We start from the raw sequence: 216,752 nt of genomic DNA, 5'->3' as shown, positions 1-216,752 counted from the left end.
TCTATTCTTGTTTTAATGTTTATGTTTTTACAGTTGTTCCCATTTTTTCCCCTTTGTCCGCCTCCACTCAGCCCCTCCCCAACTGCCTCAGGCAATCCCCACACTGTTGTCCATGTCCACGGGTCATGCATATGTATGTTCTTTGGATGCTCTGTTCCCTATGCTGTACTTTACATCCCCATGACTGTTCTGTAACTACCAATTTGTTACTTCTTAATCCTGGCACCTTTTTTGCCCATCCCCCCAACCCCTCTCCCATCTAGGTGCTTGGTTGATACCTCTTTTTTTTAGTTTTTTTAATGTGAATTGGAACACTTTTCCAATTGGATTGTATACACGGTGGGGCAAAAGTAGGTTTATAATTGTGGGTATGCAAAATGCAGAGTTTGTCCTTATATTATTATTTATTTATTATTGCAATATTTTCCATATGAACAACTGTAAACCTACTTTTGCCTCACCCTGTATAAAGCTGGCAATGTTCTTACCACCCCTGGTTTAGGGTTACAAATTACAAATTTTGTAGAATTATAGGTCTTGGAGCTAAAAGGCCAGCACAAATATTCATCTGATACAACCTTGGACTTTAGGAAGCTTTTCTTTTATTCTTTTAAAGATGTTATTTATCTGTTTTTAGAGAGAGGGGCGGGAGGGAGAGAAACATTGATACACAAGGAAAACATGAATTGCCTGCCTCCCACATGCTCCCAACTGGGGACCCAGCCTGAAACCCAGACATGTGACTGAGAATCAAACCTGAGCCCTTTGGGTTTGCAGAATGACACCCAGCCCAGTGGGCCACACCAGTCAGGACTAGGCAGCTTTTATTTTAATCTGTGTTTTCTAAATAAGGAGCCTGAGGTTGGGCAAAGCTAAGGTTCTTGACAAGATCACAAGAGAGTTTATCCCTGAAGCAGAAGATGCATTTTGTTCAAAAGAGGGATGTCATTTGTTTGGACAGGCATCATCCCTTTAATTTTATTCCCCCAAAATAAAATAATTCTGTGCTTTCTTTTCTAAACTGACACAGCATCAGTTTTTTGAAATCCAGTTCCCACACGTTTGAGGAGTCCAGTGGCCTGGTGGCCTAGTTTTGAAAATGTTCATGGAGTTCATTTTTAGCAAATTCTCTGGGGCCAACAATTAGCTTTCACATTTCCTTAGTTTGTAGCATGTTATTTTTAGCTTTTTCTTATAACCATACACATTTTCAAGTTGGTTCGGAGGTTTGAGTGCTTTTAATGTCACCTGGAGTTGTGTTGCTGCTGTTCCCTTCTGCCAGTGAAAACAGATTTGAGGATTATGTATACCAGATATTGATGCTGAGACTTCTTTGGGGGAAGATTTTAAACTACATATTTAACTTCTCTGATAAGGGGGCTCTTCAGGGCTATTTCTTCTTGAATAACCTTAGGTACTTTTTGTCTTTGAAGAAATTATATATTTCATTTAAGTTGTGGGTTTATTGATAATAAACTTGATTCCTGCCCTGGCTGGTGTGGCTCAGGGGATTGAGCACCAGCCTTCTAACAAAAAGGTCGCTGGTTCAATTCCCAGTCAGGGCACATGCCTGGGTTGTAGGCAAGGTCAGTTCCCCAGTGGGGTGTGCATGGGAGGCAACCACACATTGATGTGTTTCTCCCTCCCTTCTCCTGTCTCTAAAAATAAACGAAATCTTTAAAAATAAGAAAAGAAAATTCTAATGAATCTACCAAAATGCTTCTAGAATTAGTTAAGCAAGGTTGTAAGATACATCAATATACCAAAAATCAATTGTAGTTCTGTACACTAGCAACAAACTATTAAAAGTTGAAATAAAAAAACAATATCACTTATTACAAAGACATAAAACATTTAGGGACAACTCTGATGAAGGATGGGCAGATCTTTCACTGAAAACTAAAAACGCTGCTTAGAAAAATTAAATAAGACAGATGGAGAGATACACCATATCTATGGCTTGAAAGATGCAGTATCGCTGAGATGTCAATTCTCACCAAACTGATCTATCAATTCAATGTAATCTCAATCAAAATCCCAGCATGTTTTTTTGTAGAAACTGACAGTTGATTCTGAAATTCATATGGAAATGCAAGTGATCTAGAATAGCTAAACCAACATTTAAAAAGAGAAATGTTGGAAGACTTACACTACCTGACTTTAAGACTTAATATAATCAAGACAGTGTGGTGTTAGCATAATAATGACAAATAAATCAATGAAACAGATGTGCAAATCCAGAAATAGATCCACACATATATGATCGATTGATTTTTAACAAAGATTCAAAGGCAGTTCAGTGAAGACAGGAAAATCTTTTCAACAAAGAATGGTGGGACGACTTGCTGTTTATGTGCAAAGTTGAGTTAGATACCGCAGGTCTGAAACAGAAAACAGGAAACCTCAGGCACTTACGGTGAAAATGTAAATGACTCCAGTTCTGGCCATTCTGGAGAACATCTGCTCCCTCTTAGTGAAATTAAGTGTGTCTTAAAAACTAGTTCATAGGACATCTCACAAAGAACCACTCTCCCCACAGGCCCATTCTAAATGTCCACGACTAGGTTAAGGCAGATATAAAATGCAGAGTGTGCATATGATGGAATACTACACAATTATCAGCAGAAATGAACTAACCTAACTTTACCTGCACCATCACTGACACATCTTCAAAAATAGTGAGAATTATAGCATACATTATATAAATTCACAAGGGACAGGACAACACTGTATTTTTCAAGAATAGATATAAATTTGTCACGTGTTAGAGTGTATCGCTATAATATGAAGGGAATGACAGGAAGGGATGCGACCTTGAGTAAATGGCCTATACGAAAATATGGAACAGCACCTTTGTAGACCTACGATTAACACAAAAGTGAGGGGAGGTGAGAAACCAGCAACAACAGTGAGCACAGACACCTTTTTCCAGAAGCTTGCTTATGACAGGAAGCTGACAGGTGAGACAGCTTGATGAAGATGTGGAGAGAAGAGGGGAAATTAGGGGGGGCACAGTGGAGAAGCATACCAGATGCTGATGGGAGCAATTTGGTAGAGAGGAGATCGGAGGGGGTGGCGCTTGGAACCATCAAAGAGGCTGAGGGTTTAAGATGGTGAGAGAGGGAGCGTGGCCTTTGATGTGAAGAGGGCTGATTCCTCCAGCATCCAGGAGGGAACTGGAGTAGAGGAGAGCGGAGGGACTTGTGTGCTGGGGAAAGATCTGCAGACTTGGAGATGGATGATGGGCGTAGAGAAGAAATGAAATACTTTTGGGGTCAGTGGGATGGGAGTCCTCCAGATAAACAGTAGGATCATTGGACATTGCTGAAGTGCCCATTTGAGGTCTATGTTCTAGAACAGTGGAGTGTGTGATATGGGAGGGGGCCTCCAAAGGGTAGAGCAAGAAAGGAATAATGTGGGAGGGCAGCGCTCTGAATAGTAGAGTAAGAAGTGTTATGAATGTCATAGATTACTGAGCCATGCAGATTACAAAGGGGCCACAGATGAGTGGAGTGAGTGTTATATGGGTGGGGGGTGGGGGGGAGTTCCAGTATCCTGGCAATAGTTTTGGAGAACTGGACAAAAAGATCAAAGGGTTGAAGAGAAGGTATTTGAAGCAGGAGGGTGGGTGCAGAGTTTGGGGGACACAGAAAGGGCAGTGGTGAAGAGACCCAGCAGGAGGATGAGGTAGTTCCTGACCAAGGAGGAGAATCCAGCAGTGCAAAAGGGTAGTTCCAGTGCTGTCCCTGCCTTGCACTCACACCCCAATTCCAGGCACTTTCTACCCCATGTCCCCACTGACCCTGGTGGGTCCTGGAGGGAGGGCTGGGACAGTCCACTGCTGTCCTGTGGATACAAGGGTAAAAAAAGGATACCACAAGGAGAAAGGAGTCTTGAACCTATACATAGGTGGGGTTTTCTAGTCTGGCTCATCTCTACTCTAGCTCTACCTAGGAGCATTCTGCTCTGAATGCCTTTGACCTCTACCAGCCCCCTTCTCAGACCAGGAATCAGGACAGCAAAGTACCCATGAGGGCTCTGGCGGAGGAGGAGCCTGGATGGAGCCCAGTCCTGTTGAAGCCTCAGTACAATGAACAAGTTGAAGGACCCAACATAAAATCAGGAGGCAATACCTTCCTGACATAAGATGCATTACCTTAACTTAAGAAAGTTATAGCTTTGAAGAAGAAGGAGAGGGCTTGGTTTAGTGTATTCTAATGTGTGGTTCCTACATCACAGCATCAGCACCCCTTGGGAACTGTTAGCAATGAAAATTCTCAGGCCCCAGCCTGGGCCTAGTGAATCAGAAACTCCTGGGGTGAGGTTCAGCTGTCTATATTAACATGCCCTTGAGGTGCTTCAAATGAATGCTCAAGTTTGAGAACCAAGTTCTAAGGGAATTTTCACTCCATCTTCAAATATCTGCCTCTCCATAGAGGTACTGCTGCTGGGGTCTGCAGTCATGGGGCACAGGTGAAGGCATGAACTGGAGGTTGGTTAAGGGGAAGGCCTTGTGCGGAGACCTGGTAGGGAGCTTCCTCATTCTCACCACATGGAAGCTTAGAGAACAGCTTTGGAGAGCCCCCAAGCAGAGGTTGGGACCAGGAGGCTACTGGAAGAGTGTGACTCAGAGGGCCTTGGCCTGACAGGAATGAGGTCATTATAGCTTTTCCTGCCTACCAGACAGCGCAGGAATGGAACCACTGAAGAGGTATATGGAAACTTAAGAAAATAATAGGAACATTTAAAGAAATTCAAGTAGTAGACCAGAAAAATATTTTCTGGAACTAAAAACCATTATTTTCAACAACAAAAAAATCCTTATAGGTATTGAAAGAGAGAAGTCTGGTAGCTGCCAGCCAAGACTCAAATTAGTGGCTTGGAACGACACATGGAAAAAATATTTCAAAGCAGAGAGCAAATAATATGAAGAGATGGAAATAATGAGGAAAATATGAGACTTGGAGAATAAATCCAATAGTCCTAACAGTCAAATACATTAGTTCCAAAAGAAAGAAAAGGATAGATGGAGGAAAGGCAGTAATTTAAAAATAGAAGAATATTTTGCCAACCTGAAGAAACTTTTGAGCTTACAGACCAAAAGGGTACCAGAAGATACAAAAAGAAAAAACATACACATAAGCACAAAACTCCAGAATTCCAGATTAAAGAAAAACTATTTTAAGTTTGTAGACAGAAAGAGAAAGTTATCTAAAAGGGAAAAGAATCAGATAAGGGGAAAAGGCTAGTACTTTTCATCTGTAACATCAAAAGCTAAAAGGGGGAACCCTGAGAGAAAAGAATGGCTACCCAGGAATCTCATACCCAGCTGAGAAAGTATTCACCTGTTAGTGAGAAAGAAAGATATTTGAAGATATAAAGAATTCCCATGTCATAGAAGAAGAAAGAAATGAAAAGAGAGGGACTTCCGCCAAGATGGAGGCATAGGTGGATGTGCCGTGCCTTCTCACACAACCAAATTTAGAGACAACTAAATATTAGCAACAGAAAACATAGTCAGAACACAGAAAATTGAACTTTTCAGAAGTCTGTTAACAACAAATTCTTCAACCTCACCGGTAAGGGGTGAAACCAGCGGCTGGTGGAGCGGGGTTGCACAGGAACACTTGGTCAGACGGACTCAGGCGTGCGGAATCCAGGCGCAGGGTTGGACCTAGTGAGCGACCGAGCAAGTAACCTCGGGGGAGACAGCAGGGGAGCAGGGCTGCGTGTTGACTGTGGTCGCGCATTTATGCACAGATAGACAAGCAAGGGAGTGGGCAATTGGACCGGGACTCAGCGGGTCCCCACAGCAAGCGGCAGGGAGGGCGCCGCCATTTCCCTGTTCACCTCCACATACAGCATCATAACCCAGCAACTCTGAGTGGCCCGGCCCAGGTGAACCACCTAAGGCGCTGCTCCTCACCCAGCGGCATGAAACAGCAGAGGGGGCCGCCACTTCCCTGCTCTGACCACGCCCCCACATACAGCGTCACAACCCAGCGACCTGGGAGTCCAAGGCACCGCTTCTCACACTTAAAGGGCCCGAACAGACCAAAAATGGCTCAAGAAGATCTCAAAGCCCCAGAACCTATAAATCTAAGCGATGAAGAAATAGCAAAACTCTCAGACCCACAGTTTAAAACACTGGTGATCAGTATCCTCACAGAACTGGTTGATTATAGCCACAAATTAGACAAATATATGAAGGCGAAACTAATTGAAATGAATGGAAGTGCACAGGACACCAACAGCAATGAAAAGGAAACTGGGACTCAAATCAATGGAGTGGACCAGAAGAAAGCAAATAATGGCCGAACAGAAAAGAGTCAAGAAGCAAGAATTCAAAGAAATGAGGAGAGTCTTAGGAACCTCCAGGACATCTTTAAACGCTCCAACATCTGAATTATAGGGGTACCAGAAGGGGGAAAGGCACAGCCACCAGTGGAAAACTTATTTGAACAAATAATAAAGGAGAATTTCCCCAATCTGGCAAAGGAAATAGACTTCCAGGAAATCCAGGAAACTCAGAGAGTCCCAAAGAAGTTGGACCCAAGAAGGAACACACCAAGGCACATCATAATTACATTAGCCAAAATTAAAATGAAGGAGAGAATCCTAGAAGCAGTAAGAGCTAAGGGGACAGTCACCTACAAAGGAGTTCCCATCAGACTGTCAGCGGATTTCTCAAAAGAGACCTTACAGGCAAGAAGGGGCTGGAAAGAGGTATTCCAAAGACCTTGGATTTCATGTAGGTCATGAAATCCAAAGACCTACAACCAAGATTGCTCTATCCAGCAAAACTTTCATTTAGAATGGAAGGACAGATAAAGTGCTTCTCAGATAAGATCAAATTCAAGAAGTTCATCATCACCAAGCCCTTATTATATGAAATGTTAAAGGGACTTATCTAAGAAAAAGAAGATAAAAAATATGAACAGTGAAAGGACAGCAAACTCACAGTTATTAACAACCACACCTAAAACAAAAGCAAACTAAGAGGACAGCTAGATCAGGAGCAGAACCACAGAAATGAAGATCACATGGAGGGTTAGCAACAGGAGAGTGGGAGGAGGAGAAGGGGGAGAAGGTACAGAGAATAAGTAGCATAGACAGTAGGTAGAAAATAGACAGGGGGAGGACAAGAATAGTATTAAAAATATAGAATCTAAAGAACTTGTGACACATGGACATAAATGAAAGGGGGGATGGTGGGGATGGCGGTGTGCAGGGTGGAGGGGAATGAGGGGGGAATAAAACAACTGTAATGGCATAATCAATAAAATATAATTAAAAAATAAAATTTAAAAAAAGGGTCCACAGGACTTCCGCCAAGATGGAGGTTTAGGTGGATGTGCCGTGCCTCCTCACACAACCAAGTTTAGGGACAACTAAATATTAGCATCAGAAAACACAACCAGAACACGGAAAACTGAACTTTTCGGAAGTCCGTTAACAACAAATTCTTCAGCCCGACCGGTAAGGGGCGAAACCGGCGTCGGGTGAGGAGTTACAAAGGAGGGCTCGGTCGGACCCGGGCGCGGAATCCAGACGCGCGAATCCAGTCACACGGGTTCCAAACCCAGGATTGGACCTAGTGAGCGACCGAGCAACCCACCGGGTGAACGACTGCAGAGGAGACAGTGGGGAGGCGGTGCAGCGTGTTGACTGTGGTTGCCTAATTGCGCGCGAGTGAGGGAGTGAGCGGTTGGACCGGCGGCGGCGGCGATAGACGGCGGCCGTGGTGACGATAGACAGCGGCGCTGCGGCAATAGAGGGCGCCGCCATTTTCCCCGCTCTGACCACGCCCCCACATACAGCGTCACAACCCAGCGACCTGGGACTCCAAGGCGCCGCTTCTCCCACTTAAAGGGCCAGAACAGACCAAAAATGTCGCAGGGAGACCTCAAAGCCCCAGAGATAAATCTAAGTGACGAAGAAATAGCAAAACTCTCAGATGCACAGTTTAAAACACTGGTCATCAGCTTCCTCACAGATCTGGTGGATTATAGCCACAAATTAGAGAAACATATGAAGGCTAAATTAAGGGAAATGAATGGAATTCCACAGGAAACCCATAGAGATGAAAAGGAAACTGGGACTCAAATCAATGGAGTGGACCAGAAGAAACCAAATAATGGCCAAACAGAAAAGAGTCAAGGAGCAAGAATTCAAAGAAATGAGGAGAGTCTTATGAACCTCCAGGACATCTTTAAACGCTCCAATATCCGAATTATAGGGGTACCAGAAGGGGGGAAAGACACAACCACCAGTGGAAAAACTATTTGAACAAATAATAAAAGAAAATTTCCCCAATCTGGCAAAGGAAATAGACTTCCAAGAAATCCAAGAAGCCCAGAGAGTACCAAAAAAGTTGGACTCAAGAAGAAACACACCAAGGCATATCATAATTACATTAGCCAAAATTAAAATGAAGGAGAGAATCCTGGAAGCAGCAAGAGCTAAGGGGACAATCACCTACAAAGGAGTCCCCATCAGGCTGTCAGCAGATTTCTCAAAAGAGACCTTACAGGCAAGAAGGGGCTGGAAAGAAATATTCCAAGTCATGAAATCTAAAGACCTACAACCAAGATTGCTCTACCCAGCAAAACTTTCATTTAGAACGGAAGGACAGATAAGGTGCTTCTCAGATAAGATCAAATTCAAGGAGTTCATCATCACCAAGCCCTTATTATATGAAATGTTAAAGGGACTTATCGAAGAAAAAGAAGTTAAAGAAACATGAACAGTGAAAGGACAACAAACTCACAGTTATTAACAACCACACCTAAAACGAAAGCAAACTAAAAGGACAGCTAGATCAGGAGTGGAAACATAGAAATGAAGATCTCAAGGAGGGTTAGCAACAGGGGAGTGGGAGGAGGAGATGGGGGGAGAAGGTACAGAAAACAAGTAGCATAGACAGTAGATAGAAAATAGATGGGGGGGGCAAGAATAGTATGGGAAATATAGAACCTAAAGGACTTGAGACACATGGACATAAACTAAAGGGGGGTAATGGTGGGGTTGGGGGGGCAGGGTGGAGGGGAATGAAGGGGGGAATAGAACAACTGTAACAGCATAATCAATTTAAAAAAATAAATAAATTTAAAAAAAAACAAAAAAAACAAAAAAAAATAAAAATAAAAACATTTCCTTAAAAAAAAAAAAAGGGTCCACAGAATTTCTCTGCATTATTTCTTACAACTGCACGTGAATTTATTATGTCTCAAAATAAAAAGCTTATTTAAAAGAAAATTTAAAAAATGTTTAAAGTTTGGATAGCCAGCCAATATAAAAATGCAAATAAACAAAATAAAAAAATAAATTATTCAGCAGAGCACAGAGGATTTTTTAGAGCAATGGAACTGCTCTGTATATTATAATGGTGGATACATGCCATAAATTTGTCCAAATTCCCGTGAGGGCACTATGTTAAGTGAAATAAATCAGATACAGAAAGACAAATACTTTATGATCTTGCTCATGCTTGCAATCTAAAAAGGCCAAACTCATAGAAACAAAGAGTGGAACGTGGCTGCCTGGGGCAGAGGGTGGAGGAAACCAGGGGAAGGTCAAAGGGTACAAACTCCCAGTTACAAGATGAAAAAGTTTGGGGGATCTGATGTACAGCACGCTGACTATAATTAACAATACTGTATCACATATCTGAAAGTTGTTAAGACAAAAGATCATAAATGTTATCATTATAAATGCAAAAAAATGGTAGTTATGAGAGGTGATGGAGGTGTGAACTAACCTTATTGTGGTAATCATTTCGCAATATGTGCATATAGCAAATCACCGCATTTTTATACTTTATTTTTTTAAAAGATTTTATTTCTTTATCTTTAGAGGGGAAGGAAAGGAGAGAGGGAGAGAAACATCAATGTATGGTTGCCTTTCATGTGTCCCCTGCTGGGAACTGGCCTGCAGGGAACCAGCCTGCAACCCCAGCATGTGCCCTGACTGAAAATCGAACCGCGATTGTCTGGTTCACAGGCCCACACTCAATCCACTGAGCTACACCAGCCAGGCTCATTTTTATATTTTAAATTTATGTTATACCTCAGTAAAGTCTGAATAAGCCTGGAGAAAATTAAAAATAGAAATAAATTAATGTTTTCAAATCAATTAAGTGTGCAACAAAAAAGAGTGAACCCTCACGTCAGCCATGGACTCCGGCTGATGATGACGTGTCGCAGTGGGCGCATCCCTTGGGAGGGGAGTATGCTCTGGCGGGGGATGGTGAGAACGGGGGAGGCCATGTCTGGCGGGGGCCAGGAAATGTATGGGGAGTCTATCCTTGCTCAATTTTACTATGAACTTAAATTCTGCTCTAAAAAATAAAGTCTATCAAAAATAAATAAAATATTAGCCCAGGCTGGTGTAACTTAATGGATTGAGCAGGGCCCCATGAAGCAAAGAGTTGCTGGTTCGATTTCCAGTCAGGGCACATGCCTGGGTTGCAGGCTAGGTCCCCAGTAAGGGACACATGAGAGGCAACCACACATTGATGTTTCTCTCCCACTCTTTCTCTTTCCCTTCCCCTCTCTCTAAAAAATAAAATAAATAAAATATTTTAAATAAATAAAATATTAAATAAAAATGGTTGGTACACACAGGAAAATATATTCTGTTTTTTCAAATAGTAAGCACAATGCAAAAATAAAAACAACAGACATGATTTTCTCCTTATCTGATTGGTAAAAATAAATAAGCCGACAAAACCCCACACTGGCAAGGGGATGGGAGATGGGCAGCAATATCATGCACTGTAAATTCACGTGAGCTTTCTAGAAGGAAGCTGGGCAATGTGTACAAAATTTGAATAAGCCCACCCAATGTTTCAGTAATTCTGCTTTTAGCCCTTTTCCCTGGGGAAATGCACAAAGATGTATATATACACAAGACAATTCATCACGGAATTGTTTTAAAGAGTGAAACATCAGAAACAATTGAAAGGTATATAATTAGTTAAAGTATAGTATACACATACAATGTAATGTCATGCAGTACTTAAAAATGATAAAATATATCTACAATATTGACATGAAAAAATATTCTGTAGACACTGTGAAAATGTTTTTAAAAGTGCCTCCCCTCGGGAATTTTGGTTGACTTGGTTCTCAGTCCCCCTGGAGCTACTGTTGTTGCCCCTTCCCTAGGGCAGATGCCTCCCAGCCACCAGGTTGGGCAAGAGATCTGTGCAGGGAAGACAGGGATGACCCTCTCCTTAGAACGACCGCACAGTCCGACTTCCAGAAGGACCCTGAGTATGAACATTTTGGCCTGCTGTCCTCGTACAGTTCAGACACGCCTAATGTGAATGTCGATTTTACAGCCATGGAAAACAAGGGTCACCAAGTTGAAAAATTTGCCCAAGGTTTGTACAGGAGGTTCCTCTCCTGGGTCTGCCGAAGGGAAGGAGGCCTGCTGTGTGCCCTCCCCAAATGTGTTGGCAGTTGCCAGTTGTCATGAGCAGAAGGACTAAAGGGGTGTGGAAATGTGAACTGAAGAGGAGTCAGGGTGGAAGAGGGGGCGAGGCCAGGTTTCAGGGAGAGAATGTCATAGAGAAGGTAGGGCAGGATGTCACCCAAGACCCTCAGCTCCTTCTGCCATAAAGTCTTGCCTCCGCAGACACAGCTCTCCAATAATGCCTGTCGAAAGTGGGCCTTTGGCAAATGATGAATGAATGAACAAAGCTATGAATGAATAAAAAGAAACACAGAGTTTATTATTGAATTGGAAATACAAAAAAACACCCCTAAACCCTTCTCAGACCTTTGTGGTCCCAGGTCTCACTAAGCCTCCCCACAGTCACCAAATATGTGAGGTCCTTCGAGTGTCCTCAAGTCTGGACAGACATGGAGTGGGAGGGGGCCCTGTGCCCAGTTTATGGGGGCAGAGGCCCAAGGGCCAGCACCACTCTGAGTCTGCGCTCAGCTTCCTGCAGGCCCACAGATCTCAGTCTCTGGAGTTCTCTGGAGGGGTCATGCATGCTGAGTCCCCTTGCCTCGGAACTAGGTCTTAAAGTGCAGAGAGATGAGTCCTGGTCCCAGGCTTTGCAGGCAGAAAAGAACTTGGTGGTACTATCAGGGCAGTGGGAGTGCACAGACCTCTAAGTGTAGCAGGACCAAGATCGAGGTGTCACCAGCTCCCAGAAGGTTGTCTGTGCAGAGAAAGGTGAGTTATGAATGAGGTCCCTCCCAGTGCCCACTCTGTGCACTCAAGACATGGGAGCCCATCACCCCCAAACTAGGCCCGTCCCCTGATCTTAGCTGTTGAACTGGGCAAAAATAGGGGGCTAGCTGTTGGGAAGGGGAGGCATATACCCCTGAACAAGGAGTTGATGTGGGTGTCATGGTTCCTCACCTGGGACAGGGGGCAGTGCTGCCGTGCATACCACTCCTGGCAGTACAGGCTGACCTGGATGCCCTGGCCCAGAAACAGCATGGTCCACATCAGCACATTCCACGCTGGCCCAGTGTGCTGGTCATGCATCATGAAGTTCATTGGTCCTGAGGCAGGAGAAAAGATGGTCGCCCCAACTCCAGATACCTGTGCCTTGTGTCCCTGGCTGCTCTCCATCCCAGGGCACTGGGAAGAGATGGACCGGGAAGGTCCCATTGGAAAAGATCTGGAACCCAGCTCCAGAAACCCATAGGGGTCTGAAATGACTCCCAGTAAACCAGGATTCCTCAGTTTACCCTTCAATAACCTGGATCTCATACTGAGCCTCCCGACCTCCACCAGTTTTCGCCCCTTTGTCTCCCTCCATGTGCGTCCTGCTCAGATGCTCCTCTGGAGCCAGATATCTTCTCCCACATCCCCCAGGACACCCCCTTGCTGCCATTTGATGCTGCCTCCCTCCTTGCTCCCAAGTCCCTCTGTCTTGGGTGTATGGCTTCCTCCATAGTTTGGATTCTCTAGGAGCAGGAACACAGGCCTCCTCCTCTGGATGACTCCCCCCCCTCTCCAGTGGCACACAGAAGCCAAGCTCACCTCCAAAGGCAAGGAAGAGTATCAGCATGACAGGGTAGAAGAAGCCCAGGACAAAGCAGAAGATGTATTCGTGGACAACTGCAGAGACCACGAACACGCCCAGCATTGCTGCCCCGCGGGCCTGGCCTCCGAGGAGCTGGCAGGGGCAGGGGGAGGAATTGACTCTCCTTAGGTCCCTTCTATGAAAAGCCCCCTCCTTAAGGAAGCCAGGAAGGTATGTGGTGCAATGAAGAGAATATGGGATTTGGGGTCAGAAGGGCTGACATGTCTTACTTAAGAGCATTTCATTAGCCCATTGGGCCTTATATGCAATTTTAAAAAGAGGATATAATAATACTTACTTTACAGAGTTATTGTGCAGATTAAATGTATGTAACAATTCTTGATAACTGAAAATTGATATATGTGTGTCCCTTAGGAGGGCAGAAAGCCCTATGAAGAGGGTGGAGTTAGGGATTAGGAAGTTAGATCATAAGAAGAATTTTCTGCCCATTGGATTGGATACAATGGGGCAGGTGGAAGGTAAGGGGCCCTTAGGTTGAATGCTGCAGAGGGAGGGAAGGAGGGGGTGTCCCAGAGGGGCTCCATTAACTGTGGGAGCTGAGGAAGGTCCACAGAGCCCATACCCACAGCCCATCTTGATATATATAGCTGTACAGCCAGTCATGGACCACCACGTTCCAAGTGCGGTAGTAGTTGGAGAAGGATGTGGAGTTCCACCAGTCCTGGGGAAGGGGAGGGGTCAGAGTGAAGGAAGGAGGTGGGAATCAGGGCCCTGTCTCTTCCCAGGCCCAGCTTCTCAGCTTCCCACCCTTGCTTCCTGCCCTAATCCCAATGTTCTCCCACAAGGGCTGACTCCAGGCAAAGTAGAGGCGGTAAGTACTGTCTCAGCTCTCTCAGTTCCCTCTTCTGGACCTGGGGTCCCTGCCTTTCCTGCTACTTCCCCTCTTTCTGAAACTCCCTCTCCATCTGCACAAAAGCAGTTACCTCTGACTAGTCAGGAGGTGGAGGGATGGCATTCTAACCACACCCAGAAGGGCACATTTCCGTGCACCTGAGGCAACACCCAACATCCTCCCCAGATCCCTGTCTATCCCCCCGACTCGAGCTCCCAACTAGCCCAGGTCCAGGCCTCACCCGGTAGAACATCCTATCTCCAAATCGTAGCATCTCTGCAAAGGCGTTGAGCCAGCAGTGGAGGAAGGCGAAGAAGATGAGCAGCAGCATAAAGATGCCTGGTGAGTGAGGACAAGGGGCTGCAGGTCAGGCTGGCCCACCTGGAACCCACAGGAAGGTCTGAGGAACCCTTGCCCAGCATCTAGGGCCTCAGTCCTACCCATCATTTATCAGCAATTTACTAATTCATGCATTTATCAATTCACCCATTTGCTCATGAACACCATGCCAGATATTGGGGCTACGAGATGATTCTCAAAGCCCTTGGCCATTGAGATTTCACAGAATAGTTGGAGAGAGAGAGAGAGAGAGAGACACGTATAACCATACATCAAGGTTAAATGTGTTGGGAATTAAGCATGGTGGCCAGATGTGCTTGGGAATGCAGAGCACAGGGCAGAGCATGGTAATTGATGCCTAAGACAGGCAAGGCTTCCGAAAGGAGGACCGCTCACGTGGGCCTCCAAGAAAGAACTGGATTTTACAACTAGACAGTAGTGAAAGTACATTCCAAGCTGAGAGACTAGTGTAAGCAAATGCCTGGAGGCGTGGAAGTGCAGGCCACTCAGTGAATGGCTGGACTTATGGTGGGATGTGACGCACTCCAGGAAAGGCCTGGAATGCCAGGCCACCGTCCAATCTTATCTGGAGATCCCAGCAATGTGGAGTCACTGGAGCTTTTGAAACAGGGTCAGGAATGATTAATCTGTAGGAGGGAAGTTCATTTGGACAGCAGTGTTCTCAGAAGCAGATGGGAGAGGAAAGATTCAGGGGGAGGGATGAAGGTTGGGAGGCTAATGTAGAAAGGGGGAGCAGATGGCAAATTGAACTGATACCCTAACAATGAGCAGCGATAGGAAGGGTTGGCAGCGAAGAGAGATTCAGAGGGAGGCGGTGCTGAAACTGACTGAAGGTAAAGAGCAAGGGGAGTGAGAAATTCCCAGCTAACCTTCCCACAGCATAGCCTTCATCAGTCTTGCTTTAGTGGGCATACCTGGCAATGTGGCGTGCATGACGGAGAGCACCAGGGCACGGATGCTGAAGGGCTCCCGGCTCATGTTGGCAAAGACAGGAACACAGAGGCGGCCCAGGATGAAACAGGCATAGAGGATGCAGCCCAGTGCCTGGAGAGGGAGTGGCAGACACCTAACTTTGAGAGGGGTACTGGCAGCTGCCCCCTAACCGTAGAACTGGACTCTGGCCCAGCATCTCCCTCCTCTGCCCTCTGATCTGTCTTCTCCCCAGGCTTCCTCCACCCCCCCCCAGAAATGCCCCCTCAGCCACCATGAGTCACAGGTGGTCCACCCTTCTACCCCATCTTCTGACCTGAGCAAAGTTCTTGGCCACGTAATTCCACCTGATGTTGGGTGTCCTGCAGCAGCAACAAGGATTATATGTTTCTTGTTCCCTTCTCAGGCCAGGACCCAGGTTCTGGAGCCCTCTCTCCACAGCCCCTCAGTTGCTCAGGCCTGGGAGGGTTTTCTGGGGAAATGGGAGTCTAGAACACTTTGCATCTTTCATATTAGAGATAGCAAATGGAATTTTAGCATGGGTGTCAACTAAGGTGACCAACCATCTGGAGTTTGCTCTGGATTGAGGGATTTCCCAAAACCTAGATTTTTTTCTTTCTTTTAAAAAATATTTGATTTATTTATTTTTAGAGAGAGAAGAGAAGGGAGGGAGAAAGAGAGAGAGAGAGAAACATTGACCAGTTGCCTCTCACACACACCCTCACTGGGACTGAACTCACATCTTAGGCCTGTGCCATGACCAGCCAAGAATCGAACCGGTGACCTTTTGTTTTGTGGAACAATGGCCAACTAACTGAGACATGCTGGCCAAGGTAGGACCTAGGATTTTCAGTGCTAAAACAGGGACAATCCTGAGCAAACCAGGACAGTTGATTATTGTTGTGTCACCATGGATGGTGCAAGAAGGTGTAGCCTACTTGCCATTTCTTTCTCATCTCTGTGATGAGATGCTTCCTGAGCAAGTGCCTGGGGTGAGGCTAGGGACCTCAAGGAGAGGAGAGGAAGAGGCCAAGGCCCCTGTTGGGCCTAGGCATCTGGGGAAAGGGTGCAGGGTCTTACCTGGGGTAAGTCTCCCTATAGATGAGTGTGGGGCAGAAGAGGAAATAGAGGTAGCTGGAGAAACTGGGGGCCTGGATCCCCTCACCTGGGGAGAAGTGAGAAGGGTCAGTCAGTGAATGGGGAAGGGAAAGAGGGCAGAGGTGAGGGGGGGCTGGGACCAGGGAGGTGAAGGGATGGGTGAGAGGTTGGATATTGGGTCTGGAGGGGTGGGGGAGGTAAAACTGGGCAGGAGCTGAACCTGCTGTCTAGCACCTCTCTTATTTCCATTCCAGGCACCCCATTTCCTGGTGCAGAATCTGCTATGGCTGAAGCTCTATTTGGCACCCAGAAGTTCCACTACCCATTCTCCCTTTCTCTTCAGGCTAGGCCTGGAAATGCGAAAGCACCGAAAATACTGGGCAACAAAGGTGCCATCTCTCAGAGAGGGACCTGAGGCCTAAAGCCAAGGCCCACAGAGGCCGGATGGGGGCCAGACTTGTGCCCAGTGGGCAGGGTGGGCTTAGGAGGCCAGAGCTTTTATGAAGATCCTGCCACTGCTGGCTTTATGCAACCAGCCAAGAGGCCTGAGTTCACAGCACCCCCGTGGAAGGCCTCACCTCCTCGGGCACAAAGGATACCAGGCACAGTCTCTCTCAGGAAGGAGTAGCTTTTCATCAGGAGTCTGACCTGAGATGGAGTAGAGGGAGGTTAAGTCGCTGTGTGGCTTTAAGCATATTGCAATGCATAATGTCTGGGTCCCCTCTGCTGAGAGTGGGGAGGGGAGAGAAAAGGAAGGGGAGGAGAGAGAGAGAGAATGAGGCAGGCAGTTCATAGAATATGCATGGTTAAAACACATACTTTATCTTTTTGTCAGATTTCCTTACTGCTGGGATGAATCGAGGGTAAGAGGTTACTGAAAAGGCCAGAGCGGAGCCTTCTTCGTTCGTCCAATCCCTTGTGACTCTGCCCAGCCAGGTTGTATTTGCCTAGCCTCATCCATTTGGTTTACATTTCTCTGGAGCCTGCTGGTTGCTCAAATTTCTGGCAATGAACTCCGCCTCTAGTAACTAGTTCCACCCTGCCAATTCTGTACAGGCCTCCACAGCCCTCTGGTGCTGGCCCCACCCATCACCTGCTCAAAGACGAGGATGCAGCTGGAGGCAGGAGGGAGCTGATACTTGGCAGCCACATGGACTGGGAGTATGCCAAGTACTGCAGCGTGAGCGGCCAGCAGCACGCAGCCGAGGCCTGCCCCCAGCGTCCAGGCCCCTGCGGCCTGGGACCTCGCCCACAGACGGAGGGACTGGTAGGGTGCCAGCAGAGTGGACAGGAACATGGGGACCCATGCCATCAGAGCCAAGGGCAGCTGTCCGAAGCTGAAGATCAATAGGTCAAACTCCAACAGCAGCCTGGGAGTGGGAAAGGAGAGACAAAGTAGACAAACGTGTAGCCCAACCTTTTCCCCTTCATCTGCAGCCACAGCTCTTGGAAGATAAACTGAGGTATCCCACGAAGGCTGTAAGCTCCTCATCTCTGAAAGTGTTCAAGAAGACATCTCTGTTGCCTAGACTTCTAGTGCAGGCTGTTGCCTGAAGAGACTCTATTGGGAAATGGGTTTGCTTCCAAACTGCTGTTAGAGCCCTCCGTGAATATTATGGTGTTGCAGAAGGGCTCAGTACTTCACATAACACAGGTATTAGGATAGAAGGTATGTAGTGTTTAACTTGGATTTTTGTTAGTTCTGTCTATGGCCATACAACCCTGAATGTACCCAATCTCGTTTGATCTTTGTTAGTTCTGTTCTTTTCCAGTGCCAGCAGGTTGTTGAGTGTTTTGTTTGCTTACATTAAGAGTACACAGTTTTGCTCCAGCAGGGTGGCTGAATTGGTTGGAGCAAAATCCTGTACACCAAAAAAAAATTTGTGGGTTCAATCCTTAGTCAGGGCACGTACAGGAAGAAATGGATTGAAGTTCCTCCCTCTCTCCCTTCCTCTCTCTCTAAAGTCAATAAATATATCCTCAGGTGAGGATTTTTTAATAAATATTTTTAAAGATTTTACATATTTATTTTTAGAGAGAAGGGAAGGAAGGGAGAAAGAGAAGGAGAGAAACATCAATGTATGAGAGACACATCGATTGGTCACCCCTCACATGCCCCCAACCTGGGACCCAGCCTGTAACCCTGGCATGTGCTCTGATTGGGAATTGAACCAGTGACCTTTTGGTTTGCAGGCCAGCACTCAATCCACTGAGCCACACCAGCTGGGATGGTGAAGGCTTTTTTTAAAAAGGTATACAGTTCTAATGGTGGACAATTGGGAACAACCCACATGTCCATTAGGAAAGGACTAATGAACAAAACCCGGAAACGCCCGATGCCGCGTCATTAAAAACAGTAGACTGACGTGGGAAGATCTCTACACTGGGTCGTTGGGGAGTAAAACCAGAACAATAGGTACAGTACGAGTCTTCTTTATGTAAACACCACAAAATACATGTCTTTGGTTCTTACATAGATATGGGTGGAATGCATGGAGACTGCTTTAGAGAGAAACTCTCAAAATGGCTGAAAATGTCACTTTTGGAGAGGGGTCTGGGATTGAGGGGGTGGTCAAGAAGGACTGTCCCTTGACATGTATTTGGACTTTTTGCTGAGATTTGATCTGTATACTATTCATGTAGTTAGCAACAATTTTACCAAAAGGAAGTGCTATTGCTGAACTTCTGGATCCCTGGTCCTCTTCCTTTAACTGCTTCCTAAGTTCGCTACTTAGCAGGGGTTGTCCTGCAAATACAGACCCCAGTGATGTAAACCCTTCTGAAGCTCCTCCCTCAGAGCGGGTGGTGGTCTCTGGGGGAAACGACCCAGCAAGGCACTTCTGTGTGTGTGTGTCTGTCTTCCTTACCAGACTGGGAGTGCCCCTCACAGATGGGGCCTGCCCCTCATCTCTCTGGTGCCCAGGGCTGGTCCTTGGAAGATGTTCAAAGGAGGTACTCGAATCAAACAGCGCTGACTTGGAAAAGAGCAAGGTGGGAAGTGTGTGTGCACACAGATGTAAATCTGCCTCAAGACATGGTTCCTACTGAGAACTATTTGAGTAGCTGTCCCAGAGGTGCTGGCCCTGGGGGGACAGACTCAGGACCATCCAAGGCTGTGGAAGGAAGAAGCTTATTTTAAGAGTATGTTTTAGGTGGGAATGTTGTTGGAAGCCACACTGATGCTTGTGCCATAATAATCAATGGCAGGTGGAGTCCTGGGGACCCCGGGGGTCTGATCTGATTTGTGTGCCTATCCTGGGCAGAAGAGGGGCCTACCTGCCCTCGTCAATGAAGTCGATGGCCAGGGTGCTGATAATGAAGACAAACAGGCCGGCAATGAACATGTGGTAGATGGTCCGGAAATGCTGCACCTTCATCAGCTCACTGGAGGGAGAGGGGCCTGAATATCAGTGTGGAAGGGTCCTCAAGGTCAAGTGGACTTGTGCTGGCCTGGTACACTTGTGGGGATGGAGCCTAGTGACTGGAACTTTTAAGGGCTGGGATGTGACTGGGACAAACCCTTTCTAGCCCAGACACTGCTTATTCTGGTGACCCTTCTTCTACAGTCACACCCTGAGTAGATGGGGAAACCGAATCTTAAAAACTCTTTCTAAGTCCTCTCCCAAACCACCTAGAGCCTGGGCATGAGCACTGAGGTATCCTGGACCTCCAACTGAAGCCCCTTCTTTCCCTCCCACCCTCTGACTTACTCAAGCAGGGACTCTCGGATGACAAAAACTTTCCGTTTCCTCAAGGGTGGCTCCTGGGTCCTGAATTGAGACAGTTGTTCTGGATCAGGATCCAAAAGGAAGAAGGCAGTGGGCAGAAGACAGAGCCTTTCAGAAGATAAATACTTAGGAGCCAAGGCCAATAGTAGCAGAAGGTCAGGGCCAGGGCAGAGCAAGGCTAGAGGTGGACGTCAGTGCCAGAAAGGCAGAGGCAATAAAAGGCACATGTGATGGCGCTTATGGGTCATAATCTTACGATGGAGGAGTCTGCTCCAGGCATTCCTCAGCCCCTGGCTCCTCAGACTCTTACTTGCTCAAGGAATCTGGGGGAATGGTAGGCAGACGTTTGCCTTGTGGTGTGTAGGATTGTACGGCCTCAGATATGGCCTGATCCAGCAGCTCCAGCAGCTGTCTCTGTGCTTGCTCCAGCAGCTGCATCTTCACAACCTGCAGGACAAGCAGGGCCCACTCTCCCTCCATCCGGTCGGCCATCCTCTCATTCACCCAACATTTACTGAGCTTCTCTCCATGAGCACTAAGTGCTAGAGATAGAAAACATGGTTCCTGCCCACAGGTTCCCCAATCATTTATCTCCCTCTGGCTTCCCAGGGCAGCAGTGATGATCAAGGAGTAACAGCAGGAGCCAAGTTTCCAGTCCCACCCATCTTGTCGTGTCTGACTTGACTGTCTTCTCCTTGACCCCAGCCTTCCCTCTCCTGACCTCTCCTGACCTTCTGTGAGTGGGGTAAGAGCCCCACTCACAGAAGTCTGTTCACTGGCTGCCTTTTGGCCTGTGCCCTCATGATGACCTGTCTTTCAAATCTCTTCATCTTAACCCTTAGCTGTAACCTGAACTGAGGGATTTGAACCCAAGAACAAATTGTCGTTATCACCAAACCTGTCCTTACCCCTCCCTCCCTCCACTCCAGGACCAGTCCATCTTGACCTCTGACACTTGAGGTCCCTCACCTCCATATGTTTGGTCCATTGCACCAAGTCAGGGCCTCCATGCACCTCTGAGTTTCCTAGAAGGAGGGGTCAAAGGACACACCCACAGGGAGGAGTTAGGGTTCTGCTGCCCTGTGCAAGCCCAGAGGCATCCTCTGCCAGGAAATGCTTTCTGTGTGCTCAGCAGACTCCCAGCCCCCCAGTCAGAAGATACCTAGTGTCATGGGTGGGGCAGTCAGAAGGGGAAATTGTTTTATCTGGGGGTGAGGAGGCCATTGCTAAGCAGGGAACCTGATGACATTGCTGGAAGCAGGGTGCTCAGAGAACAGGAAGCCTCTCCATTCGCCCTCCAAGGTTAGAGTCAGAAAGACAAGGCAAGGCCACAGCTTTGAATGCCCCTTTTCTCCTCCGTCTCCCAGCTGGGCAGTTAGGAGCAGAGGCCAGAGTCTGCCTTCTCTAGCCTCCCAGGACAGCAGGAAGGGTTTCAGGTGGACGGCAGGAGACCTCTCTCAACAAGTTATACTCATCTGAGCTTTCTGCACTCCCAGAGGGTGGCTCACCTTCTCCAGAGGGTGGGTGCTCCTGTCTTCTTCGAGACCCGGCTCTCTTCCGCACTTGGGCTGCCCTTGACTCCATGCTGAGTCTTGACTGGGCAGCAGGTGGTCTCTGCGGTGCTCCCACCTTTCCTTCACCACCTGCCAACCCTCTGAGCTCCCATGGCCCAGCTCAACTGACAGCTCCAAAGTCTAAAGTTCTTTCAGGAGGAAGGGGCCTCCAGGAACACAGCAGGTTATCTGGCCTGGAGGCCAGTGCTTCCCAGCTACAGGCTCTGTGGGCTGTTGCAGGGATGGACTGGACACAGACCCCCAAGGGTCCAACTACCACCCAGATGCCCAGCTCTGAGCAAGTGTGCTCTCCCTTTCCTGGGAACAGTGACCATACGTGTGGTTGGAAGGGGGACTTTGCCTCCCTGAGGCTTATCACATTGCCTGGCTCACCTTCCCAGCAGGCCGAGGTCTGGGTGGAGTCAGAAAGCTCTTCACACATCAATACACTTAGCTCCCTTAAGCCATGAGATAATGTGTGTGTCAACCTGAAAGCACTATATGCACGTGATAAATATTCGGATGGGGTTGGCACCTGTGACAATTGTGATGCTGTGGTCCCTCCAGGAAGAGCTGTCGGCCGGGGTCCCTGAACGTCAGCTCTTCCCTGCACCTGCCTGGGTTAGCATGTAGGCAAAACAAACACACTCAGCACCAGAGGAACGCCAGATGTTGTCATATACGGAAGAACTAGATTTAAACCCTCCCTTTATCATTTCCTGGCTGTGTAATTTCAGGCAAGTGACACAAATATTTTAAGCCACAGTTTCCTCCTTTGAAAAACAAAGGCAAAAATCCCTCCCTCACAAGGTTACTATAAGCACAGAATGAGGTAGTCCAGGTAAAAGCATGTGGTCCAGGGCTCACCCATGAGGGGAACTCAATGAATAATACTGCCCTTCCCTTTTTAGTAGTATGGAACTGGTAACAGAAGGGTAAGGACTCTGAGAGTTCCTCTTTGTTAAGTTCCTGCTGGAGATTAACTATTAATTCTTCCTCTTCCCTCCGTCCAAAGTTCAGTGTTAGAAACAAGATCACAACCTCAGACCAAAGTCATGGGCTCAGTTTCTCCCCACCTCTATCTCCATTCCCCACCCCCACCCCCCAACTACCTGGTGGGTAGTTGGGTGAGGGTTCAGGCCTTGAAGCCTCTGCCAATGGCAGTCTCCTTTGTTCCAAGGGCAGAGTGAAGGACCAAAGGTAGCCAATAGGAAAAGGGAACTGCTATGGGGTGGGAGTAGGCTTTAAAGAGGGTAGAGACAAGGGCCAGGGGCCCCAGAAATGGGAGAGGTAGACAGAGAGACAGACACCAGAGACGCCCAACACAGCTTTATTAATACCCCAAGTCAACATAACAATCTTTCCATGTATGAGGTCCCAGGGGTGAAGGGGACAATGAGGCAGAGCCCGAAGGTGGCATGTGTGACTCAGGGCCCCTGAGTAACTCATTACTCAACAAATGACCCAAGATGACAGCCTCGTGCTCCTGCCAGTGGCCCTGCAGGCCCCCACCCAGCCTTAGCCACTGCTCCCAGTGGAGCAAGAGGAGCCTCCATCGTCCGAGGATGCTGGCAGGAGTTGGCCCATCCGATCCACACACCAGCAGGGGCCTCGGCGCTGCCCCTGGGAGGAGCGGCACTGGGGAGAGAGGCATGCAGATTAGAAGTGAGGCCACAGCTCCAACAGGAGAGATGGGAGGGTCTTGTGGGTTAGGGATGGGCTGTGGACTCCTGAATGTGAACATGCAGAAACCTCTAAGGGTTCTCAAGACCATGAGGCCTGCTGGGTTTCCTTCCCTTGCTTCTCCTCTTCTCCGCCCACAAAACTGTGCTGGTTCTTCTAGTCAGAACAGTAATTCTCAAAGAGTGGTTCCCAAACCAACAGCATCAGCATCGCTTGGCATGGCGTTAATTAAGAAATGCAGATTTTTCAGGCTCTGCAGATGGAGCTCAACCACCTGTGTGTTTATAGCCCTCCAGGCGACTCTGACGCACCTCACGTGTACTTCTGAGTTAGGCATTCCCTAGGCAGTCTGACTCCTCTACTACCGTGTGCGGTTGGTTATTCTGTTGGTGTGGGCCTTGAAGTTGGGAGATACTTAAAAGCAGGGGAAGTGTCTTATATATGCAACTGTATAAGTCCTGCCCCATCTCTGGTAGGAGCCTTGTACTGACAGACCAAGGGGAGGAGAGGAGGGGCCTCACCTGCCGCTTCCGGTAGAAGCCCCGATGGTCACAGTTAGGGACGTAGAGGTTGTGAGACCCTCGGAAGACCTCATTCTGGAGTTGCTGCAGCACTGAGTCCAGATGTCTGCGGCAGGGGCCCTGGAGGAAGGGAGAGCAAGCAGCTTGGAGCCACTTCAGCTGAGCTCCACCCAGTCCCCCAGCCCCGCCAGCCGGGCAGGCGCCAGGGCTAATGTGGGAGACTTCTCTGAGCTCAGGACTCCCCACCCCTCCTTCTCCCTGCCAGCCCCAAACGCACCATCTCAGTGTCCTGGACACCCCCAGGACTGGGCCTGGCAGGAGTGGTAGAGGTCCCTGGGTTCCTTTGTTGGTCTCTGCGGTTCACATCCTGTTGTCGAGTGGTTCCCACTTGGAGTTTACTCTCCTTAGGATTCTCCCCTAGGGCCACAAGCAGATGGGGGAAAAAGAGGCCAGAAATCAGACAGATGTCAAAGACTAGAGCCAGGTGAAAAGGAGCTTTGCTCACCTCTACCCACTGAAGTGAGAGAAAGAGGGGCTTTTGGAGCAATAGACGTGAGGGGGTTAGAATCTGGCTCCATCCTTAGCTTCTCCTGGCCTCAGCTTCCTTCTCTGGCAAATGGTATTATTACCTTTCCTGACAATATCCCCAGACTAGTTGTAAGGCATACAAAGAAGAAACACTTTGCAAAGCAAAAATCATGAACAACTGCAAATATAATAACAGCTCTTTATCTGCGTTTTTACTTTCTGCAGGTTCAGTTACCTGCAGTCAACCATAGTCTGAAAATATTAAATAGAAAATTCCAGAAATAAACAATTCATAAGTTTTAAATTGTGAGTAGTGTGATGAAATCTCTTGCCCTCTTGCTCCCTCCTGCCTGAGATGTGAATCACGCCTTTGTCCAGCATCTCCACACTGTATATGCTCCCCGTTTGGCAGTCACTTATTAGCCATCTCTGTTCTCAGATTAACAATCCAGGTATCATAGTGCTTGTGTTCAAGAAATCCTATTTTACTTATTTTTTTTAAAGATTTTTTATTTGTTTCTTTATAGAGAGAGGGGAAGGCAGGGAGAAAGAGAGGGAAAGAAACATCAGTGCATGGTTGTCCCTACCAGGGACCTGGCCCGCAACCCAGGCATGTGCCCTGACTGGGAATTGAACCAGCAACCCTTTGGTTTGCAGGCCAGCACTCAATCCACTGAGCCATACCAGCCACGGCCTATTTTACTTATTAATGGCTCCAAAGTGAAAGAGTAGTGGTGCTGGCAATTCAGAGATGCCAAAGAAGCCAAAAAGTGCTGCCTTTAAGTGAAAAGGTGAAAGTTCTCAACTTAATAAGAGAAGAATAAATATCATATGCTGAGGCCACTAAAATCTTCAGTAAAATGAATCTTCTTTACATGACATTGTGAAGAAGGAAAAAGAAATTCATGCTACTTTTGCTGTCACACCTCAAAGTACAAAATGATGGCCACATTAAGTGCTTAGGTAAGATGGAGAAGACAAGTGCTGGTGGGTATTGTCCTGCAAAGCTGAAGGTCACCTGTTTGATTCCCAGTCAGGACACATAGCTAGGTTTCAAATTTGGTCCCTGATTGGGGCGTGTGGGAGAGGCAACTAACTGATGTTTCTCTCTCACATTGATGTTTCTCTCCCTCTCTTTCTTTCTCCCTCCCTTCTCCTCTCTCTAAAAATAAATAAAGTTCTGACTGATGGTGATGTGTTGCAATAAAAAAAACATTGAGCCTATACAAAAACTTCAGCAAGGGATCCCTGAAATGAGTGACACCAAGACACTTACTGCAAGTAAGGTACAGTTACACAGATTCAGGAAAAGGTTTGGACTGAAAAATATAAAAATTATTGGAGAGGCTGCGTTTGCCGATGTAGAAGCTGTTGCCACATTTCTGGAAGAGTTGAAGTTGATTAGGGTTTGGTACTATCCTCAGTTTCAGTCACCCACTGGGGGGTCTTAGAACATATTCTCAGGGGTTAAGGGGGGGGGCTACTGTACATGGAGAGGCTTTGGGCTTGGAGTGAAAGACCTGAATGTTCCACCAGCAGCCAGGAGGGGGTGCACCAAGCCAGGGAGATGGGGCAGAAGAGCAATGGATGTGGGAGGGTCAGCAGCTGTAAAAGTGGAATGTGTGTCCCTACTGTGACCCTGCTGTGATTCAACCCACCTCTCCCAGGCCTGAGATGTGGTTACTTCTGGGGTAGTAGGGGCCTCTCCCTTCTGGTCACCTCTGGCTCGGCCCAGCTCAACCCCACTGGTCTCAGGAGCATGTGCGATTCTGCCCTTAACCATGATGGGCAGAGGGAAGGTTGCAAAGGTGCAGGAATGTGGGGATTCCGATTGGCATGCCTCTCCTGGCTCTGGGGAAGTTTCCCATATGGGGTCTGGGGAGCCCAGGGTGAGCTCAGGATGGAACAAAATGAGCAAATAAATCAGGGCATCGGGGCAAGGGAAAGGCAGGAAGGGGACCGTGAAAGGCTTGGCATTTACCCAGCTGTAACATTGGGTACTATGACCCCTGAAGGGATTGTCTCTCCTTCTCTGCGCGCAAAGCAAACTCTGCTTAGACGTGCAACCCTCAAACCTAGATAGTGCCCTCATCTGCCTCCTACTCACAACTGGAGCCACTTCGTCTGCAGTCCCTAGGCTGACAATCCTTTCTCCACACTCCTCAGCCCTTGACCCTCCTTTCTTCCATTTATTTTTATTTTAATAAAGATTTTATTTACTTATTTTTAGAGAGAGGAGAAGGGAGAAAGAGTAGGAGAGAAACATCCATATGTGAGAGATACATCAATTAGTTGGCTGCCTCCTGCACGTCCCCAACTGGGCACCTGGCCTGCAACCCAGGCATGTGCCCTGACTGGTGCTCAGTCCACTGAGCCACACCAGCCAGGGCTCAGTTCCTCCATGTAACACCCTCCCTCCTGTGACTGTGCTCCTACTGCCTCCTCTGACCCACTTGGACCACCTCTTTTAGGAAGAACCGTAGCAGACTGGATGTATTGCATGCATTTGAGACTGAAAGGAACTTCAAGTAGATTTCCCACCCCCTTCTCATGGAAGAAACCAGCAGGTCAGGTGCCCTGGGGTGGGGAGTGTTTGCATTCTTGCCCTCCCCATCTCTCTGCTGCCCCCTATCTTTCAGGTTCTGGCTCACTTCTGTTCTGCCCACCCACGACTCAGCCTTTTATTCTCCACTCTGGGGTCAGATGGAGTGGGGGGAGATGGAGGATTCTGAGCAGCTTTAAATCACATCCCTGATTTGGCAGATTCCTTCTTTTCCACTTCTAGTCCCCACCACTGGGACCCGCGGCACTGCCCTCTGACCCTCGCGTAGTCTGAAAGAGCTCTGGATCCGGGCATCTTCTGTTCTAGGCCCCATGTGCAGGTGCTTTGGACACCCCAATATTAAAAAGAGAGAAGGAGGTATTTCTCAATGTGTGTGCAGCATTTGGGAGTCTGGGCTTCCGTTCTCTCTTTCTCCAAGTGGAAGCTGAGACTATCTGGGGCCCTTCTCCAACGTGGGGGAAGCGCGGAAGGAGCTGGGTTGCTGTGACATATGGCATGACCGCAAACCCTTCCATCTCCCCTCTGTTTTCCCCTCCAGTGAAAGTAATAGAGGGGGCAAAAAGGTTGAGAGCTCCGACGCCGCCCAGCTTCAGCTGCACCCCAGCCTCCTAGCTTCCTCCCCGTACTTGTCCCGTTACCCCTCTGACCTGCTCCCCAGGCTTGAGGGAAGAAGCGTCAATGGCAGGCCCCAGAGGCTCATAGAGCTGCCCGCGCCCACCTCTCCACGACCCTGCCTGCAGAGAAGCGGGCCTCACGTGGGCGGGGCGGGGGCGGGGCGCAGACTCACCCGTGGGCGCGCGCGCTGGGCGGCAGCGGCCGCGGCCCAGCAGCAGCGCCCGCAGAGGAGCCTCTTCTTCCTCCGGCGGCTGGCACTGCAGTCCTGGGGCGCAGTTAGGGGTGTAGACCCCGCACTGCTGCCCCTCCCTCCTCAGGCAGCCCCCCGCTTCCGCACAACCCTCTGCCGGCAGCCCCGCATCCTCTTCAGCGCAGCCCCCAGGACAACCCGCCTGCACCCCCTGCCCGCAGCCTGGGCACCGCGCCAAGGCACCTCCTGGGCGGGCAGCAAGCAGAGTTAGTAGCAGTAGTGGCGGCAGCAGCCTGCGAGGGGTCATGGTCAGGATTTTTAGCGGGTCCACTCCTCTCAGAGCAGTCGCGGCACAGCTGCTGCCTGCCGCCGCCCCTCTGCCTTAAATAGCCGCGGGTCAGGGACCCGGCCCTTTAAGAGCCAGGTGAAGGGGGGGTAGGAGGCAGAGGCATTCCCTAAACTGGGTGGGACTGGAGAGGCCCCCCCCACCTGCCCTCCCCACTCTTCTCCCCACCCCCCTTCCCAGTTTCTGTTTCCTTCCCAAATTACTCTGATTTTTCTTGCATTGTTCCCGGGAATCTCGCCCGGAATTTGGGAGAAGGACAGTTGGCTCCAGAGACTGGAGGACGGGGAGGGGTGAAAGGAGGAGAGGAAGGCAGTTTGGGAGGAAGGAAAACCCTGAATCCAGTTAGTGTGCAGGTGTGAAGCATACAGGGGAGGAGGGGACGCCCAGGGGGGTGAGAAGATAGCAGTCTAAAGGTGGGCGGAGAAAAGGTGATGTGTGGGGGTCAGGAGAGGGATGGGGGTGAATGAAGAGAGAAAAGAGCCGAGATGGTGGACAATGGGGTGTTGGGAACATTGGCTGATGGGAGAAAATAGACCGAGGGCAAGGAGAGAAAGAGAAACACTGGAATACGAGTGTGGGAGAAGTGGGCACCAGGGGTCCACAGTGGGCTACAGTGATAGAAGGGCTGTGGGGCAAGGATGAGGTGGGGGCACAGCTTGAATGAACTGTTAGAAACCCCAGGATCGTAGTGGGGCCATGGGAGTCTGGAAGTATGGCAGAGGGGCAAGTGTGCAAAGGTGGGAACTGGCCGGACACCTGGGAGGTGGGTGGAAGGGGACTGGCCATTCGAAATTACGTGGTGGGGGTGGGGAGCAAAAGTTATAGGAACCCACACCGTGGGTGCTCTTGGGAACAGCGGCCAGAGAGCAGGACAGCCTGCCACCACCATCCGCCACCTCATTCAGGCCAGCCTGCCCTCCATTCTTCACCTTTCCCACAGCCTGCCCCTCACTCCATTCCCACCCAGTGCAGTATCAACCAGTGGGTTATTGGGGTTCACCAGGCTGTCCTGTGCCCAGGGGTGTCCGGCTGACCGGTCTGGGTGTTTCTGCCTGCCTGTTCCAGGACCTTCACTACACAGGTCTGTCTGCCCACCCACCATAGCCCTTACCCAGGCCCCGCCCACCCCAGCCCTCCTAGCCCAGCCTTCCTTCCTAGAGGGAGGAAGACGAACTCTTTTCTTCAGCAACCCACACCCTCCTGGCTCTGAGTTTCGCAACAACCATCTCATTCTTTCCTAAAACAAGGGCTCTGGGCAGTGACTAAGTTTAAATTCTGGGCCTCCGAGCAAGAATGTCAGGGCTCCCTGAACTTTTAGGTAAATACAAAATAAAAGAACCTCATTCCCAGCACCACCCTCCACGCCTACCCTGGGACTCCAACACCACATGTGGGGAGTAGGGTCTTCCAGCAGCCCTGAGACGCCAGTGCAGATTGGATGGGTAGGGAGGACAGTGGTTGTGGGGGTAGGAGAGGCAGCTCTCCTCCACTCTGCGGAGGCTCTGTGACCTCCTGCCCCAAACTCTGACCCCAGGGTGCAGAGCTCTGTCTTGTCCCCAAACCCTATCACTTTATTTTGCCCTGCACACCATTCTGGCAAGGGCTTTTCCCTCGGGCTCCAGATCCTTGCTCCTGAATAAGACAGAAAGGCATGTCGGAAGTTGGGATCTGGATGAGATGGCTGTGCTCCCTGCAGGATCCCAGTGCAGCTTTTAAAATATTTTTGTGCTCCTCCTTTATGGGTTATATTGCAGAAAAACTCCTCAATATTCTGCTAGCCTCTCATATCCACCATTCTCTTCTCATTACTCCTTTCTCAACCTCTCCCCTCCCCCTCCCACACTGCTGCCACCATCACCACCCCTACAGATTTCCCGTTTAATGCTCCCTCCTGCCCACATTGGTCTAAACTGGGTTGCACAATCCAGTAGCACCCTGCCCCCCAGCGCTGCACTTCCTCTCTCCCCATCCCTCTAGCAGGGAAGTCCAGAGCTGCATGCTGTCAGTGCTGACGTCTAACCAGGCTCTTTCTTGCAGACTGAGACTCATGAATTTTGTTTCTCTTCCCTTTGAGATGCCCTCCACCTTGGCATCCAGAGCAGGGATCTGGAGCACCTAGTGGGTACTCAAGATGGAGTGTGGGCCAAGGTGCAAATCCCTTGGAATCAGTCTGGCCTCTGTGTGAGAGTTTGATGAAAGCTTCTGCTGGGGCTGTGAAGAGGCTAGGCAGCTTGGGTTGCTGTAACAGTGAAAAATTGTAATGGTGGGAAATTGTAACCCACCCCACCATTCTTTTCACACTGTTTCTGTAAGCGCTGACTCTCACTAATATGTAGCTTATAAACAGCATGTTTGTATAAGAATCCTAGGAAATAACTTCAAAAAATACAGACCCAGACCTTCAGGCATCCCAGCTCTGCGAGATTCGCTGACCTTCAACTATGGATCCAGGATGATGTGAAACCAGGATGACTAAACCAGGATGATGCACACCTGACCATCGCCTGTCTTATTGGAATGGACTGTGCTCGCCTGCATGTAGGGAACTTTTCAACCCCCTTCCTGGTCTCTTTGTTCTGTTTCCCTTTCCCTCCTTAAAAAAAACCTCCGCCTCCACTGAGAGGTGGAGATGGGTTTTGTGACACGAGTCTCCCATCTTCCTAGGAGCTGGGCTTCGAGATGTGAGTCCCCATCTTCCAGGTGGCCGGCACCTGACAACAAACCACTTTCCTTTACATCGGCACCTGCCTCTCAATTATTGGCTTTTGTAGAGGCAGGCGGCCGGACCTGCTTTCAGTTACACTGCTACTCAGGCTTTTCCATAAATAAACTCTGCCTGGACTTCCTCCTCTTCTTGAATGTTATATTCTGTTCTCCTCATTCCTTATGCTCTGCATCTCTCACATCCAGCCCCTCCCTCCAAATCCATAGCAGCGCCAGGTGCTGATTTCCTTTTAAGAACAAGGATGTAAAGAAGGGGGCCTGCCTGCCTGGACCCTTTTGATCTTGAGTTTAAAGAAAGACAAGTGATGGCATGGTCCATAGACAAAAAGAAACAAACAAACAAAACCCCAGAGAGGAACATGGGTGACCACATCATGACATGGACTAAGTTTGGTGTGGGCCTGATGGGAACTGCTGTGATAACCTCAGCCAGTCTCCAGCCTCCATTTCCACCATCTAGCCCATGTATAGCCTCCCAGCTGGTCCTGCTGAGGTGCAGTCCTGCTTGTGTGACTCTTTCTTCCTTAAAGTCCTTCGGTGGTACTGCATGTCCCCCAGCTCCCCACCTGTCCCACAGAGCCCATGCTTCTGTCTGGCACTCATGGCCCTGTGGACGATGACCCTGTAAGCACACCGACTTCAAAGACCTGACTGGATCACCTTCCCCAGAAGCCCTGGCAGTTTCCCATCTCTGGGTCTGAACGGAAAGGGAAGTGAAGGTGGAGCATTATTACTGCTCAGAGGTAATTTCTTCCCTCGACTCCAAGCTTTCAAGCTCACATTAATTAAATCCTTCCAACACTCTGGAATTCTAGTCTCTTCCCCCACCTGCTTGGCCAGCTGTCGGCCTTCCGCTGAATTCATCCACATTATTTTGTTGCTATCGCCATTTTATGTTTTTGTGTGTCTTATTTTTCCGGTTAGAATGTGAGTGCTTTGAGATCAGGAACCCCACACCTTCTTCACGTCTGGGCCCTCAGCTTCCAATCCCCATGCTTGGAATTGATATAAGTAAAGGTTAGTGTTTTGGGTGGGAGCAGAGGCTGTCTTGGGGAAGGGCATAGAGTCGAAGGGAGAGCATTTAAACTCTTCAAGGTTCATCAGTGTTCTGTATTTCGGAGGAGCTCAGACCGCCCTAGGGGGGCTTTTGGCCCTTTCACTCCTTCAGCCTCTCCTACCTTTTGTTTCTTCCTCCTGCTCTCAGAGTCTACAGGCCCATAGTATGTTCAGGGAACCGGGAAACCAGGCCCTAGGATAAGTCAAAGAGGGATTCCTGGAGGACAGGCTTTTACAATAGAATTTGGGAGAAGAGATAAATATGGTTGAAGAGAGGGGAAGGTGGATGGAGTCTCGGTGGGAAAGCACATCTTTGTGTAACATACGAAGGTAAAGGGCCAGGGGAACAAGGTAGTGTGTATGTGTGTGTGTGGGCAGGATGTATATTTTGCCTAAATTCCCAGTGGTTTCCTGGGGATGGGAAGTGTCCTGGGAACAGGAAGGAGGGATTATAGAGGAGCACTAGTACACTTCTGGGAGTAATGGTATCTATCTTGATTGTGGTGACATTTTCATGGATATACACAAAACTTATCAAATTGTATGCTTTAAATATGTATGGCTTATTGTGTGTCAATTATACCTCAATAAAGATGTTTAATCAAATATATTTCCTTATCAAGCACAAATTATCAATAGGTTCTGAGAATGCCAACAGACTATGGATTCACCAAAAAGGCCAGCCCCACACTTGGAACCTGAAGATGAGGAAATCCTGAGTAGAATCGCCGACCGTCAACACTTCAAAAATACCACCTTCTAAAAAAAAAAAAGAAAAAAAATAAATACCACCTTCTGCCATCTCTATATCAGACCTTAGCCAGATGGATAGTTTCTGGAGGAATCCAAAACCCAGTGTGGCACAGACACAACTCTGGGAGCTGCCCTGGCTGGTCACTCTCTAGCTGCCTTTGGGAAGAGCTGAGTTGACACTTGGAGTCTTTTCATGGTTCAGGAAGAGGAGGTAGAAGAGAAGAAATGAAGGAGACAGGAGCTGGAGGTGAGTTGGGGAGAGTAACTCTCCAGAACCATGTAATCGGGCTGGAAGGGAGCTAAGCGAACACATGCTTCAATAATCCTTTTTTGATAAGAACAAGATCTTGAACTTTCAGTCACAGAATTGGGGCTCTAGCCTATGTTTCTCAATTTCCCATTTACACCTATCTCCATCACCTACTTCCAGTATGCCAAGTGGTCACTGTTTATGATATAAGAGATGATGGCTTTCATTTCATTCAACATTTGTGGAGCACCTATTTATGGAAAGAATAAGATAAATCCCAGAGTGTGAAGTAGCTTACAGGTTAGCAAGAGATACATCTACTACAAAGAGGTAATTTTAAAAGTATGATTGTAATAAGTGCTATAAATGAAGTGCAAATAACTTAGTATGAGAATACAGAGGAAGGAGAAAGCCCTTCTAATTGGAAAAGGGGTTCAGTGATGGGAGAAAGTCGCGGAAGTCGCCCCCAGAATGACAATAAACACCCTTCAGTAGGTATTCAACCTAACTTTTGTTTTGTTTTTAATAAGGGAGAGAGAGGAGAGGTGGGAAGGGGAGGGGAGGGGAGAGAGGAGAGGAGAGAGAGGTGAAAGAATAGATCGGTTGCCTCCTGCACGTGCCCCCACCACAGATCGAACGCGCAACCCAGGAACGTGTTTCTGGCAGGAGGGTAACCAGCCACCTTTCAGTGCACAGGAGGACGCTCCAACCAACTGAGCCACTCTGGCCAGGGCTCAACCTAACTTTAAGTTACACCAAACCCCTTTCTTCCTGAACCGTTTCATGCCACTGTGCTTTTTGCTCCTGGAAAGCAATGTCCCAAAGCCAAAGGTTACATGAAATGGAGCTCGGGGGACTATAACGCATTAATAGTGTAGCTCAGGGAAATTTAAAGCACGTGGTTACTTTAAGCCCATGAACTATGGAGGCCAGCCTCAGGCTCTTCATTTGCAAAAAAGTAAGATTTATTTCCTAACGCTGTTGAGCGTATTAAAAAGGACAGCCCCACAAAGCTTTTACCATCACGTCTGCCGCAGACTAGCGTTCAGGAAACACGCAGTCTTTGTTGGGGAGCTACCACCTTCTCCACCTGCCCCTCCCAACGCTGGAGCCACTCCTTTAACGCCCAGTCAGCGCCCAGACCGCCCAGCCGCGTGCACGCTGCCACGTCGCCACCTCCCTACCTCCCACCCCTACTACACTGGGGTTTACCAAACCCGACCGAAAGCTAGGTACCCGTTTCACCGGACCGCGCCCGGTCCAGTCTGCACCCTCTTATTGGCTCTTACAAGTGCCCGTCGTCCTAGACCGTTTCGGATTAGGAGAGGGTGATGATGGAGGCGGGCCTTCGGGAGCGTAGGAAGGGCGGGGACCCGGATGTGTGTGGTGGCGGCGGCCGAAGAGCTAGAGTGCGAGCTGAGAGGCCTATGGATGAGGAGGACGCGGCGGCCCCGGTAGGCGGGGATCAGGGGCGGGGTCCCAGAGATCTCGGGTCTCCCCGGAGCCTGAAGCGCGAGGCCGGGGTCTTGGGCGAAGGCTTCGGGGTTATGGGCGGCGTTTTGCACTCTAGTCTAGAGGCTCACCCCGCTAGGACCCCCGGCCGGGTGCCGGGATTGGGGAGACCGTGCGTTGTTACACTGACAGGCCGGCTGTGTTGCCCCTGCGTCTCTTCTGAGTGACCAGGCCGTGCCCAGAGTGGAGGAGGGGGCTGGTGCGGCCCCCACTTGCCCGATGCCATGGCTGTGGGCTTCTGGGCAAGCAGATACCCCTAGGTCTGGGACACCTGTATCTACCTTGGATCGAGCCCCGGCCACGTGGTGGCCGGTTTGGGATTGAATTCAGCCCCGCTAAGGTTTATTAAAGCACCTACTGTGTGCAAAGTACTGTCAGGCCTTGATGGAACTGCTGTCTCAGGTTTTGGGGGACAGGAAGAGAAAAGTACCTCGCCTTTTTTCTCACTTTCAGCTCCCAGGAAAAATTCATTCATTCATATGTTAGCACCACTGGTGGTTCAAAAACCCAGGTCGTTCTACTCTCCATCTTCACTTCTGCCATCTTAATGGATGGCATTTCTCCTCTCTACTGGTGCGACAACCTTGTAATTGTTCACCACTCTCTCCTCTCTTATGGTCAGTTCTCCAACCAACAGCCTGAATGATCTTCAAGACCTGACAAACCTTAAGTTCATGTCATTTCCTTGCTTAAAACCCTCCACAGGTTTCCCATCACACTTGAAATAAAATACAGACTCCTCACTGTGGTCTATAGGCCTTAATCTGGCCTCTGCCTTCCTCTCATTCTCTTGTGTTATCTCTCACATTCCTGATACACCAGCCACGCTGGCCTTTTCACTTCTCTACCAGGCCAGGTACCTTCTACCCCAGGACCTGTGTCCTGGCTGTCCCCTGTACCTGGAATGCTCTTTTTTTGACTTGTCACATGTTTGGCTCCTCATCTTAACTCAAATGGCACCTTTTCAGAGACGCTTTCTTTACATAGAGTTCACCCCATATTCTTTTTCACCTCACTCTGATTTTTCCCTCAGCTGTCAAACATGATTCTGTTTATTGTCTGTCATGCCTCCTTACACTAGAATGGAAGCCCTATTAGAACAGGCATCCAGTCCATCTTGTTCACGGCATGTCCCTAGCACCTAGAACCATGAATCTTTGTTGAATGAAAGGTTGAGGATGGAGATCAGTCCTCCTGACCTTGTTGAGGTCAATCTGGGCACCTGCTTCAAGTCCAGTGCTCGTACTACATTCCTGGTAAAACAGGTTGAGATGCTTTGCTAAGGGCTGGCCCTGCTTCCTCTTCAGTCCCTTTCTCCCCCCCTGCAGGTTTGTTCTCATGAACAAGATGGATGACCTCAATCTGCACTATCGGTTTCTGAACTGGCGCCGGCGGATCCGAGAGATTCGGGAGGTTCGGGCTTTTCGGTATCAGGAGAGATTCAAGCACATTCTTGTAGATGGAGACACTTTGAGGTGAGTTGAGGAGAGTTTTTCTACATTTTCCTTTTTGGGCCAGAACTTAGAGATGGAAAAGGGCATTTTAATTTTTTTAATCCTTACCCAACATTATTATTGATTATAGGGAGAGAGGAAGGAAAAGAGAGAAACATTGATTTGTTGTCTCTTGTATGTGCTCTGATTGGGGATTGAACTTGCAACCTTTTCGGTGTATGGGGCAATGCTCTAGCCAACTGAGCCACTTGGCCAAGGCAAAAAAGGGCTTTTTTAGAGGCAGAGGACTGTCTGTACTGCACTGGGAGGGAAACGCTGGTGACCATGGAGGCCTTTCTGAGTGGAGCAGTACACTGCTTACCCTCGCCTGCGTCTCTGGGTCACTATCCTGGTCTGCACTGAAAGCAATCATGTGAGAGATGGGAGGCTCCCAGGGGTCTCAGGAGACGCCAGGTGCCATTGAGAGGACTCCAGTGGGCTTGTGGGGTCTCCTTCTGCCTGCGTCTCAGGGGTTGCTTTAGGTGAGGAGTGGCCATTTCAAAGGCAGTGGATTTCCTGTCTGGGGAAGGACAGTTATCTAGTGCATTCCACTCACCACCTTATAACCCTTTGGATTGTGTGTTTGTGTTTATTTTCTCTCTTTTTCCTGGCTTAAACCCCTTCCCTGATTCCTTCTGAGTCTAACTCTCTCACAAAGTCACTGAAGGGGGGGAAGGAAATCATGCTATTTAGCCTGGAAACGAGAAAGCTGAGGAGTGGGGACTGAATAACTGTCTTCCAATCTATGAAGGGCTTTGGTACAGAGGATAGAGACCAGCCGTTCTCCAGCTCCACTGAGGACAGAGCCAGAGGAAAAGGGCCGAAGCAGCAGCATGAGGGATTGAGGTTAGACAGGGTTGTGAGACCCCCTAAGAGGCAACTAAGGGAGGCTCTGCTTTCTTTTCCCCCTGGAAATGAAGAAACCAGGCCTGCATTGGTCTGGTCTGGGTTGGATCCTGATTGGAGGCAGCGGGAGGAATGGGTGACTTCAAGTATCTTATGTTGTCTGTGCAGCTGTCCTGAAGTGTGGCCTAGTGGCTTCTCCTCTGTACTGACCTTCATAGGGTGGGGGTTGGAGATGAGGCCCTTCCCCCAACTTCTGGGCTAGGCTGCTAATGGAATTTCCCACTCATTTCTTCAGTTACCATGGAAACTCCGGAGAAGTTGGCTGCTATGTTGCTTCTCGACCCTTGACCAAGGACAGCAATTATTTTGAGGTGGGCAGAGCAGGGGTGAGGTCATTAAGCTCCAAAGACCTTTTCTTTTTTTTACTACATTCACTATCTGGGCCTTTTATTTTCCATCAGTGTACTGCTGCCCTGTTGGCTGGGGAAGGGCACAGAATAGCACGGTGTCTAATCTGAGCGATAGATGCCCTGGAGTCCTGTCACGCTCTCCCGCCTCTTATCTAAGTAGATCTTGACCCATATCCCAGACTTTGATCCATGTCCTCTCCCACTCCCTAACCCAAGCCCAGCATCTACGGCATCTCCCATCCATTAATTGAAAATTATTTTCTAAGTAATCACAGTAAAGTAGGCCCCACTCTCCCAGTCCTCCCTCCGAGTGCCCTCTCTTTTTCTCTGATGCCCATGTCTGTTGTCTCTTTGAGCCTCAGCCCCCTTCAGTGGGAGGACTAACTCCCCTTCCCTGCACCCCAGCAGTTCCCATTTCCCTTCTATACTAATTGTGCCCTGGTCTCCTCCTTCCAGGTGTCTATTGTGGACAGCGGTGTCCGAGGCACCATTGCCGTGGGGCTGGTCCCTCAGTACTACAGTTTGGATCACCAGCCTGGCTGGCTGCCTGACTCTGTAGCCTACCATGCTGATGATGGCAAGTGAGTGCGCTCTCTGGAACCTGACCCCCTTCCCGTAGATTCAGGGGGCTTAAATATGAAGGGCTACCTTAGAGCGGCTTTTGCCATTCCTTCACCTGTCTTGGGGTATTTTCATAGACTTTTCTGGTCAGACAGGAAGTTAGCTTCTCGGCCGTCCCTGGAGGTTTGCAGACTTAGAGGGAAGGGTGGGACTTAAGTCAGGACATAGGTGGACGCCGTCGCAGAGTGCCTGGGAGCAGTGAGATGAGGCCTCAGCTCCTGGCACTGGGGAGAAGGTGGGAGGCTCAGCTCAGGTCCTGTGTCTGTGCTACTTGGTCTACAGGCTATACAATGGCCGAGCCAAGGGTCGCCAGTTCGGATCGAAGTGCAACTCTGGGGACCGGATTGGCTGTGGCATTGAGCCCGTGTCCTTTGATGTGCAGACGGCTCAGATCTTCTTCACCAAAAATGGAAAGCGGGTGAGTGGGAAATCCCAAGTTGGTGTTAAGCAGTTGGAAGGTGTTTAAGAATTTGTGGGAGTAATTAGAAAGAGTCCGCTGGCTGGGGCTTGCCCAGGGACCCACAGGCTCAGTTCCCGTCTCCTTCAGTCCAGCCTCAGGTTCTCCTACCTGTAGGAGAAGTTTCCTACCTGTAGGAGAAGACACTTCCCCTGCCCAGGGGAAGCTGGGACATTACCCAGACGACAGATGCAGCGGGGCGGTTAGTGCAGTGGAGAATGAGCAGAAATTGGAGGTTCAGAGAGAGACCAGTAGTAGTGAAGAGATGGGATGAGAGCACATAGCAGAGAGAGCCATCCAGCGCCGTCTCCCACCTTTGGAAAATCGCTTCCTCAGGCCTTGGCTGAGAGGTTGGACTCGCTCAGCACCTAGGCCTCAGCACTTGCTGCTTCAGGACACACTCACTCATACCAAAAGTATTTGGCAGCAAGTTGAGAGACTTGTGTTTGCCTTCTAGCTCTGTGGATGCTTTACTCATCCAGGAGTACTTTGCAGGCTTAACATTTTTTCTGTCTGTCAGCATGTGTGATAGCCATTTTTTGCATCATTTCAAGAGTACCCTGTGAGAGTTAGATGAACTAAAAGTGAGCTGATGGCAGCCCCCTACCCCCTCATTGCAGGTGGGCTCCACCATCATGCCCATGTCCCCGGATGGGCTGTTCCCGGCAGTGGGCATGCACTCCCTGGGGGAGGAGGTACGGCTGCACCTCAATGCCGAACTGGGCCGTGAGGACGACAGTGTCATGATGGTGGACAGTTATGAGGATGAATGGGGCCGGCTGCACGATGTCCGAGTCTGTGGAACTGTAAGTAAGGGGCAGTGGTTGGGGGCAGGCAGGGGGGACTGCGTAGGACACCTGTGGGCCACATAAACATGTCTGAATTGCTTAGAATTGGGAGTGAGGACACTGTCTTTTGTAGGGTTTTAGGAAATGGGGATTTTGGCAGGGTAGCCTGAGGTCTCGACAAGATTCCTTCTATCTATCTATCTACGTATCTATTTATTTATTTGTTTGTTTGTTTATAGAGAGAGGGGAAGGAGATAGAGAGGGAGAGAAACATCGGTGTGTGAGATAACAGTAGTTGGTTGACTCTCGCACACACCTAGTTGGGGACCTGGCTGCAACCCTGGTCAGGACCGGCACTCAAACTGGCAGTCTTCGGTTCACAGGCTGGTGCTCAATACACAGAGCAACACCAGCCAGGGCTTGATATGATTCTTTAGTCTATTTTCTCCTTAGCGTTGATTTGCTTTCTTCCCATGCCCTTCATCAGAGACCTTTACTCTTGGAACATGTAGTAGTTCTCCTTTGCCTTCTTTGGTCCCTTCGGCATCGGGTGTCCTCTGCTGCCCTGGGGCTGTTGGGAAGCAGGATGCCCGGATCTCCCTTTGGGTTTGATCTCAGCTTAGCTGGCCCAGACTTTCCACTCACTATGCTGGGGGACAGGTGTGTTCACAAGTCCCACCCGTGTGGGAAGGTTCTCGGAGGGTATTTTTGAGTGAGGGTCAAGGTCAATCTCTTCCGTCTCCCCCTACATTATAGAGGATGAGAATAGAGGTGCAGGGAGATCAGTGAGAACCCTTAACCCTCCAAAGCTTGTTTTTTATACATCTTCTTGTTATACCTTCTTTATTAGTCTTTCCTTGGATTTTAAAGATGTTATTTATTTATTTTCAGAGAGAGGGGAAGGGGGGGAGAAAGAGAGGGAGAGAAACATCAATGTGTGGTTGCCTCTCGTGCAACCCCTCCTGGGGACCTGGCCCGGAACCCAGGCCTGTGCCCAGACTGGGAACTGAACTGAGACCCTTTGGTTTGCAAGGCGGCACGTGATCCGCTGAGCCACCCCAGCCAGGGCTCTTTCCCTGGATTTTAAACTTTCTCAGGTAGTGTATGGACCTTGAGAGAAGGAAATTCTTCATATCCATCCTCTGGACCTCATGCTGGGTTTGGAGTGAGTGGAGGCTGAGTCAGGGGTCTGGGTCTGACCTCTAGTGAACTGCTCGGGCCTCCCACCTCGAATTGTCCTTCTGTTGCCCTCTTGTACCCGACTCAACCTTTTCTCCACCCCCTGGCCTTCTTGCCCCAAACTAAGCTGTTTTCAACTCAGGCTTTGATAGCAAAACAGAAGCAGTGGGGGGTGGGAGTGGATTATGAGCGAGGCCCCCACCCTGTCCCTACTTCTGGAGTTTAAGGTGAGTCAGACTCAAGGAAACTGGCAGAAGTGTGCTGTCCCACTGCTCCTGACACTCTGCACCCCTCCTGACACTAGGGTCCGAGGGCCGCAGCGGCTATGCGTCAGGAGGCCTCTGATGCCCACTCTTTGACTCTTAACTCTTCCTTTCCTTTTTCCCTCCTATGATCATTTTGGCACTATTATTTTGACAACAGAGTTGAACTTGGGGCTGAGCCAGGGCGATGTTCCAGCTCTCGTCCCTGACCTCTCCTCAGGAGTGTTTTCTTGGCACCCTTTCCCTGCCTGGACCTGTCCCCACTTTGCTCCCCGCTCCTCCCAGGCAGTCTTTTCTAACTGATGCAGAGTCCTGCAGACATTCATAAATAGCCTTCGTTCCTCTCTGCCCTCCTCACGATTCCCTCAGGCCACGTATTGAAGGTTTTTTTTTCTTTCTTAGACATAAGCTGTCGAGTTTGGTTTTTCTCTCAGACCCTCACTCCAGCCTGTGACAGCCTGTGACGCTGCTCCCTGAGCACTGGCTCCTCTGAGGCAGACTCGGGCATGCGCCGCCTGGGGGACATGTGCCTCTCTCTGTCCTAGGCCTGCCAGCTGTCCCATCTTTCAGATGAGAGTGACTGACCCACTTTCTTCCATCCCTTTGGCCCCCTTCCCCCCTTGCCTCTTGCTCTCCTCCCTTCTGCGGTCACGCCCGGAGTTCCGATCCGGCCATCGGCACCGTGCCCGCGCCTCCAGTTTCTGTGTCCGGCACAGTGTTTCTCCTCTTTGCCCCTCCTGTGGTTTTTCTTCCCTTCCTCTGTGGGGAGCCTCACCTGGGACCTCAGACCTTCGCTGTGTTCAGGCCTCTTTCTCCTGCCTTGGGTGACATTCCCAGGAGAGCACCCTAAATGTTTGGGAGATGCCTTTGGTGCCATGCAGTCCAGGGCTTCCCAGTGCAAAGGCTGTGGGCATTTTAGGTGAGAAAGTCCCTTGATGGGCAGGATGCTTAGCATCCAGCTTCTAGACATAGGGTGCTGGTACCCCTCCCCTGTCACTGTGGCAGCCACACATTCCCGAATATCATAGTGGGCCGTTGATAAGAAAAACAGTCCCAGAGAAGTTAAGAGACTCGTTCAAATGTCAAAAGGTGATTTAGTGGCAAAACTAAGCCCAGATATTTTTTGACTCCCCACCCCCTGCTTCCCACTGTCTAATATGTGCTGTTGTCTTCTCCCCAAGCCTGCTGTCCTCTAGCCAGCCTCTCCCCTCCTCCTGCCTCTTCTTCTCAGATGAATCTGTAATTTCTGGGCTTCAATTCCCACTTCCTTAGGATTCTCCTGTCTACTTTCTACAGCCGAGGCCCTCCCTAGCTCGTTTTATTTGGCTGCCTTGGAATTCTTTTACTCCTAGCCCGTTTTCTCAGTTTGAATTCTCAGTCACCTTTTCTTCTCCCTTCTCACCAGTTCGTCCCATAAAGAAGAGCACAAACTCAATTCCTGACCCTTTTTTCTCTCCAACATTCATTTAAAAATATTTCAAACATCTTGCACTGGGTGTGTAGCTCAGTGGGTTGGGCATTGTCCTGCAAACTGAAGGGTCACTGGTTCGAAGGGTCGCTGGTTCGATTCCCAGTCAGGGCATGTGCCTGGTTTGCAGGCTCAGTCCCTAGCTGCGGGTGTGCAAGAAGCAACCAGTCGATGTTTCTCTCCCTCTTTCCCTGCCACCCTTCTCTTCTCTCTAAAAATAAATAAATAAAATATTTTAGAAAATTCAAACGTAACAGAAAAGTTGAAAAGATAATAGAGCGAACACTCGTATACTCTCTACTTAGATTCAACAGTTGTTAATTGGTAGTCATGTTTGCTTAATCTGGGTATCTCTATGTCGTCAGACCTGGCTCTTTCTTGAGTGGAATTCTTCCCCTGCTTCCTGGGGCCTGGGTTTCTCCCCCGAAAGAGTTCCCCTCCCCGGAGCTCTGAGGGTGTCCAAGTATTGCTGCTGTGTTGCTCAGAGATGGGAGTGTTGCCCCCCACCTCATCCCTGCCCTCAGGCTTTGTGCAGTGAGGTAATGGGTGGAGGGTGGGGGACATCAGTAAAGCTGGGGGATTAGGCTCATTCTGCCTTTGTTTCCTGTTCATAGCTCCTCTGACAGCTCCTTAGAGACGGGGCAACAGCCTCGGTACACAAAGCGGGGTGAATGAGGCCTCGCCCTCCCAGGGGTCCTTCACAGACCCCACCCAGGAGGAGACCTGTGTTGGGGCCTGAGCGGCTCTCGGTGGGGAGCACGTTCTGGGTTCCTGTCTCTGTCGCTCCGAGGCCCTCGGGGCACTGAGCCTCCCCAGCTCCTGTCAAGAGGGATTAGAGTCTGTGCTGATGAGAGGAGGAGCAGGGACGCCCGCAGGGACGCAGGAGCTGAGAAGGTGGCACCGGTACAGCGCGAGGGGGCGTGCACTCCGCAGCCTCCTCTCTGTGGCGCTGAGTCCACCTGTTTGGCCTCTCAAGGCTCTGGTTGTGTTCGGAGGGACACAGGAGAGGCAGGGGGGCTTGAGAGTCCCGAGGAAGAGGTTCCCCACGCCGCCACCAGCGATGTGGAGGAATGTTCCTGCGGGTCGGGCATGATTCGAAGAGACACACTAGTTGGTCGGTTGGGGTGGAGTCAGCTGGGGAGTGGCCATCTGTCCCAAGGAAACAGTACTTAGTTCTGGGACCCTAAAGGTCCATTCCAGTGGGACGTAAAGGCCCAAATGAAAGATCATTTCCTGATTTGGGATCAGTGTTTCCAGTCTGTTGTAGCTTTGGGGGGACTTAAAATTTAGGAGGCACTAATATGTTGGCCCTGGTCCATTATAACCCCCATTTCTGATTTAGGGAAAGGCAGAAACGTGTATTGATCATGTAGTGGGTGGGTGTCAGGCTACGCACTTGACACTTTGTTTAGTCTTCTCCCCTGTTTTTGGAGATGCAGGTGGTAGTATCTTGATTTTACTGATGAAAAAACTGAGACTTAAAGAAATAAAAGTCACTTGCTCAAGGCTAGTGGCTAGTAAGTAAGGAGCCCAGTCTGTTTGACTTCTCTTTCAAACTAAGAGGCATCTGAGGCACAGATGCTGAGGACCAGCATCAGGCTCCTAGCAACGGAGACTCTAGGGAGTTAACCCACCATCTCCTCTAGGTCCCTACTAGCCTTTGTCTGAGGAGGGGAGGAGTGGAGTCAAGCAAGGATCTGTCAGGGAGGCCAGACTTCCCCCCCTCTGCGCCTCTAAGTGCTCTGAGAAGGCTCTGGAAGGCTTGGGGGAACTTTGCCCAGGAGCAGGACAGTGGACCCAAGAGGAACAGATGAATCAAGGTGGCTTCTGTCCTGAGGGGCCGGTGGTTTCTCCCTTGGAAAGGGCACATTGTGCAGGGATCTAGGCTTGCGGGCCACCAGCAGTCTGTTTGAACCGCTCCAAGGAGTGGGGAGTGGGTTTTGAAGTCCCAAGTTGGTGTGCTTAATTTCCTTGGCCTTTAACTTGAAGAAGCACCCCACCCGGTCCACAGACGCCACCGCAGTGCTCCCGTTCTTAGGGCTGCGGCAGAGGGAATGGTTGGGCGGGTTTTTCCCAGGGATCAGGGTCTGGATCCGCTCTCTTGGCTCTGAAGGTAGAGAACACTATGTTTCCTATGCTGAGGCCAATTGGATGGAGCGGTCGAGAGCAGCTGTGGGGCCCCCCACCCAGTGGGGAGGAGGGGCTGGGGGCTGCTTGGACTGGGTGGGGTAGCAGCTCATTAGTGTGCATTGAGCCGCATCCCTTCCAGCCTGTGGGGAGAGATTCAGAGGAGGAACCCAGGCCAGGCAGAGAACACTCAGAGGACCATAAACAGAATTCAAACAGTGTGGGCCTTAATTAGTATCCAGAAATTCAGAAGGTGATGCAGGGGACCTCTCTCTGATGAGTCAAAGCAGTGTGATATATGGAGAAGATGGGGCTAGGAGTGTAAATAGAAAAGCTGGTGTTAACCAAGATGTGTAAGACTCTGGCTGTAGGAATGAGTCAGCCTGGCTGTGAGTTTAGGTGGTCTCCTGTACATCTCTGGCTTTTACCCTGACCAGCCCCCACCCTGCCACGCTCTGCCTCCATTTCTCTTTGGAGAGGAAAGGAAGGTGGACTTGAGATGGCAGGGCTTTGGGAATCCAGAGCTGAGATGGGGACTGAGTCCCTTTATTTACTGTCTGAAGGGGGTGGTAAGGATGCAGGACATGCTTCTGCTGAAGACAGAGGTTTCCACACTGGTGTCGGTGAACAGAAGTCCTCGCCTGTTCTGGCAGGAGCTCTGTGGGGGGTGAGAGGCCAGCATCTCAAGGCTTGCCAGGGAGAAGTGAAGGAGGTCCTAGGGAGTGTATATTCTTCAGGGCTGGAAGGGTGGGAAGGTAGAAGAGAGTCTTAAGGGGTAATTGGGCTAATTAAAAGGGGATTAAGGAATCCCAGGTGATGCTGAAAGGTGGGGTGAAGAGGGGATAGAGTTGAGTCACGGGCTCATTATTACCATGACAACTGATAAATAAACCCTCCCAGACTGGGGGGTTCTGCCCCATCATGCCCAGGTAGGAGCATTGTGGGACTGAAGAGCCTTAAGAGCCCGTCAGTCATCTCCCCTCGCTTCCCCTCTTTCTACTTTAACTTGAAAGAGCCGCAGGGGCTGGCAGTGGCAAAACCTGCCTTCCTAGCTTGGTCCTGCGTGCTCCCCTCCCCCACATTGTATGAAGGAGTAGAGCTGGTCCTTCTGGGTTCCTTGGCTCCTCTCAGCAGCCCCCTGACCCCAGCTATGAACAGCTCTGTCCAAAGCCAAGTACAACAAAGACCTTGAGAAATTGTTTCAGGTCCATCCCAGGCTGAATTGGCTTCTGAGCTTGTCTCCCCTCCCCCAAACATCTGGAGTTGGCACCTAACCTGCCCCCATTAGGCCCCCTCTGGAAGCTGTCAAGTTCCCTTTAGCCTAGTCTTCACTCCCCTTTTTCTCTTGCTCAGGCTCCCTGGGTGTACCTTTCCCAGCAGCGTTCCTCAGGGAAGTGCCGGTGTAGCCTGGGGACCCTTAGTGTGGTTCCCAGCACTCAGCCCTTTGGATTGCTATGCTGCTCTCTGTCTCCCCTGAAACTGGGTTTGCCTACTGGCTATGCCTCAGTAGGCAGGTGGGTGCCGTATTCAGCAAGGGGTCCAGCCCTCTTGTTCGTGCTGCCCCCTTTGCTCCTGACTCACTCCCCATTCTCCCAGGTCTGTCCGAAACGTGGAGGCCCACATTGTACCTCAGCCAGGGTTTTTTTGTCAGGAACAGGAAATTGGTCCCCAGACTGCACTGGGACCAGGTTTCCAGGGTGGGTTTCAGCCTGCCTCTTTCTCCCTCTTCCTCTCCCCTCTTCCTCTTCCCCCACAGCTGCTGGAATACTTGGGCAAAGGAAAGAGCATTGTTGATGTAGGGCTGGCCCAGGCCCGGCACCCCCTGAGCACTCGTAGCCACTACTTCGAGGTGGAGATTGTAGACCCTGGAGAGAAATGCTACATCGCCTTGGGGCTGGCCCGGAAGGTGGGCACAACTGTTTTTGCCTGTGGAGCTGCTCACTTGGGGGCTATTGGGTGGGTCAGGGGGGCCAGGCTACAAAGGGAGGGCCTTGGCCTGAGACAGGACATGGTCGTGTGGGTCTGCTGTGTGAGGGTGCCAACCCAACTGACCTGAGACAGTGTCCTGACTGCACCACATGTACTGTGCCCAAGATATGGGGCACGTGCAGCCTGCTGCCCTGGCCAGGAAAGCCAGGAACCCCTTCACTTCCCCTGCAACCTCAAGTGCCTGAAGCGGGTGAGGCTGCAGGGGAAGTGCCAGAAGTGGTGAGCAGAGGTGGTGAGCAGCTGTCTGGGTTGTAGTCTATTTCAGAAGGCTGAAGGTTCAATGCCACTGTCTCCTCTTCTCTTTTGTGCGTTGTACCATAGATCTCCGTTTTTCTCCCTTGTGCAGGATTACCCCAAGAACAGGCACCCTGGCTGGAGCAGAGGGTCTGTGGCTTATCATGCAGGTGAGCAGAGGCTGTCCTGGTGAAGCTACGGTTGTGGGGATGTAGAAACGTGGACATCAAGCTTCCTGACCCTCTCAAGTGGCATGTCCTCCAGCATTTTGGCTGGACAGACTTTCCCCTGCTGATACCTCCTTTCCTTCCAAAGCTGCTTTCTCCTCATCTGTGTTTTTCTTCCAAGCCCAAAAGCCAGGGGAGGGTGGGGGATCTGGGCCCAAACTGGACATTCCAGGCCTCTGAGTTGGCTCCCTTTGCACCCTTCCTGCAGATTCTGCATTTTCTTTTTTTTTTGGTCAGCTTGATTTCTTTTGGTGCTTTCTTTAGAAAGAACAAACCCTGAGTTCCTGATCCCACCTCTTCCCTCCAATCCCTGTCCCCTCTCCCTTCTGTGACCAGCTTCCTGAGAAGTCTCCCCTTTAGCCCCTGGAATGCCCACATTGTCTCTGTCATTTTTTGTTTTTACAGATTTTATTTATTTACTTTTAGAGAGAGAGGAAGGCAAGGAGAAACAGAGGGAAAGAAACATCAGTGTGTGGTTGCCTCTCAAGCGCCCCCTACTGGGGACCTGGCCCACAACCCAGGCATGTGCCCTGACTGGGGATCGAACTGGAGACCCCTTGGTTCATAGGCTGGTGCTCAATCCACTGAGCTACACCAGCCAGGGTGCTCTCTCTCTCTCTTTCTCTTTTTTAATCTAGTGCCCTCTTTCCACTTCTGTCTCTACCTCTATCTTTTGCCTACCTCCTCCCTTCCTCTGGGCCAGAGAGGGAGGCAGAGAAATGTCACCTTCAAGCCGGGGCTGCTCTCGGGGGTGCGGTGTCAGCCCCTCCTTTACTGGTGTTCTCCCCCCCTCCCCCAACAGATGATGGGAAGATCTTCCATGGCAGTGGTGTGGGAGACCCCTTTGGGCCACGCTGTTACAAAGGCGACATTATGGGCTGTGGAATCATGTTTCCCCGGGACTACATTCTGGACAGTGAGGGTGAGTGGGATGGGGTGGCCGACCAGGCTGGCCGGACAGAGGGCGGGGGCAGTACCACAGGAGCTCAGGTGTCCTGGCTTCCTAGGTGACAGTGATGACAGTTGTGACACAGTGATCCTGTCCCCGACTGCCCGAGCTGTCCGGAACGTCCGGAATGTTATGTACCTGCACCAGGAAGGGGAAGAAGAAGAGGAGGAAGAGGAAGAGGAAGACGATGGAGAAGAGATAGAGCAGGAGCACGAGGGCAAGAAGGTGGTGGTGAGTGCGGAAGGTTTGGGGTTGGACTGGGCCTCTTGGGTCTGGGCAGGGCTGGTATTAGTGGGAACAGAAAGTAGAACCAGGGTAGGGAAGCCAGGAAGGCCTGGTGCTGATATGGGTGTGTTCTGTGCTGAGGTATTGGGAGGGCTGAGTTGGAGACTGAGGGGGCGGGGCGGGAGACTGGTTTCCAGCCTTAGGATGCCCTCTTGTGGTCACTTCTTGCATCACCCCAAGTCTCTGCAAGAGTTGCTGAGAGTAGAGTGGACAGGGTTCAGGCCTGTGTGGCTCCAGCATCCTCGAATGGGCCAAACTGCCTGCTCCACTTTTCTTTCCACCTCCACCCCAGGTTTTCTTTACTCGGAATGGCAAGATCATCGGGAAGAAGGATGCTGTTGTACCCTCCGGGGGCTTCTTTCCCACCATTGGAATGCTGAGCTGTGGGGAGAAAGTCAAAGTGGACCTGCACCCCTTGAGTGGCTAGGGACTTCTGTACACTGGCTTCCTCTCCCTCTTTACAGGACCAGGTACCCAGTTCCTGACTCCCCCTGAGGATTTGTTTGCCTGGCAGGTCCCAAGGGTACACAGTCACTGTGCCCCTACCAGGTCAGGCCCCCGCCCAGCCTTTCTCTACCCATGTTTCTGACCTGGCGCCGCTCTTACCATCAGTCCCTGGGTCTTAGTTCCTTCTTGGACAGGAGCAGACCCAAAGAACAGTGTTGTTGCATCAGTGGATCCCGCTTGCTTTGGCCAGTGGGCTCCACATCCCCCTTTCCCCACTGGCCCATGTGAGCGGAGGGAAATGAGCGCCCTGTCTAGGCTGCTGTTTGGGCCTGAGGCTTCTCAGAGGGTAGAGACGAGACAGCTCCCTGCCTCCCCAATTTACTGCAGTCTTTCTCCTTGCATCTTCTCTTTTTTTGTTTCTGGTCCTCATGTGAACCAGTTGCTGCTGTCATCCCCCCCAGCTGGGCTAGGGGGGCTCTCGGGCCCTCTCTCTTCCCACTGACTGCATCCCAAGAAGACTGCTCTAGGGCTTCTGTTCTGTCTCCTGAGTGCAGGCTTGCTCCCTCACCACCTGGTCAGGCACCAGAGTTCCAGAGACAGAGTCTTCAGCTCCCCCAGCTGGACACACATAAATGGGTGCCCACTACTTGTTTAACGGCATAGAGAGGGGCTGTCACGGGGGGCCAGAGACTGAGGCCTTTGTTCCTATGTCCTCCTTGCCGTCCTTGGTCTACCAGTGGCGCCCTTGTGTCTAGGTCCCTGGGATGTAGGCTGAGACTCCAGAGCATGTGTCTGCTGTAGAAGGGAGGGCAGGACCCCTGAGCCCTCACTGAGTACCCAGAAGGCAGCTGGGCCCCTCACTCCCCTTTCCGACCCTGCTTGCTGCCCATGCCAGTCGTCCGCTTTGCTTCAGTGTTTGATTCTAGCACTTACATGTGTCTTCCCCCTGCAAGCCCTTTTGTTGCCTACCCCGTTGACCTCTGACCCCCACCCCCCACCCCTCGTACAGTGACTTCTCCTGGGAGAAAGTGGGGACAGGAGCGGTTGGCCTCAGTTTGCACAGAGTGGGCAGGGCTTTGGGGGAAGGAGGGGCAGCTGCTGTGCTGCTGGGGCCTCCCCATGGGCCACCCCCCCCAGGCCCTGCACTATGATGTATGAATTGTATGTACAGACAGAGATGTTTATACAGCCAATAAAGACGGAGTTTCCATATTTATCAGCATGGCCAGGACACGGGAGTTCTTTCCAGTACATGGGGCTGGGGACAGGGCTGGAGCTGAGGGTGGCCGAGGGCAGCTTGCTCACCGGGACATGTGGACCACTGTGAGGCCAAGGATGGGGACCACGCATGTTCCATGGACCTGGCCTGCACAGGTGCGCCCCAGGAAGCACGAGGCTCGGCCCTTCCTGTAAACAGGCACGACTCCAACTAAATGTTATAGAAATTCTTTATTATTAGACAAAAATAGACTCTTTTCCCCCCTTTTCATGTGTTCCCACTCTGATCTCTCTGCTTAGGGGGGAAGGCAGAGGAGGGAGCACACGGCTCCCTACCCCTCTCCCGTCCCCCTGCCAGGCTGGGACCTGCCGCTGGGTGGAGCTGGCTCCTCTCCAGGGCTGATGTTGTGTAGGTGGGGCTGCCCTGGTCCCCTCCAGGGCACAACTGCTGGTGCCTCCTCACCCTTCACGTGCCCATCTCTGCTGTCTGCTCACGTGCAAGGTCATCTCATGGGCCATCCACTTGGCTTAGCAGGCTGGGGGCGGGGAAGGAGAGCAGTGTCCCAGGCCAGGGGCGGTGAGGGCTGTGGGGTGCTGGGAGGGCGCAGTGTTGCCGTGGGCTCTGAGCTGTGGCCTTCCTTCATTTTCTCTGGCCCAGTAGAACTTTGGTGATGAAAGTGACAATGGCGCCTGCAGGCTGATCAGGGTCCAGCTCTGCGAAGAGGTGACACACATTCTCCCAGGGGCTTCCTGGCTTCTTGGCCACGAAACCAAAGATCCTATAGGGGTACACAGGCAGGGTTGGGAGAGGGCTCTGCACCCCTCCACAAGGGACTGCAGAGCTGGGGTTGGGGAGGAAGGAGGCGCCTTGGTCGGTCCCATGTGGGGAAGAGGCTGCAGTAACGGGGAAGCTTACTTGGAGGTGGTCCCGTCGGGGTTGGCCCATCTGCAGAGGGAAGAGAGCTGTGAAGGCACATACCCCAGGGAATGGCTACCAAAGGAGCAGCTGGGGCAGGGACTGGTCTGTGGGGCTGTGGGAAGACAGGGTTGGGAGGGTCACCTCCGGTCCTGAGGGTCAGTGCTGGAGAAGGTGATGCTGTTCACCGGGTAATGGCGGCGAAAGAAGAGCCTGTGAAGAGGAGGGAGGGGGGAATCACCCAGAAATTGGGGTCCCAAGGATCTAAGCTTGGGGGGGTTCCCAGGGGCTCTGCACACATACTTCCTTTGGTTGTCTGTTAGCGTAATGCCCTGGGCTGAGACCTTGAAGTGGACAATGGCTGGCGTTGGGCGGGGGCTGCAGCTCAGGGCTGCAGAGCTGGCGCGGGCCACTGCCTGGGGGCCCGTCAGTGACTCGGTCTCCACAGAGGTCAGGTAGAGCACGCTGCAGGCTGTGTGGGCAAGAAGTGGGTTGGGAGGCACGGTCTGCCAGCCCCCAGATCTCTCTTCCCCTAGTCCCCCCACCCCACCAGCTTTGCACTTTCCCTGGCTAGCACTGCTCAAAACACATTAGCATCACATAAATAACCTGTTAAAAAAGCAGATTCTATGATTCCCTGAGATCTACAGTCAGAAACGCTAGACAGAGGCCTGAGAATCTGCATTCTAGTAAGCCCTCCTCCCCAGTCATCTCGTGTTCACAGAAGTTAGAGAACCTAGCCTGAGGGCCCCCTTACCCATCCTGCCTTTTGGGGTTTAAAGCACCTGCAGGGCCCACCTATCTCAAGGCCTGTCAGTGTCCTATGCCTCTTATCTGCAGTGCCCCCTCGGTGCCTAGGGAGAGGGACGGGCGGAGGCGGAGAACCCTACCGGCACCCTGACGCAGGAGATCTGCCGCCGTGCTCATGTTGGCGGGCACTGGGGCCTCAGGGGTCTCCTCCAGAGGATCTGAGGGGAGCAGCCAACAGGGCAGGTCAGCGGGGAGGGGGTGGCATTCCCTGGGAGCTGCAGGACTCCCTTTGCCGCCCCCAGGGAAGGCAAGCTGGGAGCCAGGCCCCCCCGGATTCTGCCTTTGGCGGCCATGGGTGGGGAGAGGTGAGAGAGCAGACAGCAGAGCACCCACCTTTGCTGGGGATGCGCAGGCAGCAGGGCAGGGACAGCGGGGAGATGGAGTGTTGGGAGACCAGGGCGGACAGGCTGCCTGCAGTGACAGGTGAGGAAACTCCTGGGTGCCCACGGAGAGCCCCAGCTTCCCCTCCACCCTCCTCTGGTCCCTTGGCCTCCCTAAACCAACCTGGTGTAGCCTCCCAGCCCCTGCTTCTCACCAAAGTAGGGCTCACTGGGACAGCCCTTGATCTTCACCCCCTTGGGCCCGGTCTCGATGAGAAAATGGCGGACCAGCTGTTCCAACGGGTCCCCTGAGAGGCCGGGAGAGGAGAGGAGAGGAAGCCTTTATCAGATTCCAGGTTCCTGCCTTCTATGTTGTTGGGATTCTTTCCAGAGCGTGAGAGTCACTTCCTGTCCCTCCCCGTCAGGAAGCGCTGTGGCCCACCATTCCTTGTCTTGCCTCTGTACCGGCCCCACTCCATTCCCCTTCTGGCTTGGGTTTGGGCACTGTGTACCTTTCCAGGGCTGTGCACTGGGTGGGGGTGTAGCCACCTTGAGGGCCAGCCCATAGGCTCCTTGGAATGAATGACTGTCCCTGATGAGGAAGGCTCCAGGGTCCTTGTCCTTCAGCAGGGCAATGGCTGGGGGAGCAGGAGGGGAGAGGTTCGCCCAGGGCTGACTGAGCCCCAGACAGCCACCCCTCTGCTCTGCCAGCCAGCTGGTTCCCCAGGCCCTCGCCCCGGCAATGTGGCAGTGCTGGGCACCCGGGTGCAGAAATGTAGCATTCACAGGGCAGTGGCCACGTTAATTCCAGCCCTCCTTGGGCAGAATCACCTGCTAACACGAAGCTCAGCTCAGAGTAAACACTGAGATGGGAGGAGGCAATAGGGTGACAACTGGAAGGCCGGGCTGGGTCTGAAGCCCAGAGAGAGCCCTGGAAGGCAGGAGTGGTGGGCAGGCTGGCTCCTCACCTTGGTCACGGGACAGGTGTGGCTTGTACCAGAACTTGGATGTATCCTGGACAAACTTGACGTTGCTCTGGCTCTCTTGCATGGGGGGCTCTAGGACAGGGAGGCACTGAGCTGCTTGGCCCCAGGGCTCCCAAGGCCCCGCACTGTGCCCCTCCCTGGAGAAGGGTCTTCCCGAGGTGGTTCCCCGCACCCTCTCCCTCAAGGCCTTCGTACCTGGAAGTTGAGGGGTGTTATCTGGGAGCTGGGGTGCAAAGGTGACATGGTGACTGGTGCCTCTGGCTGGTGGTGACGCCTGCTCTGGGCCCCAGGGGCCCGACTGCTGCCCAGGCCCCGGCAGGTGGCGTTTCTCGGGAAGGGGGGGCTGGGCGGGGCCACCGATGTCATAGGATGCCGCCAGGGGGAAGGCAGGCGTGGGTGAACTCTGAGGAGGCTCCGGGCTGGCCACAAGCCAGGGCATCTGGGTGGGTACCGGGGTGAGGGGGGACCCATCGGGGCTGTCTGGGGGCTCTCGAAGGCCCTGCCAGGGGGCGTGACGGAGGCCAGGCAGCGTAGTGGGTACGGGGGCCCTTGGACTGCTACCGCCTGAGCGGCCCCCTGGACTCCTCTCCTGAGGCCAGTCATTGGGCGAGCTAGGTGGGGAGGTTGGGGAGAAGGGGCTAGGGGCTGGAAGCTCAAGCCCACTTCTTGCTGGCAGCTCAGGAGGCTTCTCAGCATCTCCCTGGGATACAGGCAACAAGGCCTCGCCAGGACTCGGTCGCTGAGTGGGTGCCAGGGTGGGGGACCTGGCGTCTTGCCGTCGGGTGCTGCAGGGAGGGAGGGCAGGTGGTCAGCAGGGCCTCTGAGCCCCTGTTGTGAACTACCTCCATCCCACTCCAGCCTTCAGGGTCTACTTGGAAAAGGAGGAGCTTGCCTACCTTTCCTTGCCCTGGACCGGGCTGCTGGTGTGCAAGGGTGTAGAGGGACCAGACATCTCAGAAGAGGCACCGCACTGGGCATCTTGGGAGGACCGAGGCAGGGTGCCGTGCCTGCTGGGGCCCTCCCCCCAGGACGCTGGCTCAGGCGACTCTGCAGGGAAGGGGAGAGCAGAGGCCGTGAGCCAGGAACAGGCCTTCCATCTGGCTTAGCTCTTTCTTATTCTGTGCCTTCCCAACCATAGTCCAGAATCCTCCTCTGCCCCAGGCACTCCTCGCCCCAGTGCCCCTCACCTGCAGATGTCAGGGGTCCTGCTGGGGCCAGGTGCCCAGGCAGTGGATACCTGTCCCCTCCCTCTTCCGCAGGGATCTCGTAGCTCAGCTTCCTGGATGGTGGGTAGGGCGGGCTGCTCGGGGAAATGGAGCCAGCCCGTGGGGAGTGGGCACCAGGGCTGGGATACCTTCTGCCCTCGCCTGCAGAGCCACAGCTGTGAGGCACCCGGCCATACGCTGGGCAGTAACTGGGAACTGCTCCTCCGTAGCCATATGTCACCAGGGCAGGGTAGCCCGGATGCCCATACCTGCCTTCAGGGCACATGGTGTAGGAACAGCCCTCGTGCCCTTCCTCTCCTGCCTTGGGAGGCTTCAGGCAGCTATAGTCAGGTACTGGGGCATGGTGATGCCCGCAAGCTGGCACCAGCAGGGGCAGTGGGTGCCCAGACCGCACCGGGTGCAGAAGAGGTTTTCCAGCCTTGCTGGCCCACCGCTCTCCAGCCTCCCTCTCAAGCCGCAGCCCATACAGAGCTGTTGTGGGCAGTGCCAGCTTCTCTTCACAAGCAGGGCAGGAGCACAGGGAAGGCAGACCAGGGTCCTCCAGGATCACCACTTCCCGGTAGCCTGGGGGGCGGTAGCTGAAGTCCCCACTGGTTGGCTTCCCCAGCTCAGGAGGGTAGGGGTATGGCCCCTCAGACAGCGATCTGCAGAGGCGCCTCTTCTCTACGGAGGCATCGGCATAGCTCTGGGCGGGTCCCTCGTACCCCCTATAGGGCAGCCGCCGCCTCTCCAGGGTTCCCTCTGGCTGGTAGTATCCTCCATTGGGGACCCCGCAAGGTTCCCGGTAGCCCTGGCGGCAGGAGCAATGGCGGCTGAGGGCAGGTCTGTGACCTGAATATGTTCCGAGGTGGGCACCTCCACCTGCAGGCGACTGTTCTTCATCATCCAGGATAGCTGTCTCACGCCCAGCCCCCCGTCCCCCACTGGCCACGCCGCAGCCTCCCAGGAGGCGCTCTAGCTCCTGGCGCTCAGCAGCTGTTGGGGGTGGCCGGCCAGGGGACTCTGTGGCTGGCTCCGCGGTGAGTGTGGATGAATGGCCGGAGTCGCTGCTGACGGACAGCAGCGGGGGTGCGGGCGGCTCTGGAGAGGGTGCCGGCGGGGTCTGGCGGGGGGTCCGCTGCACCTGGGCATAAGGACTGCCATCTAGAGGGCCACGGGTGTGGGTCAGGGAGCCTAGGTGGGGAGAGGAGCAGGAAGGGTGCACAGGCAGCAGAGAGGGTGGGAGAGAGAGAGAGGAAGAGAGAGACTTAATAAGAGGTGACAGCCCTGGAGACTCCAGCTCAAGAGGTGTCCCTTGGGAGGCGGGTTGTCTGGGGAAGACGGTGTGCACCCCCAAACCTCCATTTCCCACCTCCCCTGCGCCACCACACGCACCATCCACACTGTCCTCGTGGTGCTGGTTGAAGTTCTCGTAGGAGTCCCAGCGCACAGCGGGCTCTGCTGTGTTGTAGTCAACAGTGACTGAGGGGTCGTTCCGGGGGGTGCTGCCTGTGGAAGACCGCAGTGGTGAGGAGCAGGGGGACAGCCTTCAGCCTTGACCCCAGGATCTGCTCTTACCTTTGATTTTCTCAGGGCTGGAGGAGAAGATGAATTCCACCGAGGCTTGGAAGGGGAACCTCTCGTCTGTGAACAGTGGACAGTGAGAAGCCAGGTCCCTGCCTGCCCGTGTGCCCGCCCTCCCCCAGGCTCTAGCCCTCAGACCACCTGTCCCCCACTCACCAGTCCAGGCCTCATCCAGCTGGTCCTTGGGAAAGGTGAGACGTGGGCCATGGATGGTGCATGTGTGGAACTGGACTCGGAACACAAGAGTCCGGTCTGTCCCCCGGCCACCCTTGTGATAGCATGTCACCTGGGTGAGGGATGCTGGGATCAGGCACTCATGTCCACTTACACTTCCTCTCTGCTTCCACCCTGGAGACTGCCTGGCCACAGCTCTGCTCTGCCTCAGCCTCAAGGTGACTCATCTAGGGGACTCCTTTTTCACTGTCCAATCTGGATTGAATTCACAATTCGCCAGAGACTGTGCTGCTGGCAGGAGACGACCACCCCTCACCCCATCTCCAGAACTCCTTGTGGCCAAGGCCCCCTCACCATGACATCGCCTTTGAGAAGGAGGGCTGGTTCCAGGCTGATGCAAAGCTGCTGGGGACCAGGGCCTGCAATGTGACTGTGGAAGAGAGGAGAAGGCACAGCTGAAGGTCCTTGGGCTCAGGGCCGCTTGTGAAGGGTCAGGAGGGAGCTGGGAGCTGGGTGTCTGAGCCCTGAGTGAGAGACCTTTAGCTGAGCCTCAGCTTCCCCATCTGTAAAGTAGATTCCATGGTGATATTGGTTTTCAGGTACAATGGCTAGAGCTGGAGGCCCCAGTGTCTGGAGAGGCTGGAGAAACGGGGTCTGAGGTCCAGGGGAGCAGGGGCCTGGGAACACAGCACTCACTAGATTCCAGATGTGTAGACAAGCTGCATGGACTGGTAGATCTTGAGGAAGGGCTGAAAGCCTGGGGGGCAAGAGGGCACATGAGAGGTGCTTAGTTGGAGGGGTGAGGGAATGGCCCCCCCATGGAGTACATCCCAGGCAGATTCACCTGTGCCAGGTTCAAAGGCTGGCAGCACGGGCACCAGCACATGGTGTAGGAAGAGAGGGCTGCTGTTCATTCTGATGGAGCCAGAGAGCAGGCCGCTGAAGTAGTTGATATATCTGGTGCGGGGTGGGGGTGGGGGTTAGGTCAAGAACATAAGCCCCTTCCTCTGGTGGTCCCGTTGTAGCATTTCACCCCCACCCACCCTTGGAAGTCCCGCCCTTTTCCGCAGTACTTCCCTTCCATTCCAGCCACCAAAAAGCTCTTCCCTGCATCTCACCTGAATCCTTCTCGCTGCCTCAAAGGTTTTATACTTGCTGTCCCCTTTGCCTAGAATGCTCTTCCCTCAGACCTTATAGAGGCAGGCCCTGCAAGTCTCTCTTTATCATAAGACTCCACTTTATTTTCTTCATAGCACTTGTCATCACCAAAAATGATCTTTCCTATTTATCACAGGTTTACTGACTTCTACTCTACTCTGTAAGAGCAAGGACCTTGTCCATTCTGCATTCTCAGCACTTGGCACAGTGCCTGGCACATCACAGGTATAGCATTAAAGTGTGTGATGTGCATGACAAGAACTTGGGCTTGGTGGCTATGGATCCTCCGGCCCATCCGCACCCGGGCTGCTCACCGGCGCTGGGAGGGCTGCAGCTCTGCGGCCACTTTGTCCTCGCAGAACTTCCGCATGGTGAGAGTAGCCAGTGCCTGGTCTGCCCTGGGGAGGGCAAACAAGTACAGGGGGATGAGGGGCTTGTCTCCATCCTGGTCTCCTATCCCTAAGCCCAGGGGAGGGTGAGGGGGATGACCCCCAAGTCTAGAGGAAGCCTAGAGTGCTGGTAAAGAGAACCAGAAACCCCACATACAGTCACTTTACTAGTTGTTGGACCTCAAATAATTGTTCCCTGAGCTTTAGTTTCCTCATCTGTAAAACGGTACAATAAGACCATGTTATGGGTCGAATCGTGTCCCCAGGCAAAAGATATGTACCTCAGAATGTGACCTCATTTGGAAATAGGGTCGTTGCAGATGTAATTAGTTAAGATGTCATACTGGAGTAGGGTGAGCCCTTAATCCAATATGATTGGTGTCCTCAGAAGAAGAGAAGAGAGAGACAGGAAGAAAGTCAAGTGGTGACGGAGGCAGAGTGGAGCGATGCGGCTGCAAGCCAAGGACCGCCGGGGACTGCTGGCCGCCACCAGCAGCTGGAAGGAGGCAAGGACGGGCTCTACCCAGAGTCTCAGAGGAGTGAGGCCTGCTGACACCTCGATTTTAGACTGCCAACCTCCAGAACCAAGACAGTACATTTCTGTTGTCTTAAACCACTTAGTTTGTGGCACTTTGTTACTGCAGCCCCAGAGAGCTGTGGTGAAGTACAAGTGAGAAGAAGGAGGTGGCGATGGTAAATTTATTGTAAACGGCTCTCTGAACACAGAGGTAGGGCTTAAGAGGGCATGCGCCGTTCGAGGGCCAACTGGAGGAAGGGCCACTGGGGAAGGGGCCACTCAAGGGCGGGGAGCCTCACCCTGCAGAGATCTTGCTGTAGTGCATGTAGGCAGAGACGATGACCCCGAGCTTGCTCTTGCTCCCCTGAGGACAGACACAGGGATGGAGAGCCTGCTGGAGCTCCAGGCTGGGGGCCCCTCAGCCCTGCAGACCCGAAGTCACAGCCCACCTTGCAGTACAGTACGACCACGTGCTGTGGGTCAGCACTGAGCCAGGTCTCCATGGCTTTGCAAATGGAGCAGAGCTTGTCCAGGGGGGGTGCGTGCATCTCAGGCCAGCCAAAGTCCTGTACCTGGGTGGGGGGCAGAGGGGTGAAACTGGGAGTGGGGGCCACGAGTGAAGATAGGTGGAAAAGGGACAGGGTGTACGGGTCTGGGGCAAGGTGAGACCCTTGGCTGTCCAGGACAGCCTCAATACTCTCTGCACCAGCATAGTGGGTTGATACCCACTGCACCGCGCTTCGTGGTGTCTCAAGCATATGTCATATGGGAAAGTGCTTAAGGGGAAAATAGATGCCAGTTGCTTCTGTTAATGACCAGGAGGTTGGGGGCTTCTGGGGTGGGGATGATTCGGTTTAATGGCTTTAATCCCCTCCTACCTTGGGGTTTAGGCGGGTCAGGTCATGTCTTTTTTCTGAAAGGTTGAAGAGCTGTAAGAAAGGTGGGGAGGCTTTAGACCTGATGCAGTGAGGCGCAGTGATGCTTGGAGGTGGTATCACCCGCTGTGACCCTAAGAGTCTCTCCAAAATGAGGAGGTTGCAAAGGTCCTGCCCCGCTGTGATAGACAGGCCAGGTGCAGGTTCCAACTGCGGGTCCCTACCCACTAGACCCCATCTGGCCCCTCCTCCGAGGGCCTGACGTCATGGTTCAGCCCGGCCCATCTGGACCTCCCAGACCTCTCATTGGCTGACTGCGGTAGGCCCCGCCCCTCACCAGGTACTTGTCTCGGTGCTTGGATTGCAGCACGTGAGCCAGCTCTCGCAGGTGGCTCTGGTGTCTCTCCTCGTCGGGGCGCGCAGGGAAGGCGGCGGCCAGGATCCGCTCAGTCACGTAGGTGAGGTCCAGGTCCCAACGGCGCTCCATGAGCGGGTCCAGGCTGAAGCTCCTAGAATGAGTGAACCTGCGTGAGGAACAGAAGGGCGGGCTTCCGGAGGGGGCTGGTGTGATGGAAGGGTGTCTGGCCGGCTGCAGGTGAGGTTTCCAGGGTCCTGAGGGTGGGTAACCGCTTGGGGGCATGAGACTGTCCCGAAGAACTTTGCTGGGGGCCACTGCCTTGGGCTGAGTGAGGAGTGGAGTCTGCGGAATGGGCTCAAGTGGGACCACCTCCGGCGCCCTCACCTACCGGGGCAGAGTGCTGCGCTGCTTTGAGTGATTCAGAGACTTGGTGGATCCCTGGTGGACGAGATGAGATGATGAGCAAGCATCTCTTCGGGTGTCCCCCCGAATCTAGGATCCCCACTCCAGAGCTTCAATTACTTTTGTCCTCGGAAGAAACCTTACTCGAAGAGCCTCCTGCTTCCGCCCCCACCCCGCCCTGTCCAGCATCACCTTACCAGGTGCTCTACGCGCCTCACCGGGGCCGTGTTTCTCCGCTGGAGGGAAATGGGGTGAGAGGGAAGTGGTTAGGGCAGGAGCAAAGACCAGTGGAGGCCTGGGGAAGGTGGAGGCGGCCTGCCAGCGTCCCTGTGAGGGCTGTATTGAACAAGGGGAGAGGAGTCCTAGCCCCCAGCAGGCTCAGAGGACAAAAGCAGAGGGCTCAGACATTTTTTCCCTCTCGGGATGACCAATATCCACAGCAGTTCATTCAAGGTAACCCTCTAGGGGGTGGCCCTCTGTGGCCACCAGCCCTTTGGACTCTACAGCCAGGTTCCTTGCCTCCCACACCCCATCCCAGAGCACACTCACCAGCTCTGCAGGAGGCAAGGCTTGACAGGATGAAGTCACCTGGAAGGAGACCCGAGTTGGGGGCTAAGCTCCTGGTGAAATGGGCTCTCCTGGCCTTAAGGATGGGGCCACCCCTGAGCTTCGGTATGGTGGAGGGGCTGTCAGGAGATGGGTGCAGGCTCCAGCTGAAGTTCTTCTGTTTAAGGGAGCCTCCCCTCCGGCCTCTAGGTCCCTCAGCCTGGGCCCCCCACTTGTTGCTCTTGGCTCCCAGCCCTGTGCCCACACAGACCCCCATTCATCCAGCTGCAGGGCAGAAGTTATATATAGAGCCATGCAGGCAGGCCATGGCCAGGGACGGACACTGGCCTCTTTCACCGGGAGACCCCGCCCCTGGGCATGTAGCTTCCCCAAAGCTGGCTCTGTGGGCCTGGGAACCCCTGCATTGCAGGAGGGGGACCAGGGAATCTCCTTGGAGATGGGGCTATCTCAGGTCCCCAGTGGACAGTGGTGCTATCAACAGTTTGCACCTTCTACCTAGCTTCTCCAGGGCCCAGGATGAGACCCACCCAGGCATCCTGAGGTCCCTTCTCCAGAGGGAAGGCACAGCCCATCCGGCTGCCCAGTCTCTGAAATCCTGCTCTCACCCACCAACCCCACCCTTCCTCCTCCTCATTCATTCCCCACCCCCCACCCTCTTGCCAGCTGCAGCCCGGGCATAGCACCAAGACAAATGCTGTCTAGCTGTCCACTTGCCTGGGCCAGCCCTTCAGGGGGTGGAGTAGGGTGGTTCTTAAAGGGCCCAGTACAGCACCCTCTCCCATCTCAGCAGGGGTTCCCCAGTGATGGAGGAGTGGAGGGTTTATGCTGGTGTGGCTGCATAAGCCTGTTTCAGAGGAGGAGGGAACCCCAGTCCCTTCTCCCCCTCCAGGTACCCACCTTGGCTTCACATTTTCTGTGCGTGGCCACCCTGCAGACTAGGGAGGGATAGGGAGAGTAGGGGTTAGCAGAGGTCTTCTGGGGCAGTGGAAGGAGTGACCCTCTTCCATCTCCCCAGGCCCTGGAACCAGACCCTGGGACTTCCAGAACTCCACTGCATTATGGTGGAGTTGGGGAGCAGGGGTAGAGAATGGCGGTGAGGTACTACTGCCCAGGTTGGGATGGGAGGGAGCCAGGGTAATGTTCTAGAGTGGGTGGGGGCGAGGAGGAAGGGAGAAAAGGAAGCCCCCAGTCACAGGTCAGGGTGGGAAGTCCTTGTACTGGCGTCTCCTGCGTTTCTGGGGGTGTTTGTCATGGGGAACAAGGGCTGTTTGGAGGGGAAGCAGCTGCCCCTCGGCTCCTGTGTTGCCCAGAGGAGGGCAGCATGCGTACTGTTTATGTTCTGTGCGTCTGCTGGCTGGAGCTGCGTGACACAGTGGTGGTGGGTGGAGGCTCTCAGAGACACAGAGCGGGGTGCCTCACCTCTGCATGACACTCCTGTCCCATCGATGGTCACCTTACACACTGCACAGACCGGTGGTTTCTTCCGAAAAACCTTCTCCCGGAAGCTGTGTGGCTCAGCTTTTCTAGGCTAGGGGTGGAGGGACAGGCAGACGGAGGTGTCCGTTCCCAGTGGGCCCAACTCCTGGGCCGGGCCTGGGCCTTAGCACTACTGGTTCCTTTCTTTCTCCAGCCCAACTGAAGTCCCTAAACTCATAGGACACACTTGGCCACAGCTGTTTCCGGCCAGTTGTGGGGCCTGTCCTTGACAGTGCATGGAATCTGGCCCCTTGCGTCACCCTTGCTGGGTCAGCTCCTCCCCAGGGGATCACTTAGGTCCCTCACGTGGCCCTGGTGTGTGATATCCTTGTGGTCACTGCCCCTCCCCCGCAAACCTGAGGGCTCTCTTCCTGGGGGGGGTGCTGTCCTCTCTGAGGCCCCCTGTTTCTCCTCCCATCTTGCCCTCCCCAGATGAAGGCCCAAGTGCAGAGTGAGCAGCAGGGGGGCCAGGAATGAATGTAGGAGGATGGTCACACAGCAGCACCCAGACTGACCTGGCAGGAGTGGCCTCAGCCAGTCCTGCTTCCCTGGCTCCTGTCCCCAGGCTCTAGGCAGCTGACATGCTCTCCCCCGCCCCCGCCCCCCCTCCCAAGAACAACATGTTTACTCATTGTGCACTGAAGCTGCAGGCAGCAGTTGTGTAAGAAGGGGGGGGGGGAATGCTGGAGAGGCAGACAGAAGCATGACACTGGGGAAAATATGTAGCTGTCTCCTCGCTGCTTCTGGATATAGTGAGCACCCCATCATGTCATTTGAGAAAGCTCAAGTGGGATTCCAGCACTGAAGCGGGGAGGGGTGGGCCAGATGTTGTGTGGATGTGGGCCCCTCCCCACCCAGAGGTGCAGTGGGGCAGGAGGCTGGGATGCTCCCTCATGGCCCACGCCTACCTCAGTCCCATCCGTCCCACTGTGATTCATTCCTCCCATCCTCTGTCTGGGGACCATTTGCCTCCTTGCCTCTACTCTCCTACCCATTTTTCTCCTCTGGAGTTCAAGTTCCTGTTCCCTTCCCTTATATAGTATTATCTCATGCTGCTTTTGCGGTAAGGCTGAACAAATGTGGGGAAAGAGAGTGATGGGGTCTCCAGGCCCTCCAGCTGCTTGGGGACCCAGGCAGCACTTCTGGTCTCTTGACTGTCTGTCCCTGAAGGAGCTGGATTAAAGCAGCAGCTGAACTCTCCTAAATGGGACTGAACTTGCTGGACCCGCTAGGAAACCTGGGTGCATTTGGCACGAGCGTGCACACGGACAGCGTCAGCAGAAAGCAAACCCCCTGTGTCTCAGGCACCCCTGAGACTGAGGCCTGGCTGCCTCCCTCCCTTCCTTGCCACTGCCCACCCCATTTCCCTCAAACTTCTCAGCTTGGGTTTGGCCTTATTCTGGAGCTCCAGGGTGGTACTGGAACAGTCCTACAATGAAGTATCCCTAGCAGGTGTAGAGGGCCAGGATCCCCCAGGGTTGGTCTGGGCTGGGGTAGGGAGGTGATAGACGAGCCAAAGCTGATACCGGTTCTGCTCTAACCCAGACTTCTGCTGCTCGTGCCACAGCCCTGGCCACAACCAAAGGGGCAGAGAAAAGCGGAGATGCAGGGCAGGGGAAGAAGGCTGAGGAAGAGGGTCTGGCCTGGGAATCTGATCTCCCGGCCCCTTCCCCCACTGCCCACACCTCCACCCTTGCCCCTCCTTTGCCCAGCTGGTGGGCACTCCTACCCTGCTGGTGGCCCGGCTGCTGTCCCTCCTCCCTAGGGCTCTGAGCAGCCTCTCCACGGGGCCGCTGGACTTCATGGTGTCTCTCTGGCTGGGGTGCCGGCCACAGGCCCCAAACAATGCTGGGGCCTGGCCCGGGGCTTCCTGGAAGCGGCCTGGCTGAGGCAGCCGCTTCCCCTGGGTGGAGGGTAGGCTGTCTGGCTGGTGTGAGGAGAAGCCCAGCCCTGGAAGCGGAGGGGAGTACAGGCGGGAAGGGGGCAGGTCGCTACTCCAGGAAGTGGGGTGGGGGGGAGGATGTGGGGGAGGCCAGGAGATCAGATTCCCAGGATCTACCCTGCTGGGAGTGTCAGCCCAAGATCTTTTGCTCCCTCCCCACAATCCCCTTGCTCTGCAGCTTCCCCAGGCCCAGGGATCTACCCTATCAAGGGATCTGCAAGAAACCTGAGATCCAGTCTCCTCCCCCCACCCCGCCCCACCCTGTGTGGTGGGGCAGGGTGGGAATTTAGGTCTCATGGTACGGCTTAAGGGCGGGCGGTGGCAGGGAACACCAAGTCCTGTCCAGGCCAGCCTCCCGGCCTGAACTCTCAGGCTCTCTGGGGACTTCCTGTGGGAGGTGGGGGGAAGGGATCTAGGAATCACGATCCTGGCTAGCCCAGGATCTGAGGATCAGGAGTGCATCCTGAGGGTCAGAAAAAATGGGACCAAAGTCCAGCTTCCTGCCTCAGTTTTACTGGTTGTGAAAAGGGAAACACGCATGCTCCCTCCTTCCCCCGTTCACACTGGAAGGAAAATTCCAGGCAGAAGGCTGTTTTGCCCACAGGAGTGATCCATTCTCCTACTCCAGCCCAAGGCATTTGAGGTCCTTCTCCTGACAGCCCCCAGCAGCTCTGCTTCTGACACAGTCTTCCACTCACTCATTTTCTGGGCTGGTTTCCACCCAGCTTCTCAGACCCCTGGTCCCTCTTTGGAGTCCTGCCACTTAGGTCCTCCAGCCTAGGCCCTAGGGCTGCCCCTTCCCCAGAGCCTGGGTACTACCTTCATGGCTCTCCTTGCTCTGCTGTCCTTCCTGAGCAGCTATCCTGGGACCTGAGGACTTGACAGGAGGCCCCCCTCCCAGCACAGACTACACACCCCTCCATGGGCCTCCTGCCTCCCTCCTGGGAACATGGCCAACTTCCTGTCCCAGGAGTCTAGGGAAGGAGCTGGATTTCGGCCTTGGAAATGGGGAAAGAAATCTTCCCAAAATATAAGGGGTTCATGGCCTGAGGGGTCCTCAGCCCTAAGCCTTGGAGAGTAGCCCCTTGAACATGCAAGAGCTGTCACTTGAAAGAATGTGCAAATATCGCCAACCTCCCACTGCCCCTCATTTGCATGCTATTTACTGAATGTGCCAGAGCTCAGGCAACTCCCCCAGCTCTGGCATCTCCCACCAGGTCCTTCGACTTCCCTCTGCCTCCCTCTTGCTCCTGGGGCTGGTCTCATGCTGACTTCTCTGGATGAGTGTGTCCTTATGGGAGCCCACTTAGGACACTTCCGTGGACCTGCCTGGTCTGGGCCCAGCCTGAGGCTTCTCTCAGAAGCTCTAATTCTTCCAGGTCAGGAAGTCTGTCCCCAGGGTACCTTGCCCAGAGGGATGCATCTGAGTGGCAAAGTTTGGGCCCCCAGCTTGTAACTGGAGAGGGGCACTGGCTGTACAACCCACTCCCACCCCACCAGCTCTGGCCGGGTCCCAGGACATTCCAGGCCCCTGGCCAGTGTGGGCAACTGGGCCTGGCCTCATCTAGTCCCCAGCCCTGCTGGGGGGAGGAGGGACACGGTGGTAGGGTAGGTAGGTGGCCTTTCTCTGCCCCTATTGTCCAGGACCCCTCCAGCATGCTGCTTTCTACTGCTCCCTCCAGAGGGGCTGAAAGTTCCCTCACCTAGCAGTTGCCCTCATCTGCAGCAGGTCTGCAAACATCTTCTGACCCTCACTCTTTTCTCCTGGGGGGTCGTCACTAACATCTGTTACTGGGTGGCAAGAGAAGCATGGGTTTGTGTCCTTCCCCACCTTGTGGGGCACCTTTGAGGGAAGATGGAGACAGCACTGCTTCCTCAGCCTGTGCTGAGAGGAAAAGTAGCTCATTGGGACAGGGCTGGGAAGGCATTGCCAGACCCTGGAGGACCCTGGCCCTTCTCCTGCCTGAAACATTCCAGTCTGTCAGCCTCTCCCCCAGCCTGGTCCCCATCTCACACTGAAGCCTTGGGTTTGTTTGGAGAACCCCCTCCACCCGCACTCCCCCTTCCTGGAAATAGCTGTGGTTGGATGAGAGGCTAGGAGCCTGGCTGCCACAGAGAAGGGGTGAGGCCCAGGGAAGGAGAGAGGGGCGGAAGGCGGGGTCTATGGTTGTGCCCAGGGGGATCTGGAGAAGAGAGGAGCAGCACAAGGGGGCCCGAGGAGTGAGGCTGGAAAGTGGAAATAAGCCTCTTCTGTGTCTGCTTTCTGCCTCAGTTTCCCAGGTGTGAAGTCATAAAGAAAACCCTCGCAAACATTCCCAGGCCAAGGCCTCAACTCAACCCCCAGTTCCCGCCAAGTCCCGGGCCTCCCTGCTGGGTAACGTGTCCCACGGCGCTAGAGGAGCGGTGCCTGGTGCGGGCGGGAAGTGCGTGGCCTGACTGAGCAATGCCGTGCCTGGGGGGCGTGTGCGTACAAGTACGAGTGAAGGCATGACAGCCCCTACTGGAGTGTGACTGCGGCCCGCACTCCGCCTCCTGGTCACCTTCCAGGCTGCCAGCTGTTTCGGCTCGCAGCGACCCACCGATCTCCAACTCCGAATCCAGGGGCGCCAGCCGCGCTCCCCACCTCCCGCCCCCCCTCGAGCCCCAGCAGTGGGCGCCCCGCGCCCCCTGGCGACCGCCCCCGGCACTGTCCCTAAGCAGTGACGCACAGGCCACCGCCCTCCCGCCCAGCACCGCGCGGCCACTCACCTGTGGGGGGCGCCCAGCAGGGCGGGGGCGCGGTGGGGCGGGGCAGCAGCAGCAAGGGGAGCCCCCGGGCCAGCCCATCTCGGCCCGGCCCGCGCAAAGCGGCCGCGCGGGAGGCGCCGGAGGCGGGAGCGGGTGCCGCGCTCCAGGGCTCCCTCCCGCCCCGCCGCCCGCACCGCCCTCTCCTCCCTCCCGCGCTGTTCTCCTCCCTCCTGCCCCGCTCCAATCCCCACCTTCCGCCGGCTCCCGCCCCTTGTCCTCCTCCTCTTTCCCTACTTTCCCCACCTTCTGCGAACCCGGCTCACAAAAGAGCTGAGGGGAAAGAGCGCAGAGATTCCTAGAGACTCGGAGACAGAAAGACTGAGAGATGGGGAGAGATTTTGAGGAAGGTGGACACAGAGGACAGAGGCCCAAAACACACACGAACCAGACAGATGCAGAAGAAAAGCTGGACACAGGTCCAGAAGCTCTACAAACAACATAGAGAACTACCTCGCCCTTTCTCAGACTGGCCTCTCCATAGGAGTGTATTTGGGTTTGGGCCTGACCCCAAAATGTGGACCCATCCGCGGCCTGCCCTGGTGGAGCTTGCACCACCTAACCACGGCAGCACTGGATTCAGATGAAGATACCTAGTGTCACCTATGTCCCAAGTCTCTGGACACCCTTCTCTGGTCCTCTGCCTCATGGGAGACTTCTCAGGGGTCACCTGTTCTCCCCTGTCAAAGGACTTAGCTGAGGAGGGCCTACACATCCACATCCTCCGTCCCCCGCCTCCAACACTCACTAAGCAGCTCCAGTCAGCCCATCTAATGCCCTGCTTTGGAGCTGGACATCCACTCCCACTCTGCAAATGACTTCTACTAAATAGTTCCTCACATTTAACTCAAGTCCCAGGCTTCCAGTGGATGTGGAAGTTCATTCTGTGGTTTAACATCATTAACATCATTCCCCACCCCCTGTCCGCTCACCTCCCCGCCCCCCACAGTGTCTGGATCTGGTACTGGATAGAAACTTCCTGGAATTGACTAAGGGGCCATCAAGTTGGTTTGAGTTGTGCCACCCTGGAGGGTAAGGTAAAGGGAAGGGACGTCTTTCTAGAAGCTCTGAATCCATTTCCATTATCAGATTCCCCAATGTTCTTCAGCAATGAGCACGTCCTGAAACTTTCTCCCCTCCTCCTCCCTACTGGATTTTCCATGATGAAACAGGGCGGGGGTGGGGGTGGGGGAGGCAGACTCTGAAGAGTCCGTGCCCAGGGCTCAATGCCAGTGTCTCCTCAAAGCAGCCAGTACCACCAGCTCTAAGGCCCTCCATCCCTGCGACCTTTCTGTGCTCATCTTGCTTTTGTTAAAGGCTGGGAAGTTTGGTTTTGATTAAGGGGAGTGGAGTACCTGATTCCAATCTGGTGGCAAGGAAGAGGCTGTGAACCAGCACATGGTGACAGTGTGGGTCCCCCAGAGACTGGCATTTGGGAGGGGTGGATGTTGCTGGGACTAGGGAGCCTTAATCTTAGTGCTCTTGGCTGAGTTGGTGTCCAACAGGCAGTCACAGAGGTTAGAGCAGTCACGGGGTCTGGGGAAGGGCTTGGGGATCTGAATAGAGCTGGGGAGGGAGGAGGCTGGGAGGAGAGGTAGGAGTTAGGAGAGCAACGGGGACCAGAGGCTACTGGGGTGGGGGTGGGGTTGAAGATCATTCTATGTATTTTGGCAAGATTTAATTATGTAATCAAGATATATGTACTGTGAAAATTTGTTGCTTTTTTGGGAGGGGGGAGCATGCACTAGTTCTTTTAACATCTTGTCTTCCCAGGGTTCATTAGAGTCTTTGGTTGCTACTGGGGTGGGTTCTTCTCTCCAAAGGACAGACTGGGACTGAACAGAGAGGCACTTGACTGAATCTCAGGGCTACCGCCTCACACTCACACTGGTGTTGCTGCCCCTGAAGAGGAACCCCTCCTGAGGTTGTCGGGAATTAGGAGAGGGTGATATAAGATGGGAAGCTGAACTCTAGCTCAGACTTGATGGCTGCTATCAATGTAGGGGGAAGCCTCCAGGGGGGAAGGAGGCTGCAGAAAGAAAGCTGATGAGAGGTTGAGAAAGAAAACTTCAGACAGGAGGTAGCTTGGTGGGAGTGAAATAAAAATGGGTGGCACCTGGGGTTAGCCACATGGACCAAGAACTGCAGAAAAGGAGGAGAAAGTCAAGATGATGCTAGCAAAGGTGAAACAATTTCAGGAACACCTCACCTCCCTCCACGCAGGTTTTCTTCTTACCTTGACTATGCAGAGGGCAGCCCACCTTGGCACTGATGGCTGAACTCCCTCCTCCATGGTCTGTGGTGATCCCATGCCTGAGACCCAGTGTGCTGAGATCCCTGGGGTGGGGGATGATGGGAGGAGGGCATTGAGGGTTGGAAGAACACTGGGTCAGGGAAACTTCACTGGAGGGCAGGGCGCTGGAAACCAGGAAGAGTGGGGGGAAGAGCAGAACTGACTTGAGGCAGCTATCTGGCTGAGGACAGAGCTTGTATTGTCCAAGCGGGAGGTTGCTGAAGCTGGGCGGGGAGCAGCACAGCTTGCCTTTTCCAAAACCCTTCTTTTTGGTGAGGTGGGAGGGTGAGGGAAGGCGAGTCCCCCCTACACTTGTGGCCCTAGGGGCTAGGATGGTTGCTGAGCAACAAGTTTTGAGAAATAATGCTTCCCAGCTTCCCAGGAACAGATGTGTAGCTTTCCTACTTCCTGAGAAGCCAGATGCTGTGAGCTCACTTAGCAGTTGAGGTGAGGCCCTCTGCACTAACTGGGATCCTCCCTGCCTTGGGACCCAGAGGCTTGTTTAGGAGAAACCAAGCTTCGTGGCCTGCTACACACATGGGACCCAGCCCACCTGGAAACAGATCCTTGTAAAATAGGGTGCCATACCTGCATCCTTCTGGTGGCCCGAGGTTTGCAGTAGGTTGTCTGTCAGTCAAGGCTGACCAGTTCTGGGATCCCTTTCTGCCACAGGGCTTCTGGGTGGCATACTGGTGCCTAGCTTTCTCTTGGGACACAGCAGAAGGAGTTCCTTCCTCTACCTTTTCTGTGCTCAGCCAACATGAACCATCTCCGTTAGCCTTTCCCACTTTCTGTCATTCACCCAGACCTCAGCATTGCACAGCGAGGGGACTGGCTAGAAATAGGCTTGGACAGTGTGAGACTGATTCCTGCCGTGGAGCCGTCAGTAGCGAGTTCTGCCTTTTGTAAGGGCGGGGCCTTTCCCCTTCACCTAAACCCACACGGACAGCTGCACGGTGAGCCTTCTCCCTCAGCTTTGAAAAGATCAATGCACTGGTGAGAAACAGTGAGAACAGCTGCTGCAGTTGGGCCAGGGGAGAGCCATTTGCATAACTACGATTCCAACTCCCTTCACTTCCCCATACCCGCCTTTCCCCTTGGCTCTGAGTCCCCAAAATTGTTGTCTGAAGTTTCTTGGGCTTTCTGTGCTCCACCCCCTTGTGACCTTAAGGATTCTCTGCCACTGTCCTAACCTCTTTCCTGCCTTGCAACAATGAACAGTCTGTCCTTACCGCTTGGAAAATTCCCACTAAGCCTGAGCGATGATGGAAAGTAGTAACTCAGACTCCACTCTACCTGCGCAGTGTAACCCAGGAAAGCTGAGGCAGCACCTGACTGATGAAGGGTGGAGGTTTATGGAGGCACTGCCTCAAGGACATGAGGATTTTATCCCTGGAGCTTCCACTTGTCTCAGTAAATGGACTGCAGATGGATTGAAGTGGTATTGAAAGTTAGTACCCAGCAAAAATGCTGGAGGGGGAGTTGATGTGAATTCCCAGTTCTTGGGCCTCAATGAACCCATTCCCCTGGTAACCCCACCCTCTGTACTTGCACAAAATGGTACCCCCCTCAGAAGTCAGAAGGCAGGGTAGCAGACTCAGTTGTGACTCAAAAAAACGGGGGGTGGGGCTGGGAGCGTGGAGTATATTGTTAAAGAATTTCAGCATGAAAATGAACTTTAAAGATTAGATTTATTTGGAGAAAACAAAACAAAAAAACAAACAAACCCCACAACCCAAAGGATGGGATTCACATCTCAAGACATCTCCCAGGTAGTAAGTCTACAGATTACAAATCATTTTCATAGAAGATATTTTTGTACAAATTTTACATGTATCGAGGAGTGGGAAATAAATCCCTGTTTCTGTTTTAACAGGGGACAAGGTAGGGGAGTGGGGGGGAAAAAAAAGCCTTTTTTGATACAACTATTTGGAAAGAGACTTGAAGGCAAACCCTATCTTTTCATCTACAGCAAGTGGTTTCTAAAGAAAAACCCCTTCCGACCGTGGGTATCTCCCTAAAAGCCACTTCCTAGCAACTAGCCGTCCATGCCAATTTTAAAGGTGTTTCACTTGGTATGTCTTCTGTACCCACTGGGTAAATGATGCTATGCCCACTGCTGCAGCACTCATAAACCAACGCCCCTGTGTGGCTGGACAGGGCCTAACCTAGGACTGGTGGGAGAAGGGCTTGCAAACAAGAGACCAAGGTGTGATTTCTCTGTAGGTACCCATCCTGCCCGTAAGGATACCACCTACTGCACGGACAGTACAAGGTGCACATAAAAGCAGGCAAGTCAAGCTACTACTGTGTTGCAAGAGAAACCAGGACCTTGTTAAGTAGTTCTCTCCATTATCATTTATTCTCAAGGGAAGCTAAAAAACCAAACCAAACCACACATTGGTCTAGGCCACATTATAAATCTGAACATTGGTGTGGGATTTCAGTGGAGAAAACATGTTAAAAAAAAACAACAAAACAAAAACCCCAAGAACCCACAAAATAAAAAGCCCCAAACAAAAACCCCAAACAAGGTCACAAGAAAGGCTCCCAGTTCTAACTGTCCCTGTTTATCCGCCTTCACTCACCATGTAAGACCATCGATTCCAGAGTGTTCTGAGGTGTAAAACGGGTCAAAGAAGCAGGAGCAGGAATGGATAGGAAAGTCAAAAGACAAAGAAGCCAAGATTTACTTGAGAAAAGCAGTGATTCCTCATTTGACAGCTCCCAAGGGCTGATACAGAATGCCTAGGAGACTGGGTATGTGGCTTAAATAGAAGCTGTTTTTGGGGAGGTAAGAGGAAAAAGGGGATGAGGAACTTAAGAATCTAAATTTGTAAAGCTTCAAGATTTCAGCAGAATGTGGACTGAGCTAAAGTTTCAGAAAGGACAGATAATGTTTAAGAAAGGGCAAAACCAGGACACATAAGAGACTTGGGAATTCCCACACCCCCTAAGTGCTTCCTGCTGCAGGAAGTAACCGTTCATGTGTTTATTGGAGGTCATACCATTTTTCCCTATTACTGGTGCAAAATAATTCATCACCCCCCCAAAGCCTCTTTTCAAACCACGATTCCCCCCACTTATTTTGGTCACCAAGCAGTCCTATTCTTTAGTGGCCTGTAGACTCACTCCCAGCTACCCCCCTGGGGGGTAAAAACCAAGGAATTCCCCCTGGGCTGGCCCAACTAACTCGGAATTAAATAGGAGGAGGGGCTGGCAGCTTCCTGGAGACTAAAATTTCAGAGACTAAACCTACCTTTCCAAGAATGGAGAATTTATTTAGATGTTTGAGAATTAATATATGCCACATTAGGATAAGAATTAAAGAATCTCACACTCTTCTTCATACCTGCCCTACTGCCCAACCAGATTCCAGACACTGTGTCACTGTCATTGCCATTTTCCTACACGGAGTCCTCTAGGCACTAACCACACAGGCAACTGCATGTGTATAAAACCGCACAACTTTTCTGTTAAAATATGTCTTTCTCTCTGGTTATATTGGCGATTCTCCAGTTAGTTCAATACTTTAAAGGCTGCAGCAGCATGCAAAAGAATTTCATTTCATTTCATTGTTTAAAAAAAAAAAAAGTTAAGAAAGGTCTCCAGGAGATGGTGAGTTTTATTTTATCTTGTCTGGATAGAGGTTTGATTTGCTCTCGGTGTTCCAGGGTAGAGAGAGACTCGGAGAAAGCACAGGATGTAGAGGTCTATTCGGTGTAATCTTCTTCCTCGTTTTCATCTTCACCATCAACTGAGAGAGCAGCATACTTGCTTGCAGAACTGAACTTCTGTAACAGACAAGAGTGATACAATGACCAAGAACTCGAATTCTCACATCAAAACCCAGCAAACAGGATACTGATACTTCAGTCCAGACCACAACCACCTGCTTGCTCGTTAGCATTTTCCACAGCTAGGGAGAGCTGTCGGAAGTGTATGTGTTCTTTTCCAAGTCATAGAAATATGCTTTACCTTGACAAGGGGATGAGAGCAGTAAAAGGTATAAATAGAGAAAAACGCTCATCTAAATGTTCACTATTTTGAACGAGCAGCAGTACCTTATTCCCAATCACTCTGCAGCCCTAAATGTAAGGGGTTTTCAAAAGGGAACGCTAAGGGAAGTTGAAGGCAAGCCTTTGACACTTACAGAGGCTGGATTTTCTTCAGGTTTCTTTGGCTCAGGTGCAGATCGGGAGTCTTGATCCTTTTTGCCATCTTTCCTGCAGAGATGTGAGTATAAGACCACATCTTTATGGGAGACCACTCTCCCATCACCCATAAGCAATTCTGAGGCATTCAACAGGCACCTCCAAGCCCTGGCTGGTGTGGCTCAGTGGATTGAGCGCTGGCCTGCGAACCAAAAGGTTGCAGGTTGGATTCCCAGTCAGGACATATGCCTGGGTTGTGGGTCGCGTCCCCAGTGCAGGGTGCATGAGGGGCAGCCACACACTGGTGTTTCTCTCCCTCTCTTCCTCCTTCCCTTCCCCTCTCTAAAAATAAATCAATAAAATCTTAAAACAGGTACCTCCAGTTAACAGTCCTTGCTATCTGGACATTTTGTTTATCTAGATTCTCAGAATTTAACTGTCTGTATCGGTTGACTTTGGTTTGTTCACAGGAGGAGAACTGGCATTGCTTGGAGAACCGAGAACTTAATTACAAAGACACATGTGTTTGGCACCAGATGAAAGTTGCGAACGACAAGAGAGAACGTGCGAACCTGTCTGGCTCCTTCCAGCGGTCTTTGTTTCCTCCATCTCCTGGAGCCCGGCTGGAGTTCCCACTTTGGCCTTTTGGGACACTCACCCCATCCACTTTATTTTCATCTGCTTGAGTAGAGATACAAAAATAAATTGAAGGCAAGTAAAATAATTACTCTCCCTTTCCCAGGTTTCCTAAGGGCTGGAAAAAACTGTGCTCATATGTACTGAGGGAAATTAAACCCCACCCCAAACCAGACTTCCTTCCTAAGCCCTTCTTCCCACGTACTCTCTCTCTCTATATATATCACACCCACCCACCCAACAAGATCCACTAAAAAGTTCCACTGTAGGGTTATGCCATCATGAAAAGCAAACTGGCAATAAAAGCTATGATGCTGTGTAGTGGCCCTGGCCTCGCAGATGGTGACATTTCTAATCTGTACTGAGCATGTTAATTTCCTTCCGAGTCTCTCCCCCACCTTCAGAGAAATGTTTTACCAGGAAAGGGCAGGGCTCCATGCTTTCTCCAAAGAGACCACTCCTGCCCTCTACTGGCAAGAAAAGGCAGATAATCTATGAACTTTTACTACAAAACTGGGTGAAAAATATACTGAAGTTCAGTGTTTCATGGCTCCTTTATAGGCCTTTTAATTTAGGCCTCTAGGTGGAAAAACCCATTCCCTTTTGGTCTTACCTTTCCTTGCTGGTCCTTCCTCAGATGGCTGAGCTGGAACGACTTTGCCCCCACCACTAGAAGGAAAAACATGTAATCACATCATCAGCTGTCGTAAGGATGGAAGAGATAAGAAACTATAATCATTCTCCTAAGTGCAGTAAGCTTTACAGAGAGCCAAAAATATATACTTAACGTTGTGGAACTTTAGACTATGGGAAAGACAACAACAAAGGCAATTACTTAAACACTAACTGCCACATCCTTTAGAATCATCACAATCACACGAGGTTGGTGTTATTTTCTATTTTACAAATGAGGACCCTAAGACTAGGGAAGTAAAATCACCACCAAGGATATACTGCCAACCTGTGACTGCTGTGTGTTCTAATTTACAGTATTTGCAGATTGAGTAACCAAAGTGATGTCAAACAGCTATCAAAACTCTAGAAAATGGAAGAATTGGTGCCTATGAGCCAGCTCCAGTGTATCACTGAATTGGAACCACAAGAGCAAAGACAATGTAAGATGCTGTCTCAGGCCACCTCCCTACAGGACACTTCCCACCATGACATCACAGTATTTTTTTTTTTAAAAGATTTTATTTATTTATCTTTAGTGAGGAAGAGAAGGAGAGAAATATCAATGTATGGTTGCTTCTCTTGTGTCCCCTGTTGGGAACTGGCCTGCAACCCAAGCACGTGCCCTGACTGGGAATCAAACCGCGATCGTGTGGTTCACAGGCCTGACATCACAGTATTTTTTAAAAATTTATTTATTTTTAAGATTTTATTTTTAGAGAGACAGGGAGAGAGGAAAAGAAAGAAAGAAACACCAGTGTATGGTTGCCTCTCATGTGCCCCCCACTGGGGACCTGATCTGGCCCACCCAGGCATGTGCCCCGACTGGGAGGGAACCAAACCAGTGACCCTTTGGTTTGTAGACTGGTGCTCAATCCACTTAATTAATCAATCAATCAATCAATGAGAGAAAGAGAGAGAGAGAGAAGGAGAGGGGGAGAAAAACAAACATTAGTTTGTTGTTCCACTTGATTATGCATTCATTGGCACAAGCACATTTAGTGTTTTGGAAACTAAACGGTGCAGTTGTAACACCTCCCTCCCCGTATGGTGAGCCTGTTTTTAAGGCTTTTGCTCCCACCTCCAGATTGATTTGTACTTGAGCTTTTCAGTCCTGGCTCAAGGCTCAGGTGGTTTGGAACTAGTCATCCACGTGGTGTAGAAGTTAATGTGTGCTGACTAGTAACTGAACTCTCAACCCTGATGTATATCAATCAGGACAAAATTCTAACCAGATGAGCTACCTGGCCATACTGTGACATCACAATATTTAAGATTCTAGAACTAACCAACTGCTATGTTTCCAAGCTGACTCACCTTGTAGGGGATTGCTGCTCTGTGTCTGAGCTCTGAGATCGAGCAGGAGGGTTAGAACTTCGCTTCACCCAAGCATTCTCCTTTGGTGGAGGGGCTGGCATTACCTTTAGAGGCTGTTCGGGTTTGGAAGGCTTGGAAGTTGGAGAGTGACAGTCTTCCTCCTTATTGAGTGTTTCATTTTCTAGAGACTTCTCACTCTCTCTTCTTCGCACATCTGTGAAATCAGAGTTGGAAGGTCAAATTACCAGAAACCACCCCCTGGCTTATCGTGTAACCATCTATTTATTAGGATTTCAACACAGTGGGAAATGATCCACATCCACATCCACTATCATTTTTCTTAAATACAGACTCCTATTTGGCTCCCAAAATTATGAAATTATCCCTAAGCCAGTGGTTTCTAAATGTCATTTTGGGAAAAAATGTTTTAATGATGCAAGAGAAATAGGGGAAAAAAATAAATTAAAAAAGACCCTTTAAGGGTAGCCACCTGACCTTTCCTAGGAATAAGTGAGTATTCTCTATTTTAGGATTAAAATGGTCATACTTGGAGGATCTCTCTCTCTCTCTCTCTCACTCACACACACACACACACACAATCTTGAACTCCAGGAACCAACGACCAACTTAAAGCCTCAACACACAAACTATGTAACAAAACATGATACAGATTTTTACATTTATGAAAACCAGAATATATTCATGTTTTTTTAAAGCACCAAATGTATTCTTAAAACCAGGACCTTATTCTGTCAGATTCTTTTTACATTTTAAGTGCAAGCTCTTCAGAGAGGTACAGATACAAATCAACCCAACCAACATACTACCACCAGGGCACAAAGAGCCACCACATTCAGTGTGAACAATTTCCAGAGAACTTCTACACCACGTGGATGACTAGTTCCAAACCACCTGAACCTTGAGCCAGGACTGAAAAGTACAAATCAATCCGGAGGTGGGAGCAGAAGCCTTAAAAACAGGCTCACGACATGGGGAGGGAGGTGTTACAACTGCACCATTCAGTTTCCAAAACACTAAATGTGCTTGTGCCAATCAAATTCAGTAAGGAAGAGTGAAGAGCAGAACATCATCACTTGACACACCACTCTGGTCATGTATGACGTAACGAAAGGCTGGCCCTGGGAGCAGCTCAGAGAATGACAGGACCATGACTGCTCCGAATAAACACAACTCTTGAGATGTCAACACATAAAATGAAGGGACAAATGTAACAGTCAAGTATACTCTTTAGTGGAAAATCATCAAACAGATCATCCAAGTCTCCCTCTGGTGCCCATTTCTCAGATTTTTCAGAGCAGGAGATATAAAGCTCAGATCAACCCAGGAAAACCTAGAGGCCACGACTGAATTTAACACCCCAAAATCTCTGCATGATTTGGTCATGGATAGGATACAGAAGAGGGCAATAATATGATACCCACCCTGGTCTGACTTACTTCTGCCAGAAGTGGCTGAGGTCCCAGTCTGTGATGACTCACTGCCTGTCCTTGACCGTTCCCGTTCCTGAGTTTCTTCGCTTCGCCAGCTTGGGTGTCTATGTAAGGGATACATAAAATGCTTAAGTCCAGCTCAGGTGAAGGCCACCTTGGACCCATGCTGACCCTTAAGAGCCATCACTTATTAATATTTTATCACACTTGCTCTGTATGTAGGCAGGAGTGTCCATCTCTCTCTCCCTTGAACCAGCTGAAAGCTGCGCACATTAAGACACTCTAGCTCCAATTACTTTAGCAAGCATCAGCTAGAGTTAAGAACATTCTCCTAGTAATATACAACCTTACTGGTAGCACAATTCTGCAAGCCATTCAAAGCTAGGCCTTGTTTTCTAGAACGTTGTTATAGCAGGTTTCTACCTATTAGAGCAAATGTCACCTTTCAATAATAAGTATTTTGTGACGACTTAGTATCCTGAAGAAACACTTGACAGTATAACCAATATACACAAAAGTAAAAATAAATAAAAATCGCCCTGGCTGGTGTAGCTCAGTGGATTGAGTGTGGGCCTGCTAACAAGAGTATCGCGGTTCGATTCCCAGTCAGGGCACATGCCTGGGTTGCAGGCCAGTTCCCAGCAGGGGACGCACAAGAGGTAACCATACACTGACATTTCTCTCCCACTCTTTCTCCTTCCCTTCCCCTCTCTTGAAAAATAAATAAATAAAACATAAAATAAATAAGTAAATAAACAGTTCACAATCCACACTTACATTAATTGAAAACATTTTCTACTTTACCCCTTGAGTAAATTGAAAAGAGCTAAATCCACTTACCTCACATTGGTGGGGTTTTATTTTATATATTAAAGCAGGGCTTGCAAACTATTCTTAAAGGCCGTGATAAAACTGTACTTATAAAAACAGGCCCAGGCTACAATTTGCTGACCCCTGTATTAAAGTACCACCGATTTATATTAGTTGCAGGTCAAACCAAGTAGGCTTTTTGAAAATTGTGTGATAGGCAACGACTCTCACTGGGTTAAGCTGTCCACGTGCTACAGACCACCAGGTGACCAGAGCCTATGTGCACCAAATGCTGATAAAAGACAACCAGTATCATTCACACAAATTCCCCAAGTGTCCCTGGGAATGTAATGCCCCAATTAAGAACCGATGGATTCAAAGATGGGAAATTCATTGATGATAACCTCACCTCTCCCGAGGTCGCCGTTCTAATTTTGGCTCATCCAGCTGCCGCTGCAATTTCTCTTGTTCCTTCTGTAGCCGCTCCTCTACTTCTCGTTCTCTAGCAGCTGTGTCAACAGGCTTTGCCCCTCCAAAGATAGAGGCCGCTCGACTCGACTGGGAGGTGCTAGCAGAGGAATCATCTTCCTTAGGAGTGCTCCGAGGCTTTAGATTCAGTTTGGGTCTTTGGGGGGGACCTAAGTTAAATAAAACTCTAAGTAATAGGTTTTTCAAAATTAGAAGCTGATGGCCGAAAGCCAGATTCCCAGACAGATCTTAGATGGGATTCAGATTAGTAGCCTAACCAATACAGCAGAGAAGGGAAGGGAGATTAGAAAATGGTGGTTAAAATAACCGAGTCTAATCAGTCTTTCCACTACCACATCTATGATGCAGTCCCAGACTATGAGAAAGACTAAAAACAGTAATCTATATGGCAAACCAATTATTTTTCATGATCATTATTATCAGGGGGAAATTTTCAACTACGATAAATTATTAGATGAAAGTAATCTAGTTTGAAAATGTCATCTGGAAGATGAATGACTTCAGTATGTTAAGAGCTTGTAACACTATAATAGGGAAGACTCTAGTCTTATATTCTTTGTCTCTGTATAATGCAAATTTGACAGTGCCTCATAGGACAAAGCATGCAACACCGAACATCTGAATATAAACTTTAGGGGGGTTTGATTTCTTCCTGGATTCAAGTTGTCAGCACATTTCAAGATAAACTTGAGTGTTTCAAGGAAATGGTGTTTCTCAAATTCAGTGTCTGATGTTTCAGACATACAAAAGATATAGAAAGTAAATAAAGAAAGCGGATGTGTACCAACCACCTGGCTGAAGTAATAAAACACCATGAAAACCACGGAAGCCTGAGTATCCTTCCTCTGGGGACACGCCTAGCTGTGTTGTCTTCTCACAATCACCATGTTGAACTTGGTATTTATCATTGCCATTCTTGTCTTTATCCTTACCAATGGTTAAAATCTGTATTAATGAACTCTTACTGCTCTTTTCCCTTTCTTCTTCCTTTGATAACTTCCATTTATTTGCCTACTCAACAAATAGCTTGTGCACCTGTATTTCAGAAATCATGCTAGGGCCAAGAATTCAACGGTTGGTAAGTTTTTAGTTTCTCTCTGCAAGAAACCCAATTTATTGGGAGGATCAAAGTTAAAAAGAATACAGTATGCTGCCCTGGCTGGTGTGGCTCAGTGGATGGAGTGCGGAGTGTGAACCAAAGGATCGCAGCAGTTCAATTCCCAGTCAGGGCACATGCCTGGGTTGCAGGCCAGTTCCCAGTGGGGGACACATGAGAGGCAACCATATATTGATATTTCTCCCCCTCTCTCCTTCCCCTCTAAAGATAAATAAATAAAAAAATCTTAAAAAGAATATGGTATGCTAAGTTCTACAAAACAGACTTATTCATATGAAAATCACAGACTGGGCCCTGGCTGGTGCAACTCAGTGGATTGAGTGCTGGCCTGTGAACCAAAGGGTCGCCCGTTTGTTTCCCAGTCAGGGCACGTGCCCGGGTTTCGGGCCAGGTTCCCAGTGTGGAGTGTGTGAGAGGCAACCACACACTGACGTTTCTCTCCCTTTCTCCCTCCCTTCCCCTTTCTCTAAAAACCATAAAACTGGGACAGGGTTTGGGGAAGCCATCAAGTTTTCAATGTGCTAACATCTGAGAATCTTCAAAGTGTAGCACGTGCCCAACAGGCTAGCTGTGGAAAAGACGAAGACGACACTGAAGAGGTAAACTGCAGGCAGAACAGTGAAAGTCCTTGTATGTCAGAGGTACAGACAAAAAGATATCTTTCAGACCACAGAGAGACTAAGGTTTTATTTTAAAAATTTATCCTTACTCAAAGACATTTTTTTTCATTGCTTTTAGAAAGAGGGGCAGGGAGAGAGAAAAACATTGGTGTGAAAGAGAAACATCAATCAGTTGCTTCCCCTGTGTACCCAGACCAGGGATCTTACATGCCTGAAATGGGAATAGAACTCACGACCTAGGTATGTGCCCTGATGGGGAATGGAACCTGCAACCTTCTGGTTACGGGATGATGCTCCAACCAACTGAGCAACAATGGCCAGGGCTGGGGCCAGGAAAGTTTTTAAAAAAGGGAGAATCACAATTAGATCTTGTTCCATAAACACAATTTGGGACACTGTGAAGAATAAAGGAAGGCAGGAAAATTTATTAGTAATGTGGGTATAGCAATGAAACCTGAACAAAGGCAGTGGCAATGACTTGGGAGACAAGGAGGAAGGTGAGAGAGGAATTAGGGGTAAGATCAGCAGAGGAGGAAACAGGCAACAGCAATTGGAGGAGGGAACAAATAGCATGAGGAGAATAGGTCAGGAGTCAAAGACAACCAGAGGCCCACATCTGAACCTTCAGTCTTCTCACTAGTAATGTAGAAACGGTAATTTTACCTACCTATACCAGACAGAATTCTTAAAATTGTGTAATACTTAACGCTTTTAAGAATCAATTAAAAGTTTTGCAGACTTCCGCCAAGATGGAGGCATAGGTGGAAGCACTGCACTTTCTTGCACAACCAAGTTTAAAAACAACAAAGTTTTAGCAACAAAAACGCAGCCAAACCACAGAAAATTGAACTACACAAAAGTCTGACAACAACAAACCCTTCAGCCAAACTGGTAAGAGGGGCAGAGCCAGCAGCAGAGTGGGGTTGGGCAGGAAAGATCTACTGGACCGACCAGAGTGGGCGACCCAGGTACACCGACAGGCGTGGGCTGATCCCAGGTGTGGAGAATTGGGCAGACCCACTGAGGGCTGACCATGGCCACACATTCGTGCACAGATAAATGGGTGAAGAAGTGATCAGTGACACAAACCGCACAGGCCCCTGTGGCAGAAAGCAGCAGAGGAAACCACCATTATCCCTCTCTGACCCCACCCCCACATATAGTGTCACAAACCAGCCACCTGGGTGGCCCCTCTCTGACCTGCCCCCACATACAGTACCACAAACCAGCCACCTCGGTGGTCCCGCCCTGGTGAACACCTAAGGCTCCTCTCCTCATACGTAACAGGCACGAACAGATCAAAGCATGGCTCAAGAACAACTCAGAGCCCCAGACCCAATAAATCTAAGCAATTAAGAAATAGCCAAACTTTCAGATGCACAGTTCAAAACACTGGTGATCAGGATGCTCACAGAACTGGTTGATTTTAGCCACAAATTAGAGGAACATATGAAGGCTAAACTAATGGAAATGAAGGGAAATGCTCAGGAAACTAATAGTGATGGGAAGGAAACTGGGACTCAAATCAAAGGAGTGGACCAGAAAGAGGAAACAAATGACCAAACAGAAAAGGATGAAGAAACAAGAATTCAAAAAAATGAGGAGAGGCTTAGGAACCTTCAGGACATCTTTAAATGCTCCAACATCCGAATTATAGGGGTACCAGAAGGGGAAGGGGAAGAGCAAGTGGAAAACTTATTTGAACAAATAATAAAACAGAATTTTCCCGATCTGGCAAAGGAAATAGACTTTCAGGAAATCCAGGAAGCTCAGAGAATCCCCAAGAAGGAACACACCAAGGCACATCATAATTACATTAGCCAAGACGAAAATGAAGGAGAGAATCCTAGAAGCAGCAAGAGATAAGGGCACAGTCACCTATAAAGGAGTTCCCATCAGACTGTCAGTGGATTTCTCAAAAGAGACCTTACATGCAAGAAGGGGCTGGAAAGAGGTATTCCAAGTCATGAAATCCAAAGACCTACAACCAACATTGATCTATCCAACAAAGCTTTCATTTAGAATGGAAGGGCAGATAAAGTGCTCCTCAGATAAGATCAAATTCAAGGAGTTCATCATCACCAAGCCCTTATTATATGATGTTAAAGGGACTTACCTAAGAAAAAGAAGATAAAAAAGATGAACAGTGAAAGGACAGCAAACTCACAGTTAGTAACAACCACACCTAAAACAAAAGCAAACTAAGAGGACAGCTAGATCAGGAGCAGAACCACAGAAATGAAGATCACATGGAGGGTTAGCAACAGGGGAGTGGGAGAAGGGGGGGGAGAAGGTACAGAAAATAAGTAGCATAGATGGTAGGTAGAAAATAGATAGGGGGGAGGGCAAGAATAGTATGGGAAATATAGAATCTAAAGAACTTGAGACACGTGGTCATAAACTAAAGGGGGAGAATGGTGGGGGAGGAGGTGTGCAGGGTGGAGGGGAATGAAGGGGGGAAATAGAACAACTGTAATGGCATAATTAATAAAATATATTTTTATATTTTTATTTTTTTAAAGGCAGATCCATTTTTTGTTTATTTTTTTAAAAGATTTTATTTCTTTATCTTTAGAGGGGAAGGGAAGGAGAGAGGGAGAGAAACATCAATGTATGGTTGCCTTTCATGCATCCCCTGCTGGGAACTGGCCTGCAGGGAACCGGCCTGCAACCCAGATATGTGCCCTGACTGGGAATCGAACCGCGATTGTCTGGTTCGCAGGCCCGCGCTCAATCCACTGAGCTACACCAGCCAGAATAAAATATATTTTTAAAAAGTTTTGCAGAAAAGACTGAAAATGTTATTTTCATTTTGTGTTTTTGTTTGAGGGAGGAGGAAAAACTTCACTCAAGTGGAATTTCAATATGGCTCTGATGACTTTTGTCACCCCGTCATGTTTTATTAATTGTCTATGCATGCCTTCTTTACTTGAGGGGTTGCAGGCAATGAGTATATGGCACTTGGCACCAAGTCAGGGCTGACAAAGGGGTGTTAAAAGGCTAGGACTGCTTCTAAAATAAAGAGAAAAATTCTTGGCCAGATACCTTACTTTTCTGATTATATCAGTAAAGACAGAATACAAATAGTGGCCACTTAGTAATACTTTTTGAGAGGTCAGATTTATAAAACAAAGTTTTATATATATGTTGTAACATTACTGCTTCTTGGCCTTTTGCCTAAGATCAAGTGTAGTATGTGTTCTTATCAGTTTAATAAATGTAACATTAGAAACATAATTTTAGAATAGGTACATTAACTCCTCAGCATTAATAAATAAATGTCAATTACTATAATAATTAATAATGGCTTTAAATTAGCAACACTTGGATTTTAACCCCATACTGCCAATTTCTGGCTACGAGACTGCATTACTGCCTTCATTAGAAAGATTGGGCCCTGGCTGGTGTGGTTCAGTGGACTGAAGTCTGCACTGTGGGCAAAGGGTTGCAGGTTTGATTCCCAGTCAGGGCACATTCCTGGGTTGAGGGCCAGGTCCCCAGCAGGGGGCATGTGAGAGGCAACCACACACTGATGTTTTCTCTCCCTCTCTTTCTCCCTCCCTTCCCCTCTCTCTAAAAATGAAAAAACAAATAGTATCAGTAAAAATATCCTTGGGGGAGGATTAAAAAAAAAAAAAAAAAGACTGGACCACCACCACCACCACCTAATTTAAGTGTAGCTTATTAAATGAGATCACACCATAAAATGTTTGACAATGTTTTTCATCCTTTACTACTTTGTTTCCTCAATAAATTTTAACTGAAAAGTGTATATGCTATGGGAAGTTACAACCAGACTTTGCTTTATTTCCATTACATCATCTGTACCCAGTGCTCTTTCCATTATGCTCTGCTACATCCTGTACAATGTGTTCATTCTGTCTGTGCCCACTTAAGGGGTTTGAACATAACTGAAAAATTTCAGTCAGTTTCTTCAGTGGTCTGCCCCATCAAGCAAACAAAAGAAAAAGTTACCTCTATCATCACGCCTATAGTCATCCCGAGAGTAGTCATCTCTGGAACTCCAGGACCGATCATCCCGCCTGTCGTATCTGTCCTCATAGCGGTCCCCGCCTCCTCTGTAGTCATCGTCCCTACGGTACCCACTACCAAATGCTCTTCTGCCACTGCCTACCCTGGAATCATAGCCTGTAAATAAACACACCCCAAACTGTGATCATCACACTGGAGGGAAGAAAAGGCAAGAAAGAAATTCTTAAAAGAAAGCAATTGAACTTAATGGTATTTCAGAATGACCTCTATCATAGTCTCTGCTGCCTCTGTCATCGTAACGGTCCCGGCCACTGTACCGATCCATATCCCGGCGTGGGCCATCCCGGTAACTGTCCCGATAACCATCACGGTACCGGTCTGAATCGTAACGATCTCGATACTCTAGAGGGAAGAGAGACAGGTAACATCATTTCTTTTTCCCTTTTGACAGTAAAGAAACATGACAGCCCATTAGACCAATTTGACTTCATGAATTCATATTCACTGCTGTGTCCATTTTTGTAAAAATAAGCCACATTTTATCCAAAGTGGAATAATTTCTACTGAATTAAAGTATTCTTGGTGTTTATTTGATTAAAAAAATTTTATCTAGTAATTCAATATACTAAAAGTTTAGAAGGAAATTAGGAGAAATAAAAAATATATCCCATAATAAATTCCCAGGAGTAAAGACTGAGATATTACAACGTGTAAGTACAAAACATCAGAAAAAAAAATAGTTGGAATCTTCTAGCCTTGATGCCAAAGAACCAGAGACCACTTAAAATGTTTAGCATGGAAAAACAATACAATACACATATGACAAATCTGAGAGGCAAAGAAAATTAAGAAAAATATATGTGACATATGACAAGGGGTCATCTATTACTTAAGTAACAGAAACTAAAATTAATAGGACATCATATTCCACTACCACAAGGGCAAAGATTAAAATAAATGACTCATCCCATATTGGCAAGGCTTAGAGGAGAAAGTAAGTCCCTACACTGTTGATGAGTTTCAAATAGTATAACCACTCTGAAAGTTGCTTCAGAACTATGTATTAAATTATGTATACCCTCTGGGCCAACAATTTCTAAATTTTTTTCTGAGCAAGTAACTGGACACATGTACTAGAAGGTTCACTGCAATGTTTTCTTTTAGATTAAATCAGGGGGAACCCAATACAAAGTAACTATTCAAAACAACGAGAAATGTAATTACTGAATGTGTTCACTACATACTATTACACACCTACATGAATATCAATGACAGAAGCATCTTAATGCCAGAAATTTGTATAAAGTAGTAGCTCCAGTGACAACTAGAGAGTGTAAGTCATTTTTAAAAGGGGTTTATGGCTCATTGGCTTCAGCTGACCTGCTAGATCTTACAATTTCCTGAGAGAAGCTGGGAACCCAGATGCGTGTACCCTGACCAGTAATTGAGCCCATGATCTTCTGGTTTATGGGACGATGCTCCAACCGAGCCACACTGGCCAAGGTGAAACTTAAAACATTTTGAGTTTAATAACTGATGCATTCAGGCCAAAGAGAGACCTAATGTTATGGCTGCTTCCTTTTAAACAATGATTTCATTTTGTGAAGAACATCATTTTGTCTATGTAAACAGACATTTCATGGTAGTTTAAAATTTATAAATTAAAGGATACACTAATGTTAGTGAAAAAATTACAAACAGAAGAAAATCAGAAATGGAATTGAAAAAACAAACATACAAAAAAATATGCCATGTGTTTATTTTGAAATGTTTGTAATTTCTGGAGAGAGAACTGTATGATTTTTTGCTGAGATTTTACAGTATTATTATTATAATACCCCCCTACCCCACCCCTTAAAGTATCTTATGGGCCAAACACTTGGGACAGGAGTCTGTAACCTGTCAGTATACTCTGGGGCCTCTAACATACTGACAGAGCTGACTCTGGGGCCATAACCTAGTTTTACAAACATGGCAGGTCTGGATAACAGCACACTCAATTTTCTTGGTATCCATCCTGCTTGCTCTAAATTCAAGTTTGAGGTGAGATAACAGCCATGGCTCTTGATTCAAAACAGGACCCCTGTCTTGCACGTCTGCCTTTTCTTTCAAGAGCCATTTCTTCCTGTTAACAATAGAACGTTATGCATAAATGCTAAATAAAATACCTGAGGTAGTGCTCCACGGCTTTGTTGGGTCAAAAAGACTTGATGGTAAAGTCAGATAAAAAATTAACTTCAGACTTCCGGCCAAGATGGAGGCGCAGGTGGAAACACTGTGCCTCCTTGCACAACCAAGTTTAAAGACAACAAAGTTTTAGTAACAAAAACCCAACCAAAACAGAAAACTGAACTGTACCGAAGTCCGACAACAACTAACCATTCAGCCAGATTGGTAAGAGGGGCAGAGCCAGCGGCTGCGCAGAGCAGGGTTGCGCAGGAAAAATCGGCCAGACCAACCCAGGCGCGCAGGTGGCGTTTGGCAGATCCCAGGCATGAGGTAGCAATGGGCAGACCCAGTGAGGGTGCAAGGCAGCAGTCTGACATGGTCATATATTTGTGCGCACACAGATAAACCAGGCGAAGAAGCAAGGAATGAGACAGCACTGGCCCCAGCGGCTTGTGGGAAGCAGCAGAGGGAACCGCCATTGCCCCTCTCTGACCCTGCCTCCACATACAGCATCACAACCCAGTGACTGGGTCGCCCCACCCTGGTGAACACCTAAGGCTCCACCATTCATATGTAAAGGCGGGACCAGACCAAAACATTATGGCTCAAGAACAACTCAAAGCCCCAGAGCCAATAATTCTAAGCGATCAAGAGATAGCCAACTTATCAGATGCACTGGTGATCAGGATGCTTACAGAACTGGTTGATTTTAGTCAAAAATTAGAGGAACAAATGAAGGCTAAACTAATTGAAATGAAAGGAAATGCACAGGAAACCAATAGTGATGAAAAGAAAAGTGGGACTCAAATCAATGGAGTGAACTAGAAGGAAGAAAGAAACATTCAACCAGAACAGAATGAAGAAACAAGAATTCAAAAAAAAAAAAAAAAGAGGAGAGGCTAAGGAACCTCCAGGACATCTTTAAACGCTTCAACATCCGAATTATAGGGGTACTAGAGGGGAAGAGGAAGAGCAACAAGTGGAAAACTTATTTGAACAAATAAAAGAGAAATTCCCCAATCTGGCAAAGGAAATAGACTTCCAGGAAGCTCAGAGAGTCCCAAAGAAGTTGGACCCAAGGAGGAACACACCAAGGCACATCATAATTATATTAGCCAAGATGAAAATGAAGAAGAGAATCCTAGAAGCAGCAAGAGCTAAGGGGACAGTCACCTACAAAGGAGTTCCCATCTGATTGTCAGTGGATTTCTCAAAAGAGACCTTACAGGCAAGAAGGGGATGGAAAGAAGTATTCCAAGTAACAAAAGGCAAGGACCTACATCCAAGATTGCTCTGTTCAGCAAAGCTTTTATTTAGAATGGAAGGGCAGATAAAGTGCTTCTCAGATAAGCTCAAATTCAAGGAGTTCATCATCACCAAGCCCTTATTATATGAAATGTTAGAGGGACTTATCTAAGAAAAAGAAGATAAAAAATATGAACAGTGAAAGGACAGCAAACTCAGTTATTAACAACCACACCTAAAACAAAAGCAAACTAAGGACAGCTAGATCAGGAGCAGAACCACAGAAATGAAGATCACATGGAGGGTTAGCAACAGGGGAGTGGGAGGAGAAGAGGTGAGAAGGTACAGAAAATAAGTAGCATAGATGGTAGGTAGAAAATAGACAGCGGGGAGGGTAACAGTAGTATGGGAAATATAGAATCTAAAGAACTTGTAACACATGGACATAAACTAAAGGGGGGGAATGGTGGAAAAGTGGGGTGTGCAGGGTGGAGGGGAATGGGGGGAAATTGGATAACTGTAAGGGCATAATTAATATATTTAAAAATAAATAAAAATAAAAAAATTAAAAGCAGAGTACTATAGATGTAGGTAAAGGAGTCCATTCACCCTCTATCCATAATCATAAGGGTGCTTACATTACCATGTATACAATTTTCCAACTTATGTATTGATACTATATGATATTTTAAAAAATGTATTTTTTGCTCCCGCAACAGGTTTTGAATTTTATCCCCATTGTAAAATGTATGTCATTCTATAAAGTAGTCCATTATATAAACAAACCACTTAGTCATTTCTTCACTAAACAGGTTGTTTACATTTTGAAAATACAAAGTGTTACCCTAGCTGGTGTAGCTCAGTCGATTGAGCACCGGTCTGCGAACCAAAGGGTCACTGGTTCGATTCCCAGTCAGGGCAAATGCTTGAGTTATGGGCCAAGTCCCTGGTAGGGGGATGTACGAGAAGCAACCACACCTTGATGTTTCCCTGTCTTTCTCCCTCCCTTCCCCTCTCTAAAAATAAACAAATAAAATCCTAAAAAAACCCCACAAACAACAAAAAACAAAACAAAGTGTTGAGTATTTTTTCATGTTTTTTAATAAAGTTGCATACATTTCTGCACTGTTTTACAAAGCTTTTGTTGAATTTAGGTGGTATATGTAGAAGCTGCAATTTACCCCAGCTCCCATCCCAAGACATTCTTTATTCCCCTTCTCTACATTAAATTTTTATTTGCAGACTGTTTATCTTCTTCATTATAAACAACATCTAGTGAGGACAGGATTTTTGTCTGTTTTGTTCAGTGGTGTATCCTGAACTTAGAACAGTATCAGGTACATAGCAGACATTTAGTATTTTTGAAGTAAATTAATTTTGTTATATTAAAAGGTATCATTAAAATTACATTTTGACTGTTTGCTGCGAGTAATGCAACCAATTTTTGTACAGCAGGTTCTCCATCAACATAGGAACTTAACTCTTGTTTCTATCAATTAGCCTATGGTAAAACTGGTTTAATTAAAGTTGCAGAACCTATCGACAATATTAATTGAAGACTGACTATATCCACTCTTAACCCATCAATCTTGCCGAACTCTTGTGAATGCAAGTACTTTACTTTGTAGAATCTGTTGGGTTTCTTTCTAAATAACTGTGTCCAAAATGAGAGGAAAAAACAAAACACAAAAATGAACTTACTGTCTCCAAAGCTGTCATCACCTCTTCTAGGTGGGTAGTCATCAAAGCTGTCTGTGGCAGGACGGGCCCTCCAGTCTGTGTCTGTTTTGTCAGAATCCCGATTTCTGTCTCGGCCAAATGAACGATCATCCCTGTCTACAGACATACAAAACAAAACACCCACAAGTGAGCTCATAAAACCATTCGTTCAATATTTTTTATGTGCATAGAAAACTCCCCTCAATTCACCGTATTTGTTCATACCACAGTCATGAAGTTACCCCAGATTCTCCAACTCAGCTGAGTGATGCATTTCCTCAAATTTACTCCTATTGGCTTAATGCTTATCTGCTTCAACTTCTGTACAGGAGGCCTGATATATACATAAAGCAGGCCCCATTTGGGTCTAATGTGCTGTTGAGTATCTAATCTATTTATTATACACTTAACACTCACCTACGTCAATCAGGATTTTTTAATCTCAACACTAGTAACATTCTGACTAGGTAACTCTTGGATGTAGGGGGCTGTCCTATGCATTATAGGACCAGTCCCTGGATTCTACTATATGTTAGTAGCACTCCCCACAGTTGCGACAACCCAAAATGCCTCCAAACATTAACAGATGTTCCCTAGGAGCAAAGTCATCCTTAGTTAAGAAAAACAACTCTAGATTAAGGTAGAGCTAGCACTATCTACCTCTGTTAACATTTGCTGGGAAAGGGTACCTCTGGCTTTGTCATCCTAGGACAGTAACAAAACAGGAGAACCATCAGCTTTCTCACCTTTATCCTGGGCTTGATCAGCAACGTCTACTCGAATTCTCCTGTTACCTAGAGACTGAGAGCATAGAACCATATTAACCAACCTTTTGCCCCATTATGCACAAATCTCGTGAGTGACCTTGAACGTATGGGCATAGCAGAAGCACTGGGGGAAGGAAGGTAAGGGAAAAACACTGTAATCTAGCCAACACTCCAATTTGTTGGCTAAAGAATCCTTTATAAAGACTTGAAAATGGAAATAATCCCTTAGAATTACCAAAGTTAAATTGGGCTTAAATGATGTCAGGTCAATTAACTTACTATTTTTAGGAAGCTGAATTTCATAGGATAATTAACTTTTTAACTATCAAAAGCAATTTAATAATATCAAGTGTGATAAATTAAAAACAATTCCCAGACAACTAGCTAAATAAAAGACACATCTGGGTCTAGAGTAACTATTCATTCAAGCATTTATAAAGCCCTTACTATGTACCACAAAGATGCTTAAAGCATGGTCTCTGTATAATTTCAAGTTCTTTCATTCAATATTACCTTTGGGTAAACCAGTTCCTGCAGGATACCCTCTGATTTCCCTTTCTCCCATAATTATGTATATATATTTTGAACCCAATTAATTCTACTGCTGATTTTTCCTCATTTCATAGTAGAATCTATAGCTGAAGAAGGATAACAGTGAATTTAGTTAAAAACACCCAGAATTATATTAAATACCATTATAATAAAATCTTTAAATACATAGCAATTCCTAAATCTGGACCATAACATTTTAATAGTCACTTCAGCAAACTTCAGATAATAACTGTATGCTATTCTTTAAAATAATAATAATAACAATAATAATATTTATTTATTGATTTTAGAAAGAGAGGATAGGAGAGGGAATGAGAAACACCGATTTGCTCTTCTACTGGTTCATGCATTCATTGGTTGACTTTTGCACGTTTCCCGACCTGGTATTAAACCTGCAACCTTGGCATATCAGGACAACTTTCTGACCAACCGAATTACCCGATCAGGGCTATATGCTATTTTTTCCTTAAATCTAGCCTGAGAATTAAAAAATTAGTAATGTTAATAAAATCTAAACACTATCCAAGAAGAAACACTTTGGAACAACTTCAGCTTTTCACAGATTTAGCTAAATATGTGAATTTTTATTTCGAACTAATATTTATTTCAGATTATCAACTGGTACTCAATTATAAGATAGAAAAAATATTTCAAAAGGTATTGAATTTCATCAGTTCAAGTGGCAGATCTGGACTATAGAAATTATGGCAGAAATGGCACTGGAAATCGCCACCTCAACAAATAGTGAAGGGTTTCTGGAATTAAAAGGGAAAAAATGCCCCCCTTTTCCTTTCCAGATATAATTAGTTTGATTTCTAAAGTTACTAGAGGTAAAAAAGCAGTTCCTAGATTAGAAACTTGTACCACTCAAAGGTAAATAAATGCTTTACCTTTGGGCCAGCCTGAGCATCATTACACAGCACCAATCATATAATAACTATATTACTATTAGATTTAATCTCTACTTTTCCTCACGTATTAACAGCTGAATCTCTTCTTCCTATGGGACCTCTAAATCTGTCTGGACAGAAAAACATGTACAGGCAATGTTAAAAAGCAGAAGGACTGAACGTTTACTGTCATTCTTCTGTAAGATTTCTAGGAGGATGTATTTATTACAACCAACATCTGAGTGAGAAATGTTTCCAAACCCTCTTAAAGCCAAATATACCATTACTTCACTGAAATGAGAAAATGCCTCTTAATACTAACCTGATTAACACAATCTTTCTATTTGGCTTGATCTGGTCAGATCATTTTGAAAAAGCAAACCCACGAGAGCTGAGGCAAAGCTGTGAGTGAACAAATGTGAGATTCTATGAAAAGACTTAGTGTGGGTGGATTTCTTCCACAATTTTCCTTCTAAGTACCTCCCTAAATTATTGTGGCCTGTTGAGCTTGCTGAAGTGAGGTGTGATTTTTAAATCTTATACTGTTAAATAACCCAGGCTTTTCTTTGTAGATATTCTGGTAACCTTTGAAACAGCTACTGACCCAACTTAAAACACATCAGTTTGGTAAACACCAGATTTGTTAGCTCCCACCCCTCAAACTCCCCACCTTATTTTCTTTACCTCTTCATTGAGGCTCAGGGCATTGAACAAGGAATCCAGGTCCTCAAACTCAGCATACCCAAAACCTTTCAACCTTTCTGGATTGCTGGGTTCACGTGGTAAACGCACTGCACTGATCTGAAGGAGTAAAGAAACAAAAAAATATTTCTCAAATCGATGGTCCTTCTTCTCCCTTTTTTGATCATTGCATACACAATAAATTTCTCTGAATACACAAGAACCTGGCTGTGTCCAGCCAGAAACTTGGTGCAAAGAAACAGAGGACAGACTTCACGGAATGCTCTATCAAACCCTTTTAATTTGAATATGAATTTACCCCTTAAAAAAAGTTTGGTCGAATCAAACACTGGACTGTAAACCCTCGCACCCCTACACCCCCTCTGCTGAATTCTGAGATGACAAACCACTGAATTTTTACTTTTTGAAGCACAGGAAAAAAATTCATACTAATCTGCTTTTAATTTGAGACTAATTTGTGTTTTCTAATTGTAAATGCAGGATTCTTCTCTGTAAAGTTTCATGAAACATTCCCTGGCACTAATTTTTATTAACTAATTATTTACAACAGCTCTATGTACAATTATAAGATCATTTTCAAACACTTTTGACTATTATCCTGCCATCTTTCTCATCATCCACATCTGTTTTCCTTACCCTTTTGACTTATTATATTCAAGTTTACCTTCTGAACCACTGATCTGACACTTTATTTTGGCTCCTTAGATAAGAGATAATCTCTTTTAAATTCTAGTTTAATTCAATTCATGAGACAGTAGAATAAGAAACAAAATACAAAAGGGGGAAGTAGCTGAAGACCGCTGTGTTCTAGAACATAAAGGTGAAAAGCCTGAACAGACCAGACTTTTATAACATTCTATAAAAGAGGCCACAAGAGGGAAATAAAAAACAGGCCAACCTTCTAGTTGATCTACATAATTAAACAGGGAGGAAAATTTGTAGGTGGCAGTAAAAAACAATCTCGTCAGAATAACCAACTACAGAAGTTAATGGCAGCTCACTGCAGAGAACAGCACCTACGAGGGGAATCAAAAAACAGTGGAGGGGGCAGATTCTTAGAAGAAACACACTTTTAATGTCTTCTCATTGGCAAACACTGGAGAGAAACCTAACAGAAAACTGTTACTCAAGCTTTTATTTTTTAAAGTGCTAAATATTTTTCCAAGTATTTATTAGAGAGGGGAATGGAGGGAGAAAGAGGAAGAGAAACATCAATGTGTGGGTGCCTCTCAACCGCCCCCTACTGGGGACTGGGCCCACAACCCAGGCACGTGTCCTGACTGTGGAACTGACCTCACAACCCTGTGGTTCCTAGGGAAGCACTCAATATACTGAGGCACACTAGGCAGGGTTATGTGCTAAGTATTTTTTTAAAAGATTTTATTTATTTATTTGAGAGATATGGGGAAGGGAGGGAGAAAGAGAAGAAGAGAAACATCAATGTGTGGTTGCCTCTTGCACACCCCATACTAGGGACTGGCCCGCAACCCAGGCATGTGCCCTGACTGGGAATTGAACCATCCTTCCTTTGGTTTGCAGGCCGGTGCTCAAACCACTGAGCCACACCAGCCACAGCAGTAATTTTGACAAATTAACCTCAATGTCATTAACAGAATGGCTAAGTTCAGAGAAGTTTTTCTTTCTAGCTTTTAACATTCAACTGGGTAAATAACTTTTAAGTTTCTTTACGAGAAGGGGTACAGGTTTGAGAGACCCTGTATCAATAAGATACTGTTAATTTTGCTAAGATTGTCCAATTGGTATTGGATGATAACTTTCTCAGCCAAAGAGCCTAAAACACCATGTAACTATGTATCTGTTTCTTCCAAGCCTAGACACAAACTTAGAATCTTTCTCAGCATAGAAAATCAGAGACAGTCACTACCAATCACTATCTTCCATATCTAGTTAATTGCTTAAAAACCTTTAGACTTACATTTAATCCTCTAAAGAATTCCTTAATGGAGTCTTCTGTCACATCATAGGGCAGGTTCCCTAGAAAAGCTGTGTAGGGTGGCGATTTGGGAAGACGGCTCCTGTCAATATTGGGTTCCCGAGCAGCCCGTGGAGCAGTGGGTAGGATGGAACGGTCAATTGGAGGTGCCCTATACATATCATCATCATTACTGTGCCAAGTGGTTGAAACTAGGATAGAAAAGTGGACATAAATTAGAGGAAACTTCCCCCAATGCTGTTGTAGAATATGAGTACCCATGCTAGGTGCCAAGTATTAAATATCCCATGCCAGGAAGGAAACAGGTGATGTTAGAACAGCATGCAAAAAGTCTTAGTCTCTTTGTCTCTCGGTATTTGAGAATCTTTCAGGGCCCAGGCTTTTCTTAACAAAATCATGGCAACTTATTCTTTATAAAGAAAAAAAGAAAAGAAAAAAAGAAGGGGGGAGAGGGAGGAGGGAGGGGGAGAGGGGGGGGAGAGGAGAGGGGAGGAGAGGAGAGAGAATATACCCCACCCTATCTTTTTAACGATCCTGTGAGGCTGTTCCCTACTCTACAGAGGATACTCAGATTTCAGGAAGGTCAGTAACTTGCCCAAGGTTACAGATAGTAGAGCAGTACACAGTAATCCTGGTATAGCTAGGATTCCAACTTGGGTCCCCCTCACTCCAAATGTATTTAATCACTATGAATAGCTCTCATTCTTACCTTTCAGCTGTAGAAAGTGTTTTCTTCAGTTTATCCCTTTATTTAAAAAAAAGATAAATTCCATCCCTATTGTTCTGCTCATGAATTTGCACATCAGGTATCAACACTTATGGAAAGTACAATCTGTGTGAACTTCATTATGAAAATAGGTTATGGAAGAAAAAGCATTCTTCAGTCCACAATGAAAGCTTTCAGAGAAAAATGATGGGCAATCTCATTTATGTCATATCCAATGATTATATACAGTTCTTGCCTACTCCTTGAAAGTATAGAACTTGTCCAAATGATAACCCGGATGACTCTTCTGTATTTTTCAACTGTAATCACTTGTCCTATTCCCTTTCCTCAAATTGCTTTTATTTACTCAGGGACACCATGACTTCACAGTAACAGCTCTTGGAATGAATTATTCCTCGACTCTGAGTATAAACATAGATTACATCGTGACATCACTTTGTGAGGACATAATAAACTTTAGACGCAAAAAGAAATAATCCTGTCCTTACTTTTCAAATGAAGAATGAGACTTTAAAAAGGACAGTACCTTCAGAGAAATCTATTAAGAGTCAAACTAGCTCTCTTAAATCTCCACTTTAGTCTCTATCACAAACTCTTAAAGCCTAAACCTAAAATTCCTTAAAATACATAAACATAAGATTTCAGCTTCAACAAAATGAGTGAGCCACTATTATGGAGTCGATTTTTGTCTAAAAGATAATGAAAATTCCCAGCATGATGTAAAAGAAAAATTACCATCTCCTTCCAAGTCATCTGTTTCATCAGCCCAGCTGACTGGTTTGGGGACATAGGTGCTTCCTCCGCCAGTCCCTCCATCCTCAGCCAGAAAGTCTGTTAGGGAGATAGTCTTCCCCTTCTTATTCTTCTTTTTTGCTGTTTAAAAAGGCAAGAAAGATTATACATCAATACTAGAGTATTTACAGGGTTGTATATTATACTATTGCTAAATATATTTATAAAGAAAGCAACATAAAGGTTCATCAAAGGCTTGGACTATGGCACATTTATGAAGGAATACTATGCACATAAAATAAGGAGAAAGTAAAATATACTGGCACAGGAAGTCCATCGAGAAGTAAAAAAAATTAAGTTTCAGAATACATATTACGGAAATCCCTTTTGTTTAAACGCACATTTATCCTTATTTATGAAAAATGTCTAGAAGACTTTTTCAAGTGTGCTTTTTGTGGCGAAAAGCAGGGGTGGGGTGACCTTTTATTTCCTACAATATTCACTCATACTTCATTTGAGATTTTTAATTTAGCAACTAACTGCATTTAAGACAGGTTACATTAGTTGCTCCTGGTATTCAAAGAAATGAAACAAAATCCCTACTCCTAAGAACGTATTCTGTATGACACTTCTGAAGATCGACACTTGTATAATAACCATGTGAGACAGGAATCGTTGCTATCAAAACTTACAGAAAAGAAAACTAAGACTCAGAGAAATTAAATGACTATTCTAAAGTTACAGAACTATTAGATGGCAGAGGTAGAATTAAACCCAGGGTTTTGGATGCCAAGTCTAGGGCTCTTGGCCTAGACTCCCAGCTTTTAAGAAGCTTGTTATTAGTTTTATGACAGGTTATAACAATCGTGGTAAAATGTACTGTCATTTGAAAGTGCTCAAATGATAAGATTCATATACATAGCTGGAGCTCTCTGCCCTGTAGAAAAATTATCTCCTTCCCCACCTTAACATCATATATGAAGATGAAATACAGTGCTAAAGGGATTGAATGAGAAATCCCTAAAAACCAACACATTTAAATGTTTTCCAAGGTTATGAAATCTTCAAAATCTCCAACTGACTCCATTTTGTGGACTGACCTTGGCTCTTTATCTAGTCCTCAGAACTTCTGAGATGGCACCAATCAACAGCTAATGCAGAAGAGCTGAAAGGACTAACTGAAGTTTTAGAACTGGCCCCTGAGAGCAGCCACTACATGGTAAAAAAAAAAAAAAGTAAAAAGCTTTGTTGTAATAAAAATCAGTTTCATGGCTTTGAGTCATGAGTTCCTCTCCTGGTTCCAATTCTCATCTAATTTGCAATCTAAGAAAACCAAGAATCTGTAACTTGACACACCATTTGTTTAACTAAAAAGGGCGCTCTCTCACTTGGTACCTGCCTTTCTTTTAAAGCACAATTTACAGGAAATAAAGACCTCTTTAATCCTGGCTGGTGTAGCTCAACAAATCGAATGCCTGCATGCAAAACCAAAGGGTCACCAGTTGGATTTCTAGTCCGGGAGCATGCCTGGTTGCAGACCAGGTCCCCAGTGGGGAGCGCACGAGGTAACCACATGTTGATGTTTCTTTCCCTCCCTTCCCCGCTCTCTAGAAATAAAATAAATAAAATCATAAAAAAAGACTTCTTTACTATGAATGTTATAAATGATCTTCTGGACACAGTAATAACTTGAGGCAACCCATCAATGTTTCTCTACCTCTTTCTCCCTTCTACTGTCCCTAAAAATAAAGAAATAAAATCTTTAGAAGAAAACAAAACAAAAAAACCTGAGGAAAAATGCTTATAGTATATACGTTTATTTTAGTCTTCTTCATATCATGTAAATCATAAATAGTGTCTTGGACTAGTAAAAGGCTAGCTAGAGAGCCTTACTGTCACAAGACTTAACCTAATATCAGCTATACCTAATTATTAACCTGTCTGGTCACTGGGGCAATCAAAATAGAACTAGTGGCTAATCCGTACAATGAGGTCAACTTCAACATAAGATTAATAAGAATTTGATTAAGGTATCCCTTTCCCCTGTTATATATATATCTCCAAAACAACGGAATATAAAATTAACTTGCCCTTAAGTCTGATACTGGCTTAAACCAATGTTCTCAATCAGGGTGTCTCAACTTTTACCTGTTTACTCTTGATGAACAAGTCTCATGCTCTCCTTTAATGTTATTTGAAATTTCAAAAATAATAAACTAAATACCGCGACTAAAAATCCATGTCAGATGACAACAGATTTCATTTAAAGACAGGCTAAAACTCTTCCACAAGATCTCTAACTTAGGTTTCTTTAAATCTAGCGGCACTGACTTAGTCACAATACACTGTATAAATAGCAGGTTTAAAGGATCTAGCCTTTAAAAAGTATAATCAATAAATTGAAAATGGGTACCAATGTTTGCTTCACTATTTTATTCCCAAAACTGAAAAATGTTATCTAAATTCTCTATGCCCTTTGTTCCTCCAATATGTAGGCCCACAATATGTTTAGGATTTCAACAGTGTTCTGTCCTCTGTAAGTAAAACACTGTTTAATACTCCAGGTTTACCAATCCCTTGCCATAATTACTGAACTGGTCCAACTCTTAGTTTTCTTTCTTTCCTTTTTTAATTTTTAAAAGATTTAAAATTCATTTTTAGAGAGAGGGGAAGGGAAAGAGAGAGGGAACATCAATGTGTGGCTGCTACTCACATGCCCCCTACTGGGGACCTGGCTTGCAAACCGGGCATGTGCTCTGACTGGTAATCCAACTGGCAACCCTTTGGTTCACATGCCAGCACTCAATCCAGCGAGCCACACCAGCCAGAGCAACTCAGTTTTCTTTAGTTTAACTAGTTAAAAAGTTAAACCAAACACCTCACAAGGCAAACAAAACATGCCCCAATTTACCCACATGGACTAGAGGGAAAACACAGGTCTCAGAAATTTTATTAAATCCTCTAACTACCTGCTGCCTCATTACAATTGTAATTTACTGAACAAGCACTGGGTACAGTGCTTGTTCTCTCCATATCCACGGGTGACTGGTTCTAGCCCCACCCTTGACGAATACCAAAATCCTCAGGTGCTCAAGTCCCACAGGTTAAATGTCATAGTATTTTAAATCACCCTCCTATATACTTTAAATCATCTTTAAGTTACTTATAATACCTCAAACAATGTAAGTAGTTTAACTGTATTAGGGAATAATGACAAGGAAAAAAGTCTGTATAGCCCTACTAGTGTGGCTCAGTGGGCTGGGCTTTGCCACTGGTTCAATTCCCAATCAGGGCATATGCCTGGGTTGTGTCCCTGGTCCCAGTTGGGGGCATGAGGCAGGCAACTGATCTACAGGGTCTGGCAGAAGTAACACCTACTTGAGTGTGGTTGGTAGGGTAATAATGTGGGTATGGTCATTTATAGTTTTGATTTGAACATTTCACTTAAAATGTCATATGGTGTGCTTGAGTGTTATATTGTTATGTTACAGAATTACATACTTATGATTCTGTAATAAAAAAATGGTGTTATTTGTGCTGGACCCTGTATGTTTCTTTCTTACACTGATATCTCTCTCCCTCTTTCTAAAAAAAAGTCTGTACACTGTCAGTACAGATGCAACCATTGCACACATAACTACATAGTACACACCAGCAAACGCGACCTTTTCCCCCTAATATTTTTTCGGTCAGCGACTGGTAACATTTGCCAACGTGAAACCCATGGATATACAGGACCAAAACTCTACTTGTGAAGTTCTTCATAAACTCATATAGGTTAATTAAAATATCTTAAAAAGACAGCATTTTCCAAAACTAAGTCTGCAAGTCCTTAAACAAGAGACAATACATTTGTAGCTAACCCTTCTTAATAAACAGGGGTTATAACGATATAAAAATAATCAGTCAACCTAACTCTGTCAGTTTCTCAATGTCTACACCACTGACATTGTAAGCTGGGTAATTCTGTTGAGGGGGCTGTCCTGTGCATTTTAGGATGGTTACCAGCATCTCTAGCCTCTTACTCATTAAAGGCCAGTAGGAAAGTCCCTACCCCACTGTGACAACCAAAAACGCCTCCAGACATTGGATTATCAGGTTGCAATATGAAAAAAAAAATGTTTTACTTTTCTCAGAATGTTTTCCTGTTATTACTTCATTAGACTGGTAATAAAAGCACAAATTGGTAGATATTGAAGTGAAAAAAATCTTTAGATTGACTGCTAGTTCTATATATCAAAAGAGGACATCTTAAAGTACTATAAGCAGTAAAGCTTACTGATGTACAATGCTGCCCTACTCCTGCCACTTTCTTAAAACTACTGTCTCTTATTTAGGAAAGGGAATTCATGTAGCTCTTAACATTCAGATGAGGCTTTGTCAAAAATTAAATTTCTTAATTTTAGATCTTGACAGACCAAGTCCCACTTATTTGACAGGGTTATCAACTCTTCTGTTTTAGTAACTACAGGTTAAGAAAGTCAGAAAGTGTCAAAAAAATTGGTATAATATCATAGCAGCAATATTCATAATAGGCAAAAACATGGAAACAACCCAAATGTCTGTCAAATGTCCTGATGAATAGATAAATTTGGCAATTAAAGATTGAGTTCCCATACCTCCTACAATACAGATGAACCCTGAAAACATGCCAAGTGAAAGAAACTAACAATTAAAGTCCACATATTATATGATTTCATTCATATAAAATGTTCAGATCAGGTAAAAGCAAAGAAATTGTAGCCTTGGCTGGTATGGCTCAGTGGATCCAGCATCAGCCTGCTGCCTGGGAACCAAAAGGTTGCCAGTTCAATTCCTAGTCAGGGCACTTCCCTAGGTTGCTGGCTTCGTCCTCCATTGAGGGCATGTGAGAAGCAACCAATTGATGAATATCTCTCACATTGAGGTTTCTCTCCTCTCTCTAAAAATAACTAAATAAGATCTTTAAAGAAACACAAATTGCAGATTAATGTTGAGGACAGGAGTGAGAATAAACGACTGCTAATGGATAAGGTGTTTCTTTTAGGAAGTAAATCCTGCCAAATCCTCCAAAATTAGAACTACGACAATTATACTGCTGCCTAGAGTCCTGACATGAAAAGAGGTTTCATACAATGCAATATTGTCATGTTGAGAGGCTTCACCTTTACTGCACTGTAGTTTAACATAGTAGAGCATAAAGATTAAGACGAATAAGCTCTACCACCTCAACCTATGTTCACTTATATACGAACCCCTCTTCTCTGCCCAATTTCTTCATCTTGACACAATCTGAGGAAAATGCCTATTGCCCTTTCTTCACGTCTTCAAACACTCAATTTGATAATTTACATTAAATATATATTAAAAAGCACGAAATACACACCATGCTAGCCATTACACAAAGTTTTTTGGAGCTTCTCTGTAAGAGAGGAGCTATAAAAATTCAAGAATAATGTCTTGCTGTGGGCATTTCCCTACCATTAGGACCACCCAAGAAACTGACTTTAGTGTGTGTACTTATAAATGTATACACATGTAGTTAATTACAAATAAGCACTCGGTAAAACACCCCCCCACCCACCAAACCCTAAAGTTCCTTCTTTCCCTCACCATCATGACGAGAATTCTAGGATGTTTTGAGCTAATGCCAAGTAGTAGGGTATTCTATCTCAAGCAATACACATATGGTATGTGAATTATACCTTAATACTGTTTATATAGCCCGGGCTGGTGTGGCTCAGTGGACTGAGTGCCGTCCTGTGAACCAGAGGGTTGCTGGTTCGATCCCAGTAAGGGCACATGCCTGGGTTGTGGGCCAGGACCCCAGTGGGGGTGTGTGTGGGAGGCACACATTGATGTTTCTCTCACTCCCTTCCCCTCTCTCTAAAAATAAATAAAAAAAACCTTGAAAAAAACAACTGTTTAAATATATATATTTAAATGACATTACTTAGAAATACTGTTTTACTTTGGTATCACTCTGTGTTTGTATTTTGTAAGTTTTAGTCTTGGTCTTCTGACTCTGGGTATATTACTTACAGAGTAACACATGGTCGAGGATGGGATTTGAAAATAGGTAATATGTAAACAGCATAAATGGTAAGCAATGAAACTATTTTTAACTGCTAAGGTTTAGCACTGTACAAAAACTACCAGTGGACATCATCATCTTTCTAATAAAAATGAACAAGATCCTTCATATAATTTTGAAAAGTGTCATGCAAATGAAAGGCTTTCATGGGCATACATATACCATACCCAATTTTAAAGCATTTTAGTCTCAAAGATTAACCTGGATCAAAAACATTTAATATCAAGAAGTATAATGAAAATACACCTTGGGAATTTTATAACCTTATTTATACAGTCATGTTGACTGAGTGACCAATATGTGGGAATACTGATCACTCAATGAAGTCAATGCAATTGATCTGAGAAGATTCAACGTGTGACAAAAAAAGATGACAAATCCCAAATTCAAGAGCAGACTGTCACATGTAACCTGTGCTCATACACTACCACAGTGTCCTTTACACATACATACTACACAATCTAAAAAGATTTATGAGGCCTGGCTGGTGTAGCTCAGTGGAATCAGTGGGAACTGCAAACCCAAGGGTCGCTGGTGCAATCCCCAGTCAGGGCACATGCCTCGGTCACAGGCCAGGTCCCCAGTGGGGGCCATGTGAGATGCAACCACACATTGATATTTCTCTCTCCCTCCCTAAAAATAAATAAAATCTCAAAAAAAAAAAAAGAATTTATGAGATTAAAGGAGATGAAGGTTTCCAAGGAGGCAACTATGGAACATCACTAAGCAAATGCCATTAACCAATCTGGATACCACTCAACTCTGTAAAATGAATAAGAAAATTGCTAACGTGGCTTCCACTTCCAAAAAATTCCACAAAAGTTACAGAGAAAGGGAGTGTAGTTCTTCACTAATCATGACCCTAAGCTGTCAAGATGGCAAATCCAGGCTGAATAAGCACTTTGCTTCAGATGAAGCTTTTGTACAACACCCCAAACTTATGACACGAAGTCAACCTTGTTATTTCCAAGCTGACAATGGAGAAGAGCCAGGAGTCTTGAAGATTTCGACCTTGCTCTGCCACCTGCATACAGTGTGACCTTGAACAGCAAATAACTTCATCTACTTCAGCTAGGAGATACCACCATCTGCCTACATTTATCTCAGAGCATCAAACGAGACAAGAAACATAGCAGTGCTTCGTCAACTGTCTAGTGCTATACCAATGAAAAGGTTCAAGTGCACTTCAATTCCCTTAACATTTCCCAAGGACAGACACAACCCTTAGTCTCCTATGTAATAATAGACATGTACATTCTTGGGGACAAATGAGTGTCCAGAGATAGAAGCTGTTCAGTAAATGTTTTGTAGAATGCAAGGTCGTGCCAGGGAAAAGGAACTACAGTTGATCCTTGGTATTGTAGGGGGTTGGTTCCAGGACCTCCCTGGATACCAAACTCCTCATGCTCAAGTCCTCTATGCAGAATGGCACAGTATTTACATATAATCCACACCCTCCCATATACTTTATATCATTTCTAGATCACTCATGTGAATGCTATGCAAATAGTTGTTACATTGTATTGTTTGGGAATAGGGACCTCTTAGTAATTGTGCAATTATTTAAAAAAAAATAAAAAAAGAAGCTAAACCCCGCCGCTTAAGTTATAAACATTTAACCAAAATGAGAGTTGTCAAAGAGATCTGATCTTGTTCACCATTGCATCTTAAACACCACGAACCATGCCTAGTTTATAGTTTGCATTCAAGTGTTGACTCAATTAAGAAAAAAAAGTTCAGAAGTAATCTCAGTCTTCACCCTTGCTTCCTCTCTTCCAGCACGTGGGCACATCATACTGGGTTTCCCACTCACACCTAACTCCAGTACTTCATCCTCCAAACCTAACACATACCCTTGGAACACATGGGCCAGGCCACACTCCTAAAAACGTGAAGAGCAGATGTGGGAGGACAGAAAAGAAAGCAACACAGGCGCGTAAAATCTTGCTATCTGCGCTCGCGCGTGCTTCTAAGGCGCGCCCGTCTCCACTACCCTCGGTTCTTGTACCGCGCACGCGCACCGCTGCCCTCTCCCCCCCCCCCCGCCCCTTCACCGACTCGCGCTCGCGTTCTAACTGCCCCCCCTTCATTCCCCTGCCCCCACTCCCGTCAGCAACGGCCTCGCGCCTAAGAGACCTAGTGTAGTGTGCACCCGTCCGCGCGGCAACCGTCTCCCTTCCTCCACGCTTTCACGGCGGCACAGTACTTCAAGTCTCTGAGAAGGCCTCACGTCTCTCGCAGATCTTTGTGCGCCTCCTCTTCATTCCAACTCCAGAAAGAGTCCATCATTATTCCCCGCTTTAACCTCGCGCAGATGGGGTGAAAAGGGTGTGAGGGGGAGGGTGTCCTTCCCCTTCCCCCAAACATCCCGAAGCGATAACCTAACATGGCCAAGTCGCCAGCCTGCCGCAGCCCTCAAATCCGAAGGAAAGCAGTGCCGCCCATTCCCTGACTCCAAGGAATCAGTGGATCAGGCTCGGAGAGTGGCTTGGGAGCCCGCTCCTTGGACGCATTCGGCCGCTCACTCACCTGAGGCCGCCATGTTGGGAGAGGGAGAGAGAACGCAAAGGACCCGGATGAAGCAATCACGTGATTATAGCGGGAGCGCCAGCACTGAGAAGCGAAACTGGGAGGGGGTAGGGAGGTGAGAAGTGAGACAGGAGGCGGGGCGTCGCTGATCTAGGTTCGTGTAACAGCGTGAGGAGGTGGCGCAACGTCCGATGGGAAGACCTGCGCGACATGTGGCCGAAGGGGTGGAGCCTGGGCCGTAGCGAAACGCCTAACGCTTTACGTAGACCTACGCGCGGACGAGGGGCACGGCCAGAGTCCCAGACGGGGTCCACGGACTCGCGACTTCCTGTCCTTGGGGTAAGCGGAAGGGGCGGGTCTGCACTGGCAAGGGTCCTGTATCTGGGACGTAAAGGTAGGAGGTGCAGGTCAGAATGGGTGTACCACAATTGGTTTTCTGAAAGCGAGTATTTTGAGTTTCTTTTTAAGTCCCTTTTTGTTGAGGCAAAACAAGCCTACAATCCTGCGTAATGATGGTTTTAATTTTGCTTATTTAGTCGGAATAAAGTAAAAAATATAGAACACTTAATTGCCAAAGGTTTTAACGTCATTTAATCCTTTATTTTACTGGATAGTTAAGTCAGACTCAGGCCCGTGATTTCAGAGACGAGTGCTATCTGTCCTTCTCCGGCTAATGCTACATTTTATCATACATTGTTTATCACATTAGCACTTTACTCAATGAAAAGTTTCATTGGTTGACTACCATGAATCAGGAACTGTTAATGGCTTTTTTGAGTACAAGAGATAACAAAACCTCCCAAAAGGAGGTTATAGTCCAGTGAGGGAAAGATAAGCATTCTAGGTAATTAAGGTGATTTTAATAAAAGGTGACTGGCTGCAACTTTATTTTTATTTATTTATTTATTTATGCCTCACCCAAGGATTTGTTTCAGAAAGAGGAATAGAGAAACATGTGAGGGAGAATCATTAATCAGCTGCCTCCTGTATGGGAACCCTAACAGGGAATCAAACCCACAACCTTTTGGTGTACCAGTGGAGGCTCAACCAACTGGGCCACCGGGTTAGGCCCGACAGGGTGCAGTTTTAGATTGCCTGCTCAGGGAAAGCCTCTGAGGAAGTGACGTTGGAACTGAGATCTGTATTACAACAACCAGCTCTGAGAACATCTTTAGGAGGAGCTTTAGGAGAAGGCAGAGTGTGCAGAGTTAGATCAAAAGTTCCAAGGCAGGAACAACTTGGCAAGCTGATAGCTGGGGTATGGTAAGGGAGGAGTGTAAGATGAAGTTTGAAAAGTAAGTAGGGGTTGGATCAAATGTGACTTGTAAACCAGGTTTAGGAGTTTGGATTTTATTACAAGTGAGTTGAGAAAGCATGGGAGGATTTTATATGAGGGAATGCCATGACTTGAAATAAAATTTTAAGAAAGATTAGTATCAATGTGGGTGGTGGTTACAAGAGTGTATATTTAGGTAAAAAGTTCATTACACAGTGCACTTAAGATTTGTGCAGTTTACTTATAAAAGTTATACTTTAATGTGAAAAAAATGCCACAATAAGAATACTCAGGCTATTGAATAGAGAATGGATTATACAGATGAGATAATGGAAGAGAAAAACCATGTAAAAGGTTGTCGCTGCTGCCAGGGCCCCACTGTGACTTTTCATGGACTCCAGGCATTTCTGTATTTGTAGGTCCCTTTCTCCATAAAAACAATATTAAAAATGATATTTTATGATTATTTTAAAGACAAATATGTTGATAATATACATTAAGACATTTTCTTTAGCCCTGGCTGGTGTAGCTCAGTGGATTGAGTGTGGGCCCGCAAACTGAGGGATTGCGGTTCCATTCCCAGTCAGGGCACATGCCTGGGTTGCAGGCCAGTTGCCAGCAGGGGACACATGAGAGGCAACCACACATTGATATTTCTCTCCCTCTCTCCTTCCCTTCCCCTCTAAAGATAAATGAATAAAATCTTAAGAAAAAAGAAAAAAAAGACATTTTCTTTAACCTGAATGGTTTTTTTCTTTGTAATTTAAAAAATAAACTAAAATGTTTTTGAGGTCTCCTAAAAGTGTGGCGGGGCCTGGGTGCTGTGCCTGCTGTGTCTACTGGATTAAGCCCGCCCTAGTTGCTGTCACCCTGATGAGCGAAGGTGGTGGTCTAGACATGAGTGTAGGATGGAAAGGGATATATGCAGAAATATTTTGGAAGTAGACTTGGTGCTTGTTTAGACATAGGACACAGAAGGAGCTATCAGAGATGACTCCTGAATTTTTGGCATGAACATGTGGCTGATACAATTTACTTAGATGGCACGGCCTGGAGTGGAGCAGGTTTGGAGAGGGTGGGTGGGCTCTGTTTTGGCCCTATTAAGTTTGAGCCCCTTAATAGCCCTATTAAGCTACCGGTTCAGCGCTGCTCATATTTTAATGTGCTTACAAATCTTTTGGGGAATTTGTTAAAAGCCGTGTTCCAAATCAGTAGGACTGGGGTGAGCCTGAGATTTTGTATTTCTCCTGGTTTGGATCATTAAAATGGAATGATACCTGAGAATTAAGAAAAAACAGGATTGTCCCAGTTACCATTGGAGACAGTAGATTTCAGAAAGTTCTGAGGAAAGCCAAATAAGATAGGGATATACAATGTAGGGAGAAACTTTCAATTACTAAGCACCTGTGTATTTTAGGGTGATACAGGCACTTAAAAAACTAGTTTGTGTAGTCCTCACAATGGCCCTCTAAGGCAGTGGTTCCCAACCTTTTTGGCACCAGGGACTGGTTTTGTGGAAGACAGTTTTTCCACAGACTGGGGTGGGGAGGGATGGTTTCCGGATGATTCAAGCATATTACATTCAAGCTCACCTCCTGCTGTGAGCAGCCCCCCCCCCCCCGCCCGCCCTGTGCCTAACGGGACTGGTACCAGTCTGTGGCCGGGAGGTTGGGGACTCCTACTCTAAGATTAATGTTATTAGTAGTGTTTTAAAATAATGACTCAGGCTCAGAAGCAGTAAGTATGTTATGTGAGAACACACAGCCAGCAAATGGTAGAGTGGCAGACCCAGAACTGTCTTTCTCAGGTTTATGTCCTTTCCAGTTTTTTTTTTTTTAAGACGTCTTAAAAAATTAAAGAAAACTATCCTGCCTGCTGTGGCTCAGTGGATTAAGCGCTGGCCTGCAAATCAAAGGTCACCAGTTTGATTCCCAGTTAGAGCACATACCTGGGTTGCAAGCCAGGTCCCCAGGTTTGTCTCACACGTCGATGTTTCTCTCCTAGTCTTTCTCCCTTCCTTCCACTCTTGGAAAGTAAATAAAATCTTTAAAAAAATAAAGAAAACTGCCCTGCCTGATGTAGCTCAGTGGATTGATCACAGGCCTGCAAACCAAAGGGTCACTGGTTCAATTCCCAGTCTGGGCACGTGCCTGGGTTGCAGACCAGGTCCCCAGCAGGGGACGCAGAAGAGGCAACCACACACTGATGTTTCTCTCTCATTTTTTCTCCTTCCCTTCCCCTCTCTCTAAAAAAAAATAAATAAAATATATTTTTTAAATAAAGAAAACTGTTAAAATCTCATGAGAAGTCTGTAACAACCACTTTGTAGCATTTGTTCTGAAGGAACCCAGAAGAAATAAACTGTGGTAGTTATCAGTGGCTGTATAACAAATTATCTTAAAACAATAAATATTTATTCTCTCAGTTTCTGTGGGTCAGAAATTGGTTATTGAAAATCACTTTCCAAGCCCTGACATTTGCAGTGTTTCTTACATTCATATCCTATTTCCCTTGTCATTTTTCTCCCTGACCACTGCATTAGTCTCCTAATGAGTCTTCTTCCTGCCTACAGTCTTTCCTTGCTTCATTCCATGTAATGTGTAGCTACCAGATTTATTTCCCAAAGTATAGGTCTGGACACATTCCCCTGCTAATAAACTTCCCATGATTCTACATGGCTTAGGCAGACATTCAAGGCTGGTATAGTCCAAATCCCAAATCACTTCTTTCCCACTATCCTCCTTGTCTGCTGTTACGTCCTAGCCAGCTACACCTGTGCTTTCCTGGCCTAGTCTTTTTTTTTCCCCTTTGCTCTTCCTTCTCCTTGGAATATGCTTTCACTACCAAACGTGTCAACAATATAAGCACTTTTCAAATGTCACCTTTTCTAGGAGGAAGCTTTTCCTGAGCTTCTTTCTCTGAAACCCGCCCCAGGACTGTGCCAGTATCTTCTTTTGGCATTTGTCACCTTTCTCCTTGAATTGCCTTCACTTGTCCATCAACTCCTCAAGGGCAGCATCCATGCGATTATCTCTGTTTTCCTTGCATTAGCACCTAGAACATTGCTGGTACTCAGTATGTATTTGTTGGTGCTAAAGTCAGACTTCCAAGGAATTGTATACATTCATCAAGGAGGTTTTCAAGAAGTTATTGTAACACATGTTGATTTATATGCTTGGATTTATTTCATTGAACTGGAAAATGTAGCCCTTAAAAACAATGGTTTCTTTCACAGGAAGAAAGCAAAAATTTCCTCTTTTAGGATTTTTCAAACTGAAAAATGTTTGGAAACTAAGTTAAAGTAAAGGAAACAAAGAAATGCGCATAAGTTTATATTTGTTTTCTAGAGTCTGAATTTACCAAGCTAATTAGCTTAACAATATTTAAGGTTTTTACATAATTTGGTTGAAATTGTCCAAATTTTCTTTTGAAGACCACCCTGAGTGTGCATGTGTGTATATATAAAATTATATGTTTATATAATTATACCTGGCAGTTTAAAAATTTTCAACAATAATAATAAATTTTTGTTAAATCATTCCCTTGTTTTTCTCTGAGCCTTAGAATTCTGACCTGTAAAAGGAGGACATTTAACTAGATGATTTCAAAGATCTTTTTTGTCATTTTATGAATCTGTGGTACTAATTGTGGACATTATGATCTTCCTTCTGGTAAAGCTAGCAAAGACATTCTTCAGATAACCAGAACTAAGCTAAACCGTTAATCAGACAATATGGTTCATATGCCAGTTACTTCTATTTGTTCAGCTTGTGTAGCTGAAATAATAGATTACCATTGTTTTCTGCTTTATGTTCACACCATCCAAGCAAAGTATATCAATACCTTAACACAGTATATTTCTGTAAAATAAAAATTTTTTTAATCACTGAGTTTTGAATGTGTAAGGTTAATTTTAAATATATATCATTATTAATAGGGGTTCTGTTTTTGTTATGCTGAGTAAGTTTTCAGTAGATCTACCCTATCATATATAACAGTAAACTGGACCCCCAAAACACCCCCCAAACAAAAAAGACCCCAAACCTACAACTATGCAAAAGCTGTGGAGAAAGGCGAGCAGATTTTGGAGGAGAGATGAAACTTGGAAGAAGGTGGTGATGTGGCACAGTCCAGTATGGCCGACGCTTCCCTGGAAAAGCTGCCATATTTCTGCCTTTAGGAAGGCATTGCCCGGGCCAGTCTATGCTCTCAGAAAGTGTGTGTCTGTGTGTGTGTAAGGGAGGGAGGTTTTGGGAGGGCAGGGAAGGGAACCAGAGTTCTGCTGCTAACAGTTCAGTTGAGGAAAGAAAGGAAATCAAACAGATATCTGCTGTCTACCTCAAATGAGAGTTTGCAGTTTGGGTCTAATTTAATTGCTTGCTAAAATAAAAATGGGAACATCTTTGGAGGATATGTTAGTTTCCTCTTCTGCTATAAGAAATTACTACAAACTTAGTTTTATTCTCTTTATAGGTCTGGAGGTCAGAAGTCGGAAATGGGTTTCACTGAACTAAGGATGGGACTGGAAGCCCTGGGGGTGAATCTGTTTTGTAGTCATTTCCAGCTTCTATATACTGCTCACATTCCTTGGCTCATGGTGCTCTTCCTCCATTAACAAAGCCAGAGAGTTCAGGTTGGATCCTTCTTACATTCATTGCTCTGACTCTTGTTCACTTTTCTTCTGACTTCCTCTTTCATTCTATTTTTTTGGGGGGGCATTTTTTATTGTATTTTTTTCATTTGCATTTAGCCCCTTATACTCCTCTCCCCCCACTTTCTTTCACTCTTAAGGACCCCTGTAATACATTGGGTCCACCTGATAATCCAGTATAGTCATCCAACTTTAAGGTCATCTAGTTAGCAACCTGAATTCCTTCTGTAGCTTTAATTCCCCTTTGCCATGTAACATAACATACAGATTCCAGGGATTCAGATGTGGACATCTTTGAGCAGGCTGTTATTCTGCCTACCACAGAAAGTATATCTTGAGTCTCCACGATATAACATTCACAATGTATAGGATACTCTAAGAAATATTCAACATATGAAGAACATGGAAAATGTGACCCTTTTCCCAGGAACACGAAAATCAACAGAGGCCAACCCTGAGATGACCCAGATGTTGAAACAATCAGACAAGGACTTGAATGCAGCTCTTGTGACCATGCTCATTGAGATAAAGCAACATGGTGTTGTAATGAATGAAAAGGTAGAAAATCTCAGCAAAGATATAGACAATATAAGAAGAGCCAAATGGAAATTTTAGAATTAAAATATCTGAAATAAATCTCATGAGATAGGATTAAGAGCAGAATTAAGAAAGAGTCAATACTGGAAGGTCAATCAATAGAAATAATCAGCCCTGGCTGGTGTAGCTCAGTGGATTGAGTGTGGGCCCGTGAACCACACAATCCTGGTTCGATTCCCTGTCAGGGCACATGCCTGGGTTGCAGGCCAGTTCCCAGCAGGGGACTCACGAGAGGCAACCATACATTGATATTTCTTTCCTTCCCTTCCCCTCTAAAGAGAAATAAATAAAATCTTTAAAAATATGTTCAAAACAGTATTCTAAAAGACAGTAACTGCTACTAATACAAGATATAAAAATTTGAACAACAACAACAAAAATAATCAAAACTGAAGGGGGGGAAGTGAACAGAGCCTTAGGCACCTGTGGACAATATGAAAAGATACATCTTATTGAAGTCTCAGAAGGAGAGGAAAAAGGGGGAGATAGGGTAGAATAATATTTGAAGAAAAACCTCTGTGCTGCCCACATTTGGTTAAAACTCAAGAAGCTCAGCAAACCCTTAAAAGCATAAATGTGAAGAAAATACTAAAAACCAATGACAACAGGGAGGTCTCGGAAGCATTCAGAAAAAAGTGATGTCACGTACACGAGACCAATAATTTGAATGGCCATGGGCTTACTATAAACTATGGAACCTGGAAGACAGAGGAACAAGATTTTTAAGTGCCAGAAGAAAAAAAGGTGTAAACACCCTGGAATTTTGTATCCAGAGAAAATATCATTTGGCAATAAAAAAGAATGAAGTATTTATACATGCTGTGACGTGGATGAAACTTGAACACATTTTGCTAAGTGAGAGAAACCAGTCACGAAAGACCACATATTTCATAATTCCATTTATATGAAATTGGAATAGCCAAATCTATAAAGTCAGTGTATCAGTGGCTGCTTAAGGCTGGGGGATGGAGGGAATGAGGGATGACCGTTAATTGGTATGGGGTTTCTTTTGGGGGTGATGAAAACACTTTAAAATTGATTGTGATGGTTGCACAACACCATGAACTTAACTAAAACCCCCTCCAGACTGCTGCAGGAATTGTTCCACTTCACTCGTTTTCCACCAGATCTACTCAGCACACAGCAAGCACTTGGATCAAATTTCCTAAAACAGGGCTCTGTGATGAGTACCTTTATGCATCAACTCGATTGTGAAGGGATGCCCAGACAGCTGGTAAAACATGGTTCCTGGGTGTTTCTGTGAGGGCGCCTGTGGGAGAGATCAGCATTTGAATTGGCAGGCTAAGTTTTGCCTTTACCAGTGTTGATGGGCATGGTTCAGTTTGCTGAGGGCTTGAATGGAACAAGGCAGAGGACAGGTGAACTTACTCTCTGCTTGTGCTGAGACGTCCATCTTCTCCTGACTTTGGGCAATGGCACTTCTGGTTCTTGGGCCTTTGACTTGGACTGAATTCAATTCTATTAGTGGCTTTCCTGGTTCTCCAGCTTGCAGACAGCAGATCATGGGACTTATCAGTCTCCATAATTGCATGAGCCAATTCCTATAATAAATCTTGTCTTATATATCTCTATATGTCTTACTGGTTTTCTTTTTTGGAGAACCCTGACTGATATACATTCCATCTCTTTCCAAGGCCCTACTCCCTAGCATCGAAAGCACTTCATAATCTGCCTTCACCTTGCTTCTCCGACCTTATCTGTTGCCCTAACTTCTGCCTTGCCCAGAGCAGATGCTGGGCTTTCTCACTGTTACTACTCTTTTCATGAGGTACATGAGGTAACTCTTTTGTTGCTTTGTGTGATTTCCCAAGTAAATTCTAAGTCCTTTGGATAATATTAGTAACAATAAAGCAGATAATATTTATTAAGGATTGTTGTGAGCTTGGTACTATGATAACATATCTATATATTTCATCTCATTTCATCCACCCAACAACCCCATGGGGAGATACTGTCATTATTACCATTTACACCTGAGGCTTCTGTGTTATAAGGATAATTTTCTAAAAGGTAAAATAATGACTCATATAAATGTGTAGCGAACACACATCAAAGATTTTATTTAGCTCACTGATTAAGGAGGAAACCTGTAATTTGTTAAAAACCAATTGAAAGAAGAATCTGAAGAGTGACATTTATAGGCTATCGGGAATGCTGAAATGAATTTGCTAATAGGTACAAAACTGGTTAATAGCCTATAGGTACGAAAATGTAATATTTGGAATTACCTTTTCTACTGGGCACAAACCAATTTTATCTCACTGGACAAAGTTCATTTGCCTTCCTATGGACAAAAGTAATTTGCATTAATGTCAGTTTTTCCAACTTAGAAAACTGTGAGTCTAGTCAAATACAATCAGAGCTTATCCTGAACACACTGCTTATCTTCTTGGTGTGTCTGAAAATAGGATGTTGAAGTCCTAGTGAGATTCTTTAAAATAAATTATTATTATTTTTTAAAATTTTATTTATTTATCTTGAGAAGGGAAGGGAAGGAGAGAGAGAGAAATATCAATGTACGATTACTTCTTGTGCATCCTCTGCTGGGAACTGGCCTGCAATCTAGGCATGTGCCCTGACTGGGAATCGAACCGCGATCTTTTGGTTCACAGGCCCATGCTCAATCCACTGAGCTACACCAGCCAGGCTAAAATAAATTATTTATAAACTTAAAAAATTTCCGGGAGGGAATTTCAGGGGAAAAGGGGAAGGGTTTACAGGAACAAGTATAAAAGACACATGGACAAAAACTAGGGGGGGGGGAATGGGAGGGAGGGGGGAGGGCTGGGTGGGTGGGCTGGGATGGGAGTAAAAGACAGAAAACTGTACTTGAACCATAATTTTTAAAAATACTTAAAAAAATGTAAAGGCACAGACCCTTACAGATTCAAATGACATCGAAGAGTCCCTGGACAAAACCCAGAATTCAATTCCATTGAAAAAGCACTCAGGAAACTTTTGCTCATTTCAAAGTCTTTCACCAATTTTCCTGCACAGACTGGGTCCTAGAGTTTTTATACTTCAGCATCTAGCACAATACCTAGTGCATGTTGGGTGTTTAATCATTGTGGGCTGGTTGGTTGATGAGAATTATCGAATGGTGGATTATAAAGTGTGTGGTATATTGAAAGCCATGACCAATGTATTTTGCATCTTTTCCATCAAGAAGTAGAGTCTAAGCCCTGGCTGGTGTAGCTCAGTGGATTGAGTGCGGGCCTGCGAACCAGAGTATCGAGGTTCGATTCCCAGTCAGGGCACATGCCTGGGTTGCAGGCCAGTTCCCAGCAGGGGACACATGAGAGGCAACCACACATTGATGTTTCTCTTTCTCCTTCCCTTCCCCTCTAAAAATAAAATCTTAAAAAAAAAAAAAAAAAGAAGTAGAGTCTATTTTCTTACTCCTTGAATCTGGAAATGCCTTGTAACTTGCTTTGGCCAATACATATGTCAAAAGTGACAATGTGTGACTTCTGCAACCTAGACTTCTAGAGGCTCTCCTGCTTCCACTTTCACTCTCTTGGGACCTGCCATTACCAAGCACGAAACTTAGGCTCTTCTGCTGGAGAGCCACATGGAAGAGAACCGAAGCATCCCGGCTGACAGCCCCAGCCCACCACCCTGGCTATGAATGGGACCATCCTGGACCAGGATGGTCCAGGTGACTGCAGCCACACAAACAACTTCCAATGAGACCAGCAGAAGCACTGCCTGGCCGGAAACTGCAGATTGATGAGTAAATGGTTGTTTTAAGCCTCTAAGTCTTGGGGTGTTCTGTTACATGGTGAGGGCTAAAGTGGTAACAGTACTGTCTGTGCAGTGAGACTTCCATGCAGGGGAAGGGGACAAGTGTTTCTTTGGGGTTATAGGCTGCTCCTCATGATTGAATTTCCTGGCCCAGCTGTCCTGTACCCTAGCTGGTTGGGATGCCTGTGGTGCTCCTTGAAGGAAGTGTCACTACCTGGGTATGTGGTTAGGCCTCATACCTTTAGGTGCCCACGCAGCCCCTTTGACAGGCTCAGTACTTGCACTGATCTGGGCACTCGAAGAGAAGTAGAAGCCAACCCTCTTTAAAAGAAGGGAGGCAGTGAGCAAGTAACACAGGAAGTTTACATCTGAATAAAGTACGAAGTTAACCCTCTCATAATGTTTTCCCCTTCCTTCCTTGAATCTGTACGCCACTTTTACTTTTTGGATATCTTTCTACTCAGCTTGTCTGAGTCCCATCCTAGCCCAGTGAGTAAGAAGGACAGGTGGGGAAACCACGAGATTTGCCCAGCACCACGCAGAGGCTTAATCATGGGGCAGGTCTCAGGCCTCCTGCTATAGTGTCCAGTGGCCCAGTGCTGGGTACTGCCCCAGTCAGGTGCCATGTGCATCCCTTCTCTCCCCAAGAATCCTCAGTCTGGGATGTAAACCCAAGGCGTGCATGTGAACTCAGAATGATGCCAGGGTGGCAGTGTGGTGTCAAGGAAAAGATCTAGTTCCGTCTGTTAGCTCCAGTAGTCACTCAACCTCTGTAAACCTCAGTGTCCTCAGAGATTAAAATTACATCTACCTATAAATTAAAAAACGTGTACTTCCTGGCTGATGTGGCCCAGTGGATTGAGCGCTGGCCTGTGAACTAAAAGGTCGCTGGTTCGATTCCAGTCTGGGCACATACCTGGGTTGCGGGCCAGTTCCCAGTTGGGGGCATGCAAGAGGCAATTGATGTTTCTCTCACATCAATGTTTCTGTCCCTCTTTTTCTCTCTCCCTCCCCTCTCTGTGAAAATAAATAAAATCTTTTAAAAAATGTAAACAATGATTGCGTCTGGAGTGAGGTATGGGGCCTGGGCATCTGGGCTAGGGGGAAGACTTATTTTTCATTGAGTGTCTTTTGTACTATTCAATTTTATAATTGTGATGATTAATTTTGCATGTAAACTGGGTTAAGAGGTGCTCAAGCAGCTGGTGAAACATCATCTCTTGGTGTGTCTGTGAGGGTGTTGATAGAAGAGAGGAGCATTCGAATCAGCAGACTGAGTGACAACCATCCTCACCGCTGCAGGCGGGCATCGTCCATTCTGTTGAAGACCTGCATGTAACAAGAGGCGGAAGAAGGGCAAATTCACTCTCTGCTCGAGCTGAGACCCCATGTACTCCTGCCTCCAGACACTGGTGCTCCTGATTCTTGGGCCTTTGGATTCAGACCAGGACGTGTAGCATTAGGTCCTGATTTTCAGGCCTTGGACTTGGAATGAATTACACACATGGCTTTCCTGGTTGGCCAGCTTGCAGACAGCAGAGCATGGGCCGTTTCGGACTCCGTAATCATGTGAGCCCACTCCCATAATGAATCTCATATATATTTCTATAAATCCGTAGGTTCTGTTTCTCTGGAAAACCCTGACACAGTAATCATAGGGCAAACATTATCCATTCAATAACAATACTAATTAACCAAGAAATCATTGATCTGTAATAATTCTAACAAATATCTAAAACAATAAAATTTTGTCTTTCCCCAGTGGTATACGTAGAGTATTTGACACTTTTACTGCTAAAGGACAAAATCATTTTTAGAAAGAAGAATTATTTTCTTGATTCACTTTACAGCTGTAGAACAATTAAGAATTAAAGATACTAATTAAGTTAAAATATATTCAAATCCTGTAAAACATTTCATGTATGAACTAAAGTTTGCATTGCCAAGCAAAAATATTATACCTTGCAGTTTTCACTGTCATTATTTTATATTTCAAACACAAATGAAAATTCTAACTATCCACATAGAATGGCTGAATTGAAGTAACAACTTCTTGTTTTTGTTTTTTTTTTACAATCACTGTGTGTAGTTGTATATTTCTCATCTAGTGTTTAGAATTTTTAAAAAGATTTTATTTTATTTTTTTATTTTTAGAGAGAGGAGAAAGGAGGTAGAAAGAGAGGGAGGCAACCACATCATTGTGCACGCCCCTCTCAACTGGGGACCTGGCCTGCATCCCAGGCATGTGCCCTGACTGCTGCCCTTTGGTTCGCAGGCTGGTACTCAGGCCACTGAGCCTCACCAGCCAGGGCTCACCTAGTGTTTGAAGCCAGGAATATGTACTATCTATAAGAGCTGGCTGGGCGAGTGCTTGGACAATTCTGAACTGTAACAAACTTTTCTCAAAATGAGTGGGGATAGTAGAAAACACTGGGTATTCACTTCATATAGAATGTTATTTTTATTAAAAGATAAATAATGAAAGTATGTTAATTTGAAACTTACCCTTTTATTGTTAAAACTCAACAGTAATTACAGCAATTATTTATAACTTATACCAACAGAAGATGCTCTCATGAAATATTTTTTATTTTATTTTAATTGTTCAAGTACAGTTTTCTGTCTTTTACTCCCATCCCAGCCCTCCCCACCTCCCTCCCATTTTCATGGAGTGTTTTATCACTGACCTTGTTTAGAATTGCCCACACATGAAGATAATAACAACAGACTTTTAATCAGTTTTATTGTTAGTTTAAAAGTTTTCTACAGACAATGCACTGGCTTGTTGCCAATCCAGGTTGTACTACTCCCACAGTCCTGCCTTCCTTCCAAGGTCCTTGTTAAAGATCAAATGGGACAATGTTTTCAGGGACCTCAAATTCAGTGTTGTCAGGCTTCAGAGAGGCAAGCATGTGAAGTGGTAGAAGTCACAGTCACAGAGAGCTGTGCAGACTGTGTAGACCCAGGAGCCCGTGCCCTGCTTAAGGGCATTCACATTCAGTGTTCCGGTCTGAGACACATCCATGCTGTGGGCTGAAGCTTGTGCAACTTGACCAATAAACAGTTCAAAATTAGGTCTGGGCTGAGTTCAACGCTCTTTCCACCATGCCGTTGGCCTTGATGTAAACCCCAGTTTCCTCTTCCATAACATGGGGCCACTGATACCTACTTCTCTTGGGAAGCTTAGGAACAATTTAGTTCAAATTCTAAGCACAGTACCTGGCACACAGTAAGCACTCGAAGAGTGACTGGTAGCTCCATATAAAACACCTGTTAACTGCAAAACATCATATAAGTATTAGGTATTATTATAAAGGACTTAACCACCAGGGTAAAAATATCACCTTACTTTGAAACTAATTCATAGATGGTTACTGCTTTATGTCCAAGGTGAGAACAGAGTGAGAAAGGTGGGAGCCCTGGAGAAGCTGAGTGCTGAGGTGGGCGGGGTTAGATGAGGAGTCCACTTGTCCCAGTGCTCACAGAGGGCAGAGGCGAGGGTAGACGAGGACTATCTTGGCTGGAGGTGTGTCTCTGCCTCAGGGGAAGAAGGGTGTGTGGGTCTATCCTGGGGGTCCTCACAGTTTAACAAGGTAACATGCCATCCACAGGAACATTTATAGTTCAAATTACTTTAAAAAATGGCCACAGGGGAGTTTGTTGCAGTTCACTTTCTGATGGCAGAAAAATAAAAGCCATGTAAGTGTCCAAAACAAGTACAAATAAATTATGTCCCCATTTGGTTATGGTTAAATAAGTTATGCTATATCCACGCAGTAAAGGAACACTCTTGAATTCTTTTTAAAAATATATTTTACTGATTATGCTATTAGAGTTGTCTCATTTCCGCCCTTCATTCCCCTCCACCCTGCACACCCCTCCCACCCACAATTCCCCCTTTTAGTTCATGTCCATGGGTCATAAGTTCTTTAGCTTCTACATTTCCCATACTATTCCTGCCCTACCCCTTTCTATTTTCTATCTACCATCTTTGCTACTTATTCTCCGCACCTTTTCTCCCTCTCTGTTCTTCCCACTCCCCTGTTGCTAACCCTCCATGTGATCTCCATTTCTATGGTTCTGCTCCTGATCTCGCTGTCCTCTTAGTTTCCTTTTGTTTTAGGTGTGGTTGTTAATAACTGTGAGTTTGCTGTCTTTTTATTGTTCATATTTTTATCTTCTTTTTCTTAGATAAGTCCTTTTAACATTTCATATAATAAGAGCTTGGTGATGATGAACTCCTTAACTTGATCTTATCTGAGAAGTTCTTTATCTGCCCTTCCATTCTAAATAAAAGCTTTACTGGATAGAGCAATCTTGGATGTAGGTCCTTGCCTTTCATGACCTGGAATATTTCTTTCCAGCCCCTTCTTGCCTGTAAGGTCTCTTTTGAGAAATCAGCTGATAGTCAGATGGTAACTCCTTTGTAGGTGAGTGTCCCCTAATCTCTTGCTGCTTCTAGGATTCTCTCCTTCATTTTCATCTTGGGTGATATAATTATGATGTGCCTTGGTGTGTTACTCTTTGGGTCCACCTTCTTTGGGACTCTCCGAGCTTCTTGGACTTCCTGGAAGTCTATTTCCTTTGCCAAATTGGGGAAGTTCTCCTTTATTATTTGTTCAAATAAATTTTCCACTTGTTGCTGTTCTTCTTCCCCTTCTGGTACCCCTATAATTCGGATGTTGGAATGTTTAAAGATGTCCTGGAGTTTCCTAAGCCTCTCCTCATTTTTTTGAATTCTTGCTTCTTCATTCTTTTCTGTTTGGTTGTTTCCTTCTTTCTTCTGGTCCACTCCCTTGATTTTATTCCCAGTTTTCCAGTCTTCTCATCGCTATTGGTTCCCTGTGCATTTTCCTTCATTTCCCTTAGTGTAGCTTTCATTTTTTCATCTAATTTGCTACCAAATCCAACCAATTCTGTGAGCATCCTGATCACCAGTGCTTTGAACTGTGCATCTGATAGGTTGGCTGTCTCTTGGTTGCTTAGATGTGTTGGCTCTGGGGCTTTGACCTGTTCTTTTGTTTGGGCCATTTTTTTTGGTCTGGTCATGCCTGTTACATATGAAGGACAGAGCCTTAGATGTTCACCAGGGCAGGGCAACCCCCTCGCTGGGTTGTGACGCTGTATGTGGGGGCGGGGTCCAAGAGGAAACAATGGTGCTGGCTCGCTCTCTCTTGGATTTCATTCTCTTCTGCCACTTCGCACAAGCAAATCGGGCCCATCTGGTGCTGGTTTCCTGGGTGGATGGGCTTGTGTATTTTCTAGAACCCTGGGGGTCTCTCCAAAGAACTCTCCTGTAAGGCTGGGAGTCTCTCCTGGCACCTCAACCCCCACAAGTATTTTCCATTGGTGCTTTTAGGCTTTATTTCCTGGCATTGGGGCCCTGGGTTTTGAGGTCTGTCTCGCTGCCCATTTTAAGCCTGGTTTATCTGCATATGAAGGTGGGACCCCGGTCAGCCAGCTGTCTTGTGCATCTCACTGGGTCTGCTCTTGTCACCCTGAGCCCAGGGTCTGCAGGCCGCCGCCTGTGTGCCTGGGTTGCCGGCCACTGCTTTTTTTTTTTTCTGCTGCTACCCATCTTTGCCAGCTGCGGATCCCGCCCCTCTTACCAGTCTGGATGAATGGTTGTCGGACTTCCGTACAGTTCAACTTTCTGTCAGTTCTGGTTGTTTTTTTTGTTTCTAAATTTTAGTTGTCCTTAATTTTGGTTGTGCGAGGAGGCACAGTGTGTCTACTTACACCTCTATCTTGGCTGCCTATTGAATTCTTAAAAATAATAGTATTAGGCCTGGCTGGTGTGGCTCAGTGGATTGAGTGCCTGCCTAGGAACCAAAGGGTCTCGAGGTCAATTCCCAGTGAGGGCACATGCCTGGGTTGTGGACCAGGTCTCCAGTAGAGAGCGTACAACAGGCAAACACATTGATATTTCTCTTTTTCTCCCTCCCTTCCTTTTTCTAAAAGTAAAATTTAAAAATATTTTAAAAGATTATTAGAATCTAAGTAGACAAGAAGAGAAATCCCCATTATATGTGTTATGTGTAAAGAGGAGATTCCAAAACGATGGATACAATTCAGTCTCACTTTGGTGAAACAGGAACAGGTGTGTGTTAAACGATCTCACAGGGTGTCGAGGTGTGAACAATGGTTGTCTCTGTGGGGTGATATTCTGCAGGTTTTAAACATTTTATTATTTCTGCTCAGCTGTGTTATCTACTATCCACAATTAACATGTCCTGCTGTTGTAGTAAGGAAAACAATAACATTTATATTTAAAAGGGTGGTGAGAGTCAGGTGGGGCAAAGATCAATGATTGTGTTAATTGGACCGAACTAATCTGGAAAAGCACCCAGCTGGAGACTCCTGACTTCCCATGCAGGGCGAGGGATCCTGAGAGTTGTGGTGTGTATGGGGAGGACCAAAAGGGGAAGAACCAGGAAAGGTGGGATAGTTTGGGTGCAAGGGAGATGTCGCAGGTTGGGGGTCCCACTCCTGGCATTCATATTGCCAGCTCCTTGACTGCTGGACCATGGTCATTTGCCTCTGTCCACACCTCCAGCATGGCTCTCCAAAATGAACTTCAAATATGGGATAAAGCTCTGGGTGGGTCTTTCGTCCACTGATCTGGCATGCACTCCAAGAGATCATAAGTCTATGAACTCTGTCCACTGGGAACGTTGGAAGGAAATTGGAGGTGAATACAGGTGGAGAAGCCAACTATTAGCAGCTTTGGACAGATGGTAGGTAGTGTTTATAAGGCAGAAAATAAAGCACCGCATAGTAGTGCTGCCTAGCAGGAACAGCCGTCAGCACCCGCAAGGCCACCAGGGGGCAGCAGAAGATCAAGAGTTGTGCTGCTTCTCCAGGGCCAGCTGTTGATAGTTGCCACCAGGGGGCAGAGGAAGATCAAGAGTCGTGCTGCTTCCCTAGGGACAGCTGTTAACAGTCAACAACAGCCATCAGCTGCCTTCAGCAAACGGAGTGTTATAACAATGAAGTGTCAGAAACAAAACAATAACTCAAACAGGTGCAGATCTTGGAACAAAATGCTTAAAGGGCCAGCTCAAAATACCGCTCCAGGCTCATCCCTCAGCCCTTTCTTGCTTACCAGCCCTCTTACCAGGGTCTTTTCCTTCCCTCCCTCTATCCTCCCTTCCTTCTCCCATATTCACTGAACATCTTTTCCGTATCAAGGCATTTAGCTAGAGCCTGGGAAGGTAAGGGAAGGATCCCTGTGGATGAGAGGGGAGGGAGCAAAGTGAGGGGCAATGTGTGTGTGTGGAGTGGAAGTATCATGTCTGATCGACAAAGAGGACCACACTCCCAAGTCCTGGGGATGGAAAAATGTGGCTGGTTAGAAGGACCAGGTGAAGTCCAGCGAGGCTGCAGACTGGTCACCAAGAAGGAGACTGGAAAAGCTGGGAATGGAGAGAGTCAGGAACCTGACCATGAAGCTTAGGCATTTCTGAAACCATGGAAGGCTTCTAAATAGGTGAGGGACATGATGAGGTTATTTATTTTTTTAGAAATATATAGGTTGCAGGGGTACAGTTCGTTGTGTTTTTTTTTTTTTTTTAAGATTTTATTTATTTATTTTTAGAGAGAGGAGAAAGGAGGGAGAAAGAGAGGGAGAGAAACATCAATGTGTGGTTGCCTCTCACATGCTCCCAATTGGGAACCTGGCCCACAACCCAGGCATGAGCCCTGACTGGGAATCAAACCTGCAACCTCCTGGTTCATAGGCCAGCACTCAGTTCACTGAGTCACACCAGCTAGGGCATGATGAGGTTAATTTTTAAAGAAGGCCACTTGGGTGGTATGTGGAACTCTGTTAAGGGGTTGCTGGTGACCAGAAAATCTTCTGTTGGGAAGGTGTTGGAATACACAGGACAGATGGCTGCAACCTGAACAAGGTGTGTAGATGAGGAGAAGGGAACAGGTTTGGATATGTTTTGGAGGTAGACTTCTGCTGCATAATTCATTAGATGTAGGGGGGTTGGGCAAGAGAGGCAGGGGTCAAATATGTTTCTCAGATTTGGGGCCTGAGCAATTGGGTGGATGGTACAATTACTAAAATGAGCAATAATTAAGAAGGAGCTGGTGGCGAGACTAATGTTGATAATTCAATTTTGAACAAATTAAATTTGAGATGCCTAAGAGACATTTGAAAAGAAACATCGAATAGAAAGCTCCATGGACTGCCCAGGAGCTCAGAAGAAAGGGCTGAGTGGGACACCTAAGTCTGGAAGCCTTTGGTGTATAGAAGATGCAATTAAAGCCATGGCAATGGATGGTGGAACTACTTGAGGAAATATTACACAGTAATAAGAGGGTCTAGGACCCAGCCCAAGGAGCATCCATGTTTATAGACCATATAGGAACCTCTAGATCAGATAGGAACATTGATGTTTATAGAGTAGATAAAAGAAGTGAACTGGGGAAGAGATGGAGAAGGTATGCTTTGAGGAAAACCTAAAGTGAGGTGTCAGGGAGAGAGTGTTTGTTTCAAGGAGGGAGCATTCAGCTGCTGAAAGCTAAGGGGTGTAGGAGTCTCTGGCATTTACTAGTGCTGTAAATCCTGGGGGCCAGCCTGGAGGGGGCTGAGGGGTACAGAAAGGGAGAGACTGTGAAAAGGAACAGATTGCTAGGAAATTTGCTGCTGGGGAAGGTGGTCAAGAGAGTTTGTTTGAAGGTGGGCAATATGGGTTTGAATGCTGACAGGAAGGATCTAGCAGAGTGAGAGAGAAATCTGATGTAGGGGAAAGAGGAAGGTAAATGGGTAGTGTCCAGTTCTTCTCTCCTGCTTTTCCCTCTGCCTGAGATGCTCGCCTTGTACGAATCCTTTAAAGACTAGCTCAGATGTTATTGCCTGTGGGACGTCTACAAGACAAAACTTTGTCTCCACCCTCTCAAAGCACGTTTGTGACTGTATTCTAGCTCCTTTTGTATATTACTGGGAACAAAGACTCCCACAGGAGGGTCTGTACTCCATATTGTGTCTGACAGGTATATTGGGTTGGCCAAAAAGTCCATATATTTTTTTTCCTGTAAACTAAAAGACACATTTTTTCATTTTCACCTATAACTTTATTGACTTGGATATTTTGAATATGTTGAGTATCTCCCGTATGGTGGTATTTTGATTGTTCTCAATTAATGCCTCAATTTGATCACTATTGGTTTCAACTGCTCTACCTGACCACAAAGCATCATCCAGCAAGAAATCTACAGCATAAAACTTTGCAAACCACTTTAGACTCATTCAATCAGTCACAGCACCTTTTCCACACACTGCACAAATCTTTTTTTGTGTTTTGGTTGCATGTTTACTTTTCTTGAAATAATAAAGCACCCTGGCTTGTGTAGATCAGTGGATTGAGCTTGGGCTGCGAACCAAAGGATCACCGGTTTGATTCCCAGTCAGGGCACATGCCTGGGTTGTGGGCCAGGTCCCCAGTAGGGGTGTGTGAGAGGTAATGACACATTAATGTTTCTCTCCATCCCTTTCTCCCTCCCTTCCCCTCTCTCTAAAAATTAATTAATAAATTTAAAAAAGAAATAATAAAGCATAATATGCTAAAAAGGGGTTATTTTCTTACATCTTCAGTATTAAAATTGCTACACAAATATTCACCCATTTTGCTAAAAATTTTTTTGTAAATGGACGCCGATAAAAAGCTGTCACAATATATTCTAACACAATTGTTTCTAATGATGTTAAAGACAACTAAGCACTACTAGAGCCATCTTATGGGGAAAAAAAACCTTTTTGGTCAACCCAATAGTGATAAGGGACTCAAAGAGTTGGAAAATTTTAGTTTAAGGTAAATGGTTAACAAGCTTAGTAGGTAATGGTATGTTAAAACTATTGTTTCAGGAACTTCAGGTGCCACCCACCCTGACCCCCGACAACCGCCTGGGGCACTGCCCGAGCTGTCAGAGACAGTGCGTTCCTGGGAGAGGCAGACTCCGCCTGCCCAGGGGGACAGGTAGCTGCCCGGGGCGAGCATACTTAGCTTTTTATTTTATTTTTTATTTTTTATTTTTTTTCATACTTAGCTTTTTAATCTAATTTTCCCAGAATTTCAAACCCCCTCACCGCACTTTGTTCTCTGTTATGAAAAAGGCTGGCTCCAAAGGAAATGCGAGATGGTCTGTTCAGTGCAAACCCACTGACTTCTCAGATCACTGCCATCTGAGTAAAGCACCCATCAAAGATTCAGTCCTTGTTTCTGCTTATTGGGTCTGGTAGGTGACAGGCGGTATGAACACTGGCTTTTCTGGTTTCAGTAGTGGACCCTAATAAGTGGTTTTGAATGGATGGCCAGATGGGTGAGTGGATGAAGTGGATACGAAATGTCAGCACAGTCGGTATCATGGTGGTAGAGTAACAGGCCGATTGGGTGGGGGCTGGCAGACTGAAGGGGCTGTTTCTGTTTTTTTCCCCTGCAGGAGTGGAGTCCTGACAGTTCCCAGACCCTCTTACATTATCTGCCAAGTAAACAAAAAGGATCGACCCACTGTAGACAAAGGAACAAAAATGTAGACAGAGCCCCTGCTCCCATCAGCCCGTCCACGTGGTGGGCCCAGAGGTCAGCGGTGAGGGAGCAGGACTGGGTGGAGGTCAGGAGAGGCATTTGGAGTCCTCCCTCCCAGCACGTAGCAGGGATCCTCAGGCATTTTCTGATTCTGATGGAAGGCACCTGGAGCCCTCTGGAATGTGCGCCTCAGATAAGATCAGGACCCCTCCTTTCCAGAGCTTCCATTTTCTTTCTTGTAGGATGACTATCACATTCTTTCCCAGGAACTAGTTTCTGTCCTCTGCAGTCCCTGCAGTTTATCCTCCTTTCAGAGGGATATTCTTTCTCTGTCCCCTACCTCAGCCCTCTTCTTCAGCTATGGGTCTCTGCATTCCTTATGGCTCCTTCATCTTGTACAGGGCCTGGGCTTTCGAACACGGAGGGAGGCCTTTCATTTTAACCATTACATGGACATCTTGGGTTCTGGCTGGGGGTTACTGACTCCTGCTATGTTCTTCTCTATTCTGTCCCTTCTAGGACGGTAGGTGCCATGATTGGACCAATACAATGTCCATTAAGTAATCAGGGCCCCCCACATAGGGGCCAGGCACTCCACGTACTAAAGGAACAACTCCAATGTGTGTGCTAATTCTAGGTGTCCAGAGAAGGGGAGGGCATCAGCAGTGGGTGCTAGCTAGAGTTACGGGGAGGGCTTCAGGAAGGAGGTGTCACTGTGCCAAGTCTGGAGGAAAGTATGGGATGGCGGAGACAGAGGAGCAGGGCCAAATAGAGGAATGGACAGGAGGCAGTTTGGGAAACATTGTTAGAGATCAGTTCAGGGGGAGCAGAGAGGCTTATAGAAGGAGGAGGCTGGAGTGTTAAGTAGGGAGACAGATATGGGGGTGGCAGGGGAGATGGAGTCCGGAGATGAGGAAAGCAGATTTTATACTTGCCACAATGGGAAGCCATCAGAGGTGTTCACAGTGAAGGCAGGGGAGTGGTGATAAGGGGACAGATGTGGATTTAAAGGTAATTCTGAAAGCAAAGTGTGCACTGGTGTTCATGGTAGAGAAGTGAGGGTCCCACACTCCCTTGTTGCCCCCACTCTCTGCCCTCAGCTGAGGACGCTCTCCCAGCAGGCCCAGAAGTACCTCGAGTGCAGGGCCAGGGGGGTGGGACTGAGGGAGCAGGAGACACACTGTCCCTTGTCTCCCAGTCTGGGATACTTGGGCCTTGTGTCTACATCTGGCCAGAGGTTTTGTCCACAGTGGGACTTCGACCTCAGAGCCTTCCCTACCTCCCAGATAGCAGAGGGCAGGATGAACTGTTCTGCGTGGGGGGAAGAGTTCTGTGAGTTTGCGAGTGCTACCTGCCTTCTTCACGCTCTCGCCTCAGCCCAGCCAAGGGAGGTGGGAGTGGGGAATGGAGGGGCAGAAGGCAGAACTTCAAAAGCAAAGGGGATGGTTTGGAATGAACTCATTAGATCTATGGGGACATCCAAGAGGCTTGGCTCACTCACAGAGGCTCCCCAGAGTATCTCTGTTCTCTCTTTGTGACGCCCACACCCAGGCCTCAATGACCTCTATTCCTCCCTTTCTTCTTCTCCTGCCCCAGAGGGTTGGGGTGGGGAAGAGTTCACTGGACTGCAGACCCACAGTGATTCCTGGGGTCTGAGAGAATGTCTCAGGGGGAGGGGGATGGAGGCAATGACCTTTCTAGGACTGTTCTCATGGGTGTAGGCTGGGCTTTTTGAATTCTTTCCAGTAATATCTCTCTAGGAATCTGAGACTGGGCCATTTGTTGCTGCTATTACAGAAAGGGAAAAAGCATTTAACAGGAGTTCTAGGAATCCAGACCTTTGAGTCTTGATTCATCCCCAGCACCCTGTGTCTAAGGGCAGGCCATTGGCCTTTGATGTCCTGCTCCCCACACTCGTCCCACTTCTCCCTCGGACATGGCGAGAAATGTGGCAGACACCAGCCTTACCTCTGAGCGTGGTGCAGGGGCGCTGTCTGCAGGCCCTTCATGCAGTCTTGCTGCGGAGGTGTCCCCTGGCACCTACCAGAGGCTCAGGAACCAGAGATGCTATGTATACAGGTGATACCCGGCACAAATAACGCCCCCTGTTTTTATTACAAAATCATAAGCATGTAATTCTGTAATATATTGCTCAGACACACCCATGACTGTGGGGGCAACTTTTCCCACAAGTCCCCCCGTCCACCGTAGATGAAAGTAATCTACCAAGACATGATCTGCTTGGGGAGGAGAGGTGGCCAATCTCTCAGAGGAGAAAGACCAAGAACCTTTTCTTCAATGGGCTTTTATTGGGTTCTTTTGTACAAGAACACAGGTAAGGATCAAACAATAGATAGTATTCAAAGAACTATGAGGGCTTATTCTCAGTCAGGGAAGGAGGAGGTATTGTCATGATTAAATCAGTGATCATTGCCCCCACTTCCGTGCTCCCTAGGTCCCCTCCAAAAATGGCCCCTGCTCTACTTCTGGAAAGGGAAGTAGACTTTCCATTCAGGGACTAAGTCAGGTGACTCTTCAAGCCCTGACTCAGTGGTTCCCACGACTGCTCCCCACCCCCATCCTCTGTCCATTTACTTTTCACTCATCCTTGCTTATCAGCGTGGTGCCCACCACCTCCAGGAAGCCCCTTCCCCTGCCCATCCTCTTTCTCTGCAACCCTCAGTGTACTTCTCCTCTCCGGTGACGAAGCGGAGCAGGCTGGACCCTGGTCCCTTGTGGTTTCTTGTGGATGGGCCAGCCTAGTGTTTGCCCAGCTACACTTCACACTCCACGCATCCTCAAGGGCAGCAGCTGACTCTCCCTCTGGAGAGGGGAGTGGGGACACGAACTGCTTCGTTAACCTCTGCTAGCCCTTGTCACCACCAACCTTCCCCCACACTGATTATATCCTGTTCTTTGGTGTATACTTTGCATTTCATGGTTTAAAAAAAAAAGTTTTTATTCATTTTTAGAGAGAGAGAAAGAGAGGGAGAGAAACATCAATGTGTGGCTACCTCTCTCACATATCCCCCACTGGGGACCAGGCCTGCAACCCTGGAATCAAACTGGCGACCCCCTGGTTTGCAGCCTGTGCCCAATTCACTGAGCTACACCAGCCAGGGCTGCATTCCGTGTTTTATGTGCACAGGTGACTATACGTTTCCTTCCCTTACCATCCAGGCACCCAGGAGGATATTTCTGTTCTCTACCAGTGTCTTAGGCCCCAGCACCTCTTTGAAGAATGGGAGTTCCTGCCTTGCTGTCTTCTAGACCCATGCCAAGGATGGAATTGCCACTTGGTAAGCTGCCAAACACTCTGCGAACACCAGGCCTCTCTTGAGATTCAGCTTATGGAATCCTGACCCTCTGGATGGGCCAGGACTACGTGGCTGTCTGCTCAGACTCCCTGCCGTGCCCAAACCTCAGACTGCCTCTCTGGGATGAGGATGAGGCAGGCAGCCTTCCTGACTGTAGGACAACATTGTAGAAAGTCCTTCATCTGAGTAGAAATATGCTTCTTGAGGCTTCCACATTTTGGTCTGGCTGCACCCCTGGGAATCACAAAGACTAGGTCTAATTTCTCTTCTCCTCAATGATAGTCCTTCCGATATTTGGCCTCACAGAGAGTGGAAGGGAATTGAGAGGAGATTGGAGGCTAAATCTATGTTTTGTTGATGAAGAAAAATGGGGCCCTGACTGGAAGCGTGTTGTGGTTGCACAGTGTGCATCAGCCTGGCCTGGGCCTCCGGGTGAAGCCCAGTGCTTCTGTTCTCCAGGACAAACTCTCCCCTCCTCTGAAATCTTACGGTAACCCACTCAGTCCAGTTCGCTTCTGCTTGTCTGTGTGCATTCCGTCTTTCTCCTTGGGCTCACCCTGCCATTTAAGCATTGTCTTGCCCCCAGGGGCTTAGCTTGCTAAGGAGTGTTCAAGAAACATTTACTGGATGAAAGAACAATCAAAGTGGCCGACACCCGCTGAGTTCCTTAGGTGTACTACACGCTTCCTTTCCTTTCATCCTCACCCAGAGCTTCATTTTAATGTTGAAGGAAAACAGCTGACGAGATGAGGGTATAGTCTGGCCCCAGAAGAGCTGAAGCCATGGCTCCTGGGCGGCGAGCACACCCCTGCACTGCTCTTGTGGAAGCATTGAAACCTGCTCTCGTGTCCCGGCTGGTAGAGAATCACTGCCTGAGCTGTGCCAGTCCCCTCACTCCCTCCTCTCCCCCTGGAAGCCCTTTCTGCCTTCAGCCCTAAGGAGCAGGCATTCAAGCTTGAAACCCTTTTGCTGTAAACTTAAGCCTGGGCTTATACTCTAAGACCTCAATCCCTTCACCTAACCCTTGGGTCCAGATGACTTGGGATTCAGAATCTTTTAGATTTCAGAAAGCACACGTAGTACATATAACATATAAGGAAAAGCACAGTGGGATTTGAGGTGGCACCTGGAATCATGGAATCAGACGTTCATATTTCTGCAATGAAATGTACCAACAGTCACACTAAGTGGGAAATGTGAAAACTATAAAGTCTCATGTATGTGAATTACAAAGAACTTTTGGTCTTTAGAATTTTCTGGAGTTTGGAATTGTTGGATAAAAGACTGAAAAATATGATACTGCCTTTTAAGGATGGGAGGTTGAACAAGCCAGAAAACTTGCTGGGAAGGGCTGGGGTGGGGTGACTGAGGCCCGAAAGTAGATGGCACATTGAGAGACAGCTCCAGGGGACCCCAGGAAGCCTTTGATTTGAGCAGGACCATGACTGTCCAGCCATCCTCAGTGCTGCCAGCCTGGGGCCCTGATGGCTCTGAGGAAGGGGGTATGGCTGGGCCTGGTGCCAGACGGGGCTCAAGGCAGCGCCAAGGCAGGCAGCCAGCAGCAGGTCTTGGAGATCCTGGCTGGGCAGAGCCATGTTCTGCAGGCAGAATGTCAGTTCCTTTTGAGGCCTGGGCCTCGGAGCAGCTGGAAGGTTGGCATCCCAGATAGCAGCATCAGGGGCAGGCTTTCAGCTGGTGCTTTTGGCCCAGCTCAGCCCCACCTATGCCCCTGGTGTTCTGGCCAGCTCAAGGTTATCTCCCTGGTAATGTACTACCTGAGGCTTGGCATTTGCCCACCCATGCTCTCCTGTCACTGTTACAGCCAAGAGCAGGCTCAGATTCTCTGGGGCCCTCTTCACTCCATGAACACGTGTTTATTGAGTACCTGCTATGTGCTAGGCCTGCTGTTGAGCCTTGGGGACTTGGTTGTCATTATTCCCTCGTGTGGAATGCACACCTCTCCCACTTCGCAAGCCCTGGCACCCCCCAGGTGCCACTTCTGCTATGACTCACGATCACCATCCTTCCTCCAAATGCTGGTGGCATTTACTGCCCTGACATTCTTTGGCTCTAAACTTGCTTCGTGACCTTTCCTGTATCCTCGTTGTATGTTTTGTTGCTGGAATTTTTATTCAACCCCTCCGTTCTGTGTTTGGAATTGAGAGGGGACTTAAGAGTTAGAAAATTTTACTTTAAGTACTAGCTAATAAGCTTAGTAATCAATGCATGTAAAAGCTTTTGTTTCAGGAACTGAAGGTATGACCCACCCTGACTCCAGGAGACCATAAGCAGTTCCACCTTTCTTCCTCAGGGGGACTGAAAGCAATTCAAGATGATATCTGAGCCATTGTACTCCAGGTGAGATGACCACTGCCCAAGACAAGAACGCTGAAGTCTTTTTTTGAATCCAATTAACATTTCTGTGAATTTCAAAACCCCTCACCATACCTTGTTTATTCCCTGCTATAAAAGCTTTGGCCTGGGAAGAAAAGACAGGATGACCTATTAGGGTATGAACCCACCATCTCCTCAGATCACCGGCCGTCGGAATAAAGTGCCCATAAAGATTCAATCCCTCTCTCTGCTTATTGGGTTTGGTAGTGACAGGCAGCCTGAAACCCGGTGTCTTTTCCGGTTACAGAATCAGTTAGTGCCCCTCCTCCCCTGAACACGTGTGGAATGCAGGGGTGATCCCTTAAAGGTGCCCTTCAAAGGTGATGTGGAAATGGTGCCTGGGGCCTTTAAATATTTACACTGGTCATTCCTAAATGACAGCAAGATTTACAGTTTAACATGTTCCCATTACAAAGGCTGTTTCAGTGACTGAGGGAGGCTGCAGTGATTTCTGTACCTAGAACATTAAACAAAATAGTAGTGACTGCTTACATGAGCTCAGTATTCATTCTGCATACTTTAATGTTCATTCAATAGCTTTTGTAACATGTAGGTCTTTCTTCTTGCTAGAATGACTGAGGGGCCTGCTGGAAGTCTCCTGGGATTTCTTAAAGTTCTGAGCATTGTGAAGTGGGGTCACAGACTGAGGAAGTTCAGCGATTCTCCCTCTAGGTTTTATTTCTCGGTACAAAAAGGAGCTACAAAGGAAGAAAGATGCCTGCTCACAGCTTAAAAGATCCCTGCGCTCTCCTTCCTCCTTCCCTTCTGGATACAGAGCCCCATCCTGGTAGGTTATTTGCTTGTATATTTTTATTTTATTCTATTTATTTATTTTTAGAGAGAGGGGAAGAGAGGGAAGGAAACATCAATCAATGTGTGGTTGCTTCTCACGTGGCCCCCACTGGGGGACCTGGCCCAAAACCCAGGCATGTGCCCTGACAGGGAATCGAACTGGTGACCCTTTGATTCGCAGCTTGCACTCAATCCACTAAGCTACACTGGCCAGGGCTCACATATTTGTTTATTCATTCATTCATTCGTTCCACAGATTGTGAGAGCTGTTAAATTCAGCAATTTTTCTTGCCAGAACTAATCCACAAGTAGCTTGAAATTGACCACTGTGGAAATATTTACACCATGGAAATTGGCAAATGCTACAGGCCAGGGGACTTGATTTCATCTCAAAAATACTTCCCTCCCCACACTGTTTAGTAATGATTTAACATGTGCTGGAACCAGAGGTGCAACAGTGAACAGGACAACCTGGTCTCTGCCCACCAGGAGCTTATAGCCTAGCACAGCACTGTCCAACATGGGAGCCATTAGGCCCTTGCTACTACTGTAGCTATTTAAATTTAAAATTAATTAAAATTAAATATAGTCAAAAATTCATTTCCTCAGTCATGCTAGCCACATTTTAAGTGTTCAACAGCTACTTGTGGTTAGTGGCTACCACATTGGACAGCACAGACGTAGTATATATTCTATTACTACAGAAAGTCCCATTGTTCCATTGGATACTCCGTCAAGGCAGGAGGAGAAAGAAGAATGGAGAAGGCAAACGGGCCATGTATGCAGACTCAGACTAGACCTTCAAAATGATAGAACCAAGTGCTCCAGACTGTAGCTTTTGCTTTTGAAGTTTTTTGATTAAAACCCTGTGTTATATATATGAGATTTTATTTATTTTTAGAGAGAGGAGAAGGGAAGGAGAAAGAGAGGGAGAGAAACATCAATGTGTGGTTGCCCCTCACACCCTCTCCTGGGACCTGGCCTGCAACCCAGGCATGTGCCCTGACTGGGAATCAAACTGGCGACTCTTTGGTTTGCAGCCAGCACTCAATCCACTGAGCCACACCAGCCAGGGCTATATATATATATAAATATATTGATTACAATCCAGTTTTATATACATACACACACAGATCTATCTCTTTCTATCAAGAGTCTAATGAAAAGGTGTAACAGGAATATTTACCCTTGCTATATGGGAGGCTATCTGGTCTAGTTTATTTTACCATATTCTACTTATTTTATTAACAATATATTTATGTTGGTTAGTCAACTCTTTCTGCTGAAAAATCCTGCTGTAGACATTAGTGGGGTGGGGCAGGCTGATGAGGGTGGAGAACAGAGGAGTGATGTGGTAAGGAAGGCTTCCTGGAAGAGATTGCAGTGGCTTTTGGAACGAAAAGGGGGGGAAGGAACAGTGTAAGTCTGGTAGAGGGAACTAACTGGGGGGAGCTCATGAACCACAGGGGCTGAAATTCACGCCCCAACCCTTGGTGGCTCCCAAGCCTCTGCCTCCCCCATCCTTCCTCCCTTTGGCTTCCCAGCCCTTTTATTTGGCCTTGAGAGTAAATCATTAGCTCCAGCAGTAGACTCGAAGAACTCAATTATAGGCAAGTATGGGGAGGGCCTTGAGGAAGCTCAACCTGGTAAATGAATGTCTTCAGATTACTGAGCAGGTGGGTGATGAAGAAAGGAAGGTCAGCCAACTAGGCCCTGCTGCCTGGGGCGAGGTCTGGGAAGAACTCCGTGTGCTTTAGGCCCAGGGCACTGGAATGCCTGAGAATCCCCAGAATTTTACCTTAAATTCCTCCTGCTACAGAACCAGTTATTTCACCATTAATTTTTTTTTTTTTTTTTTAGTTTTTAAAGTATTTTATTTATTTTTACCATGCTTTTTCTTAAAAGAATTTATGTATTTATCTTTAGAGGGGAAGGGAAGGAGAGAGAGAGAGAAATATCAATGTATGGTTGTTTCTTGTGCTTCCCCTGCTGGGAACTGGCTTGCAACCCAGGCATGTGCCCTGACTGGGAATCAAACCGTGATTGTTTGGTTTGCAGGCCTGCACTAAACCCACTGAGCTACACCAGCCAGGGCTATTTATTTATTTTAGAGACAGGGGAAGGAAGGAAGAAAGAGAGGGAGAGAAACATCAATGTGTGGTTGATTCTCACACACTCCCAACCGGGGACCTGGCCGGCAACCCAGGCATGTGACCCTCTGGTTCACAGGCTGGCACTCAATCCACTGAGCCACACCAGCCAGGGCAAAACATTATTTTTAACAGGAGAAAAAAATTACTGTATATCTACACATGCATGTTCTGGATTTATTTTTAATTATTTGTATCAGAAACTGAATGAATGCAAAACAGTAATTATACTACGTGCGTAAGGTGTGATGAATTACAGTAAAACTGACAACTGGGCAGCCAACACCCAGGATAAGAAATACTGTTTTTTGTCACTTTTGAGGTTATCATTCCCTTGCTTTTCTTTGTAGTTTGTTACATAAGTTGATATTTTCAATCTATAATTTAATTTTGAATGTTTTGGTTTGATATAAATGGACTCACTGAATTCAGCAATTTTATTTTTTTCACTCAATATTATTTCTGAGATGTATCCAATTTGATGTGTGTAGAAATATTTTATTCTTTTCCACTGATGTATAATATTATTACATTATTATTTTTTAAAAAAACCATAAGAAGCCCTGGCTGTTGTAGCTCAATGGATTGAACACTGGACTCTGAACCAAAGGGTCGTCAGTTTGGTTTGCAGTCAGGGCACATGCCTGGGTCCCCAGTAGGGGGCATGCTAGGGGCAGCCATACACTAATGTTTCTCTCCCTCTCTTTCTTCCTCCCTTCTCCCTCCCTAAAAATAAATAAATAGAATATTTTAAAAAGTAAAATAAAAAATTGTAAGAAGAAAACTTGACCATAAAATGGCATACGTTTTTGCCACATCCTCTTCCAACCATGCCATCTGACAAAGTCCGGGCATGGAGGATTCGAGTTCCAAGAATTCGTCTCCCCGGAAGAGAGCGTGGCATCCAAAATGGGTTAACAATTGGCTGTTTTATTTTAATTATTTTACTCTTGCTACTGAGTATGGACATTGTACTGTACTTACTTATTCCTGTGAAAATCACCAAAGAGGAGGGAACAGTTCAGGGGAAAACATTAGTATTCCCCACGAAACTGCCTGAAAGGATGGAAAAATCTCCACGAATTCCCCTCTCCCTTATACAGGGGGGTACAACAGCCAGGGCGATATAATTATTAACCATAAGGGAAAACATGTCAAGTTGTATAAATTACCCTGGTTTGAGCAACTTAAAGCGATCAGGACCGCTATAGTGTACCAGAAATAAGTAAAACAAGTTACATGTTTGTTTGGGTAATCAAAAAGTAGTGGAATTGTTAGACATTTATATTTCAGGTTCATTGATTTGCATAATTCCAGTGAAGTTGTACAAAGTAATTTCTTGGTCAGAGAACAAAGTTCCCTCTAATGAAATAGTCCCTGAATGTTTATAAGTTGTTGAAGTAACAGCCCCTCCTTTCCCTTGAATAAGAATATATATCAATTGGATAGGCAAAGAAATTAAAAAAGGGCTGGTTAACTATTACAAACTAACCACATAGAAATAGTTATTAGAGAGTCAGTTTATAGTACCCAGAGAAACATTTTAGACAGAAAAGAATAGATAGCTAAGTTAGACATCACAAAGGCCTTATAATAAATTTCCTATTACCTCTACTCAATCTAGTGTATCCTTTTGCCCCATGATAAATTCTGAGAAACTTTAATATACAATTAAGAAATTCAAATTCTGTATATACAGCGACTTCTAATTGCCTGACTAATGGCTCTCCTGGTCAAAATAATCTTTATTATAACTGACTCTATGAGAACTTTCATACTTTTTCTGGTTACCCTTGTATTGATTTTTTCTGCTTAATTGATCATGCTATACACCTGGAAATGTTATCACTACCTAAAATGAAAATATAAAATCCTGCTTGTACTTGCAATAAACAGAACAGAGCTTCACTGTCCTTTGAGGCGTGTTGTCGTCTGTTACCCAGTGCTGACGCCTACCCTCACCTGCGGGACCCCTTGACCTGCTGCGGCCAGACCGCGGCACATTTTCAGTATTTGTTGTTTAAGAGAGCATCTGTCTTTGTTTCCACTTTAAGCCTAATCTCTCAGAGTCAGGGTGATTAGGAAGGCTGTGCTCTATATGGTCATTCAGATGTACCCTTGTCTCCTGTGGCTCCATTGTCCAGGTGCTAGAAATTCTCCCCATCTTGCCTGTGAATGGAGAAAGAATGGAGGACCCACTTCATCATGTTCTGACCAGGACCTTTGGGAGACACAGACTACAGACCACAGAGTCACTATAATTCTAATTCCTTGAAATGTTCCTGTGTAGAAAACTCTTCCCCAGCTGATTCCCTGGTGGACAGGGCCAAGGCCAGCAGAGGAGCAAAATCCTACACTGCGCTTGGGGCTCTCTCTATACAGATTAGGGGGATAATTACCATTCACATGTGAAACCCTATGAGGAGGGAGTTCTGTGTGACTCTAGGGGGGCAGAGCTGGGTCTAGAAGGTTAGAAGGAGGCAGATTTGAGCTCGGAGAAATAATATTCTAATAACTACAGTGTCTAACTGGCAATAGCTTAAAGCCTTCACACAGAGGCCAAATGTCAGGAAAGCTAAAAAGTTTCCTATCCTGAGTGGCCAAATTTGAACCATTCATTCATTCCACACATATACATTGACCGCCTATTATATATACTGTGCTAGGTGCTAGGGTGACACCTGAGTACAGAACACGGAAGTCCCTGGTCTGCTGGAGCTGACACGGGTGGTGGGCGGGAGGAAGACAGGCGCCGAGTGAGTCGGAAGGCCTCCTATGATTCCGGGACTATAGAATGCCTGGGGCTGCGTGGAACTTCAGGACTCACTTCCACCTGCATTTTTTCAGGGTCAGGCGAGCACCGTGACCCTTAAAATAGTTAGAGAATGCCAGGCCATTGTCTCCCATCTGTAAATGTGTGCTCAAGAAAGGAATACCTTTATTTTACTCATGGCAAAAACGAGGCCCCAAGGGTGGCTGACTCAGGGTCACAGAGGTGGTGATGGGCCTGGGACAAAGATTCAGATTTTAGAGCTTCCCAGCTTTTCTCACCCTGGTGTGTGACTTAGACCAGGAGAGGCTAAATATCTCTTTCCTTACCTCCCTCTGCCCAGGGGAGAGGCACCTGGGCCAGGCTGAGGCAACTGGCTTCTCATTGCTGTGGACCAGTGACTGTAACCAGCTTGTGGCAGGACTCCTGGAGAGGGAGGGAGAAAGGGGCAGTTAGGGAACCAGGGAAGAGGCCACTTGAATTCTAGTGCTTATGTACTTATACTAATATTGAAACCAGAAAAGACCAGCATTTGTGCTGCCTGTCACCTACCAAACCCAATAAGCAGAGAGACAGGGATTCAATCTTTATAGGTGCTTTATTCAGATATTCAGATGGCCAGCAAACTTAAGAAGATGGTGGGTTCATACCCCAATAAGCATTTTACATTTCTTTACAAGCTAGCCTTTTTAAAAAAAAAAAAAATTTATTTATTTTTAAAGAGAGGGCAAGAGAAGGAGAGAGGGAGAGAAATATCAGTGTTTGGTTGCCTCTCTCTCAACCTGTACTGGGGACCTGGCCTGCAACCCAGGCATGTGCCCTGACTGGGAATTGAACAAGTGACTCCTTGGCTTTGGTTCACAGGCCTATGCTCAATCCACTGAGCCACACCAGCCAGGGACCAAGCCAGTCTTTTTATAACAGAGAACAAAGTGTGCTGAGGGGGGTTGAAATTCTGGGGAAATTAGATGAAAAAAACTGCAGTATTCTCGCCCTGGGCAGTTAGTTAGCTGTCCCCTGGACGCACAGGTGCTGTCTGCCTTTCCCTGGAACACAATGGACCGATGTCTCCAGCTGTGCCCCAGGTGGCGGTCTTTAGCGGTGCCCCAGGAGGTTGGCTGTCTCTCCCAGGAGTGGTGGGCCATACCTACAGTTCCTGAAACAATAGCTTTAACATATGCATTACCAACTAGGCTTATTAACCATTTACCTTAAACTAAAATTTTCCAACTCTCAAGTCCCTTATCAATATTAACCCTTATATATCACTTAGTGTTGACTAGAAAGCATCCTAAAAGCTTTGCATGTGTTAATTAGTTTAATCCTTCCAACAACCCAAAGAAGTGTGCATTATTTTCAGCTCTACTTTAGGAACAAGGAAACTAAGGCACTGATAAAGAACCTGCCCACAGTCACTGATCTAGTGAGTGGCTCGCCTGGGATTTGAGCAGGGGCAGTCCAGCCCCATCTCTGCCTCTCAGAGGCAGTGGCCTTGGCCACTTCTGGGTCTAGCGCCTATCGACGACACTCCCCATCTCCTGCAGCAGGCACCTGGCCAACCTGCTGCCCTGGCACCTGCTGTGCCCTCCTTCAACGTGATCATGTCGTTGGAGGCCTCCAAGGTCGCATTTTTCCTAGAGGGGCTAAGGGGAGAAAAGGAACTGCAAGAACATAAAGAAGCTTTGTGTTGGGGCGGGACTCCCCAGAAAACCACAGCCAAAGTGGGCACCGGAAGGGTGGAGGAGGAACCAAGAGAAAGTGCGAAGGTGCTGGAGCTCCGGGTGCAGCGCTCTGTTGGCTCAGCCGGAGCCGGGCAGACAGGAAGCAAAACCCTGGATCCCCAAAATTCTCCTTACAGATCGCTCTGGAGCTGAGGAAGCTGCACCTGGCTCTACACTGTCCGCCGTCTCGGCTCATTTCTCGAGCCAAACGCTTGGGGAAGCCTACGGTAGTTCCTGCCTGCTCTCCACTTTCTCTCCGTGGCGTCTTCACATCCTTGGCTCTGACAATGCACCAAAAGGTGCGGCAGCCATCCAACCTCGTGCAGACCCCCGCACCCCGTGGAGTCAGTCACGAGTGGAGCTTGGGTGTCTCCAGCCTTGAGGGCTCAGGACTTACACTCATCCAGTGGCCCCCAGGAGGCTGGGGCCAGCGCTCAGGGCAGGGCCAGCGCCCCCCCTACACTGGCACCCCACTAGCTGCAAGAGTCTCCTGGGAGAATTGGGCGGTTCCCTGGGCGCCTGCAACATCCTTTCATTCTCCTAAAATAAGAAGGGGAACCTGGCTGGTGTAGCTCAGTGGATTGAGTACAGGCTGCAAACCAAAGGATTGCTGGTTCATTCCCAGTCAGGGCACATGCCTGCCTTGTAGGCCAAGGCCAGGTCTCCAATGGGGGACCCATGAGAGGCAACCAGACATTGATGTTTCTCTCCCTCTCGTTCTCCTTCCCTTCTCTCTCTAAAAAAATAAATAAAATCTTAAAAAAAAGAAGGGGGGCTCTTTTCTATCATAGCGCCCAAGAGGAAAAAATTTGTGTGTGTTTATATGTTTAGGGTAAGAGTTGAATATTAAAAAAAACTTGAATTTTTTTGGAGGGAATAAATGCAAAACATTTTACATACCAACTTTTTTTTAAAGGAAACTTTTTAAGAGATCATTGTAGACTTTCTTTTTTAAAGTACATTTTATTGGCTATGCTATCACAGTTGTCCCATTTTTTCCCTCCCTTTTATTCCCCTCTGCTCTGTACCTTCCTCCCACCAGCATCCCCCAATCCCCTGCCCTTAGTTCATGTCCATGGGTCATACATATAAGTTCTTTGGCTTCTCCATTTCCTATACTATTCTTAACCTCCCCCTGTCTATTTTGCACCTACCATTTATGCTTCTTACTCCTTGTACCTTTCCCCCATTCTCCCTGCTTTTCCTCCCCACTGATAATATTCCATATGATCTCCATTTCTGTGCTTCTATTCCTGTTCTAGCTGTTTGCTTAGTTTTTGTTTTTTAGGTTCAGTTGTTGAAAGTTGTGAGTTTGTTGTCATTTTACTGTTCATATTTTTGATCTTCTTATTTTTCTTAGATAAGTCCCTTTAACATTTCCTATAATAAGGGCTTGGTGATGATGAACTCCTCTAGCTTTACCCTACCTGAGAATCACTTTATTTGCCCTTCCATTCCAAATGATAGCTTTGCTGGTTAGAGCAATCTTGGATGTAGGTCCTTGCCTTTCATACTTCGAATACTTTTTTCCAGCCCCTTCTTGCCTGTAAGGTTTCTTTTGAGAAATCAGCTGATACACCCATAAGGTATGGGAACTCCTTTGTAGGTAACTGTCTCCTTTTCTCTTGCTGCTTTTAAGAGTCTCTCCATATCTTTAATCTTGGCTAATGTAATTATGATGTGCCTTGGTGTGTGTTTCCTTGGTTGCAAATTTTTTTTTGGATTCTCTGAGCTTCCTGGACTTTCTGATAGTCTATTTCCTTTGCCAGATTGGGGAAGTTCTCCTTCATTATTTTTTCAAGTGAGTTTTCAATTTCTTGCTCTTCCTCTTCTCCTCTGGCACCCCTATGATTCAGGAACATTTAAAGTTCTCCCAGTGGTTCCTAAGCCTCTCTTTCTTTTTTTTTTTTTTTTTTAATTCTTGTTTCTTTATTCTGTTCTGGTTAAACATTTATTTCTTTCTTCTGCTCCAAATTGTTGATTTGGGTCCCAGTTTACTTCCCTTCACTGTTGGTTTCCTGTATATTTTTCTTTATTTCATTTTGCATAGCTTTCACTTTTTCTTCTATATTGCAACCATACTCAACCATTTCTGTGAGCATCCTGATTACCAGTGTTTTGAACTGTGCATCTGATAGGTTGGCTATCTCTTCATCACTTAGTTGTTTTTGGAGTTTTGATCTGTTCTTTTATTTGGGCCATATTTGTCTTGGCGTTCCTATTACATTGTAAGGGGCAGAGCCTTGAGTGTTCACCAGGGCAGGGCAACCCATGTTGCTGAGCTGTGGTGCTATATGTGGGAGAGGAGTCAGAGAGGGAACAATGCCTCTTGCTCAGCTCTTGGCAAGCTTTAGTCACTTTCCCCACTACTCACAAGCAAATTGGGCCCTTCTGGTGCTGATTCCTGGGTGAGTGGGTTTGTGTACATTCTAGGACACTGTGGGTCTCTCCAACTCACTGTCCTATGAAGCTAGGAGTATCTCCTGTTGCTGCAACCCCCACATATTTTTATAGCCGGAGGTTCTGAGGCTTTCTTTTCTGGTGCTGGGATCATGGGTTGTGGTGTCTGTCTTGCTCCCCAGGTGTTCCTCCTGGTTTATCCACACACAAATGTGGGACTGCCTGGTCCACCAGCCGCCACCTTGCTGTGTGTTCTCTCCACTCCAGCTACCCGTCTCCACCCCTCCTACCAGTCTGAATGCATATTTCTTCTTTAACTCCTTGGTTGTCAGACTTCCATACAGTTTGATTTTCTGGCAGTTCTGGTTATTTTTTGTTTTTAAATTTGTTGTCCTTCTTTTGGTTTTGCAGGAGGCAAAGTATATTTACTTATACCTCCATCTTGGCCAGAGGTCAATGTACCTCATTGTAGACTTTCATTTGTAAAAAATAACACAGAGACCTGGATGGTGTAGCTCAGTGGATTGAGCGTGGGCCTGTGAACCAAAGGGTCGCTGGTTTGATTTCCAGTCTAGGGCATGTGCCTGGGTTGTGGGCCAGGTCTGCAGTAAAGGGTGTGCAAGAGGCAACTACACATTAGTGTTTCCCTCCCCCACCCTCCCTTACCCTTTTAAAAAATAAATAAATAAAATATTAAAAAAGAAAAGAGATAACACAGAGACTTTCATATACCCTTTACTTAGTTTTCCCCAATGGCAACATCTTACAAAATTATAGCACTATATCACAGACAAGGTATCAATAGTATAAAAATAGAAAATCTTTCCATCACCACAAGGATTCCTGTTGTTGTCCTTGTATGGCCACATCTACTTCCCTCTGGGTTTATCTCCCCTTTAACTCCTGGGCAATCACTAAACTGTTCTTCATTTCAATAACTTTATTTCAAGAATGTTACATAAGGCTCCCAGTCAAGATGGCAATGTAGGTAGACACAGCTCACCTCTTCACACAGCATCAAAATTACAACTAAAATATAGGACAATCCAGTCAAGGGCACATGCCTGGGTTGCAGTCCAGGTCCCTAACAAGTGGCACATGAGAGGCAACTGCACACTGATGTTTCTCTCCCTCTCTTTCTCCCTCCCTCTCTCTAAAATAAATAAATAAAACAAACAAACAAAAATAAATAGAACAATCATCACTCAGGAACATCAGAAATTGAGTTGAATGGAAGTCTGGCAACTGTAAAATTGAAGAAACGCATCCATCCAGACTGGTAAGAGGGATATGGATGTAGAATGGGCTGACCCCACACCCACCTGGATAACCTGTATAAAAGTTCAGGATGGATATATAGGGAGCGAGGAGTCTCAGACCCACACCAGGCCCCCCAGCCCAGGATTTCAATGCCAGGAAGATAAGTTCCCATAACTTCTGGCTGCAAAATCTAGCAGAGATTGAGTCGGTGGAGGAGGCTGCTGGAGCCCTAAGCAGGACCTCTTGGGGAATCCACACATGGACTCACCTACTCATCCTCCCTCCCTCTGACCTCCAGCACTGGGGTAGTTGCTTGAAGGGCACCAGTGGTATCCAGGGAGAGACTGAAGTGGCTGGCACTGGGGTAAGCAGAGGCCATTATCCCTTTGCTGAGCTCTCCCTCCATAGGGCTGATAGCCTGGTGCCATGTCTAAGGCTATATCAACCTAATACTGTGTGACCCACCTGGGATACCCGCAGAGGCTCTACCCCACCCAATTTATGGGCCCACCCAAGCTGCTTTTACTTAACAGTGGCTGGTCTTGGCTCCTAAATTCTGTCAAACAAGCAACAGCTGGCTTCAGTGAGCCTAGCAGCAGCCAAATTACAGTCCCAGCTTGGCTTCACCTGGCCACTTCCAAGCCCTGAACAAGAAGCAGCCATCTCAGATTGCTTAACAGCTAAGGCAGGGTGCCCCAGGAAAAACACAGGTCGGGGCTGACCTTGGCCTGTACCACTCAGGGAACCTCATGGCCAGTGCACCCAGTGGACAGCTACAGACCACCCTGCCCCTGCCCAGCTGATCCTCCATGGAGGGAAGAGGTTGATGGTCAGTGATCACAGTCAGTCCTTGTAGCTGACTGGCTCTCATAAATCCCTACCATTGATCTGCCAATAGCAACCAAGGCTCAAGTGCAAGAGGAGGGTGTACTCAGCCCACAAAAAGGGGGCACCTGAAGAACCTGGCTTGGGTGATAGGGGAGGCTGTCCCACTGGACCCCACAAGACACCTACTACATTGGGCCATACTATGAAGACATGGAGTCAAAGCAGCTCCACCTCATACACAGAAACAAACACAGGAAGGCTGCCAAAATGAGGAGACAAAGAAACATGGCTCACATGAAAGAACAGATCAAAACTCCAGAAAAAGAGCTAAGTGAAATGGAGGATAGAAAAAGCAATCTATCAGCTGCAGAGTTCAAAATACTGTTTATAAGGATACTCAAGGCATATAAGTGCTGGACTAAGATCCTTAGTGAGGACCTCAGCAGCCTAAAAAAGACCCAGTCAGAAATGAAGGATACACTACTTGGAATAAAGAACAAATTACAGAGAAACAACAGTGGAATGGATGAAGCCGAGAATGAAATCAATGATTTAGAACATAAGGAAGCAAAAAACAACTACTCAGATGAACTGTTATTTATTTTACTTTATTTTATGTTTTTTTTAAGATCAGAACCATTTATATTTCTAGTTTTAAGTAAGCCATATTCATAATTAACACTTTTTATTGAATTCAGAAGAAGTTATAATTTCTGAAAAACTATAACCGATGGAAAATAAGATTAATGTTTCATTGGTTTTTTAGTCAGTAAAGAAGAAAAAAGAATTTTAAAAATTAGGATAATATAAACACTCTCTGGGACTACTTTAAGAGGCCCAACATTTGCTTCACAGGGTTGCCAGGAGGAGAGGAGAAAGAGCAAGAAATTGGAAATCTATTTGAAAAAAGAATGAAATAAAACTTACCTAATTTGGTGAAGGAAATAGACATGCAAGTCCAGGAAGTGCAGAGAATCCCAATTATGATGGATGCAAAGAGGTCCGCTTCAAGACACATTAATATTTAAAAAAATGTGAAAGATAAAGAGAGACTCTTAGAAGCAAGAGAAAAGAAATTAGTTACCAGAAGTTTTCCAGATGGGAGGAAGAAGGAGAGAATGTGTGAAGAGGGAAGGGAATTAAGAAGTATAAATAGGTAGTTGCAGAATAGCCATGGGTATGTAAAGACAGTATAGGAAATGGAATAGCCAAAGAACTGACACACATGACCCATGGACATGAACAATGGTGGGGGAATGAGAGGTGCTGGTGGAGGGGGGTAAAGTGGGAAAATTGGGACAACGGTAATAGCATAATCAATAAAATATAATTAAAAAAATAAAAAAGAATGTTATATAAATAAATGAAATCATACAGTATGTAATCTTTTGGGATTGTCTTTTCTCACTTAGCATAATCTGCAGATTCATGCAGGTTGTTACATGTATCAATAATTCATTCCTTTTTATTGCTCAGTAATATTCTACTGCATGGGTGTACCCCAACTTAAGTGTTAACCTGTTGAAGGACACCTGGATTGTTTCTAGTTTTTAGCTATTAAGAATAAAGTTGTTGCCCTGGCTGGTGTGGCTCAGTGGATTGAGTGCTGGCCTGTGAACCAATAGGTTGCTTGTTCAATTCCTGGTCAGGGCACATGCTTGAATTGTGGACCAGGTCCCCAGTTGGGAGCGAGTCGATCAATGTATATTTCACACATTCTCATACATCGGTGTTTCCCTCCCTGTCTTTCTCCCTCCCTTCCCCTCTCTCTAAAAGTGAATAAATAAAATCTTTAAAAAAAGTTTTATAAACTTGATGACCCAAGCTGCCCTCAGTCAGAATGATCCTGTGGAAGTCACACTCCTGATGAATTTCCTATGGACGTTCCAGGGACCAAAGGAAACTTCAAATTGTTTAGACATGTTTCCTTTGTTGATTGTCCTGGCCATGGTATTTTGATGGCTACTGAGCTGAATGGTGCAGCACTGAGGGATGCAACTCTTCCGACAGCTGACAATGAGTCCCATCCTCAGCCTCAGACTTCTGAACACCCAGCTGCTATAGAGATCGTGAGACTGAAGCATATTTTGATTCTACAAAATAAAATGGGTTTAGTATAAGAAAGCCAAGCAGGCCCTGACTGGTGTGGCTCAGTTGGTTGGGCATTGTTGGCAAACTGAAAGATTGTTGGTTTGATTCCTGGTTGCAGACCAGGTGTCTGGTTGGGGGCTTGAGGTCCTTCAAAAGGCAACTGATCAATGTTTTTCTCACACATCAATGTTTCTTTTCCTCTCTTTTCCCCTCCCTTCCCCTCTTTCTAAAATACATAAATAAAATTTCAAAGAAAGAAAAGGAAAAAGAAAGCTCAAATAAAGGACAGTATGAACAAGTTCTTGCATTCATACAGTAGCAGAAGAAACTCCTTTTGTTCCAATTTCTGCTCAGCTAAAATACAATATTGCAGTTGTCTGTGAGTACACAGTAAAGAAAAGCCTAGTACCCACAAGAGACTTTACTTCAGAACCCTGACTGACTGTTATTAAATCCTTTGGAGTCAGCAAACCTGGCTGTGAAGTTGCTGATCCTAAGGGGAGTGTGGCTGGTGGTAGTATTCTAAAAGGTGTGTTAAAGGTAGGCCAGGAGATAGCAGTTAGACCTGGTATTGTTTCCAAAGACAGTGAAGGAAAACGCATATGTAAACTGATCTTTTCTAAAATGGTATCACTCTTTGTGGAACATGATGATCTTTGGTATGCAGCTCCAGGAGGCCGTATTGAAGTAGGAACATAAACTGACCCCACTTCGTGCTGGGCTGACAGAATGGAGGGGCAGGTTCTTGGTGCAGCTGGAGCTTTACCTGAAATCTTCACAGAACTGGAAAGCTCCTGCTTCCTACTTACATGGCTTCTAGGTGTACACACTGAAGAAGACAAGAAAGCAGAAAGGGTACAAAACTTATCTGAGAATAAAGTGCTCACAGTGGACGTAGGATCCCCGCTGACTGGAGGAAGAGTTTAACTAATTGGCTGCAGTCAAAGCCAATTTGGGCAAAATTGTTTTGGTTAATCACATGTGCACAGAACTGGGGGGTGGGGGGGGCGGCGGGAAGTGCCCTTAGTCGAAGAGTTGAGCAGCACTGGTGTTAAACTGGTTGAGGTAAAAGATGGGAAAAGAAGTGACGAGTCAACAGTAGATAATGAGTGAAGAATTTCAGTTAAATAATACATTTATATAAAGTCAGATTTTCTTTTAATAGCCTAGAGGAATATTTTCAAAGCAATACTGGGGAGTGGATTTCACATCTCATTATTTTAGTAGTAGCTGTTATTCTCATTTTCTGGTGATGAACATTTAACCTCTAGTACTAAAACAGGATCTATAACCTCTAGTACTAAATGCAGAAATTAGTGTAATGTTGGATTGAATTTACCAGAAATTAATCATTCACAAATAATGTCTAATTTATATGTCAATGCAGGTTTGAAATGAAACTTTTTGCTACAACCAGCTTTTGCTGTGGCACGCATACCACCTAACCTGTTTGAAATAAAACTGTCTCTTTTTTTAAAGATTTATTTATTTGTTTATTTATTTTTAGGCAGAGGGGAAGGGAGGGAGAAAGAGAGAAAGAAACATCAATGTGTGGTTGCCTCTCACATGGCCCCCACTGGGGACCTGGCCTGCAACCCAGGCATGTGCCCTGACTGGAAATCGAACTGGTGACCCTTTGGTTCACAACCTGCACTCAATTCACTGAGCTACACCAGCCAGGGCTAAAATAGTTTCTTATTTGCCTGATTCATCTTTGAGTAGCTCTAGGCTTGGAAGTGTTGTTATACCAGAAAAAATTTGTGTGAAGACAATTCTTGAAGACCAGCTTCCTTAGCCTCATATTTTATGTTGCTTTCTCTTCACAATTTTGAGTGAAGAGAAATAAATAGGATCTACTAAAATGATCTTTTACAGCACGCAAACAAAACCAAAACCAAAAATACCTCTCTTACAAGTGTATTTATCAATGTCACAGTGAAGGGACTATCCCCTAGGGCCTCTTGGACAAGTTATTTAGGGACAGGTGAGTAGACTGTACGTGCTAAATCAGCTCCAACATTTTCCTCTCCCTAATTCTTTGGATTCCTTCCTCTGAATCATGCAGTCAGATTTCTGGTAACTCAGCTTCATTTGTTGTCTACTGCTATGGAGTCCAGGTTTTAGCCAGTTGATGGAAGAAAGAGATAAAGTTAGTCCAAGTTGCTGGAGTCAGCACACTGAGTTTGGCATCTCTGAACCCATGTAAATAAACCCAAATCAATAAATTCAGCCCAATCTAAAACTGCTTCTTCCTCTCTGGTTTAGCACCCTTAGGATCCAACCCCAGACACATTCCTCAAGTTTGTGTCTATATCAACTAGCAAAATCTTTTGGTTTGTGTGTCTTCTCCTCTAGAGCCAGATTTTGTATTTTTGTCCCCTACTTAATACACCTGAGACATCCACTGCACGTTAACTACCGTAAATGAGGCCTTTACAGTCCTCACTTGAGACAGGACCAGCCTTGTTAGACAGAGAAGCAGAGGGTACCTTTGCCAGCCAGTGAGATTTAGTGACGTCTGTGTAGTTAGCATCCTGAAATACACGTATCCCAAAGCCCCTTTGTCCATTCTTAGGATCCTCCTCAGTGTCTTGGCTTTCATGTAAGACCTGCTTGTGATTACAACTTGTGATGTAGTTAACAACTTGCAGCTTCAGGTCTCCACAACACCAGTCAGATGACTGCAGAGAGAGAGAGATTCATTTGAGAGATTCATTTAGGACATCTTAGAAGCAGTCTGGTCCTCTTGAGCCAGGAATTTAAAACTCTGAGCTTTCCATTTCCTTTCTCTGAGCTAACCAGTGCAGCCAAGGCAGCCCGACCACATCGGAGCCTTTGATTTCCTGTTCCTCACCATTGTGGTCTGTTGCAACAACTATGTAGTCTGCCAAAGCCTTACCTTTCAGGTAGCCCCAGGTAGTAAATGAAGTTACCAGTTTTGCCATTACACGTGGAAACTGGAATTCCACTGCCTTCACACCCAGTCAAGTGACATAACTGCTCCCAGATCTCCTCCTTGAAGGTCTCATACTTGACTCTATTTGCAGGAAACGCAACCTCCTGTAGCATGAGGCAGTTACAGACCCTATGGACATACTCAGGCAGCTGCGGCCTATAGATCAGGAAGCCACTACTTCTCCTGGTGTGGCTGCCTCTCAGTATTCACAAAACCAATGACGGGACACTGGACATTGCTCCAGAAAAACCCGACAGCCTCATGACCATGCTTGCCAGCAGGAGCAACCACAGCAGCAGGAGAGGGTCTTTGTCTTACTTCCACCTACCAAATATGATTGAATTGCATCTAATTAGTGGAACATAATTCACATCCTAGCTGCAATGGTGTCTGAGAAGAGTGCCCTTTAGCTTTACTGCCCCCGAAGCAAAAAGGCACGAATTTGGAATGGAACTGAGTTACAATTCATCCCATCTCCTATGTTTGGACTTTGCAGCCAGACTGCGTGGGTTTGAATTCTTGCTTTGCCATTTATTTACTGTATTTTTTTGTGTATGATGCGCACCCACATTTTTGGCCCAAACTATCAAGAAAAAAGTCATTTTTTAAAAATTTTTGTTTGTTTGTTTGTTTTAGACAGAGGGGAAGGGAGACAGAAAGAGAGGGAGAGAAACATCAATGTGTGGTTGCCTCTTGTGTGTCCCCCACTGGAGACTGGTCATCAACCCAGGCATGTACCCTGACTGGGAATCAAACCAGCGACCCCTTGGTTTGCAGGCTGGTGCTCAATCCACTGAGCCACACCAGCCAGGGCTATTTTAATTCAATTTTTAATTTATGTATAAAACCTATTATCATATTCTACAGTATTATTTTGCATACAGATATTGTTATTGCTTTCTAGACTTACACTTTTAATGCATAATCATAAGTAAAAGAATTTAAAACATTTGTATAGATATGGCATTAGTACTACCCATGTATAATGTGCATCCTTATTTTCCCTTAAAAATTTAGGCAAAAAAAGTGTGCATCATACATGGCAAAATACAGTAATTTCATTATCTCCTATCTCCTTCAGTTTTGACTAAAGTGCCACCCTCTCTCCAGACTTCCCAACTTAAAATTGTAACCTGCCTGTCCCCTCCTATGGTACGCAAAATAATTACTCTTCTCTTGAAAATGTCCATACCCTAATCCCCAGAATGTTGAATGCTACCTTATATGGCAAAGGGGTCTTGCAGTCATGATTAAGGTAAGAGGGTCTTGAGATGGGGAGGTCATAATGAGTCATCTGGGTGGAACTGATGTCACCCAAGGACCTTCCTGTGAGGGGACAATGGGGGTCTGAGTCAGAGAAGGAGACGTGATAGACTGCAAGCAGAAGTCAGAGAGAGAGATTCAGAAAGATTATGCAGTTGACTTTGAAGATAACAGGTCTGGCAGGAGTCAGGGAACGCAGAGGGCCCCTTGAAACTGGAAAAGGCAAGGGAAATTGATTCTCCCCTAGAGCTTTTGGAAGGCACACAGCCCTTCCTGCTTGTGTACTGATTTTAGGACTTCTGACCTCCTGAACCGTAAGATAGCAAATGGGTGTTGTAAGCCACTGAGCTAATAGTTGTTTGTCACAGTGATAACAGGAAACTAGAACATCCCCCAACTCCTGATTTTTCACATCTTGCTCTACTTTTCCCATCATACCTCTTCTGACAGGTTATATAATTTACTCATTACATTGATCATTTACTGTCTCTCCCTCTACTAGAATGTAAGCTCCACAGGAGCAAGGATTATCTGTCTTGTTTACCCTGTATTCCCAGTTGCTGGAACAGTTCTTGGCACATAGTAGGTGCTCAACCAATATTTGTTGAATGACTTATTGAATGAACGGGGTGGGACAGAAACAAAGAAGGGTGCAACATTTCCTTCCCTGGGGCTGCAGGTTCCTGTACTATTATAGTACAGGAACTATACTATACATAGTTAACAACTATGTTAACAACATAGTTAACAACAAAAACAACAACAAGGGGGTGATAAATGGTAATGGAAAAAATACAATAAGAATATTTTGAATTTGGATTAGTAGTGTAGGACTCAAAAGGTACGAAGGATGTGCAAGGGAAAGCCCGTCTCCCTCCCACCTTGGTCTCCCAGTTTCCCTCCTCAGAGGCAGTCATTGTTTCCAATTTCTTGTGTATCTCTCCAGAGATCTTTGTACATGTATAAGGACATATATGTATAGATACACACCTGGATATATATGTGTGTATGTATGTATATAATACATATATGTTGTTGTTTGTGTCTTCTTTTAAAAAATGACAGTATAGGATACCTGCCATTCTGCCCCTTCCTGTACCATTTATTAATTTAATATCTGCTCTGGATTGCACCTAGACAGGGGATGGGTGAGATGGGACACATAATTCCATAGCACAACCTTGGAATCACTAATTTTTCCCTTTGGCCTTTGGAAAATTGAATGGGCCCCTGCTCGCGCCATCATCTTCTTGCAGGCGGAGGAGGACTGCCCCAAAGGCATCAGGCTTTTCCAGCAGTGCGTTGTGTCGAACAGGCATGACCAAGGCCAGCCACATCAGGAGGTACAGGTTGGGTCCAACTCTCAACCTTGCCTGCCTATTGATACCACGTAGCAGCCCTTTTAAGATTCCCTGGGCGCCTGGGCTCCCTGCCCAAAACAATTGAACCAGAATCTTTGGAGATGGGACATGGGCCTTGGTGTTGTTTGTAAAACTCCTCTGCTGACTTGAATTGCAGCCAGGGCTGAGAACCTTAGTTAAGTTATAATACATGGGGGACAGAGCTTCGGACTGGGAGTGTGGGGATGTGGTTTCCTGCTTTAAGCTTCTAGCTCAGTGGCTTCAGACAAGTCACAAGATTTCTTTGAATCTCAGTGCCTACCTCTGAGCCAGAACCAATAGCAGCACCCACCGCCCCGCATACCTCACAGGATTGTAATGAGGATCAAATACATAAGCGCCCTGGGAACTGTGGGACATTGTCTGATGGAGGGATAGTTATGTCAGGTGTTTGCAGGCCGTCTCAGGTTACTCCAATTAGCCTGACTCAGCTGCAAGCCCCGCTCAGACTCTGCCAGGGACTTTCTGCTTTAACCTTAGGCAGGTCCCCATGCCGTCACCTTTGCTGAGGTCTGTTCACCGGCCTGTCTGCTCCCTGTCCCACGTCTGGCGGCTGAGCCATCATCAGTTTCTCCTTTTTAGGGCCCCAGGGAAGGCTGGATTCCTCTTGACTAAATTACAGTGACAGCTTGCCACACCGGTGCAACCCTTTGGGGGTGCTCGCCAGACCTCTGGGGCACCTGTGCGTCGAAGCCAACACATTCCACATTATACTTACACATTTGGAAAACAGAGGGGCGGACAAGTCAGGAAAACTACTCTGAATGCGTTCCTAAAACAAATCTCAGAAAGTAAAGCTCAATCATCCTTCCAAAGACTCATCTCCTGTAGATTCTTATAAAGATTGGGGGTCGGGGTGGAGAAAGAACAGAAGCAAGTGAGGCAGATGAATGTTATGTTTTCAGAAAAAGGAGAGACATTTCACCAGGGCACCTTGCTTTCAGGTAGAATGTTTTCCCCCAGGTAGTACAATCCAGGTACCCGGAGGCCACAGGGGTGCCTGCCCACAGCAGCTCCCAGATAACCTCTCATGTAACTCCTGCTCAGACCTCACTCAGGAAGGGCAGCTCTTGCTCTGTTCGCTTTGCAGGCCCTCCTGGCCCTTCTCCTCTCAGGGCCCTACAGTGATAAAGATTCCCACCCAGTTCCTCCGGGAGCTGCTCCACCACCCACAGGTTCTGCCGGTCCCGGTGTTGTTCTCGGGGCCTCAGTCTTTAGATTTTCTCCACCAAGGATCCTCATATTGTTCAAGATTGTAAAGTAAACACATTGTATTTTTTTTAACATATACATATACATTTTTTAATCCTCACCCAAGGACATGCCCATTGATTATAAAGAGAAGGGAAGGGAAAGAGAAAGAAGGAGACAAACATCAGTGTGAGAGAGAAACACTGTTCGGTTGCCTCTTGTATGCGCCCGGACCAGGAACCGAACCCATAGCCCAGGCATGTGCCCTGCTGGGAATCGAACCCTCCAGCCACCTCTTGGCCTACAGGTCAGTGTCCAACCAACTGAGCCACACTGGCCAGCGCCACACTGCATTTCATAGTAAAAACTGAGTTTTCCATTTCAGTCAAAGATTCATTACCCTGGATCATCCTGCACCCACTTTTCCTTTCCTGCCTCCCCTACTACAACCCTCTTTGCCTGCTCTGTCCGGGGCTATAACGCTCATCACCTGCCAGCAGGCTACATTAGTCTTATTATTGATTTTTGTCTCTTACCACCAGAATATAGGCTTCATGCGGAGAGAGATTCTGTCTGCTCTGTTCACTGGTGTATCCCTAGTGCCTATAAGAGTGGTTGGTACATACTAGGTCCTCAGTAAGTATGTGTTGAAAGACAAAATGCACATACTTTTGCATTAGACTCTGAGCTCCATGAGGTAGGGGCAATACCCACTTTGGTTACCACATGCACACTTGACTAGCACAGGGCCTGGCACAAAATAGGTACTTCATAAATATTTGTTCATATGGCCCTGGCTGGTGTGGCTCAGTGGATTGAATGCGGGCCTGCAAACCGAAGGGTCGCTGGTTCAATTCCCAGTCAGGGTGCATGCCTGGATGGCAGACCAGGTCCCTAGTAGGGGACACATGAGAGTCAACTGCACATTGATACTTCTCTCCCTTTCTTTCTCCTTCCCTTCCCCTCTAAAAATAAATTTAAAAAAATCTTTTAAAAAAGTTTCAATTAAACAAAACAAAACAAAACAAAAAAAATGGTTAATACGGAGGCCAGCATACCATTTCTAGGAACTTATCTTGTAGGCGTGCTGACACAGCATAATTATTAATCACAAGTATTAATTGCATATTAATTAACCTTAATTGTAGCATTTTTACACAAACTAAAACTACCGAAGACCAAGGCATCCATCACTAGAAGCCCTGAGTTGGGGACATTTGCACTCCACACACTGGTGCAAGGCAGCAATTGAAGAGGAAAATGAGGTGGACAAGGTACCGGGATTAAGTATAATAACACTTCCTCACCGAATTTCGGTTGCTGAGACCTGAGAGAAAATTATTAAGGTCCTTCTAAAATAATGACCCCAACATTATTCCTATACAGATGCAATAAGAAGTTTTATATAGCTCTGGCTCAGTGCATTGAGTGCTAGCCTGTGAACCAAAGGGTTGCCGGTTCGATTCCCAGTCAAGGGGAATTGGCCCGGGTTGTGGGCCAGGTCCCTAGTTGGGGACATGTGAGAGAGAGCCACACGTTGATGTTTCTCTCCCTCTCTTTCTCCCTCCCTTTCTCCAAAATAAAAATAAACAAAATCTTTTTTTAAAAATTATTTTAAAAGTTTTATGTAAAATGATGTCACATTTTGTATGCTGTCTCTCAGACTAGATGGATGACAAATTGCTAAGGCAAGGGTCAAAAAAGACCTAGACATCACTTGTCAGATTGGTCTGGTGACCATAATTGGACATTAATAGATCAAGGATTTGATTTTTGGAAAGAATTTGGAACATAGTAATTATTCTTTATTACAGATTGAGAGTAGATTTGTGTGACAGAAACATTCAACTGGACAATGGGTAGGGAAAAAGTCATAAAAAATGTCACCAAAACAGGAGAGGGGACAGAATGCATAATCACAATTCTGTGCTTTCCCCCCAGTGTGGAACTAATAATTTCCTTTCGGCCCCGGCTAGTGTAGCTCAGTGGACTGAGTGCCAGCCTGTGAATCAAAGGGTCACTGGTTCGATTCCCAGTCAGGCCAGGCCCCCGTACAGGGAGCTCAAGAGGCAACCACACAGTGATGCTATTTTCCCTTTCTCTTTCTCTGTCCCTCTGTCTAAAAATAAATAAATAAAACCTTTAATTTTTTTCTTTTTGGTAAATGGAATAGATGTATATAGATTCCAAAAGAAGGTAGAAGAGACTCCAAATTTATTCATTTGGGTTTGAAAAAAAAGGTAGGTCTACATGTACTGTCTTGGAAAGGTGTCCAAGATGTATTGTGAAATGAAGAAAGCAGAGTTTGAGAAATCAAGATGCAGAATAGTATGATCCTACAAACATAAAGGAAAATGTGTACATGTCTGGTTTAAGAAACTATTTTACAATGTTACCTCTGGGGAGTGGGAAGTATTTAATCTTGTTTCCTTCTCTCCTTTTGGATTTTGTACATTAATTATATATATTTTTATATATATATATACACACACATATATACACATACATATATATATATATATATATATATATATATATATATAAATGTTTTATTTATTTTTAGAGAGAGGGGAAGGGAGGGAGAAAGAGAGGGAGAGATACATCAATAAATATGCCCCCAACTGGGGCCCTGCCCTACAAACCAGGCATGTGCCCTGACTGGGAATCAAACCCGTGATATTTTGGTTCACAGGCCAGCACTCAATCCACGGAGCCATGCCAGCCAGGTCACTTTGATATAGTTTAATTTTAAAAGATGAATTATCATCCCAATCAAAGCACATGATTAGGCTTAGGCGTCCATTTGTCGCTACTAGATGACCCTTCCGATGGAATGCAGTTGTGATATTTCGGTTAGCTTTAAGGTGCTTTTTGTTACCTAAGTGGGCACTGACTTAGGGGAACCACCTGCCTAGAAGGGAACCACTGGAATATTCTTTCACCTGCAATGATCTCATTTACTCCAGTCCCAGCCAGACCTCTAGTGCGCTAAAAGTCTTACCCCAACTGAGTGAAGCAGAGCATACAGGACCATAGGTTTGGGGGCGGAATGTAAGAGGGCCAGGGGTAGCCCTGGTCAGTGTGGCTCAGTTGGTTGGATCACATCCTGCACCATAAACCGAAAAGTCTCAGGCTTGATCCCTGGTCAGGGCCAATGCCTCAGCTGCAAATCTTGCCCTCAGTTGGGGCACACATGGAATTGATGTTTCCCTCTCCCATCTTTCTCTCTCCTTTCCTTCTTTTCTCTTTAAAATTAATAAGTGTTTCCCTGGTGGGGATTAAAAAAGAAAAAGGGGGGCAGGGGAAGAAGCTGTGGGTAGGAAGCACTGGGCAGGGGGTCAAGAATGTAGAGCAGCAAGGCCGGGGAGAGCCAGTTGTATACTCTGGCCGGGCTTTTCTCTTCCCTTTGCTTTGTCCTTGGCTCTACTTCCTCCTCAGGCTGGTTCCTGCTAAAGAGCACCTGACAGGCAGAGGACTTGTGATTACCGAGTCTCTTCAAAGCTAAGATTATACAATTCTATTGTAGTTCCCCCTGCTACCCTCGACCCATTCCCCCCTCTTTCTCTGAGAAGGTGTTTCCAAGAACCCAGACCCTTCCTTTGCCCACTCCCCTACCTATATAAAACCCCTGGGGTCAGAGGTGGTTCTGCCGCATCAGAGAGAAGACTATTGAAAAAGGGGATTTGCACAGTATGAAAATAGCCAAGGAAGACACAAAGTGATCTTTCAATGAACTTTTTATTGGCCTCCTGCCCTGCCATGAGATGCCCCACTTCTGCTGCCTTTAATGCCTCAGAACTTTGGTGTCGTTGACCTCAGACACCACTCTGCCATCCACAATCCTGCGGGTCGTGGTCTTTTGGATGGTTTGTAAGGAGGGGCTCCGGTCCAGGGCATCGACGAGACTGTAACAGGAGACCAAACCTCAGTTATAAACAGTCCCACAGAGAAGGGAGATGAGGAAAGTGGAGGAAAAAAACCTCTTATCCCTGAGCCCTTTTATCTCCAAGTTCCCCTAGGCCACTCCCTCCATAAAAGGGAAACCCAAGGCCAAATTCTAGGTGTACACTAAATACAGCTGGGAGCAATAATACTTAGTCCATCCTCTTCACCAGGAGGGAAACTCTGTAATGGCTACTTGCTTGGAGACAAAGGGGCACTCAGGAGCACGGTGCTCAGCGTGGCTTTCAAAAGCTCAGGATTTGGGGAGAAGTGATATCTTGACCCTAGCTTGTGTGGATGGAAGGACAGCCCCACTTACTTGAAGTCTTCCCCTTCTTCCAGTAGGCTGCGGTAGGTGGCAATCTCGGTCTCCAGCTTGACCTTGATGTTCAGCAGGGCCTCATACTCCTGGGCCTGGCGCTGCCCCTCTGCCAGGGTCTGGGCCAGCTCTGACTCCAGGTGCAGCAGGATCCCATTGAGCTGTTCCATCTGCATGGCATAGTGCGTCTCCACCTCCCTCAGGCTGTTCTCCAAACTGACCTTCTGCAGGGGGCACAGGGAAAAGGGTAGGGTGAACCTTGAGGTGCAGTGGAGAGAGAGTCAACAACTTTCTGCAGAGTGGTTCAGAACTCAGGACATCACTCTTTGAACGACTACTCTGTGCCAGCTTCTAGGGTAGGGAGGTAGGAGCAGCAGGAAATGCAGAGTAACAACTCTATCTGCACAAAAGGAATTCATGAAGGAAGAGGTAGGATTTGGGCTAAGACAGGATGGGTCTGAGGCAGACAGAGGTCAAGGGGCTGGGAGGAGTTGGGGCAGCTGAAGTGAGGGCCCTTACCAGATTCCTCATGGAGTCCAGGTCGATCTCCAACGACTGGACCGTACGTCTCAGCTCTGTGAGTGTGGCCTCAGCAGCGCCTATCTCAGCGGTCTGCGAGGTGACCACTGTGGTGCTCTCTTCAATCTGCAGGAGATATGATGCTCAGGTCCCTCCTTCTCTGTCTCCCTCCCTCCCCCTTGTGCCTCTGTGCCCAGCAAGTATCCATCTCTTTCCCTCTTGTACCTGATGGGACCAGTACTTGTCCAGCTCCTCTCGGTTCTTCCGAGCCAGCTCGTCATACTGGGCCCGGATGTCTGCCATGATTTTGCTGAGGTCTTGAGATTTGGGGGCATCCACCTCCACGGTCAACCCAGAATTGGCAATCTGGTTTTGTAGACCAATTACTTCCTAAAGGAGAGAAGGGTGGGGAGAGTAAGGAGGGGCTCAAGGCTGAGTTCTAGTAAGGTTCTTCATCTGTGACTGGCTCTTCCAGACCTACAGGATTAGTTGGAGAAGAGAACACAAAGCTCTTAGCTTCGCACTTTGGCTTTCTTCTCTGTATGGGTAGAATGCAACCCACTTACTGCCTGTGCCTGTCACTCACATGTGATTTTTCTCTCCTCACTTCACCCTGTCTCTCCACCTACCCTCCTTCCACAAACCTGCTCTTTCCACCTTCTTCCAAGAAGCCCTGCCAGCTCCACCTGCGCTCACTCCTCCATCACCCCTCACTCCTGTTGCTGGCTGCTTCTACCTCCTTCCTCATCTATTCTCTCACCCATGGCCTCTTGACTTCATCACGTTGTAAATTAGGTTACCTAATGAGGATGGCAACAGTCTGATTAAGAGCCCAGGCTGGGAGTTTAAACTTTCCTGCAAGACTACTTGCAGGTAGCCTGCTCTGTTATTCCCCCAGACTTGTCTTGGCCCCTGGTTCCTGGCCTGGCCGGTGGCCCCCGCTTGCCTCCTCGTGGTTCTTCTTCATGAAGAGCAGCTCCTCCTTGAGAGCCTCGATCTCTGTCTCCAGCTGCAGCCGAGTGATATTGGTGTCATCAATGACCTTTCGGAGCCCGTTGATGTCATTCTCCACAGACTGGCGCATGGCCAGCTCCGTCTCATACCTGTGGAAGTGGAGGTGATTGGATCTAGAACCTTCTTCAACTCATGGCACCTAAGAGCAGCACTGTGCCCACTGCCAACAGAAACTGAGTCAGGAATCAGATGGTACTCCTCTGAGGGCCGTACTTGGCTCTAAGTATTCTTAAACTGGGTTATGTGAATGAATGAATTGATGGAGCGTCTCATCCACCTAGCTCCACCCACAGATGAACAAGATCCCACTCTGAGGCCCTAGCTGACCTAGCTCAGGAAGCAGACCTTCTTAACTCCACCCCTAGTTCCCTAGTCCCCCCACCTTACTTGACTCTGAAGTCCTCAGCAGCAAGACGGGCATTGTCAATCTGCAGAACGATGCGGGCATTGTCCACAGAATTTGTAAAGATCTGAGGATTGGTGAGAAAGATTGCTCCATGAATAAGAAGTCAATGATGGGTTGCGCTCAGTGTGTGAAAGGCATGTCTCAGCGAAAACATCCCTGTCCCAGGAATAGCCAGAGGCTATCAGCTTCCACCTGTGCCCCTCACACTGTTCCCTCCTTTCCTGAAGTCTCAAATACCTGGGCTCCCACCAGTCTCCCACTGGGTCTCCTTTGGGGCCTCCAAAGGCTGGCCTACTGGAAGTGAGCAACTACTACTATACAAGTCCTCTCCCTGGCCTTCTGGCATTTTTTTCCCCAGGGCACCTGCTCACCTCCACACCCTCCACCCCCCAGGTAGGCTTCCAGTGTACTCTTAGTATGACTCAGCCTTAACCACATCCGCTTAACCCTCTACCTGTCCCCGCTTCGCCAGAAACCTGTGTCTGGGTCCTCTTTTTGGGCCTTGTCTCACCTCCCTTGATGCTGTTCATTTCCCAAGCACTGGCCTTCCCTTCCCCTCCAGGGAAAGGACCAGCTCATACTGTCACCACCCTTGGGGGTCCCATTGGCTAGGGGTAAATGTGGAAACCCAGGGCACTCCTAACGCCCTCCCTGAACAATAGATAGATTGTGCGGTGGAGTCAGACTGTTGGGAAGGGAGTCTCTGTGCCCCACCCTATTAAAATTCTTATCCTTGGGAGACAGGGAGGAAGAGGTACTGCGTGGAGGGCAAACGGGGCTGAGAGTTGGGCTGTTCCCTCCACGGCCCCTTACCTGAGCCCTCAGGTCCTCGATGGTCTTGAAATAATGCCCCCAGTCTCTGATCTGGGGTCCCTTCTTCTCTAAGTGTTCCCGGATTTTGATCTCCAGTCTCCGATTATCAGCCTCCAGGCTTCTCACCCTCTCCAGGTAGGAGGCCAGACGGTCATTCAGGCATTGCATAGTCTCCTTCTCGCTCTGGATACCCCCTATGCCCACCAGACCCCCGGCCATCCCTGCAGCCAGGCCCCCGGATCCCCAGCTGCTCCGCAAGCTGGTGGAGCGGGACACGGAGATCCGGGAGCCCGAGCCCCCGGCACCTGCATAGACGCTGGCCGCGCTGCTGGTCGGCCGGACCCGGTAGCTGGGCGACTGCACGGAGCCCAGGGTCCGGTAGCTTGTGGAGAAGCTGGAGCGTGTGCTGAAGCTCATGTTGTTCAGGGAGGAAGGTGAGCAGCCGAGACTCAGGTTGAAGCTGCAGTGAGCGCTAGGTCCGCGACTTAAGTTTTTAGGGCGGAGGGAGGAGCTGGGGACCCGTCGGGCAGGCCCCGCCCCTTCCCCCGGTGTCGCAGCGCTCAGGCCACAGGTGGACTGCCGCGGGCGGCACAGCGGCCTGGGTTTCAGACCCTGCCCCCTCCCTCTCAGCACAGCCCTGCCAAGGCCACCCTCGACCCCCTAGAAAGGGGGTGACTAACCTAGAAGGACAAGGGCAGAAAGTGCTGTTAGAGTGGTGTGGCCCTGGCTGCTGTGATTTCGAGGCCAGGAAATGACGTTATTATACCCCTCCCCAGGTAGAGGAGGTGCTGGCCAGTTGAGGATTTGGGAGTTTTGGGGAATGGGAGAGTGGAGTGGGGTGTGAGCCTCTATAGCTTGTTCTCAGTCTGCAGCCCAAGTTTTGACATTGAGGGGATCTTGGGGGGGGGGGGAATCCAGAAGCACCAGGGTTCTTGAGGAAGAAAAGGTGGGGGCTGGAGAAGAGGAGGAGAGACTCAGTCTTGAGCCTAAAATCTGCCGGTTTACACATCTGACTCCCACACACTTGGGTCCCAAACATGCACACGTTCCTAGCACACACTCCCGCCTGTATCACACATGTGCGTGTCACTCACCAAATATATGCAGACTCCTGAAGACACGTTCACTCCCTAACCCACTCTGTACTCTGCCTCCCACCCCCACACACCCCCAAGGGAGGCCTGACTTCCTCGGAAGGCCTGACTTCCTCGGAATGCTTCGTGATTGGAACAGGAGATAGGGCAGGCCCGCACTTTGGTCCACCTGTGAATCAGCCTTGACTACATCTCTGGGTAAACAAATAGTGTCTGAGCACTGACAGTTCCACAAACAGGTTTTGAGCACCTACTGTGCGTCAGGCCCTGTTCTAGTTGCCGAGAGAAGAGCAGTGGTAATAGAGAACAAAACCCCTCATGGAGATTGTAATGTGCCTCGCAAGGAATGGGGCCCGAGGACAAACATGCACACCTGGCTGAAACAGTCTAGCCGAGTCTCAGGCCCGGGGGCCAGGCCCCCTTACTAGGACTCTTCTGCAGGGCCCCTCTTTCCTTTGCCTCTCCTCAAAAGGCTCTCTGGATCCCAAGCCCATCCCCAGGGGCCTGACTCCTTAGAAAGCTTAGGTGGGGATATGGGTGAAAAGGATGGAGGTTGGGAAATTCTCACTGCTCCCTGTACCCCTGAAGCTGGATGGTCATCTCCCCCTGAATGAACTGGGGGAGTCCCCAGGGACTAGGTCTTCAAGTCTGTTACCACCGGCAGCTGGTGTTTGCCTGGCAGGGCCTGGCATTACATACTTGTCTGAGCTTTTTGCTCTGGAGGACACACATTGATTTTCAGTGAGCTGCAGCTGAACCAAAGAGGTGGCAACAGGCAGGACAGTGGGCCTGGGAAGGGAAACGGGCCCGGGAGTAGCCAGGCCAGTGGGCCAGCTGGTCAGCGGACTGGCCAGGAAGGAAGGCCATCTCAGATGTGGGAGTTTGGCCCTGGATTGTCCCAGGACTGCCACCTCGGAGTGGGGAAAGCACCATAGTACTCAATAGCAGGTGGCCAGGGACAGGAGAGGGTGCGGGCTGGCCAGGGGAGGGTCAGGGCCTGCGGAAAGCCAAAAGGCAAATGGGATGCAAAATAGCATACAAATGAATGCTCAGTCGTTTTACATGGAAGTTTTCTGGGAGATTAGAGGTGCTAGACAGTCAGGGGGGTTCCTCCTGCTGTCACCTTCACAGTCCCCCTGGGCTTCAGCACTGCCATGCTATGCAGACGTGCACCATAAAGTGTGGAGACTAAACTTGCGATGGATTTTTTCGCTTCCCTGTTTTTGCTAAGTTTGAAGTCAATTCTGGTACTTTGCCATCTGTGTGACCTTGGGGGAAATCACTTAACTCTGAACTCAGTTTCTTCGCTTGTAAAGGGGGAAATAATAAAGCCTGTTCAGTCTACCTCCTTGGGTAGCAGTGGATGTAAATGTTATCACTCACCCATTTATTAAACAAATACTAATCAGTCATTGTAGAGTAAGTTTCCAACACATCCAGGAGGGCAGATCAATTTAGTTGTAAAGATGGCTCACTGATGTAAGCAAGGGCTCTCTCTACCTCACTTAAGACCCCAAAGGACTTGGAATTCCACTGGGGATCAGGCCCAAATTCCAGGATTCTTACCCAAGGTCTTTTCCAGATCCTCCTCTGACCCCTCACCCACCCCAACTGCTCAGCACCTCTGGGGGTCTGTGGAGGCTCAGTCCAGGGGCAGGGGGAGGAATGCTGCCAAGCGGGTCTTATCTCCGGCAGCTGATGTCAGGGGCCACATTCCTGACCTCTTGCAGCATAGGGCAAATACCAACCTCAGGTTCCAGCACCAGCCTGCCCTTTTCTATCATTTCCAGACTCCTCTGTAGCTCAGGGCCTTTTTACTCAGCGCCTCTGGGAGAGCTGGGGATGGGGGCATTAGGGAGGAGTTTCCGTCCCGGGATCCCCAACACTGGGGCTCTCTGAGTGAGGGATGTGAGGCAAGCTGAAAGAGGGAAGGGTGGCTGGGAGGCTGGTCCTGGGAGAAGGTGGAGGAGGAGGGGCTTGGCCAGAGGTTTCCCGGAACAAAGTCAAAAGGCACTTGGAGTAAAGAGACCCAGCAAAGGAGAGACCTGGAGGCGGGAAGTGGTTCACCCCCCTCCCATCCAGCCCCGCATTCCAGTGTCTTATGGAGGGACAGTGGGGAACCTGAGAAGCAGGTTTAACTACTGAGTAAACTCAGAGATGATCCTGATAAGGGTGGGTCAACTCATTCCCCCCACCCCATATTCTCCCCTAGAGGGAGGGAGCCAGCATTCCCCCAGAAACCGGGTGGTGGGAGATTAGGGAGCTAGGTAGGGTCCTGAGGCCTGGAGTTCTTCAGGCTTTGCTTTATCATTTAGACTGGATATTTCTTGCTCAACCCTGAGGAGAATAGTTTAGAACAGCGATTGAGATAAGGGGTAAAAAGGGGTTTAGAGCCCAAACAGGTAGGGGCTGATTCCCACCCCCTTCTCCAAAGGTGTGTGTGAGAGAGTGAGAGGTCCCTATACTGGGCAGGGCTAGAAGCAAGATGACAAGATGGCCAGAGGCTTCCCCCGAGCCGCCCGGCAGTGGAGGGCCCAGCTCAGGCCAGTGGGCCTCCCAGGAGGACCCCAAGGGCTACTGGGAATGATTTTGATTCAAACAAGTACTGAAAAGAGGGTACAGGGTGAGGCTGGGGGACCCGCCGCAGGGTTAGCTGAGCTGTGGAGGCAGGTGGGATGATGTGGGTTGGGGGCAGGACCTGGGCTGAACCTGTCAGGACTTTTTTGATGAGAATTTCTCTGGAGGTGCTCCTACCCCATTTGGTGGCCCTGGGGAGGCCTGTTCAGTGTTGAGTGGGGGTGGGGTCCTGAGGGCTCAGGCCTGGCTGGGAGTGTCAAAAAGGCTTTGGCACGTTTATATATTGGGCTGGCCAAAAAGTTTGTTTGTTTCTTCCATAAGATGGCTCTAGTAGCACTGAATCGTCTTTAACTTCATTCAGAACAGTGTGAATTAAAAGAGAACAACTTATCAAAATTGGTGAATTTTTTTGTGTAGCCATTTTAATATTGAAGATGGAAGAAAATATGCAATATTTTGGCATATTATTTCAAGAAAGGTAAAAATGCAACTGAAACACAAAAAAAGATTTGTGCAGTGTATGGAGAAGGTGCTGTGGCTGATTGAACAGGTCAAAAGTGGTTTGCAAGCCCTGGCTGGTGTAGCTCAGTGGATTGAGCGCGGGCCTGTGAACCAGACTATCGTGGTTCAATTCCCAGTCAGGGCACATGCCTGGGTTGCAGGCCGGTTCCCTGCAGGCCAGTTCCCAGCAGGGGATGCACAAAAGGCAACCCTACATTGATGTTTCTCTCCCTCTCTCCTTCCCTTCCCCTCTAAAGATAAATAAATAAAATTTTTTTAAAAATTAAAAAAAAAAAGTGGTTTGCAAAGATTCGTGCTGGAGATTTCTCCCTGGACAATGCTCCAGTGCTCCACGGTTGGGTAGACCAGTTGAAGTTGACAGTGATTCAATTGAGACATATAATTGAGAACAACCAACGTTATACCACGTGGGAGAGAGCTGACATACTCAAAATATCCAAATCAATAAAGTTATTGGTAAAGATGAAAAATGTGTCTTTTAGTTATAGAAAAAACTAAATGTATTTTTTGGTCAACCCAGTACTTGCTTTATTTGGGTTTGCACCCAAGGGGATATTCCCCAGGGACAAAGGAAGAAAAGATGATTGACTACTGAGGAGCACATGGCTGCCCAGGATTTTCAGCGCTAAAGCCTGGAGCGGACTCCTGGGGATCTGGCTCTCCTGGGAGTCCCCTCTTCTCCCTGGGCCCCCTTGCAGCCTACTCCGGCAAAGCCACCTCTAGCCCAGCAGGGGCAGCCTCTCCTAATCTTATGACCTCTTCCCCTTCTGACCCTTGTCCTTGTGGTCTTTCCTCAGGTACAGCCCTCTCTACCAATGGCAAGAGTTTGGAAAAGAGGCAGGAGAAGACTGCAGCATACGTGCTGAGATACATGGTCTCCGGTGCACGAAACAAGAAAGGAGACATGAATGAGTTTGAGGTCTCAGGGGAGGTTACCCAGCATAGCTCTGTGATGAGACCAACCCCATGAGAAACAGTCTATATCCTGGGGCATTTCTCACTGAAAGGTAAGACGGTGGGAGTGGTAGAAACTCAGGAGCAAAAGAATCTAGGCTCAAGGCATGATTGAAATGACAGACTCTTGGGGTGGGTTGGGTAGGGAAGCAAAAGAAACCAGAAGACATCAGTGGAAAAGGAAGAGCCCAGGGACTGAGAGCTGACGTGTGGGATGACAGCAGCTGTACAGGGCACAAGGGATGTGGCTCGTCAGAGAGAGGACTATCAGAGTTTGGGATCAGAGCAGATGATGTCATCTGAGGGTGGCTGAAGGTGCTGAAAATCATGGAGTTAAAGATTCAAGGAAGAGAGGAGGGGAAAAGAGAATCAATTTTTTTTTTGAGTTTGTATCCTAGCTCTATTGTTTGCCTGCTGAGTGACTGTGGTCAGGTCGGGAGCCCAAGTTAGTGAGCTTCAGTTTCCTTATCTGTTGTTGCAGGAACTCAATGTGCATGGTAGGGCCTGGAGCAGAGCAGGCGCTGTTCAAGGGCATTCACGCACCTCCTTCTGGAAGAATCATCAGCATGGAGGTTTGAGTCTCTCAGTTTGGTTCAGTGCCACAGTGAGCTGGGAAATACAAAGATATGCTTAAAAATAATAATTAAATAGTCAATTATTAGAAGAGACAGATAATTAGGCAAACAAAACACAGTGTACAGATGTTATGAAAAGTTCTAACGTACTATTGATGGAATAGTTCATCCATTCACTCACTATTTGTAAGGCACCCCCCCTATGCCAGACATGTTCTAGGCTCTGGGGATACAGCAAACAAAAACCAGATAAGGTAGCTTGCTCTTAGGGAGCTCATATTTTGGGTGTTGAAAGATTGGGGTGATGGAGAACCTCAGGGAGGAGGGAGTGCTTGGGCAGAGCTTCAAAAAATGAATTAAGACCTCGCTAGGGAGACAAGGGGGTAAAGGAGAGGGCTTTCCAGACCAAAGGACCAGCATCGGCCCTGCTGCAGCATCCAACAGAGTCCCCTCCTCTGACTTTCAGACCCAGATCTCCTGCTGATCACTGGGTTTTATCCCCGTTTGGAGGACGCACAGGAATCATGAAGTTTTCAGATGTAAAGTTGAACATACGATCTTCCTGTATTTATTTTTCTCCTGCTTTTAAAAAAAGATTTTATTTACTTATTTTTAGAGAGAGGGGAAGGGAGAAAGAGGGAGAGAAACATCAATGTGTGGTGGCCCTTTGCATGCCCCCCACTGGCGGGACCCAGCCCAAAACACAGAAATGTGCCCTGACTGGGAATCGAACCAGTGGCCCCTTGGTTCAGAGGCTGGCACTCAATCCACTGAGCCACACCAGCCAGGGCTGCTTTTGAAAAATTCAGATTTTTGGTATAATTTGCATACAGTCACATTTACCTTTTTTAGGTATACAGTTTGATAGGCTTTGACAAATGAATACAGTGGGAGAATTGCTATCATAAATCAAGATATTAAACATTTTAATCACCTGCAAAGTCTCACTGTGTTCCTTTATAGTCTGTCTTCCTCTCCCACCCCCAGCTCTGGCAACCCCTGATCTATCCCTACATTTTTTCTTTTTCAGAATGTCATATAAATAATCACACAGTGTGTAGCCTTTTGTCTTTGGCTTCTTTCACTTAACATGATGCTTTTGTGATGCTTCCATGTTACCGTATGTATAAGTAGCATGTATACATGCTACTTATTGCAGTATTATTAGTAGCATGTATACATGCTACTTATTGCAGTGTCTCTTTATTGCAGTATTTCATTGTATGGAAGGGAGGTACCACAATTTGTTCATCCATTCACTAGCACGTGGATATTTGAGTTGTTCTCACTTTTTAGTAATTATAAATAAAGCTGTTATAAACAAGCCTGGCTGGTGTGGCTCCTTGGGTTGAGTGCCGGCCTGTGAACTGAAAGGTCGTGGGTTCAGTTCCTAGTCAGGGCACATGCCTGAGTGTCAGGCCAGGTTCCCAGTTGGCATGTGAAAGGCAAATGATAGATGTATCTCTTGTACACTGATGTTTCTCTCCTTCTCTTTCCCTCTTTCTAAAAATACATATAAATAGCCCTGGCTAGTGTAGCTCAGTGGATTGAGCACAGGATTGCAAACCAAAGGGTTGCTGGTTAGATTCCCAGTCAGGGCACATGCCTGGAATTTTGGGCCAGGTTAGGGTCCCAGTAGGGGGTGAGTGAGAAGCAACCACACATTGATGTTTCTCTCTCTCTCTTTCTCCTTTCATTCCTCTCTCTCTAAAAATAAATAAAGTCTTTTTTAAAAATTAAAAATAAAAATACATAGAAATAAAAATCCTTTAAAAGAAAGGCTGTTATAAGCTTTTGTGTACAAGCCTTTGTACAAATAAATGTTTTTATTTCTCTTGGATAAAAAAACCAGAAATGTGATTCTGGGTTATATAAGTGTATATTTAACTTTATAAGAAGCCTAGAATAACAATAATTAAAAAAAAACTTTAAAAGAAACTGCCCAAGTGTTTTCTTAAGTAGCCGTATCATTTTGCATGCCCACCAGCAATACATGAGGGCGTTCCAGCTGCTCTGTAACCTCATGAGCACTTCGAATTTTTTTTTTTTAATTACAGCTCTTCTGTAGGGTGTGTAGTAGTACTTCATTGCGGTTTTGATTTGTATTTTTCTAATGGCTAATGATATTAAGCATCTTTTCATGGGCTTTTTGTTATCATCTATACATCTTCTATGATGATGTCTGTTCAAATCTTTTACCCAATTAAAAACATTTAAAAAATTATTATTAAATATTGAGAGTTTTTATGCATCTTGCTTTAAGTTCTTCATCACATATGTGATTTATAACTATTTTCTCCCGGTCTGTGGTTGTCTTTCCATTCTCTTAACAGTGTCTTTTGAAAAGAGGTTATTAATTCTGAAGAAGTCTAGTTTATCAAGTTTTTATTTTATAGATTATGCTTTGGTGCTGTATAAGAAATCTTTGCTTCTATAAAAGTCGCAAAGATTTTTTTTTTGTGTGTGTTTTCTTCTAGCAGTCGTATGGTTTTAGGCTTTATATTTTGGCTTATGATTCACTTGAGTTAATGTGTTTGGCGAACATTTTCTACCTAGCTGTGGCTTATCTTTGTATTTTCTTAAAAATGTTATAAGGAGAGATGAACTTTTAAATTTTTCCATATCAATTATTTGTTTTGTTTTGTGTTTGTGTGTGTGTGTATGTGTTCAATTTAAGGAATCTTTACCTAACCCAAGATCACAAAGGTTTTTTTCTTTGTATTCTTCTAGAAGTTGTATAGCTTTAGGTTTTATATTTTGTCTTGATTCTTATCTATGATATGAAGTATGGATTGAGGTTATTTCTTTTTTCTTGAGGATTCCAAATGTTGCAGCATTATTCGTTGAAAAGTCTGTTCTTTGTGCAATGATTAAGTTGGTACCATTGTGTGAGTCTATTTCTGGATTCTATTATGTTCCATTAATATATGCATATATTTCTCCTTATGCTAATACCTCACTGTCTTGGTTACTGTAGCTTTATGAAACCAGGTAGCATGAGTCCAAATTTTCTATTTTTCAAAATTGTTTTGGCTATTGTAGGCACTTTTTGTTATAAATATTTATATCAGTTTCTCAATTTTGAAGTAAAAGCTCACTGGGATTTTTGACAGCAACTACATTAAGCTTATAGATTAATTCAGAGAGAGAATTATCATCTTAACAATATTGAGTTTTTAGTCCATGAACTTGATATGTCTTTATATTTATATAGATCTCTTTTAATTTCTCTCATTAATGTTTTATGGTATCCAGCACAAAATCTTGCACATATTTTGTTTGATTGGAAGGTTTATTACATTTTAAATATGATTGTATTTGATTCCCTGTCAGGGCACATGCCTGGGTTGCAGGCCAGTTCCTGGCAGGGGACACACAAGAGGCAACCATACATTGATATTTCTCTCTCTCTCTTCTTCTCTTCCCCTCTGAAGGTAAATAAATAAAATCTAAAATAAAACGGTCTTTCACCTCTTGTTTGAAAAAAATATATGATTATAAATAATATCATGTATTCAATTTCAATTTCTGATTTTTCACTGCTAGTATAGAAATATAGTTGATTTTTGTACCTTGATCATTATATCCTGCTACCATGCTAAATTTTCTTACTAGTTATATTAGCTTTATTGTAGATTCTTTGGGATTTGCTGCAGAGAATATCATTTCATTTGTAAATAAAGAGAGCTTTATTTCTTCTTTTCCAATCTGTATGCCTATATCTTTTTCTTGACTTATTGCACTGGTTAACACCACCAGTATAATGTTGAATAGAAGTGGTAAGACCAAATATGTTTGTTATGTTCTTAATCTTGAGGGGAGAATATTCAATCTTTCACTATTAAGAATTAAATTAGTGGGTCCCTGTACAACTGATCCTCCATGGAGGGCAGAGGTTGGAGGTCAGTGGTCACAGCTATATGTTTCACCTGACTGGCCTGTGTAAATCCTTCCCATTGATCTGCCAACAGCAACCAAAGCTCAAATGCAAGAGGAGGGTGTACTCAGCCTACCCAAATGGCACATATTAAATACCAAGTTTGCGTGATGGGGAGGCTGTGTCACTGAACCTCACAGGATATCTATTAAATTACGCCACACTACCAAGAAAGTCACAGAAGCTCTGCCTAGTACATAGAAACAAACCCAGAGAGGCCACCAAAATGAGGAGACAAAGAAGCATGGAACAAAATGAAAGAACAGAACAAAATGAAAGAACAGAACAAAACAAGAATGAAAGAAAAAAAAACAGAACAAAACTCCAGAAAAAGAACCAAACAAAAAGAAGATAAACAATTTATCAGATTCAGAGTTCAAAACACTGGTCCTAAGGATGCTCAAAAAACTCAGCGAGTACTTCAATAGCATTAAAAAGGTCCAGTCAGAAGTGAAGGATACCCTAATTGACATAAAGAACAAGGTACAGGGAATCAACAGTAGAATGGATGAAGCCAAGAAGCAAATCCATGATTTGGAACATAAGGAAGCAAAAAAACCTGAAAAACAAATGAACACACAACAGAGACGCACACGCACAAACCACCAGAATGACAAGAGGAAAAAAAACTTCAAAAAAAAAAAGAAGAAGCCTCTGGCACAACCTCCTGAGTACCAACATTTGCATCATAGGGGTGCCAGAAGGAGAAGAGAAAGAGCTAGAAATTGGAAATCTACTTGAAAAAAATAATGAAATAAAACTTCCTTAATTTGGTGAAGGAAACAGACATATAAGTCCAAGAAGCACCGAGAATCCCAAACAAGATTATACAAAGAGGCCCACACCAAGACACATCATAATTAAAATGCCAAAGGTTAAAGATTAAGAGAGAATATTAAAAGCAGCAAGAGGAAGGCAGGTAGTTACCTCAGAGGGAATCCCCATAAGACTGTCAGCTGATTTCTCCAAAGAAACTTTGCAGGCTAGAAATGATTGGCAAGGAGTATTCAAAGTGATGGAAAACAAGGACCTACAACCAAGATTACTCTACCCAGAAAAGCTATCATTTAGAATCAATCAAAGGGCAGATAAAGATCTCCCCAGAAAAGAAAAAACTAGAGGAGTTCATAATCACCAAACCATTATTATATGAAATGTTAAAGGGACTTATTTAAGAAAAAACAGATCAAAACTATGAATGATAAAATGTCAATAAATACATATCTACCAAAAATTGAAGCTAAGAAATAGACTAAGCAAACAAGCAAAACAGAAACAGAATCATATATATGGAGAATGGTTTGATGGCAGCCAGATGAGAGAGGGGTTTGGGGGAGTAGGTGAAAAGGTGAAGGGATTAAGAAGAACAAATTGGTAGTTACAGAATAGCCATGGGGATGTACAGTACAGTATAGGAAATGGAGTAGCCAAAGAAGTTATACGCATATTCTATGGACATGAACAAAGGTGTGGGGATTGCCTGAGGGAGTGGGGGTTGCTGGTTGGAGGGCGACAAAGGGGGAAACTGGGACAACTGTGATAGCATAATCAATAAAATCTAATTAAAAATGAAATTAGCTATAGGCTTTTTTGTAGCTCCTCTTCATTAAGTCAAGGAAATTCCCTTCTATTTAGAGCTTGCTGAGAGTTCTTAGTCATGAATGGATGTTGAATTTGTCAAATGGTTTTTCTGCATTGATTGAGATGATCATGATTTTTTTGTTTATTAATAAAATGAATTACATTAATTGAACTGACCTTGTATTCTTGGGAGAACTCCATTTAATTATGATGTGTTTTCTTTTTTATTGCTAGATTTAATTTGTTGATTTTTAAAAAATATTTTATTTACTTATTTATTTTTAGAGAAAGGAGAAGGGAGGAAGAAAGACAGGGAGAGAAACATTGATGTGTGAGGGATACATTGGTCGGTTGCCTCTCACATGCCCCCAACTTGGGACCTAACTTGCAACCTAGGGATGTCTGCTGACTGGGAATTGAACCAGCAACCTTTTGGTTTTCAGGCCAGCACTCAATCCACTGAGCCACACCAGCCAGGGCCGAATTTTGTAATGTTTTGATAAGTATTTTTGCATTGATATTCATGGAAGCTCCTGGTCTATAGTTTTTTTCTTTTATTGTTTTTGTCTCCCACTTGTATCAGGGTAATGCCAACCTTACAAAATGAGTTAGGAACTGTTTCCTTCCCTTCTAGTTTCTGGAAGAATGTGTGTATAATTGATATTATTCCTTAAGTGTATTTGGTAGAATTCACCAATGAAGCAATCAGAGTCTAGAATTTTCTTTATTGAAAGTTTCTAAACTAAGAATTTAATTTCTTTAATAGATATAGAATGATTTAGGTTATTAATTTTGCATGAGTTCTGATAGTTTGTGTTTTTTGAAAGAATTTGTCCATTTCATGTAAGTTGTCTAACTTTAAAATTAAAAAAAAATTTAATCTCACTCAAGAATGTGTTTATTGATTCGAGAGAGAGAGAGAGAGAAAGAGAGAGGGAGAGAAACATCAATGTGAGAGAGAAACATCAGTTGGTTGCCTCCCATTTGCACCTGAGGATTGAACCTGAAATCTAGGTATGTGCCCTGACCAGGGATCAAACCCACTACCTTTGTGTGCACAGGACTACACTCAGCCAACTGGGCCATCTGGCCAGGGCTAAGTTGTTTAATTTATGGGCAGCAAGTTGTTTACAATATTCCCTTATCCTTTTAGTGTTTATAGAAATCTGTAATAATATCTCATCTTACATCAATGATATTGGTGGTTTGTGTCTTCTCTTGTCTTTTTTTCCCCTGGATTGAGGTTATTCAATATTTTAAATCTTTTCAGCCCCGCCTGATGTGGCTCAGTGGATTGAGCGCTGGCCTGTGAGCAGAGGGGTCATTCGTTCGATTCCCAGTCAGGGCACATGCCTGGGTTGTGGGACAGGCCTCCAGTTAGGGGCGTGCAAGAGGCAACCACATATTGATGTCTCTTTCCCTTCCCCATTCTCTAAAAATAAATAAATAAAACATTTTTTAAAAACCTTAAAAAATATTTTGAATTTTTTCAAAGAATCAGCTTTTGGTTTCATTAGTTTTCTCTACTATTTTTCTGTTTTTAAGGTTATCGATTCCTGTTTTTATGGGTTTTTAAAAAAGATTTTATTTATTTATCTTAGAGAGATGGGAAAGAAAGGAGAGAAACACAGATCATTTCCTTCTTGCAAGCTTCCAGCTGGGGACCTGGTCCACAACCCAGGCATATGTCCTGACTGGGAATCGAACCAGTGACCTTTCAGTCCACAGAATGGTGCTCAACACACTGAGCCACACTAGCCAGGGCTGTTCTTACGTTTATTATTTCCTGACTTCTGCTTGCTTCTTGCTTTGGTTTTAATTTGCTTTTCTCTTTCCAGTTTCTTAACTTGAGAGGTTAGTTTTTTATTTCAAAGCTATCTCGTTTTTTTTTAACTAACTAACTAACTAACCAACTAATTTTAGAAAGAGAGGAAGAGAAGGAGAGAAACATCAGTTGGCTGCCTCTTGCAGCACACCCCCACCTGACCTGGCCTGCAACCCAGGCCTGTGCCCTGACAGAGAATCAAACTGGTGCCCTTTCAGTGTGCAGGCTGGCACTCAGTCCACTGAGCCACACCAGCCAGGGCTTTTCTTATTTTTTTTAAATATAAATATTTGATGCTGTAAATTTCCCTCTATGCACTGCTTTATCTGTTTTTCAAAATGTTTAACTACTTAAAAATATTTTACGCATTCACTTGTGATTTCTTCTTTTATCTATGGGTCATTTAGAAGAATGTGGTTTAATCTATACATATTTTAAGATTTTTCCAGATATCATTCCATTATTGATTTTTAGTTTAAGCCCCTCATGGTCAGAGAACATAGGTGATATGATTTCATTTCTTTAAATTTGTTGAGAATTGTTTTTTCTTATTTGGCCCAGAATATGATCTATCTTAATGAATGTTCCATGCACAGCTGAAAAGAATGTGTATTGTGCAGTTCTTGGGTAAAACTTTGTACACACATTCCTTATATCACATTGGGTGATGGTGTTGGGCAGATCTTATACATCTTTATTACTGACTTTCTGTCTGTCTGTCTACTAGTTACTGAGAGAGGAGTATTGAAGTCTCCAAAAATAAATTTGAATTTGTCTATTTTTTCTTTTAGTTCTATTAATTTATCTTTTTAAAAAGTCTGTTGTTGGAGCATGCACATTTAGGATTGTATATCTTCCTGATGCACCAGCTCCTTTTGTATAATGTCATGTCCCTCCTTATCCTAGACATATTCCTTGTTTTGCAGTCTATTTGTCTGCTATTAATATGACTTTCTTTTGATATTCCCTTCTCAGGGTGTGACATCACCATCCAGAGAGGTATCAAGGGCAGAAACTGAGTTGTCAGTCTTGACACATCCCACCCTTCATGACCGTATCAACCCAGAGTCAAAACCTGTTCATTTTACTTCCTAAATGACTCTGGAAACTTTCTCCTTTCCGCTCACAGTCGTCACCCCAGTCTAAGTGCCACTGCTTTATCTTTCCGTTGGCCTACTCTATTAAGTTTACTAACTGATCTCTTTGAACCTGCTCTGGCCTAATCTATTTTCCACCCTACAAGCAGGCAGGATTTGTTAAAAAACAAACAAACAACAAACAAACAAACAGAAATGAAATCACCCCTCTAAATCTAATTAGATCTAATTAGGTCCTATTGTTCTTAGGGTAAAGGCCCTAAACCTAAGGCAGCTGACAGGGAAGGCCCTGTGTGGTCCGGCCCTCCCTCCCTCCTCCTCCAGTTTTCTCCTGTACTTCGTCTCCCTTTTAGTATGGCTCCACTGCCCTTCTTTCTGTTTCTGGAACATGTTGTGTTCCTGCTTACCCAGGGCCTTTGCACATGCAATTCCCTGTATCTAGATCATTCTCTTCCCCTTACTGCAGCTTCTTCTATTAACTTACCTTTCAAATCTCAGTTCAAATAGGTATTGCTTCCTCAGGGAAGTTCCCCTATCTCCTTCAAATTTAGGCCAGCTTCCTCTGTAATATACTCTAATAGGATTATGTCAGCCTCATTAAAATAAATTATAGTGACTTATATTTATATCTTTATTAACATAATTATTAGGTTACTATTTTTTTTCCTCCAACTAGACTGTAAGTTCCGGGGGCCATTTCTACTTCACTCATCATTGTGTTCTTAGTGCTTGAACTTACTCTATGCTTAATAAATATTTGTTGAATATGTGGGGAGCCAATGGGTGGCAGAGAAAAGGAAGAGGCAGAAGATGAAGTGGGAAAGATTGAGTGAGGATCGGGTCAAGGAGGCCTAGTGGGAGAGTTTGCACTTTCCTGGTTCTCAACTTTATTTTGCCCCAGGTGCACTGGGGAACATGTCATGAATGCAGGTGCCCAGGTACCACCTCCACCTGCAGAATAATAGTCTTTGGGGTTAGGGTCTAGGCCTCTATTTATAACAAGTTTCCTAGAGATACAGATTGAGGGCTAGTGTTCCAGGATGTGGGGAGGCATTGAAACGTGAAGCAGGGAAGTGTCTTGATCAGAATTGTGTTTTGGCAAGACCATTCTAGCTGCATGTCCTGGAAATGTACGAAAGAACAAGACTGAAGATTACTTCAGTCACTGAGGCAAGTGATCGTGAATGCCTGAACTAAGGGAGAATCAGTGGAAATATAGGGAAGCGAAGAGGTTCAGTGGAAATTTAGAAGTTAGGTTTGGCAAGTCCTGGTGTCTAATTGGATGCACAGGGAAAGAAGAATAGCAACAATAATAACGACTGATTCTACAAGCTTTACACACATTCTATTTTTTATTTTATTATATTTTATTTATTTATTTATTTTAAAGATTTTATTTATTTCTCTTTAGAGGGGAAGGGAAGGAGAGAGGGAGAGAAATATCAATGTATGGTTGCCTTTTGTGCGTCCCTGCTGGGAACTGGCCTGCAGGGAACCAGCCTGCAACCCAGGCATGTGCCCTGACTGGGAATCAAACCGCAATTGTGTGGTTCGCAGGCCCGCGCTCAATCCACTGAGCTACACCAGCCAGGGCACACATTCCATTTTTTTTTAAAATATTTTATTTATTCCTGGAAAGAGGGGAAGGGAGGGAGAAAGAGGGAGAGAAATATCAATGTGTGAGAGAGACCTCAATCTGTTGCCTCTGGAATGGCCCCCAACTGGGGACCTGGCCCTCAACCCAGGCATGTGCCCTGACTGGAAATCGAACCAGCGATCTTTTGGTTCGCAAGCCGGGACTCAATCCACTGAGCCACACCAGCCAGGGCACATGCACACCCACTTTATTTAGCTCCGTAACAACCATCTGAGGCAGGTTATAATACATCCCTGGGACTTCAGGTAACTCTACATTTCTTGCTGTGGAGGGAGTAATATTGTTCACTGGACAAGGACCATGAGAGGAAGTGAGGCCAAGCGGGTGGCTTTAGATAATGACTTCTGTTTGGAACCTACTGACTTTGAGACATTAGTGAGACATCCAAGTGGTGATTAGAAATACGTGTCTGCAGCTCTCTTCAGAGTGTGGAGCTGGCACTCCCGGAGCCATTATCTTGAGAGTGAAAGGGATTGGCCAGAAGAAAAGAAATTGAGCCCTGGCTGGTGCAACTCAGTGGACTGAGTGCGGGCTGCAAACCAAAGGGTCGCTGGTTCGATTCCCAGTCAGGGCACAGGCCTGGGTTGCAGGCCAGGTCCCCAGTGGGGGCCACATGAGAGGCAACCACACATTGATGTTTCTCTAACTCTCTTTCTCCTTCCCTTCCCCTCTTTCTAAAAATAAATAAATAAAGTCTTTAAAATATTAAAAAAAAAGAAGTTGAAAAGAGGCTCTTAATCTGGCCTCTGCAGATGTATTTCCTAAACACATGAGTCCCTTGAGTTATATGGGAGATGCTGGCAATCTGTGATTGTGCCTTAGAGTCTCAAAGGGATGCATGGCCCACCACAAAATAAAGGACTGCAGATACAAGTGGTGGATAGATAAGAGGATTCAGGAATGAAGGTTGGAAAGGAGTGGCCAGAGAGATAGCAAGAAATTCAGAAGCTGTAAGGCCAAGATGTCTTGTCTTGTCTTGTATTCATACATATATTTTTAGTCTTTTCTAGAAAGAGGGAATGGTCAGCGGTGTGCATTGCAATATACCAGGGAGGTCAGATAAGAGATAACTTGAAAAGAGCCCACCAAATGTGGCTGTTACTTGATTACTGAAGAATTTGACAATTTCTGTGGATGATCGCTGGGATAGTAGCAGGTACGATGAGGTGAGAAATGACAATAAATATGGCCTCTCCTTTTGGGAAGCCTGGTTGCAGAGGCAAGGAGAAGGAGGAGTCAGGGGTCAGGGCTGGTTTTCCTCCCTCCTCCCCTCCTTTCTTAGTTTTTTAAGGGTAAAGGGACTTGCTCATGGATGCAGGTAGAGGGGTGAAATCCATCCTGCGATAAGAGTGGGAGTACCAGGTCCAGAGAGAGAAGCTACCTGATGGAGCAAGGTCCTGAGGGGATGGAGTTCACAATACATGTGGAAGGCCTGTCCCAGTGCACAGGGCATGCCACCTCCACCTTCTGGAAGGTAAGGGTGGGAGTGGAGATAGATAACAGGTGAGGGAAGCATTGTTAAAGATGGTAGTGGAAACCTTGGGCCTGTTTAGGCACCAAGAATTTGTGGTTCTGGTGACTAGCAGAGGGAAGGAGCAATGGTGCATCTCTGGTCTCTCATATCAGCTGAGGAGATGCCCTCTTCTGCTCTGAAGATTTCACTGTCTTTTTGTTAGCCTGGGACACCTCCCTCCTACGTTCTTCTTATCTTCCTCCAGGAAGGCTTCCCTGACTGACCCCTCTGTACTGGCCCTTTCCAGCTGCCGGCTCAGTTCCCCATTTCTTTTTTTGCTCCAGCATAGAGACCGAGAGCTCCCCCTGATTCAGGGTCTGTTTGTCTTTCTCTGGTCTCTAAAGAGAAAGTCCACAGATAGGAATGGGGAAGGAATGGAAACCATGTGTATTTATAAAATGGGTAGCTTCTCCCTCAGGATCGCCCCAATGCAGCTCTCAGGATGGGCTCTGCCCGCAAGGTGGTGCTCGGCCAGAGACTGTCTGGCTGGCACGGTCTGGGCAACAGGCCCAGTCGGCAGGCTGACAGCAGGGCCTCGCTCTGGCCCAGGACCTTTGCTCCCTGCCCTGATGGCTCTGGCCTCTGTTGCCATGGCTGCCTCTTAGTTTGGTATAAACAGAACTTTTTCTCCTCTTCCTCATTTCCAGCTTTACTGACACACAAGTGTCTCCCCAGGTATGGGCCGGAGGCATGAGGATGGTGAATCACCGAATTTAGTTCCTTTCCACCCCCTCACTGTGCTCTGGCTGGCTTTGCTGCAACCTCCTGCCCCGCCTCTGTCCTGCTGGAATTGGGGAGGGGTGACAAAAGAGTTAGGATTCACATGGTCTAGCAGATCCGGTGGTGGGTGCAGGGAGGAGCCCTTCTGTCCTGGATTACCTCCTTCGGGCTGTTTCTAAATCAGTGGAAGCCTTTCTGAGGCCTGTTCAGCCCTGGGTATCAGTGAGATCAATCACAGCTTTTTTCCTCCCTTGTCTTCTGGATCCTTGGGGCCCAAGGTGAAGGAGAAGAGAAGATAGGAAAAGAGAAATGTGAGGGAGAGAAAAGAGATCAAAGGGGAGAAGAGGACTCATCTAGATAATGTAGAATCATAAAATCCTTCCTTCCTTCCTTCCTTCCTTCCTTCCTTCCTTCCTTCCTTCCTTCCTTCCTTCCTTCCTTCCTTCCTTCCTTCCTTCCTTCCTTCCTTCCTTCCTTCCTTTCGTCCATGGATCAGGCAAGTTCATGTGCCAGGTGCTGAGGGAAACGGAAACATGTGTAAGACATGACTCTGCTTTTGAGGAAAGTGACTTGGTGCTGGTGTAAGGGCCCTGGGAATCTGGGGACTCTGGTTTGAGTCTGACTACCACTTGCTGGAAAAGTTACTTCTCTGAGACTTGGGTTCTTCCTCTGTAAGTAAAAATAATGATACTGAACTCTCAAAGTCATTGTGAGGATCAAATAGGCAACTTTGAAAGACTGACCCATTAGCTGATGATCAGTGCATGTTATTTGCCTGAGAGTCAGGTTTACAATCAGGGAGGGGCACGCAGGCAGGTGGAACCCAGCCCAGGGGTGTGACAAAGGCCCATTTTTGGGGGGGGTCTCTGTGGGTGTGGCCACTTCTGGCAATGGTGACTGGGGCAGCCTGCTGGGGAGGTGCCTGGTGTGTGATTTTCATTCAGTAAATGTTTGCAGAATGAATAGGGTGTGCCGGAGCCAGGGCCTGCTGGAAGGGTAAGATTTCAGCAGGTGCAGGTGACAGGGGGGTACTGTGGGAGGGAGGGAGCAGCCCTGGGGCTGGGGCAGGGAAGCAGCTAGTGCCAGATGGGGAGGGCTCAGCTCAGCCTCCAGATGAGTTTGACCTTTATTCTGAAGGCAGCAGGAAGATTGGAGCCGGGGAGTTACAGGATCAAATAGGTGTTTATAGAAGGTCAGTTTGGCTGGGCACCGGGAGAAGACATCTTGGAGCAAAGCGAGCTGGGGACATGGAGGGGGCCAGGGACAGAGGGGCAGAGGGACAGTGTGTATGTGTCCAGGAGTCTCACACCAGGTGATGACGTCATCTCCCCCCTCCACTCTGCAGAGGTTGCTCTTCCCAGCAAGTCTTCAGGGCCCCTGTCTCACCTCCACACAAAAAACAGGAGGGAACATTATGAGAGGGCGGAGAATCTCTCAGGGACCCAGAGGGCAAGGGTACAGCACTACTTCCTTTCTTGTCCTCCCTCCTGGGGACCCAGGGCCCAGCTTAGAGTAACCAAGTGGGAGGGGAAGAGGAGGACAGCGCTGGAGCTAGAACCTGAGTCCCTTGGTCTTCTGGGTCCAGCTCCTGTCCTCTAAGAGACAGTGTGAGTCGACTGTGGTTTTCAAAGCTGGAGAGGTAGGTAATAGTGACAGAGAGAGTGAGAATCCATTCGGTCTCAGGAAGGGCTGTGCATGAACCCTGGAGCTCAGTAACAGAAGACTAATTAAGATTGACAGTATTGTCCATCCCCAGGATCTAACCTTCCTGGGAGGGAAGTTTCCGGTCTGGGACTGGCTGGTAGGAATCTGAGACTTTAACTTGGTTGGCCCCAGATCCATCTCTTCTGCCCCTTTACTCCTTCTCATTTCCTGATGGACCACACACCCCGGAGTGAGTCAGATGTGCTGCCCAGGCCCACAACCCCCCACCCTCAGCCCTGAATCAGCCTGAGCTCTGGAGATAGCTATTCTAGCTCAAGGTGGGGAGATAAGGTTTATGGTCCTGGATAGCCTCATTGGCTGTGAGGTGTCTGTTTTGCAAACATACCTTTCAACTGCATTCCTCCCCGGCCAGACCCAACCTTACTCAGTCTCTTCCAGGAATTGCAGACCGTCTGAGAGCACCATTTTAAGAAACCTGCTGAGCACCTCCTTTCCCCAAGGCTATCTCCTCACCATGCGGCCTTGCTCCGCCTCCACACCTGCACCCCTGAGTCCTGCTGCTCCCACTGGCTTCTGGGCCGGCCCCGCCGAGGCCAGGTCTGAGTGAGAAGAGAGCCAGCGCAGCTCCCTTTTCCAAGGAGCACCCCCCTTCCCTAGTCATTCATTTCTATACCTACTGCTCCTCGGACCAGTCAGTCCTTCCTTCTGTCTATCCTTTTGCTCCCTTTCAATGTGTAGTGTATTATGCTGTGTTCAGGGGCTGTCACTGCAGTGGGAGAGACTGAGGCAGCCCCCGGAGCAGCGCCGCTGAAGGTGCGCTTCTTTGCTGAGGTGGGGGGAGGGAAACAGCAGGAAGGGAGAGTCCTTGGAGAAAAGCACGCAGTCTTCTCCCATCACGGTAGGAATGCTGAACTCGCACTTCACAGGAGCAGTGAAGACCTCACAAATGTGAGCTAACGGTTTGTTTTACATACGATATAGAACAAAAGCCGAGAGCCAAGTCTAGCCTGGTTTCAGGTTCAGTGCATTTCCCACCACAGTGTTATCGCTTTGGAAAATTCCAAGGTCTAAAAACCAAGTTAATTTAAATGTAAATAATAATCAAACATAATTGCAAGGACTTTTAGAAGTAAATGGTACTGCTCCTTTGTGACACAGATGAGACTACTGTAGCTCAGAGAGGGAAGTGACTTGTTGCGTGTTGCACAGCAAGTTAGAGACTGAGTTAAAACTAGAGCACGAGCTATTCTGTTCTCAAATTTATGTTTTCCTGCTCTGTCACATTGTTCCAAAAATTCTGTGAAAGAATTCTCAAACTGAAAATCAATTTTAATTTTATTTTGTTTTCATCACAAATTCTAGAGTACTTTGGAGGGGATAGCAGGGCTTTGCCCCACAGACCAGCGGGACAACGTCTGCAGGCCTCCTGAAAGGCATCTGCTTTATCAGAGGTGCTGGCTGATCAGGCTCAGAGCTTCCATGCCGGTCTGGGAAGGCTGCATTCCTGCCTCTCAGCCTGTCTCTAAGTGACCTCAGGACATGTATGAAATGTTTCTGAGCTTCTGTGTCCCAATTTGTAAATGAGGCTATTTGTACTTTCCTCACAGGCTTAGTTGTAAGGATTAAATGGGGTCATACAAGGTCTATTGTGTAGGATGTGTTCGGCATATGGTTCTATGTTGAAGGAATGGGGGGGGTGTGGGGCAGGGAGGCAAGACTGGGTTTGAAGGCAGGCAGTGTCCATTTTCACCCCTCCCATTTGCTAACTGCCAGAGCACAAGCTATTCTTTTTTGTTAACCTTATTTATTTATTTTTAGAGAGAGGGGAAAGATGGGAGAAAATGAAGGAGAGAAACATTGATGTGTGAGAGAAATATCGATTGGTTGCTGCTCGCATGCCCCCAACTGGGGACCAGGCTTGCAAACCAGGCAAGTGTCCTGACCTGGAATTGAACCAGGGAATTTTTAATTTGCGAGATGATGCTCAGCCCATTGAGCCACACCAGTCAGGGTAAGCACAAGCTATTCTTAACCTTGAAGCTGTTTCCTCAGCTCTAAAATCCGATAATGCTTATTTCATAGTTTCTGAACAGATTAAAAGTTGTCATTACCATCTCATGGGAACTCCTGCACCATTGGGGTGCCAGCTCTGGGAGATCAGGTCAGAGCTGGGGATGCCCAATCAGAATCCAGGTTGGAGGGGAAAGCCTGCAGTTTTGGAGGGTTTCCTGAAGGAGGTGGGTAGAGCCAGGTTGGAAAAACAGAGAGAGAGAAGAGGAGAGTCCCTGGTCTGGTAAATTGCATAGCTGGGCAGAGAGTTTGTGTACAACCTGGCTGCCAAGTGGAACAGGGGCAGGCCATGGGTAGGGAGGGGTGGTTGGAGGTGGAGGGTTGGTGCGGCTGGACCTGGGAGCTATGGGAGCCATGAGCTCATGGGTCTGGGGGGTGGACACTTCTGAGCCAGAAGTTCTGGTCTGGGAGGGAGACGGTCTTCTCTCTGGTGGAGCTTTCTCTTCTCTGGCTTCCATGTTCTGGAGGTTTCTTCTGCTGCTCAATCTTCTCTTAACTCCCTGAGATGATCACCTGGGAAACCTGGGGAGGCAAGGAAGAAGAAAGAGTTGCTCAACCTTGGGGAATAGATGGTCCCAGCCGGGCTCCAGCCTGGAATTCTGCTGGGAACAAACAAACACGCACTGAGTTGTGTTGCTATGGGAGCTTACTTGACATTTCCCCAAGGCTAAACTGGCCGGGGCTGGCCCAGGCCCAGTCATTTTCACCCTGCAGGTAAGCAGACCCGACCTAAGAATGATCTATGAGTCACTGTGTCCCACTTTGGGATTATCTGCCCTCAGAGACCAGGGAATCCTAGAGGAAGGTTGGCAAATGGGTAGTAGGTTTTAGGGCTTTCCTTGACCTGAGTTACTGTCTCCCTTCCCCTCTTATTTTATCTGTTATAGACACCTGCCCCCCACCTGCACACACACAATGGTGTGGGCTGAGTCAATAGTCTGTGCATTTGTTTCTCATACATCGGTGGGGTGCAGTGCCTGCTAGGCACTTTCTGTGGATGCCATCATACCAAGACCGTCACATTCCTGCCTTCATGGAGATTTCCTCTTGGTGGGGAGAGGCCCCCTAAGTCTGTCTGAATTCCAGTGGTTGAAGAGGTAATTAGATGTTTGACAAATACTAATTGAATGTAATGTGTGTGTGATTGTAAAACAAAATAAGAAAAATGTTTTGGATCCTTTCTTCTGGGTTATCCATCCACTTGCCACTTCCCTTGACAGAGATGAATGGACACCAGCAGTGAGAGAACATCATGGGGAAGAGCAGCTCGAGCTCTGGACTTACCTCAGACTTGAGGTCAAGTGTTGAAGGACTTTTAGTGTTTTTGTCTGTGAAATGGAGGGTAATGTTGATTTCCTCATGGATCATTTTAGGGTTCCACAAGTAATCATTTAGGGTTACAAGTGTAAGAGTTCTGACATTTTTCAACACAGTGGGCATCTAATAAATAAGAGCTACCATTATGATCACCATCGTTATTACCACCACCACCATGGTCAGCAGGGGGGAAAGCCCTGGGCTGAGCATGGGGGGAGGGAGTTGTCAATAGGCAGGGCTAAGTTTGCATGGCTAGCTCCCTAGAACTTCAATTTGCAAGTTCTGTTTTGCATGGTGGCAGATTTTTGCATGTTATCCTTCATTGCTGTCCTACAGACTCTTTCTTATAGCCCCAACTGCCACCGCCCTCTAGTTATCCTCGTCACACTGGGCAGACAATGCAGAGGACACGAAAATGCACGAGACACTGTCCCATCTTGTGAGGGGAACAGGCCTTACATTCCCATAGGCAGCTGTAGTAAAGCCTGTGCAAGCACAGGTTGTGTGGGGGGTGGTCCTGAAGACGGTGAAGGGCTGGGGGCGCTGCACTGGGGCAGTCTTTAGGAAAGGCAGAGGGGCGGCAAGAGTCAAGCTAACACTGACTGAAAACCTGCAAGTCAGGTACTTTTCTCTTATCTAACGTTCACATCAGTCCCCTTAGATGGTTATTATCTGCGTTTCCAGTTGAGGAGAAGGAACCTCAGAGAGATTAAGCAATTTGCCTAACTTCACAGAGTTGGGAGTCAAATACCTATGAGTGTATTCACTCTCCCTTGGCTATTAGGCACACTTGGTAGGGGTGGGGAGCAGTAGAACATTTCTAAATAGACTTCAGTCCACCAGTGAAGAGCCCATGAGTTACAATTCCTGGTCTTCCCTTCACAGCTCTGTGACCTTGGGCACTTTCCCAGGCCTGGCAGTGTCCTTATGAGTCTAAATGAGGTGAACTGTGCAGTGTATGTAGGCCCTCAGAACATGTTTCTGAGGCTCCAACAACCCCTCAGATGCTCAAATCCCCTTGAACTTCTTCCTCATGCAGGGAAAGCCACAACTTCCCAGATGATGAAGCAGATCCCACCCATACAAAGCTTGATGTTTTGGGAAGTCTTTGCTTGCAGTGAGCAGAGGTGTTAGTAGGGGCTTCTTCCCTCTGCTAATAGTTGTAGCCCTTTGTGCCACACAGATGAATGTCCCACCTTTCTCCTGCAGTCTATGCCTCTTTTTCTCTGGGGCTCACACTTCTGCAGCTATATGTTTCTCCACAGGATATGGTTCCCATTTTCCTCCCTATCCCAGACATCTTGCATCAGCTCCCATTTGTCCAAGTGTCTCCTAAGAGCCAGATAGGAGCCAAACACTGTGTTTCAGGCATGGCATAATCAGAGGGGACAAAAATGTGCTTGCTCATACTTGGTTCTCTTGCTAAGGATCATGGAGGGTTTTGGCGGCCTCATCATGCTGTTGGCGATTGAAGGCACGTGTGTGTGTGTGTACACTTGTGAGATAAACTGAAGTACGGATGCATGTGTAAGTTGTATGTTCAGGGGAAGATCTATCCACTCAGTCTGTGGCATCTACTCTGGGCTGGAGCCCTTGCCATGCAGAGGCTGGCACAGAATTAGGAATCAGACAGAAACTGGTCTGTCTGCTGGGGACTGTGGTGTGACACTGATGGGATAAGGTGATGGCAGGGGTAGGTCTAGTGGCTCGTGGCAAGTGCATGCACTAGTCTGGTTGGAGTAGAAGGTGCTAGGGTTGAGCAGGGAGTGATCAGAAGTGTATATGAGTCACCTCCTCAATTCCTTTCGCCTTGGACTTAGCCATGCAATCAGCTACCACAGCTGTTGGTTCTTCTTGCTTACCATGGCCTGGTTCCGTCCCTGTGTTCTCATCCCACTGACCCACTACACCACATCTCTCCTCGATTTCCTTCTGTAATAGCCCCCTTTCTAGTCTCTTGCCTTCAGTGTTTGCTCTTAGCATCTAACCTACATATCTCAGTGCTTACTCTTCCTAAAGCACGGCCTTCACCACGTCACTCTCCTCCCCACACTTTCATTGGACCCTGTGACCTATAAGATAAACTCTGTGTGGCCTTCGAAATCCTGTTCCTCTTCAGTGACTCCATTGCATTTCCAGAGAATTTCATGCATATCTTATTTTTTAAAACTCAACTTAATCAAGCCAAAACCCATTTTAAACAGCTCTTCCTGTCCCTTAGAAGTCATTTAACGTATGTCTGAATCATTCATTTATCTGATATCCATATTTTGTTGATAAGATGCAGGAGGTAGACTTTGGCCAGGCAGTATTTTTATTATTACAAGGTCTCAGTGTGTACACTGATATCTTTATACCCCTGCAGACCTGGAGACTTCCACATCTCCCTCTGCATACATTTGGGTCAGCATGGGTATTGAACATCTGTTGTTTTTACCTGTCCAATATCTCCTCCTCTTCTTATGGTAAATCAACTGTTTTGGTCTCCTTCTCTATAGTTTGAGTGGGGCTGACCACTTCTCTCCAGTAGCTGTGCACATGATCCAGTATAGTCAAAATTACAGTATTCTAGGCCCCTGGCCAGAGTGATTGGCTCTGGGATGAGTATGTGACTTAAGTCAGCTCAGTGAGAGTCAGCCTTGGAACTTCAGTGGGAAGGGTTGGGAAAAGGAGGGGCACTGGCTGCAAGCAGCATGGAGATGGTCTGCTGGGGAAGGCAGCTAGCACAGGGAAAGAGTCAAGAGAAGTAGAGAAAGATGGTCCTGATGCCATCATCAAGCCCCTTACCCAGCTATGCCAAAAGCCAAGTGCACCCCTGAACTTTCTAATTGTGTGAGCTAATAAATGATCTTTTATGTTAAGTCCATTTGAAATGAGTCTCAGTCCCTTGCAATCAAGAGTTGGAGCAATGATGTGGATGTGTGTTGGGTGTGGATGTTATAGCTGGGTGCACACAGTGCGTGGCGATGTGCATTGATGAGCGGTGTATATGTGGCTGTGATGAGTGGGTGGGCGAGGTGAGGGCTAACACATATTCCTGTGAGGGTGTCGTGTGTGCATGTGTGTGTGTGTGTGGGGGGGCGGACTGAGAGAGAGAGAGAGGAAGTAACTGACTAGAGAAGATGTGTGGCTGAGGCTGAGGTTGCTGCTGGGGCAGAGCCCTTGGCACCTGTTTGCCTGAGGGCAGAGGCTGAGCTTTACTTTGTATTTATTTGATCACAGAACATGTGCTTGTCATTGTTAACTTCTACCCTTTAGATAAAATCCTCATTCCACTGTATTCCTCATTACACTGAAGTCAAATTCCTTAGATTCTTGAATGATAGAATCATTAAACATTTTTATATTTGATGGGGACATCAGAAATATCAGAGGCTATTTACAGCAAACACTGATATATGATCAGACAGGTGTGACTAGTAAGGGTACAGCCAAATTTCAGCCAGATTAGGTCATTACTTCCTTCTACTCCAGCAGGTAGAGACAGGGGTGGTCAGGGCTGGCCTTGGGGCAGCTCACTTTTAAGGTGAACCTCCCTCTTCTCAGTCCTGCCTCTCCCTGGGCTGTGGTTCCTTTTATGGTGAGTGACTGACGTCAGGCTGCATATTTAGGTCTGGGTATAAAACCTGGGGGTTTATGGCTTTCAGCTCTGATGGGTGCCTTTGATCCCTGAGCCTTCTCTCCAAAGCAGGCTGGGCTTTATCTGTTTTCATCCCATTCCTTCACATCCTTCCCTTAGCTCTTCGCTTCAGCAAAATAGCTTGGTCTCCCAAAGCCTGAGCACCCCAGCCAGGGTACCTAGTCATGCTGGCTGTGCCAAATGTGGACTATAACTATGTAATGTACAGGGCCCACCAGCCCTCGGAGCATCGGAGTGAGGCCTGGGGCATCCAGAGCCTCTGGCCTGACCACGTTGGGTCCTAAGCAGACTCTTTCATTGACCCTGGACTGACACACACAAATGATCCTTTCGTGCAGACTGTGACTCATGCCGTGGAGAAGGTGGAGAATGCCCTAAGCGGTGGGAGGAGGAGGGATGAGATATGGAGGCCAGGAGCGCGCATCTCAGAGGGCTGTGACTTTTCACAACACCTCTTCCAGTGGGGTGTGGCTTTCTCTTCTGTACCAGGCATGGAAGGGCCACCTCTCCATGTATCAAGAACACAAGGAAGAGGCCCTCCTCCTCAGCCAGAGGCTAGGGTGGGCATCTGGACCAGTGTGTGAGAGTGGCCCTAACCTGGGGCTCCTGGGCAAGTGCAGGACACCAGGGCATTCAAAGGTTCTTGTCCAACCCCAAGTTGAGGGTTTTCTAAGGGGGTGCCTGAGGAATGTTTTTCAGAGCACAAAGAGCTCCACTGTATAAACAGAATCCTAGATTTCTCTGAGAAACTGTGGCTGGGGGTAGGGACTTGCAAAATAGAGACTCAGAAGTTTTCACCTCCGACAAGACGGACTTCAGGCGATGCAGAGTGAGGGTGCTCATCTCAGCGTCCTCCCCCATTCCGCCCGATTTCCCGCCTCCTCCGGGGACCCTGGGCCCAGTGCTGACACTTCTGCTCCTCCGCCCGTCAGAGCGTGCTGTCCTCACAGACTCTGGCCCTGCTGATGCCCGTTTGCTGGTCTGAGGACAGCCTCTGAGCTGGGACACCACCATACCCCTTTCCTTGTCCCCCATCATTATTCTGGAAGTGTGAGATAGAGGTTGGAACCCGGAGAAGGAGCCAACCACTATGACCTTGGGCATGTACTTAACCTCGAGTGGCAAAGACAGTGATTATGGCGCCTACTTGATAAGATTAATATTTGTAAGGCATTCTTGCATGTAAGTATAATTATTATAATATTAGAATAAGTCGCATTATGTGTCTGTCTGTCTCCCCCAACATACAGTGCAGGCCATTAAGGACCCCCATTAAGGCTCCCTAGGGACCTTTGCAGTATGTGCCTAGTATATAGTCAGGCACCAATATGCTTAATTAATGACTAAGGACTCCTAACGGTCACTTTTCAACATGGTCCTTCAAGATACACATTGCCGTGACCCAAGGGGGCTCCCGCCTATACATACCTCACTGGTGGAAAAGGAACCAAAAATTGTCTCCTCAAACTTTTTAAGCTAGTACCTGATAAGCAAACGTGTGGATGAATAAATGAATGGGTGAATTAAGGCAGGAAGGAATAAAGGCCTTGGGTCCTGCCCCCACTCCCACCTGGGTCCTCAGGTTGCCTGGAGGGAAAATCAGCACAAAAAGCCCTCTGGACAATAGCTCCATTGCCAAGCAGCCCCGGCTTGGAGCTGGAGGGTGGGGGTGAGGGGGCCAGCGGCCATACCTGACCCCCAAGTCCTTCCTGTTCCTTCCTTCTGCACTCCTGTCTGGTTACCTGAACACATCTTTAGGAAAGTGTTTTTCCTTCAGTGAAGCTGGGGTTTAGGGGAGCTGCGGGATTCCTTCCTGAGGGCTCCTCCAGGGACCCAGCCCCTGGGACGCCTCTCTGGTGACGTCCTGCCTTCCACTTCCCATCGTTCAGGTCGTCCACACTGCGTTCCCATCAGTGGGACTTGGGTGGGTCCATTCACTCTCTGTGTACCTGGCCAGTGTGGTGGGGGGTCAGGCTCTGGGGACTGGCCACTGTCTGCTCTCCTCCCTGAGGGGCAGCATGTGGCCCTTTCCAGGCAGGGACAGTGCACTGCTCTGGGCTTGGGGAGAGGAAGCGAGTGTTGCTGGAGGTCTTGGTGGCCGGCCCAGAGCCAAAGCCTGGTGCTCAACCCTGGCTGCGCGCAGAAAGCTTGCTTTCTTTCTTAAAAGATTTTAGTTTTTAGAGAGAGGGGAAGGGTGAGAGAAAGATAAAGAGAGGGGGAGAAACATTGACTGGTTGCCTCTCACATGCCCCGTCTGGGAACCTGGCCTGCAACCCAGGCATGTGCCCAGATTGGGAATCAAACCGGTGACTTTTTAGTTCACAGGCTGGCCCTCAATCCACCGAGTCACAATGGTCAGGGCAGCACAGAGGAAACTTAAAAAAAATGCAGGTGGAGCCTGACCGGGAAGGTTCCGACGTGATTGCTCCAGACAGAGAACAGGAGTTAAGGGGAGGAGGGTTCCAAGGGCTGAGCCACAGCGGGGTCCTCCTGATACAGGGTGCAGCCAAGGGGTGGGCCCCCCCCAAAAAGATTTGGAATGGTGTCCAGAATTCAAAGTGTATAGGAATATTGGAGAGACATATAAGATGTCCTCACCGCCCCCCCCAGGTGTCAGTTGGGGGAAGGAACAAATAGAGCCAGGGCCATTGAGAGCTGTTTTGCATAGCAACAGTTTTGCAGCTAACCTCTGGAATGATTATTTAACATATGTATAACCTTTAACTGGTTTCATAGATGCGTTAAATAGCTGTGGCCAAGTTTTGAGCCAGGGAGAAGGGAGTGGCTTCTACCCAGGATGTAACTAGGGGCTGCGCCCCTGAGTGACAGCGCCGGTGTGAGAGCTTGGAAAAGACTGGCTCCAGGACATGAGGTGATAACTGCCCAGGTGAGGAGGGAGCCACGTGGTCTCAGCAAAGTAAGGATCCCCTCTTGGCCAGGTGAGGAGAGAGCCACGCGGTTTTGAGGGAAGTGAAAGAGTACTACTCGGCTTTGCCAGAATGGGGACCCCTGCAGCCAGATGAAAGGGAGAGCCACTCGGTTTTTGGAAGAATGTAGACCCCTGCAGCCAGGTGAGGAAGAAAGCCACATGCTTTTGGTCAGAGTGCTGACCCCTGCAGCTTTGGTAGAAGAGGCCCACACGACTTTGGGGTGCCCCCTTTGGTCGCGTGGCCTGGAAAGCAGGAGAGACTTTGACTGGAACTGGGTACAAAGAACTCTTGCCAGTGGACTGTGAGAGGGTACCACAGTATTTTGGATTAACTCGAGATCCTGCACAGTGACACAGCTGATGGTACCAGCGGCCTGCAACACAGACGTGTGCTCTTTTCCTGATTTACGGTACCCGGAGTTGGGACAGTGGGAGAAGGGAGCGCTGTGTGGGTGTAGGTGTATACCCTAAAGGACTTTGATATTTTAGTGGAGGCGTTAGGCCTGAATAGCATTAAATAAATATTTCGTTTCCTTTTCACAAATCTCTGGCATTGAGAGATGTCTTTCCAATTGGCGGCGGACAGAAGAGCCCAGTAGATATTAGTATTCTGTCCTTACGAGGGGCCCCTGTTGTTCTGTAGCAGTTTTTTGGCATCCCTCGGTGGGCCAAATATTGTCCCCCCCACCCCTTGTTCGGTAACACTCCCACCTGGCTGGCCTGGCGTCAAGGACGGCCCTTTCAGGTTTGGTGTCAGTGGAGGTGAGGCTGTGAGGCTGTGAAGGAGGGAGGGGGACCTCATCCTCCTTGGGCTGCTGGGCTTGCAGGGGTTCCGACGTGCCACGCTGCCATCCCCGAATGTTGGTTACTTCAAGCAGACTACAACAAAAGCCCAACAAACTCAAGAAGAGATTTTTACCTCCCCCAAAGGAATTCAGACCAAAAAAACCTGTTCCAGGAAGGGAGCTCTCACCTTAGCCTAACACGAACTAGACGTGGTAGACGGGCAGGAATCCAGCAGAGTCCGTTCGTCGCACTCTTACCTCTGCTGCCCTGTTTCTGGGTTGCTGCCGCCCTGTTGCCGAGCGAGCCTTTGCTTTTTCTCGCCTCCCCGTGACAATTGTCCGTTTTCCCTTTGAAGTCCCAGACCCCTACCTCCCTCTCCTTAGTCCAGAATGACAAATACACCTCAGTTTTGCCTTACCATTTTTGGAATTTTTGTGCTTATGTGAGTTTTCTGGGTGTATGTATTAAAAGTTATTTTTTTCCTGTTAACCTGCCTTATGTTATTTTAATTATTCCACAAGTCAGAAGAACCGAGAGGGAAAGGGGTGGATGTCCCTTCCCCCACAGGCTTGCGTCTTCTTTTCTCTGCAGAAAGGCTTACCTGGTCACCTCCTTCCACACTTGTTCTAATAACTTCTAAGCACATCTATCAAAGTCCAAATTTCTGTTCTGAGTACATTCATGAGTGTCTAATCCATGTGTAAATCCCTGTGGTGTAGGATATGGATCAAAGGCTGCCTGACCTAGGAGTATTGCTGCAGTGACCCAGAGGACAGATGGCGAGGCACCCGACTCTGCTGGTGTGGGCGGTCCCTTTCCGTTCTGCAGCCTTTAATCACCAGAGCCAGCGTGAATCATGAAGAAAAGTCGCTGTTTATGGAGCATCGACTATGAACAATTTTGGCCTTGAGGCACACACAGCACAAAAGTCAACAATCAAATCAACTTTATTATTCATGATGTGGCCACAGGTAGGCATTGCTGTCATCTGTGGCTACTTAAACTAATTGTTCTTGCTGTCTGCTCAGTGCTACACACAGCTATTACTATGCTAACAATAAGATTTTCTTGTATTTTTTCTCACCTGAGGACAGTTTTTTCAATGGGAGTGGGAAGGGAGGGAGGGAGGAGGAAGAGGAAAGAGAGAGAGAAACATCGACAAGAAAGAGAAACATTGACTCGGGTGCCTTCAAGTACGTGCCCCAACCAGGGATATGCCAACCAACTGAGCCACACCAAGCAGGGCAACAGTAAGATTTTAAATGGTCTGTCTTTCAAAGTGATTTCAGTGCTTTTTGGGGGCACCACTCTGATTCTTAACCTAAAGAGGGGGCATTGCTTTTACCTTCAGCATCTAAACAAAATCTTCCTTCTGTGCCCTGATGCCTGTGCTGGTCCACAAAGTCCCTGCTTTATATGCGTGGCTCGTTCATACTTTTGTGACATCTCTCCTTTTCCCCTTTGGTGAAAGCTTTATTGAGCTGGGGTGGTAATTCACATGCTAGACAATCTGACCATTTAAAGTGCACAACACAACTATGTTCATTGTTTCCACAGACGTGTGCGATCGTCACTACAATTGAATTTAGAACATTGTTATTACCCTAGAAAAAAACATTTTTATTCTTTTTTTTAAAGTCTTTCATTTTTTTAAAGATTTTATTTATTTATCTTTAGAGGGGAAGGGAAGGAGAGAGGGAGAGAAACATCAATGTATGGTTGCCTCTCGTGTGTCCCCTGCTGGGAACTGGCCTGCAACCCAGGCATGTGCCCTGACTGGGAATTGAACCACGATACTCTGGTTTGCAGGCCCGCGCTCAATCCACTGAGCTACACCAGCCAGGCATTTTTATTCTTTAGCACTGTATACATTCTTTAGCAGTCACCTCCATTCCTTCCAGCCTGGGTGACATAAAAAATCTGTTCTCTTTCTCTATGGATTTGCTTTTGGATTCTGGACATTTCATATAAATGGATTTGTGCAATCTGTCACCTTTTGTGACTAACTTGATTCATTTTGCTTAATGTTTTCAAGGTTCATCCACGCTGTAGCAAGTATCGGTACCTCAACCCTTTTCATCGCCAACAATACCCCATTGTATGGACATGCCACATTTTGTTTATCCTTTCATCATCTGGTGGACACGTGGGTTTCTGTGTTGGTTGTTAGGGCTTGTGCTGCTGTGGATGTGGTGTCTGTTCGTCGGATCCCCCAGCACTGAGAAGAACTGGTTTAGACCATCTTTTCCAATGATTGCCAGCGACGTAATGATACATCACCCATCCACCCACCCCGATCCCGGCCTTGACACAGCTGCCCAGGGCTCAAGGCCTCCTGAGGGGGTGGCAGACAGTTAAGTGTCTTTCTGTTCTCCAGGAAAGGCGGTTTGGGACAGTCGCAGGTACAGTCATCGCAAACACTTTCTCTTTTGTTGGGCAGACAAGAGCGATCGGAGCCAGCCTCACCAGGAGTTGTGCCTGCAGGCTGCCCCAGTCTGGTTTTTTCTTCCCTCACCACTTGGCTCCGGTCCGGGGCCTTCCTCTTCTGCCTTCACTCTGAAACCTCAAGCAGGGCCATTGGGGAGGGCAGCGCTGGCCTCCTGCCCCAGCACTGCGGCTGAGCTTGGGTTTGTGGGGCGGGTTGGCTGGGGTCTCTAGGCAATAGGGATCGGATAACTGAGATGCAGACACTTCCGGTCCTGGATTGTTCTGGGCTGTCTTAGCATTTGGGCTCCCCTGGGTGAGGTGTGGGCCAGCGCTATGACACGACAACCACGGTGTCCCCTTTTAACTTCCTCTGTCCTCACCTGAAACAAAGCACTCCGGGAACCAGGGAACCAGGGAACCAGGTGGGTGGTGGCAGAGGGGCTGAGATTTCAGGGGGCTCTGGCTCGCTGTTCTGTCCTCAGGACTTCAGGAAAGGTCCCTGTGGTCTCTCACCTCAGAGCCGGCCCAGGTCCACCCAACAGCAGTGTGGGGGAGGGGGAGAAGTGGGAAGCGGCTTGTCCTCTCCCCACAGCTGCTATACCAGTCTGACCGGCCCCTCCCTCTCTCCTTCCGCTTTCTCTGTCCTGGGTTTGGCACCTGGCCCGTACCTCTCCCTTTGGTCTCTGGAAGGAGAAGTCTCTTTGCCCTGCTAGGTGTGGGTGTTCGTTGGGGAGGGGGTGGCATGCATTCAAATCATTCTTTGGAAAATTAAGCATTGTTTAAAGGGGCTGGGAGACGGCCTGGTGCAAACAGGTACTAACTTGTCTGAGCTAGCACATCGAAAGACCAGGGGCTGGGGAAGAGGAGGAGAAAGAGGGAAGGGAGAGAGGGATGTGGTCATTGTATTCCCCCTGGGAGTCTCTGAATTTGTCTTTTTGGAAGGGACTTCAAAATGTGTTGTTGTCTTGGGTGTACATGTGTGTGTGAGTAGTCTGAGGGGACCTTGTCTGTGTGTCTGCCTTTTTGGACGTATATCTGTCCCCCAAGTAGGGGGCTTCTGGGTCTCTCTGCCCCTCTGTACGGGCCTATGTACTTTTCCTCCTGGGAACCCAGTTGTGTCTGCCGGAAAAGAATGAGGAGGACCTGCGTGGTACGTGGGTGGTCGTAGTCACCCCCCTTCCTAGGCTTTGGGGCTGTGGGCCCGCTCCCTGCTCCTCCAGGGCATCTGGGTGAGTGGCTCTGTTGGCCTCTCCAGTTAGGGCCATCTAGTCCCCACTTCATGCCCTGCAGGATCTTTCAGAGAATTGGCCCCATTGTCGGGTGATTACAGCTAGAATCTCTGCCTTCGGGACCCAAACAAACCTCCTGCTTTCCACCCACGGCCTGCCCCACCCACCCCGCCCAGGCCTGGGGTGTCTTGTTCAGCTCCTCTCTCCAACCTGCAGGTGCATGCTGTGCCCCAACCTGCCCTCCTGACTCATTTTGATAATGGGTTCAGGGAGACAGGTGCAGGAACTCCACCTTCATTTCCTTGGGCCAGTTGGGCACCTGGGAAGAGGAGGGCCAAGGTGGCTGCAGACTGACTCACTCTCAGTCTCTTGTCCCCCCCCTCCCTTCCTGCCTCCCTTCCTCATTCACCCACTGGGAGCTATGGGAACTATGGGAATGGCTCCCCAAGGAACAGGGAGAACAATGAAGACCCTAACACAGCTTCCTCTCTTCTAAGCTCCCCTCATCTACCTCTTTAGCTCTTGTTCTTCATCCTCTGCCCTTCAGCAAGGCCTACAGTGTTCAGCCTGACTCTGGGAATCCTGAGATCTTGGGAAAACAAGAGAGTACCTGATTGTGTCCAGGAAAAGTGTTGTGGTGGATTTTGTACCTACAGACCCAGAGGGAAGACGACAGCCAGCCAGTGTGTGTGTATGTGTTTTCATTCATTCGTTCAGTCTATAAACCTTTACCCAGCCCCTTGGCACTGCACAAGGTGCTGAGGGTACAGCAGTAGCTGAGGGGAGATGAGGCAAATGGTTGACCTCAGGTTCAAGGATTCAGAACCCAGGTTTCCTGTCCTCCAGCTTTGGGCAGACTTTCACCATCACTCAAAGTGGAGAGAACATGGGTGTCAGCTGCTCATAGGAGACCCGAATGGCAGGGATCCCTGTCCCACTGTCTTCTCAGTCTTTGCTTTGATTTCCCACAGGAGGGAAGGAGACAAGGCCGAGGAGCAGGGTTGCAGTGGCTGGGTGATCCCTGGCCAGTCTCTTCGTTACAGGGAACTCGTGCAAGGCCACCGGATTCCCGGCAGTTTCACATTCATCGAATTGCTTTCCTGGGCCTCTGGAGTGGTGCTGGAATGGGCTCCAGGGTGGGAGCAGCTCTCTGCTGCCCTCAGCCTGTAGGTGGCAGGTATCAGGTTAGGCCCAGCCTCCTCTGGGCCTGGCCACTCAGGTACGAGGCCCATCCCCCTCCCTTCGGGCTGGGCTCTCTTTTATAAAGGGCCGTGCTGTCCCTCACTTAGAAGCAGCTTTTTAGCACCTTCTTGAATCTCTGTCCAGTTTGGCCTTCTCGCCTCCACCCCATCCTCCACCATGTCCGTAAGGATGACCCAGAGGTCCTTCAAGGTGTCCACCTCTGGCCCAGGGGCCTTCAGCAGCCGCTCGTTTTCCAGCGGGCCCAGCATCAGCTCCTCGGCCTTTTCCCGGGTGAGCAGCAGCTCCCGGCTTGGGCTGGGCACCAGCATGAATCTGGCCGGAGGTTTTGGTGGACCTGGAAGCATGGGGACCATCAAAGCCGTCCAAGTGAACCAGAGCCTGCTGAGCCCTGTGAAGCGAGAGGTGGACCCCAACATCCAGGCTGTGCGCAGCCAGGAAAAGGAGCAGATCAAGAGCCTCAACAACAAGTTTGCTTCCTTCATCGATAAGGTGAGGGTTCTCCCTGCTTGGCTAGCTGTGCCTGGGGCCCGATGAGGGTCCATGCCCTTTCTCTTGGTCACCCTACGGGTGGGCACATCTCCAGGCCCCACTGGCATCCTGTGGGGCCCTACCCACCCTGGCAATCCTTTCTTCCAACCTGTGACTCACTCCTCCCATGTACTTTGGTGAGGGTAGTGCAGGGATGGGGTGGGCGTCTGGGCTTTTGATTCTGAATCTTGGAGGCTTCCTCCCTCCCTCCCTCCCTCCCTCATCTCACCCCAACCCAAGTCCCGTGGAGGACAAACGTGCAGCCTGGAAGAGTCGCAGCTGTTTACCTGCGGGGTGGGAGCGGAGCCTCTCCCCGAGCACCGCCGCAGAAACTTTTCATAGGTGCCCAGGGCTTTATTATTATTTTTTAAATGGGAGTTTGATAGGATTCAAGGAAAAGGAACTGGTGTCTTGATCTAAACGGGCAAATATTGACCGAAGCCTCTGGCGTCCCTAGGCTGAGTGTGGGGGTCACCAAGATGAGTCATACTTGGCCCCTGCCCTGCAGCCTGCAGTGGGCGGGGCCCGGCGGGGGAGGACCCACCCCCAACCGTGGGGTGGAGGGCTGAGGCGGCCGTCGGGGTAGTGCACTCCTCCGGGGAACTCTTTGAAGCTGGGGTTTGGGAGCGCTCTGTGTCCGGGTGGATGGGGTGGGCGTGGGGGCCACGCCCGAGGTTGGCTAGAATGAATCCCTTCGACGATTCAAAGTCTCCGGGCGTTGGACGCCCCGCCCAGGTTTCAGGTCCTTTTTAAACCCCAGAGTTTATGGCTTCAGATAACGCTTCCCAGCTCAGCCCTTGTCCCTACTCTCCAGGCTCCGCCCCAACAGCCTGGCTCCACTTTGCCACAGTGGAGGCCCGGCCGAGTTTTGCAGCCTTGGGGGTTTGCTCCCCGAGGGAGCCCCGGGGACCTCCTGGCTGACTGGCTCCTGGGAGGCATTCTGGGAATGGAAGGCGGGAAATCCTGGGGCAGATTCACACGTTTAGGGATTGGAATCCCCCAGGAAACCCGAACTCACTCCCCAGGCCTTGGGCAGGGCTTCCTGGTTCCCTGCCCCTGAGCGCCTTTGACGTTGCATCTTGACTGTGTGCTCCTAGCCCTGGAGTCCTCCCTGCTGAGTACTCAAGCACAGGCGCGGAGTCCGAATTCCGGGTTTGCAGTGCTCCGCCTTTTTCTTTGAGCGCCCCTCCCCCCAGCTGAATCTGATCGTCTCGTCTATGAAATGGGCACAATAATCCCTAAATCAGAGGTTTTGCCCCAGCAAGCACATAATGTAGGTAAAGAGCTTTGCAGTCCTTGGCCAAAAATAATCACTTATTTTCCAGAATTTTGGGGCAGAATGATCTGGGGAAGAGGGGGATTTCCGGAGGCCTTTGTTGGATTTAGGCCAGACCCTCAATCAACCTTCTTTTCTAAGACCCTCCCCCCCCAATTAAAAAAAGAAGTTACAACTTTGGGTTGACTAGGGAAAATAAATTTCTTGGATACAGTGTATTATTAGTTTTTAAATATTATCCTTCTAACATGCCTTAATTTCATCCTAAAATCTGGGTTTCCTTGAGCCTAAGGAACACTGGACCTTCGTGTTTGGAGCAGAGGTGAGGGTGGAGGTTTCCGGGGGTGTGGTAGGGTGGCAGGGTAGCAGGGAGCCGGACATTTGCAGATAGACCTGCCTAGTCCCTTGTCTTTTCCCTGGCCGAGAGTGAGTTCTGCATGGGCGGGGCTCCTGAAGGGACCTGCCTGTGTTCCTGCAGGCAGTTGCAGGGTTGAGGAGCCCCGACTCTGAGAGGGGAAGCAGCCCAAGGTTGTGCAGCTCAGGTTAGTAGCAGTGTTTGGCTAAAACCTGGGTCTTCTGGCCACTGCTCCCCAGGCCCTTGGGCTAACATTTCCCTGTAAACTATATGTGTTCCTCAAAGTCACTCAATAATAATGATGATAATAGTAGATAATAGAACAATCTACATTTTCTTTTTGTCTTATATAAAACGTTAACACTCGGCTATTTTTACTGTAATATACAATTTAAGTCAAGAAGACCTATTCGTTTTCCAAAAACAGGTTCAACACGACTCTCCTAGCTGTTTCCTTTCAACCATGTGCCCTCATGTCTCGCCGCAGGAGGAAGAAGGACATGGTTCCCTACCCCGCTGTTTGGGGGAGTGGAAAACACTGCTCGCCCCCCCCCCCCCCCCCCCCCCCGGCTCTGAGCCCTGGCCCGATGTGGACCTTTCTGTTCTCTCCCCCCTCACGCAGGTGCGGAGCCTGGAGCAGCAGAACAAGGTCCTGGAGACCAAGTGGAGCCTGATGCAGCAGCAGAAGACAACTCGCAGCAACATGGACAACATGTTTGAAGCCTACATCAACAACCTGCGGCGGCAGCTGGAAACGCTGGCCCAGGACAAACTGAGGCTGGAGGCGGAGTTCGGCAACATGCAGGGGCTGGTGGAGGACCTGAAGAATAAGTGAGCTGCCCTCCTTCCCACTGCCATCTGCCCAATGGAAGCCATCTGGCCTGTCCCACCCCAGGGGACCAGAGACCTGAGAGCCCATGACCCTCCATCCACTTACTGGACAATGCAGTCTTGTATAATTACGGTGACCACGTGACCGAGTTTTCTCGGGATCATGTACTTTATACCCGTGATCCTGGCATAATTGTTAGTCGTCCCCACCCCCTTTCAGTCTGAGAATCGTCCAGGTTTGGACAACAAATTACATGTTAACATTTATGGAGTAGACGGCAGAGATGGGCAGCCAGCAGGCCCCTATTATATATGTACAGCTTTGGTTTTCAGCACAACCCAGAGATCTCTGTCCGGGTCTTATGTCAGTCCCTGTTGCTAACTCTTCTGATTTGCCTGCTGCGCCCAGTCCAGTGAGAATCTATGGATTTGGACAGAGGTGTCCTGCTTCAGGCCTCTCCGCTGGCTGCTGAGCAGAAGGACCAGACCAGCCCTCACATATCTTGCATTTCCATGAACTGAATTTTCCAGATATCCTTGCCCCACTCAAAAGACTCAGGGCAACCTCCCCTTTGCCTTCATCCCTTGATTCTAAGTCGTTTCCTTACCAGGTACGAGGATGAGATCAACAAGCGCACAGAGATGGAGAACGAATTTGTCCTCATCAAGAAGGTGAGGGTGTCCTTCACCACCAGGCACTGGGGGCTGGGGCTTAGTGTAGACGGCTGGGGCTGTCTAGTTTAGTCTAGAGAGCTAGACTAAACTTTCTGGGTTTGGTCCCTCAATGTTTCTAAGCAGTGAGCCAACATTGGGGTGCTTCCTAGACACACCCAGCATAGAAAGGTAGGCAAGAACAGGGAGGTAAGGAGGTGCATTTAGACAGAACTCTGGACATCAGTATGGGGACGTGGTTAAGAAAATTGGAGGTCTGGACATAGAAGGTTTCCTGAGGAGGAGGAAGAGTGCTGTAGGAAATTGACTAAAGGTGTCTGGCCTGGGGATGCAGGTACGGTGGGGTAGAGGCTGGTGGCCTGGAGGATGAGGCCACAGAGTGAGGTGTAGAGGGCAGTAGTTAGAAGGTTCTCCAAGTCCAGGCTATTGGGTGCCCCTGGGTTGGGGTCCATAATGGGCACTGAGCTCAGGAGTCCCTCCCCTACACCCCCAGGATGTGGATGAAGCTTACATGAACAAGGTAGAGCTGGAGTCCCGCCTGGAAGGCCTGACCGATGAGATCAACTTCTACAGGCAGCTGTATGACGAGGTATATTCTTGTTCCCTAAGCCCCATCCTCCTGGCCCCTAGTGCACCAGCAGGCAAGGGCCCCCACTGGGTAATTATAGCAGCTGATGTTAACTCAGCGTTGATGTTCTCCTGTTCTGTGCCGCCACATGAGGAAGGGTTGATTACCTCAGTTTGCAGATCAGAAGATGTGTTCAGTGACTGAAGTAACCTGTCCAAGGTCATCATACACAGAATGGCGACTCAGTGGCAACGCAGGCCGGGCCTGCTCTGTCTCAGAGCCTTTGTTCTGGGTCTTTGGGTTCTGTGGGAGCCTGCTGTGGGCTTCAGATTGGTAGCTGATCTTGTAGAAGGGCCCTGCCCCTCTGGATACTTGCCCAAAGCCAGATTTCCTTTTTCCCTGGACTCATTTCATCCTTACATCCCTGCAGGTTCCAGGTCTTTGACCTTTTTGCCTCTTCAGGAACTTCGCCCTCTCCCAGGTCCTCATGCCCGCCTGCTCCTCTCCTCTCTGTTCCCTTAGCTTGTCCCCTAAGGAAGGCCCTTCCTCAAAAGAAGGCTCCTTGTGTGCAGGGATAGGGCCTCACCACCTCCCCTCCCTACCGCAGGAGATTCGTGAGCTGCAGTCCCAGATCTCCGACACGTCCGTGATCCTCTCCATGGACAACAGCCGCTCCCTGGACCTGGACGGCATCATTGCCGAGGTCAAGGCCCAGTATGAGGACATTGCCAACCGCAGCCGGGCTGAGGCTGAGGCCATCTACCAGACCAAGGTGAAGAGTAGGGTGCCTACACTGGCTCTCCGCTTCTGGCCAGTTCTGTGCTCCAGTTCATGAGCAGGGAGCAGGATTTCAAATGCTACTCTGCCTGCTATGAGCTGTGCCTACTGAGTGGGTGCTGGGGGCGGAGGTGGGAAGTCCCGTGCCCAGAGGTCTGGGAGAAGGTCTTCAGGGTGTGCGTGGGGTGGGGCTGGGGGTGGGGGTCGATGACCTGGGCTCTGGTAACATGGCTAAGAGGCACTCTCCCTTGGATGGAGGGCACCTTGGGTTCCAGAGGCTTCTCTCAAGCCTATTCCCCATCTCATGCACAGTATGAGGAGCTGCAGATATTGGCCGGGAAACACGGGGATGACCTGCGTCGCACGAAGACAGAGATTTCTGAGATTAACCGGAACATCAGCAGAATCCGGGCTGAGATTGATGGGCTCAAAGGCCAGGTATGGAGGGGATCCTCAGGTACATCCCAGCGGGAGGAGACAACATAGGAAGGAGTCCAGGGTCAGGGCGGGAATCCTAGACCAGAGCTTCTGAGTGTGTGTGGGTGTGTGGGGGGCAGCTATAGTCCAACGTCTCAGATTGCTCCTGGGAGGCTGAGGGGTGCTGAAGAGGTCCTTGGGGCCATGACAGGGGTCAAAGGGGTCTTGGCAGATAGGTTGGGGTCTGGGCTGGGTCCTCCCCAAACCCTGCTTTATTCTGTCTTATATATCAGGGTAGAGTTGGTACTTTCCAGTCTAGAAAGCAAAGATCTAGTCCAGTTAAGGTGGGGATAATACCTTACCATGTGCCAGGTGAGAAATTTGGGCAGGAAAGTGCCTGGAAGCTGCTCATATTTCCTCATTCCACTTCCTGGACTCGCTAGTAAGATCTTCTGAGGGCTGAGTGGAGTTGGTTAGTCTAGGTCAGAGGGGGTCTCTAGAAGAGTGGAAAGGGAGGGTGGGTGTAGGAGCAAGAGGTAACCAGCCTCGGCTCTATCGGCTTTCATGTTCCCCTCCTCCCACAGAGGGCTTCCCTGGAGGCAGCCATCAAGGATGCCGAGGAGCGCGGTGAGCTGGCCATCAAGGATGCTAAGGCCAAGGTGGCTGAGCTGGAAGCTGCTCTGAGAGCCGCCAAGCAGGACATGGCTCAGCAGCTGCGTGAGTATCAGGAGCTCATGAATGTCAAGCTGGCCCTGGACGTGGAGATCGCCACCTACCGCAAGCTGCTGGAGGGCGAGGAGAGCCGGTGGGTGTGGGGTTATTTGAGTGGCTCAAGCCCTGGGTCCTGGGATGGGAAGGGTGGGTCCTGTTGTCCCGGGCCAGGGCCAGGGGTTGGTCCTGACATCTACATGTCCTTATGGGTACAGGCTGGAGTCTGGGATGCAGAACATGAGTATCTATACCAAGACTAGCAGCAGCTACTCAGGTGAGTGTCCCTTCCTTGGGGCAGGGCAGGAGGGCAGGGCCTTTATAAAAGCCCCTATATATTTCTCTCTTGGACAGCTGAGGAAGCTGGGGCCCAATTCACTGTCTTGTCCAAGGCCACATAACTAATATCAAAGCTCATCTCAACCTTGTCCTTGGTATTCCTGGACAGTCCGGCAGCAGTGAACTGGGGCAGCTCCCCAGCCCAGGGGACTGCAGGGAGAGGGTGCGCTGGAGGCCGACGTGTGCAGGGCTCCTGTGCTCACACGGCTGCCTCTCCCTGACCAGGTGGGCTGAGCCCGGCTTATGGGAGCCTCAACTACAGCCTGGGCTTCCAGTCTGGCCTGGGCTCTGGCGGGAGCTCTGGCTCCTTCAGCCACACCAACAGCAGCTCCTCCAAGACTGTGGTTGTGAAGAAGATTGAGACCCGCGATGGGAAGCTGGTGTCTGAGTCATCTGATGTCCTGTCCAAGTGAATGACTTCTGTGGTCCCTCCTGTCCCCCAAGCCTGTGGGAAAGGAGCTCTGTAGGGGAGTGGAGGGCACAGGAGACCACCTGAGGGGCAGCCCCAGGCCTCAGCTCACCCTTGGGGTGGGGGCGTTTACTGTCTGGGGCACCGCCTGTTACCCATGCCCCTGACTAAAAGCCGAATAAAGTGTTTTGTTTTTCCTCCCAAAATAAAGCCTCAGCTGGCTCTGCCAACCCTCTCACTGTACGTGTATCTCTTGTCCGTGGGGTGGGAAAGACATGGTCAGGAATCCTGTCCCTGGAATCAGAAGCTTTGGTTGGGGGCATGGGAGGGGGACTGGGCACAGGGAGGAAACCTTCAGGCTGTTCCCAGAGAGACTTCTTTGCTGAAAGGTGGTCAAGGCCTTGGTCATTAATGGGCCCGGGAGGCAGGCAGAGCAGGTGTACGATGTGGAGTTTAGTGTCCCCATAGACACAGGAGTTGACCTCAAAACCGCTTGCAGATAAGGAAAAGCCACGCCTGGAAAGACCAAGTAACTGGCCTACCTAGAAAGTGACAGAATTTGCAGCCAGGGCTGTCCAGTTCTCAAGGCTGCACTCCTCCTTCCTCGGGCACATGGCCTTTCCTTGGTGGCTAGGGATGTCTTTTTACCATTTGCATTCCTTTGCAGCCAGATGCCAAGGAGTCCTGGTTTTCCCAACCCTTCTGAGGCTCAGTCCATTCTGAGCAACTGGGTGTGTCACAAGCACAAATTCTAGAAGCCATGATAGTGTAGGACTTGGCACTGGTGGGCGGGCTTTTCCTGCTCCACTTCCGGCCTTACCCGTTCTGCATTGCTCCCTGCCGCCACCTCTCCACTCTTTCACAGGGAGGGTTTTTTTTTTTTTTAAATCATATATACAGCTGAGTATGTAAAGGGCGTGTTCATCCTGTTTGCATGGGGAGGGCGTGCTGTGTGCATGTCAGTGGGCATGGGTTCTGCAAGTGTGAATGAGTTTGCCTGCCTTGCTGAAACACAGTCCCCAAGGCTTGGGGGAGGTACAGGTTTAGGGTCTGTCTGGGTGTCTGTGGCACTTGGCTCCACTGCCTCCACCACAGTTCTAGGCAGGCTGCTGGGCCCCCAGGATGGGACAAAGCAGGCAAGCCCTGAGCACGGCTGAGAGGAGTGCATTTTCAAACTTGACGAAATGCCAAGGGAGAATAAACAGGCACACGCAGAGGGTGCTGTTGAAGGGACTGCAGGACGCTCGGCCTCCGGCCCGGCTGCAAAGTCTCAGGGGCTCTCCTTCCCAGGTACTCACGTCCTAGTCCTGGCGCCCCGAAGCAAGGGCTCATCTCCGCCTCCCTCACTGCCCACCTCACTGAAGCTGCTTTCAGAGAGCCCTGGTGTTCTGCCCCTACTAACCACCCCCCACCCAGGGCCAGGGCTTGGGACTGTCACAATAAAGGAGTTCACTTGGATTTCACCTTTTGATGAAAAAACTAACACCATTATTTAGAGCTATGGCTTTAACTACTTTGGCAGCTCACAATAAGAAATGCATTGTTATTATAATCTGCAAACATGCCTATACCTGAAACATTTAATAAAACAATGCCAACCTTCTGCCAGCTGTTCACGTGTGCCTGGCCCTCTTACTGCATCCCAGGAGCCAGGCCGGTGGCGTTAGAGCACAGGACAGGCGAGGTGCCCATGGGGAGGACCTTGTGCTCACCGAGGCCCCAAGTCAGTATTTTCAACTGGGCCCCACCCAGTCCTCCCTGGAGCCCACCAGCTGTCTTAAGGGGCCCTGCGCCCAGGCGGTGGGCTTCCTGGGACAGCTCAGGGCCTCACCGGGTCTCACAGAGTTTCCACACTCAGGCTTTGCTCCGGGAAAGGCAGGAGAGCCCCAGGGAGAACTTCCTTTCACTGCACTTTACCGTGCGTTCACTCTGTGATCAAGGACGCTCATCATTCGGGAGACACTGCCCCCCATTTACCTTTCAGTATTTCAACAAATGCTAGAGGTGGATGCCCAGATCTGCTTTCAGCGAGGACACTGAGGAAAGATGGGACCTACCGCCTCCCAACTAACTACCTGCCTGGTGGCGGGTCTGGTGCTGTGTCACATTCCCACGCCTCAGTGGCCCTGGGCGCAGATGGTCACACCCTATGCTGTGCCTGTGAGTGTCCACGCGGTGTCCCGGTGTCCCATACTCGGGCCAGGATGCCTTGACAAAGTTAGGTTTTTATAGTACGTTCGGAGCTCATATGTAGCTCAAAAATGTAAATCTCGTTTTTGTTTTTGCACAGGTTCCTTGTGTACAATTCTAAAGTACAAAGGAACTTCTTCCTTACCATTCACCCAGTTTTTCTCCAAGAGAGAAACTAATGTTACATATTATTTAACTTATTTGAGGCAGAGTATGTATATATAATTTTAAAAAATAGGTATACATGTATATTTATCTTTCACAGAGGGTGTTGTACTATATGTGGGGTTATATGTTCTGCTTTTTTATTTTTATTTTTAATCCTCACCAGAGGATATGTTTTTATGGATTTTAGGGAGGGAGGGAGAGAAAGAGAGAGAGAGAAAGAGACATCCATAAGTTGCCTCATGTATACACCTTGACCAGGGATTGAACCTGCAACCTGCAACCTAGGCGTGCGCCATGGCTGGGAATGGAACCCTCAGACTTTGGGTGAAGGGACAATGCTGCAATCCACTGAGCCACCTGGCCAGGGCTGTATGTGCCGCTTCGACATGCACTTCACACTGCTCCTTCCACATCAGTATGTTAGTTGCTGCCTCGCTCTTCTTCAAAGCTGCACGATCTTCCACTTCAGGACATGCCACAATTCATTTAGTTAGTCCTGAATTTGTGGGTCCTTTCAACCATCTACTATGACAACACCGCAGCAGCTAATAACCTTGGAGACACGTCGTATCCCACATGGTGAGGATATCGGAATAATTCCTGGAACTGCTGAGTCAAAGTGTACACACATTTAAGTTTGTGACAGACATTTAAAAATAGGTCTTGTCTGTTGTCCTATGGGACCAAATTTTAGTTTTCTAGAAGGTCTGTATGTGTAGATGCCTCATACTTGGCTGTTCCAGGTGAGCCGGGTATTATTTATTCCTGACCTTTCTCCCCTCCAGGAATGGAACGATGAGCCTTTTCAGTGTTTGCGGCTGCTCTTTATGCACTGTCATTCCAAGGTTTTGCCCTGCCCAGGGTGACCTGGGCAAAGGGGATCCGCAACCCCCTTAGCAGGGGGGTCCAAAGAGGGCTGAGGATGCGAGTCAGACTAACTAGAGTGGGCGGGAGCTGGAACGGAGCAGCGCCCTGTGAGGGAGGTGCCGGGCAGCCTCTGAGCCCACTCCCCGCAAATCTTGGTGAGTATCGGCTACTTTGTCTACTAGCACCCCTCCCCCTTCTGGTGGTAACGGGACACTGCCCCCCTCCGCCCTCACTCCCCCCACATTCCCTTTCTTTTCAGGAAGGGTTCTGCCTGCCTCCAGCCCCACGGTTCTGGTGGGTCTGCCAGGCCCAGCGCCTTTCCTCTACTTACGTTTACACCTGTCATGCAGGGCATTTCTTGTATCACAGAAGGGCTGCTTGGGCTCTTCGCGTATTTATACTTCTTAAGAGGGGGGAGAAGTATGGATATTTAACCACTGTGCTGTACACAAAACTAAAATAGTATTGAATGTCAACTGTAATTGATTAAAAAAATCAGATTTGGTTACTCCCCTACTTAACCCCCAAGACAAAGCCCCAAGTTCCGACTTTGCCCAAGACCTGGGCCTCTGGCCTCCCCTCAGGCCCCTCCTGGCCACTCCCTCCCGTGCTCTCTCCCGCTCAGTGGTGCTGGCGTTTCAGTCCTTGGCCCACATCTCGTTTCCTTCTGCTCAGGCCACTGCACGTGCTATTCTCGGTGCTTGGACATGAGGCCTTTTCTAGGCACACTTAGGAGTTTGTTACTCATTCTTTCAGAGTGTAGCTCAAAGGCAGCTTCCCCAGCAAAGACTTCCAGACACCACAGGCTTGGGTGGGGTGGAGGGGGTATTTCTATAATAAGTTCATGAAATAGCCTGTATTTTCTCCTTGTCGGTTATAGGCATTTGCTTATTAGCAGGTCAGTTTTACTGTCAGCCTTGTTTTATTGCCTGATAGAGCGTAAGCTCCAAGGGGGCAGGAACCACACCGTGTTTGCCTGGCTTTCCACTGGTTCTTCAGTACCTAACAGAGTGACGGGCACATAGTAGGTGCTCCGTAAAAAAAAATTAATAAATAAAAGAATGCATGAACCATTTCCGTATTGAATGTCATTTGTTTTATTTTTTTTGCCATATTCATCCTTTTTAAACTCCTTCCTTTGGGTGAAGACAGATGAATTTGCTTAGGCCTAGTCAAGCAAGGCACAACTGAGGCATTCATCTTTTAAAGGGCCCCCTGCAGAGTGGCCTTGGCCCCCCAGGGGCAGCAGGCAGCCTCCTGTGAGTGCCTGAGGAGGGGTGGGCAGGGCAGGGTTAGGCTAAGCTTGGCTTAAATGTGCTTAGCGATGTGTGCATGGTGGCTGGAGGGTGGGGAGGAGAATGTTACAGTGACTCCAAAGACACCTCAGACAGTGTCCTTGACTACAGACTACTTTGGCTTTCCCAGAAAAACAGTACATGCGTCAGAAAAGTCCACCTGGTCTGTCCAGTCATTCAGCAGGCATTCGTTGGTCATCGGGCATGAGTCAGACATGTGTCAGGTGCAGGGTGGAAGAAGGACTGGACACTGGGCTCCTGGCAGGGTGAGGACTTGCTGAGCATGGTGGACTCAGTGGTGATTCAGTATGCCACTGACTGCTGGTGCTCCCCGTTTTTCCTCAGTAGAACCCCATTTTTTAGTTGGGCACAGGGCTCCCTGGAATAAAGACTATACTTTTCTGCCTTCTTTGCAGTTAGCTATGGCCATGTGACAAAGGGACAGAAGCGGAAGCGGAGGGTACAACTTTCGAGAGGTGTCTTTCAAGGGAGAGAGTGTGAGCTGCTTCTTTTACCCCTCCTTTCTGCTACCAGGAATGCATTCATAATGGCTGCAGCTCGGCAGCTATCTTGGACTATGAGGTAACCAGGGGAATGAAAGCTACCCTTGGCAGAACAAAGGAGAGATGGGATGTAGGTCCATGCCACCATTGGATGCCATGCTGGCCTTGGACAGATTACAGCTGACCTTCAGACAACATGGCTTTGAACTGCGCCAGCCCACTTACCCCCATCCATGGGTGAGAACCCATAGATGCGGAGGGCTGCCAGCACATACTGTTCTACGCCATTTTATGTGAGGGTCTTGAGCATTCGTGGATTTTGGTATCTGTGAGGATCCTGAAACCAATCACCCTGGGATACTGAGGGACAATTGTAATTTTTTGAGTAAAAAGTTGTAAGTGGAGTTTTGGGTATGTGTGAGTCAGTGCCTCTAACGCCCACCTTCAAGAGTCAACTGTGTTTCCATGTCTGGAAGCTGGGAGAGAAATAAGTTTCTGTGTGGACTGAGTCACTGTTAATTTGGATTTTTTTTTGTTACTATCAACCGAAGCTAATCCTAATATAGTGACCAGCATATCGACCTGTCTCAGGGCCTATCTATCAGAGAAGCCTGGAGCAGGAGCAGAGAGAACTCTGCCCGGCAACCCCGCCCCGCACCCAGCTGGGCCCCACATCCAGCCCCCACTTGCTCTAGGAAGTCTGGGAACCCCTCTCCCTGGCCCTTAGTCCCCTCTTTGTTGGACTCCATGGCCGCTAAGATATCTTCTAGCCCTGCCATTTTTAATCCTGGACATTTTGATGAGTTAGGGAGGCCTGCAAATGCTGAGCTGAGAAATTTGTGCTTGATCTCAGAATCATTGGTGTCACTGGAGATTTTTTTTTATAGGGATCAAAAAATGAGCTGATGGAGGCAATGCTTTAGGAAGGTGAACCTGCCATCTCCCGATGGAGACACACGGCTAAAGTGGGAGGGTGCTGGGGGAGGCTCAGGTGTGGGTGGACACTGGCTCCGCTACTCAGGGCGTCTGTGACCTTGGGCTTGCTGCCTCCCCGTTCTGACCTTCAAGTTGCTGCCAGTGACATGGGACAGTCCTCAGCACCCCAGGGTGGGTGTGAGGAGGGAGCACAGTAATGCGTGCTGATGCGTTCTGTGAGCTGTGAGTGCCGACACTTGCTCGTGCCCACAGGAGCCTGTTCAGGGTGAGCTCGCCCTGTCTCTTCTTGTCTGTCTCTGGCCCACCCCAGTGCACCACACTCGCCTTCCTTACGACCCAGTGAGCCTCAAGAAGCCTGGGGCTGGAAAGGAGGCCAAAGGAACTGAAAGCAGCTGCTGGCTTCCTGCCCTCTTCCCCACTCTGTTCAGTTTTTTAAATTTATTTATAATTTTTCATTTATTTACTTTTGGAGAGAGGGGAAGGGAAGGAGAAAGAGAGGGAGAGAAACACCAATGTGCAGATTGGCTGCCTCTCAACCGGGGACCTCGCCTGCAACTCAGGCACGTGCCCTGACTGGGAATCGAACCTGTGTTTTCTTGGTTTTTGAGATGACGCCCAACCCACTGAGCAACACCAGTCAGGGCACTCTGTTCAGTTTTTAATTCCTCACTTGTGTATCGGCTTTTGAAGTTTCCCAAGTGCTTACATTTCATTGCTACACGTTCTCTGTGAGGAGGGTTCAGTTCTCAGTGTGTAGGTGAGGGACAGGGCCTGAGGTCTGAGGAAAAGAAGTCGCTTGCTCAGGGTTGCCTGGCTATTTGGTGGTACAGCTTGCATCAGCACAAGGGGCTCGAAACCTGGACCTTTCCCCAGATTATTTTATCTGCTCAGTCACTTTAGCCTAGGGGAAGTATGTGAAATTGGAGGAAAGGACAAGAGTGGTTGGACCAGCTGGTGGGCACGGTGTAGGTGGGGGTAGAAGAGGGTGGAACAGTTTCCTCACCTTGAGGTCCATGGGACACTTTACCCAGGCTTCTGGCGCCCCCTGTAGGCCATTGTGGGTAGTGCCCAGACCAACTCCTTCCCTGCAGTAGCTTGCCCCTGGCTTCTGGACGGTTCCCTCCACACCACATTTCCTCCCAGCTGCTGCTCTACCTTTGAAGCTTACTGGAACAGTGAGAATGTAGGCAACTTGGAGGTTTTTTTGTTTTGGTTTACAAGGTCGAAATTCAAATGCCCATAGGAGCCCGACTGCTAAGATAAAAGAGGAAGTGGGCCTAGGGTAAGAAGCTGTGGATAGACACATGTGTTTTACACGTGAAAAACATGGGAATATTTTTTCTGTCCATAAAGAATTATGCTCTTCACTGTCTGTTTCTAAACTCGTTGGCCTTTCCTTCTCCCACTGAAGACTGAAAGGTGGACACAGGGATGGTTTGATTTTCTTGTTAACTATCATAAGATGGCTCAAGTATAGAAGTGGCATCTGTCACTCACCCTTCATTGTTGAGACATTAAAAGGGAATGGTGGGAACTATGGCAAACTAGAATGACTTACAGTCCCTGGGCCACAGGCGCCCCTACCATGGGGTTCTTGTCCCAGCAGGCCCTGCTGGGTGACCCCTGACCAGGCCCTTCCATCCCCCTGGGGATTCCTCTCCCAGACAGAGCACGTGTCTCTGTGTCCTGGTGCAGAAGGCCCAGGGCTTACTGTCATGAGCTACTTGGGCTTCTTCCCATGGGCCTGGCTTCTGGCCGGTGGTGGCCCCGGGATGGTGGCCACGCGGGGTGTGTCTAGAGCTGCCCTGTCCTGGGCAGCAGCTGTCAGCCACACGGGGGTACTGAGGGCCCGATGTGCGGCTCGTCTGCACTGGGCTGTGCTGTGAATATAGAACACGTCTCAGATTTCTTCAGACGGTGTAAAGAAAGAATATAAAATATTAATTTTAAGTATTGATTGCATGCTGAAATAATATTTTGGATGTATCAGGTGAAATCTGTATACTATTATAATCAATTCTTTTTTACTTATTTCTTTTTACTGTATGAATGAGGCTACTAGAACATTGAAAATTCCATATGTGGCTGGCATGTGTAGCTCACATTATACTTCTATGGGCTGGCACAGACACCCTGGGGAGAGCAGTTGGGGTGTCCATGGAAAGGGTTGCCTAGTGTGAGATAGGGAAGGTCCAGTTCGAGCCCCTTGTGCTGATAATTCACAAATAGCAATGATTTTGGGACGAGGTGCTGAGGGGAGCTGGTCAGAAGAGCAGGGGCCTGTGGGTCTTCTTTTGCACCCTTCCCTGGCTCCTCAAACACGGGGACCAGGCCCGAGGCAGCCTCTCCTGCTCAGCCCCTGCCCGCTGTAGATGCAGGGAAGTGGCCCCAGAGTGTTCAGAACTTTAAACTTTGCAGCAAAAATTGGGAATCTGGATTTTTACATAAGACCTCCTGATATTTAAATGTAGGCAGCTAATTAAAATGTGTAGAAAAACACTGTCCTGCTGAGACCATAGGGAACATACCTCTGGGCTCTGGTGCAAAGTAGGAAGACTAAGGGCGGACAGACGGGCTTGACTTGGTTGGAGGCACTGACGGGGAGCAGATAAAAGGGGCTGTAGTATCTCCAACCCCAGCTCCTGTCTCCATTTATCAGACTTTGGGAGCCTAGACATGAGGGGGCAGTGCAGTGGTGGGGACCTGAGGGGCACAGCCCTCGATTTTCGTCTTTCCCTGTAGCCTGCTGCTCAGCCAGTCTGGGTGTCTGAAGAATGTGCTCTAAAGATAGGGCTACATCAAGAAAAAAATCCCATTTGATGTAGCAAAAAGAAAAATGAAATACCTAGGAATAAACCTAACCAAGGAGGTAAAAGACCTGTATGCAGAAAACTACACAGCACTGAAGAAAGAAATTAAGGAAGACACAAGCAAATGGAAACATATACCATGTTCACGGATTGGAAGAACTAACATCATCAAAATGTCCCTACTACCCAAAGCCATTTACAGATTCAATGCAATACCTATTAAAGTATCAATGGGATATTTCACAGATATAGAACAAACACTTCAAAAATTTGTATGGAACCATAAACGACCCTGAACAGCAGTTGCAATTTTGAGAAAGAAGAGCAAAGTAGGAGGGGTCACAATATCTGATACCAAACTGTATTACAAGGCCACTGTAATCAAAACAGCCTGGTACTGGCATAAAAACAGGCACATGGACCAGCAGAACAGAACAGAGAGCCCAGAAATAAACCCAAGTCTCTACGGTCAATTAATATTCAACAAAGGGGGCAGCAACATAAAATGGAGTAAAAATAACCTCTTCAACAAATGGTGTTGGGATAACTGGATAGCTACATGCAAAAAAAAATGAAACTTGAGCACCAATTTATACCATGAATTAATCTGCCTTTTGACCCAGCAATCTCACTGCTAGGATTATATCCTAAGAATCCTGAAACACCAATCCACAAGAACCTATGTACCCCAATGTTCATAGCAACACCAAAATAAATTCAAGGTGGATGAAAGTCTTAAATATAAGTTGTGAAACCATTAAAGTCCTAGGGGAGAACATTGGCAAGAAAATCTCAGATATTTCACGCAGCAACATTTTTACTGATATGTCCCTTAGAGCAAGGGACATAAAGGAAAGAATAAACAAATGGGATCTCATCAAAATAAAAACCTTCTGCATGGCTAAAGAAAACAGTATTAAAATAAAAAGAGAACCCACCATATGGGAAAACATTTGCCAATGATACCTCAGACAAGGGTTTATTTATTTATTTTATTTTTTAAATTTTACTTAAATTTTTAAATATTTTTAAAATTAATTTTATTTTGTTATTTTTCAAGTACAGTTTTTTGTCTATTTTTCCCATCCCAGCCTCCCCCGCCCCTTGCTCCCCACCTCCCTCCCATTTCCACCCCCCTTAGTTCTCATCCCTGTGTCCTTCCTATTTGTTCCTCCAAATCCCTCCCCCTTTTTCCCCTTAACTTCCCTTCCTTCTCCCCTCTGGTCACTGTCCCCTTGTTCTCTATTTCAGTGTCTTTGTTTTTTTTTTCTGCTTGCTTGTTTGTTTTGTTCTTTAGCTTCCTGTTAAAGGTGAGATCATATGGTATTTGTCTTTCAGCATCTGGCCTATTTCACTCAGCATAATGCTTTCCAGTTCCATCCATGTTGTTGCAAAAGGTAGTAGCTCCTTCTTTCTCTCTGCAGCATAGAATTCCATTGTGTATATGTACCACAATTTTTTGATCCATTCATTTACTGATGGGCACCTAGGTTGCTTCCAACTCTTGGCTATTGTAAATTGTGCTGCTATGAACATTGTAGTGCATAGGCTCTTTGATATTGATGTTTTAGGATTCTTAGGATATAATCCCAGCAGTGGAATTGCTGGTCAGACAAGGGTTTAATCTCCAAAATATATAAAGAACTCACACGACTCCACTCTAAGAAGACAAGCAACCCAATTTAAAAATGGGCAAAGGACTTGAGCAGACACTTCTCCAAGGAGGACATACAGAGGATCCAGAGACACATGAAAAGATGCTCAATATCGCTAGCTATCAGAGAGATGCAAATTAAAACCACAATGAGATACCACTTTACACCGGTCAGAATGGCCATCATAAACAAAGCAACAAACAACAAGTGTTGGAGAGGTTGTGGGGACAAGGGGACCCTAGTTCATTGTTGGTGGGATTGCAGACTGGTACAACCACTATGGAAAACAGTATGGAATTTTCTAAGAAAACTAAAAATGAATCTGCCTTTTGCCCCAGCAATCTCACTGCTAGGATTATATCCTAAGAACCCTGAAACATCAATCCACAAGAACCTATGTACCCCAATGTTCATAGCAACACAATTTACAATAGCCAAGAGTTGGAAGCAACCTAGGTGCCCATCAGTAAATGAATGAATTAAAAAACTATGGTACATTTACACAATGAAATTCTACGCAGCAGAAAGAAAGAAGGAGCTCCTACCCTTTGCAACATCATGGATGGAACTGGAAAAGTATTATGCTGAGTGAAATAAGCCAGGCAGTGAAAGACAAATATCATGTGATCTCACCTTTAACAGGAACCTAAACAACAAAACAAACAAGCAAGAAAAATAAAAACAATGACACTGAAATAGAGAACAGGCTGACAGTGACCAGAGAGGAAAGGGGAGGAAATTTCAGGGGAAAAGAGGATTTACAGGAACTAGTGTAAAGGACACATGGACAAAAACTAAGGGAAGTGGAAATATGAGGGAGGTGTGGAGCACTGAGGGGGCGGGCTGGGATGGGAGTAAAAGACAGAAAACTGTACATGAACAACAATTAAATAAATTAATTAAAAAAAATAAAGATAGGGCTGCAGCCCCAAGGAAGGATGAATTTGAGGTAACAGAAGGTACAACAGGTGCCCACTAGGGGGCAGAAGAGGAGCAGGAAAGAAGCAGCTCTACCAGTTCCTTGGAGCGGAGCTAACCGCCTGCTGCATCCTTTTCCGGAAGCCAGACCTGGAAGGCCCCTCGTGTGCAGACTACCAGAAGCTCACCGGTGCTTTTGTGCAAATCAGAGGAAGCTTCCATTCTCCTAGGGGATACAGCCTCGGGCCAGGGTGTGGCTTGGTGAATGGAGCTTCAGGTGGATTTTAGTCTCCAGCCACCAATGCCCTACATCCTTGGTAACCCAGGGGCCACTGTTGTGGGAGGGGAGGGGGCTGTGGGTTGAGGGCACTGAAGAGCAGAGGGGACAGCCCTGTTCCTTCAGGTGTATGTCTTCTGCTACACTGCATTGGAGGTTTGAGCTCCAGGTGAGAGGACACGGCTGCTCCACTAGAGGATGCCAGACTGCCAGGTATCATTTGCTGGCTCCTGCCTTACTGCTGAGGCTGGGGTGGGAGGGCAATGCTGCCAAAGATCTGGCAGGTGAAGCTGGGGAAGGGAGCAGTGGTGGGAAAAGACCCAGGAGGATGTGCACAGCAGGCATAGGAGGGGCTCCTCCTGGCTCTGGGGACACAGTTGGCACTGTGGGTCAGTGGCACAAAGGCCTTGTACCCTGCTCTGGAAACTCAGTGAGGGAAGTGTCTGAGTAGAGCCAGAGCGAGAACTTGCAGTCAGTGCTCCTGCTTCTGCAGCACCCTTTCAGGTTGACTCAGGCCACGTCACACCTGGCCCAGATGGGGGCTAGACAGACACTAAGCTTGGCATGCCAGGCCCTGGCTGATGGGCCGCAGATGGCCGCTGCAGCCGCAGAGTCTACCATCCCCCGTGCCTCCCCAGCTCTACTTGAGCAGCTGAGCTCCTGGCACGTTCCTGGGGAAGCCTCACCCCCCCATTCTTTGTGTATGTTCTCCCCTGCCTGCAAGGTGAGTCTCTTGCGTGGCCCACCTGGAAGTCCTCCCCAACACCACAGAGGCTGGGCTCTCCCACCCCCAGTCCCCAGCTCTCCCCACACGGCCCTTTGTCACCGTGTGGCTGTTTCCCCAGCAGACGGTGAGCTTGGTGAAGCCAAGTCTGCCTGGCATGCATCCCGTGTCCCTGTGCCTGGCACGGAGCTGGCGACCACAAATTTCTGATTGAAAGGGAGGCCTGACTAAGTCTCCCTGCCCCCCGCCTCCCAGCTGCAGCCTCCCCATCACGGAGGGAAGCCAGGAGGGAGCCACTCGAGTGCATGTTCGTGTGTGGGCACATGGAGGTGTGGTAAGTGCACACACGGAGGACCCCAGGCGTCAGAGACGAGGAACAGCTCGAGAGGGGGGTTGTGTGTGCACAGCCCAGACAGGCCCAGACAGGCGCAGGCTGACTGTTCCCATCAACACGCAAAGACACAATGCTCCTTACACAGTGGGGATTCGCTTCCTAAAAATATACTGCTCTTGAAGTATAATACACATACAGAGAAGCACTCGTGTCCTAAGTGTGTTGTCTGATGAGTTCGCACAAACTGAACACATCGTGCTACCAGCATCCAGATCTAGAAGGAGCAGGGCCGGCCCCCGAGCCCACAGTGGGCACTTGTGAATGCCGACTGCTTGACTCTCCGGCCAGGAGAGGAGGGATGCGGGGAGAGGGAGGAGAGAGCCCAGAGCCTTTCTGACCTCCGCCTGTCTCCCCCCAGGTCTGGGCCTCCCCAGTGTGGCTCTAGGAGTTCCATGGCTTTTTGACCCCTGCGCTGTCCCTGATGTCTCTGCCACCATTTTGTCATTGCCCCTCCTCCTCTAGCACTGGGCCTGCCAGGCCCTTGTGCGGACCCCTGCTTAGGCAGCAGGTCCAGGGCCCACTCCTCTTCTCTGTCCACCTCAGGTGTCATGGAGGCCCGATGGCCCTGTCCTCACATCAGCCATTGGTCGGTTTTGCTTTTCTTCCCATGCCTGGGTCGGGGGGAGCTGGTTTGTGAGAGGGTATGGCTTCTGGGGTGACACTTCCCAGCCTTCTGTCCCAGCCAGGACTATTACAGCTCTGGACGAGGGACAGAGCAGGGATGAAATGAAGCGCACCCCAGTGTCCTGAGCTGCGAGAGACCCGCCCCTGACAATCAGCTCCGCCATGACTGTTTGGGACAGTTATAAACTCCTAGAGATTCGATGTGAGTCGGTGTGACTAGACATGCATGGCGCTGTTTCCGGCTGTCTGTTTTGTGGGGACTGCAGGAAGCGGGTGTATGTGGCCGGGGCTTGTGTGACTGGCGGTGCGGGGACACTGGGTGGGCTGGGCTGGGAGTGGATGCTCGAGTGGTTGTGTGTTCAGGGCTGCATGTCATGGGAGTCTGAGGAGTGCTGGTGGTATTGGGTGCGTGTGTGCGTACACGTGCTTGAAAGCCCGTGTGCCTGGTCAGATGTCTGTGGGCCATGGGACAGTACGGATGGAGTTGTAGTTCCGGGTGTGTCTGCTCACTGCGGTCAGGAAGCACCTGGTCCTGTGGGGACCCAGGGTAGAAGAAGGGACCAGTGGGAGGCGGGAGGCTCTGCTGGGCTGTCTCTTCCCCCCAGGATCTCTCCAGCAGGCCCCTCTTCCTAGACCCCGGCTTTGAGGATCAGGCACCTTGCCCACTGCCGGCAGAAATGGGCTGGGTGGAGCCGGGTCCTAGATGCTGAGGTGGCAGACCCAGGAGGAGGGGGTGGGGCTGGCAACATGCAGGGACTGCAGCCTGCAGCACAGGGCACCGTGCCCTGTGCTGAGCTGGCAGCTGGCGCTGGGAGCAGGCAGGACCCCACCCAAGCAGGCTGGGGCAGGCAGCGCAGGGCCTGTCTTGGGCCAGGGAGGGGATAGAGCTGATGGGGCAAGCCTGGGCCGTGTTTGCCAAGATGGGAGGTTGAGGGGTAGTAGTGGCCTGTGCTGGGGGGTTTCTCTGGAATAGGGGAGGTGCGTTTGTGCACACTCACTCCTGTTATTGTATGTGTGTTTGGTTTGCATGTGCATTCCTGTGGCTCCCTTGTGGTGTGCATGTGTCCATGGGCCTGTGTAGTTCTGTGTGTGGGTGGCCGGCACCTGGGCATGTTAGCGTGAGGGTCTTGCATGGATGTGTTTGTGGGAAGGCTGTGGGCCCACATGACTGCTGCATGTGTCCTCATTGGAACGGCTGTGTGGCTGCTGTGTGTCACATCTATGGAAGACACCTACTTATACACGCTTTCTCTAAGGCCTGTGTGAGCACGCATGTCTCTGTGTGTACGTGGGCAGTTCAGGTCTTGGGCCCGGAGAGCAGTGGGGCAGCGGTGGGCAGTGCCTGCCCAGGGTGAGTGCGTGCAAGGAGCAGAAGGGTCTGGGCTTCCTTGGTTGGGGCAGCTGGGCCCTGGGACCAATCTTTTGGCAACAAATCCCCATGTTCTCCCCACTCCCATGGTCCCCTCTTTGGTGGCTCTGACAATGTGTGTGTGAAATGACTCCGAAACCACTGGGAATCTGCGTGTAACCATCCACTGATGCCTCAGACACGCGCTTGTAGCAATCCTAAATTCCATGTGTGCAGCATGTGGAACACACATGTGCCAGTGTGACACACACTCCCATGCACACACGTGTGTGTGTGCAACAGCCCCCACAAAGGACTGGGTGTTGTGTCGGGGGTGGGGTTCCATGATTGCTGTAAGTGTGTGTCTTATGAAGTGTGTGAGTGTGTGTGTGTGTGTAGAGCTGTGTCCCTCCCAGCCCTCTCCCTGCTGGGGACCTGGCACACTTGTCCTATTGTCTCCTCTGAAGCCCACAAGTGCTGACACTCAGGGTTTTTCTGCTCCCTCCCTGGTCCCCACCCTGCTCCTTCTCAGCTGTCAGCGACCCTCCCTGGCACGGGAAGCCTTGGGCAAAGCTGAGAACTGGGCTCCCTGTGGAGCCCGCGGTTTCCTCAAGCCGGCTTCAGTGGGGCCAGGTGGGGGCCGCCACCAGGTCGGGGCTCAGGGAACAGCCGGAGCCAGTGGCAAGGGCATAGTTTTCAGAACCAGACAGACCTACTTCGAACCCAGCCTGTCACATACCATGCCGATGTCACCTCTTCAGGCCTTAGTTTCTCTGCTTATTTTTGGAGTCACTCAGAAGCAACAGAGGAGATGGATGAAAGCCCCTGGCACGGGGCTTGTGCGCAGCGATCTCTGGACAGATGTGGGTCCTTTTCTTTGTAAGGGATCACTTTGAGGTCACTGTGAGATTTTGCAGGAAGGAGCCACTGGGTCGGAGGGTGCCCTGAGCTTGACTGCAGGGTGGCACCTGGTTCCTGACCTTTAGGGGCCCCGCAGTGTGGAGGTGGGCAGAGCCGGGGCCGGAGGAACAGAAGGGCTCCAGGGTGTGTTTGTCAGGGGTGGGGGCACTGAAATGATCTTCGAGTGGTGGTCACTCCAAGTGGACCAACACGCAGCCTCCGGAAGCCCAGGGTCTGTCGGCAGGACCTGCCAAGATCAAAGAGAGGGAGACACAGAGACACACCCTGAAGGTTGGGCACACAGCTTTTCCCATTTCAGAGGGACAGAAGGCCCCTCCAAGGACGGACATGAGATTGTCCCCCTCTACAGAGAGCCCAGTGCTCTCCCAAACCTACCCCTTCCCACCCCCCGCCCCCCGGGGGAAGACGCAACCAGGGCAGCAGGCAGGTCCCAGCTTCCCTTGCTGAGTCAGGTTGTTCCGGATTAGCGGGCGGGTCTCGGGTGGAACCAGGTGGGCGGTCATCCAGCTCCGGGGTAGGGAGGAGGGTGAGTCACCCCGCTGGGCTGGAGCCGCCGCCCCGGAGGCCGTGGGAGCGCGGGGCGCCAGCCAATCGGCTGCTGCCACCCAGCCTACCACTCAGGCCCCGCCCCTGCGGCCTGCCGCCGGCCTCCCAGTTCCCAGGGGCCCTCACAGCTGGGGTGACCCCTGACCCAGCCCCAGCCCCCAACTAGATACCATGGCTGGTGTCTCAGGAGGGAGGCTGTAGGAGACAGAGCACAGGGCTCTCAGGGAAGAAAGAGAGCGCCCAGCCAAGGACTCAACCAACTCCTCTTCCAGGGTGCCCCTCTCTGCCCTCCTACCTGCTCCTTAGGGGCAGGGATGGCCCTGCCGGTGACAAGGACAGGGGATTGCCTCCTTGTAGCTGCCCTCTGAGCTCTTTCCAGATGGTCTCTCCTCGTTAGCCTCTGTCCGATTTCTCTCTCCAGAGTTAGCCACATTGCACACACTGTTTTCTGAGAACTTTAGAAAATAGAATCACTCTTTTTGGGAGAGACGTTGTTTCTAAGGCTCTGGGGACCCCGGCTATGGGGCCTGGTCCTTGACACAGACACAGGAGCAGATGTGCACAGACCCACCTGAGCAGGTAGAGACCGTGCAGACACACAGACACACACAGGCCGGTGTGC

General features: G+C 47.8%; 8 protein-coding genes and 2 pseudogenes across 21 annotated transcripts; 5 read left to right on the top strand and 5 right to left on the bottom strand.

The window, feature by feature from the left end:
• Positions 1–11,732: 11,732 nt before the first annotated feature.
• SOAT2 (sterol O-acyltransferase 2) lies at positions 11,733–22,188 on the bottom strand. Its single transcript, XM_037137528.2, has 15 exons — positions 21,526–22,188; positions 20,987–21,042; positions 20,328–20,464; positions 20,000–20,059; positions 19,566–19,673; positions 17,383–17,659; positions 16,868–16,937; positions 16,272–16,356; positions 15,508–15,553; positions 15,176–15,305; positions 14,143–14,240; positions 13,632–13,730; positions 13,006–13,141; positions 12,376–12,521; positions 11,733–12,172 (listed from the first exon to the last, which is right to left on the bottom strand). Exons 1-15 carry the CDS (start codon positions 21,599–21,601, stop codon positions 12,122–12,124), a joined length of 1,575 nt encoding a protein of 524 aa, XP_036993423.2. The 5' UTR covers positions 21,602–22,188; the 3' UTR covers positions 11,733–12,121.
• Positions 22,189–22,884: 696 nt separating this feature from the next.
• IGFBP6 (insulin like growth factor binding protein 6) lies at positions 22,885–28,075 on the bottom strand. Its single transcript, XM_037135274.2, has 4 exons — positions 27,653–28,075; positions 24,052–24,191; positions 23,775–23,894; positions 22,885–23,208 (listed from the first exon to the last, which is right to left on the bottom strand). The coding sequence occupies exons 1-4, from the start codon at positions 27,975–27,977 to the stop codon at positions 23,089–23,091; spliced, it is 705 nt and encodes a 234-aa protein (XP_036991169.1). The 5' UTR covers positions 27,978–28,075; the 3' UTR covers positions 22,885–23,088.
• A 6,071-nt stretch (positions 28,076–34,146) lies between these two features.
• On the top strand, positions 34,147–49,316 carry SPRYD3 (SPRY domain containing 3). 3 transcript variants are annotated; one of them, XM_037137526.2, is made up of 11 exons: positions 34,147–34,253; positions 35,640–35,786; positions 36,946–37,021; positions 37,517–37,641; positions 37,964–38,099; positions 38,759–38,944; positions 45,720–45,869; positions 46,299–46,356; positions 47,216–47,335; positions 47,421–47,593; positions 47,940–49,316. In XM_037137526.2, exons 1-11 carry the CDS (start codon positions 34,177–34,179, stop codon positions 48,072–48,074), a joined length of 1,383 nt encoding a protein of 460 aa, XP_036993421.2. In that variant the 5' UTR covers positions 34,147–34,176; the 3' UTR covers positions 48,075–49,316. The 3 variants fall into 3 exon arrangements, with proteins under 3 accessions (XP_036993421.2, XP_036993420.2, XP_036993422.2); XM_037137525.2 differs by having other exon boundaries at positions 34,149–34,253; positions 35,619–35,786; XM_037137527.2 differs by lacking the exon at positions 45,720–45,869 and having other exon boundaries at positions 34,149–34,253; positions 35,619–35,786.
• Positions 49,317–49,528: 212 nt separating this feature from the next.
• TNS2 (tensin 2) lies at positions 49,529–65,914 on the bottom strand. 5 transcript variants are annotated; one of them, XM_037137521.2, is made up of 29 exons: positions 65,740–65,913; positions 60,993–61,101; positions 60,471–60,508; positions 59,556–59,594; positions 59,204–59,242; positions 58,993–59,042; positions 58,584–58,755; positions 58,250–58,300; positions 57,821–57,943; positions 57,671–57,735; positions 56,780–56,863; positions 56,152–56,264; positions 56,004–56,064; positions 55,662–55,737; positions 55,290–55,419; positions 55,128–55,193; positions 54,945–55,058; positions 53,532–54,743; positions 53,241–53,391; positions 52,540–53,129; positions 52,327–52,416; positions 51,871–51,996; positions 51,574–51,666; positions 51,372–51,449; positions 51,119–51,196; positions 50,532–50,700; positions 50,373–50,441; positions 50,229–50,258; positions 49,529–50,091 (listed from the first exon to the last, which is right to left on the bottom strand). In XM_037137521.2, the coding sequence occupies exons 1-29, from the start codon at positions 65,815–65,817 to the stop codon at positions 49,953–49,955; spliced, it is 4,233 nt and encodes a 1,410-aa protein (XP_036993416.2). In that variant the 5' UTR covers positions 65,818–65,913; the 3' UTR covers positions 49,529–49,952. The 5 variants fall into 5 exon arrangements, with proteins under 5 accessions (XP_036993416.2, XP_036993418.2, XP_036993417.2 ...); XM_037137523.2 differs by having other exon boundaries at positions 59,225–59,242; XM_037137522.2 differs by lacking the exon at positions 65,740–65,913 and adding an exon at positions 62,779–63,152.
• A 3,826-nt stretch (positions 65,915–69,740) lies between these two features.
• On the bottom strand, positions 69,741–103,475 carry EIF4B (eukaryotic translation initiation factor 4B). Of its 4 annotated transcripts, none has more exons than XM_053661759.1 (15): positions 103,387–103,475; positions 94,788–94,925; positions 93,308–93,516; positions 91,354–91,470; positions 89,207–89,261; positions 88,443–88,577; positions 83,592–83,729; positions 83,310–83,483; positions 77,518–77,746; positions 76,290–76,402; positions 74,848–75,061; positions 73,472–73,527; positions 72,795–72,903; positions 72,222–72,294; positions 69,741–71,862 (listed from the first exon to the last, which is right to left on the bottom strand). In XM_053661759.1, exons 1-15 carry the CDS (start codon positions 103,397–103,399, stop codon positions 71,782–71,784), a joined length of 1,854 nt encoding a protein of 617 aa, XP_053517734.1. In that variant the 5' UTR covers positions 103,400–103,475; the 3' UTR covers positions 69,741–71,781. The 4 variants fall into 4 exon arrangements, with proteins under 4 accessions (XP_053517734.1, XP_053517735.1, XP_053517736.1 ...); XM_053661760.1 differs by having other exon boundaries at positions 72,795–72,900; XM_053661761.1 differs by having other exon boundaries at positions 76,305–76,402.
• On the top strand, positions 82,492–82,597 carry LOC119043552 (uncharacterized; annotated as a pseudogene).
• Positions 103,476–103,572: 97 nt separating the features above from the next.
• Positions 103,573–138,004, top strand: LOC119043500 (uncharacterized). Of its 5 annotated transcripts, XR_008390940.1 has the most exons (4): positions 103,573–103,725; positions 127,391–127,509; positions 129,763–129,885; positions 130,492–130,888. XR_008390940.1 is itself a non-coding variant. In XM_053661763.1 (3 exons), the coding sequence occupies exons 1-3, from the start codon at positions 103,597–103,599 to the stop codon at positions 137,924–137,926; spliced, it is 651 nt and encodes a 216-aa protein (XP_053517738.1). In that variant the 5' UTR covers positions 103,573–103,596; the 3' UTR covers positions 137,927–138,004. The 5 variants fall into 5 exon arrangements, 1 of the variants encoding a protein (XP_053517738.1); XR_005081423.2 differs by lacking the exon at positions 130,492–130,888 and having other exon boundaries at positions 129,839–130,061; XM_053661763.1 differs by lacking the exons at positions 129,763–129,885; positions 130,492–130,888 and adding an exon at positions 137,492–138,004 and having other exon boundaries at positions 127,423–127,509.
• Positions 138,005–141,881: 3,877 nt separating this feature from the next.
• LOC119041625 (eukaryotic translation initiation factor 2 subunit 3-like) lies at positions 141,882–144,988 on the top strand (annotated as a pseudogene).
• A 9,474-nt stretch (positions 144,989–154,462) lies between these two features.
• Positions 154,463–158,281, bottom strand: KRT18 (keratin 18). Its single transcript, XM_037137519.2, has 7 exons — positions 157,757–158,281; positions 156,925–157,007; positions 156,470–156,626; positions 155,749–155,913; positions 155,524–155,649; positions 155,005–155,228; positions 154,463–154,648 (listed from the first exon to the last, which is right to left on the bottom strand). Exons 1-7 carry the CDS (start codon positions 158,171–158,173, stop codon positions 154,528–154,530), a joined length of 1,293 nt encoding a protein of 430 aa, XP_036993414.2. The 5' UTR covers positions 158,174–158,281; the 3' UTR covers positions 154,463–154,527.
• Positions 158,282–193,115: 34,834 nt separating this feature from the next.
• On the top strand, positions 193,116–200,192 carry KRT8 (keratin 8). Its single transcript, XM_037137518.2, has 9 exons — positions 193,116–193,563; positions 195,856–196,064; positions 196,676–196,736; positions 197,230–197,325; positions 197,912–198,076; positions 198,394–198,519; positions 199,083–199,303; positions 199,425–199,483; positions 199,771–200,192. Exons 1-9 carry the CDS (start codon positions 193,231–193,233, stop codon positions 199,956–199,958), a joined length of 1,458 nt encoding a protein of 485 aa, XP_036993413.2. The 5' UTR covers positions 193,116–193,230; the 3' UTR covers positions 199,959–200,192.
• The last annotated feature ends 16,560 nt before the right edge of the window (positions 200,193–216,752 follow it).

The sequence above is a fragment of the Artibeus jamaicensis genome, unplaced genomic scaffold (genome assembly GCF_021234435.1).
Source record: "Artibeus jamaicensis isolate MK-2021 breed Jamaican fruit bat unplaced genomic scaffold, CSHL_Jam_final contig_233, whole genome shotgun sequence".
Taxonomy (NCBI): domain Eukaryota; kingdom Metazoa; phylum Chordata; class Mammalia; order Chiroptera; family Phyllostomidae; genus Artibeus; species Artibeus jamaicensis.
This window is presented reverse-complemented; position numbering and strand designations above follow the sequence as displayed.

Coding starts and splice junctions, on each gene's coding strand:
- TNS2 (XM_037137521.2), bottom strand. CDS start 65,817: ATGGGCTGGCCCGGGGGCTCCCCTTGCTGCTGCTGCCCCGCCCCACCG. Junction 58,756..58,992: donor CAGCGCAGCACTCTGCCCCG/GTAGGTGAGGGC, acceptor CACTCATTCTAG/GAGCTTCAGCCTGGACCCGC. Junction 55,194..55,289: donor GCTGGATGAGGCCTGGACTG/GTGAGTGGGGGA, acceptor CACTGTTCACAG/ACGAGAGGTTCCCCTTCCAA.
- IGFBP6 (XM_037135274.2), bottom strand. CDS start 27,977: ATGACCCCTCGCAGGCTGCTGCCGCCACTACTGCTACTAACTCTGCTT. Junction 24,192..27,652: donor CCCAGCGCGCGCGCCCACGG/GTGAGTCTGCGC, acceptor TTGTGGCCCTAG/GGGAGAATCCTAAGGAGAGT. Junction 23,209..23,774: donor GCTTCTACCGGAAGCGGCAG/GTGAGGCCCCTC, acceptor CTCTCTCCCCAG/TGCCGCTCCTCCCAGGGGCA.
- KRT8 (XM_037137518.2), top strand. CDS start 193,231: ATGTCCGTAAGGATGACCCAGAGGTCCTTCAAGGTGTCCACCTCTGGC. Junction 196,737..197,229: donor AATTTGTCCTCATCAAGAAG/GTGAGGGTGTCC, acceptor CTACACCCCCAG/GATGTGGATGAAGCTTACAT. Junction 198,077..198,393: donor AGGCCATCTACCAGACCAAG/GTGAAGAGTAGG, acceptor TCTCATGCACAG/TATGAGGAGCTGCAGATATT.
- EIF4B (XM_053661759.1), bottom strand. Junction 77,747..83,309: donor CTATAGGCGTGATGATAGAG/GTAACTTTTTCT, acceptor TATTTAACTTAG/GTCCCCCCCAAAGACCCAAA. Junction 73,528..74,847: donor GAGCAGCAATCCCCTACAAG/GTGAGTCAGCTT, acceptor TTTTCCTTCTAG/TGGTGGGGGCAAAGTCGTTC.
- SPRYD3 (XM_037137525.2), top strand. CDS start 34,177: ATGTGTGTGGTGGCGGCGGCCGAAGAGCTAGAGTGCGAGCTGAGAGGC. Junction 37,022..37,516: donor AGGACAGCAATTATTTTGAG/GTGGGCAGAGCA, acceptor TCCTCCTTCCAG/GTGTCTATTGTGGACAGCGG. Junction 46,357..47,215: donor GTCTGTGGCTTATCATGCAG/GTGAGCAGAGGC, acceptor CTCCCCCAACAG/ATGATGGGAAGATCTTCCAT.
- LOC119043500 (XM_053661763.1), top strand. CDS start 103,597: ATGTGGCCGAAGGGGTGGAGCCTGGGCCGTAGCGAAACGCCTAACGCT. Junction 103,726..127,422: donor CGCGACTTCCTGTCCTTGGG/GTAAGCGGAAGG, acceptor GTTCTCTACCAG/TGTCTTAGGCCCCAGCACCT. Junction 127,510..137,491: donor AAGGATGGAATTGCCACTTG/GTAAGCTGCCAA, acceptor TTCTCCTTACAG/ATCGCTCTGGAGCTGAGGAA.
- KRT18 (XM_037137519.2), bottom strand. CDS start 158,173: ATGAGCTTCAGCACACGCTCCAGCTTCTCCACAAGCTACCGGACCCTG. Junction 156,627..156,924: donor GCTGAGGACTTCAGAGTCAA/GTAAGGTGGGGG, acceptor CCACTTCCACAG/GTATGAGACGGAGCTGGCCA. Junction 155,914..156,469: donor TGAAGAAGAACCACGAGGAG/GCAAGCGGGGGC, acceptor TCTCTCCTTTAG/GAAGTAATTGGTCTACAAAA.
- SOAT2 (XM_037137528.2), bottom strand. CDS start 21,601: ATGGAGTCAAGGGCAGCCCAAGTGCGGAAGAGAGCCGGGTCTCGAAGA. Junction 20,465..20,986: donor AATGGACCAAACATATGGAG/GTGAGGGACCTC, acceptor CTTGTCCTGCAG/GTTGTGAAGATGCAGCTGCT. Junction 12,522..13,005: donor ACTCTTCCTTGCCTTTGGAG/GTGAGCTTGGCT, acceptor CTCCTGCCTCAG/GACCAATGAACTTCATGATG.